This window comes from Cupressus sempervirens, chromosome 1 (assembly GCF_028749045.1).
Source record: "Cupressus sempervirens isolate cs-2001-9-10 chromosome 1, ASM2874904v1, whole genome shotgun sequence".
Lineage (NCBI taxonomy): Eukaryota > Viridiplantae > Streptophyta > Pinopsida > Cupressales > Cupressaceae > Cupressus > Cupressus sempervirens.
The window spans coordinates 613,330,123-613,575,730 of NC_143118.1; the positions used below are offsets into that span (position 1 = coordinate 613,330,123).

At 36.7% G+C, this 245,608-nt stretch overlaps 2 protein-coding genes across 3 annotated transcripts; one reads left to right on the forward strand and one right to left on the reverse strand.

Moving 5' to 3' along the window:
* Positions 1 to 68,661: 68,661 nt before the first annotated feature.
* LOC149579403 (HIT-type Zinc finger family protein) lies at positions 68,662 to 236,914 on the reverse strand. 2 transcript variants are annotated; one of them, XM_089832511.1, is made up of 9 exons: positions 236,746 to 236,914; positions 236,374 to 236,648; positions 208,621 to 208,718; positions 183,796 to 183,827; positions 132,922 to 132,963; positions 86,488 to 86,571; positions 69,402 to 69,490; positions 69,201 to 69,251; positions 68,662 to 69,084 (listed from the first exon to the last, which is right to left on the reverse strand). In XM_089832511.1, exons 3-9 carry the CDS (start codon positions 208,692 to 208,694, stop codon positions 69,034 to 69,036), a joined length of 423 nt encoding a protein of 140 aa, XP_089688637.1. In that variant the 5' UTR covers positions 208,695 to 208,718; positions 236,374 to 236,648; positions 236,746 to 236,914; the 3' UTR covers positions 68,662 to 69,033. The 2 variants fall into 2 exon arrangements, with proteins under 2 accessions (XP_089688637.1, XP_089688643.1); XM_089832517.1 differs by having other exon boundaries at positions 69,402 to 69,487; positions 236,374 to 236,874.
* On the forward strand, positions 167,445 to 171,211 carry LOC149579404 (uncharacterized). The gene is made up of 6 exons (XM_089832499.1): positions 167,445 to 168,614; positions 168,754 to 168,986; positions 169,102 to 169,254; positions 169,403 to 169,803; positions 169,941 to 170,346; positions 170,481 to 171,211. Exons 1-6 carry the CDS (start codon positions 167,953 to 167,955, stop codon positions 171,059 to 171,061), a joined length of 2,436 nt encoding a protein of 811 aa, XP_089688625.1. The 5' UTR covers positions 167,445 to 167,952; the 3' UTR covers positions 171,062 to 171,211.
* Positions 236,915 to 245,608: the final 8,694 nt, after the last annotated feature.

Genomic DNA, 245,608 nt, shown 5'->3' on the forward strand with positions numbered 1-245,608 from the left:
AAAGAAAGAACCTTTGAGAGGAGTGATAAGGGGAAAGCAGTAGCTGAACACACTCCTTCATCCTCAAGAGGTGGGCCTTCAGTAAAAAGAGTTCCAAGGTGGTTGAGGAAGGAAATGATGAGAAATAGGAAGCCACAATTTTGTGGCAATGAAGAGGATATGATTGAGTTGGTTGAGGTTCTGAACAAACTCAAGTCCCCATCAAAGGAAGCAAGAGCTTTGGCTTTCATTAATAGTACTCAGAACCAAGATTTATTTTCTCAAGTGGCTATCCCTCCTTAGGATATAGATGTAGAAGACTTAGGTCGATAGGACTATCAAATCAAAGATGTCATGTTCAAAAAGCCTACATTAGATATCACTAGATTGATGGTTACAAGTGGAATAAAAGTTTTCAAAATCTTAGAGGAAGAAGGGGCCAAACTCATAACACTTCATAGCAAAAATGAGATCCTTTGAGGATATTTAGCCGAAGTTGTTGGTCCCCCAGATCTCGATCACCCTAAGGAGACTCTAAATGTTGTACTCAAAGAAGGGGGAGGTGTGCATTTGGATCCATTTGTGAAAGCCTGTCAGCAATGGCAGGAAATTTTTGAGGAAAAAGGTGTCTTAATCATCCGAGGGAATCTAAAGTTACTATATGCTATGTAGGAAAATGTAAACAATATGGTAGCAATTTTGAAGCAGGATTTTAGCATAATGGATGAAGTGCAAGCCTAGAGTAAGGATTTACAGGTATTATAGGCTATTAAAGGGTAGAGGTATAGGATTTTGGTAGATGTATATACATCAAAAGAGTTTGATTTAATTGATGATTGGATTGAGAAGATAGCAGATAGCAATAAAGTAATGGAAACATTACATGCAAAAATCCATCAGCTCAAGGACCAAGCCCAAGAGCGAATTTTGGAGGTAGAGAGGCATTATAGTGATGCATGTCTAGATATTTTTGAGAATGATGAATAGGAGAAATTAATGCCCATAGAGGTAGTTCTAGAGAAGTTTTGGAAGATTTTTGAAGAAGCTTCCACTGATGATGAAATTTGGCAAGCATTTAGAATAGAAGAAGCCTTGCTAGAGTTGGATACAAAACTTAGGGATTTTGCTAGTACCCATATTGAAGTAGACAATTACAGAAAAAAGGTCAAACATAAATGTGATGCTTTAGATATATTGGATGCAGCTAAGATTTCTAAAATTATTGTGAAATCCAAAGGCAAACATCCATACATAGCTTTGGTATGAAGGGCAACAAAACTTAGAAGCTAGAATTTGAGTTTTGACACTCAGTAAAATTTTGAGATTTTGGACCTTTTGAGGTGGGCAGGTGCATAGGTGCACAAGTATTCTGGTGAGCTAGTGCACTTTTCCAGAGGTGCACTTATAGTTAACTTCTTTTTCCAAAAATGGAGTTTTCCATGCATTAGAAACACATTCTGATAGTAGTTTAACTCCAATAGACACCCAGTAAAGGATCAGCTTCTATTTTTGACACTTCTAGATACTTCTAATTCCACTAAAGGCTTTCTTATTTATTTTTTCTCTCATAAATTCTTTGTCCTATGACATGTAAAGGATCATGCATCCAATTAATGAATATAAAATGGATGGAGTCCTACTAAGCACCAATTAGATTCTTACTTTGTATATAATTAGTCTATTTTATTAATTTAAAAGCATATTATTGCATGAAGATATTTCTCACTCTCAACACAATTTGAGGAGATGATTTCTTATAAATAATCTATTTTAATATGTAATTAGGGTTTTCATTATTTTTCAATAAAATTAAGCTTTTGGTGCTCGCATTTGGAGTGCAGTTATTCTTGCCTAAATGTGTCACTATTTTATGAATTTATATTCATAGAACTGTGATTAAGTCAAATGTTTATTGCTTTATTTCTGGTTGTGTGATCTCTTTTAATTTCGTTGTTTGCTATAGTTTAACTAATTCCAATGATGTATCTAGCTTGAGAAGAAATCACCGAATTGTACCTACATAACTCTTTATTTCGCATGAGTGCATATTACATAGCCTTGCAATTTGATGAAGAGTAAAATATAATACAATTATTAAAGTTTTCCATCGATGATTGCATCAGTGGAATTGAGGAAGCACTGCTCCTATTTTCATTGGTTACCCATTGATTTCTTTGAAAGCTTAACTTGCAAACATGTTATTTTTGTAGCTTATGTCCATTAAGATTTTAGTTTTACATTATTTTCTTTCAAAACTCTTCGTTATTTGCTTTACTAACCCCTTGGTTAAATTAGGAATTCATATAGTTTCATTGTTAGATTGCATTTATTCAAAAAATATAAAATACCAAAAATATATCTCTTTTATTGTTAATTTTGAAACAGCAAGTAGATTGGTCATCTTATCCAAAATTGGTTCAAACCAGCAAAGGCCTCTTTGTGAACAAAAACATTTATCTTCAACTGAGCAGATTCCAGTAGATCATAAGATTGCCTGAAACCTTGGAGTTGATTCCAAGATCAACTTTTCAAGAGAGGAGTTTGAAAGGATTCTTGTCATTAAGCATCATGCAAAATGATAGCTCAATAGAAGTGGCACTAGAAGAAGGGCCAGTATTTTGATTTTTGAAATAGAAGAAAAATCTACCAAAGTTTTGAAATTCTACACTTTTTGCAAGTTTAGAATTTTTTTTGAGTTTTTTAGAAATTCAGGTGGGCAGGGCTGCAAGTTCATAGGTCCACAAGTGCGTAAATTCTGTGGTGCACAAAATTATGTGGTGCGTAAAATTTTGTGAGAAAGTGTACTTCTATAGAGATGCACTTTTTCTAGAATTGAAAAAAACTAGAGGGTTTTGATCCAAAATCCCCATTTTAGTGAGTGTTAAGATCTTCGCCCAATACACACAAGTTTCTTTAGCTTACCCACTTCCGCAAACCATGCAGTGATAAAGGAATACCTTGAATTCAACCACTTCATTTCAAACTTTCATCATCTTCTTCAACTCCACCCCCACTACAACCACCTGCTGGACCACCACATATTCCAATAGTTCCACCTCAAGAACCACTTTAGGTCCACCAAATCCTCTAATGGCCTTCTTCACAAACAGTGTAGACTCACCAATCAATTTGAGAGGTGCACTCAGTGACCTCCCTAAGAATCTTGAGAAGTTTTGTCTAAGGTTCATTTATGGGGAAACATAAACTACCAAAGATCACATCAAGGTATTCAAAGAAATTTGCAACCGAAAGTAGATTGCTAATGAGGATGTTCTTCTCCATTTATTCCCCTACTCTTTGGGAGAAGTTTCCTACAATTGGTATGTCAATTTGCCACCTGGATGTATTGGATATTGGGATACCTTCAAAAAATTGTTCTTAAAATAATTTAAAACTTTTGTCAACCCAATAGTGATACATCAACAATTTATATCAATCAAGAGGGATTCAGCTAGGATAGTTTTATGCTTCAAACATTACTTTCATATGGCGTATCACAGATTGGAAACACCATATACTATACTGTTTGAAGCGGCTATTCAGATTTATCTAAATGGACCCTCTTACTGCTATCTTTCTGAGAAGGCTTCTTGCAAAAAATATTGATACATTAGAAAAGGTCTTCGTAGAAGCAATAACTTTTACTAAGAAAGCCAATCCTAACGGGGGAGGATTGATGTTTCTAGCACATGCTATCATGGTAATGCAACATACCCTGTCAATGTACCCACCGTGCCTAGTCAATTTGTACCTATGAATCCAGTTTCATTACAACTCTACAAAACTTGGCTCTAACATATCCAAGGTATGAACCTCTGAAGGATGCCTTCTTTGAGAAAAAGACAGTAGTACTTACTGAAGTAGAAAATAGATTTATTTCCAAATTTGGTCAGATGAAAAATACTATGTCACAAATGAACAAAAAGTTGACTTGTCTAAGGTTGTCATAGGGACAAATTAATAGTTTTCAAAGGAACAACATTGGCCCCTACAACAACAATTATGGTCAAAATTATAATAGGAACTTCAGAGGGAACAATAACAATGGGAACAACAATATGGCAAAACAATAGTGGAGGGAACAACTTCAATCCTCTTGAATGCAATAATGGCTTCCAAAGGTAGAACTGACAGTGGAACACCCGTCTGAATAATGGAAGCATTCCCACTGCCAATAAAAATAACAGTGTTTAATATGCAAATATCAATCAATATGACAATGGTAAAAATGCATCAAATAATGATGGTCCATACTATGATGGAAATCAAGAAATGACTCAAAATTTGTAGGTAAATAACAATGTTCCTCTTGTACAATTTAATGTTACGTTATTAGAATCCTATGATTCTACACAAAGTACACAGATAGAGTAGTTAGTCAACAAATAATCCTCATTTCCATTTAGCCATTAACCTAACCTTTCACATGAAGAGATGTTTTCTTTTCACAATGGCAATTAGAATACCTACAACTTGAGAAGTAGAAAAGAACCCCTGATAGATAGAATTCCCCCAGCACTACAACCAACTCCTCCAAATCTAAGGGTGAGCAACAATTTGACACTAGTTAAACCACCATGTAGAGGACAACAAAATCAGAACCAAGTGAATGTACCAAAATATTGAAAAATCCTACTTGGTCTACTGAAAAATACCGTGTGGTGGAGGACTTGAAACAAAAAAAGGCCAATATGTCCATGTTTGACATGTTGTAAAACTGTCCACAACAATGAGAAGCCCTCATGAAGACTCTCAATCATACAAAGACCTCCCATAACATGAATGCTACCCCTCAAAAGATGTTATCGTAACAAGTTAAAGCTGAGGAGGCATTGTCCACTATGTTTAAACAAGGTAGAGGTGCCCCCTATGTTTTCTCAGCATCAGAATTTACATATTAGAATTTACATGAATAATATTCACAATTGCCTTATTGATTTAGGAGCTTCATGCAATGTCATGTCATTGTCCATAGTACAAAAGTTAGGAGTAAGCCCTCAACCTATCAACCGAATAGTGATATAGTTGGACAAAATAGAGGTGAAAGTCATAGGTGTATTAAAGGATGTGTAGATATAGTTAACAGTCAACCCACAAATTCAAGATGTCATTGATTTACATGTGATTGATATCCCAAAGACATATGGATTACTCCTTAGTAGAGAATGGATGAAGTGACTAAGGGGATGGTTTTCCACAGACTTTTCCCAACTTTGGTTCCTTGGAAAGGTCTAAACAATCAAATCAAAATAGATGTGGAACCAAAGTTTAAAAAATGGTCATAGAATATAATGCTCCTAATGAGGTAGCCTTCTTACAAATAGATTTAGGCTCCTACAAGGTCATGGTTTTTTATATAACTTCAACCAAAAAACTAGATGATTAAGATATGGACCCCATAATTTCAACCCTAAAAGATGAGGTTGTAATGCAATTCATAGATCATATGATGACTAATTTATAATGTCTGGGAGAAGAAGTTGACCCCAATATCCTCCTCCTTCAAAGATTTTTTCGATTACATAAAGTTAGCCATCGGAGTTTGAATGTTCATCATGTCAAGAAGCAGTTGCTAAGGTGTTAACCCAAATGATTGGAGTAAAGAAAGTCAATGACCCACAAAATGAACCTATAGAAAATCAAAGTCTTACAAACAAATTTAATGTTGTTGAAGAGATTGAAGATTAAATTGAAGATCTGAATGCTTCATATAGTGATACCTGTTCAAATGGTGGAGGTTTATCTTCTCCTCCACCTGGAATGATCAAAGTACAAAGAAGAAGATGGTACATAAAAGGCTAGGGATGGACTTCAGTGGTTGTTTTTCCTCTACCTAAAGTTGAAGAAATTAAAGACCTGATAGGGGAAATTCAAGACAAGCAAGAAAAGCACACACCTCCTCTACTAGGAATTCACAATGAAGAATCATCAAGTTTGCCTCATGAAAAATTACAATGGGTTCCTAAGAAATAATCCTTTAAAGCCCAAGTGAAAGAGAAGCTAAGGAGAAATAAACACAAGTCAGAAAACCTAAGCAAGATCTAATCTAGACACTTCACTTCAATGGTTCCAAATCCAAATTAGGAGTCAACATAGGTATTGAATTGGTCCACCCAAAAGATAAGTCTTTCTACACAACATAACGATTACAAAAAGGGTGTACTAACAATGATGTAGAATATGAAGCATTGATCTGAGGACTTCTCTATGCACTTGAGAAAGGAGTCACAACTCTCATAATTAGAGGAGATTCTTAGTTGGTTATACAACAATTGAAATCATTATACTCTTGCACTGATAAAAGGTTACTTTATTATATGAAGAGAGTATGGTATTTAATGGATGATTTAAATCTTTGAACATAAAGTCTATACCAAGAAGAAAAAACATTGTAGTGGATGCTCTCGCCATTTCGGCTAGTGCATTACAACTAGTTGAGAGAATGAAATTGAAAAGATTTTTAGTAGAACTAGCTGCCACTCCATCTATTCCTAAAAATATTACAAACTTTCAAGTCTTTCAAGAATGACCAATAGATAGTCAAATTTATCATGTGCAATGGCCACTTTAAAGGGAAAGAAATTGATGACACACCAAATGAAAAACCTAAAAGTGATGAGCTTGAAGATGAAGATGGGATCTATAATCTGAAAACTAATACTATTCCAAAAGGGATGGTTGAATTAGAACATATTTTTTATCATGATGAATTGGCACTTAATAGAAGAATGGCCCAAGAAAAGGGAATTGAGGAAATTGACTCATACAATTTTGGTACTGATGAAGATCCAAGAATGGTACACAAGAAAAGCATGCAATGCACAAGAAAGGGAAGACATGCTTAAATTTCTTAATGATTATAAGGATGTTATTTCTTGGAGCTACAAAGAACTAAAATCATATGATCCTTAGATTATCACGCATGATATCCCATTGAAACTAGGTGCCAAATCTTTCTGACAGAGACAAAGGTCTGTTAATCCTATCTTTGAACCACTGATGATGAAAGAAGTTAAGAAGTTACTAGATTCCAAGATCATTTTCCCTATCTATCATTCCACATGGGTGTCCAATTTGGTTCTAATACAGAATAAGACTAGAGAGATTTGATTGTGTGTTGATTTTCGTAACTTGAACCTGGTATCTCAAAAGGACAATTATACTTTACCTTCACTAGATGAGGTTCTACAAGTTGTAAATGGTTCAAAGATGATGTCATTCTTAGATGGATATTCTTCATATAATCAAGTGATGGTTGATGAAGAATATCAACAAAAGATAGCTTTTACAACTAAATGGGGAACTTTTTCTTATAGGAGAATGCCTTTTGGATTGATTAATGCAGGAGCTATCTTTCAGCAAGCCATTGATGAAGCTTGTAAGGGATTGATAAACAAGTGCATAGTGATCTACATGGATGATTTGATAGTCTTCTCAAAATATTGAAGTATTCACATCACTGATTTAAAGTAGGTATTCAATAGATGTCGTAAGTATGACATTTCTTTCAATCCCAAGAAACGCTCATTTGGGGTCACCAAAGGAAAACTCCTCAGACATGTTATCTATGAAGCTAGAATCTCTATTGATCCTAATAGAGTTGAAGCTATTCTAAAACTATCACCTCCTCGTAGCTAAAAAGAACTTAAATCTTTCTTTGGGAAGATAAATTTTGTGCAAAAATTCATAAGTGAATTTGCAAAAATAGTTCATCCCCTTAACAATTTACTCAAAAAGGGAGCTAAGACAGAATGGGGTCCAAAAGTTAAGAAATCATTTGAGGATATCAAAGTGTCCATTTCCACGGTGCTAGTACTAGTGAGTCTTGATTATGAATTACCCATCAAGATATATTCCTTTGCTTCAGAACATTCATGCACTAGGATCTTAACACAGAGAGAAAAGGAAGATGAAAGACCAATTTCTTTGATGAGTTTACCATTGAAGAATGTTGATTTGAATTATTATATCCTTGATAAATAGTCTTTCACATTGATCAAAGCTGTAAATAAATTTCATCATTATATTCTAAGAAGTAAAGTCTATGCAATTGTTCCTAATCTAGCAGTAAAAACATTATTGATGCAAAATAAATTTGGCAAAAGATGAGGAAAATGGATGGTGATACTTCAAGAGTTTGATCTAGAGATCCAACCTATGAAATTAGTCAGAGGTCAAGGATTGTTAAGAATGATAGTTGATAACCAGATTGGTGATGAAAAGAAATTTAAGTTTGAGAAAGAAACATATACTAAAGATCAGAAGAAAATGATAGTATCTCAAATTGACATTGGTCAAGATGTAGTAATAGATGTCTAGTACCAGGATATTGTTTACTAGCTCCTACAAAATTGGTGCCCCAGTTGGATCAATAGTTCACAACGTAGAGGACTTAAAATGAAGTGTGAGTCCTATATGTTGCAAGACAACAAGTTGTACAAAAGGAACTATGAAAGGATCTACTTAAAATACTTAGGACATGAGGAATCAAAAGAAATCATAGAACAATTTCATGAAAAGTGTGGTATATAGAATGGTTCAATAGAAGCAACTTCTTATATGATTTTAAGATTGGGATTATTTTTGCCCACAATATTCAAGGACACTTTTGAGCACATGTGTTCTTGTCATGTTTTCCAAACTAGTGCTAACAAAGAAAGACACCCGACAATGTTGGTACAACTAGTATACAAGGTACCTCCCTTCGCAAAGTGGGGGTTGGATTTCACTAGTCCAGTCAATCCATCATCATCAATCAGGCACACCTACATTCTTATAGCTACTGATTATTGTACAAGATGGATAGAAGCAAAAACTTTCAAAAATTCTACTGCTAAGGTAGTAATGAACTTCTTAGAGGAACACATTGTTACAAGAGCCAATGTTCCTACTTGACCTCAAGATTCCTATTTTAAAATTCATGAGTGGGTATGTTGAAGAGCCTAATAAAGTACAAATCATATTGATGAATCTTTTAGAAATGGATGAGAAACAAATAGCTGCATTAGAGCACATGGCTAAGCATCAAGGTGTCATGAAGAGGTGGTTCGAAAAGAGGGCCATGATAAAATCATTCAGAATTTTTGACCTTGTTCTACTTTAGGATAAGGTGAAAGAAAAAATGGGCAGCCATACCACGTTTCAACATTTGTGGACTGGTCCTTATGAGATTGTGAAAATTCTTGGAGAAAATACTTTCAAGCTCAATTCCTTATAAGGAGAATTTCTTCCCTTGCCAACAAATGGGCAATTTCTGAAACATTAATTAGATTTTATTCCTACCAGTGTGTTTATTTCTGCAAGTGTATTTTCTTTTAGTTGTGTGTTTTCTTTTAGTCGTGTGTTTTCTTTGAAAGTTGTATCAGTCCTAGGGGTTAAGGTGCACTTGAGATTTTGTCTTGATATACCTTACTAACTACTCTTTTGGTTCCAATTTTAGGGAGAGGTATTTCTTTTTCAAAACATTTGAATGATTGTGTGTCTTATACCAACTGAACAATGGATGTTTCTTGTAGGAATAGGGAGACTTTCAATCTTGAGTTCAAGATTCTAAACCAACAAGTTCTCAACACTTTTCAAACTTTAAAAATTGATTGTTTTAGGTGTTGTCAAATTAAGGTTAAAAACAACAAGGGGCGATCCGAAACCCCAATTGGTTCAAAAAGAAGGGGTCTTCTCAAGAAAGATTGCTAAGATCATTGTTTGGCATGAGAGTTTCTAAAAGTTCTAAAAGAGGAATGCAAGGGATGTTCACAAAGGATAAAATTCAAGAAATAACACTGATGTCCTGGCTAAATAGTCTAAGCATAGTTAGGATACAGAAAAGATTTTAAAAATAAATAAAAGGAAAGAATGGTGTTAAGACTGAAGGATTTTAAAAGATCTAAAATGGAAAAAAGATTCACTTTCAAAATGAAGTATCTTGTACCAAAACATCCTTTATTGAGATTCCTAATGAATGAGCGAAGAAGGGTGGAAGACTGTTTCTAAGTTTTTGGAGAACTTTGATAAATTGCATCCTAAGATATCGAGGAAAATGAATACACTAACCACACACTAAGCTTGAAGGCTTTGGATCTTGAAGTTTTGACTGTGAAGTAATTCAAAATTTTCTTGAATGTTTGGGACTTTGATTGGTATTTGATATATGTTGAAAGAATGTTTGCTGATGAAAAAATGCCCCTGTCATTTCTTCCTTTTTTCAAGGCTGTTTGTTGCAGTTTCACAATGCATGCCCCATTTTTAGTTATAAAATGGGGACCCCCTACTTTATTTTTTGGCTTTTACAAAGCCCTAGTCCAGGGTTCAAGTCATTTTTGAGGTCTAACCTACCCCTACTTCACGTTCTAGGCCTTGGTGGAGAGATCCTATTGATGAAAATCAAACAATCAGAGGAGATTAGTTAAAACTTACAAAATTTAAAGGGTGCACTAGTGCACCTAATATGGTGTACTATTGCATTGAATAAAGTGTTTTTTTAGAATGGATATCACACTTGGTGATGCGCAGATGCACAACAGCACACCTGCATAGCTGTGCAACACAAAGGTTACCCCCAAGGCTACAAAACACCACCCTCTCCCCTTCATTCCTTAGTTCATGAAATACTTGTCTTCATCTCCTCACAATTTTTGGGAAAACTCCACAGCTCATCGCCTCTGCAAAGATCTACATCTCTGCACTCCCGTACCCAACTAGGTGTGCTAAACAAAAACCTACACACAATGAAAAATAAGACTACAAGTTGGTGTGCACTAGCGCACCTAACCTAGTGAGCAAGTGTACACCAGACCTTAATTATGTGAAACCACAAAATGAAACAAGGCACCAAGGAAGAAACTCGAAATGGGTGTGCACTCATGCACCTGTTCGGGTGTGCTAGTGCACACCCAAAAATTGAAAAAGCCCAAAATCAAAAACTTTAAAAAAAAAAACTTTTTAAAACCTTTTAGAAAAATGGGTGTGCATTAGTTCACCTACTCTAGTGCACTAATGCACACCTCAAAAATTAAAAATTAAAAAAAAATTGGGGATGTGCACTAGCGCTCTTAATGAGGTGCACTAGTGTGCACCTTGCATTTAATTTTATTTTAAGAGAGAAAAGGGGATAATAAGGGGGATATTTTCATACTTTCCTTGCATATAACTTTTTAAATTAGGACTAATCTTTTTCATTCTGAACTAATGGAAACTTCCTCTTTGTGTAGATATAATGGCATCTTCTTCAAGCAAGAAAATGGCACCAACACCCATTGTGTTCAAATTCCAAGGCGTTCCATCGAAATCAAGGTTTCAAGATGACTATTCAAAGATTAGGGACACTGATTTGGGACACACTAATTTGGGAGAGTTCCTAAGGATTTGCAACAAATGTACTGAGAGGTTGGCTATAGTTTCTACATTAATCCAATCAAGGCTAGTAAGTGCAACTTCACACCCGATGTCAGTGCAATCCTCAAAGCTCATAATGACACTTGCACAACACTTTGTTCCAGAGGAAAGGGTGGTAAAGAGTGTTATAGGAGAGATTGTCCTTTACCTCTGACCGAATAACATTGAAAAGGTATTTCCTCTCCCTAGGGAAAAATAGTTTATCAGGCTAACCTATAAGGCTGCAAAAAGGTGGTATAGAGAGTACTTGAAAGAGGCTATTGAGATCATCTAGTCCTCTTATCTTTTTGAGAAGACTCCTCTAGGAAAGTTAATAGGAAAGGTGGATATGACAAGAGGATACATAAAAGAAGATATTGAATACTCCATCATTCTTTTGAGTAGAGTAATGGGTCTACCAGAGGCTAGACACCTGAATGTCTTCATGATAAACTTTATTGAGACTATCAAAATAGCAAGGATGTCACTTGAATGGGCCACCACATTGAGTGAAAATCTATGTGAACAATTGGAGGTAGTGAAGGACAAAAAGAATTTCTACATGACTTCATATTTGGTGTATCTTTTAGTTGCAAGGGCAATAAACTATCCTAGATTGTACAAAAGAGGTAGCATGCAAGAACCTAATGCTTGGCCATATATTGTCTACCCTTAGCTGGTAAGGAAGAAACTCTCAGAGTAGAGTAAGGAATATAGAATCATGAATGATGCATTCATATTTACTACCATCTAATTCATAGAGGGAGATTATGAAAAATGATTATCTAATGATGTAATGGAGCATATAATAGCACTTGGGGCTTATTACATTTAGTTTAAAGCATTTATATACCTAAGGGTAGTTGGTTCCATTGTCAATTCAAAGAAGCTCCCAAGATATCCTAGTGATAGACTTATTCTGTTGGAGATTGCATGACAAATCGAATCCACATATGACAGAGTCAGGAAACAATGTAGACCATGTTGGACATGGCCTCTGGTCATAGGACCATATCAATTCAAGCAGAAGTAGGATATTCCTTCTTTTGAATGGGAATAGGATCAATATCCCCTTGAGGAGTACAATTCTCCCAAGCCATGCTTTGACAACATCAAGAAAGTCTAGATTCTGGCAGGCAAGGAATCTCAACATGAAGAAGCCATTGAAGATTATTGGATGAATGTTACAAATGACTACGATGGCTATATTAGGGATTAGTGTAGGATGACTTTGTATTTGGCTAAGAAGGGTGTAAATATAAACATTCATGAGAAAATATTGCAGCAAGACTCAGGGAAGTTTCTCAACCCTCTATTCAACACATATAGAATTGGAGAAAGGCCCATAATGAACGCTGAGGTTGACAAGGAAGAGAATGATGACATTAATCATCAAGCAAGGCACCTAATCAAGATGATGCAAGATTGGATCAAGAAATCATTTCAACTTGATCTAATACTTGAGAATGTGATTTTTCATGCACAAGTTTGTCTAGCCAAAGGAAGAGGGAAGAATGTCACCATCCCTACCTTTGTAGCCCAATCAGCACTAAGGCCAAAAATAGTATACCAACTAGATATATGAGTTGGATACTATCGCCCTCCTGAGAAAAAAGGAAAGGGCAAAAGAAAGAGTTCTCCTCAAAGAGCCAAAATAGAGGAGGCTGAGATTTTGGTGCCTCCACAAAAACAAGAAAATGTGCAAGGGCTAGAGGATACTGAGGCACAACAGAAAGACCCACTATTTCCACTAGCTACACCAAGCTAGATAGAGGGTGAAACCCAAGAAGTCTCTCCTCCTTTGTAGGCTGAACAAGCATCCCCTTCTGCCTCTAAAAGAAATAGAAAAGGATCAAGGCACCCATGAAGAAAAGGCAAAGGGTGATTAGAAGGATGCTTCCTTTCCCATCTGTCCCAAAACCTATTTCTAAGGGAGAAGAAGAAGAAGATGAGGAGGAGGAGGAAGATATGCCCTTACAAAGAAGAACACGACAAGAAAGAGCCTTAGAAAAAGAAAGGAGGAGAAGCTCCATTGTGACACTATCATCAGCTCTAGAAGAACCTTACGAAATAACCACTTTAGAGGATGAAGTAAAACAATGGGTGGATGAGGAGGATATAGGGAGTGATGATGTATTCAAAATATTAGATTTTTTCCCATAGGAATGGAGTTGATTGGGGATAAGATTAGGGATACCCCGAGACATGAGCCCTAATAAGAGGACTAGACATAGATATCACCTGAATTACAAGGTCCTGATCTTACTCCTTCATCCCCAGTACAAGTCACAGTGGTGGATAAAGGTTCTATTAATCCTCCACCTCCAAGCTCTGAAGAAGAACAAGTTCAAAAGGAGCCTTCACAAGAGGAGGAACTAAAGCCAATGGCAACCGATGAATTCTAAAGAGGGAAGAATGGTTGAAAATCCTCAGCAAGCCTCCCAAGACACTAAGGTTCAAACTACAGGCTCCACAAAAATAAAGACCACTAAGGGGGAGCCATCATAGCAAGGGAGAACCCTAGAGAGGAGTGACAAGGGGAAAGCAGTGGCTGAACACACTCCTTCATCCTCAAGAGGTAGGCCTTCTATAGAAAGAGTTCCAAGGTGGTTGAGAAAGGAAATGATGAGATGCAGGAAGCCACAATTCCATGTTGATGAATAGGATATGATCGAGTTTGCCAAGTTTCTGAACAAACCTAAGTCCCCATCAAAGGAAGTAAGAGCTTTGGCTTTCATCAATAGTACTCAAAACCAAGATTTATTTGCTCAAGTGGCTATACCTCCTCAGGATATAGATGTAGAATACTTAGGTTCACAGAACTATTAGATCAGAGAGGTCATGCTTAGGAAGCCTACATTGGATACCACTAGATTGATGGTGAAAATGGGAATAAAGGAAGTTTTTTAAAGCTTAGAGGAAATAGGGACCAAACTCATAACACTTCATAGGAAAAATGAGATCCTTTGAGGATATTTAGCCAAATTTGTTGATCCCCTTGATCTTGATCACCCCAAGGAGACTCTAAACATTGTACTCAGAGAAGGGGGAGGTGTACATTTGGATCCATTTTCGAATGCCTATCAACAATGGCATGAATTTTTTTAGGAAAAAGGTGTCTTCATCATCTAAGGGAATCTAAAGTTACTGCATGCTACATAGGAAAATTTAAATAAGATGGTAGCACTTTTGAAGCAGGATTTCAGCATAACGGATGAAGTGCGAGCCTAGAGTAAGTATTTATAGGTATTACAGGCTATTAAAGGGTAGAGGTATAGGATTTTGGTAGATGTATATACAATGGAAGATTTAGATTTAATTGATGATTGGATTGAGAAGATAGTAGATAGTAATAAAGTAATGGAAACATTACATGTAGAAATCCGTCGGCTCAAGGACCAAGCCCGAGAGCAAATTTTGGAGGCAAAGAGGCAATATAGTGATGCATGTCTAGATATTTTTGAGGATGATGAATAGGACAAATTAATTCCCATAGAGGTATTGGTAGATAATTTCTAGAATATTTTTGATGAGGCTTCTATTGATGATGACATTTGACAAGCATTCAAAACAGAAGAAGCCTTGGTAGAGTTGGATACAAAACTCGAGGATTTTGCTGATACTTTTATTGAAGTAGACAACTATAGAAAAAAGGTCAAAGATAAGTATGATGCTTTAGATCTACTAGATGTGGTGAAGATTACTAAGATTATTGGTAAATTCAAAGGCAAACATCAAGACATAGCTTTGGTATGAAGGGTGACAAAACCCAAAAGTTGAAATTTTAGTTTTGACACTTAGTAAAATTTTGAGATTTTGGACCTTTTGAGGTGTGCAGGTACATAGGTATGTAGGTACATAATTGCACAAGTACACAGGTGAGCTGGTGCACTTTTCCAAAGGTGTATCAATAGTTAACTGCTTGTTCCAAAAATAGAGTTTTCCATGCATCAGAAATGCATTCTGACAGCAATTTAACTCTAACAGATGCCCAATGAAGGATCGGCTTCTATTTTGACACTTCCAAAGACTTCTACTTTGACTAAAGGCTTTCTTCTTTTTTTCTCTCATAAATTCTTTGTCCTATGACATGTAAAGGCTCATGCATCTAATTAATGAATATAAAATGGATGGAGTCTTGTTGAGCACCAATTAGATTCTTAGTTTGTATATAATTAGTTTGTTTTATTAATTTAAAAGCATATTTTTGCATGAAGATATCTCTCATTGTCGACACAATTTGAGGAGATGATTTCTTATAAATACTCTATTGTAATATGTAATTAGGGCTGATTTTATTTTGCAATAAAATTATGCTTTTGGTGCTCACATTTGGAGTGTAGTGATTCTTGCCTAAATGTTTCATTTTTTTGTGAATTTATGTTCATGAAATTATGATTGAGTCAAAAGTTTATTGCTTTGTTTCTGGTTGTGCGACCTCTTTTAATTCTCGTATTTGGTACAGTTTAATGAATTCTGCTGACATATCTAGCTCGAGAAGAAATCATCGAATTGCACCTACATAACTCTTTGTCTCACATGAGTGCACTTTCTGTCGCCTTGCAATTTGATCAAGAGTGAAATATTATATGATTATTAAAGTTTCCCATCAACAATTGCATCAGTGGAATTGAGGAAGCATTGCTCTTGTTTTCATTGGTTACCCACTAATTTATTTGAAAGTTTAACTCGCAAAAGTGTTATTTTTGTAGCTTATGTCCTTTAGGATTTTACTTTAATGTTATTTTCTTTTAAAAGTCTTCGTTATTTTCTTTAATAACCCCTTGGTTAAATTAGGAATTCATATAGTTGGGTGACTCAACCATTTCAACTTAGACATCCATGGAGATTACTAGATCTATGATTCAAAAGAAGACATCCCATAGTACTTCCAACTAGCAAGAAGAAGATATATATCAGCATTCAAGATGCACAAAGATCACCAAGTTAAAATGAAAGCTAAAGACCTTGCTAAGCAAGGTTGGGTCACAAGACCTTACCAAGAAAGGTCAGGTTGCATATCTTTATTGATTTTTTGGATGCAGATGCCAAGTCGGTGACACTACTGAGTACCAAGTTTAGACCGAGTGATGGTGACTCTACCAAGTTTGAAATTCTATCTAAGTTGGTAGTTCTTACCAAGTTGAGAGATGCTACCAATTTGAAGGTGTCTTCTAAGTGATAAAGACCTAATCAAGTGAAGGAAAACCTATCACCGAGTGAACATTTATGAAGCATTAATGGTGACCATAAAGACTAAATTTTGTTTAAATGAGGAAATTGAATGTATTGTTTCACTGCAAATTTTTAGAGTGTAGAGAAAAGATAAATTTCAAAGCCCCCGAGAAATTCAAGTAGTTGTTGTTGAAGATTTCTATTTCTACCATGTTTGAAGATTTACTGAGAAAATGGCATCTTCTAGTAGCAAGGTGAAGAAGGGATCTAAGATGTCAGGTCAAGGAGTTGATTGTGTAGTGCCCGACTTTAAACTGAGTCTAGCGATTGTAGAAGCACTTGAACCTAATAGAGCACAATCACAGATTCCTCCAAAGGTACTTCTTATACATGGCATTCATTCATTATACCACTATTATATTCAAGATTTGGGAACCCTAGAGATGAACAAGGCATAAAATGAGCTATGTGTGGATGGTGTTTTGAAGCCTGAGCATAAACACCTGGAGATGAAGGGTTGATGCATATCTTGCATATGCTAGGGGATTTCCAAGGGAAATGGATCAAATTCATCTTAAGTCATGTCCATGACATAAATTTGTGGTTGGATCATCCTATTCTGATCACAAAGAAGATGATACATAGAATTATTGTGTTCCTTATGTTGAACACAAAAAAGACCATAAAAAGCCTAGGTCAGGTTGAACTGGCCAAGAGAATTCTTGTCCAGTGGGATGGCAGAGGCATGAAACTAAGTGGAGTTACAAACATGGAATTGAAGTTTGGAATCCATGTGATAGCACATAAGATATATAGCTTTAGTCGTCTAAACAACGTATCATGCAAACTTTTTGACCTAGCCCTAAAGTTGGTGAAGAATAACCTATCCATCAACCTTGTCAAATTGATGTTGAACCAATTCAGCAAGAACATGGATAAAATCAGAGTCTCGAAGAACAACCCATGTAAGTTTAGTTCTTTATTGACATGTCTATTCTTTTAAATACAAAATTTTTTCCCTTCAAAATGAACTATGGTATTGAAAAAGGATACACTAGTGTTATATCTGTAATACCCCAAAATTGGCTCATTGTCATGTTAACCAATTCTGGTCTATTTGATCAACCCTAAAGTCCTATGTCACTAGGAGATCCTCATTTTGATAATCTCTACTCAACCTAAGTGTCAAATGTAGAAAATAATTAATTTGTATTAATGATTTACTTTAATTAATTCCTGAATATTTGTTGAATTGGCTAAATTAACCTTTTAATTCAATTAATTTAATTATAAGTCTTAGTACTTCCATTAAATTAAATTCACCCCTTTTGAGCTAATATACATGAGGAATTAAATATATTTCATTTAATTAAATATTCTCATTCTAATTTTTGAATTTAATTATTCAATTTAGAATACTCAATTATGAGGTCATATTTAATTTCTTTAAATCAAATATCTTCTCCAATATTCTCTCTTTGGTTCAGAAATGGAAACACTTAGTTAACTGAAATCAGAAAAGGAAACAAATTAGTTAATTCCTTATTCCACTCAAAAGAAATCAGTTAACTTCCTTTTCTTAAGGAAACTTTCTATTCCAACTGAATCCCATTTCTAATCTCAACCGTTCATCCCAATCAATCTTCATCATTGGTGGATTTTGGGAATTCTATTTAAGAGATTCCTAATTCCTCATTACAGAGGTTAAAAATTCGAATCATATTGAAGTGTTGTCAAATTAATTACTCATTCTAGCTTTCATACTTGATATTTTAGCGTCATTTAGATCAAAATGCATACATTTAGCTTAATTTCTCTTATTTCTTAGTAGAATAAATTGCATGTCATTTAGATTAACTACATAAATACATACTTTGCATAAACCCTTTATACTAGAAGGTCTGGTTGCCTACTTCTCAATCTGAGAGAACATAGGCAAATCCTTCTAGTTAGAAGGCAACAGGTTGTTTTGTTGGATCTTTCAGATATACAATCCAATGTTTATTTTGGAATGATCTTGCAGGTAAGGACTATGTTGAAGTGTATGTGAGGATCAGAGGCCCCCAATTTTTCATATACACTTATGTCTACAAGCTACATTGAGAATTTTATTTTGGGGAGGAAGAAGTATGTAGTAAAAAAAATGAAAATACAAAAAATGAAAAAGAGAAAAAGGGAACAAAAGCATCCCCTAGTGAAAACTCCTTGAGAGTGCCACTAGACCAAATCAAAAAAGAAAAAGAAACAAAGGAATTTTCTGATGGTGTAAACCTCTCTAAGTCACCTAAGGATGGATATTTCTTCCTTCCCTACAAGATTAAAAATTGGAGGTATCATCCATATTGGCAAAAGAAACAAATCCAATCAACATCAACACAATAGAGATTGCTAGAATCACATACAGTGTAGCATCATTACCAAAGTCAAATGAGGATGATCTCATTAAGGTACTCCAAGAGAATTTTGATCAATTCACATGGTCATATCAAGATATATTATTTCTAGACCTAGAATTGGTCATACATATCTAGTAGTCAATCTAAAGGAAAATCTAGTCAAATAGAAGCTGTGAAAGATGCACCCCAAGAAAGCCTTGCTAGTCAAAGTAGAACTTTTTGGAATTATGATATATTTTTCATTAGTGAAAACACTTATTTGATTTTGAATGCTTACCGAGCTCATCACTTAGTCTATAGTGTATACAAAGAATTTAGTGGTTAGCTTATAAGTTTAGCATGTAAACAGTTCTTACCAAGCATTCCAAAGGATACCGAGTGAATGAGCAGTTCAGCAATGTTTACTGAGCAAAGCAAGGTAAATGAAGAACTTAGTGTTCACTGAGCAAAGCAAGGTAAATGAAGAACTCAATGTTCACTGAGAAAAGCAAGGTAAATGAAGAACTCAGTGTTCACCAAGCATAAGAAGGTAAATGAAGGACTCGATGTTCACCGAGCATAGGAAGGTAAACAAAGAAGTTAGCTTCTACCGAGTGACACTATATCTATCGAGTCACCAATGGTTATCGAGTTCCAAGCAGTATTGTGTAGTTAGTATGAACTAAGCCTCTACTTGTACCGAGTGCATGATGATGTCAAATAATGTAGTAGATGTCGAGTATCAAAAGGTCACTGAGTTAGCTTGAGGAACTCGAGTTTTCTACTATTTGGCCGACTCAATAATGTTTTGTTCACTTATGTTTTGGCCGACCTTGTAGTTGTAAATATTGGAATGGTATATATGTAATGTATGACATCATTTTTAGTATGGTATGATATGAAAAATGGATAAATGTATCAAGAGTGACATGTAATATTTTGCGAATCAGCAGAAGAGAAGATTATCCAGCAAGGTCTACAAGAAGCAGAAAAGATTCATTAGTCACAAGAGGTGATCTATACTTCAAGGATCTAATCAGAAAATCAAGTTTGTAAGTAGATCCACTATTTCATCTTAATAGGTGAATCAGTTTTGTAAATCCTTTAACAAGGTAGACTTAATAGTCTTTGTATAAATCTCCTAACAAAGTGCATACTTTAGTGTATGTTTGTAAATCCTCTAACAAGGTGGACCTAGCAGTCCTTTGTGCTCCTAACAGGGTAGATCATCAGAAGTGATCAATGTAAGCCTTAATCGGCCAACTTCATACTACAGTAACAAAGTTTTGTGGGTATCATCCCCACCCTAGTTTTACTTTCTATTTGGAAGGTTTTTAGGTCACCAAATCTCTGTGTACATGTGCAATGAATGTTTGTTCCTTTAGTTATGTAATAGTTCAAATGAATGAATGGTGTATGATTAAAATACTAAATAGGATAAAAGTTTTATAAGTTGCTGATTCACCCCTCCCCTCTCAATAACCTACCTTATCCTAAATATTTCCTACAATTGGTATCAGAGCTTTGTGGTTCTCAGGATAAAGTTTGACAGCTTGAGAAAAGATCAAGGACAATGGAGATATTCAGACTTGACAAATCTATTGAAAATGAAAAACTAGATCTAGAAATGGCCATGGCTCAACTCAAGGAAGCAAAGGAGCATCTTTCTCAATCTCTAAAAAGAAGGAAGGAACTTGCAAGACAAATGAATGATCATCAGTATGTTAAAGAAAAGATTGAAGACCTCTTACCATCAAGCAGTTCAAATGAAGCTAATGAAGCAATCAAAGAACTACTAGCAAAGAATGGCTCTCTATAGGAAGAAGTAAGAAAGCTTGAAAGAGAACAAGAAATCCAATCCATTAGGCTATGTGAAGCTTTGGAACAAAGAAACAAGGAAAATGAAGACTTAGAGGTAAGAAATAATCAATTCCTTCAGCATGAAAATCTTGTAGGTCAACTATCTAATGCAAATGAAAAAATTATGAATCTAAGATCTAAGAATGAAAGTTTGAGAAATGATTTAATCACTGAAAGACAAATCAATGCAAGCTTACAAAGTGATCTAAGATCTAAAAGACAAATCAATGAAAGTTTGGAAAATGACTTGATCACTGAAAGGCAAGTCAATGAGAGAATGATGAAATCTCAAGCAGACATGACTCAATTAAATCAACAAAGTGAGAAAAACTTTCATAGACAAAAAGGTAAAGCCGGTCTTGGATATACGGAAGGAGGTGAATCCTCCAAACAAGGTGCCCAAAGGAATCAAAGACCCACTTGCAATCATTTTGGCAAGATAGGTCATACATCAAACAAATGTTGGAGTAATGGAAAGGAAAAATTCAATGGTAAATGCTTCAACTGCAATCAGCATGGTCAAAAAGCTAATGAATGCAAAGAAAAACCAAAATTTGAAGGCAAATGTCACAAATGCAAGAAACAAGGTCACAAGGCATCTGAATGAAAATCCAAATCACTCAATCCAGCTGAACAACTTGTCAAAGCAATCTTTGGATGGGACTACAATACTTGGTGCAGATGTCATTATTGTGGAGAATATGGACATGTTGGTAAAGACTGTTCAAGGCATCAGTTGAGGAAAAGAGACACAATAGTAAGATATTATACATGTACAGAACTTGTTCATATAGCCAAGAATTGCATGAATACTAAAAGAATTGAAGATGAAAAGAAAGCTAAAGCTGATAACATTCGGAAGTAGATGAGAGAACAATGGATTCCTAAATCAACTGAGCAAGATAGTTCAAGTGATGGTCATGTCACTCAAGAAATGGGTGACTCCACCATTTCCAATTAGATTTAAGAAGAATCAAGAACTACATCATCAAGCCATATCTCAAGTAGTTCTAGAGTGAAAAAGTGCAAATGATCAAATCAGTATTTCAGGTTCAAGGACCAAAGAAAAGTTATCATTTACCGTGTTGCATTTACCGAGCAAGGTTGGTTAAAGACCTTACCGAGCTAGGTCAAGAGTATCAGAGATTTTGTTTGATCACCGAGTTGCAAAGCTTTTACCAAATAAGAGCAATGATAAACTAGAAAGCACTATGTCATCTCATCTACCTTCGTACCGAGCATTAATGATAATATTTTCATCAAAAGGGTAGAATTCAATTTCATTTTTCACCGCAACTTAAGAATAGTTAGAGCTAAAAGATTTCCACTGAATACAGAGTAAATCCCAAGCGATTCCAAGGGCATATTTGTTAAAGATTTTCCTATGAAGAATTTGTTCAAGATTTTTCTTATATTTACCGAGCAGCAATGGCATCCACAAGCACCAGCAACCGCAAAGTGAAAAGAGGTTCAGAGATGTTAGTAAAGGGTACAGAATAGAAAGCGCCCAATTTCAAGATTGTTCTGGTCATTGCTCAATCACTCGACCCAACTGGAGCTCAATCACAAATACCCCCCAAGGTACTTCTTATCAATGATATTCATACTCATTTCAAATGTTCTATTCAAGAAATCAGAAACCTAGAAATGGAGAGTGTCCTAGGTGAAATGAGTGTAGATGGCTCTCTAAAACCTGAGTTCAAGCATCTTGAAACCAAAGGCTTGAAACATATCTCACATATTCCTAGAAACTTCCAAAACAAATGGATTAGGTATATCTTGAGTAGGATACATAATGGACAATTATGGTTAGAGCAGCCAGTGCTAATCACTAAGAAAATGATTCACAAAATCATGGGTCTCCCTATGCTCAGCAAAGCATAAACCACCAAAACCCTAAGTCGGGAGGAGTTACAAAGGAAAACCCTAGCTGAATTGGACGGTATAGGTTTAAAGGTAAACATTGTATTTGATGTCAAACTAATATTTGGCATTCATGTGATTGCATATAAATTATACAGTTCCAGTAGATTGAATAGTATACCTTGTGAAGCTGTGGATTTGGCCCTCAAGGTTGTGAAGAAAAACCTTTAACTTGATCTATCTGAAGTATTGCTAAAACAATTGAATAAAAATATGGATAGTATAAGGACTTCCAAGAATAACCCTTGTAAATTTGGTTCTTTGTTGATTTTTTTATTTTTCTATATTCAAAAATTCTTTTCATCAAAAGGAACTGTCATATGGAGAAAAGGGAACTGTCATATGGAGAAAAGACATTCCAATTTTGTATCAAATAAATGAGTTTGTGGCAGAGATGGGTGAAAATTTTTGATAGCATAATGGACAATTACTTTGAAGATTTCAAGGAGAGAATGAATAACAGGTTTCAAATTCCACCAAAATTAGTTGAAGATTACAGAGATGGTGTATGCTTCATGGTTGACTGTGATAAGGTGTACATCTAGGTAGTCAAACCCTGAGTTGCATGGGTAAAACCTCTTCCCTACGAGGTAAATATTGATGAATCTAGAGACATCATAGAAGCACTGGTAAATGAGCCAGTGGACCCAAGGCAACCAATTTTTGGAACCTATGATGAAGCAAAGGCTAGAATTGAGCTTGAAATCAAGCTACCACAGGCCATAAGCAAAGGTAAGAGGAAGATAGAAAAATTGAAAACTAAATTTGGCCCTCTTATGCTAATAGAAGGAAAAGGTGAGGATGAAGGAGATGATGAAGAAGGAGAAGGAGAAGAAGAAACTAAAGATGAACCTTCGAAGAAGAAGGGTAAGGTAATAATTACCAAATCTAAAAAGAAGCCTACTATAGTATTTACCAGAAGGACCAGAAAAGGTAAGTAGGAACCTATATTGGTCAGGCCTGCACCTACATTTGAGGAAAGGCTCAAAAAATTGGAAGAATGAGCTGGCATCACAAATTTCAAAGCATTGAAATTTGAAACTAGAACAGATGCTGAGAAGATGCAGATAGAGGAATTGGTACTAAGCAAGATGGGTAAATGGAAATACTTCCCGAACTAGCTTGCCTCCCAAATCTCAAAGGAACTATTGGAGAGATTGCAACCGAGATGGGAATCAGCAACCCAAACAGTAAAAGATATCTATGATCAATCCATGAAGAATCTTCAACCAAGTCTCACTAGAGCTAAAGTAAAAATTGCAATGAAAAACCATGAAGGTAAAATGATGATCAAATTCCACACATGTTTAATTTTGATCAAAGACATTGAGAATGTTGTAAATGATGCTACAAACATGTGGAAAAACATCTATCATCTGCATAAGCCCAATGAAGACCCAGTGGAAATCAAAGATGATGACAGGAGTGATAGTGATGATATTGATGACACTCCATCCATCACAGTTTCACCAGGTGAGCTACATGCATTAATGGGAGAAGATAAGGAGGAAGAAGCTGAGGAGGAAAATAAGGAGGAAGATGATCTAGTGAAAATTGCAATAGCAATGATTGCATCCATTCCTCACTCTCCACCTAAAATTGTCACATCATCAAGGTTGGAGTCAGATTTAGCAAGTTTGATAGCATCCACATTAGATTTATCATCTGCACTTGCCTCATCACATCTCCAAGTATCATCAATGGAAGTGTCTACCACTTCATCTACTAAGCCACAGCCCTCTCCTTCAGCTATCGAGCCAGCCTCCTCAACTCAATCATCTTCAGTCGGTATAGCAGTAAGTTCCACAATTTTGTTAGCTACATTAGCACCATTTTTTGCACTAGTTAGTCCTCCCATTATAAATATTCCAACTTGTTCTACGATTTTGTTTGCATTATCTACATCTACTTCAAATCTAGTTAGATCAGATACTGCATTACCAAGTGTATCACCATTTTTGGGAAGTACTCCACTTTTTGATTTGGTAAATACTCCTATTGGCACTCAACCCTTAAGTATCCTAGTTTTCACTGCTAGTCCTTCCATCTCCACTATTGTGTTTGTTCCCAAGGTCAAATTAGTCATCATAGAAGCCAAACAAAAGCAACCATTAAGACTTCTGATCACTGGAAAAGAAATTCTTGAAGATATCGACTTAGACACAGAAATAGTGATTCCAAAAATTGACTATGAAAATGCTATCATTGAAGAGATGAGGTATGCTAGTCAACTAATAGAGAAGAAGGCTACGCAAAATTAGCTAAGGTCTGAAAGGGATAAGGAGTACAGAATAATTGAGAATGCCAGAAATATAATTACAGAAGCTATAGGTGTTGAAGTAGATTCTACTCAACACATTTTGATTCAGTTAGAAGAGGCTGTAAATAAATTCAATGAGGACACCTTCGGTGAAGAAAAATTGATTGAAAAGGCTGAAAGAAAATTTGATAATAAGGTTCTTGAGCACACTGCTTAGCAGATTGCAATAAAACAGATAGAATTGTCCACAATTTTGGTCAATCTTGAAAATTCTTTTAATAATGTAATTTCACTTTTTGCCAAACTTTGTGATGTTAATGAGTATACCAAGGAGATCAAGGAAAAATTAAATAAAATTGATGAGGATATGAAGGTCAGTGCCCAAAAGCTGCAGCTTGACCCCAATTCAAGTTCATCCCATCATCTCAAAATCAATTTTTTGTCAAAAAAGCAAGCAGAACTATTGAGAGAGGAAGCTAGGATCAGATCTACACTGATTCACATCCAGAATATGATTCTTCCTGTCATGGACATAATGCAGAAACACATTGCCTACTCCAAAACAATGATCCATGACAACAATTTCTCAATTGCAGATCATGTGATTGAACTTTCAGCTGAAGTTCAGATAGCACTCTCCACCTGCCAAATTTTGCAAGAAAATTGGGATAAGACTTTGGCTCTTATTCTCAAGGTAAATTTTGAGTTTATCTCCCATTTTGGTATTTCTGTGTAAATATATATTGTTTAATTTGGCATTATTGTCAAAAAGGGAGAGATAGAGTACCAAAGAAGAGATAGAGACATATGTAAATAAGGAAGCCATGTGTAAAAATAGAGATATTTGTAAATACTATGTGCATATTGTATGGGGGAGATATATGTAAATCAGGATGTCAAATTTTTCACATAAGTTTTGGCTCATAAGTTTTTTTGTCACTAATGTCAAAGGGGGAGATTGGTTGAATTATGATATATTTTTGTGCAAACAATTATTTGATTCTGAATGCTTACCAAGCTCATCACTTAGTCTATAGTGTATACCAAGCATTCAATGGTTACCTTATAAGTTCAATAGGTAAACAGTTCTTACAAAGCATTCCAAAGGATACCAAGTGAATGGGCAACTCAGTAGTGTTTACTGAGCAAAGCAAGGTAAATGAAGAACTCAGTGTTCACTGAGCAAAGCAAGGTAAATGAAGAACTCAGTGTTCACCGAGAAAAGCAAGGTAAATGAAGAACTCAATTTTCACCAAGCACAAGAAGGTAAATGAAGGACTCAATGTTCACTGAGCACAAGAAGGTAAACAAAGAAGTTAGCTTCTACCGAGTGACACTATATCTACCAAGTCACCAATGGTTACCGAGTTCCAAGCAATATTGTGTGGCTAGTATGAACCAAGCCTCTACTTCTACCGAGTGCATGACGATGCTGAGTAATGTAGTAGATGTCGAGTATCAGAAGGTCACCGAGTTAGCTTGAGGAACCCGAGTTTTCTATTATCTGGCCGACTCAGTAATGTTTTGTTCACTTATTTTTTGGCCGACCTTGTAGTTGTAAATACTGGAATGGTATATATGTAATGGATGAAATCATTTGTAGTATGGTATGATGTGAAAAATGGATAAATGTATCAAGAGTGACATGTAATATTTTGTGAATCAGCATAAGAGAAAATTATCCAGAAGGTCTACAAGAAGCATAAAAGATTCATCAGTCACAAGAGGTGATCTATACTTCAAGGATCTAATCAGAAAATCAAGTTTGTAAGAAAATACACTATTTCATCCTAATAGGTGAATCAGTTTTGTAAATCCTTTAACAGGGTAGACTTAACAGTCTTTGTATAAATCTCCTAATAGAGTGCATACTTTAGTGTATGTTTGTAAATCCTCTAACAAGGTGGACCTAGCAGTCCTTTGTGCTCCTAACAAGGTAAATCATTAGAAGTGATCAATGTAAGCCTTAACCTGCCAACTTCATACTGCAGTAATGAAGTTTTGTGGGTATCATCCCCACCCCAGTTTTACTTTCTATTTGGAAGGTTTTTGGGTCACCAAATCTCTATGTACATGTGCAATGAATGTTTGTTCCTTCAGTTATGCAGTAGTTCAGATGAATTAATGGTGTATGATTAAAATACCAAATAGGATAAAAGTTTTATAAGTTACTGATTCACCCCTCCCCTCTCAGTAACCTACCTTATCTTGAATATTTCCAAAAAAACTTGAGAAAATGTTGCAATAAAAAGTCATTAGACCAATTGATTAATCAAAATGAATCTAAAACATGGTACTAGTCACAAAGCCATTTGGTGATATCATGATCTGCACTAATTTCAAAGTTCTCAACAAGACTTGTCCTAAAGATGACTTTCCATTACTGAATATAGACATGATTATGGACCTCATAGCTGGACATGAGATGTTATATCTCATGGATGGATTTTTAAGATATAATCATATTTTCATAGAATATGAATACCAGCACAAGATGACTTTACAACCATGTGGGGTACCTTATGCTACAACATGATGCCTTTCAGATTGAAGAATGTTGAAGAGACATATTAGAGAGACGTAATTTTTATCTTCCATGCTCTAATTCACAAGACTCTTGAGGATTATATAGATGATATCTTGGTCAAATCCATTGATAGTTTTGACCATCTGTGTGACTTGGAAGAGATTTTCTATTGCCTCGTAAAGTATCACCTCATGTTAAATCCAAATAAATGTGTCTTTGACATCACATCAGGTAATCTTCTAGGGTTCATAGTGTCATAGTAGGGAATAAAAATTGACCCCAAAAAGGTCAAAGCTATCATGGGCATGTTTCCTCTTAGAACATTGTGACAGCTTTTCAATCTCCAAGGAATGTTGCAATCAGTCTGAAGATTCATCTCACAAATTGTGGACAAGTGTCATCCATTCACTCATCTGTTGGAAATAGATGCATGCTTTAAATGGGAGCCTATATGTCAACACAATTTTGAGAAAACCAAACAATATCTAGCTAATGCACACATTTTTTTTCCACCATTTTCTATAAGACCCTTAATATTGTACATATCAACTACTCCAATAGTAGTGGGGGTGTCTCTTCCCTAGCTAGATAATGATGGCAACGAAAAGGCCTTATACTATATCAATTGCATCCTCATAAATTATGATATTTATTATACCCCAATGGAAAAAGCATATTTTATAGTGTCTTTTTCCACTCCAAAACTTTTCCATTACATTCTTAGTCATATTGTCAAGCTTATCTCTAAGATTCATCCTCTTAAATGCATACTCGGGCATGACACTCACATGCCACCTAGCTAAAGGGTCATGTTTCTTAGTGAGTTTGATAACATTTACATAGATAGGAAAGTGGTGAAAGGGCAAGTCATTATAGATCAATCAATTGATGCACCCTTGGTTGATGCTTATCCATTGGTCATGGAGTTTCCCAATTAGTATCTTTGTATGATAGAAGAAAAATCTCCATAGAAACTATACTTTGATGGGTCCTACACATCTCATATATCTGGAGAAGGGATAATTTTAGTAACACCTCAAGGTGATTACATCCCCAAATCTTTCAAGTTAAGGTTCTAGTGCACCAACATCTCAAAGTATGAGGCCCTCATTGTAGGACTAAAAACAATGATCTAATAAAACATCACATAGTTACAAGTTTTTGGTGACTCACAACTAATTATCAACCAAGTCCTTGATAAGTATCAAACCAAGGATGACAAGTTTATGCCCTATAAGGAGTTGTAGATCAAATGAAAGAGAACTTCTTCAAGATTCAATTCATGCAAGTTCCACTACTACAGAACAAAGTCACAAATGTCATGGCTACTATCAGTTTGCTACTAGAAATTCCTCAAGAATCTTTACAATATGAATTCTTAGTCAAGCAATTACACGTGTCTACAGATGAGAATGATGAATCAACAAGAGTATGCATTCTATTTAATCCCCAATCCACATGGTACCATGAGATTTATGCTTACCTAGAAGATGGTATCATATCTCCCCACCTCACACAAACCCAATGCCAAAACCTTATTTGTAAAGAATCTTGCTACACTATCATAGAAAATACCCTATATCACTAAGGCTATTATGATAATTTCTCTAGGTGTTTAGATGAAAAGTAGGTCACAATGACCCTAAACAAAATACACACCAAACATTGTGGCGCCCACACAAGTGGTATAGTCTTAGCTAGGAAACTCTTAAGAGTGAAGTATTACTAGCCTACAATAGTACATGATGCAAGTGATTTTTTAAAAATGTCTACCATGTCAACAATATGCCAATTTGAAATGTTCTTCAAAACAAGATCTACAACCTATTGCACTACAATGGACATTTGCATGTTAGAGATTTCACATTGTCAAAGTAATCACACCTTCATCCTTAGAAGGGCACAAGAGGATTATCATAGCTATATACTATATCACCGAGAGGGTTGAAGGAGTTATGCTTTTCAATGGCATGTGAGTTCAAGTGTCCAAGTTTATCCTCTACCAAATTGTTTGTCACTTTGGTTTCCTTACCACTATATTCATAGAACATAGAGGACACTTCAAGAAAATAAATATGGAAGATTTTTTATCCTCCCTCTACATCCACCATCACATTTCTAGCCCATACTTTCCATACGGTAATAGTCAAGTTGAGGCAACCAACAAAACCCTCCTTAAAATCCTCAAAAAGATTGCCAATGATTTCAAATTTGGTTTTCATTTACAAATCAACCTTGCCCTACAGGCCTACCACACTTTAATCCATACATCCATAGGCACAATCCAACACGCCTTGGTTGATGGTGTCAAAGAATTCCTACCTATAGAGGTTGAGCTTCCTTCCTTGTACATATCTTCGTTAGGTCAAATGTATGATGAAGACTACCAAGTTACTAGACTCACCCAACTAGATTTACTTGATGAATGAAGGAAATAGACTTATTACCACCTAATGCTATATTAGAACTTTCTCAAGAGAAGCTTCAAAAAATATATATCATCCTTGACATTTTCAGGTGGGTGACATGGTGTTGAAAGAAAGCATGAAGGTCTAAGTAGTTAGAGAAAAGAAGGGTAAATTTGACCCCAACTAGCTAGGCCTTTATGTTGTCACAACATCCTTCAGCCCAAGAGTGTATCAATTATCAAATCTATAAGTAAAAGCTCTAAATGATCCCATTAACATCATTCACCTCAAGAAGTTCTAAGCCTAAGCCACTTAGTATACCTTTTGAATCTTGGAAAATGTATAAAAACATCTTGAAATATACTAAAAAAATGATCATCTTGGTAAAAACCTAGCAATTGAGGAACCTAGTGATAATAAAAAAATCAAAATATCAAAAAAGAAAAGAAAAATAGTAAAGAGAAATAAGCATCCAATGGTAAAAACTTGGCAATTTAGGCACCTTGGATAAGTAACTTGGTGAAAAAACCTAGCAATATGCACCATGTATACTTAGGCCTGCTCATTATCTATCAAAGTCCCATCCCCCAATCCCCACATCATTGACTCATCCATATTTCTATGGTGTTCCAACATCACATGATAGGGATTCTTGTACTAGTATCCCAATTCCTAAGCTTGGAAAATAAATTAGAGCAGTGTACTAAATCATGGAAGTTTTCACATTGTACCCTAATCAACTCAAGATGTATTCTATCCAATGTACTATGTTGCTTGTCTTTCTATCACCTCATCATAATCTTGTTAATTGTATTATAATAAAATAATTCTTCTTTCTTATCATAGTGATATTTTATACAATAAATCCTTGTGTAAGTATCTTGGTTAATCAATTATATATATCCCCTTGCAGTTAGTCTTCAATTAGTCTCATTGTACATATCCTAGTTTTTGTGGCAGTTTGTGTCTGATAAGGATCTGTATTTCTCCTAGCTATGCACTTCAGAAAGTCCTCATGCAAGATCTTTTTTCCTCAGATAGCATTATCATGAAGGTTTTAGTTTTCTATTCTTATCATGTTCTAGATGCTACCAATAGGCCTTTATAGGATGCATCCTTCCCCATGTCTGACCTTAGCCCATCAATATCTAGTTCTACTGACCTCTTTGGCAAAAGGTTATTGTTCATGGATTTACTATTTCTTTCAATTTTGGATTTCAAATTTGGTTCTTGACTATCTTTACAAATCAATTTGGTTATTCTCTCTTCAAGGTCATCACAATCCCTTATGTCATGGAGGTTGCAAATGGGACAATCCAAGAGTGAGGCCATGATCATTTTTTGTTTGTTCTTTGTCTACTTGTGAGTCAGTTGGATGTGACCCTTGCATATCCAAATATGTGATCACTTGTGGTTACATAGTGCACTTGAGAAATATCACTTGTTTGTGAGTTATCCAGTGTTGTTTTTCCCTTCTTTTGTTTTGGGATTCATGTGTGATGTTGGACGAATCCTTGTATATTTATTTCAAGTCTGACAAGGCCTTGATGTTCTTGGTAACCTTGGAAGGTCCTCGACATTTCTATATCAAACTAAGTTTTCAACTACATGATGGCATTTCTAAATGAAAACAAAACAATCATTTTATTGAATCCCTAAAGATTCAAAAGAATCAGTTGATCCCAAACATCCTGTCAAACATCAGTCCACAATCATAAATCCTATAGAGACCTAAAATCCAAAAAGCATCCAAAGTTTCCAATCCCCTTATCCCAAAATATCTACCCTGCTATTTTAATTTAAAATGCTAGTCCCACCATCATCCCCAAAAAATCTTCATTTCTTAATCCATGCTTAAAGTTGTGCAAATGTCTCTCCACTCTAGCGAGGGAACAATAAATCAATGATATGTTGCATTTTTAGACTTACATTTTCATTGCATTTATCATTATGTTATAATTGCATTTATGATTTAAATTTATGTTAATTTCATAATCACTCATTGTGTTTTGTATTGTTAACATTATCATTCATTTCGTTGCATTTATTGAATTTATCATTTAAATTGGCATTAGTTTCATTATCGTTCATTTCATTCCATATCATTAACATTATCATCTATTTATTTTAATTTTACATTATCATTTAAATTACACCTTCCATTTTATTCATAATAAGTGTTTATTTCTAGCTGAATTTTATTGCATTATTATTTAAACTACATTAGTGTCATTATTCTCATATCATTTTACATAAGCGTTCATTTAAAATGCATTCATTATACCTCATTACATATGAAAAATCACTTAATGTTGCATTATCATATTATTATAATTCATTTAGTTACATCAATATTTAGTTTCCATTTAGTTGAATTCATTTTACTATTTCATCTAGGTTGCATGTTAATGCCATTCATTTCATTCAATTAGCTGCAATTAGCCTTTTTTAGGTTTATTTATCCAATTAATTCATCTAAGTTAATTCATGCATTAGACTCATTTTATCCATCAGTGTCAAACATGTACAACATATCATGAATGCATGTAACCTCTAGCATTAATCATCATTTTATCTTGCTTAACACCTCATTAGCATATAAATGTAAGCATTACATATGTGTGCATCACATATCATCTAAATAGAACTCATCATAGGCATCACATTTTTCATCATATAAAGAACATCATAAATAATATCACATCACATCAATTTGCATATACACATGACACATAACTGCATAAATTACATAAGTCATCAGTGCATCACATCCTGCAAGAACATGTTAGAACCATGATACATCTCATATAAAATATATAGAAGTCATCACATCCTCTAAAAATACAAGTCAATAAAAAGCATCATATATATCTCATGAAAACACAAAGCCACATGATCCATAAAATGCAATACATCCCACCCAATAAAGCCTCTCTCTCTATCTCTCACACACATCACATCTTACAATGAATCAACAAATATACATCCCACCCATGAAAGAATACAAGTCCATCAAAAATTCCATCATGTCTATCATATGGTACACTAGAGTCTGTGCCCTAAAAATATACAAATACATCATTCATAGAATACATAATCCACAAAACATAACATATCACTGCCCATCTGTCTCCTCTCCTGCAAGATTGTCAATTGGATCTATGAGAGGGTCCTCTCCCAAGGCAACCTACAATGGACCTAGAGATCTTGATGACATCATATGTGTATGCCAAAAGTATGACATGCTTCTATAAACAATTCTATCCAAGGGATCTCATTGATTATGAACCTTGAATAGGAATGAAAGATTCAAAGATAAGAGCAAGAATGCTAGTATCCAAGAACATTAAAGTGAATGCAAATTCAAGTTAGAATGAGAGTGCAAAACTAAGCTAAGATGCAATGCAAGTAAAGATAATCTAAAAAATCAAGATTACAATACCTCTTAGTTAAGCTATGTTATCTAAATCTAATTGCAATAAAGGAGAAGATAATCTAGGTGCAAGTAAAATAAACTAATATGCAAATAAACAAAGTTCAAGTGAGTGCTCAATTGCACTCAAGAATGTAAGTAATAAAAATGGTAGCATAACAATAGCATGAACATGAGATTGATGAGAGAGTAAAGAGAGAGCCTCCTTTTAAAAGAGAAAATGATGTTTAGAGATTAAGAGGAAAAATCTATGATGGAGAAATATTCTAATGTTGACTTTGGTGTACAAGATTCTCAACAGGAAAAATAAATGGTTGTGTGTAAGAGGAAAAATATGTTAAGAGGAAAAATATGTGTGGAGGATAATAAGAGGCAAAAGAGATTTCACTCACCTTGGAAATTTTGCATTCAATCTGTAGATAGAAAGGTTTTTTCTTTATTTTTTAAATTAGGAAATTCCTTTTTAAATGTGCACACATAGGATAAATGGGATTTATTTAATTAAACTGGAGCAAGTCTTCTAATTAAATAAAGACGTAGGATAAGGTGGACAAACCATGGAATATAATTGAATAAATGATGATTTCAAGCTTTGATCAAAGATGACAGATTATATAGATTATGCAAAATTGGTCAAGCATACAATATAGTCTAGCATAGAGACTAAAATGTTGAAAGGGGGTTTACAGTTTACTAGACAATTTATTGGGGATTACACTTGCATTTTTTTGACTAATGTGTGAGCGATCTAGGAACACATTAAGTCAAAGAATGATGATTTCAAGATTACTAAGAGATCTGACTTTGAACTTGATCAAACAAAGTATAGAGAGATAACTAGCCTCGAACATGATCGAACGAGGACTAGCAAAGATAGCAAGATTTTGATGCATAGTTTGAAGCGAAAACTAAACACTAAAATACAAATTGATTGATATGAAGTGATGAGAAATGATATGCCCAAGAGAAAATAAAATAGATCAACAATCTATCTTAGATGAAGCAAATAGCTGATAGATAGTACAATCAGTTTATAGATAGATTATTCATACCCGCGAGATCGAAATCAAAATGATGTAGAGGAGATGTGGAAATGAGATAGATTTGATAAAATAAAGATAAGATAAGGTTCATGATGATAAATAAGTAATGTGGAGATCATAAAACCAAGTTTGACCACCAAGTGTTGAGAATATGCCCCAATTTGACTAAGGTTGACCAAAAAGATAGATCATGAAAATTAGGTAAAAATATTAAGAAAGGTGATGAAATGATAATGAAGAGAAGGGATGATGATGTGGAAATCATGAAAAGATGGATACCTCGAAAGATGTAAAAAAAATTCCTTGAAAGGGATTAGCCAATTGCATAGAGAAGGAAAGAAATAGAACATCATAATTTTGATTATCAAGATAAATTTCAATTTCAATTTCAATCCTGAAAATGGATCTAGAATGTCAAAATTAGGTTAAGGTGCAATCTTTACAAAAATCCATGATAGTTGAATATGATTTGAAAGCATAACATTTGGATATATGCGGTATGATGGTATGATTAGCTCCTTATGCAATAGGATAGAAGAAAAGATAAAACATGAATGATGATGATGAGAGATTGAGAAAGTGATGAAGGCATGATTGAGATATGGAAGAAAAGAATGATTGAATAAAATTGATGATGCATCCCAAAAGTAATGAACAAGACTCTCTCCTAACTCAAAATGTAAGACTAGAATGAAGCCCTAAAATGCAAATTAACATAAAATGCAGAAAGCATTCTGTAAGGGCCAATTACATAAGTCTTTGTTATTATCGTCGAGCCTTATTAGGGGACATCACAAGATCATACAACCATCACTAGTGCAAGACTATGAAGATATGAATACGGTCTATATCAAATATGATGTGGGAAACTAACCTATGCATCAAAGAAATAGAGGTCAAGATGACAGTGTAGTTAGAGTCCCTACATTTAATATAACAAGATTATCTATGCATCGAGACACAAAATGTTGAGATGACCATAGTATGAGCTTGTAGAGGAAACACAATGTAACAAGGATATAACTATGATTCTCCCAAGTGTCCAACGGGTCAAAGAAAGAGACACCTAAGGTCGTAGAAATCTAAACCTATAGTTAGAGGTCAAAGAAAAACATGGCCCATGCCCCTAATCCTCTAGTCGACTAACATCTTGGAGAGACTAAGGAGGGAACACTTATTGGAAATCTTCAACAATCAGCACACAAATAAAATGAGTCATAACATATCTCACCCATTTCAATTTAAGCGTGATGTGAAAAGAAAAATATAATCACTACATAGTAACATAGTTGTAAAAATAATTTTATTAAGAATGTTAGGGAACTACTTAGGACAACATACATTAAGTGCAAGGAGATGATTTTATATATATACATATATACATATATACATATATATATATATATATATATATATATATATATATATATATATATATATATATATATATGTGTGTGTGTGTGTGTGTGTGTGTGTGTGTGTGTGTGTGTGTGTGTGTGTATACATATATATATATGTATATGTACATATATATATATGTATATGTACATATATATATATATATATGTATATGTACATGTATATATATGTATATGTACATGTATATGTATGTATATGTACATGTATATATATGTATATGTACATGTATATATATGTACATGTATATATATGTACATGTATATATATGTATATGTATATATATATAAATATATATATATATATGTATACATATATATACATATACATATATATATATGTATATGTATATATACATATATGAATATGTATATATACATGTATATATAATATATATATGTATATGTATGTATGAATGTGTGTATGTATATATAAATATATATACATATATGTATATATATATATATGTCATACTATGTGTATATTTATATGTATATATGTATATGTATATGTATATGGATATATATTTATATATGTATATATTTATGTATGTATACATGTATATATACATGTACACTAAATCTAGTAACTTTAACTAAGTCCTTTTCAGTTCCCTAACAAGGTGTGACATTGTCACAACCCAAGCAACATATGAGAAAGATCCACCAAATACCCTAGCACCAACACCAACACCAATCCCAACTCTTGCACTAGCACTTGACCCAGATGCATCAAACCAATAATGACACTAAGAGTTAGAGAAACCCTAGCTCCAATACTCACGTTAGTACCAGCACTCACGCCAACACCCAAACTAGCCACACCAAGGCCAACAACAACACTAGATAATGGTTGAACCCTATCACTAGCACACATGCTAGCGCCAGCACTTGCACCAACAACTGAACTAGACATTCCAATACCAACAATGGCATCAATCTTTAGCAAAACCCTAGTGTTAGCACTAGTCCAATAACTCTCGCTAGCCCCTAAACTAGCCACACTAGTGCCAACATCACTAGCAAATGACAAAACCCTGGCATCATCATTTGAACTTGCACCAACTCTAACTCTAGCAACCATTGCCTCCATTTTTCAAAATAAAATTGTATTAACCCTTGCTTGTAAGAACTACAGACACAAAGCCTATTTATTTCACTAAGGGTATAAATAAACAACTCTTAATTAAGAACCATAGTAGAGAGAAACCAGGTGGTGACTTGAACCTTGGTTGCAGGCACTATAAGCAAGAAGCACCACCATTGGATCGAAGGAATGGATCTTGAAAATTTATTAACCCTTGGTTGTAAGCAGTACATGCAAGAAGCTACACTATTTCACCAAGGGTCAAAATAAACTACACACAATAAAGAATGACCCAGTGGGGATTTGAACCTTGGTTGTAGGCACTATAGGAAAGAAACCCCACCATTTCACCAAAGGTACAAACCTTAAAAAAATTTAAATGCTTGGTTGTAAGTATTACAAGCAAGAAGGTCCACTAGTTCACCAAGGGTCAAAGTAAACGACTCTCAATTAAGAACTATAGTAGAAAGCAACCATGTGGGGACTTGAACCTTGGTTTTAGGCATTATAGGCAAGAAGCCCCACCATTTCACCAAAGGCACAAGCCTTAAAATTTTACTAACTCTTAATTGTAAGCACTACTAATAAGAAGCCCCATTATTTTACCAAGGGTCAAAACAAACGTATCTCAATTAAGAACCACAATAGAGAGAAACCCTGTGGGACTTGAACCTTGGTCGTAGGAACTGTTGGGTGATGCAACGCGCTCCCCTGCCCACAGGTGGTTAATTATGTGGTGTTCCATGTCCACTAACAGTCATGGCTTTTGGTGCAATGGCAAATGGGCCCTACAATTGGTATCAGAGCCTGGTTTTGGCCTGGTCATGGGTTCAAATCTCCCCGATCTTCTCCTTGTCACTCTCTTTCTCTCTAAACAACAACTACCCTTGTGGCTGCTTATATAGTAGCAAGTCCCAAAAAACCACTAAGTGGTATTACATAAACCATGTGCTAAAACCATGTGCTACCTAACCCACTGACCCCACATTTAATATTGGGCATTTAATTCTTTTCCCCAATATTAAATAATTACATAAAATATTACCACAATGTTACAATACAACTCATCAAGAATATTCCATGGGAATCTTTACATGTTGCGCATCCATCTAGGTACAACATTACATAATAAAAATAAAATAATAAAATAACAATATTATGCAATGTGTGCAACACCCATTATCTCAACAGGAACTACACGCAAGAAGTCCTACCATTTCACCAAAGAGTTTACTAACCCTTGTTTGTCAGCACTACAAGAAAGAAGCCCCACTATTTCACCAAGGGTCAAAGTAAACAACTCTCAATTAAGAATCATCGTAGAAAGAAGCCCTATGGGGACTTCAACCTTGGTTGTAGGCACTAAAGGCACAAGCCTATTGAGAAACATCTTTTTGTACATCATTTTTATGAGCATTATACATATCTTTGATGATAATTTTTTAAAACGAATGAGAAATCTCAAAGTACAAAATAGTTTATGATTTTCAAATTTTGTGTTAACAAATGTACCTCATGAATAGATAACGAATTCATCATTTAAAAAAATAGCTTAGTAAGTAAACTTGTTATAATTATATTCCTTGAAAATGATAGGAATTCATCGTGTAATTAACCATTTAAATTGTTTTAATATGATAATGAAATTGCATCTAGAAGTAAGTGGATGAAGAGAACAAATAAATATATTTTTGTTTCTTGCTAGATTTATGGGACGCCTTGTGATGCCAATGGTAATGAATGTCTTTTGATGCCAATGGTAATGATACAACACTTCACTAGAAAATGTAAATTTTGTTGCTTCCTAATATTTCCTATAAAATATTAAGTCTATGGGACGTTTCCAAAGTTTGGCACATAGAGAAACAATGTTTCCTAGGTGTCCCTGAGTCCCCAAAACATCTATATGGGATGAAGGTAAAAGTACAATAGATGCACAACACTAAATTTATTTGAGGCACTGGTTAACACTATAAAAACAACATTTATAGATTTTTGTGAAAGGATACAACCATTAGAATGACAAACATAATTTAAATCTCACATATATTAGAAACCTGTTATAACATATTGAAACTTGGATATTGCCTAGTACTTATATTGAAATTGTCTTGTTTCTCTAATTAAAATATCATTATTTCAATTTGCAACTATCTCATACTCATACACAAAGCCTATCTTGACTAATGGGCTTCACAACTCTCTACAAAAATAGAATCCTATTAGGAGACTTGAAGCTTCCACATACAACATTTCAATAATGATAATATACCTCTAGTACTATCTTATAAAATGTTGGCAATTATGCTTGTTCCAATTACATCTCAATTAGTGGGTACTTTTATGCTTCTATAGCTTATATCAGTGAAGTAATATAACATTGGTTCTTGTAGTATTAGTAAATTGTAATATAAAATAAAGCTCGTTTAAAGTTCAACTATATGATAAGCAACCATGACAAATTATTGTGCAACTCTTGTATGTAGAACTATCAATAAAAAAATGTTATCCATAGATGTAGAAGTTGTCATAGGATCATTTGAATTTGTAATGGTTTCACAAGTCTACATATGTTGGTTAATAATTTGTTCTCCTATTAGATTTGATAATCTTGACTCTTTCATACCCAATGTTTGGATAAACAAAAGGATATTTACTAACAAATGGGTCAGTGTATGTACTCTATCGCTACCCTCTAAATTGACTAGTTACAACTCTCTATGATTTTCAATGATATGCAATGAATATGTTTTTATGAGATTAGAAGTTTTGACTGTAGACACTTAAATCTGATTGCATCAATAAGTAATCATATTTAGTCATCTCCTAGGACATTATTGATTAAATATTTATTATTTAATTAATTAATCGTCATCTCCTAGTTAATTAATTAATTTAATTAACTATAGTCCAATTGATAAAATCAAATGATAACCCAAAATCAATTTATCAATTAAATCCCTATTACCTCTATTAAATTGGATAATTCATCAAATCTATTCAATTTAATTTCATATTCTCATTTTATTAAATAAATCATTTAATAAAATATCTAAAATTCTAAAACCCTATCCTAACCCCTAATCCAACCCATTCACCCATACTAACCTCACTTAGCCTCCTAACTAACCCATCCCATCAAAGCTAAATCACTTACCCCCTAACCCCCCTTCTAAATTAATCCTAAATTCTCTTCTAATCATGTGTACAATCATAAACATGGGTTAAGACTTGCTAACCCAAGCCAAAGTCAGCAAATATCTTCTCCCCTCACCCTCCAACATTTATGACTCTTGCACCTCTTACACCTCCCTTAATGACTCTTACAAGGCTTTTATGGAGCCCTTATCTCTTGAGCCTCCTTTGTTGACCATCCACCTTGCCTTCTCTTCATCCAATCACCCTTTGACAAGTGTCACCTCCCTTTTGGTGCTGAACAAGCACAATCCATGTGCTCCCCTTTGAGTGTATCCTACCATCTTGCCATCCTTGCATCTTGACCATCCATCCCTCTACCTCTTGGCCTATAAATTGAACCTCCTCCCTTCAACAGATGATCCACCTTTTCATGCAAAGTTATAATGCTATTTTGAGAGCTTAGAAACTACCAAAATACTATTATAATGTTGAAATACCTCCATGACTCTTTTGTTTGAAACCCTCACCCATGCACACACTCAGTAAAAACCCCCATCCATTGGAAGCTTGAGCACAAAGTGAGTATACATCCCCTCCCATCAGGGACATAGCTTCCTCATCATGAGAAGCATTTGAGGAGTTTACCATTCTTGGTCTACTTTCCTCAATTATGTCTTCTTTGGTCCTATCATAACTGTTTTCCATGTTTAGTATGGTTAAAGCTTTCATTTAATAGTTAGTTTTCAATTTGCACTACTAAACTAGGTGATACATTTTGGCATGCCCGATGGGACCCCACATTTAGGTCTATCTAATCATGTTTTTTGGGTTTTTTATGATAAACTAACCAAATCAACCTTGTTTTCTTGTGTTTTTTTGTGATAAGTTTGTTGATCTTGTTGCAAGTACATAGGTCATCCTTTGGAAATTGCACTCTCAGCGATCTATTCATTTTTCATTTTTGAACACCTCAAAAATAGCTTATTTTGCGATCTCGTGACCCTAGGAATGCAAACCCGCGATTGCGGGATCACTGTCATAAAATTGCTTGAACGCGAACCTGCAAAGGTGAGATCGCTATTTTCCTAACCACTGTTACCATGTGTCATTAAAAATAACCTCTACATTCCCGCTAACAAATCCTCCTGCATGAACGCGAGTTTTTACCAGTGGGATCGCTGTAAAAACTTGTAAGAATGCTTGTCCAAAACAGTCGCGCCCAAAAAACCAATTTTAACCTTTCACCTTCAATCTCGTCGACCCATCTATATGCGGGAATGCATTCCATAAACTTGTAGGATTGTTGTTTCACGGGATCACTCTGCAACCTTTTTAACCTACAGCCTCATTTCTTGCACTTTTTTTTTCACCAATCCTATGTCGTGTTCCCGTGACTTTTTTTCCACATTCCCGCACCTATGAGATCACTTCTTAAACCCGTGGGTTTGCTGTTCTAACTGCTTGGTTCAAATTTTTGACAGTTTTCCATGTAGATTTTTATTTTGACATGTTTTCTACAAGTTTTATCATCATATCTTTAAGCTCATAATCATATCTATAAAAAAATAAAAAATAATATTTTTTTAAAAAAAAGAGTATAAGTCAAAATTTGACTTTTAGTGGTTCTATAGGATATGGACTATTCTGAGTTAATTTATGCATATCAAAAATAACAAAAAAAGTTTTAAAAAAATTTCACCATAGTTAAGCTTTCATTTTGGAAGATTTTGGGTGACTAATCAAATTGGTTTTTTGTAGCTTTGCAGGTTGGAGCATCTTACAAACCTAATCATATTTTTTGTAGGTTTTTTCTTAGAATGAACTTGCATGTTTAAACACATCTTTCATTGAATGAATGTTGGTCAAATCACTCTCGAATGCCATAGACTAAAATCAAGCTTTTATTGGAATGCATGCTTAAAACAACAAACACAATCTTGAATGCCAAAAATCAAATCATCACTGTAATACCTCACACTTCACATTTGGGCATAAAACACTTTAACTCAATCTTGAATGCCTAAAAATCAATGAACATTGCATGGTTTTGACACACTTCAACGATGCTCAAATTTCTTATGTTGACTATCTCTCGATTTTCATTATGTTGACGACATTGTCAAGTTGGAATGAACATTGTATGCCATAATCACAAGTGTCTTCAATTATAGCTTGCAAAATCTAAATCATCAATTGGAATGAACGTGTGTCTTGTTTTACACTTTTTAGGAGGCCTACTTGCGGATTTCATCACCCCTTGGGACGACCTCAACTTTAGCATTCTGGCAGAGTATAAATATTGGGAGGTGAATCGAAAGACACCTTTCTTGGAAGCATAATCTTGTCACTCTTGGCTAAGCCCCAAAGAACTTTATACCTTTGGAAAGTGAAGGTGGAGATTTGGGTTACCGTCTCCTCCTAGCTGAGTGGCATTATTTTCTTTCATCTATGCAATTGGGCCTCATGTACCTTGCGTATATCGAGGATAACCCTAGCTAATCTTCTATATCCTAGCAAACATCTTATAGGGCTATTGGTGCATTTTATGTGGTTGCGTGTTCAACATCCTCCCCATGTTTCAAAAAAAATTAAATCATTTTGCTAAAGAGATCACTTGTCTATCCTTTGAAACAGTTGTTAGCAAGTCCATTCGTAACAACCCAACTATTGGTCAATCATTCAACCCAAATGAAGGGCATACTTAGCGTAGTCACTACCTCATCCAAGATTCATCCAAGCTTCCAAGCTTTCCTCTAGCATCATCATTCTTGAGGTCTTCCATTGAATATTCCTTTTTCTCTCCATGTCTTAACTATGCAATATCCCATCCCTACCCAATTCATCATCCAAATCCAAATCTAAGCTTACCAACTTATCCTAATCTGCATTTTTGTATTCATCCTTCATTCCAAAAACATCATGTCAAAATCCTATTATGATGAGTTTTGTCATCCCACCTTTTCTCCCACCTCATCCTATTCCAATGATGATGATGATGATCTTGTCAACTATGATGGATATATTGAAAGCCTTAGAGATATTACTCCCAACATTCTCCAAAATCCAAAAATTCCTCCAAACTACTCCATCATTCCTCCCTGCATATCCACTAGTACTCCCTACCCTACCTTTGACAAGGGAAATCCATTATTATCCTCATCCTTACCTCCTTCTTATATTATGCCCACATATTCCTCTTATACATCAGTCATATCTCCATCTTCCTCTACCTTCATCTCCCAACCTCCACCATTCTAGATCAATTCTAGTAGCTACATCCCTAGTCCAAACCCCTTTCCAAATCCTCAAAACAATCCTAGTCATACAACACATCACCTCAATCCCCTTACTCCTCCCAGACCAACACACTCTTCTCCAAGGAATTTTACAAGGAAGCCCAAAGAAACTGAAATGTCCCTTTTCTGATTTTATATGATATTTTCAACCTCTAATCAGATCTTTAAGATCAAACAACTAATATCACAAAGATCCACCAAATTTCTCCAGAAACCCCAAATCGGGTATGCCAGAAATTGTGCCAAAAGCTTCACAGCTTCACCTATTATTAATAAATCTGAAAGTGGACATTTTTACAAAAAATTTAGCAGCATAACAGCCTAAAAAATGACATTTCCAGATCCGTATAGCCTTTACACAACAGTTCTCAAATGTAGGACAAAAACTATGCTCATCGGGCTCCCGAAATTAACACAAAAATATCCGGAAACACCACAAAAACACTAATAATCTATCTCAGAAGTTTAATCACATCCCAATACATATATTTAGCTCTATTTTAACACCTTAAAGTCTGAAATACAGCAGCAACCCAAACTGATATGAAATACTCAACTGAAAACACCAAACTCATACAAAAACACACACCCAAAAACCCACAAATCTGCATTGTTCAGCACAAAGGCAAACTCTGTATGAGCATGCACATGGAATGGCTTCAAACTCCTATCCTTAGCCTTCTTGGAGACCTACAAACTCCCGTTCTTGGGTCTCCCTAGAAACCTGCAAACTCCCGTTCTTGGGTCTCCTTCTCCACAGGTTTGGCAGCCTCTGAAGAATAACAAAGAATGAGCAAAAATCAAATTTTTCCTCCACCCAAAATGCCTCCAAACCCCTTAAAAGAGGGCATAACTGTAACTCACGTCCAAGAGAGGTTAATAAAACATATTTTAATAATAATTTTCATTTATTAGTCCAACGGTTTCCAAAGATTAACCCCCTTTTTCTGAAACTTCACTTTCTTGGGCCTACCTGCCTTAGCAAAGATTATTATTTTTTAATTATTTGAAAAGGGGACATGACAAGTCCTCCCCTCCCAAACATTTCTTGTCCTCAAGCAATGGCTAAACAATAAACCAATCAATCCACCTGGATCCCAAATGTAGTCATGAACTATACTACTACCAATTAACATAGGCTTCTGCAATATCCTCTGCAATATGACCAAGAGGAATCCATAATCAAACTGACAATTATAGCTCAACCAAACTCCAAAATCACCACTAGCACAATCAAAATCCCATGAGACACAAACTCTTAGAACATCAGAACCCAAGTAAAGTGGACAAATCAAACTACCAACACAGTAAATACCATCAACACATTCCATTGGCCTATATAGAATGTACAATCCAACTCTGCAACAATGGTGAACGCTCTCGAATGAAACTATACCAAGTATGGAGAATCCACACACTGTACAACTCCTATAGTCAACACAACTCTACAAATCACCGGCCACTATCTCATAACCATAACTCCCATGCATTGCTGATGGTGAAAAGACATTACAAGATAAAGAGTAAGAAATGGAATCCAAACCAAATTTGCCTTCCATCAACTCCTCAAAACAAGGATCAAATTCTAACTGATGTACATACCCTCCAATATAATGTTGATTAAAAAAACCAACCTCAGTCAACAGCTCACCATGAACAAGTGATACAACCCACTGTGACTGATCACTAGCTAAGTCAGGAGATGTCATAGCCAAAGGAGTAGAATCAATAACAACACCCACTGAAGCATCACTCCCAAACTCTTGCTCTAAGTCACATATTATCAAGCTATCAACTGTAGAACCTATCACCATGTCATGCCCATCACAACTCTCATCTTGAGGCATCAAACTGTCCCATAACTGATGATAAGCACTAGGAACCAAAGTACATCTTTGTATCATCATCTCATCAACATGGTCATCAAAGGTAAATTGATGAGTGTACCTCACAGTGTAATGCCAATAGAATTTGCCAATCTCAGTCAGTGGCTCAAACTGTAATCTAGATGAAACTAACTGTAATTGATCATTAACCATGTTGGAACTGACTACTACCTCCGAAGATATCACCAAGGGAGTAGTATTACTAGCAGGAACCATGCCAACTGCCGACTCACCAACATCACACATGATCTTTGATACATCTCTAGTCTTCGTGCCATCAGTACTAGAGGCCACCACCATGTCAGGCATACAACAATCTGCTACAACACCAAACTCAACTAAACCTGACTCTAGTGGGAATGAACTTGATATGCCAATGTTAGTATCAAGGATGGATGCATCCCCATCTCCACTGTCTCTGAAAATCTCAGCCATGGACATCCTCGGATCACCAAACACCACAGCTTGTGACTGTATAGAATCAGGTAAAGACTGTAGTCACTCTAACTCCATGGTCACCTTAGCCAAATGAAACTATGACTCCTTGAATGCCAACTGTGTACTCTCAAGAATCTCAGAAGTCACCTCAAGCTGCTCAGTAAGCTCACTCACCTCATCTTCCTTGGCCAACAATGCATCATATGCTGTACTACCCCACTCCATAAGATAATCTCTGTTGGCTACCAACTGCATATAATTCTGTCTCAAAATCCGAATAGCCTCCCATAAAGAGTGGATCTCTGTCAAGGAAAGATAACTTCCTTCCTGTTCATCACTAGTAGGAGAACCCCATCCATAAACTGCTAACAACTAACGAGCAGCATCAAAATGTTGGCAAGTGATAGCAATGTCTCAGTCACTAACTCTCAACTGATTAGACACATGATGGCACTGGCTTGACTGTCTCCTACAAACCTCCTCTGATGCACTGTCTAAAGGAGTATAATCAAAGTCACTAGTCTCGAGAGTATTACAATCCATATCCTGTGAATCAAATCTAAAGCTCATATCAACATACGGAGTATCAAAAACATTAGCACTGCTGTCCAACTCCTCTACACCCAAGGAAACTAAGTTTTCAAAACTGCCCACTACATCCTCATGGATGTCATCAATGCCAATATGATCCTGGGACTCATCTGTACACACTGCCAAATATGAAAGATCATCAACACATTCCATCAAATATGGTCGACTGGATATATGAACAAAGCCCAACATCGGTGTATAAAAACTAATACCAACATTAGACAAGATACTGGCACAAGAAAAGAAAACACCATGTAATCTGCTAATCAAATCCATGATAGCACCCAAACAAACACTGCTACCAAAAAGTGTTAAATATCTCCAGTCAACTGAATCCCAAATGCCAATATAACAATCTCGAGTCCATATCCGTAAACTAGAATCAACTGGTAACTCAAGCAAACTCCTCACCTGAGTAATATGACCAATACCAACTAACTCCACATACCTGTCATGATGAGATAATGAAGTCACAATACTATCTTTGTTCACCTTCAGCTAGCTGGAAAAATCATGTGAAGTACTACCAGCCTCAACCTCATGTGGTGAAGCATCTAACTGTGCTTGGTACTCTTTCTCAGCAAAATCATGAATGCTCAATGTTTGCTCATCTCTACTAGGTATCTCACCATCCTGCATAATAACATCCTCATAATCATCATCTGAACCCACTACACTATAGTCACTGCCTGTTGTAACTATACCATCCTGAATACCTGTGGCATCACCCTTTGACGACCTATAAACAATTGTCTCAATTTGAGTATCAAGTTGACCATTACTATCAATCTGTGTAATATCCTTTCCCACCACCTCCTGTGGCAGAGTAGAATCTGAGACCTCTACCTGGCTATTAGCTAGTTTCTCAAACTCTTCATGCAAGTTCTTGGTAATTATGTCATCTGCCCTATGAGAAAATTTGCCAAATAGAAATCCAGTCAACTTATCCACCTTAGCTGGGTCAGACAACATGTCATTCATTATACGGTGGTGCTCAATCAACTGTTCAGACATGTCATGGCTTATTTTCATAAGTTTATCTCGAATGTCTAAATAACCATCCTTTCTACTGTTTTGACTCTGGATATCAATTGTCCAAGATCGTGTCCTCTGAGACTCTATACTATACCTGTCCATTATGGATAAAGTAGAGTGTAACCCCAATAGGATATAACTTCTTCAAACACCAAGAACTAACATGCAAATGATTAGAAGTAGCATGCAACCATAGATTTGACATGCAACTGATTAGAAGCAACATGCAACCACCAAATTCACCAAGAACTAACATGCAAATGATTAGAAGTAACATGCAACCATAAATTTTTTCATGCAACTGATTAGAAGAAACATGCAATCATCAATGATGACATGCAAGATTTGGGTAGTTGTCAAAAATGCAAGATCTGGGTAGTTGTCAAAACTGACATGCAAGATCTGGGTAGTTGTCAAAACTGACGTGCAAACTTTTACAACCACCAAATTCACCAAGAACTAACATGAAAATGATTAGAAGTAGCATGAAACCATAAATTTTGACATGCAGCTAATTAGAAGCAACATGCAACCATAAATTATGACATGCAAGGTTTGGGTAGTTCTAAAAACTGAAATGCAAGATCTGGGTAGTTGTCAAAACTGACATGCAACTTCTACTAACCCTCAGGCTGGCAAGATCATGGCTCTGATACCACTGAAATGTCCCTTTTCTGATTTTATATGATATTTCCAACCTCTAATCAGATCTTTAAGATCAAACAACTAATATCACAAAGATCCACCAAATTTCTCCAGAAACCCCAAATCGGGTATGCCAGAAATTGTGCCAAAAGCTTCACAGCTTCACCTATTATTAATAAATCTGAAAGTGGACATTTTTATAGAAATTTCAGCAGCATAAAAGCCTAAAAAATGACATTTCCAGATCTGTATAGCCTTTACACAACAGTTCTCAAATGTAGGACAAAAACTATGCTCATCGGGCTCCTGAAATTAACACAAAAATGTCTAGAAACACCACAAAAACACTAATAATCTATCTCAGAAGTTTAATCATGTCCCAATACATATATTTAGATCTATTTTAACACCTTAATGTCTAAAATATAGAAGCAACCCAAACTAATATGAAATACTCAACTGAAAACACCAAACTCATACAAAAACACACACCCGAAAACCCACAAATTTGCACTGTTCAGCACAAAGGCAAACTCTGTATGAGCATGCACATGGAATGGCTTCAAACTCCCATCCTTAGCCTTCTTAGAAACTTAAAAACTCTCGTTCTTGGGTCTCCATGAAAACCTGAAAACTTCCGTTCTTGGGTCTCCTTCTCCACAGGTTTGGCAGCCTCTGAAGAATAACAAAGAATGAGCAAAAATCAAGTTCTTCCTCTGCCCAAAATGCCTCCAAACCCCTTAAAAGAGGGCATAACTATAACTCACATCCAAGAGAGGTTAATGAAATATATTTTAAGAATAATTTTCATTTATTAGTCTAACGGTTTCCAAAGATTAACCCCCTTTTTCCGAAACTTCACTTTCTTGGGCCTGCCTGCCTTAGCAAAGATTATTATTTTTTAATTATTTGAAAAGGGGACATGACAAAAACTCCCTCTCCCACCCCCATCACTCCTCTTACATCATCCTATCACTACCATCCCTATTGCATCCACCCCACTTATCAAACCCCTTCCATCTCCTACCTCCCATCCATCGAATCCCTCCACATCCTCTCCTCCTAGCATTATCCAAATCTCATGTAATAAACCTAATGAGTCCATTCCCCATCAACCCATCCCCATTGAAGAACCTCCTACCCATCCATCTACCTCACTTAAAGAAACCATTCATACTTCTCCTATCATACCATCCACTCCCATCCTTTCCTGTCAAGATCTTGTCCAAAAGCATGTTGAAATATCCTACAACACAATAGAAGATCCTGTCATCCCTTTTATTCCCCTACACGATCCACTTTTACCATCCCCTCCATCTCTGAATCCTACCATCTTACCTACTCCATCTCAAGATCCATTCCCATCACTCCATCCAACTCAAGATCCTATCCTTCCATCCCCTCTACTTCATGCTCATACAAATCTCATAATCCATGATGATAGATCCATCGAAGAGGAACTAACTATCATATATGAAGCTTCGACTCCTTTTTCTAATAATGGACTCACATCTTGTGTTCCAAATAATGAACATCATGTTGGAGAAAGAAAGAAAAGTGTATCTCTAGATGTTGATATCCCCTCTATCCAAGCATGGTCCCAAGTCCTTCCATCTTCACCCCAAAGTTCCCATCCATTTTGTTTTACATCTATTCTGGGCCCTTATCCTACATCTTTTCAACCCTCCATTTTGGGTCCATATACCCCTTATCCAAGTCCCCCACCCTTTCCATCCATTTTGGGTCCTTACGTACCTAATATGAATCCTTTATCTCCTCCATTTATCTTGGGACCTACTCCTTCCCCGTTTCCATCTATTTTGGGCCCATATCCTTCATTCCCGCCATCCATTTTGGGCAATTATATCCATCCATATCCTATGTTCCAATCTATCCTTCCATCCCCTCAAATCCACCAGGTAGATCATCAAAGGCACTCACCCTTGAATCCCTTCTAGCCTTTAAACCCTATCACTCCATCCATTATCCCTCCATCTCCTCCATGCTCTTGTTCCCATCCCATGGCTAATAGAAGCATATTGGATGCCAAAATTAAAAAGCATAAATCCAAAAATCCACAAAAACAAGTTTTGACATGTCCCTTCTAAAATGCATGTCCCAAAAGCGAAACATATAATCCCAATCAAAGAAAAAGTCAAGAGGCCACAAAGGCCCAAGTTGCAAAAGTCAAAAATCATGTGGATACCTAAGATGCTCATAAAATAATTGCATCTCAAAGAAAAATCTCAATTGGCATCCATTCCTGCTACTCAAAAAGCTTCATCCATTCATCCTTTATCCAAATCCCCATATATTCATCCTTCATCCCCCCAACCCACTCTTAGTCCATATGTTTCTCCTCTTAAATTTCCCATCCTCCATCTTCCAACTTTATTTGTAGTCCTTATATTTGTCTTTCTCCATTTTCTCCTTCACCTCATTCAATACCATCTTTCCCACTACTTCGTCACCTTTCAAGATGTGTGCCAGTGATGATCTTTCCAAATTTCTCATCCATTTACCCATCTATCTTATGTCTTCCCATCCATTATCTGCCAAACTCCCACCCACCATTCCACTTGTTCAATCCAATCCTTTTCCATCCATCCTACCAACATCTATGAGTAAAAATGCATCAAAAAAGTCAAAAAACAAAAAAACAAAAAAACAAAAAAATTGTCCAATCGTGAAAACTTGGCAAACAAGTGTCATGTGTAATCCCTCCATCCAAATGCTCTGTACACTTGGGGGCACATTCCATCACCCATCATACCCATCTCATCCCACCATACCAACCACATCCTATCCATTTCACCCACCATCCTCCTTTGGATCTTGATAGAAATAAAGTCCACCACTAGATACATGCTTTTGGTCATCCCTTTGACATCCATTTTCCATCAAAGCTTGTATCCACCTACCCTTTATCTATCCATTCTTTCATCCATCCAATCCCTCCATTGGCCTCATTCACCCATCCTCCTTATCCTCTACCTCATTAACCTTTCACATCCTAGCTGCCATCTATCTCCCTCATCCTCTTGTTGACCACTATTCAATCCTACCGCATCCCTCATAAAAAATCCTCTTAAATAGAATATTATAAATAGGGGTACTCTATTCCTTGGAGACCGTGTCATATCCATCTTTCCGTAAATCCTTATCTTTTTGCATTCCTCTACCCAAATCCCTCTATCCACTGTTCCCTTTTTCATCTATCCTTGCATCTCCCAAAATTACCTCCATCTTTCCATCACCTAGTACATCCCTTGTCATTGGTATCTAGCCCTTAGCTATCTCTCATCCTAAGCTTCCATTCGCTATCCTCTCATCCTAATCTTTTCATCCACTCTCTTCTCGTCTTGAGCCTTCTTACTCCCACTATCTTAAGCGTTTCACAAACCATCTTCTCCTTTTGAGCTTTTCATCCTCGCTATCTCCTTATCCCACACTTTTCCTCTACCTCCCCATCTTAAGCTTTTCATCCACTATCTTCCACTATCTCTTCATCTTTATCTTTCTTGTCACTATCATATCATGTTGTGCTTTTGTCTAGTAATCCCTTGTACATATTTGGATCTATCAGCTATCTATTCATTGCGCATTAGTCCTTGTCTTGGTCCCATTGTATACCTCTCATCTCTTTGTGTCAGTTCCTGCTTGATCACAAATTGCAGTTCTCTTGGTTAGGTGCTTTAGTGAATCCTTTTCTGTGATCCCTTGTCATCAAAATGTTGTCCAAAAGAGTTCTTCTTGCCCAAGTCATCCTAGTCCTCGATATTACCAATAGATCCTTGCAGGATGCATCCTTCCTCTCATCTGATCTTGGTTCGTCAGTATCTAGTCCTATTGATCTCTTTGGCAAAAGATTAACTTTTTTATGGATTTATATTTTCTTTCGATTTATTTTCTTTTTAGGATTTTTAGCTTGGTTCTTAAAGTATCTCTTTCAAGTGATTTGGGTTGTTCCCTCCTCAAGGTCACCATGATCTTTTATATCATGGTGTGCTACGAATGGGGCAATTCGAGAGCAAGGTCTTGATCAGGTCTTTCATCTTTTCTTTTTTGCTTCTGAGTTAGTTGGATATGACCCTTGCATAGTCTAAACATGTGCTCACTTCTAGTTGCATGGTGCACTTGAGAAATATTGTTTTCTTGTGGGTTACCCAGTATCATTTTCACTCTGTTTCTAGGGCAATCCTTGCATGTTTGTTTCGCATCAGTCTTATGTAATATTGGTACAAAGGCCTTGATGTTCTTCGTAAACTTGGCATATACCCAATATTCCTATATCAAAATAAATGCTCAACTACATGACGATGCTCCCCTTTGGAACACCCCCATGCTTACTCTTCAATGGATTACTTCACACATCCCATCCTATCCAAGAATCCTATCATATCCACGCATCCCATCCAATCAATCCTGCCATCATGATCTAGCCCATCTACCAATTCCATAGTATCCAATCTTGTATCAATCATAATCATAGCTCCAACATTCAATCATAATCATAGCTCTTTCATCAATCATAATCATAGCTCTTGCATCAATTATTATCATAGCTCCTGCATCAATCATAATCATAGCTCCTCCATCCATCATAATCTTTTTCATCACCACTCCTCATCTTAGCTTCATAATCTCCCCAACCTTACCATCTTCTAAATCACTTCCGTGGGTTTATTTTCAATCACCCTCCCTCCTCTCCCTTAAACCATGTTCTTACCCATTGCTTATCCTTGTGCACAAGGTTTTCCTTTGGATCATTCTCCCATAGTGAGCGTATGAGCTTCCTTCAACCCCTCTCTTGGCCACTCTTTGTCCTCTCACTCGCCCTTGATTCTTGTATCTTGTACTTTTCAAGAAGTTGTCGGGTCTCACCTTCTCTACCTACCACCTTCTTGAGGGGGCATCATCTAGTCCATTCTCTCTTTCTACTCGAGATTGGAGCAACCGCGTTGCTTCAAAAAAAATAATTCGCGTCGTTTATATTCGAACTTCTTTGAAATAGTGTTGTTTCAACACTATGTCAAAGAGGGGCAAAATGTAGACACCTAAATCTAATTGCATCAATAAGTAATCATATTTAGTCATCTCCTAGGACATTATTGATTAAATATTTATTATTTAATTAATTAATCGTCATCCCCTAGTTAATTAATTAATTTAATTAACTATAGTCCAATTGATAAAATTAAATGATAACCCAAAATCAATTTATCAATTAAATCCCTATTGCCTCTATTAAATTGGATAATTCATCAATTCTATTCAATTTAATTCCATATTCTCATTTTATTAAATAAATCATTTAATAAAATATCTAAAATTCTAAAACCCTGTCCTAACCCCTAATCCAACCCATTCACCCATACTAACCTCACTTAGCCTCCTAACTAACCCATCCCATCAAAGCTAAATCACTTACCCCCTAAGCCCCCTTCTAAGTTAATCCTAAATCCTCTTCTAATCATGTGCACAATCATAAACATGGGTTAAGACTTGCTAACCCAAGCCAAAGTCAACAAATATCTTCTCCCCTCACCCTCCAACATTTATGAGTCTTACACCTCTTACACCTCCCTTAATGACTCTTCCAATGCTTTTATGGAGCCCTTGTCTCTTGAGCCTCCTTTGTTGACCATCCACCTTGCCTTCCCTTCATCCAATCACCCTTTGACAAGTGTCACCTCCCTTTTGGTGCTAAACGAGCACAATCCATGTGCTCCCCTTTGAGTGCATCCTAGCCCTCCCTCACCATCTTGTCATCCTTGCATCTTGACCATCCATCCCTCTACCCCTTGGCCTATAAATTGAACCTCCTCCCTTCAAAAGATGATCCACCTTTTCATGCAAAGTTATAATGCTATTTTGAGATCTTAGAAACTACCAAAATACTATTATAATGTTGAAATACCTCCATGACTCCTTTGTTTGAAACCCTCACCCATGCACACACTTGGTTAAAAAAAACCCCATCCATTGGAAGCTTGAACACAAAGTGAGCATACATCCCCTCCCATGAAGGACATAGCTTCGTCCTCATGAGAAGCATTTGAGGAGTTTACCATTCTTGGTCTACTTTCCTCAATTATGTCTTCTTTGGTCCTATCATAAGTGTTTTCCATGTTTAGTATGGTTAAAGCTTTCATTTAATAGTTAGTTTTCAATTTGCACTACTAAACTAGGTGATACATTGACATTATAAGCTCTTAACCTGAGAGCAGTAAAGGATAACCAAATTGTTTGTAGACACAAACAACTTAGGCAAGATGTATATGAACAACCTATCACACTCAATGGAATGATTGCAATAGATTATCTTGATATTTTATGACTTCTAATTCTATTCTAAATGCAAATTATTCATCAAAATGTAGAAGTAGAAAAGAAAGAACTATACATATGAAGGCAAGTGGAATTACTTTATCTATTAGACCTGACTGAATAGAATTCAACAAGTATCAAATAGATTCACATGCATCATTCTTTGATCCCAATGAATTATCCAACATGTATGAAACTATCAAGAGAAGAAATAGAATTATATATGAGACAACAAATGGAATTATTGAACTACAAATATCAAACCGAAGTGGAATCCATCTGATTATTTATAGGATCATACACATCTATCTTCATCTCTAAGTGTAAAACTACATAATGCATGGACCACAAAACATGAAAAGAAAAATATTGTAAATAGAATTATAGAACCATTCACTCTCAAGTTTGCTGACCTTTGTAATGTCAAACGAGATTACATTTATGGTATGTTTTTATTTTTTTCTAATTCTGGCAGAGCAACAGTCATAATATAAAAGAGAATAAATGTGAAAATATCCAGTCATATGAACATGTGGCATCTTCTCCATAAGTGATTCTGGGTCCATGGTGCTTCTAAAACACTCGATGACCATTTGGCTTCCTGCAATATAAGAAAACTCTGCAAAATATCATTGTTTATGCATCTTTTGTTGTTTCACACCAAATATGTATATTTCATATTCCAACATTCACTGCCAATTTAAATCTTCATCGTTGATCTCAAATTGATGGTCTCAATTAAAACATTATGAAACCTTTACAACTACCTTTATATTCTCCTTTGGGTCTGTCTGGACTACGTGTCGAACTATCACTTGCTCGCATTGGTTAAACATCCAAACATATTCGCAAAGTGTAGAAGTGACCACCATTGATCTTATAACATATGACGACTATGATTACTATCTCTTTTGATTTGCAGAGTGGGTCCATTTTCCAGCTAGACGCATCATGGCTAATAGGTGGCATTATATCATTATGTGAAGAAGTTGGCGTTGACTTGTTTTGGTTTGCGATAAAGTCCTAACTGTACCTTATGAAATGTGATGGCCCACTTGGACACGTGTCTCATGTTCACTTGCCTACATTATCTAAACCTCGTGTATCTCTAGGAAGCGGGTAAGTGCCCACTGTAGATCTTCCAAGATCTAACAATTTCCAAAAAGATATTACCTCTTCTAACAGTCAAACCTTCTAACCATTCCGATCATGACACTTGGCACATGTAAGACAATGTGTTACTTTTGCAGCTCACGGCTGAGTTAGGTCCCACTATCCACCTATCATGTTCTCATTTTCCTACATTGCTTAAACACTCTAACATCTTTGCAAAGTGTAGAAGTGCCAACCATGGATATTACAAGATCTTACGGTCAACATGAGATCTATCTTCATTTGATTCTAGTCTACACACTGTGGGTCCATCTAACATGTAACCCTTAGACTTTTCATCCAACCAATGGCATGCTTTCTTTTGTCCAACAGAATTTTCAACCCTTCAACATATGCTTTTGGATTAAATATTTGCATGTATTTTATTATCAAGAAAGTCATACCACTTTTGACGTGGTTCCTTATCACCATTTCTATAATTTTTTTCATCCATTCTGTATCAAATTGAACTAGTATTTCTTCCTTGGTTTTTTCTCATGATTTGTATATCAATCTTCACCTTTAGTCTTCAGTGTTCTTCTTCCACATTTTCTCTGTATATATCTATGAAAATATATCCTTCTCTAGATATAGATCTTTGACCATGGAATTAGAAATTTTTAGAGATGAAGAACTGTTTCTTAACATGAATCTTTGTCTTAGACATGATAAGGAACAACGAATTATGAATCATAAGAAACATCTAGACCTTCTTCTAATCAGGAAAATTCATAACAAACCCTCCCAAAAGCTAATCACCTAGCCATGGACTAGGAATTTTCTCATATGATTGCTTGCATCAGTTAGCTCAAAGGAAAGATGAGAAGAAAGGCCATCCTATGAGTAGTCTAGACTAAGATTCAAAACATTGACACTTGACTCAACTTCAAACCCTAATGCAAAAATGATATGACTAAAACATGGGTAACAGATGGCTCTGTATGGGGATTTAAGCATGATAATGCTTGAAAGGATCATAGCAATCTTTGGTTCCACACAAAGGTGACAACTTGGAAAATAAAAGAACAAGCTAAACTAAGAAAACAACAACAACAACCTAGGAATGCAAGCAACTAAACTAAAGCAAATGCATGAAAGAAACCTACCTATCTAAAAACTATGCAAGGGTTACCTACTTTCAATTTTGCATTTCATACAACTTTAGATCCTGCCTATTGTAAGAACATGGCAGGGTTTCTCTAGTTGGATATGCCAATTTGAAAGAAGTATTTCGATTCACCTTTATGATCTGAAAAGGTCCTTTCCACAAAGACTGGAACTTTGAATGCATACCCCTTGGCTCATGCCTTTTATCCCATAGAAATACTAGATCACCTTCCATAAATTTTCTTGGCCTTGCTCTTCTATCAAACAACTTATTTATCCTTCCTTGATGTTCAGTGATCTTATCCACTATCTCTTCTCTTTCTTCTTGCAACTTGGTGAGATATAAGATCCTCTTCTCTAACCCATCTTTGAAAACGTCATCTTCAATTTTAGTTTTTAATTTACAAGTAGCTAGTTCTAATGACAATGGAAAATTAGCTTCTAATCTATATAACAATTCAAAAGGTGAGATCCCATTAGCCCTTTTAGGTGTGGTCCTATCAGCCCATAGAGCATCATGAATTTTCTTATGCCACTAGTTCTAATTGTTTGAGACCAATTTCTTAAAAATACTAATCAAATTTTTATTACTAGATTCAACCTGCTCATTTCCTTGAGGGAAATAATCAAAAGAATGTCCAACTTGAATACCATGATCATAACAAAATTCAATAATTTTTGAGGAAATGTAAGATGCATTATCCGTTGCTAACTTCATAGGGACTCCAAATCTGATCAAAATTTGCTCCTTGATAATTCACATACCACTTATGAGGAAGTCTTCTTCATTATCTTTTCCTCTACCCATTTGCTGAAATAATTTGTGGCAGTATGTATGAATGTTCTTGACTAGAGGGAGTTCTTGACTAGAGGGAGGACTAATTGGACCGATAAAATCTAGACCCTATTGATGGAAAGGAGCTTCAATTACTACTAGCCTAAGAGGTAAGGCAGCAAGCTAATGTTTACTGGTAAACGTCTTGCACTTCTCACAATTAGCTACCCACTTATGCATCTTTAAACATACCAGGCCAATGATAACATTGTCTCAGAATTTTGAAAGCAATAACAATAGAAGGAAAATGCCCTCCACATGCTTCATTATGAAAAGATGTCAACAACTTTACCTACTGCTCTTTATCTACACATCTCAAAAATGTTCCATCAATGGCTCTTCTATATAAGCCATCATCATGGATCACATATTTCAAGGCCTTTTTTTTCAGATCCCTTCTTTGTTTAGCAGTGAGTCCCTCAGGGCATTCACCATATGTCAGAAAATAGACAATGTCTGAGAACCAGGGATCTTGAAGACTTACCATAAGAACTTTTGGAGTATCTTCTTCTTTGCATTGTTGATCCTCTGCTAGAGCTTTACAAAGTGCATTCCCTCTTACAAGTTTTGTTGGCTTAATCTCTATATCATATTCTTGAACTTTGACTATCCACACTCCTCTAATATTTCAACCAATATCTTGTTGTGTGCAAGATCTAGCACATATATTATTGAATGAGAATGCAATACATAAAATATGAAATTCTTGAGGGCTCTCGCCACTACATATGCATTTTTTTTATTTGTGAATATCTCAGTTCTTGATTTTTCAATAGTATACTCATGAAAGCTATAGGAGCTTGTATTTTCTCTTTATTTTCTTGCATCAATATAGCTAACATGGTATGTTTAGAAGCATAACAATAAATGATGAATTCTCTAGTGTAATCAAGGTGGACAAGTACAAGGGCTTTAGCAATGGCACTCTTAATATCTTCAAAGGCCCTATTCCCAACATCAATCCATTTGAAAGTTTTATTGTCTTTCATTACATCAACTATACATTTCACTATTTCAGAGAAGTCAGAGACAAATCTTCTCAAGAAATTTACCTGCCCAAAAAAAAAAATTTACTCCTATTTTGCTTAATGGCAAACTTAGTTGTTGAATACCTTTAACTCTGTTTGAACCAATCTTTACTCCTTGGGATATAATATGACCAAGCAACTTGCCTTCTATAACACAAAATATTGACTTCTTTGGGTCAAAGAGATATCATGATCTTTGCATCTTTTTAGCACCTTTTCTAAATCTCTGATATGATCTTTTCTCTTCTTGGAAAAGATTGTCAAATCATCAAGGTATATGACAATAATTCTGTCTTTCAAACCTTCAAAAGCCAAATTCATGCCACACTGAAAAGTTGCTCCTGCATTGATTAGACCAAAAGGTATTTTATTGTATGCAAATGTACCCCATGGTGTGGTAAATGCAGTTTTGAACTAATCTACTTCATTTACCTGAATTTGATTGTATTTTGAAAATTCATCCAACATGGACATCATTTCTAATCCTACAACAATCTACAAAAGATGATCCATATTAGGGAGAGCAAAATTATCTTTGAGTGAGGCTTGGTTCAAATTTCTAAAATCTACACAAATTCTTATCTCTCCATTATTTTTCCTCACCGGTACAACATTAGCAACCCAAGTAGAATGATGAATAGGGTATATGATCCTAGCTTGCAGCATTTTGTCAATCTCCTTGTAGATTGCTCCTTCAACTAAAGGATTATAATTTCTTTGTTTCTGTCTAAATGGTGTTGCATCTAGTTTAAGAGGGATTTCATGCTTAAACCTTCCACCCATGAAATTCTTCAGATCCTCATAACTCCAAGAAAAGACATCTTGAAATTCAATGAGCAATTTCTTGATTTCTGCACTCTCTTATGGTGTGCAACACTTGCCTATGTTTATCATCTTGGGGCTAACTTCTGACCCTATGTTGATTCCATCGTATTCACATAGGTCTTTCCCTTCTTATCCCTTTCCCTCTTTATGTATGCATCATGCCTATCAAAAAGTTTTTTCTAAAGAGATTAGTTGGGGTGGAATCTTATTACCTTTCAATTGAATCACATTAGATCATGTTTTCTTTTTATCTCCTACCACTAAATCATCAGCTTTTGCATTAGTGCTTCCTTCAAAATATAAACATTTAAAAGGATCCTCTTCTTCAATGAATTTGAGTATTTTTTTATCATCTTCAAATACCTACCATGACTCTTCATTATTAGGAACATTAGGTCTGAAAAGAACTTCTACCTTGTAAACCTAGTCTTTGAAATCAAGATGAGGTAAGAGCAATGATGCAGAGACTGGTAGAGAATCAGCTCTTGAATTGAATTCTCTTGGCACTGACCAATTTGAGAAAGCATACAAACCTTCAATTCCATCCCATGCTGATGTAGGAGCACCCACATAAAGATTGTACATGTTGCCACATTTCAAACTCTACCGAGTTGCAGAAGTTACCAAGCACTAGAAATTGCTGCAATTTATGTCGAGTTCCTTCATATGCCAAGTTACCCTATTGATGCTGAGTGTCAGTATTTTGGACATGATTTCTGCATGAGCCGACTTGAGGAATTTATTCCAATTTCATCATTCGGATAAGATCTTTTCTTGGGATTTGTTCAAACCATTGTGGGGTCATTCTTCCCTATTCTATATTGATCTAGAATATTCTATAAGTCGTTTTGGCAGGAAGTCTCTTTGGGTTGGTTTTCCTATTTTGTAATAATCTAGAATGTTTCGTAGACCATCCTAGCAAGTATAAATAGAGCTTTTAGGTTTAGGTTTAGTCAAGTTTTTGGATATGAAGTTACGCGAAGAAGAAATCTTTATATATACTATTCATTTGATGAATCAATTAGAAGATTATTGTTATCTATCTCTTTCGGGTGCTAGTTCCTTTTGTTTTTTCTTTCGTTGAGTTTATCCCTACATCATTTTTGGTATTAGAGCTCAGCCAAAGGTCTGGACAAAGGCGAATTGTGAGTTTGTGTTTGTTGTGACAAGTTGGGAAGAGAACCTATAGAGTGGCCACAAGACTAGGTTGAGTGGAGAGAGTCTAGATAGGAGAAAATGGTCACAAGAGGAGATTTATCTCATGATAAGAGGATGCTTTTAGATGCATGGGTTTCATATTGTGATTTTTAGAAAAAGAAAAGAGAGAGAGAGAGAGAGAGAGAGAGAGGAAGTTGGAATGAATCAAGAGATAGAAGAGAAAATAAGATTCCCAATGAGGGAACTTTAAAAAGGGGAAGAAAATTTAGTGAGACTAAAAGAGGAGTTGAAGAAAAATATGTAAAAAGAAAATAGTGATTTTTAGAAACAATCCATTGAGATTACAAAAGCTTGTGAAGATGGAATAGAGAACTTGGTTGCCAATGAAGAGAAGACTTGTCCATTGGAAGGACAAAATGAACAAATTGATGCTAATATAAAAAGTTTGTAGCAAATATTTGTTGATGAACCTTATGATAAAAAGGCTCTTGAAGATAGGAAAGAGGTTGAAGTGGTAATTGTTGATGAGCCTTGTGATGAAAAGGTTCATAAAGATGGAAAAGAGGTGGATGTGTTGGTTCTTGATGGAACAAAGATGGGGCTGGCTAAGGGAATAAACCAATCGAGTGGGCCTATGATGAAACTAAGAGGATAGATAAGGATCAAATAGTGATGAATTTGTCTCCAAGCATGGTGATATTGTAGCATAAAGACATCGAAAAAAAAGATGCAACGGTTCCTATAGTGAACCAAATTGATGAATTCATATATTATGAGGCCACATTTGCTTTTTCTAATCGATTTATTGTAGGTTTGCAAGAGTTCTACTTGAATTCTTATGTAGAAGAGTTTTATGAAAATATGAAAGTTGACTTGGGTTCTTGGCAAGAGTACAAACAACAAATACCAAGGAATTGGAAGACAAGAAAGAGGAAGGACAATCCAAGGGACTTGAATTCTATTGTCCTCGGGTGTATGGTGCAAGAGCACCCACATAAAGATTGTACATGTTGTCGCATTTCAAACTCTACCGAGTTGTAGAAGTTATCGAGCACCAGAAATTGTTGCAATTTATGCCAAGTTCCTTCATATGTCGTGTTACCCTGTTGATATCAAGCATCAATATTTTGGATGTGATTTCTGCACAAGCTGACTTGAGAAGTTTATCCCGATTTCGTCATTAGGATAAGATCTTTTCTTGGGATTTGTTCATATCATTGTGGGGTCATTCTTCCCTATTTTATATTGATCTAGAATATTCTATAAGCCATTTTGGAGGGAAGTCTCTTTGGGTCAGTTTTCTTATTTTGTAATAATCTAGAATGTTTTGTAGACCATCCTAGCAAGTATAAATAGAGTTTTTAGGTTTAGGTTTAGTCAAGTTTTTGGATACAAGGTTACGAGAAGAAGAAATCTTTAGGAGAGCAAGTGTATATACTGTTCATTTGATGAATCAATTAGAAGAAAATTGTTATCTATCTCTTTCTGGTGTTGGTTCCTTTTGTTTTTGCTTCTATTGAGTTTATCTCTGCATCACATACCTTACTATGGTAGTTTCTCAATCTTGAATTCTTCACTACATATTGATCTCTGACTTGTCTTACTACCAATTCTGCATCTCCTTGTGCTTTAAGCATCTTGATTGATTCCTTTTTGTTTTGTTGTCATTATACCAAGAAGGAGAGCTTCATATTCTGCAATATTATAAGTGTTTTTGAAATCCAACTTATAAGAAAAGCAAGTCATTTCTCCATTAGGTGATATCAACACCACACTTGCACCTGATCTAGCATTTGCACAACTGTCATCAAATTCTAGGGTTCACAATTGATCACCTTTATTTTCTTCTAATACTTCTAAGATCTCAGGGGTATCAGAGAACAACATATAATTTCTAAATTGCATTTCATGATACAAGATTTGAAATCTAGGATCATCTGATTCAAAATTTTGCTCTCTTTTCTGGTTCTAGCTTCACCTTTTTGTCTCCAACTTGTATGGTAGCACTAGACCAATTTAGTTTTATTTCTCCTCCCATGTCTTTGCAAAAACTTCTACTCAAGAGCATTCCATAGCTTGCAGGGATGTCTACTACTAGAATAGTAAGTTTCAATCTCTTACAAGGATAAGTAGCAAGGGCAACTTGAGCATCTTTAATTTGTGCAAGCAATGGCATTTGTTTGGCATCCATTGAGTAACATCTACCAAGAGTTTTAGTCAAGGGGAGTCTTAAAGCTTTTGCAACAGAAGCAGGCATTACATTATCAGAGGCTCCTGAATCTATAATGCAATTACTCAATCTATTCCCATTGATGAACAAAGAAATATAAAAAGGGTCTAGCTTTTGATTTGGGCAGGTAGCTAAAACAATAGATTCTTCTTCTTGAAACAATCTAGGAATTGCAAAATCTTCATTATCCAAAGAAGCTCCACTAGTGATAGCCTTATTATGATGTTCAACATTGGCATTAATATTAATATGACCTGTCTCTTTACTATTACAATGCTCAACTAATCTTTGCAATTGATCAAGATTGGACTTCAAGTAATCCAAGGGAGATATTTGAATTCTTGTTTCTTCACAATATTGTACTATGTTAAAGGAATTAGTTGACTTACCTTTTTGCTCACTTTGTGAAGATAAAGTTGCTATAACACTATCTTTATTAGATTTATTTGATGGTGCATTGTTCTTGATAGGGACTGAATTGTTGTTCCAATTTCTATTCTGCTAACTTCTAGTCATCACAGTCAACTATGGTGGTCCTCTTAAGGTAGCAAAACAATCATGTCCCACTTTTGAATTTGACTCATACTCCAAGAAATAATTTTCAAAGTCGCCACGAGGAGCATGGTCATCTTCACTATAAGTGTATTCAATTGTTTGTTCTTTGTTCTCCACCATCTGCTTGTATCTGATCATATTTGCACAAGTATCTCCATCATGATTTGCCCTTAAATGAAAAGCACACATACTTCGTCTTTTTGGAGCAGATTCAATTGCCAATCTCTGTTGAATGGGTGGTATTTGTAATGCTCTTCCTCCATTTGGATTTCTATAACCTTCATAATGAGGTTAATATGCAGGCCTATTGATTTGTTTTTTTAATGAGATGAGCTCATTGGACAACTTTTGAAGCATGGCTTCTGTAGTGTAAAGAGTACTAGTTGTATTACTTATAGGTCTAGAATGGAGATCTCTCTTCCACTTACCAGAAGCTATCATATCATCCTCCATTTCCACAACTAGTGTTTGAGCAACTTACAAGTTTGCTACATTTGCTCTTCTAATCTGGTATCCTAGATCAGGTGGCATGGAGCTAACGTAGAAAGTTTTCTTGTTATCATCAGTAGGTGCACTTGTAGTAGGTATTCTTTTGAGGAGTTTATTAAATCTTGTGTTAAAATCTCTCATGGAAATTGATGATTCCTTCTTCATTTGTGCCAATTGCAACAACAAAACCTGTGCATTTTCTGTGCTTTTGTATCTTTCCTCAAACCTCTGTTTCATGGTGTTCCAATTTGTGATGCATCCTGCAAGTAAGTCTTGAAACCAATCTATAGCATTGTCCACCAGTATGTCAACAAACATTTTGACTGCTACATCCTCGTGTTGAGGATTTACTACACCACAAGCCTTATGAAAAGCACTCAAGTTTTGTTCTACAGAAGTAGATCCATCTCCGTTGAATTTTGGGAAGTTCTTCCTTGAAGCTCTAGGTAGATCATTATTAGCTGCAAAGGCAAGAGACCAATAGCATTTCCCCATGGTTGTGCCATAGCTATTGGTATAATATTCTAATTTGTTTGAAAGGTAACAGAAAGTTGAAGTATTGTACCAATCAACAATAAAGCATCAAAAGTAGAAGGCATAGAAGTTCTGGCAGCAAGAGGAGAAGATGATTGACTTCTTTGTTTTCTATTAGGAGGAACAGCTGTAGACAGAAAAGTATCTTGAGGCTATTTAGTTACAGATCCCCTTGCACATGCCCTTCCTCTTCTACAAAGATCTTCTAAGATAGGGAAATTAGCCTTCTTGAGCTCTTCATAAATTGGGTCAATCTTTCCTTTCTCCTTGGCACTCCTGGTATATTTTGGATCTAGGATGTGTCAAATGTTTAGAAAAAAATGGTGGTTTTGAATTTATCTTACCAGTCTTCAACTTTGAAATTATTGTTCTTTTTCAACGGGTTAAGGTTGTAAAACTAATCTCCAGTTCTTACGGCAAACATATGAATACCAGAAGTACTTGCTTGCAACTCAATTAAATTGCAACTTTATATGAAGGAAATTTCTTCTACTTTCACTGGAATTTCCCTAGTAGAGTCGCAAAAAACTGTTGGTTAACAGTTTGTTCTCCTATTAGATTTGATAATCTTGACTCTTTCATACCCAATGTTTGGAGAGACAAAAGTATGTTTACCAACAAATGGGTCAGTGTATGTATTCTATCATTTCCCTCTGAATTGATTAGGTACAGCTCCCTATAATTTGCAATGATATGAAATGAATATGTTTTTATGACATCAAAAGTCTTGACATTATAAGCTCTTAACCTAAGAGCAATAAAGGATCACCAAATTGTTGGTAGGCACAAACAACTCAAGCAAGATGTATATGAATAACCTATCACACTCGATGGAATGATTGTAGTAGATTATCTTGATATTTTCTGACTTCTAATTCTCTTCTAAATGCAAATTACTCTTCTAAATCTAGAAGTACGAAAGAAAGAACTATCATATGAAGGCAAGTGAAATTGCTTTTTCTATTAGACCTGACTGAAATGGAATTCAACAAGTATCAAATAGATTCACATACATCATTCTTTAATCCCCAATGAATCATCCAACATGTATGAAACTATCAAGAGAAGAAACAAACTTATATATGAGACATCAAATGGAATTACTGAAGTGCAAATATCAAAACAAAGTGGAATCCATTTTATTATTTACAGGATCATACACAATTGTCTTTCATCTCTAAGTGCAAAACTACCTAATGCATGGACCACAAAACATGAAAAGCAAAATATTATAAATGGAATTATAGAACCATTCACTCTCAAATTTGTCGACCTTTGTAATGTCATAGGGGATTACAATTATAGTCTGATGTTGTCTTTTTCTAATTCTAGCACAGCAACAATCATAATATGAATGAGAATAAATGTGAAAATAGCTAATCATATAAACACGTGGCATCTTCTCCATAAGTGATTCTAGATCCATTGTGCTTCTAAAACACTTGATGACCATTTGGCTTCCTACAATATCAGAAAACTCTATGAAATATCATTGTTTCTACATCTTCTATTGTTTCACACCAAATACGTATATTTCATATTCCAACATTCACTGCCAATCATCATTGATCTCAAATGGATGGCCACGATTAAAACATTACGAGATCTTTACTGTCGCCTATATATTCTCCTTAGTGGGTCGTCTGGGCTACGTGTCGAACTGTTGCTTGCCCACATTGGTTAAACATCCAGACATATTCACAAAGCGTAGAAGTGAACACCATTGATCTTACAAGATCTGACAACTATGATTACTCTCTTTTTGAGTTGTAGAGTGGGTTCATTTTCCAGCTAGATGCATCATGGCTGACAGGTGGCATCATTTCATTGCATAAAGGATCTGACATTGACTTGTTTTGGTTTGTGGTTGAGTTCTAATTGTACCTTATGAAATGTGATGGCCCAGTTAGACGCATGCCTCATGCTCACTTGCCTACATTATCTAAGCCTCGTGCATCTCTAGGAAGCAAGCACCCACCGTAGATCTTCCAAGATCTAATGGTTTCCAAAAAGTTATCAGCTCTTCTAATAGTCAAACCTTCCAATAATTCTGATCATGGCACTTGGCACATGTAAGACAATGTGTTTCTTTTGTGGCCCGTGATTAAGTTGGGTCCCACTATCCATGTGTCATGTTCTCATTTTCCTGCATTGCTTAAACACTCTGACATCTTTGCAAAGCACAGAAGCGCCAACCGTGGATGTTATAAGATCTTACAGTCAACATGAAATCTATCTTCGTTTGATTCTAGTCTGCACAACGTGGGTCCATCTGACAAGTAACCCTTAGACTTTTCAACCAACCAATAGCATGCTTTCTTTCGTCCAACAGACTTTTCAACCCTGCAACGTATCCACTTGGATTAAATATTAGCATCCATTTTATTATCAAGAAAGTCAGACCACCTTTGACCTAGTTCCTTATCACCATTTTTGCAATTTTGGTCATCCATTCTGTATCAAATCAAACTAATCTTTCTTCTTGGTTTGTTCTCATGATTTGTATATCAATCTTCACCTTCAGTCTTCAGTGTTCTTCCGCATTTGCTCTGTATATATCTGTGAAAATGTATCCTTCTCTAGATATAGATCTTTGACCATGGAATTAGAAATTTTTAGAGATGAACTGCTTCTTAACATGAATCTTTGTCTTAGACATGATTAGGAACAAGGAATTATGAATCATTAGAAACATGCAGACCACATTCTGATCAGTAAAATGCATTACAAACCCTCCCAAAACCTAATCACCTAGCCAAGGACTGGGAATTTGCTAATATGATTTCCCACATCAGTTAGCTCAAAGGAAAGATGAGAAGAAAAGCCATCCTATGGGCAATCTAAACTCAAACTCAAAACATTGACACTTGACTCAACTTCAAACCCTAAAGCAAAAAAGATATGATTGAAACTTGGGCAGCAACATATAATCAAACTATGGCAATAATCAATTGGTCGATACCATCCCTACTTTCACATATGGATCCGAGCATCCTAGCAATGTTTTCCATCCACACTTATGTCCACTATATTATGTAAGTTGGACCTAATCATATTTAAAGACCGTGTATATTATTTAAGACATTTTAACTTTCTCACACCTGGATGTGTTCATTCTAACATTAGATTTTGCATATCTTTTCTCATTAAAAGTTCATTTATTTGTGTGAGAAATGTCTTGATTATGTTAAAATCTTTTACGGTAAATATTGTGTAACTGAATGACTTCACAAAGGATCATCAATCCTCTGACTAACGAGTTAGGGAAATAATATTTTACCAACATACCCTCACAAGGCTATGCTTTATTATGATGTGGAAAATGTCAAAAAAGAGTGTAATAACAAGGTAAGGTGCACCCATAAGAGCAATCATGTTAAGGAGATCACATATGACAAGATTTGTTCATGCATCTTCATTGCCCACAACTTGCAAATAGGAGACCGTAGCATGAAACTTGGCTCTATATCTTTGAATCGCATTATTGTATTGTTTTTCACAAGCACGATGGTTGAAATATTTTTAAATGTACAGAATCTAGGTGTTCTAAAATTTAATGGCAACAAAGCCACTAAATGCTACAATAGAAGAGGTTTGTGGTAATGCTAGTCAATGAATGAGCATTTTGAATCTCCAAAATCCTAGTATGAATGAGCATTTAAAGGCAGACAACAATCAACAATCAACAGAAATGCTAGTCAATGAATGAGCATTTTCAAGCTCCAAAATTCTAGTATGAATGAGCATTTAAGCAGACAACAATCAACATGGTACAACAGTTAAAAAAAAATCTGATGACCACAATTAATTTAGTGAATTTTTCAAGGTTGCATGGGGAGAGGGGTACTTGGGGTACTTAGGGTACGGGTATAGGTATGACTATTTTTCATGATGGGGGACGGGGGCACTTGGGTATGTCAAACTTTATTTTTAATTATACTTTTATATCTATAGAAAATCTGAAGTATTGAGTCATGACAATTGTTTTTCAAACAAGAACTATGATAAGTTTACAAATATAATGTATTGTTTTCAGTTTCAAATTTTCTATATATTTGTAATAATAATAATATCTGATAAATGAGTAGATGCATAACAGCGAAGGCAGACTTTAAGCATGAATAAGAAAATCAAAAATCATATGACAATGACATATTGCAAATGATAAACTTCTGATTTGAACAGTGATAAAGTTTACTGTTAATCAATATTGTATCAAAGTTTCAAACTAATTACGTAATGAATTAAGCTTAATAAACAACAAGCTGATATGCAAACTAAAAAACGAAAAAAAAGCAAAAAATTAAAAATTTTCATTAAGGTCCTTAGCTATAATGCTCTTCATTGAGTACCAGGTACTTAGGATACATGTGTATGAGTACCATTGCAAACTCGGAATTTTTATGCCAGAATTCTATACTAGTTCTTTATATCTTGAGGGTTTCTTAAACAGAATGAGAGTTCACTATAGCAGGAAAGTATACCTTTCTCCATGAGGATTATTTGCCTCCATGATAATTCAACAGAATAAACATACCCAAATATTAAGGCTTATATTAACATAATGGTGCATATAAACATCGGGGAATCCCCCCAAAAGATTTAGGTTAGATGAGAAAGATTTGAAGTAATAGCCTGACAATCTAGACAACTACAAAAACCAGAAAGAAAAAGGCACATATTTACGTTTGGAAGATACAGCATGGTGTGGGGATTTTCAAGGCTGGAGTGTATTCAGTCCCACTTCAACACAGAAGATGACAAGGACATAAACTAAATAAACAATTATATTAGTCCCTAAGATCTTTTATGCTGTGATCATTAGCATATGATAGGGTAACTGAAGTGGATAGTTGACAACTATCAACTTCCTCTAAAGACGCTGGGAACTGATTATCTACCACCATCAAACTTCGGTTACAAGTGATCGCTCCTCTGGATTGATAATAGATGAAATCTACACAGTAGTGATATGTACAAATGTTAAATCCATTAAATAAGAATTCAAAAGCAGATTTTTAATGAATTCATTATGAGTTATGATTAAGATGCCTGAACATGAAGATGGCATACCTTTTCTGTGAACTCTCTAAAAAGCGGTCCTTCCATGGCCTTATCAAGTTCCTGAAAAGAGACAAAATGTAAAAATAAAGTCTTAGTATGCCTTTGTGAGTGCATCTGGCATGAAATCCTGCCCCTGCCCCTCACATTGAGTTGAGTGTTAAATATACAAAATGATCCATGCATGTGTAAGAGAAATATAAGATAAATGACCTCCTCGGCATTTACAGAGGAATCAATTGTTAATATGATTTTTTGCAGTTCTTCGTCCTTCAAAAGGTTTCGAATTTCACTCGATGCTGCTGCAATACAGTATGACATCATTGAATATTAGTAAATTTTCACCATTTTCAAAGACTGCCTCTGTCAGAAAATATGTATTCCAATTGGAAACAAGACCATGCACATAAATGATGAAGGTATTTTAATTTAAGTACAAGCATAGAAGTCTCAGGAAGTCTTATTGTAAAAAATTCAGATTGCTAATAAAATCTGTTACTATTTCAATGCATGGAAAACATGGAACTGATTGTAAAAACCACCCAAATGCACAAGAAACTCGAGACAAAATAAACAGATGAAACAGATATTGTCAAAATAACAAAAAGCCCAATAAAGGAAGAAATGCCAGGAAAAACCTAAGTTACCGATTTGGATGCAGACTCGGAAATGGATGCAGAAAGCGGATGCGGGAAGCATGATTTTTTTTATGAGGGATGCGGATGCGTATGGATGCCTCTATATATATATAGTATTGCTAGACATTATATATATATATATAATTGTCTATTTTCTGTCCCTCACAAAACACCCAACATTGCTCACATAGGGCAATATATAAATGTCTATCTGCTGGGAGTTCATTGAGTGCAAACTGCTGTTACAAATTGTCTATCAGCTGGCCATACCAATCTGGGCAATGTTGGGAGTTTTGTGAGAACCATCAAGGTTGGAGTAGGACTTTACACATTCAAAGGCTCTATATGCATACCTGCTGGAGGGTCATACTCGTACTGCCACAGAAGGAGCTGTCTATGTTAGGGACTGCTACAGCAGTTCCATATAAGTCTGAATTTTGAAATACTCCATTAAGGGTGTCATACAAGATGATTGAGGCCCGTACCAGGCCTGTAGCTGAGTTCTGGGCAGTGACTGAGACTGTGACAGAGTTCTGGATAGTGATTTGGTCAGTGAACAGAAGTTAGCACTCAATAAACGCACCCTGCCAGCATCCAACGTGCTTCCAAATGCATCCCACATCCATCTGCGTCCGGGGCTACAGGGCATGAATCGGTATCTGAGGGAAAAACATATAAACTAAAATGTCCAACAAAAACGTTTCAAGAACTCAAAATAACTGAACAATAATAAGTTGAATAAATATTTTACTGACAATGCCTAACAACCAGATTCAATCAATGGTAGGTATTGATAGCCTACGTGACGAGAGAGAAGAATTTCAAAAAGGTAAAAGCAATGATAATAATGTTTAACAAATAACAATTCTATAACATGTTGGCAAAGAGATCTACATGCATACGAGTGAGATCGTGGAGACTGAAAACGAAAAGAGCATATGAGAAATCACAGGAAGTCTATTTACATATTAAAAAAAATGAATGAAACTCCTTGAAAGAGCTTGCATTTGTCTGAGAAAAAACATAGAATCCTAGATGCAAATGACTTCTAAAACATTCTGACCTGTAATTCCATGATGAATGCCAAATAGAAGGTGTTCTGGATGAATCTAGGATTTGGTAGAATTCAGCTTGGTACAGTATTTTTGCATTACAAATGATAATCATATTTTCATCCAACCAGGCCATGCATGTTCCCCGTAGGGATGCATAAGCTCTCATTAGCATAGGGAAGCACGCACTTTTGTTACAGAGTTGTTTTCATCCATAGTTTTGTATCTGGTCTGGCACAGTAGCAATTTTGTTCAACCAAAACTTTCTGTAACCAATGGAAATCGATCCGCATTATAAAGGTTACTAGGGAAAATGTGCCTATAATGTTGTAGTCTCAACCTATGTCACAAGGTTCGAGTTCGAATTAGAGTTCGACAACAATAAAATTCGATTAAAGTTCGGGGATCCCAAAAAAATCATAAAAATTCGACATTAAATTCGTCTTATATATATTTTATTTTTAAAAATATATCTATTAAAATTTTAAACATAAAAAAATAGTATATTAAACTTCAATATAATATAAATACATTTAAACCATATTAGTATTTTAAAGTTTTAAAAGGTAATTTAAATATTATTAATATATAATAACAATTATATTAGATTTTTAATATTAATATAAATATATTATAATTTAAATATTTAAAATATTAGACTTTAATATATTAATAAAAACACATCAAATAACAAATCTAATGATTCAAAACATAATAAAAATAGATTTAAAGAAAAGGTACTGAATATTATAATTAAGATAATATACTAAATTCTAAAATATATTATAATTAAAAAACAAATCTAGATGATTTAATGATAAGATATTAAATTTTAATTTAAAATAAATTTAAAACAAAACAAAACATAAATATTAAGTCTAAATGTTTAAATTAAATCTACCCAAACTTTTAACCTATCGACTTGAATTTATTTTCTTTAGAGGAGCCGAATCATTTACTCCAAGTTTGTTTCCGCCGATGGAGTATGAGCTTCTGTCTGCGCCATGAATTTGGATTTTTTTCCCTGGTCGGTGGTGGATATCTGTCTGCCCATTCATGCCGTCCAACATTAAACTGTTGTGAGAAATATTCGCAGCTGAAAATTTACTCGCTGGTTGACCTTAAAAGGCTCTGGAAAACAATTTTTTAATATGTTTTATTTTAAACAGACTGCACACTTCCTACGAATTTTAAAACGAATTTTAACAATTTTTTAATAGACTTTTGACATTCGTTGAATTCCGAACTTCATGATGGAAATCGGGCGAACCCTGTGACTTAGGTCTCAACCATATTAAGATCTAGGGACAGGGAGTGGTTCAAAGACAGTTGTTTCTGGTGTGTAGCGGACTTATTCTATCACATCTTCTGTTTGTAGTTTAACATAGCATAGGAGTGAATACAGTTACCTTTCATGGCTGATATTGGTGCGCAGACTCCTTTCTTTTATATTTTAACAAAGAGGGAAATGATATATGATTTATTTGAAGCTGCCACGGGTATGCGAATGATGCATAATTATTTCCGTATTGGAGGAGTAGCTGTAGATTTACCCTACGGTTGGGTAGATAAATGCTTCGATTTTTGCTATTATTTCTTTCCAAAAGTGACTGAATATGAAAGACTTATTACACGCAATCTTATCTTTTTGAGACGAGTTGAAGGAGTAGGCATTATTAGTAGAGAAGAAGCAATAGATTGGAGTTTATTAGGACCCATGCTACGAGCTTCCGGAATCCAATGGGATCTTCGTAAAGTGGATCATTATGAACGTTATGATGAATTGGATTGGGAAATCCAATGGCAAAAAGGAGATTCATTAGCTCGTTATTTGCTTCGAATCGAAGAAATGAAAGAATCTATAAAAATAATTAGACAAGCCCTAGAAATAATTCCGGAAGGTCCCTATGAGAATTTAGAGGTTCGACGTTTAAATAAGGGAAAAGATTCGAAATGGAACGATTTTGAATCTCGATTTATCAGTCAAAAACCTTCCCCTACTTTTGAGTTATCAAAACAAGAACATTACGTGAGAGTAGAAGCTCTCAAGGGGGAATTAGGAATTTTTTTTATAAGAGATGATAACATTTTTCCCTGGAGATGGAAAATCCGACCACCTGGTTTTATTAATTTGCAGGAACAAATTGCTTATAATCTCCTAGCAACCAAATAGATGGTGGGAGGTCAAGGGGATTGATGATAGCTTTTAACAATTTTACATGTCTCTTTCAAGGCAACTCAAACTGAAACAATCAGGTAAAACTTCTCTTCAAATTATAAGGAGAGGCTTCCTGATATTTAGTACTGGACACTTATGGACAAAATATACAGTTATAGACACTATAAAAGTTCCCTGGGATTTTCATTTAAATAGAAATAGCTTCCTATTTGCCTATCCTTTTCCCTTGGCATATTAAGAACCGAAAACAAAATAACTTTAAGCACAAACAAGGAAAATTCCTCGCGCCAAAAACAGAGACCAATGATCAAATGAAAGCATGATTGAAAAAGAATAACAACTAATGTAGAATATCATATCAATATGATTCCAAAGGCCAAACAAATAGATGAATAAACAATATCAATATAAATATTGACATTTACTATCAATTTGCAGACTGATCAACGAAATCACAGACCAACTTCAATAAAAAAACTACAGCATAAGAATAGCATGCAGCATCTTCAGCATTGGGACTGTTTGAGCACATTTCCATTTTTATCATATTATTATTTTTAGCGAGTGCTATATCTGACATGTCCCACTCATAGTTCCCCTTAACTTTAGAGAGTAGTATCTTCAGTTTATGGGTTTCAATAGTTTTGGCTATTTGTAGCATATTACTATTTATAGTAAATGTTAATTTGGGTAACTGGCCTTAGTCTAAGCCTGTCCTCAGCTTCAAAGAATTCAGTTTCAGTTTTTTCTAAGCTTAAGAAATATTATTCTATTAATTCACTAGTAGGATTTTGTAAAGTGACTTTATGATTTAAGTGAGATAAAGTGTTCAAAAAAACCCCATTGGACCATGCCTAAACAATGACAAATATAAGTTACTTTTAAGGGAAATATAAAAAGGGAGAAAGTTTATTATTTTAATATTGAAGTTGCCCTAAAATGGTGGCCCTAACTTTTTTCCAAACTCTATAAACTATAGAATTTTGACTCTCAGTCATCTTATGTTGAAGATTGTGAAGATAATGTTATGCTACTAGAATGAACTCAAAGAGTTCTTTTGGATGAGGATGAAAACTCTCTTCTTGTCTTGCTGCTTTCGGTGGTGAGAGACCCACCTTATCTGCTTGGTTGGTATTCATGGTTCAAGATTTATAGTGATTTTGGCTTGGTGAGTGATTTTGGGTCTGAAGAAGATGAAGTTATCTACATTTTTTTGATGTGTATTGTGGTTTTTGTGTATGGTGTATCTTTTTGAAGAGCTATTTAATATTGATACAATTTTGGAGCTTTTCGATGGTGCCAGTGTGCTTTTGCAGAATAACGAAAAAATCAAATTTATGTTCATAACTCAGTGGTTGATATTGTTCTAGGTATTGTTTCATTGTACTCATTGTCGATTGCCATCTTTTGAGAGCTCATACATTGGATATGGTGGAGAACACTGATTATTGGGCTTTTTGGCATTTGCACGTGCCCTTCTTGTCAAGTTCAAGTGAGTTTTCTGCATGCTTCTTGGTCTGATTTTATTACTAGAGAATCTGATTTCAGTTGCTTATCTTTTTTGTTATTGCTTTGGAGCTAACACATGCTTAAGTTGAAAGGATATTTCTTTTCAATGCATTAATGTTTCCTATGTTGATGTAAGGATGTTAGAGAGATGGCACAGACCCCTCTTTATCTTATTATTTGAATTTAGTCCTTGTAGTTTCTATGCAATTTACTAAGTGCCAAAAGTGCTGCCCCCACTTCATCTAGTTGCTCTTCTAATTTCTATGTTATTGTACCAACTTAGTGGTGATGCTTTAGACTTCCACCCCTTGTATGTCTTATCAGGAGCATCGCATATGTGGGTTTAAAATAATGCATGCAATATGAGGCTAACAATCAGCAAACTAATCTTCATTAGTTTATATCTTGCATCATTTATTTCAAAAAACAAGGGTGGTTACTACCAAATATCTTCTTTGGTCAATGCAATACTTGATGATTTCTTTGTTCTACTAGTCTTGCTCCATGAAAAACATGTCATCTACCTTGATTACTATTTTGAGTTGTGGTCCCAATGTTTTCCCATAATCCTCCCAGTGCATTTCCTCTTCCAATCCTCCTCTGCTTTGCTGCTTGTTCCCCTTATTTCTTCTAGAATTTTTCATCAATGTCCTAGGCCATATACCCTTTTTGTACTACCTTGCATGGTGCTTTCCATCGCCAATGTCCACCTATTCGAAACCAAAGTGTAAGTGTGTCAAAATAAGATTGGTCAAGGGCTTGTGGATGTATGGTACCACAATTCCTTCTACATGTTTTCTTCCCAACCTTTCTTCAAGCCATGATTCGAGATTAGCCTAGTTTTTTCTGGTACACATGTTTGATCTTTGATCATTTGGTCTTCTTCCAACACTTCATCACACCCTATGTCCAGTGTCCATGCATAATGAATCCCAGCATAATTATTGCTACGGTGATCATTGGCCTCATCCCATTGATGTGATAGTATTGATTTCTATTGTGGCAAAGACTGCTTTTTATTGGTTGTTTCGTCACCATGTTTGTGATCACCATTTTTAATCATGACATATTTTACAAAAGGTCTATCATCTTGACATGAATTTCTTTTTGCAACACTTGTCTTACTAAGTTCTTTTCAAACTCCAACTATAGTGGAGTATTGGTAGCTTCATTTAAGGCTCTTCTTTCATCCACCATTGCTCATTCCACATCAGTTTTAGCTTCCTCAAGTCCTTACTTCTCCATAGGGGATCTAAGTATATTGCTTCCTTTGTTTTCTACTTGGTGATCGTTAATAGCTCTTCATCTGCCTCTTCCACAACCAGCATGTTTACTCCCTTTTTCTTTTGGTAGTCAATGTCTTCATAATTCCCATGTCCACACCACTTGCATAGCAAGCTAGAGTTGTTTTAACTGCTTTGGAACTCATCAGCGAAATGACCTCATTTGTTGCACTTTTGACACTACATCATTGGTTCTCTTCACTATCATATTGTATTCTGGTTTGTGTGTCACTATTGATACTATTTTTATTATAGTAGTTATTATTTCCTTGCCTATTAAGGTATCCACTAGGTGACGCATTAGAATTGGCAAGTGGTTTCAATCATGTGAATGGTGGGTTTGTTTGTTCCCCTTGTCTGAGGAACACCTCTATGCTTCTTGTTTTTAGGTTGTATAGTGATTCCTTGATGGAATGTCTTAGTTTTTTACAAATATCTCAAAATGGTTTCTTTGGCTAGATCATTTTTTGTGTGTCTCTCTATTTTCAATGCACTTTCTTTTTTCTCTTGGGGCCTTTTTCAACCTTCAATTTCATCATTCGTAGCATATCCCATCAAAGGGCTCGTAAGGTTTCTTATTCGTTGTCATGGTTGTTTTATTGTCATCATTGCTCCTTTGTTTTGCCTTTCCTCCTGATGTTTTGTTTTCACTGTCAATGCTTATTGCCCTATCTACCTCCATCTTCTTCCTTAATGAAGAAATCAAATCTTTGATGAACCAAAGTTTCTTCAATTCATCAAGAAGATGGCTCTCCATCTTGCCCAACAACTCCTATGTTGAGGGACAGAAGCATTTTCTACAAATGTAATAACATTGCCATCGTATTCATGTGTTCCAAATGCAGATTTGAATCTCATTTAAATATGAGACATGTCTCTATGGTCTAATCATCATTTAATTAATAATAATATATTAAGAAAAACAATATTATGTATAACAATATATATAATATAATATAGATATAGATATATTATATAACATGAATAAGTAGATATAAGAAATGATGATTTACCAATAACAATAATGTATCTTAGATCGAATCAATCCGATTGAAGCTACAACCTTATCACTCCCTCTTAGCGAGGGAGGATTTATAGAACATATTATGCTCTCAAGCATATGGAGAGATGTCATCTCAATATGATATTCTTGAAATGGCATATTTAGGGATATAACATATATCCATCAAATCAGATGTAATTCAACTAATGCTATTTCATCAACACTCCCTCTTAGTGAGGAAGAATTTAAACAACACAACCATCTCACAAAATGGTGATCTGATTTTGAACAATCTTAAATCTCGATCCTTGTGATATTAGCACTAGCATCAACACCAAGATGCCTATCAACAATATATTATTATATATCCGAGAAGGATATAAGTTATCTAATCTCTGGCACACTGTGGGATAACAACAGAATATTGTCAATCAGATAACAATATGATCTTAGTGACATCAACTTAATAAAGTCTCCATTATGACAAGTATCATGACCTCTGGCACACTCTTGCACATCAACTTAATGTAGTCTATCATGATAATAGAGCATGAACACGAACAACAAATGTAGTGAAGAACTGGGCATGATCATAAAGTATCAAATAGCTTGTGTTATCAGTCTGTGGAGGAAATCAAACTTATGCATATATGAATATATATGTATGTGTGTGTGTGTGTGTGTGTATACACACACACACACACACACACATTCGTATATGTATGTGTAAACCTATTCCATATACTGATATCAATTTTCTCAAAGCCAACCGAAGCTATTAGTTTAACAATCCCCCTTAGCGAGTGAGGATATGATCAATTCTTAATCTCATATTCGAGTTTGCATAAAAAATGCTCATAAACAATTATATCCCTTTAAGAATATATATACTACCTGATTTCCAACACATTTTGGGACACAAACATAGTCGATCAAATAGTCAGTCTTGATCTCATGATTTTCGACTAAATCCAAGACTATCATGATTTACTTATTGTCATGCCTTTTGCCACAGTTCGGGACAACAAGCTTAATGTAGTCTATAATGACAATGTATCAAGAATACAACACAACAACCACAGTATCATGATTTTCGGCTCATCCTAGGACAACAATTTAATGTAGTCGATCATGATACATATTGTTAACATGATTACTGGCAAATTCCAGGACAACAACTTAATGAAGTCTATTATGATAGCAAGGTCAAGCTATTGCTAAGATCGTCACCATACAATAGAGACCTCACATATTTATCAAATGAAAGATCGTCGCCTTTCATGATATAAATCACAACAACATCATGTAGTAACTCAAATGATATCCACCATTAACCAAGTCAAAGGGTGGAACAAGGGTTTTCACCTCAAACTTTTCTCTCACAGAGGAGAGTTCATTACAAAGAATTTCACTTCAAACTTCTCCCTTGTAAAGAAGAGATCATCAACAAGGGATTGCACCTCAAAATTCTCCCTCTAAACAACAATATTGGGAAGTTAGGTCCTCTAGTCACTCCATTACAAGCTCTCTTCGCACAAGGATGTCTGTCGAACTCCCTCTAAATCTTATATCAATCTTCTGACTTTCTAGTGATAAATCTTTTTTTCCTCATGATGTACACAATGGTAGGCCCATCAAAGTCACACGTGTATTCTGAGTATCAATCTTCTAAGCTCCTATGTTGCCTTTAAAGAAGTGTTAGGCTCCCTCTAAATGAAAGAATACTCATAATCTCAATCATCAAGGATATTCGCTTCAAGAGCCTCACTTTATCCAACTTGATCATCAAATAACTAATGAATTCTAGATCACAACTTATTTGGAGCTACTATCACAAGATTGAGTTTGCACAATATTTGGTAGCATGTGTAAAGTACCAACCTTCTTTTCCTGCAAGAACATCCTTAGACATAAAGGAAAAGATCAAGGTAGGTAACTCTTATAGTATGTATAGAATTACAAATAGGAGAGAGACTACAATGTGTAGATAAAGGTAAAAGATAAAAGTAATTATAAACACATGAGGAACATTTGTAAGGTGTTGAGTTTCTAGTGGATGGTCAGGGAATGCCTGTGATCTATGTGGACCTTTTGTTATGTAATGCTTCACAAATGTTGTAGCCTACATGTTTGGTTTGAGTAGCCCAAGTGTCAGAATGCATGCTAATAGGCTCCCTTTCTAGGCTGTGGAATATCATGCTACAAGAGATGTTGTATGTCATCTATTATAGACCACTTTCCACAATCTCAAAATACATTACTAAGAATAGACATTGCACATATATAGCCATCTAAAATGCTTCATGAACATGAATCAACACTAATAATTTAATTGCTCAAAATTTATATTAAGCTTTAGATATGATTAAGCATTATGAGTTACTGGTATCAATTAGCATTTAGAAATAGAAGTGTGCAATTAGCCCTTCTAAAACTAGATTTCTAATCTTGGAGATAGGAAGTAGCTTGCAACACCAATATTTTAGACATCACAAACTCCAAGTTACCTACACAGCCTACTCATGATCCTTAGTCTTCTTACACTATGAACTGGGTATCACAACTGCCATGGAAATGTTTATAAATGCACAAATTGTCATTTGAACTATATGTAGTATCCACACACTCGTAGCTCATGATGGAGCCATCCACTACCACTCAACATACCCTCGCACAGTCAAACCTCAATTAACTTGGCCCAAACAATATGAAGATCTATAGATCTTCCCTACAACCCGTATGATTCTACACCAGTTATTATTGTAGTGAATAGATATCCTCCCAGATGTAAACATGACCTGGTTTCTATTCAAGGTGTGATTTTGTTGATCAATTAAAGCCCTTCGAGCATATTACAAGTGGATAGGTGAAGTGTTGCAGATAGGCTTCTATTACAGTTCATCTTCAAATAAAATCTGGACGACAAATTTCTGAATATTTACCTGGATGAAATGTTCAATTGGAAACTCTGTGTCACCATAACTTTAGTACCAATGACTCTTGTGCTATGGCTTCCATGTTCAATACAAATGTAGCAACATAATATAGGCTGTCCTCAATCTGTTTGTGATACGAGGATCGTGCAGAGCACTAAGACACTTGGTTTAGATTTTGGCTTCATGTTTGTTTTCACCGAATTAGGCTAGAATAAACAAACCTTGGATGAAAAGTCCATAGTTTTCAAAGAAAGACACCATTTTGTATGCTTGGGGCACTTCATGCAATTTATAAGCAAAAGTTGCTCATTAGGAAAATTTGTGTCTTTTAGTGTTTTTGGTCAGGCAAGCCTAGGATTAGGTGTTCTTAGTTGTTTTTAGGTATGTTGGAACCTTTTTCAAGTCTTAGAAATGAAATCAAATGGAAAATTCAAAAATTGCACTTTTTGTTCAAAGTTGCATAGCTGAAAAGTTGTAAAAGTTGCTCAAAATTGCAACTTAGTGGGAAAAGGGTTATAACTATTAAAATATTGGTTGTAACTGTTGAAATACACATAGGAGAGATATATATACCTCATTTGTGAGATCTCGAGGGCATTAATGTACGGATTGGAAGAAGTTGCAAAGAAGAAAATTCTGTTTTGGAGTCGTTTTTACTGTTGTTGGCATGTTGCACGAACTGTACGAACTGTTAGACTAGATCTGATGGATGTTTGAGATAGAGCTTTGAATCAGCTTTCATTTGCTTCTGGTCTCATCTTTCCAAGTGTTTTCTTGTTCAAGTTATTGCATTTTTAGTGAAACTAGGTTTTTAGGATAGCATTTTGGTGCATTCAGCAAAGATGGGCCTCTAACTGCAATTTCCTTGGTTGGACTTTCATGGCAACTTGGGAAATGGTAGTTAGTAGGGTCCTCTTGAAGATTCCAAGGTTCCAAAACTGGAGGATGTGTTTTGTGATTTTTCCAACCAAGCCGTAGGTCAAGTGCCATGAAGGATTTGACCTCTTGTAGTGTGCTGATTTATAAATGGCAAGAGTTTGAGACTTGGTGAAGGGCTGAGCGTTTAGAAATAAGTTATTTTAGTGTTGCCAATCATTCCTAAGTATTGAGTTTACTTCCATGACCCCATTTCCTACTGGTTGCTTTGTAAACCAAGCCTAACTTGATTACTTAGGTCTGAGGTCTATGTTTCTTTGTGAAGGAAAGGGAATGCTAGAGCGGGGCTAGAACTTGGTGCTGGGGTTTGAAGAAACTTTGAAAAGAATATTCAAAAACCTATTTTGTTTTGGGTCTTATTTGAAACTTTGTGAAGTTAGATCCAAAAAGCCATTTCAGGAGGGCTAAAAGGGTTCATAGGGCTACTAGGCCAAATTGAGGTTTGAAGCTTTGTGCAAGTGTATGATTCAAACCAATGGTGTAGTCTATGGTAAATAGGTGCCCTAAGATCATTTAACATCTTAGAACCCTTGGGACAAACTTCTAGGGTTTTTTCCTAGAATTGACCTAGTTGTGGGAGATTGGTGCAAATCCCATAAAGTGGGCAAGATTGTTTCTTTGTCCTTGGATTCTTGGTGAAGTTGGAGAGTGTGTTTCATTGATCCATTGGAGGATTGAAGTGTGTTGAAACATTGTAAGAAGGTTGAAGAGTTGATAGCTAGTTGGTTGATTGCAAGAGTGGGAAGCCCATTTGAAGCTTCTTAGTTGTCTTCTCTGCATCAGAGGACCAGTGAACATCATGACCATGACAGTTACTGTAGGTATTTTGCAGTTGGGACACAATAAATACAGTGTATTTCACCTAATATATGCTGAAGGCGAATATTGAGACATTTACAAGGGACATTTATATTGATTGTATGGCATATGTGTGACCCCACACATATATTAATACTGTGATCGACAGTATTAATCTTTCCAAACTATAGAGCCACCATCAGATAATTCACGAATGAAATCAGGTCCCACAACAAAATCTCACTCATACCTTGGCCCATAAAAAATTCACCTTCATTAATCTTTGCCCGCCATGTCTCCAATTAATATATTCCCCAATAACTATTGAGGGGAGCTGATAAATTTTTCTTATTATATTTCTAGTACATTTTCCCAAGAATATGGTTTTAAACATTGAACTTTTGTAAAATATTTCCTTGCATACATATTTTCTTTTTATTCACGGCACCAATAGTATTCACACGGTTCTTTCTTGCATGCAAATGCTCAATTATAAGTTTTAGATCCACAATATGTCCGCCATATTTACAGACCCAACCATATAGAGGTCTTTGAAGACCCCGTGTGGCAGGTGTTAGAAACTTCCATAGGTTTCTGCTATTAATATTTAGGATTTGACTAATGTCTCTTGATTATTAGTGGTCCAATGAGCAAACCAAACTTCAAAAATAATGTGCCTCATAAGAGCGTGCTTAATTCTCCTCCATTGTGGGAAAATAAAGGGCCCGATGGTAGATTCCATTCAAAGTATCTCTATGTTACTTCCGTTTCAGGTAAGAGCCACTCCATAAATATATTCTTACTATAATCAACTGTAGCATTTCAGCCCCAAAAAAATTTAAAAACTGTCTTCAACCATTATTATGTGCTGGTCTCACACAATATTTTATCAAATTATCTGCCTTAAATTAAAATTAAAATGGACCCATTTAAAATTTGTTGTGCTAAACTTTAATAACAGCTACGCCCACTGTATCACATGATTTCAACCACTGGTTTTCTCAACTTCTTCACATGTTTTATCTCCTATGTGTAACTGCTGTTCATTTACTGAATCTTTTGCAACTCTGTAGGTTAATGAGTTACCATTTGATGCGACATTTGTAACTCCAACCATTGGATGGTGTCTATTTGATGCCTTCCCTGCAATTATTCGATGATTTTCTTGATGTGATTCTTTCCTGTAACTTTCATACCATGAATCCCATCTAAAATCTTTGCTAACAAGAATACACGATGTAAAAATATATGTAATTCCAATAGCTCAAATATCAAGAGCTGTAGTGGCACCAATAATCAAGATCCTTCGTAGCTCCAAGGTCAATTTTGTAAGGAAATATGGTTTCCGCATTCCAAATGCAACATACTGTCGAAAACCCAATCACGCTAGGAACAATATATAGGAGGGCAGGTTGTGCTACCAGTTCATCATAATGGTCTTGAAAACAAGACCTACTGAAAAACCAAGGAACATACTCCTAAAATGTCCCTCTCTTTTCATTCTTGGGAATCTGAAATATCAACGATAAGAAATGCTAAAGATAAATCCTCAAATATTTGCCTGTGACAAGATCAACTGCTTCATATCGAGCATGCAAATGAATATCTAAGGTTCATTCATGCTCCTTTTCAGTCTTTGCTACAACCACAGTGTCAAATTCTTTTCTTTATGATGTGGTTTTATAATTTTTTCTGCACTTGTGTATCTTTCTAAGACTTACTAATCTATTTTAACACTTGCAGCCCCACTCTGATACCATGTTGAGGGACAGGAACATCTTCTGCAAATGTAATAACATTGAAATCATATTGATGTATTCCAAATGCAGATTTGAATCTCATATAAATATAAGAGACATATCTCATGAAGAGACATGTCTCAATGGTTTAATCATCATTTAATTAATAATAATATATTAACAAAAATAATAATATGTGTAACAATATATATATATAACATGAATAAGTATATATAAGAAATGATGATATACCAATAGCAATAATGTATCTCAGATCAAATCAATTTGACCGAAGCTACAACCTTAATATCCTAGTGCCTAAGATTCTAAGCTTGTAAACTTTCATTTTTCCCCTGTTTGGTGTTAGAAATCTTAGCCACAATTTCATTGTTATTCCCAAGGAGTCTAAATTCCTTCTAGATTGTCTTTGATTTTTCCCAGATTGTGTGCGCTCCTCAACCAAGTATGCAAACCAATCAATGGCTATTAGCCACAATGTTGGGGGAAACTAAGTCAAAACATCTGTCAGACCTTATCCATGAAATTCAAATTTTGGTGAATTTTTATCCTTACCAAACTTCATCCAGATTTTATGATATTTAATATTATATTTTTTTTATTAAGTATTGTTTTATTTTTAAAAATATTGAGTTACTTAGCTAAATTAGTTAGCAACGTTAAACTATTTTGACAATTTTGTGGATCTATTAGTTATGTTTAAAAATAAATAAATTTAAATAAGGCTAGTTGAGTATCAATTTGCTTTCAAAATTTTACCCTTCCCACTTCTTGCAACAAGCTAGTATATAGAACAAGTAGGACATATAGAAACCAATGGTTCCAGACACTTGAGAAAGTTCTTCGTGAAGCCTATTTGCAATTATTTCCACCCAACCAATATATTTATCTTCACCTAAAATGGTTTGGATGAAGAAGCACGTCCAATTCTCCCATAAAAATGCATGTTGGTTCCCTTTCACCCTATTCAGCAGAACGATGATATCTTTTATTTCCGGGATCATGTGTTCTCTGGTTAGGGGACATGATAAGCGAGAACCTCCTTTTTCAGGCTTTAAAAGCTAGATCTTTGCAATAGTGATATTGAATTTTTTAGTGTTGGTAGTGAATTGGGAATAGGATAGGTTTATGGTCCAGTCTTCATATATTTCTTTCAGCAGAATCCTTTAGGCACCCATGACTGCAACATGATTTACATAGACCAAAATGTCCCCATTGTTGAATTTAATGCATTTTTCAGTGGCATCGTATTTATCTCTGAACTCAAGGACAAGTTTTGGACACCATGCGACTTCAGGGAAACCACCAACTTGTATTAAACCACTCCTAACCGACCTATCTGTCATTGACCCGGATTGAGCATTTTCAAATCTTGCTACCACTTTCTCAATACTTTCATCTACCAGAGCAGTATCTCCTAATTCCGAGAGGAAATTCATCAAAGGTGCAGGTTTCTTTTCCTTAAGGGCAGGATGAAGCCAGGAGGATATCTGTGCAAGATTTAAATTGGTAATATGCAAAAGGAATGGCGAGGTAAAACTAGAAAAGCTTCTAATTGCAAAAAAGAGAAAACCAAAACAGGAAATTCAAGAAAAAGCTTTCAGACTCATTCATGCTTTAGCTTCCAAGAAAAACTCTGAGAAAGATTGCTTCTTCACCACCTTCTTTTTTACTCCAATAAGATTTACAGGCAATTTATCGCAAGTCGGTGATCATGACAACTAGAGAGAAAAAGGGGTTGTTTAAAATTGGACCTGAGTGGCATTTACGTTGAATGATAGGGGAAAGTATTAATTTGACAGCATGTCATAACCTTTAATGAGTAACTTAGTCCTTTGCGCTCAGCAATCTGCCTTACCACCATCTTTTCTAATCATCATTAAATGTATGTCCTTACAACTTTTACAGGAGGCAATTCAACCTCTCACATCTCGACGTACTTATCAGCAGTATAATACATCTTGGAAATTGTGAACCTTGAACCATGAAGTCTAGGTTCGAAGGTTCAATTTCCCTCTGCCATGAAATATAGGATGTAGCATTCTAATGACTGACTCTTTCTGTACACGTGCTAAATGAATTATGAACTCTAAACCATCGAACTTAAAGTTAGAGGTTAAAGTTCGGTGCGGAGCATTTCCATCTGTTACTCATTAATAAAACAAATCATGTGACCTGCCTTTTAGACTAGTATGAGATGCGGGACGAACTTTGAACTTTGAACTTCACAGTTCAATGGTTCAAGTTCAAGAGGTAGGCGGGGTAACTACAAGGCGCAACATGGAAAGTAATAACAAAGGGAGGAGTAAGACAACGCTGCTTGACCTTTGAACTTTGAACTCCGAACTGGTGATGTTCAAGTTCAAACTAAAAAGACGACAAGGGAACTTAAAATTTTGAAAACTAAGGCAAAGTTTGACAGTACCGAAACATGGGTAACAGTCTAGTAGGAAAACTTCAAGCATAGTGGGACTAGAGAAATACTTAAGTTGCAAAAAGATATAGTACTTTGTTTTACTCTAAGGAACAAAGCTAGAAAATACAAGGAGTTTGATGCTTGAAACTCATCTATCTCTACATTAAAAAATGCAATGAGATGATCCTAGTGAGAATGAAAATCCAGGCTGCAAAGATATACAGCTCACAAAATTCTGTAATATTTTCAGAGCATACAAGATGCATGCAAAACTATAACCAGCTAAACCCACACTAATGATAACTGCTCAAAGTAAAAACAATGAATGTCTTTTCTCTAAATAGCAAAAAATACAAACACTGAACAATAATCTCAATCAATTCAAGATCCAGGTATGATACAATAGGAATGGCCTAACAAGAAAGCGCTTACACAAGCAACAATCATGAATAATGAAAATCTGCCATTTTGGAAATTATGTCAACCTTGAGTATAATTAAGTTCTCAACTTCCTAATTCATTTTTCAAACAAACGAGGATAGAAAATATATTACACAAGACAATATATTGACACTAGTAGAACCAAGTAAAGGAAATCTCATTTTCTAGAAATCGTAATAGTTTCAATGTCACAGACCTAACTTGTGTAATAGAAACAGGTTATTTTCGCCAATCAATGATATTCTTCTAAGTTGATGTTGTCAAATGCACTAGCTCATTCATAAAAAGAAAAAAGAAAGAAATAACATAAATTTTGTAGAACAATGTGCATCATTTAAAAAAGAATATTACCAACAGCTGCTAGCTCTGATTCATCAAGCCTCCATCCTTCCTCATCATTCTCTTCAAAGGATCGTGGAGGTTGAATGGGTTGTCCTACAACATCAATAGAGCACCATTTAGATGAAGAATGCATTGTAAGAAAATGTGCATACAGAATTACATCATGGTAGAAAAAGAAGTTACTGTCATCAATAATAATTGTAATTTGTAATGATTGTTTTTACAAAGGTATGAGACATATTAACATCAATGTTTTATTTCAAGTCTTCGACAAATGGAGACAGAAAACCTCTATGTAAAGCCAGCCTTAGTTTGGTTGCTCATGAAGCATTTATCTCCTTCCTCCAACCCAAATGAGAATCTACTTTCCAAGGTCAGACTTTCCGATCCAGGAAAGTTCACCAACAATGGTACCCACAATGATACCAAGACCATTCTCATGGCTTGCAGTAATTGTGAAAATGTTTGTTCTACAGTACCACAAAACACCTACAAATTGCTGACAGATACAAAAAGATCATTCTGTAGTCCTTAGGTGCTGCACATACTCCAACGGGTCTCCTTTCTTCAACCCCAATAAGAATCTACTTGCCTTGTTCAAAGGTCAGACCTTTTGATCCAAGAATGGTAACCCAAGTAATTCCAGACCGTTCTCATTGTTTGCAGTAACTATGGGAATATTTGTTTGGTCTGCAATACACATAAGCACCTGCGACATGCTTGCAGGGACACAAAGCCATTCTAGTCCCTAACAAGTGTTGAACATCATCCAACAATGGCACGATGCACTTTATATGAAATTAAACACTTATGGTAATCAAAACTCGATCAAACATTCTGTTCTTTCTACCACAGCTTTAGTATGTACAATACACAATCAAGCCTGTTATTAACATAATGTTATTAGGGTCATACGCTTATAACATTATATATTCTTGTAATATAAGTGTATAAAACCTCATACTATAAAACATATACAATTTAAAAATTTAAAAATCTGATAACTATTAGATCATGAATGGTTGCTTCAAATAGCTGTGACTAATACCCTTCAAGATACTTTTCACCCTTGCTTCTATATTTCAAGAGGTTCTCTCTCTCTTTTGAGAGTGAATATTCATAGTGAATCACATGTGCAAGAGTATTATCATCCATGTGGAAGTATGTAAAGGAGTGTCCCCAAGTTCAGTCTATCTTTTAATAGACTATTTTCTACGTGTTCTTGTAATATAAGTGTATAAAACCTCATACTATAAAACATATACAATTTAAAAATTTAAAAATCTGATAACTATTAGATCATGAATGGTTGCTTCAAATAGCTGTGACTAATACCCTTCAAGATACTTTTCACCCTTGCTTGCTACTGGAAGATGGCAGTGTGGAATGAGATAGTGGGAAATGGTAAAGGTTATGGAGGTATAATGGTTCTAGTAAAAGAAAGGGAAGGTCGTACCATTCAGTTGGAAAAGACTGATTCTAATAAACAATTCATATGGCTCAAAATTGTGGAAAATAACACTTTTATCAGGATTGCAGCCTATTACTTTGCTCCACGAGTATCTAAAACTTATAAAAAGTGTGGCTTAGATCACAATGACCCCTATGCTGCGTTAAAGAAAGATGTTGCTATTTTTTCGCAGCATGGGGATGTTCTTCTTGTTGGAGATTTCAATGCTAGGACAGCAAATCGGCAAGCAAGTATTTTCAGCTCCAAAGTAAATGATAACCCTATTTGGCTCACAGAAGAAAGAAATCATCAATGGAAAAGAATATCCGAAGATGCTAAAGGCTGCAATCATTTTGGGGAAGAATTGATCACTCTATGTGGCACATTTGATCTCATAATTTGTAATGGTTTGGCTAGATGGGCTAAGTCAAGCACTTTCACTTGCAAGACATACAACGGAGCAAGTGTGGTAGATTATGTAATTTGTTCGCAGAATTTGTATGAAAATATTGAAGAATTTGCAATTGGAGAACACATTTGGGATCTCAAATCAGATCATAGACCGCTCTACGTAAATTTGTATTGGGCAAAGGATAGGCGGATTGGAGCAAAAACCCAAGGCCCTCAATACCCCCCTTCTCAGGGCAAAATTTTGTTAACTTCAGAAAACAGTAACACTTTCAGAACTACTCTTGAAGAACTTTGTATGGGACACCCTATGTATAAACATGGTGTTAACAATTATGATTTATCAAATTTGATTCATGAGGTTCTTTCAAAATGCAAGAGAGCAAAAAATAGAAAATCTGAAACTAATTGTTTTTCAGCCAATGCTTGGTTTGATAAGGAATGCAAGAGGGCTAGAAGAAACCTAAGGGAGTCAAATAAAACTAACCTTGACATTAAGGCCTACAAACAGATCCTAAAGAAGAAAAAAACTGATTTTATGTTCACAAGGAGAGAGGAGTTAATTTTCTTGGGCAGAAATAACCCCAAACGTTTTTGGAAAGAACTCCAACCAAGGAGAAAACAAACTGAAAATAATAATATTACTGCCACCCAATGGTTTGAATATGCTAAGAAACTTTATGAACAAGAGGGTGGAGTGGGACAGCCACCTTTGGTCAATGATGATACAAATCTTTTCACTGTGCAAGAGATAGAGGCAGGGATTAAGAAGTTAGGTGGAGGTAAAGCAAAAGACCTTGTTGCGCTCCAAGCAGCATATCTGAAGTGGGGTATGAAAACTCTTGCACCGCACATCACTGAAATTTTCAACAAAATTTGCCAAGAGGGTTTCCGGAAGATTGGACAATCAGCCTTGCAATACCACTTTTTAAGAGTTTTGATGTTAACAATCCCTCCAACTATAGGACTATAATGATCAATCCCCTCTTTGCTAAACTTTTTGGCAGCATGATAGAAACTAGGATCAGCAAATGGGCAGAAGAAAACAATAAACGTGCTAAAGGGCAAGCTGGTTTTAGGCCAAAGCACTCAACAGTGGATCACTGTGTCACTTTGAGACACATTATTGAAAAAGAATGGGAGAAAAAGGAAGAGGTATTTTGTTGCTTTGTCGACTTTAAAAAGGCTTTTGACACCGTCCCGAGAGACAAGCTTTGGTTTAGGATGGAAGAATTGGGGATTCCTATGCATCTCAGAGCTGCTGTTCATAGGATGTACGAAGAGGTGAAAGTTAAAATCAGAACTTCAGATGGCATTTCAGAATGTTTTAGGAGCAATATCGGGGTCAAACAGGGCTGCCCTTTATCTCCTACTTTGTTTGGTTTATATATTGACAAACTGGAAGAGTGGTTAAACATGCAAAAGGGTGAAGGCATTCATCTAGGTGAATTTGTTATAAAGCTGCTCCTATATGCGGACAATCTCATTTTAATTGCCAAATCTGCCTATGGTTTGCAAGATCATCTATCTTCTCTTGAGCGCTTTTGCGGAATGGTGGGGATGCAGGTCAATATCAGCAAGACTAAGGTTATGATTTTCTCTAATAATAAAAAACAACACCAACATGAATTTTATTACAATGGAAGTGTTCTTGAAGAAGTTGCGGAGTATAAATACCTTGGCATCAATTTCAACAAAAAACTAAGCTGGTCTAGCTGCAGGTATAAAAGGATATTAGGTGGGTGGAAGGCTTTTTATGCTCTTCAGAATAGGTGCCGTGAAGCAGAGTTGTGGGATTGGAAAACTATTCAAACCTTGTTCAATCTTCTTGTGCTGTCAGTTGTTCTTTACGGGTGTGAATTATGGGCCAGCAACACTACTATAGCACAATGGAAACAAACCGAAGGAATCCAAAAGCGCTTGATCACAAGCAAGTTTAAAATCAAAAGCACTGTTCCATATAATATCATGCTAAGTGAAATGGGAGCTGCTCCTATTGAGGCACTTGCTATGGTTCGCCTTCTAAGTTATCTAAAAAGAATTGAAAAAATGGAAGAGGATAGATGGCCTAAAGTGGTCTTTAGTGACACACTATGTCAGCGAAAAAGGACATGGATGCAACAAAACATCAAATGGATGAGTAAATGGAATATTCAATTCAATATGTGCCCCACAAATAATAAAGAAATAAAGGTCTTTGTCATGGAGAAATTCTACAAGAGAAATTGGAGAAGCGAGATTGGAAGGAAGAAATTATATTATATAAATGAGTTCAACCCCGCTTGTGATCAACTCCAAAAAGCATACATAGGAGCCAACATTTCTTGGAGAGCTAAAATTCTTATTGCTCAGCTGAGAACCAACTCTCACCAACTCCATTGTGAGACCGGACGTTGGAAGAGGCCAAAGGAGGCTTGGGAAGAAAGAATTTGCAGATTCTACAATTCTGAGAAAGTGGAAACTGAATAGCACTTTATTTTAGAATGTGAAGCCTACAAGAGTAGTAGAGATAAATTTGCGGACACTATATGTGACAGTGCTTGGCATAACCTATTCAACGAAGAGTACATTGAGCAATTGGGTGGACTCATCATCATCCTACACAAGCAACGAACATTGTTACTTAAGTCTGCTTGAGTTGTCTTGCTGTCCCATAGGCTATTTTTAGCCTCATGGACGTTAAAATTTTATCTATCTATCTATCTATTTCAAGAGGTTCTCTCTCTCTTTTGCGAGTGAATATTCATAGTGAATCACATGTCCAAGAGTATTATCATCCATGTGGAAGTATGTAAAGGAGTGTCCCCAAGTTCAGTCTATCTTTTAATAGACTATTTTGTACGTGTATGAATAAAATGATGTTTCATGGGGTTAGGGTACTACCCATGTATATCTTGTGTAATGAGTAAAATTGATGCTTGCATGATTCTCATTTTATTTATTTATATTTTGTTTATAATGATTAGTATCATGAGATCCTAACTTCTAACAAAGCCAAACTGTGGCATTCAATTCTTGTTGCAACTCATTAAGCTATTCTGAGTGACACTCTACAGACCTCAGACATTGCGACTGCTGCAACAACCAAGGTGGCACTCTTGAGGCTCAAACTCTGCCAGGTCAGATGCTGGCAGATTAGGCAGCTATTCAGAATCGTTTACACTCCACAACTATCCAAACCTAAGTCAAACATATAAAATTATTTCACTTTCATTGTATACAATTCAGCTTCCTAACAACCCTTGGCCTCCATGAAATCCATCCTCACAATCTATATGTGTACATAGCTGTAAAATAAAATAGATAAGAAAGAGAGATAGGCAACAACGAGGCTGATAGTAGTCGTACATCTTCATCAAGAGTGTGTCATGTATAATGAACAGCTGAATAAAATTACATTTACTATTCAAACTCCATATCTCTATGTATTTGCATTTATCTCCAACAAAGTTTCTGCACATACCTACATCTAGAAAGATGTCCAAAAAGATTCATCTAGGTCCCCAAGTCGACTGTATTTAAGAAATTCAACTTCATCTTTCATGTCCTATCAAATTTGATTGAATCACCTAAGCTTCAACATTAAACTCCATCAGCCAACTTCATCCTCTTAATATTTCGCAGGATTGTAACTTGTGGGTTTAGATTAATAATATTAGTTACATATTATGACTGATGTCGAAATTGTCTTCCAATTGTGGAGTACCAAAGGTTCCATGTATGGCAAATGTTGATATAATATGTGTTCGTATGTCACTAGGTTGGCGGACTTTCTCTTCTATTTAATCAATATGTTCTAGTCTGATTGTCTTTGTTGATGTGTAATTATGTTATTGTGCCTTAAAGTTTGGAAGACCATTTGACCATATTCCATGGTGCTTATAGATCTTTCTGACTCATCAGTTCAGTCTTCAAAAGCCTCCTTCATATTTCATCATGTCAACATTATTATGTTGGACATGTAAATCAGATATGATTGATATGCAGGTAGTCTTTGTAGCTTTATTTATTTGCCATGATGTATAGTTAGTGTATCATTAATTGCGACCCTTCTACTCCATCGATAACATTAAGATTGATGTTCAATAGGCATTTGTTCAATCTCGTTGATATGTCATTAAAGTGGTTGCTGACAGTATAAATAAATTTCAATCTTTAATTAGAGTTTATTACAATCATATTCTGACTTCTGAATTTGGGCATATAATAGAGACCAACGAAAATTCTTGTGCAACCAATTTGAAAAAGTCATTTAATAGATGGTTCCATTGACCTCATCAAGCAGAGCTTTTTGCAATCAAATCAAACTAGGTTTCAAGAAAACCTTAGTATTCCTATGTTTGAGGGTAAGATTAAAGCTTATGTTGTAGATAACTAGTTAGATCAATTTAAATCTTAAGTTTCCACAAATAAACTTCTTTGATGAAGAGAAAATTAAGATTACTCTCCAAACAATTTCTTCAACTATCAATAAGTGGTGTCAATCTCATGCAATTTGAGTAGAGGAAATACAAAAGGGAAACCTAAGCCACCTAGTAGCAATTCTTAGAAGTTTCAGAGACTTTGGGACATCAATATTTCAGAGACTCTTCTAGCAGCTATCATGAGACCCTACGAGATGGTTTTGGGTTGTCTCAAGATCCATTCTAATTTTTCGGACTTCATCAGGACTGCTATTGGGCCCCCAATCGCCTACTTTATTCAATATCTACATTGATGAGTTGGAGAGGTATCTTCAGGATCATACTCTTTTGGAGGACGGTTGCCTTCTTCACCAGGTTCTCATCTCTATTCTTCTTTTTGCAAATGATGTTGCTTTCTTGGCCTCCTCTCTGGAGGGATTGCAAAGAATTGGGCGGTCCTGCATCCTTTTGCAAGTTGTGACATTTAACAGTTAATTTGGAGAAGATTAAGGTGATGGTCTTTAATGCACTTAAGACTTCTCACCTCCATTTCTTTTTTGGAGGTCTGAAGGTGGAGATCTCTTCCTCGTACACATACTTGAGAGTCAAGTTCTCTAGCCCTTTACCATGAGATCCACTCTGAAGCCATGGATAAATAAGGGATACAATTCATTGGCCCTCCTTGTTCAATACTTTCTTCGGCACCACTTTGGGGACACATTGTCCAAAATGACACCTATGGATACACTTATTGTAGCTACTACTCTCTATGGCTCGGTGGTGTGGGATCCTTCATTACTAGATTGTGATTGGGCCTCTGCCAAGCTGGTTCAAATTCTCCTCCTTCAACACATCATTTGGTTAAAGCAATCCATCCCACACAACATTATTTTTACAAAGTTTGGGGCTCATCCCTTCAGACTTGAGGTCATCTTTGATTTGGTATGGTAACTTCATCGCCTTCAAGGTGTTGCTAATTCGGGTGAACAACATCATAGATAATGTTAGTGAAATAGGATCGATTAATTTATTCTGTAACTTATAGCACTTGTGGATCTTTTATGTGTTTTCCAAGTTACTATACAAACAAATATATATATATATGAAATAAAGAGGCATGTCTCTTGAAGAGACACGTCCCTTTAACATATTTACTTACATTAGTTATACTTATAACACAAGTAATATATCCTCAATATATTATAATGGTTTTATAACAAGATATATTTATATATCTCATATATAATATAATTTATCTGACAAAATTATAATATTAACACTCCCTCTTAATGAAGATGGATAAAACACATAGATATTACACCATAAGTAATATTTCAGGAATAATTTATATAGGAAATCTTTGATCAGAAGATTTCTAGAATATGATATCATATAACTATTGACCTATCAGAATATCAACACATGATATTCACCAATTACTATTTGATATCATATTAAGTAACATGAGCATTGGCCTATCAGAACATCAATCAAATGATATTCACCAAGTACTCTGAGTAATGGCCTATCAAAACATCAACTAAATGATATTCACCAAGTACTCAATGCGGTAATGGCCTATCAGAACATCAACTAAATGATATTCACCAAGTACCTTAAATATATCTATACAAACAACTTGTAGATAGTTAAATTAATAACATCTAACGCCTAGTTGTTGATTTATAAGATAAAGCCTTTCATGATTTATTTCAACATTTACAGAAAATGTATATCATGATACAAGTTATTGTAAGGTCGTCACCTTTCAATAACTTCTCCTAATACAAGTGATAATCATTTAGAAGTCGTCATTTCTTCGTGATGTACACAAGGGAAAAGCTCATACACGTATGACATCAAAGGTTCACACGAAGTCTCCATGAATACTTTTGATCTTCTTGTCAAGGTTACTAATAAAGTGTCAAAGCTCCCTCTTAGTTTGATATCAACTTTTCTGACCTCTTAGCACAAGGTTCTCTCCAATGAACTGCCAGACTCCCTCTGAATCCATTATCATCCTTCTATCCTCTTGGTAGCAAGTCATGTCATGCTTCCCTAGTTCAATAGGTATTCTAATAGCTTAAGGCCTTCCATTCTACATACATGAGACATTATCCCATGAATCATAGTCCTTTAGCTGTTATTGTTTCTGACTAGTGGAGAATCCATCACCCAGGTTTACTCCCTTTGAACCAAGATCATCAAAAGTTTGATAAAGCATTTTTATTTTCTACTCCCTCTCTTTCTCCAAGGTTACCTCTAATGAATTGTCAGACTCCCTCTCATAATCATAATCATCAAGGATTTTTTTTTCAAGAGCCTCACATTATTCAACATAATCGTTAGATGATTAATGAATCACAACTTCTTTGGAGATACTATCATAAGATTGAGTTTGTACGAGATGGTAGCATGCCTAACGTTCCAATCTTATTTCCTACAAGAACATCCTCAGAGACAAAGGAAAGGATAAAGGCAAATGACTCTTTATATCACATATAGAAGTACAAATAGGAGAGAGACTACAAAGAGTAGATAAGTGTAATACTGAAAGATGAGAAATACTTATTTGCACATGAAGGTCCAAATCCATAGAATCATAAATTGCCTTCTTAGTTTATTTTAGAATGAAACATCTCCCCTCTAAATTTGGTTCAGGTGGGAATGGAACATATGTTATTATCCCTGCCACAATGTAAAATTCCCACTCTTTCATTGTTTGAACAATTCTGTATCGCATCATATATGATAAGACTTCATCTCTGACATGGCGTAGTAGATGGCCAGAACATACCATGAGTTTATAATCCTCTATGATCACTCATCTTTGACTATTTTGGTCTCAGCCTTGCATTTCCTATGTCAGTAAAGAAGATTTGAAATTCATTTGAATATAATTCTGATTATTCTTTTTCACACAATGTCAAGCATTTCTCCCACCTTCCAAATCTGAATCATTTAAGGAAATCTGCCTTCCTCTGACAAAAATAAAATAAAAACTTTTGCTGATGGGGAAGTAGTTCACTGCTACAGGCAGAGATAGTATTGCTTTTCTTGTGTGTGATAATGACTTAAATTGGCCTCTTTTATATATGCACTGTGCTAAATAATTTATTTTGCTACTATACTCTGTATTAAAATCAATTATATCAAGCCATTGAAGGATTTAAACGATGCATCCAGCCACTGCAATACTAAATTTCTTCCCAGTTCCTGAGGCAGCCAGCTGCTAAAGGACTTGTTCCGTAGCAGCAGTGTCGTAAGACCATACATACCCTCAAAACTTTCAGGCATCACCTGCTTAAATTATTATTCCCAATATTCAGCAGCTGTAAGATCTCCAACCTACCAATTTCACTTGGAATGGTGCCTGAAAGAAAATTACGTGACAGGTCTAAGAAGATCATAGACATAATGTTCCCAAATTCTGCAGGTATAGTTCCTGTAAATTTATCATAGCAAAGATGGAGAGAATAGAGCTGTTGAAGTTGCCCTAGTTCTTTCAGAATAGTGCCCTCCAAATTAGCATAGCTCGGATCTAAAATCTGTAGATTGGTCAAGTCCCCAATTTTTATAGGAAGGCCGCCATCGAAAGTAATGTAGCCGATGGTCAGCTTCTCCACCAGCAGCAGCATGCCATTTTCCTGTGGAATCTTTCCAGTTAGATAATTACCTGCTAGACTCAGAGATCTAAGTCCTTTCAGCTCCCCATATGACTTTGGGATTCTGCCATTAAAAAAGCATCCCCTAAAATCCAAAAGCTCCAGCAACTTCAGCCTCCCAATATCCTCCGGAAGTGGTCTTGTGAGACCATTGCTATGAGCACTAATGCTGATCAATCCGGAGGCCTGATCCAAACCAGAGGGGAATTCTCGCTTACATCTAGAATGACCAACTTCGTGAGATTGTTACCGGAGGCAGGCAAAACTATAGTGAATGAATTGTGGCAAATGTTGAGAACCACAATCAGATCGAAGTCACTGTCTTCAGGGCACTCTCAATATCACACGTCAATGTCATGAGTCATGAGATAATTGGGATTGAATCGCGAGTCTCCCATCCTGAGAAGGATTAGGAGCAGATTTGAGATGCCTTGCCTTTTATACCCAGTCGGTTGGTGGTGGGTCCCTCGCCATGTGTGACCTATAATTACCCCTTAATAATTGGTGTCTGGCATACATGACATCCTTGATTTTCATGTTAATACAAGATCATACTCATGTATACAGGCATCCAAAATAAATTGGGCCCATATTAAAAACAAATTGTTCTTTGACTTTTAAATAAGAGAAAGGGTCAAAACAGAATAACCAAGCTGCCAAACTCCCATGTATTTTATTCATCCAACCTTTAGTAAATTTATCCTCCCAAGATAAACTATTTGTTCACCTGCAACGTGAAGTTTATTCTGAAGATAAAAGGTACCTCCATTCTCCCACAATCTCTACTTGTGTGCCGGAATGTTAAAGTCAAGCTACCATCTCCAAATCGGTCCTCACGATCTTCAAATCAGTATTTAAGTGTGATCTCCAAATTGGTAGACCACAATCTAACTCCACAGTGCCTCCGCTGGTGTTGACGCATGACTGCCAAGTTGGGCGAGCCTTCATTCACATGCAGCAACTTTGATCAAATCCTAGTTGGCCAATACACCTGCAGCAATGATATCCTCCACGTGGATCCCTCTTGGCGAGCATCTCAGATGGTGCCTCCTTTCTTATTAAGGTCGTCGTTTCTTCTACATACATATTCAATTTAAACTATTGGGTTTGCTTTGGAACTGAGCATGAACATTCATCATAAATTTTAAAACATTGTTGTCTCACATTTTAGTCGCACTGCCTTGGTACACATGGATGCTAAATGCAGGAGCATAGACAGTGCACATTTGATAGAATGCATCAAAGAAATGTCGCAACGGTTACAGGATATGCACAAGGTTGAGAAGATTTTGGACTTTCAAAATTGCCTCTATGTCTAGGTTTGATTGTGAGGTAAGCTGGAGTTAATTTTCTTTTGCAATATAATGAGCTCTGAATAATTAATGAGCACTTTGGCTTGTAGCCTGTACTAAACTGGACGGGTTATATACAAATACAAGTCATTTGTTTTGTTAAGAAATTTCTTTAAAACAGTCAATTCACGTTGCATTGAACAGCAAAGTGGTGAAGCAATAACACCGACTCTCAACACAATTTTGTATTTGTATACAATTTATGTCTCATTTAGTATCATCAATTTACTTGGATGATATTCTTCTTTTCTTTTAGGCCAAACCATTAACATTCCCAGAAGTTCGAATCTGCTCTGATACCATGTTAGTGAAATAGGATCAATTAATCAATTCTGTAACTTGTAATAGGACTAGTGGATCTTTTATGTGTTTTCCAAGTTACTATAGAAACAAATATATATATATGAAATAAAGAGGCATGTCTCTTGAAGAGACATGTCCCTTTAAAATATTAACTTACATTAGTTATAGTTATAACACAAGTAATATATCCTCAATATATTATAAGTTAATTATTCCATATATATTATTTATATATCTTATAGATATAATATAATTTATCTCACAGAACTATAACATTAACAGATACCCTTAGCTTGCCTACTACTCTTTAGAGTTTGTCACTGCTTCTATGGCATTCTCTGTTGAGCTCGTGAATGGTTCGCGGAGACTTTTGCCCTTCTTGGTTCCATTAGGATTGAGATCGATCGGTTCCCTCTTGATGCCTCCATCTTCTTCCTCTTTGGCAGGAGTTGTATATGTACTTCAGAGATGACATATACATTCATTCACATTATTTGGGTCAACCCCATGAAGTCTTCACCCTAAGATGGCCTTTTATGTAAGGAACATTTTGGAACTAAAGGACAGACTCATTCGACACCCTTTCTACATATCCCACCATTAGTCACATCCCTTTTGAATCCCTCTTGGTTCTTTTAGTTTGGATCCACATTGACTCCTGTGCCAAATCAATCATCGTAATGAAATAGTACAAAGGATTTGTCGGCTTTGCAACATTGGGCAGGTTTGTTGTCGGGATAATTAGTAGTTAGTTGTTGTTAAAGCATTCGTAATTGGCTAATCGTTGTTGACAATTATCGACACCCTCATATATAGCATTGTACTTATCTTTGAGATAGGGTTATGTGGTTATGTTGGTATAGTAACATTGTTATGGTTGTTCTGGAGATACATTTGTGAGTTCTCTATACATTGTGCATATGTGTACTGTTACATTTTACTTAATTTTATTATGTTTTGAACACTACCTTACAAGGGAAACATTGGGCATCGTTGCCTGAACGAACTTAGGAGATTGAACTACCAAAGGAGGTAGTAAACATATGACAAGGTGAAAACCCTATAATGGGTCAGCCATCTAGAGAACAAGTCACCGATGACGAAGAATTTTAAGGAGAAAGAGCATTAATGGAGGACTGTGCAAATATACTCAAGGCATCCATTGGGACTTATGTCCAAAGGGATGGGGAATGTGAAGAAGTTTACAAGACTGTGGTCTAGGTTACACTCTAGGTAAGTCTAGTAGTGGAGCGTCTTATGTGTCACTTGCCAAGGCTTTTAGCACAACACTTTGTTGCCCTCCACAACCTACCAAAAGAGATGAACTTGGAGGATCGTCATCAACCGTTATTATAGTGATACGAGGAGAAGACCCAAAGGGAAGAGGAAGCGCATAATGAGAGTTGTCAACAACAATGCATCCTCAATCCAAACTAAGGAGGTAATTGATGCCACTAACTTTGAACAAAGACACAAAGGGCATTTCAAAGCGACAAGAGCACGAGTAAGAAGCTCTCCAAAAAGCACTAAGGGTGGAAGAGCAAGTCGAGTGGAAATGCTAGTGATGAAGAGCTGTAGAAGGATTAACTAAAATGGACTGCAAGAACATAGAGGTTACCTGAAGGGAGCCAAGGGAGTGGCGAAGGGTATGAAGTCGGCCATAGTGGCAAAGGGTGACTAATGAGGGAATGGCTGAAGGTGACAAAGTACCAGAGTTGATCGAAAATACTCAACATCGTCTGGGACATCTGACCCTCACATTACAAGAAAGTAGGGACTATTGAGGAGTGGAACCAAAGACTATACTAAAGGGAGTCAAGGTGCTCAAAGGCCAAAAGGACACAAAGTACGAAGCATGCCAATCTGCCAAAGGTAGACTTATAGCATTACATCCCAATTTTCGACTCAATTTAAAAATGTCCATATAGCCATTGAGTTTTCACCCAAAGTCAGTTGACAGGTAAAATTTAGTTATGTGAAATGGTAAGATGGTTAATTGTTATGATTTTCATATGAAGACAACATGTTAGTTAATCGTTATCATGTTATTATATTATTATCTTGAAATCTTGGAAAGTTGATTATTCATCTTGGGAAGTGATATGGTGGTTAGCCATTATAAAGGTTATGAATAATAACTTGTTATGGTGATTTTAATTTTGTTGAGGATTATAATATAATCCCGGAAAATTTCCTTTCCTTGCAAGAGCACGTCGAAGGGGAAAAGCATTGCCAAAAAGGAACTAGGCACGGGTGCACCACCTATCACTGGGAAAATAGGTATGAGTCTTGAACCATCATGACTAAGGGTAAAAGGCTAGGCAAGCAAGAGTGTATGTTGGACGACGATGAACTAGCTGGTTAAATTATATATCACTTAATACTTAAGGAAATCACTAAGCATAAATTGAAATATAATTTAAATTGTTACCTTTGATCATTGTGGAGTCTCCTGGGTATATTGACACCATGTTATTATGACGTCCATACTTGCGTATACATGTATATGTATATGTGCATATATCAATATGATGATACAATATAAATATATAATTAAAATATATGCACATGTGTGTATGTACATTTAGAGATGGTAGAATACTATGACACCAATATATATTTCATATCATGTGGAAAGGGGGGACCCTTATATTTTATCTTAATATTTGATTTGATTCCAAAACATGAGTGGTGCCACCTTTTTCAGCATTTTTTTTTTTAATTTTGAACTTAAAGTATTCTTGTAACTGCAAGTCGAGCTCCTTTCTTGTAACCATAGTAGGGAGACTATATTTCCATCCCTACAGTAGGGAGAGCTCTCTCTCCCTCGCGCATTCTTTCTCTCCATTCACATGATTCTCTTAAACTCTTCTTGTTCTCGGCTTACTTCAAACTCGTATCACAGTAATGCAGTACTAAGTCGCTCGTGTGGAGCTATATATTGCTTAGTGTTTGTTACCGCACTAGCACCTGGTCTTATATTTTCTTCTATATCCAGGTCGCATATTTTTCCTCATGTTTTGCATTATGAGTAATGCATTTTCGATTCAAGAAAGCTTCTTTTTCTTTTCAAATGTAGTGTTAGCATTGAGCACGAATAGTATCTGAGAGGCTGCAACTTGCACCCTAATTCGTACTTGTATTTTGATCTATTATTTTCATAAGCATCCACTGCTATAAGTTTGGCAAAAGGAATGCCCAACGGATGGAATCATATAATGCTTTATGTTGTGTAAAATCTGCCTTGAAATATCCTTTGTTTTTCTTTGTTGCTTGATATGTACCAGTTGTGAATGTTTTCAAAATGGTTTCACAAACATCTCTAATTTAAAAGAATCTCATGATTATCAGCAATCTCCTAGGATGCACCCAAGGCCAATAGAGCCAAGTATAAATGGGTGAAGAGGAGAGGAATCCTGCAAAAGAAAAGAAAAGAAAACTATTTTTCAGTGACTTCATTATATGAACATTTAAAGGAAGAAATTGCTTATGTCCAAGTCAGCTCATGGCAGTCCAATGTTTGGATATTGATGCTTAGCCGAGCAGTGGGATTGATACTCTAGTACCAAGATGCTCAGTGGCTGGACAAGGTGTTCCATGTCAATTTCCAGGTAGGGAGGGCCTTTCTCGGATGAGATTGTGTGGGGATAATTAAGGGTATGTGGTTGGGAGGTTAAGCCCTTGACAATGCTCCTCCTCTCCACCAACTGCCAAGGCTTGCACAAGACAGAGATACAATCTGCATTCAATATCTTCTAGTAACGAGTATTTTACTTTTATAATATTTGAAATTACAAGTTGAAGATATGTTAGATTGAATCAGCTATTTCCTTCAATGAAATCAGCTTTTCCTCAATGTAATTGATAGATAGTTATATTAGACGATCTTCCGAATTGAACTTGAAATATATATGTATGCTTGAGATAGACCTACTCGATGGATGTTATAATTGTCCTTCTTTTATGTGATTAATGAAAAGAATGTATCTTTTAACTATATGTTATTGCCATAAATAGCAATAGGAAAGAAAAGGGATAATACAATGGTATTTGATGCCCTAAATGGTATTAATCATTATGATATAGTGGTATTTGATACCCTAAATGGTATTTGACATTAGGATACATTAGTTTAACTATTTGTGCCCTAAGTGGTATATGTGGACTTACCTGGGTTTTGCAGATGCTACCCTAGGTGGATTCCGATTTCGGAATTTAGGGTATGTAGAATTTAAATTCATTATTTAAAATTAATTGATGATGCCTTCAATTGTTAGCTAAGATATTCATTTAAACTGTTTGTAACCGTTAATCTATTTCACATGAACATAACTATCATATTGTTTTCTCATGAATGTGAAATAGAAACTGTATTTCTACGAAATGCTAGTTGTTAGCTAAGTCAAGGGAAAGGGGATGTTACATATAGAAGATACAAGAGTGGTTGAGAGTGATAGGAGGACATCAAGGCGTTGTAGCAAAAATATATGTCCAAGTCTAGTGCACCGAACTTGTGATCAATTCCAATAGGATCGACTACACAAACTAGGTCTCAGGGATCCACCATAATGTCAAAAAATTAGAAGTTATCAAAGTTTACAAGGGATGGAACAGCGGATCTCATGCAACACTACAGGACATGTTAAACAATCTAATCGGCTAATGGCTAGATCAATAGGATTATTGAATGTTACAAATTCCTGCCACACTACATGAGGTGGAAATGGACTAGTTCTCTAAAATAGACAATACCAAGACGGGCACATGGTCTAACTTGAAGAAGGTATTCTAGGCACGGTTCCAACTACTTAGGGATGGTAACCAAATTGAGATCTACAACATGAAGTAGACAAAGCATGAAAGTGTGAGAACATACAAATGGTGGCTCAAGGAGCGGCTCAGGAAAATAGAGAATCAAGCAGCAAATAGACTAAAGAAATGTTGGTTTGTGAAGCGATTAAAATCCTCCTTGAGAGAGTAGACGAGAGTTGTCCCGCTAACATCATATGAGGATGCTTACAATCAGGCCAAAGATATAGAAAGATGGAAAAGAACCTATCAGACGATGACTCTTCAAAAGGGAGTAGTGACAAGGAAGAAAGTAAGAGAATGTAAGCATTACAAAAGGACATGCACCAAATGATGAAAGAATTCAAGGCCATCAAGGGCAGTAGTAGCAAGTGTGAAGGGTAATTGTGGTGTGCAGATTGCAAGGAAGGTCACACAAAAGGCACGTATCCTAAAAAGGTATTTTGTGATATTTGTCAAGTATTGGGATACTCCAAGCAGTGCCCATACAACATGAAGACTAGAACTACACAACTGCTCTTTGTGCAAGAGAATCCATCAAGGGTTGCTACAACAATGGCCACCCTATTATACAACTACATCGTTCGGTAACTACTGAAATAACTGAAGAAGTGGTAAAAGCAATAATAAGCAGCGACGTTGAATACAGTATGACACCAAAAGGTCGGCCAATAATTCAATCTCAAGCATGTGACCAATGGGGATACTTTGCTTGAGATTGCTCAAAGGGAGAGAATCTAGAGCATTTGTGCAAATGGTGGTCTCAACAATGACGAGGAAACGACCTACCCAAAGTCGTGAGTAAACCTATTGAATATCGATAGGTTGAGCAAAGAAGGGGTGGCGGCAATCACAAGCACAAGCGAAAAAAGTGATGTAGCCAAACCCCTGTATAGAAAAGGAGAGGTTACGGGAAGCTAAGGTCGACATTGAAGGGAAAATGATGGAGAAGCAAATAAAATTGACACTAGAAGTACCTAACTGTGTAAGCAGTTCAAGCAAAATCTCCTTATACAAGTACTATAGAAAGAAGTGCCAATAAAGATTAAAGACCTTCTAGAGGCTATGCAAAAACTACGGGAGGCTATCATGAGCTCCAAAATAGTGCCTATCCATAGGAAAGCAACCCACACGGAGCTTCCATTCATCTATTCAATGAGCCCAATGTTACTAGCAGTAGATAATAGGCGGCACTACGTAGTAGTGGAAATGGGTATCTTAGGCACAATCCTCACTGAAGATATTTGTATATATATATATATTAAACACTTTGTATATATAGGAGATGTATACTTAATTCATTTAATGTATACATATATATTAGATATTTGATATATGTGTGTGTAATTATCTTAATCTTAATCATGACTATTAGCAAATGTTATTGATAACTAATGAGAGAAAAATAGACATGTCTCTATGGAAACACGCCTCTTAAAATCATATAATATGTGCTTTGAGAAGGTAACTTGATACACAGAGAAAAATTATAAGTGCTATTACAAGTTACAGCAAAGACAATGATCCTACTTAAACATGGTATCAAAGCAAGTCTCTTTGTTGTTAGCCTATGAATTTTCATAGAACAAAAGAATGTTTGTGTGAGAAAAGCCATTGACATTTGAAACATAGTGCATTGTTAAATTGTTAATAGATCTCCCAAATGACCTCAAATTATTGTAAAGACTGTCTTGGAGAAATCTATTTTAGAATGGAAGTCGATGAACCGAAATTGAGTGAAGAAGATCTAATGTCTATGGGAACAAGAATGTCAATCTACCAATGCAATCTTGGAGGTGGGAGCAAGAGCATGTAATATTACTAACGCAGTGTTTGTCTACAGGATGAGTTGGCACACTACATTGGACTGATTGCAAGAATTGTATTGGCCATCGATTGAAGCTTGGATCACTACAATACAATATCTATGCAATGCGATGTCCAATAAGATGTCTAGAGGTGCTGAGTTGAATGGCTTCGATCTTTGTTTGATCCATTTTTAGGAAACTTGACAATTTTTGTGCATTCAGATGTTGATTCGGATGTTGATCTACAAAGTCACTATGAGAGTTGTTGGCACAATGTTTTGTGCACCTGCTTGTGATATGAGTGCAGGCTAGATGAATCATTTCAATGATTGTTGCGTGCAAATGCTGCAAGTTAGATATAAGTTGATTTGGGTGGGATGTCTACAAGGAATGCGATGTCTCTACTACTATGTATTGGAACCAAGTCGTGATGTACAAGTGCAAGTTGTTCAATGGCTTTACATGTGCTCGGGGAGCTAAGTCGGAAGTAATGTATCGATGTGTCTCTCAACTATTCTCAGTAGTCCATGATTAAAAAATGCCACATCACTAAGAACTAAGATAATTATGAAAAAAAAATACTCAAGTCCTTTGTAAACAAGTAAATTGCACCAGTCGACTCACATTACACAACTTAAACTATCATGAGTATTGTATAGAGATCTCCTTGTGATGAAGATTGCAGCATTGGATTGCTTTATAGCGGTCTTCTTGTGATGAAGATTGCAGCGTTTGATTGATTCATCTTATTCTGCATACATTCTATGTGATATCCACTACCGTATAAATTGGTTGATTATAGAGGATTGAGTAGTGCGATATATACACACATCTTTTCTAAGGTTGAGTCTCAAACTAGTGAAAGCGGTTCCTCAAACAAATGGATTAAAATTGAAACAAGGGTGCATGACCAATGACTGTTCACATTATGGATCTATGCATTGAGTTGGGGGTTTTTTAGTATTGTAGCATTTCTCCTTGTGAATTTCTATTGGTTCAAGTTCATTGAGTAGTGCACATGGATGAAATTCAAAGAGATGGAGTTAGTTTTCTAAAAAATTGATATATGTTGTACACTCTGAGAGAAAGATGAAAGAAAGTTTGAGCTGCCTCAATCTTATACTAGTGATGGAAATTAACGTGTTGAGTATGCTATTTTGATCTTTAAAATGGGTGTGTTCGAAGATGTGGATGTTGGAAAGAGGATGTCATTTTCTTTATAATGTGATAAGAATAATATGCTTTAAAGGAAGAACATACCACCAGTGGTTGTGAAACACACTAGATAAAGTTTCAGAAGCATATGAAAATCTGAATATGCATTTGGCTACATAAAGCGATGGGTCAAGATTCTCAACATTTCAAGATTCAAATGTATAGTAATTTGACTCACACTTAATGAACAGAGATTCACAAGAACTCTTTCTCATGAGAATAAATGGAATAGTTAACACATTATAGGAGTGTCCTTTAGATTGGACCACTCATTTTCTTTGGATATTTCAAGACGGATCTAGCAGTGTGGAATTCATATCATTACACATGCAAACTATCTTTTGCATACTATTGAGATGAGATGCTAGAAGAAACATCAAATTAGACTCTCACATACATGTACAACTAACTTGCATCAGGATGGATTTTCTTGAGCATTTTTTCTAGAATAGTGAGATAAGTATTTCCTAACCATTATATCTTGAGTGTTACTGTATTTGCAAATTATGGCCAATTTCTTAACTATATCCATGCATGTAATATAAGAGTTATTTTCTTTATCATGTACTTCTTCTTTGATCCCCACGGATGATTCTTTGCAAAGAAGAAAAATAACAAAAAGAAGATTACCATATTTGATGTGATGCAAAATTATTCGATGATATAAGAGTGGGAATTTAACATTGTGAGGGGGAATAATAATCAATGTTCCATTCCTAAATCGAACTATCTATAGAGGGGAGATATCAAAGAAGAACACATTATCAAAGTTCAGATTTGAACCATCCTTAGTGAGATAATTCAAAAGAGGAGATGTCTCTCATATAGGCACCTTTTGGATATGGACCTTCATTAAAGAAATTCATATCAAGAATTCACAGATAAGTAATCATTATCTTTGAGTATTAGATTTATCCGATTGTATTTCTATACATACTATAAGAGTTATTTGGCTTGATTTTTTTGCCTGTCTCTAAGGATAATATTGCAGGACTAAATCTTATGACAATAGTTTTTGATCTACGACTCATTAGTCAACTGATGTTCAAGCTAGAAAAAGTAAGGTTGTTTGAGCATGATATTTTTTATGATCACAAATGATTATCCTTCTATAACAAGAGGGACTTTGACACTTCGTTAGAGACAACCTTGAAAAGAGAGGGAGCAAATAGAGGATACAGTTCAGCCAACTTTTGATGATCTTGGTCGTATTGATTCAAAGGGAGTAGACCATGTTGAGATGGATTCTCTAGTGATCAGAAACTGTAGCAGTTAAAGGACTACAATTCATGGGATAAAATTTCATGTATGTAGGTTGGAAGACCTTATGCTATTAAGATACCTATTGAATTAGGGAAGCATGACGTGACGTTCTGCCAAGAGGTTAGAAAGATGATAACAGATTCAGAGGGAGTCTAACACTTCATTGGAGACAACCTTGTCCTAAGAAGTCAAAAAAGTAGGTATCAAACTAAGATGGAGTTTTGACACTTTATTAGTAACCTTGACAAGGAGGTCAAAAGGTTAGTGTTTCTTTGTGAAGAAGAATCTCCAAGTGTAATCCCTTGTAATACATTCTTGTCTATGAGAGATAAGTTTGAGGTAAAAACCTTATTATCTGATATATTTCATGATGGATGGCATGATGACATCACATGACAGTAACTGTGGTGATTTCATTGAACTTTTGATGTCATATGTTTCTGGCCCTACCCTCTATGTACATCATGAGGAAGTGTCGACTTCCAAATGATTATCAATTGTATTAGCATAAGTTACTAGAAGGTGGCAACCTTACAATAACTTAAACCATGATATACATTTTATGTATGTTGAAATCGATTATGAAAGGTTGTATCTTGTAAATCAACAACCAAGTGTTAGATGTCATTAAAATGACAGTCTATAAGTTGTTTGTATAGATATATGATAGGTATTTGATGAATATCTTGCCTTGATAATCTAATAGGCCACCATTGCATTGAGTACTTGGTGGATATCAATTATTGATGTTCTGATAGGCCATTACTCAGAGTCATTGGTGAATATCATGTGTTGATATTCTAATAGGCCAATACTCATGTTACCTAAATATGATATCAAAATAGTATTTGGTGAATATCATGCGTTGAAATTCTGATAGGCCAATACTCATATAATATCATATAATGGAAATCTCCTTATCAAAGATTTCCTTGATATGTCATTCCTAAAAATTGCTAATGGTGTAATATTTGCCTATATGTTTATCCTCTCTAAACTAAGAGGGAGTGTTAGTGTAGTTTGAGTCAAATAAATTGCACTGAAGATATATGTATATATATATATATATATATATATATATATATATACATATATATATACAATTACATATATATATATATACATATACATATATGTATATGTATATGTATATGTATGTATATATATATATATATATATATATATACAATTACATATATATATATATACATATACATATATGTATATGTATATGTATATGTATATATATATACATATATATCTATATACATATACATATACATATATGTATATGTATATATATATATATGTATATGTATATATATATATATGTATATGTATATACATATACATATATATCTATATACATATACATATATATATATATATATATATATATATATATATATATATATATATATATATATATATATATATATATATATATATATATATATATAAGTGTTAGTGTAGTTTTAGTCAAATAAATTGCACTGAAGATATTCGTGTGTGTGTGTATATATATAACACTTTGTATATATATGAGATATATACTTAATTCATTTAATGTATACATATATATTAGATATTTGATATGTGTGTGTGTGTGTGTGTGTGTTATTATCTTACTCTTAACAATGACTAATAGAAAATGTTATTGATAACTAATGAGAGTTAAAGAGACATGTCTCTTAAAATCATATAATATACGCTTTGAGAAAGTAACTTGAAACACACAAAAAAATTATAAGTGCCATTACAAGTTACAACAAAGACAAAGTGATCCTACTTTAACAATCTAAACAAGGTGAGAGTAATCATCAAGATGGGACCCCTGAAGGATGTAACAAGGGTCAAGTTTTTCCTCGGATACAAGATATTACTAAAAGTTCATCAAGAATTCCGCCCAAATGTTTTACCCTCTTGACAAGCTGACATGGAAGGGAGAGTATGCATGGGAGACGAGACAACGAGAGGCCTCCAAGGAACTCAAGGCAAGGTTGGTAGCTACACCTATCTTGGCATGCCCAAATTGGGACAAGAGCTCCATGTACAAATGGATGCATCCAATTTTGCTATCAATGCCACACTAGCAGAGCTGCAAGAGCATGGTTTGGAGCACCCCATCTATTCGTGAGTTGATTGCTATCAGAAGCATAAAGAAACTACAACACAACAAAGAGAGAAGCCCTTGGGATGGTCTACACCGTACAAAAGTATCAACTCTATTTGCTTGCAACTCTATTCACATTCTATGCCAACCACTAGCATCAATTGCCCATTGCACACATGAAAATAAGTTACCAGGATCAGTACTCCAAGTGATACAATAGTATGAAAATGCACAATGAAGAGGACAAAATATCACTAAATAAAGGCTCTCTGAAAATTTAATGAATATCAACCCCTAAAATGTACAATGAGAAGGAATATAACAGACTCTACTCCATGCAAGATCCTCAAAATGTGGAACTGCATTTCAAAATGTAAATTCCGATATGAGCAAAAATCCCTCCAAAAAGGACTCCTAGAACCTCACAAAGAGTGTCCTATAGACACCACACTCCTCCTCCAACAATAAGTCATGATAACAACTCAAACTCAAGCTTCAACTTGTCCTAAAAAGACTCAAGTGAGGCATTAAGTTGACTAAGACTCCAAAAGAAACTCCTTGCCATGCGACGGAAACAAAATGCCACCACTCCTCCAAAGGTCCTCTTAAAAATAAGAATTTGTCTGCATATAAAGCAATTCCACTTGGCAAAAATAACACTACCACATCTCCCTATCACAATGACCACTTGGCAAGAAAGAGAATTTCAAATTCTAAGTTTTAAAAAATCTAACATTCCTCCCACTCTATCCATACTATAGATTTTTAAATTAAAACCTACTTATTTGATTTATAGGCATCAACAAACTAATAATTATTACAATATTTTAACGCTAAAAATAGAATTATCATTAACTAATACAATAATATATTACTATACAAAATGTAATGTATTATGATATTAACTAATGATATACGCTGAAAAAAAAATTAGTGGGATATATGGACTTGAAAACACTTGATATTGACTGTGTTAGGGCAAACAAAAAGCCCTAACAAAAATCTTCTGCCAATTTTTCCTTGCTGAGTTATGCAGCTTAGGGTCTCGAAAACCATTAGGCCACCATGGAGATTTGGAAATCTTTGTTATCTTGGGTCAACTTCTGTGAGCATGATTTCTACCGGCCACCATGATGATTCTTTGTACTCTCTGACCTTTGGTTGCAATTTTTCTTCAAAATCTCCACATTTTTTGCAGGTAATGGTTGCTTTTGTAGCTCGAACCCTTTATTTGGATGGGTTTCACTCATTCTTCAGTTCTTCTGCAGGTTCTATCATGACAATTTATTTAGTTGCTCTGTATAAACTCCAAAATCTGAACAGATTAGGACTGTTGTTGCGAAGGCTGATGGCTTTCACTCATTGTATAAATCTGCATCTTTCATCTGTGGTTATTTCAATGTAACCCTCCTTTGCATTTCTTTAAAGTATGAATATGTTTTTCTGTATTGCTCTCTTAATGTTTGATGTATTCAGCCCTTTTGAATCCATTGCATGTACCTGACATTTCAAAACAACTCTACAGTGTTTCTTCCTTCGAAACTTTATTGCTCATGCAGTTGTATCTGTTGAAAATTGAAAAAATCTGCTCCATTTTTAGAAAAATGAAATGTACATGATTCTTCAATCTGAATGTCATTTGTGCTAGAATAAATACATGACACTGTGTTTTGCTATAAATCTGATGTTGTTCAAACTGAAACAAAAGGTTTCATTTAACAATTTATGTCCCTTTAATGTTCCATATCATCTGAAATCTTCCTCCTTGAGTATTTCTCTTCCCCCCTCAAACTTGCAAGGTAGCTGTCATTATTTACATTTATTCTGTTGTTTTGAAACAATGACAGCCATGACATCTAAATACACTTACATTTTCATTCATGAATGCTCAGTCAAGGAATAATAAGTTGTTGTCCTTTTGCATGCTTTGAGCACTTCCATGAATTCATTTCCATTAATAGAACTATCAGCATGTTATTATTATGATGAACCATTTTTCTGTAACCTTCTTCTAGCATGAAATGCAAACATTAGACCTTACCCTCTCCAAAATCTTCACTTCTCAAGTATGTCACTTTATTCTCCTTCTTGCAAGAAGACAACATGTGTTCTAAAACTGCTCCGTATGGTTGCATAACTAAAACTTGACAGAGTTTGTACTTGTTAGAACTCATCCTTCCTTTACTTGAAACTACAGCTACTTCTTTAAATCGTGATTGCATTCTGGTGTTTAAAATTTATAGTCCTTGATATGCAAATGTGTACTTTCTCTCTTAATGTTTAATGTATTCAGCCCTTTCGAATCCATTGCATGTACCTGACATTTGAAAAATACCACTCTATAGTCTTTCTTCCTTTGAAAATTTATTGTTCATGCTGTTCTATCTGTTGAGAATTTGAAAAATCTGCTAGATTTTTAGAAAGGTAAAATGTACATGATTCTTCAATCTGGATGTCATTTGTGCTGCAATAAATATATGACACTGTGTTTTGCTACACATCTGATGTTGTTCAAACTGAAACAAAAGGTTACATGTAACAATTTATGCCCCTTTAATATTCCATATCATCTACAATTCTGTAAATGCTACTTATTCCTTGATATCCGATAAATCATTTCTGATTTGATGTCTGCTCCAATATCCACTATGGGACTCTGAAAATGACTTCTATTACTACTAAAGTTAGTTCCGGAAATTCTTTTACTTGAATAAGTAGAAAGGCTTCCTGAACTTTATTTAGACTCGCTGTTGAAGAAAGTACTGTGAACAGTATAACCAAAGCACATTCATATGTGTGCTTTTTATTCAGGCTGAATCAAGTACAGGTAACCTTATGAGATGAGGTCACCTGCACTTGCTTCAACTTAAACTAGAAAAGACTTGACCACAGTTTGGTGCAGCTGAAATGTGATATGAATCTTCCATTCTATAATTTGAAACAAAAGGTTTCATGTAAAGGTACACATCCCTTTCTTTCTGACTTCTTTTTCACCTGTTAATCTTATCTCTCAGAAGTATGCTGGGCTCAAACTCTTGTGGGAGCGGATTTACATCCACATAGATGTGAGAGACAAGATTCATCTGCACATGAAGCGAACATATTAGCAAAATGAATGATTCGGATTTGGTACATTGTTACATCCCAATTTTTGCCCTAATTTCTTTTTAAAAAGATAGCCGTTGTGTTCATGTGAAATGAATATAGTTTATAGTCGTTGTGATCATGTGAATTGAATATAATTTATAGCCGTTGTGTTCATGTGAAATGAATATAGTTTATAGCCGTTGTGTTCATGTGAAATGAATATATTTTATAGCCATTGTGTTCATGTGAAATGAATATAGTTTATAGCCGTTGTGTTCATGTGAAAATGAATATAGGTTATAGCCAAAACGAATATAATTTTTCTTTAACCATTGTTCAATCAGTTATTATGTATGATGAAATTCCTAACGATATTATTTAATTATGAAATTGACGTTTTGGCAAGAATGATTGTTTTTCAAGGTTGCAGGATAAAGACTCGAAAAGGAGGGGAAGCATTACAAAATGAGGTCATACGAAAATGGAATGCTCATATGATATAGTTATCAAGAATATCAGGGTTGATCAAAAGTCGCCATGGCAGGATTGTTAAAGCTTGACAACAAATAACAAAGTGGGAATTTACATGAGTTAAAAATAATATAAGATTTTTAAAAAAAACTAAATAAGAAAATTTTTACCTTTATTTAATAGTAATATCATTTAATAATATATCATTATTTTGATTAAAATCATAACTAAATATTTATAAAGTGGCACTATTATATTAGATCTATAATACAATAATGTCACCTTATTTATACTTAATTATAATTTAACCAAAATAATAATACAACATTAAAATTTATATTAGCAAAACCTTTATCCACCTCTTGTTCCAACTTTTCGTATTCCAATCGATGGAATTTCAAAACGCAATGCATTCTTGTAACGGTGGAAGATGTAAAGCCATGCATATGAATTTATATGTTGTCTTGTCGTTTTCGGGAGACAAGAAGGGACATCCGCCTATTCATGTTCTTGCCTTGGTCTCAGTTTTTGTTTTCTCTGTAACCCGAGCTAGTGCATGAAGAAGTCTCTCTCTCTGTTGTGAGTAGCCAGCCCTGGGTCTTACACCCAAGTATCCTTCGACCTCTCTTATCAGTCTCCAGCGTATTGCTTTAAGATCTGATTCCATTACCAAGCATTCAACAGTATTTACGTGAAGCATCCTTGCATACAGTTTGAGCTACGAACTTTAGTGTGGGCTGTAGACTTCCTCAATCCGAACGCACAGTATACTACAGACAAGTAAGAGTGAACTGAAAACGTTTACATTTTCTTGCATACGATTCATTTTTCCATCTCATTTCCTGTCCTCTTTTCTGAGCCGAGTTGAATCACTGTGAATAAGATAAATATACAGATTGAGTCATATTTCATCACTTGTGCTTATCACGTTAGTTGTTCAGCAATAACAGTGAGCAGTGTCTTAGACTGAGTTGATAAAGAACTTAATAAAACCTCTGATCTCTTTTATTGTCTGACTCTGCCTCAATGATATTTCTTTCTTGTGTGAAAATTATACAAATATCAATCCATGACATAAAACTGTGAAGTTATGTTTTAAACTATTATGTATAAATCCATAAAAACTAGTCATAAAGATCAAGTCTGAATACTACGGAATATTTGAGTAGGTAGAACCAAAATCTTATAATTAAGATGTAATGGATTTAGGCACCGAGGAATCACCGATCTAACGATCTGCTGATGATGAAAAGTGTAGATGAATCTGTCACAAGATAAATAAGAAAGGTTATCAGTACTTGTTATTAAATATATAATTTGATTTAGCTCATATAAAACCCACTTTGAAGAATTAATTGTCAAGCTAAGCGGTGGAGATCGAGTTATAGAAACCCACCTTTGAAATCCCTGGCCAGGGCGATAAAAGGGCGAACATGCCACAACAAAATGATCATGTTGTTGTCCTGATACTTCAACTATTCAATCGAATAGTTGTTGGGACCTCAACCCACCTGAGTACTCCGATGATTGGATCGATGAACATCCCAAGCCCGACCTCAGGGTAGGGAGGGCCGTTCTATTTATTTAGAACTTGTGGGGATAAGTAAAAAGGTCCGTGGTTGGGAGGTTAAGCCTATGTTAATGCTTCTCCTCTTTCCAAAGTCAGAGCTTGGTCAATTAATTGGAAAAGTCTTTCAAGTAAATCAGTACGTATCTTTGTTTCATTTTTTCTTTATTTCTATAACTGATAGATTCTTCCCTGTAATTAGATGTTTTATAAATTGATTCTTAAAGTAGAATAGATACAGTTTCCTGTCAATAATTTAGAATAAATTTGATAATCAGTAATGAAATTAGATGTAGAATTTTAGGTTAACTTCAGTATTAGTTTAGATATTTCTTATCAGTTGAATTGTAATTGTAGAATAATCTGATGTAACATATGGAGGTAGAATACTCTGATGTTACATACATGATGTTCTTGACTTCTTGCTGACTCTTTTCCTTTGAATGCACATGTGAATCATACTGGCATAGTTCAAATGTATGAGTATGAGATTAAGTTTAGCTAGCCATTGCTTATATCCATTGGATTGCCCATCTCTTTTAAACAAATACAAGATGCGAGCCACTTGAAAACTTGGAGGACCTAGGACCAGGACCAATACACCAGACAGCTAAAACAACTAGTCATGACAAGCAATGACTGGTTACCCTTGACCCTGTATTCATGCATTTTTTCTTTCCTATTGTGATTTTCATTTGTGTAGAAAAGAAAAGGGCTACTCTCATGGTCTTGTGTGGGAGACATTTATATTCAGCAGATTAGTTTTATTTTTTATCAATTGTAAAAACAAATATAAATATCTTAATGTTTAATACAAAAGAAGATTTGTTTTCCTTTTGATGCATCATGAAATCTTTGCCTGAAATTTCTAAATAGAAACAATAAGGGTCAAGAAAAGCGTTCCTTAGCTTTGAGTACATGATACCCCAACTAAATTGTAAGATGTGTGCAAAAATTTAGCAACAGGTCTCAGTCATATACAAGTCATGTGGTGTTGAACATGAGGATTCGGAGGAAAGGCTTTTGTCAGCACTATGGACCTACTGAACCACGTATAAGGTCACAACTGGCCAAACATGCTTCCAGATAATACATGACTAAGAAGACATCATACTGCTGAGTTAATGGTACCTACTCTATGTATAGCCATCAAGAATCGTGTTGGTAAAATGGAAATCTTGTGGAAATATTTGTATGCATTGAACAAGCTGGATGAGCAAAGAATGATGGCACAGTGGGTAACAGAGGCAGCCCAGGAGCATTGGAAATTGTGCCCTGACAAACACATTAAGAGTATATATTTCAGCCCAAGACAGTGTTAAGGTATAATGCCCACAATGAAATAAGGTCGAGCAAGTTCAAAGTTCAATGGCTCAATCCTTATAAAATTTGGGAAATTGGGGGAAATAGAGTGATAAAGTTATCAACCTTGGTTGGTCAGCTAGTCTGAGAACTGGTGAGTTGGTCGAAACTGAAGCTATATCATGAAAGAAGGCAATGGGACGACCTTGTTCAAATGGGTAGGTCAAACTAGACCAAATGAATTAAGCAACTAATAATTATCTCTGAAAAAAAATCATTGTACAAGCAATGGTCCTATGGCCTAGAAAGACTGTATGCAGATTTCTATACAACAATAAAAGACCGTACAAAAGAGACATTGTACGAAAAAATAGCAGACCACACGACCAGATGTAATAACCCTGACTAGAACTGAGCCAATATTAAACCAAAAATTTCAAGTTCATAGCATAGGCATTCTGTCAAACATTTGTATGAGTATAGCATTCCGAAATATTCGCTTATCTTTGAAATTCATTTTACCATCCCGTCTTCAGGCAACAAGAAAATCTCTGTTCTAAACTTGAAATTGAACATTTTTCTCTAACAGAACAGAACAAGAAACAATACCAACAAGTGCTACAAGTCTACAAATACCTCCTCGCTCAGCAAACTTCTGTTTCTGAATTCTTATGGTTTATATGTTTAGATTTTCTTTCATAACACATCACAGTATATAATGCACACTTGTAGTATCTAGGGGAATTTTAACAAACAGTTGGCATGTAACCCAGATTATAAATGCTGATACTACTGTAACAATACTTTACTGATTACTAGCAGAGATCCAAGGAATATTCAGGCCCAGATGGCAAGGTAAAAGCTGATCAAATGCTAATTAGGGAGGAGAGTGGAGCTGGTGAATGTTGACCATATGAATTAAAGAAATCATAGGAAACTCACAAGATAAATCTGATATATATTAAACTCCTCGTTGCATTACATCTAATTATGTGCATATACCCAACAACGTGCCACTACTCACAACCAATTATGGGACGTACAACAAGTGTAAAACTGCAGTAATACCAAAATAAATCAACACGATAAATGAACCTGAGCTGTATGAGTGAGGGACCTGCTGCTTGCAGATTTCCTTCCTAATTTTCTTGTCTCGTCCACACTTCTATTAATGGAAGACCTGTCCTTCCTGTAGAGTTGCATGACTTCTGAATACTATTGCCAGAGGCTCAACTGCGCTTGTAACCATATACCATCCAATCTTCAACTTGGGTACACTGTCTGTACATGACAATAAACGAACATTTCTAAAGATTGATAAGTAGGAGATAATTTCCCAATTTCTATCACAATTTATAAAGATGTTATCCCATGACTACTATTCTCAACCCTGCGAACTCATGCTAGAGGAGGATGCCCGTTTACTGCTGCTGATCATTATGCTCCCATATGGACTGGCATAGCAGTTGTATAGGCACGTGAAAACCCGTACTGATACAGTACTGGTCGGGGCTCCTTAACGTCTTAGGAATGTCCAACTGAAGCCAGCTAACTCTTGGTATTCCAACGTAGAATGAGAGTAGCAGGTGGTTACCTTTCTCTGTATAAATATCGCTCCCAAATGCCAGAAATGCTAGAAGTCTTTACTTTGAAAACTAAAACTGACTGAAGCCTGATTTCACTAACCTGTTTCTGATCATAACTTTCACTGAGATGTTGGGGCTACGTCCAACTTCTCACACATCTTGAGGGGTTTCGTCCTCAAGAGGAACCAGTCACATTTAAGCAACCTTTTGTTTGCATTATAATATATTTTCATTGTAAGAATCCCAATGCAAATGCTTTCCTTTATAACTTCGAAATGAGGAGAGGTATGAACAACTTAGCAATGTGGGATAAAAGACTATTTCATCTTTTAGTCACTTAAGTTACTTTTGTCATAAAGTGACTTTAAATCATGAAGTAACTTTATTTGCACTTTATAATATTGGAGTGACTTTATTATTATAAGTTACTTTATAATAACATTAAAATATTTAAATAAATCACTTAAGTCGCTTGAACTTTAATATCTCTTGAAATACTTGTTTGATTGCCATGCCATCTGAGATAGGAATCTCTCCTCATAATTCTCCATGTGACCAAATGCACTTTCTAAAAATAGAAAGGTTCATCTCTATTACTCCTAACTTACTATACATGGTATGGCAAATGAAGTCCAAATGATATCGAACGAAGGCCAAATCCATAATCCCTAAATGTTGGAGATGAATCGATCCTTAGAAGACCCTCTAACCATTCTCATTAGCCTACGAAGATCCACTATTAGGCTAATCCCTAAAATTTTGATGCTGGCAACAAATGGGGACATTACAGTCCTCCCTTCCTGAGATTGCCTGCCCTCAGGCAATCCAACAATCATAGTGAACTCCAACCTCCACCTAGATCCCAAATGGAGTAGTATGCGACACCCTTGTTAACATTGAACCAGCTGCATACCACTAACATTTTTAGAACCAACAACATAACCTGCAATATAGCACCCAAAACTTGTGCTAATGATGTAGGAGTTAGAATATCACTAGAAGAATTCCCCACAAGAAATATCTTCATCTTGGTCCCCACCCATATAATATAAACTAGACTAGAATCTTGATCAACAATCACTTGAAGAGATGTAGCTACAGGAGAATCATATGCACTCATGCCAACTGTATCAACTACAGGTGTAGTCACGTCAAAATCTGTGGACACAAGAACATTACCAATTGCCGCAACACTAAACTAAATCTTTACAGATGGTGAAAACTGAGCCCAACTCCACTCAGGTAAGTGATCAACATCAACCTCAAACAACGGATTGTCATAAGACAATGTTCCATCCATGTCAAACGTAGGACTATCGATAAAGTGAACATCAACACTTTGTTGATCAATAGTATAACATGACTCTATCACTACATCGCTCACCTTATCAACAATAAAAAGTGTACTAGCATCAAAGCACACAATTACAATTGCTTACATACTACTAAACTCCTCGTTGGATGGCTCAACCGACATAGAAGTGGCTACTGATATGACAGTATCTCACATGCTCCTACTCCCGTTATCGTTGCATTGCCATCAAATACATGATATGCGGAACTCATGCCAACAACTGCATCATCTAACTTAACCTGACATAAATCCTCATCACATTGCACCTCAATTGTGCCCAACACATGCACTGTCTCATAAGAAATGTTGCACAAATATAAAGCCGAAATTGTATCATCACATTATGCTCTTAGAAAAAGTGATATCATTTTCTGCTCAAATCTCGGCTTTGAAATCAGATGGGTCATCCATTTGTGATTTTGATTTATCTCATTCACTAGCACATCAAACTGTTTCACAATACCCTATATCTCAGAATCTCCCTCCATTAGCGGAGAAGTATGCCCTTTGCAGGTGTAATGAATACCAAACCTTCTATCACCATCTATAATGCTAGACACCAAGTCCTCTACCTGTGGGTCAAAAGAAAAGTGATGAGCACTCCTCACAATGTAATGCCAATAAAAACTCCCAATCTCTGTCAACGGCTCATCATCATCAAACTAGAAATCAGAAGATGGCTCCAATCTCTGACTCTGAACTGTTGGTCTGGCAGGATCCTGGGCAACCCTCTTAGCAAGCCCAACCACAAAATCCCTATTGGGAAGCATTGTAGACAAGGTCTCTACAATCTTCTTCACCATTCATCGAATAGCACAAGAGCCCTGAATGAGAGCACCCTCAGATATACTGTATGAAACCTCTCGCAAATCCAATCTCTCAAGCAAATACTCCATGAATGACTGAGTACAGTAGAAATTATATGTAGAAGCATCAATCTGCTCCCCTACAATCCACAGCTGATCTCTCTGAAAATGTGACAATGCCAACTGTCCAATGCTACCAGCTGTATGAAAAGAAGAAATAGATTCACTTCCAATAGAAGGAAGCAAATCACCATGAGATCTCGTCTGCACTGATGCTCTCACCTCCTTTGTACATACTACATTCATATCTTGGACGAATGTGCTCACCACATCATCACGTCCCTCATCCTCAACTGTAGAAGCAAACTCACCACCAACCGCAATATGTAACCGAATAGGGTCTAGGGATGGTGTTGACTATACTCGTTCTAACTTCATGGTAACCTCATCCAACTGTGACTATGGCTACTGAAGAGCCAACTGAGTATATTGAAGAGAGTCCACCATCCAACTATGACTATGGCTCCCAGGTGAGCTCAACCACCTCCTCCTCTTTCCCTAACAACGTCTCATAGCAAGTGCTACCCTACTCCAAAAGGTAATCTCTATCATCAACTAACTAAGAGTAACTATGCTTCAAGATCCTAACAGCCTCTTGAAGTGCATGAACCTCTGTTAGGGAAAGACTACTATCACTGTGCTCATCTAACACAGGAGCACCCAAACCAGCTGTAGCTAGAATATGACAAATAGCATCATAATGATCAAAAGATGAAGAAATGTCACTATCACTCACCTTTGGCTGATAAGTCACATGATGCATCTATAACCCTTGACTCCTATGCAAGCTTTGTATCACACTAACTGCAGTGTGATAGGAAGCTGAATTAGGACTATCCACCACAAGATCACTCATAATGTGCTATTTTCCTCGCACAACTCTGTATCCGAGATACAACTACTATGTACCTCAAACAACCCCTCTGAAGAAATAGAAGCCCTCGCAATATCAATCTCCCCACATGTCTCATCTTCCACCTCAATAGTAAGATCCTGTAAACATCGATCTTAGGACTCATCCACAACCTCCTCAGAGTCATCACAGAATATCTGGCAAGGGGTATCATACCTGATTGAACTCATAGCATCATCCAACAAATCACCAAAGGTGTCCATATTGTTTGCATCTCCAACACCTAATAGAGCCTCAATTGTTGTCACCTAACTCTGCACACATGACTCTATGCCAGGCTATGAAACAATAACATTGGAGCATGAACCCACATCTACTGACTCAATTCTAACACCCAAATCACCGACGTCATAGCTGGGTGACTCCATACATGCATCGGTTCCACCTGAAGAAGCAACTACCTCCTACACTGGAGCAACACTATGTCAACTCCCATACAAATCTCCGATAATAATTATCTCCTCAAGGGAGCCTGAAGTATCAGTAGTAACAACTACATCAACTTTCTCTGCACTAACTGCAACAACTCTAGGGGCCTCAACGTGCTAAAGCTTAGTGCCGCTATCCACCAAGGGTACTGACACATCTACTCGTCTCTGTAAAATGGGTCCACCATCAATACTGCAGATAGGACTAGCAGGTGTCGCACTAAATGCAAGTACATCTGCATCATGGACACCTTTCAAAGAAAACTGAAGCTTCCTTCCCTGCAACCTCGATGTCGGCCTTCTCAAAGCAGAAACTATATACTTCGTTGTCCTCTCAACTATCTTTGGATCTGACAAGCTCTCCGTCATCCTCTGTTGATGAAGCTTAAGTTTTTCCATACTCTCCTGCAAAGCATTCATTTTCGTGCTAAATTTGTCATTACTCCACTAGCTTCTAGAACTACCAATCCTCCTATGTTTGTCCCTAGGGAATTATAAAAATAAAAATAAAAAACTAAAGTGCTGGTCGCTCCAAATGGAATAGCCAAACTGAAAATAAAATAACTTTCCTACAAGATGGCAAGAAACTAGGTTCTGAACAAAGTGCTTCACTTTATTTCTAACAAAGAAATACTCTTCCACCACCAAAAGAATACAACTTATAACCATTTAGAATAAACCTTTGTAAAAATATTTCTGATGAAATCTCCGATTAGAGTCTCTGATTAACAATTTTCAAAAAACCACACAGGCTGGCAGAATACACAGCTCTGATACCACTGTAATAACCCTGACTAGAACTGAGCCAATATTAAACCACAAATTTCAAGTTCATAGCATAGGCATTCTGTCAAACACTTGTATGAGTATAGCATTCTGAAATATTCGCTTATCTTTGAAATTCATTTTACCAACACTTTGCATCCCGTCTTCAAGCAACAAGAAAATCTCTATTCTAAACCTGAAATTGAACATTTTTCTCTTACAGAACAGCAGAAGAAACAATCACAACAAGTGCTACAAATCTACAAAATACCTCCTCACTCAGCAAACTTCTGTTTCTGAAATCTTATGGTTTATATGTTTAGATGATCTTTCATAACACATCACAGTATATAATGCACAACTGTAGTATCTAGGTGAATTTTGACAAACAGTTGGCGTGTAACCCAGATTATAAATGCTGATACTACTGTAACAATACTTTACTGATTACTAGCAGAGATCCAAGGAATATTCAGGCCCAGATGGCAAGGTAAAAGCTGATCAAATGCTAATTAGGGAGGAGAGTGGAGCTGGTGAATGTTGACCATATGAATTAAAGAAATCACAGGAAACTCACAAGATAAATCTGATATATATTAAACTCCTTGCATTACATCTAATTATGTGCATATACCCAACAACATGCCACTACTCACAACCAATTATGGAGCATACAACAAGTGTAAAACTGCAGTAATACCAAAATAAATCAACACGATAAATGAACCTGAGCTGTATGAGTGAGGGACCTGCTGCTTGCGGATTTCCTTCCTGATTTTCTTGTCTCGTCCACACTTCTATTAACGGCAGACCTATCCTTCCTGTAGAGCTCCGTGACTTCTGAATACTATTGCTAGAGGCTTGACTGCACTTGTAACCATATACCATCCAATCTTCAGCTCGGGTACACTGTCTACAGACAACAGTAAACGAACATTTCTAAAGATGTTATCCTGTGCCTCCTATTCTCAACCCTACGAAATCATGCTGGAGGAGAATGTCCACTTACTGCTGCTGATCGTTATGCTCCCATATGGACTGGCATAGCAGTTGTATAAGCACATGCAGACCCATACTGATACAGTACTGGTTGGGGCTCCTTAACGTCTTAGGAATTTCCAACTGAAGTCAGCTAACTCTTGGTATTCCAATGTAAATGAAAGTAGCAGGTGGTTACCTTTCTCTGTATAAATATCACTCCCAAATGCCAGAAATGCTAGAAGTCTTTACTTTGAAAACTGGAACTGACCGAAGTCTGATTTCACTAACCTGTTTCTGATCATAACTTTCACTTGTTAGGGCTACATCCAACTTCTCACACATTTCAAGGAGTTTCGTTCTCAAGAGGAACCAGTCACGTTTCAGCAACCTTTTGTTTGCATAATAATATATTTTCATTGTAACAATTGTTTACCGTACTGGTAAAGAAATCAACGCATACAGACAATGGAACAGATAGCAGAATTATATTCGCATATGCCAGACATTCATTATGCTTGATAAGATTAATAATAGAAGATGATAATCCTTTACAATGATCCCAGACGGGACATAAATACTATCCACCAAACCTTCCCGAAGGAGTCCGTCGGCCACAAACATTATATCCACTACAAACTATTTACCCGTCAGCTACAAAATACAATACACTGACGACAATCATTCCGTCGTCTACAGAAACACCACCGGAACCATCTAGTCGGCTGACACCATCCCCCCCAAAAAAGAAAAGTCTCCGAACGACAACTACAAAATATCTGAAACAAATTAACAAACAAAATACATTAACGGACTAATTACAACCAGATAAACCTGCTTCTGACACATCACTGTCACTTCGTCCCGTGCCTGTAGCCTCTACTAACACAACACTCTGCCTCCTCAATGAAGCTGACCTTGATAGCCAACTGTGCTGCTTTCTCTGTTTTCAATTCCTCAATACCCTGAGCCAAGTGTCGCTGCACTGCCTCCAACTGGATGATTAGCTCCTCCTGAGCTCTCTACACATCCACCAAGAGAGCCTGCCAACCAACACCTACTCCGAGTGCCTCTGGTACACAAACAGTCCATGCCTATAGCAACTTCAACTCTTCTCAACTAGTCAGACTCCCACGACTGATATTCGCCACGACTAGGTGTCCAGGGAGCAACACCCCTAGCGGGGTCGAAGGGCAGCGCCCTCGCCGCCAAGACCAAATCAGCACTTTGCAACCCACACATAAATGCATGGAACACACCATTTCTGTCATTTTCTGCCAATTCTACACTCTTTCTGGCAACCCCTAATGCATCCCCTTTCCTTTGGCATCATCTGTAACTCATTCTGAAAAAATTTGATTCTGTCATCGCTTTTTTTTTTTTTTTTTTTTAGTTTTCTCCGCCCGTTACCCCGCAAAAGAGGCCAACAAAATTATGCCGTAACCAAGCACACCTTTCCCACGGACCTCCAACCTCCGACAAGCAGATAACCACAGGAGGAATCTTGAATCCGACCTCCGCAAATGAGAAACTCAAGCAATTCCTCTGGTAGTGAAAACAATCAAACAATCTATTCCTTTGAATTTCCTCCCTGCAACCCGCATTGAACTAAGAGTGCAGCACTGAGTTAAAGGAGGGAATCGAACACGAGCTTCCGAGCTTGAAAACGGCATGAATAACCCGTGGAAAGAGGACCTCCGGACAGGTGCCCACGGAGCACCTCCCACAGAAGAGGTTCGCGGAACACCTCCCGCAGCCAAGTGCCCGCGGGGCATCTCCCGTGGAGGCTTTCTTTTTTTTTTTTTGTTTATATTTTTTTCAAAAAAAAAAAATTCATTTTTTTTATTTTTAAACAAAAATAAAGTAAAATAGAAAAATAGCACCTCAATTTTGCCTCTAGGCGTCACCATTTTGCAACGACGACGGAGTCAGTTGACCATTCTGTGACAGCGATGGAGTCTTCCTGGTACTATATATTTGCAATTTAAATCCGTTGACTACCGGAAGCACCTCTTGCTCGTCCAATGTCTCCAATTTTATCACCCAATTGTCGCCAACCTCCCGGGTCTGATATGGTCCAACCCATCTTGCCTTAAACCTTTCCTGTTTGATTTCATCCCGACCGTCGTACTTGAGTACCAACTGCCCTGGCTGAAACCTACTGAGTTTGTCATGTCACGCCTTATGTCTATTCTGTGTTACCTCCGTCACCCACTGTGCTTGCGGACGTCGTGCATCTGGCTTATTTCCTTGCTGTCGGTACCCTTCAAGTAATTTTATGGTGCGATGCGTTCTTTTCCTCCTGTGCGGTCCATTCACCATGTACTGAATGGTGGGAACTTTCTTTTTTCTGGGTCTGTATTATATGTCCTTCCCTTCTTTAGCCGTAACCTCTTTTGCGTCATCTGCTTCTCTGTATTCCTCCGGACACTCATTTTTCTCCTTTTTCTCACCTTTGTCGACCCTTAGCATAGTACAACTCGGAAAGAGTTCGTAGTCTTCTATTTGCCAATGGTAAAGGTCATTCACCGAGTCTAAGTCGTCGTCATTCGATCCTCTGTCTAGTCTCAATATTCCTTCTTCGTCCGATTCCATTCTCCTCCTTCCTTCGTCATCATCTCTTTCGTCATCACTGTCGCCTTCACCTTCTTAAGTCTGACGATGCTGCCTCCTCACCTACCATTTGTGTGTGCAGGTCAATTATGAATCTTTTGCCTCCATGCTCCATTGATAGGGTATTTCGTTTCCAATCATGTTTTACTTTTGCTTGCACCCACCAATCCCGTCCCAAAATAGCATCATATCCTTTTCTTTTCAATGGAATGACTATGAAATCCAATAAAAATGGTTGCGTACCAATGGTTACTGGTTGCGCCCTCAAGGTTCCTAACGGTTTGATCCCGCGCTGGTCCGCCGTGAGCAACTGGAATGTAGGTGGCCACAGCGTCGGCTTTCCCAACTTCTTCCAAGTATCCTCCGGCAACACATTCACATCGGACCCTCCATCGACAATTGTGTCTGTCAGAACGTTTCCCAAAATCCCCATCTCGACGACCACCGGATGCCGTCCGGATGTGAGTGCCAGCAGCATTGGGTCTGTTGTCATCACTTCCCTACTGTCCCTTCTTGTGTCCTCCGTTGCTTTCGAAAACGGTGTATGATTCAGAATGGCCGTCCGTAACTGGGGCATTGTGAGAAGGAGGTTACTTATCTTAACTGATATCTTCATTTGTAAGATCTGTCGTACAATGTTTTGTTCTGCGAAGTTTCTTACCAAGGTGTCAATGATGTCCTTCAACTGAGATGTCCCTGTCGACGATGCCTTTGCAATTTCCGCTTGCGCTTCCCCCAATTTTCTCTTTTCCTCCACTTGCCTCCGTGTAATTTTCAGAACCTCCTCTACATCCGTGCCGACAGTGATTGAGTTTACTACAGACTTTGGACACTTGGAATCTTCATGATCACTGGGTCCACACCATCTGCATAATAATTTCGGTGTGTTTGCCGGTGTACAATCCCGCACAATATGACCCCACAAATTACATGCTCAGCATTGAACGATCGGTCATCCGTTTGCATCATACTGTGTTTGACTTCGGCTCCCATTATTATTGTTATTATTCGCATTGTTGTTATTTTGCCCTCTGTTATTATTCCTGTACCCTCTGGATGTGGCACCTGCACTATTCGTATTTCCGCTACTGCCCGACGGGGAAGCCTCCTATGTAAGAAGCACCTACGAAGATCCTCTTGTCTTCATGTTAAAGGGGCACTCTTTTGTCGAATGGCCCATGATCTAACAAATGTCACAAAATTGGTTCTTTGGACACGATCCTTTAGTATGACCATTGGTCTTACACTCCGTGCACCATAGCTCACTGCCTTTTGGCTCCTTTTGCATGTTTTTAAACTCCTTCATCATGCGGATCATGTCCTTCTGTAAAGCGCGGACCTTCTTGCTACTGCCTTCATCGTCGCTGCTATCTTCTCCAACAGGCTCGTTGTCATCAGAATCAGATGAGCTAGTGTTCTTCTTCTTCTTTGTTTTCTGCTCACTTTCAAGGTCCAATGCTTTGTCATAAGCTTCCGTGTATGACGACGGTGGCACAGTTTCATTTTCCTGCGCAACCTCGAGCGTAGGCCTTCCACGAACCATCTTTTCTGAAGTCTGTCTGCCGGCTTACTTTTCATTTTGTTTATCAAGTCTTTTAATTTCCTGGCATAAACGCGGACAGTTTCGTTCTTCCCTTGCTTAGTATCGAAGATCTTTGCTACAATTTCATTATCATCCCACAGCAATTTAAATTCTGCCAGAAACTCCTTTTTAATGTTATCCCAACTGTTTAGCTTTTGTGGATCTGTATCAGTGAACCAATCAATTGCTACGCCTCGTAGGGTGGCCGGAAATTGCCTCATCCAGTGGTCTTCATCAATTATCCCATTTGCCTTCCAAATCGTTTCACATGTTTTGCAATGTCGAATGGGATCATTCGTACCATCGCCATTGAACTTCGGCAGTTTCTCTTTTGATCCCGCCATCACAATTGGTTTCTGTAAACAGGCGTCGCTCTGTCCTGCAACACTGGCGCTGTTTACTCCAACACCAAAGGTTTGCACTCCCGCACCGGTGGTCTGCACTCCCACACCAGAGGTTTGAACTCCCACACCGGAGGTCTGCACTCCCACACCGACAGTCTGAACTCCTACACCGGAGGTCTGCACTCCCACACCGGTGGTCTGAACTCCCACACCGGAGGTCTGAACTCCCACACCGGAGGTCTCAACATTTGCGAACCTTGGTGAAGAAGAGGATCTTCTGAAGTTGTCTCCCGCGAAAGTGTATCCCGGACGAAAAGGTCACTCCACGCTCATGCTCCCTCAACACTCCGAGCCATGTGAGTTGATGCTCTTCCCTCTGAATTCTCTTCCCTCGGCGAACACAATTTCGACAATGCGTCCTGTGCTTCTTCCACCAACTCCACCCGCTGTCGAGTCTCCTCCAGCAATTCCTCCGCGCTTCGGTTTCCGTCGGCAATCTTCTGGAATCTCCTTCGGCGCTCTGCCTGCTGTGCCAGAATTAAATTAGCTTGAGCTACGCGAATCTCATCTTTATCCTTCACCGTGTTCTTATTTTTATTCAACAGATTCGGCATTTAATTTCCATCCGCCTGCCTGCGTACCAGGTCCATCGGACAACGGCGCCAAATGTTTACCGTACTGGTAAAGAAATCAACGCATACAGACAATGGAACAGAATAGCAGAATTATATTCGCATATGCTAAACATACATTATGCTTGATAAGATTAATGATAGAAGATGATATTTCTTTACAATGATCCCAGACAGGATATAAATACTATCCGCCGAACCTTCCCGAAGGAGTTCGTCGGCCACAAACATTATATCCGCTACAAACTATTTACCCGTCGGCTACAAAATACAAAACACCGACGACAATCATTCCATCGGCTACAGAAACACCGCCGGAACCATCCAGTCGGCTAACAACAATCCCAATGCAAATGCTTTCCTTTATAACTTTGAAATGAGGAGAGGTACGAACAACTTAGCAATGTGGGATAAAAGACTATTTCGTCTTTTAGTCACTTAAGTTACTTTTGTCATAAAGTAACTTTATATTTGCACTTTATAATATTAGAGTGACTTTATTATTATAAGTTACTTTATCACTTTATAATAACATTAAAATATTTAAATAAATCACTTAAGTCACTTGAACTTTAATATCTCTTGAAATACTTGTTTGGTTGCCATGCTGTCTAAAATAAGAATCTCTCCTCATAATTCCCCATGTGACCAAATGCACTTTCTAAAAATAGAAAGGGTCCATCTCTATTACTCCTGACTTACTATACATAGTAAGTATGGCAAATGAAGTCCAAATGATATTGAATGAAGGCCAAATCCATAAATCCCTCAATGTTGGAGATGAATCAATCCTCAAAAGACCCTCGAACCATCCTCATTAGCCTATGAGGATCCAATATCAGGTTAATCCCTGAAATTCTGATGCTGACAACAAATGGGGACGTTACACAATAGACGCTTGCAATAATCTTGACAAGTGAAAATATCAAAGCAAATGGAAAACAATCGTCATCTTTAATTAAATTATGGGGCATGATGGAGCCCTAATTTTTGCAAATTAGTGATGAAGTATTGTCATTGATGTCATTCACCTACTAGATGTGTGAAGGAAAGGTTACAATGAATTATATGAACTTAAAGACTTAAAGTATATACACTAGCAAAATATACAGCATGAAATATAGAGTTAGCAGCATATAACTTTAGTGAAGTCTGCCAAGGGGATGTGACACTAACTGAGTGGAAGCATGTGGCACATGCAAGCAAATAGCACATAAAGAAATCATTTATTGCACCTAGGGAGTGGAAATGTTTGTTTTACGTCATGAAGAGCCGACTGACAATAGCTAGCTGAGCTTCGAATGGTGCAGTACCATTGCATGCTTTGATTAATGGCATTGTGTACAATTTGGCGTGCATGCTATCAGAGCAGATTCACAAGTTTTTGACATTACAACGCAAAACCTTCTACATGCCTTCTCATGCTATCAGCTTTTCTTGGGTGTTGTGCAGATGCAGGCACCTCCCAACTAGTATGGCCAGTTGCAGTCACTGAGTCATGAGCAACCTTCCTAGTCGCTCATATTTTAATAGATGCACATATAGTTTCTGATGATGCTCAACCCACCAAGAAGCATAGGCACTAGGTAGTTTCATCAAAGACTAAAACTAAGTTGAGGAAAGCACCACCAATAGAGGAGTTTGATGATACCTCTTCCAAGGTCATTGGAGGAAACAATGCTTTCCACATGGAGAGATGAGTGGAGGGAGTGGTCATACTGAGGGAGATCCATTGGACAAAAAGGAGCTAAGGGTATTGCAGGAGTAGCACTATTGGGTACCCCACAATTGGGTTTTGTTGTGCCATCAAGTACCCCTACACAACCAGGTGGTGTCCTGCCTTTGGGTAGTGTAATACCATCGGGTGGACTTGTATTAGTAGGTATAAGAGTTATCTTCAGTCCTACCTTACTCAATGGTAGTAGTTAGTTAGTTTCACCCACATGTACTAGGGTCTGGATAGTTGCGAATGCCACCCACCCTGACAACTCCTAATACGAATAGAGCAATTGAACTCATGGAGCTAGCAATTGAGGTTGTGGAGTAGACAATAGTTGAGGTCATTGAGCAGCCAATAGTTGAGGCTATGGAGTAGCCAACAAACATGCACGAGATGCCAATAGATGAGGTAGTATGAATAGAGCAATTAAACCAATGGAGCTAATAGTTAAGCTCGTGGACCTAGTACATATGTGCGTTATCTTTGGTATAGCCCAACACCATGTAGGTAGTCAATTGGTTCCACCTACTACTTCAAGTTTGACAATGGAAGCCACACCTATGCTAGGTTTGGACAGTTGCAAATGCCACCCGCCCTGACACCTCCTAGTACAAATAGAGAAATTGAGCTCATGGAGCTGGCAATTGAGGTTATGGAGCAGACAATAGTTGAGGTCGTTGAGAAGCCAACAGTTGAGGCTATGGAATAGCCAACAAACACTCAAGAGATGCCAATAGATGAGGTAGTTTAGAGACCTCGGAGGCGGCCATGAATTCTTGGTTGAACTGCTATCAAGGTAATCCCATGGCACCTAATGGACCTACACTACTTTCACCACAATTGCCAACATAGTTGCTACAACATGACATTGATATTATTGATTTGGATGAAGGGAGTGCCCTTCTGAGGGAGTTACACTTGGGCATGATTGTATTGGGAGAAGAGTCTAAGGGAAAGGCTCGTGTGCACATTCAACACGCAGTAACTGAGACACGATGAGTTGGACACTATCGAGTAGTTTTAAGAGAATATGGAGGTAGGTGCACATAGGATGGTGGCATCGGTACATGAACTAGCCAATGGGAGGGCAAATCAAGTAGTGCAGCACCTGCTTGCATTGGCTACAAGGTGTTGTGGTAAAGAACTTGTGTGATGTTTTGACTGTTGAGGATGACTTGTAGTGAGCAGCAATGGAGACTTGCCTTCTTACAACACTATAGGTGACTAATAAGAAACACAAGGAAGTTAAGAGGTAGTGTTTATAGTGAGGACCATTTGGGAAAGATGGTTGCTATACAAGTGGGATCCACAATGCCAAGTTGAGCAGTTCCAACAGTTGAGGGAGTTGTTGGAAACATTAGCAACACTTGTGCCTTTCTAATCAAGGACGCTGACTAGGCCCTAAATCCTTGATTTATTTTGTGTGTAGTCGTATTCCCCATTTTGTTGTATGTCGTTCGAAGACAACCTTCTTTTTTTTTTTTGGGGGGGGGGGGGGGGTTGTTGATGTCAGGATCATTAGCAGTTGTTAGTTGTTGTCAAGGGGTCAATGGTTGGCATTCGCAACTTGTCAACACCCTTATATATAGCATTGTACTTATCTTCAAGAAAGGATTATGTGGTTATGCTGGTATAGTAACATTGTTGCGGTTGTTCTAGATGTACATTGTAATTATGTGATCAATGTATGTATATGTGTGTGTGTGTGTGGGTAAGTTCTTCATACATTCTACATATGTGGACTGTTACATTTTAATTGCATTCTACTATGTTCTGAACACAACCCTATGGGAAAAACAAGCTTAAGTCGGAGAAGCACTTCATCTTCCATCGCCCTATATGCTATGAGATCAAAGAGAGGTTCTACTATCTCTTCAAGAAGGCACAACTGCTTTCCACCTTCAAATATACAAACCAACAACACCTTCTCCTTTATCTTCAAGAAACCATTAGGCTCCAAGACCATTCACTCCAACAACAACATCGTGTGATGCCTCAACCCTATCAGCTCATTACTTCCTTCTTCAAACGGCTTCACTTAGCATGTGGCACCAAGTGCCATCTTGGCCTTAACCCTTGTCCCGAATTTGTGAAGCCCTGGGCAGGTTTTCATAAACAATGGTCTTCCTCTTTTGAGATCACTCCCAAGTGACCTAGGGTTTTGATAGTTCTATCGCCTATACTTTAGTTTTGAAATTATTTATAGTAATTCAAAATCAATAGTGGTGTTTGGCAGGGTTTCTTTTAGACCCCTCTCTTTGTTTTTGTTTCAGTTGTTGCTTTCTTTCTTCAGTTGCCATTAGGTGTCCTTCTTGTGGGCGAACCGCTTTTGTTGTTCTCGACAGTCCCTTTGACCACTTTGGCGGTATCTTGGTGGACATTAATAAATTTATCTTATCTTATCACCTTTGTATAACATCGAATATCAATAATTGTTTCAACATTGTGTGTAAGAAAACTGTTTTTAGCGTAGACCTTCACTAGTAAGTTGTTATTTATCTAGGTTGCATGGGTATGCGTACCCACATACCCAAGAACTAGGTACATGTACCCGAGTTCCAAGTCCTCGGTGGAAAGCATCATAGCTGAAGGCCTTGATTAAGATTTCAAATTTTTGTTTCAGTTTTTTGTTTGTGTATCAGCTCGTTATTTATCAAGCTTAATTCAACACATAATCAACTTGAGACTTTGATACAATACTGATTTAACAGTAAACTATACCACTGTTCAACTTAGAAGTTTATCATTTGCATATGTCATTGTTCTACAATTAATGATCTTCTTGTTCAGGTTTTAAGTGTGTCTTCTCTGTTATGTATCTAAATATTTAACATCGGTTTCTAAATATTTAGCATCGGTTATTATTGCAAACATATTGCAAATCTGAAACTGAAAACAATTCATTACATCTGCAAACTTTATCACTCTTTTTGTTTTGAAAAACCATGGGCATGACTCAAACTTTCAGATTTTCTATAAATATTAAATTATATTAAACAAATTGACATACCCCCGTCCCCTATTTTGAAAAATGCCCATACCCGTACCCTAAGCACCCAAGAACCCCCCATCCCCATTCAACCTTGCTATTTATTTATCTTGAATAAATTGCATTATTGAAATTTGAAACAAGCAAAATATTGTAAACAATCACAAATAAGTGATTAATTAAAATAAAAGGGGGCAAATGATAACTTGATTCCTACTTACTACTGAAATTGTTCAAGCCAACTTCTGTGATTTTGCTTGTATAGTGTGAGTTGAATAAAACTGGTAGGTATTGTAGACTTTAAATTGTAGTAGTTTATTGAATCAATATTCAAATTCACCTTAAAATACTGATTTCATCTATAATGGAAACTGACAAAATGAATGGTAAAACACTTTAAAAAATATATTTGTAAAAGTAAATTAAAGAAAAAGGAAGTTGGAACTAAAGCACTCACCATTTACTTGCATGGAAGGCACCTCCCTTGAGCATGGCACTTCTGCCATCACATACTAGTATTGGATTAGATACATAAAATGAAACTATACATCTAATTCAAAAAGACTAGACTAGGGAAATTATTTGTGGCCTTACAAATCAGAAAATTCAGAAATGACTCTTAATGACCAAGAATCTTGTAGATTTTGACATCTCAAAAGCACTTAAAAAGAAGCATTTCTTTGGAATAGAAATCTGTAAAATAATTCGCTCTTTGAGACAGCACTCCAAAAGTTCTCCATGAAAACAAATTTAAACTTAACAATGACAATAGTTTTTATTAGAAACCTTTAGTTTTAAAAAAACAAATTCATAACGCAATTATAACAACCATTCTTTCTAGAATTGTCAACAATACCAATTGTGAAATGTATCAATAGAAGACTCAGTTAATCGGGCAGGGATTTTCATATGAATTTAATCTTTAGAACATCTACCGTAAAGATATTCAAAACTCAAATACTGAGAAAACACGGAAATGCATCTTCATCGAGCAGGCACAGCATGTGACATCGTGTCCCTAACATCCAAAGTCAATGGTCCTCCAAGTCAAGAGAATCGATTCGTAATGTGCTTATTTACTTGCAAACTTGATTATGGATGTGGGTGGGTAAATAGTAAGTCACATGTCTTAAATGTACAAGAAAAAAGAAAGAAATTATCATAATGATGTCCATGAGAAAATAGAATAGGTCAATGGCACTTAGAAAGTGCAATAAATTACAAAACAGAAGTAATAAAATAGAAAGACTGGTGATAAAAATAGAGTAGAATGTGATGCATTATTAATATATATATCATAATGATGTCCATGAGAAAACAGAATAGGTCAATGGGACTTAGAAAGTGCAATAAATTACAAAAGAGAAGTAATAAAATAGAAAGAATGGTGATAAAAATAGAGTAGAATGTGATGCATTATTAACCTATAAATATAAATATATATATATATATATGACAATCCAACAATACACAAGTAAACATGCCATAGGCACACTTGTTTATATATAATAACTTTGACAGTATTAATAAAGGTTTATTACAAGTCCTGCCTCCTTGATATGCTTTGCTCTCAAACCATGGCAGAGATGGATGTGATACCATGAAATTTTTACTCTCCCATGATGCTTTGTCTAATAGCCAATACTTCCATTCATTATATCTTTTCTGATATGTCCAGAATGAAAGTTCCGTGTACAAATTTCGAGAGCTCCTTCATGTTAAAGCAACACTTTCCCTTCTCTGAAACAGATAACACAAGTTGAATTCGATAATTTGTACCCATTGTTTTTCAAATGATACATGAAAATTATGGTGGGCACATCTTTGTAATGTCCCCTGTTTTGGGACATTAGAAAAGTTATAGAGATATTCGTATAATATTAAAATTGACTTGGAGAGCGTGGACTCAAATTATAAAAGGTCAATTTAATATTATAAAGGGGCTAAAAAGGACAAAGAGAGATAAGACGAAAGGCTAGGAAGGGAGTAGCAGAGTCACAATTGTGAAGATAAAAGGAGATGAGACTCATTCATTCGGCATGCATGATTTATTGTCCAGATTTCAGTTTCTCTCTTGCGAGATTATTCAGAAAGCTTCAACTTTTAGATAGTGTGAGGATGTAACCTCTCGTGCGAGCAGACAATGGATGCAAACCCATTGTCTGTGGAGACGTCACCTCAGGTGTCTCGTATGCGCTTACAGGTTCTTCTCTAAGTGTTCCAATCTGACTGTAAATTCTATGTATAAGATTGGATTTTGAATGTTGGTTATTGTATTGCTATTGTATAATGCAGTAACATATTTTTGAGAGATTTTATGAGAGTTTACAGGTTTTATACTGTTGATTTGTAATGCATTTTCATATGCTTGAAATCCTAAATATTATTCTGAAAAGAACAAGTTTATATTTATTGGAGAATTTACTAGTTTCTATTGTTGTTCGTAATACATGTGTAAGCCGACTGGATGGTCCCAGCGGTGTTTCTGTAGCCGAAGGAATGATTGTCATCAGTGTTTTGTATTTTGTAGCCAACAGACATAATGTTTGTGGCCGATGGACTCCTCCGAGAAGGTTCAACGAATAGTATTTTCCCGTCTGGGATCATTGTAAAATATAAATCATCTTCTATCTTCTATTACTCATCTGATGAAGCATAATGTAATGTCTGGCATATGCGAATATAATTCTGCTATTTTGTTCCATTGTCTGTATGCGTTGATTTCTTTACCAGTATGGTAAACATTTGGCGTCATTGCCTTATGAACCTAGAAGGTGGGAGGAATGAAGATTAATGCCAAATCAGCTTAACAAGGACTGGAATAAGGTCAAGGGAAAAGATGGAATCCGTACAGCGCAAGAGAATTTAATTCTGGCACAGCAAACCGAACGCCGATGGAGATTTCAGAAGAGTGCCGACGGAAACCGGAGCGCCGAAGAATTGTTGGAGGAGACTCGGCAGTGGGTGGAATTGGTGGAAGAAGCACAGGAAGAGTTCTTGAATTTGTGTTCGCCGAGGGAAGAAAATTCAGACGGAAGAGCATCAATTCGCACGGCTCGCAGTGCCGAGGGAGCACGAGCATGGAGTGACCTCTTCGTCCGAGATAGACTTCTGCGGGAAACAACTTCAGAAGATCCTTCGTCTTCACCAAGGTTCGCAGTTGTCGACACCTCCAGTGTGGAGTGCAAACCACCAATGTGGGAGTGCAAACCGCCGGTGTGGGAGATCAGTCCGCCGGTGTGGGAGTACAGATTGTCGATGTGGGAGTGCAAACCGTCGGCGTGGGATTGAACAACGTCAGTATTGCAGGACCGAACAACGCCTGTTTACAGAAACCAATTGTCATGGCGAGACCGAAAGAGAAACTGCCGAAGTTCAATGGCGATGGTACGGCCGATTCCATTCGACATTGCAAAACATGTGAAAAGAGCTGGAAGGCAAATGGGATAACTGATGAAGACGACTGGATGAGGCAATTTCCAGCCACCCTACAAAGTGAAGCAATTGATCGGTTCACTGATACAGATCCACAAAAGCTAAATAGTTGGGATAACATTAAAAAGGAGTTTCTGGCAGAATTTAAACTATTGCAGGATGATAATGAAATTGTAGCAGAGATCTTCAATACTAAGTAGGGGAAGAATGAAACCGTCCGCGTTTACGCCAGGAAATTAAAAGATTTGATAAATAAAATGGAAAATAAGCCAGCAGACGGACTTTAGAAAAGATGGTTCGTGGAAGGCTTACGCTCGAAGTTGTGGAGGAAAATGAAAATTGTGCCACCATCATCATACGCGGAAGCTTATAGCAGAGCATTGGACCTCGAAAGTGAGCAGAAGACAAAGAAGAAGACTAGCTCATCTGATTCTGATGACAACGAGCCTACCGAAGAAGATAGTAGCGACGACGAAGGCAGCAGCAAGAAGGTAAGACCGACGATCATACTAAAGGATCTTGTCCGAAGAACCAATTTTGTGACATTTGTCAGATCATAGGCCATTCCACAAAAGAGTGCCCCTTTAACATAAAGACAAGAGGATCTCCGCAGGTGTTTCTTACATAGGAGGCTTCCCTGTCAGGCAATAGCAGAAATACGAATAGTGCAGGTGCCACATCCGGAGGATACAGGAATAATAGCAGAAGGCAAAATAACAATAATACAAATAATAACAATAATAATGGGAGCCCAAATCGAACTCAGTATAATGCAAACAGATGGCCCATCGTTCAATGCCGAGCATGTAATTTGTGGGGTCATTTTGCACACGATTGTACAATGGCAAACACACCAAAATTATTATGCAGATGGTGCGGACCCGGCGATCATGAAGATTCCAAGTGTCCAAAGTCTGGAGTAAACTTGATCACTGTCGGCACGAATGTAGAGGAGGTTCTGGCAATTACCCGAAGGCAAGCAAACGAAAAGAGAAAATTGGGAGAAGCGCAGGCAAAAATTGCAAAGGCATCGTCGGCGGGGACATCTCAGATTCTCAGTTGAAGGACATCACCGGCACCTTGGCAAGGAACTTCGCAGAACACAACATTGTACGACAAATCTTACAAACGGAGATACCGGTCAAGATAAGTGACCTCCTTCTCACAATGCCCCAGTTACGGACGGCCATTCTGAATCATTCATCGTTTTCGAAAGCAACAGAGGGCATAGGAAGGGGCAGTAGGGAATTGATGACAACAGACCCAATGCTGCTAGCACTCACATCCGGATGGCATCTGACAGTCGTCGAGATGGGGATTTTGGAAAATGTTTTGACAGACACAATTGTCGACGGAGGGTCCGGCGTGAATGTCTTACCGAAGGATACCTGGAAGAAGTTGGGAAAGCTGACATTGTGGCCACCTGCATTTCAATTGCTCACGGCAAACCAACATGGAATCAAACCGTTGGGAATCTTGAAAGCGCAACCGGTAACCATTGGTATGCAACCATTTTTATTGGATTTCGCAGTCATTCCATTGAAAAGAAAAGGATATGATGCTATTCTAGGACGGGATTGGTTGGTGCAAGCAAAAGTAAAACATGATTGGAAATGAAATACCCTATCAATGGAGCGCGGAGGCAAAAGATTCATATTTGACCTGCACACACAAATGATAGGTGAGGAGGCAGCATCGTCAGACTCAGAAGGTGAAGGCGACAGTGACGACGAAAGAAATGACGATGAAGGAAAGAGGAGAATGGAACCAAATGACGAAAGAGTATTGACACTAGAAGGAGGATCAAATGATGACAACTTAGACTCGGTGAATGGCCTTTACCACTGGCAAATAGAAGACTATGAATTGTTTCCGAGTTGTAATATGCTAAGGGTCGACGAAGGTGAAAAAAAAGGAAAATGAGGGTCTGAAGGAATACAGAGCAGAGGAAGAAGGAAAGGCGGTTACGCCTGAAGCTGAGGGGAAGAACATACAATCCAAACCCAAAAAAAAGAAAGATCCCACCATTCGGTACACGGTGAACAGACTGCATAGGAGGAAAAGAACGCATCGCACCATAAAATTACTTGAAGGGTACCGACAGCAAGGAAATAAGCTAGATGCGCGACGACCGCAGGCACAGTGGGCAACGGAGGTAACACAGAACAGACATAAGGCGTGGCATGACAAACTCAGTAGGTTTCAGCCGGGGCAGTTGGTACTCAAGTACGACGGTCGGGATGAAATCAAATAGGAAAGGTTTAAGGCAAGATGGGTTGGACCATATTAGACCCGAGAGGTCGGCGACAATCGGGTGATAAAATTGGAGACATTGGACGAGCAAGAGGTGCCTCCGGTAGTCAACAGATCTAAATTGCAAATATATGGTGCCAGGAAGACTCCGTCGCTGTCGCAGAATGGCCAGCTGACTCCCTCGTCTTTGCAGAATGGCGACGCCTAGAGGCAAAATTGAGGTGCTATTTATTTATTTTATTTTTGAAATTTTTTTTTTAAAAAAAGAAGAGAAAAAGAAATTGCTTTTGCAAAAAAAAAAAAAAATTTAAAAAAAAATTGCAAAAAAATAAAAAAATAAAAAAATAAAATAAAAATAAAAAATAAAAAAAGCCTCCGCAGGAGGTGCCCCACGGGCACCTGGCCGCGGGAGGTGTTCTGCGGACCTCCTCCGCGGGAGGTGCCCCACGGGCACCTGTCCGTGGGAGGTGTTCCGTGGACCTCTTCCGCAGAAGGTGTTTCGCAGGCACCTGTCCGCGGAAGTCTTCCCAAGGAGCATTTCACAATCATTTCCCGCGGGTTTCCCTATTTTCAGTCTTCTTGCAGAGCTTTTCACAATCTTTTCCCGCGGAGTTCCCTTTTTCAATCTTCCCGCGGAGCTTTTCACTATCTTTTCCCACGGAGTTCCCTCTTCCAATCTTCCAGCGAATGTTTGGCCGCGGAGTAATTTTCCTTTCTTCCGCTGCCCAGTAACCCTAAGCCATATGCAAACGGCTGTAAAACTCGCAATAGCAAGCCTAGGAAGCCTTCGATTTCTCGGCAGGTTCGCAGTTCGATTCGCGGGAATTATTCCCTGCGGGTACTAAGCTGCACCAGAAGCCCAAGCGGAGGCGGAATAACCCCGCTCGCAAAGCGATGACATTCCGATAAGCGCAAGCTGTGAGTTGAGGTGGAATCGAGCTTGTGAGCTGATTGGCACTGAGATTCAGCACGACAAGATTCACAAAAAACTGTGCTTCGACTGGAATCTCACCCGAGAGAGGTTTTTAATAGTGGTTTGAATAAATTTATCTCAAAACAAAATACGAAGTTCTTCAGCGGCTAAACTAATCAATGCATTGGAGGTGAAAAGAGACGAACACGAAGAGAAATCGGATATGTTAATTGAAGGAAAATGGTGCAGATGCAAACGCTTGCAGACTTGAATTTCTAGTATTTTGCCATTTTTGGGTACTATTTGTTTGTTTGTGTGTCGGGAGATCTAAAGCCCAGGTTTTCGGAAGTTTGATAGTGTTGGCAGGGGTGCAAGACTGTTGGAGTTCTTTTCTCATTTGCGAAGGAGAGATTATTCGAGTTTGTGTAGAAGATGGGTGTGTAGGATTTTAAAAAAGAAAAAGAAAAAAACGACGACAGATTCAAATTGTTCAGAATGAGTTACAAATGATGCCAAAGGGAAGGGGACGCATCCGTGGTTGCCAGAAAGAGTGTAGAATCGGCAGAAAATGACAAAGATGGTGTGCTCCGTGCATTTCTGTGTGGGTAGCCCTCTGGACTCCCGGTCGTTGCGGATATCAGTCGTGGGAGTCTAACCAATTGAGAAGAGTTGAAGTTGCTACAGGCATGGACTTTCTGTGTACCAAAGGCACTGGGAGTAGGTGTTGGCCGGGAGGCTATCTTGGTGGATGCATAGAGAGCTCGGGAGGAGCTAATCATCCAGTTGGAGGTAGTGCAGCGACACTTGGCTCAGGGTACCGAGGAATTGAAAATAGAGAAAGTAACACAGGTGGCTATCAAGGTCAGCTTCATTGAGGAGGCAGTGTTGTGTTAGCAGAGGCTACAAGCACGAGACGAAGTGACAGTGATGTGTCAAAAGCAAGTTTATCTGGTTGTAATTAGTCCGTTAATGTATTTTATTTGTTAATTTGTTTCAGATATTTTGTAATTGTCGTCCGGAGACGACTTTTCTTTTTGGGGGGGATGGTGTCAGCCGACTGGATGGTCCCGGCAGTGTTTCTATAGCCGACGGAATGATTGTCGTCGGTGTTTTGTATTTTGTAGCCAACGGGTAAATAGTTTGTAGCGGACATAATGTTTGTGGCCGACGGACTCCTCCGGGAAGGTTCGGTGGATAGTATTTATATCCCGTCTAGGATCATTATAAAATATAAATCATCTTCTATCTTCTATTACTCATCTAATGAAGCATAATGTAATTTCTGGCATATGCGAATATAATTCTGCTATTTTGTTCCATTGTCTGTATGCATTGATTTCTTTACCAGTACAGTAAACAACATATGCCTATGATTTAAATTCTGAATATCAATTTTGAGGAAACAATCGGGTAAATATCTTGAGAATATTTCCTAGGTTTTATATCACTGATTTTATAATGCAACTTCACATTTTTATGTTCCAAGTGCTATTTGGAGAAAGAGAAACCAAGTAAATATCCGGTTTGGGATATTTCAATCTTGGTCTTAGTAACTTCAATGCATAAACTACAAGAACTATCTTCTTTCTGATCCAAAACAATAAAGTAAACATAGGTTATAACTTAATGACTTGACCCCTTTGCTGTAGCAAAGTTTGGTTGCATTGTTCCACACATACAAATGCCCAACACCCTTCACATTCTCTCTCTATCCAATATTGATAAGCTTGTTGCTTAATCAATTGCAAGTCATATTCCATAGTCTCCTTAAGAATGTGGAATATCATTTCAGACTCTTTGAAACAATTTATACATGTACATTGACTCTTGATAGAAAAACAGAGGCAAACAGTCAGCAGTCCATAACCATAAATAAAAGTGAAATGAATCATCCTCATAAACATGTGATAAGTCGTATTATACCACAATTCTACAAGTTCCAATCTGTTAGCTTTTTAATTTCTCTTCAAAGACAACACTAATTGATGAAGGGTACTTCCCTTTATACCACAAACACATAACAAAAATAGAGAAACACCAGCAATTTGCAAAAAAATAAAAATGGGCTTCTTATTATCTCAAAAAGTATGGAATTACAGATTTCAGAAATACAATATGCAAAGCCACATGAGCATTTTAACTACAATATTTTGTAAGACAAAGCCACCAACAACCATCTAGAAGAGTCGTAGACAACCATATGAGCCTTCCTTATATAGGTGATTTTCCACCACCTAAGAAGGTTCTAAACATTTAGCCCTAACCCTTGAGGCTGACCAATCCTAAAATTATAATATTATACACATTTTATTACATAGACTTGGCTCAAGACAATTAAAAGTTATATTGTTAGGTAGCCCAACTTCTGGAAGCCATAACTTCTTAGTTGTAGACCCAATTGGCTATTATAACCACTTTTCAGAAATGATGGCTCCTATAATTCAATGCATGGGTGTGCAAGCTACAATTAACCAAGGTTGACCTCTTTTTAGAGCCTCTAAAGCCTTCAGAATTGAGCTCAAAGTTTTTATACCAAAAATTAATATGGAAAATCCTCAATAACTTCACTAATACATACGATATGACAATGAAACTCAACTGGTACGCTCATATATCTAAGATGAACCTCTACCTGTGAAATTAGAACATTCTAAGCTCGTATGACCAACTTACTAAAAATAGTGATCTCCCACAAAAGTAACTCTGCACTGAAACACCCTTATTGAAAAGGCAACAGCAGAAATATTTTTTGGTGATGCAAGATTGCCCTTACACCCAAGATGCTCCTGCATCAAACACCTGGAGTAATTTGAGAAGTGACCTTGTTGTGTCTCAGGTGTTCAAAAGAAAGCCAAGAGGGTTAACCTCCTCCCTTGTTAGCCATGATGAATCTTCTATAGGCCACCCTTTCCATTTGACCAGATATTCTTCATATGTCTTGTTCCTTGTGCTTCTGCCAACACGACTATCCAGTATATTCCTCAATCTCCTTTGTAGTTGAAGTTGTTGCTAGAATACTCCACTGCACTTCTCTAGCCTCATCTTCAACACCTCCTTTATGATACTCTGTTAAATCTAAAAAGTTATAGGCAACTCTACTTCATAGGCATTTCCTGAATCATGCTTCTTCAGTATCTTCCATGGTCAAAAACTTCTTCACTTTCAACTTATTATATGTTCCCGCTAGAAATCGCTCCTTCCTTAAATGAACCATGAATTCATCCTCAACCTGAAATCCCGTATGCCTCATTTTCTCATCTACCTTAGCCTTGTAGTGTGTATTCATCTTAGCAATGTCCTTCCGCACCTCCTCATGGATGTTTTCCAAGTGTTCTGCAAAATGCTCAGCTTCAACACTACGTATTTCCCTTTGTCCAACTTCCTTAATTCAGAAGCATTTCTAGGACTACTCCTATATACAATCTGGAATGGTGATTTACAAGTGCTTCTAATGACAGAATTATTATATGCAAATTCTACCTATGGTAAAATCAAATCTCATCTTGATGGCTTATCTCCAACCAAAAATTTCAGCAAATTCCCCAAACTCCGATTCACCACCTCTGTATGTCCATCAATCTATGGATGATGTGATGAATTAAACTTCAAATCTATCTTCAATTTCTTCCACAATGTGTGCCAGAAATACCCAACAAACTTAGTGTCTTGATCTGAAACTATGCTCTTTGGTAGACCATGTAGTCTCACTACTTTTTTGAAAAATAACTCAACCACATGAATAGCATCATTAGTTTTCTTGCAATGAATGAAATGTGTCATCTTTGAAAGCTAGACCACGGCTTCTTTGGTACATGGAATGGATAATAGAACCATGTATTCTACTTTGCTCCTTTGTCCATCTAACATACTCTGCAATTTTGTGCAAACTCCTCGACATCTTGCTCCAACTGTGGCTAGTAATAATTCTCACTAATTAGAGCAATGGTTTTATACTGAGCAAAATGTCCAACTAACCCTCCCTATGCTTCTCTTTCATGAGATTATCCCTCACAGAACTCCTTGGAATACACAATTGACTTCCTCTTAATACCATTTCATCCTAGATGATGAAATTCAACCACTTTGTTCTGTCAAGTGTAACAAGATTTGTACAAGCTTTCCAAGCTTTGCCAAAATCAGGATCCTCTGAATACAAACTCTTGAGTTCCTTGAACCCAACCACCTCAATCTGCATCTCTGACAAAAAACGTTATCTCCTGCTAAGAGCATCTACAACCTTGTTAGACTTCTAACTCCTATGTTTCAAAACAAATGTGTAACTCTGCAAATACTCAACCCATTTCAAATCCCTCTGATTCAACTCTCCTTAACTATTCAAATATTGCAAAGCTTGATGATGAGTATACAAAAAAAACTCCTTGGGAAGAAGATAGTATCTCTACTTCTTCAATGCCTGAACTATAGCATAAAATTCTTGATCATAAACAGAATATTTCCTATTGGCATCATTTACCTTCTCGCTGAAATAAGCAATGGGTCTACGTTCTTGGCTCAAAACAACTCCTATTGTAGTACCACTAGCATCACAGTCTACTTGAAATGCCTTATTAAACTCTATCAGTACTAACATAGGTTGTTATGTAACTTTTTGTTTCAACAAATTAAAACTCTTATCTGCTCCTATAGTCCACTTAAACTCTTTCATATCCCCTCTAATTATTTCAGTCAAGGGTCCACAGACACTGCTAAAACTCCTGAAAAACTTTCTATAAAAGTTAGGCAAAACATGAAAAGATCTTACCTCAATAGCAATCCTTGGAGTAAGTCATTCAAGGATAGCCTTCACTTTGTCTAGGTCCATTTGTAGACCTTCTGCTAAAACTAAAAATCTCAAATACATTAACTCCTTTACAAAATTGCACTTCTTCAAATCAATCAGCAATTTCTCTTCCCTTAACTTCTTAAACACCCTACGAATATGCATTATATGCTCCTCCAATGTCTTGCTGAAGATGAAAATATCATCTAGGTAGCCAATGACAAACTTACCCAAAAATTCTTTCAATACCTCATTCATGAGCCCCATGAAAGTGTTTGGTGCATTGGTTAGCCCAAAAGGCATGACTAACCACTCATACAATCTTTCTTTTGTCTTGAAAGTAGTTTTCCATTCATCTCCTCTGATATGAATCAGACGATAGCCACTCCTCGGATCTATCTCTATGAAATACACAGCTCTGCTCAAACAATTCATAGTATCATCCATCCTCGGCAAGGGAAATCTGTACTTCATTGTGATCTTATTGACAACCCTAGAATTCATACACATCCTCCATTCTCGATTCTTCTTTGGTATTAATATTGTTGGTACGGCACATGGACTCAAACTCTCTTAAATCAACCCCTTCTACAACAACTCCTATACTTGTGTTCAACTCTCTACTTTTTACTAGTGTCGATCTGTGTGTTGCCTTATTTGGCAAACTAGCTCCTAGAATCAAGTCCACTTGATGACTGATATTCCTTGCTGGTGGTTATTTATCAAGCACATTATTGGATACAATATTGAGAAATTTATCCAACAAATCTACAACTTCTATAGGTACATCTACTTCTTCTTTACCATCTCTTGGAATTATAGCAAAACACATATGCTCATTTCTCCTATCTAGGAACTTTCTTCCATCAACAAAACTTATCCTGGCATTACTACATACCTTTTCTTCTCTTATCTTCTTGTTTTTTGTTGTTTTCTTTTCTTGGACACCAATTGATCCTCCTACTTTTGTCAGTTTTTTTGTTGTAAACTCTCAGTCCCATACACCTTTTGTTGTCTTTTGTTGGACATTAATATTATTATCTCATCTTATCTTATCTTATATTATCTGTCTTTCAATCACTTTAGCTTATGTTTCACTACATTCTTTGTTAGGGAATAGGTAATCGCATGACTATCATGTACAACACATGCGTCAAACAGCCACGACCTCCTAGCAACATATGACATACACATATGGGCATGATGTCACATAGTACCTCATCATGGTAGCTCCCAATCTTGAATTTTACTAGGCATTGTACACTGACCAACACCTTGTGGTTACCATGGACCCAAGCAATCTGATGTGGACATGGGTGTTTTAGCCTCTTGAGCTTTAATTTTGTGACCATCTCCTCTAACACAAAATTGTCAATGCTTCCACTATCAATAATCACATTGCAACACTTATCCTCACACTTGCACCTGGTGTGAAACAAGTTCTTTCTTTGCTCAAGTTCATTCTCACCACTCAACAGGACTCTTTTGTTAACTAGGACTTCTCCTATTTTAGCATCTTCAAAATGCGATTATTTGGCATCTTCATCCACATGTGCAACTCTTCCCTAGCCTTTAGTTTTCCTATCCATCCTTCCTTGCCATTGAGAACATTCATAAGCCGTATGACCTTCTCTACAGTAAAAACATGTTCCATGTAAGCCTCCTCTTCGTGATCCTTCTCCTCTTCCTCTTTCTTCCTATTCTCTAATATTCCAATCATGAAAATGATCGACATTGGTTCCCCTATGATTATGACTACTACTGGCCTCATCCTTCTTTTTTGGATCTTCATTTCGGCCTCCATAAGACCATCCACTGGATCTTCCACCACAACCTCTTCCACTTTGCCTGCTCTTAAACTTCTTGTTCAGCTTTTCCTCTACTCTTAGGGAAAACTAGTATGGCTCTTCAATACTGTTCGTTCAGACCAGACTCAACTCCTGAATGCTAGGCCTCAACCCCTTAAGGTAACATGCAACTTTCTCCTTGTCAATTTCTGCATGGCTTATTCTAATGAGGACTCGATAGAACTCATCCGTATACTCTTGAACAAGTCTTCTTGCGGGCTTCAAGCCTTGCATTTTCTTCAACAAATCAAGCTCATAATCAACAGGAATGAGTTATTGCTTCAATTTATCCACCATTCGATCTCATCTTGTGATTTTCCCCTTTCCTCTTCTATTTCGCTCCAATTGAATCTCCTACCCCCAAATCTTTGCATGACCCTTCAGTCTAGCCTTCACAATCTTGACCCTATCAAGATCCTCGAAATCTTCATAATCAAAATATTCTTCTAATTCATTGATCCAATCAATCAATTCCTTTGGGTTAAGATTTCCCGAAAGTGTAGGGACCTCAATCTTAGATCTTTTCCCAATCTTGCAAATGGCCTTGAAAAGCCTTTCTTCCTCTTGGTTCAAAACTTTGCTTTTCTCCTTCCTAATCAACATTTCCTTATTCGAGTTTTTCCTCACTTTCATCTCTTACTACAAGTGTCATCCCTCTGCAAATCTCTTCTTGTAATGCTCACACTTGTCTCTGAAATGCTCTAACCTCGAGTGGCACAACTCCAACTCTTTTGCCATGTTCCCTTCGTAGAGGCAATTTCACACTTACCACTAAAACCCTAGACCAAAATCCTAGAGCACAATCCTAGTGCAAGCTACCTTGCAGCCGATGTTCTTTCTACACTATCACGAACTTCTGCTCTAACACCAATTAATGAAGAGTATTCCCTTTAATACCACAAACATAGCAAAAATAGACAAACAACAACAATTTGCAAGAACCAAAAAATGAGCCTCTTATTATCTCCAAAACTATGGAATTACAGATTTCAAAAATACAATATGCAAAGCCACATGGGCATTTTCCTTAAAATATTTTGTAAGATAGCCACCAACAACCACCCAAAATTGCCTTTGACAACCCTATGGGCATTATATAGGCAATTTTCCACCCCCTAGGAAGGTTCTAGACATTTAGCCCTGGCCCTAAGGATGACCAATCGAATAATTATATTATTTTTCACATTTGATTGCATAGAATCAGCTTAAGACAATTACAAATTATATTTTTAGGTAGCCCAACTTTCAAAGGCCATCACTTCTTAACTATAGACCCGATTGGCTATTATAACCACTTTTTGGAAACGGCAGCTCCTATTCTACAATGCTTGATTGAGAAAACATTAGCTAACAAAGGTTTGACCACCTTTCGAAGCCTCTAAAGCCTTCAAAATTGAGATCAAAGTTTTTATACCAAAAATCCTCAATAACTTCACCAATACATATGATATGGAAATGAAACTCAACTGGTAGGTTGATATATCTAAAATGAACCTCTGCCTTTGAAATTAGAACATTCTAAGCTCATATGACCAACTTACAAAAAATAGTAATCTTCCACAAATAGCAACTCTGCACTGAAACATCCTTATTGCAAAGACAACAACAGAAATATTTTTGGGGTGATGTAAGATTGCCCTTATACCCATGATGCTCCTACATCACTAAGACTAAATATAACAACACACAAGAATGAACTCTCTTCAAATTCGTAGGGGAAGTAGATCTACAACTACTCTTAAACCTAAAGCTATGAGCAAGAGTTAACAATTATGAACAATAAACGAGATTCTCAAGAAGGTTTGATCATGTTGTTCAACTTTCTTCAATTTAGCAAGGAAGTTCCTTAAGATCACAAGTACTCTTAAGGCTAAAGCTATGAACAATAATTAACAATTATGAATACTAAATAAAGTTCTTGAGAAATTTTTTCTCATGCATACTGTCATTTCCCTAATTTGTCCTATAATTTTGCCCTAAAATAACAATTGTTCAAGATTAAGGTTAGAATCTACCATACATAGGTTTCCTTCAGTCACATGATCCATAACTTGAAATCCTACAAAATAGTAAGGGTTTTCATTCATAATTGTAATTTCATCGTAGATTTCTTTAAAAGCAAATATGAACAAATCAATAGAATGCTAATTTTAACACCAAGGTAACCCAACCGTAGAAGTGTAGGGTGACATGATGAGGTGCCCCAAAAACCTCCTATCCTAGGCCCAAGAGAGGATACAATGTTCCCCCTTGGCCTTATGTAGCCCTCATCATACATATGAGGTGTCTTGGTTCCTAAAACCACATATTAGAAATCCAAGGGGTTTGCCAATTCTCCAATAGGATTACTCAATCAATTCTTGCCAGCAAACGAGAATAACCTCAATTCCCCTGCACTTTAGGCTTCGCTACACCTAGGTGCATAAATGTTCACCTCAAACCTTGATCACTTGGTTCAAAGCTTTTTTATAGTGACTTTAAACTTTGTGAGTTCTTAGGTTGGCAAAATCCTTAAACTCGATAAAAATAAAGTTATATGAAAGCTTGAGGTATTTTCTTGTGAAATAAATACTATTTAAATGAATGAAATGGTGCTTATGAATTATGGATATGACAGAATATTAAACTTTAGAGCCTTAAACATCAATACACTCTCACGAAATAAAATGCAAACCAATCCCTTGTCTAACCTTAGGTGAACAGACTCAAAACTTTCTCCAAATCCTTATATACAACCCTGAGAGACCGTACCATACCATCCACGTCTTTATAGATTGAAGCTTCAATTGACAATACAAACCCTAGTCTAATTAAATTTGATTTCTTCCAAAAACCAATTAGACAAAATTCACATTGATAACATTTCATATGCAAATTCTGATAATCAAAGACTCATAGTGAAAACTTCTTCACAATTAGTAGCAATCGATTTAAAATCAAATATCACAGGAGATAAATCTGAACAAAATATTTTAAACTTCAATTTTCAAGATGAATAAGGAAAATAGGGCTCTTGCATTAAATTTGGAATGATTGTGTTTCAGTTACAATATTCAGTATATCAAAACTATTTAAAAATATATTCCATCTTCTTCCTTAAATCTGCTCTTTTACTGCTTACTTCTCTACTACTAATGATGCAGGAGCATCTTGTGTTGCCTTGCTCTTTTTGGTTCATTCTACCGAGTTTCAGTGTTGACCGTGTTCTAGTGTTGACAGAGTGTTCCTTCGTCTGCTGAGTGAACCTAATATTTGTCGATGCTCGATTCCTTCTTGACCGAGTTTTTCTGTGATGGGTTCTTAGTTTGAGCTGACTTATGTATTTAATTTGGATTGCGAATTTAATAATAGGATCTTGTCTTGGGATGTGTGCAAACCGTTTTCAAGGTTGACCTTTCTATTATGCAATGATCTAGAATCTTCTATAAAACATTTTGGCAAGTATAAATAGGGGTATTTGGTTTAACTTAAAAAGGACTTAGAGAGTTCAGAGGAGATGTTTGTAGAAGAGCGCATTTGAAGCTAGATCGTGGATCTTGAAATTGTATCGTATTTGGCCATAACGTAGAAGGCCTTATAGCTAGGCATGTATGTTGCTAATTGGATAAACCAATAGATCATTGTTGTTCTTTCTCTCCTTAGTGTTGTTCTCTATGTTGTTTGCTTCCGTTGTGTTACTCAACGAGGTGGTTCGATAGTTAGGCGAGCCTCTAGGCCTAGCTATTCAATTCCTTACTTGCGTCAAGTTGTATCAAAGCTTAAGGTTCGTCCTTGAGGAGAGTGGATTGTGTAGAACCCTAAGTTGGATTTGGTTGTAGGGTAGCAGATCTGTGAATTCGACCTATAATTTACAAAGGGTTATGATCTTGCAGGAACCTGTTTATAAAGATGGTTCGAGGCAGAGGAAATGTTGACACTACTATTATGGACATGTTGGGACAAATTCTAGCCAAATTAGATGCTATGGAGACAACCCAAAGGAGAGGAGCGCATCTTGATGATGTGAGTGACGATGAAGCAATGGTACCAAACCCTAATCCAAAACCTGAGGACAATCAGGATGAGGAAAGATTGTTGAGTATTATCTAGGGCACATTCAAAGCCTATTGTGGAAGTTGTTCCTTATGATGGAAAATTGGACACCAATGTCGTGTTGGATTGGATCTCTGATGTGGAGAAGTTCTTTGAGTTTGAAAGCACTCTTGATAATAGGAAGGTGAAGATTGCAATCACTAAGTTGAAAGGTCATGCCTCACTATGGTGGGAGCATTTGCAAACTGATAGACAAAGAAGAGGAAAAGGGAAGATACGAACCTGGCTGAAAATGGTAAAAAAGGTAAAGAAGAAGTTCCTTCGTGCTGATTACCAAATTCGCTTGTTGAGAAAGATGCAAAATTTGAGGCAAAAGGACATGACTGTAAAGGAGTATACTGAGGAATTCTATAGATTAGATATCAGATATGGACATGTGGATGATGAAGTTGAGAAAGTTGTAAGGTATCTCAATGGATTGATATTTGGGATTCAAGATGAGATAAGCTTTGTGAAATTGGAGAGTCTGGAGGAAGCATATCAATAAGCCTTGAAAGCTGAGGAGATCTTGAGAAAGAAGCATGAACAAAAACAAAGAGGTAAAGGTGGTAGATTTTAGAGAGGTAGAGGTAGAATTCATGGAGAAGGTGACAGATCTGACAATTTTGTGCAAGATAAGGGCAAATCTAAGTGGAAAAATGATGACAAAGGCAAGACCAAGTAGAAAGGTGGCAATTCTTACCAAGGAGGTACTAGTTCTTACCAAGGAAGATGTAATTCTTATTCTAGAGGTGGTTTTCGTGGTAATTATTTCAAATGTGGTAAAGAAGGGCATAGATCCTTTGAATGTAGATACTCTAGTGGGAATGAACAAAGTAATAGAAATGTTGCGATTCAAGGAGACCTTGAGGGTTCACCAAGTGGACTTGAGGTTGGAGAAAATCTAATAGTGAGAAGAACTTTGTGTAATAAGGGAATTGATGAGGAACTTGTCTTGAGGAGAAGTCTTTTCAAGACCAGATGCAAGATGGGTGGTAAATGCTATAAAGTGATCATTGGCAGTGGAAGTTCAACAAATTTGGCATCCAAGGAGCTGGTTACAAAGTTGTAGCTGCAGAGATTGAGACACCCTAAACCCTATCATGTTTCATGGATCAAGGATGAACATAAGTTGTTGGTAAGTGAACAATGTGTTGTGATGTTCAAGATTGGAAATTACTTTAATGAAGTTCTATGTGATATTATGCCTATGGATTGTTGTCATATTCTGTTCGGTAGACCTTCACGATATGGTAGATATGCTATGCATGATGTAAGATTGAATCAATATACTCTTTCGGTGAATGGAAGAAAGCAAGTATTGTTGCCTTTGATTGAAAGTCCAAATAAGGTTAGTTGTACTATTGTTCGAGTTTGTGTGGTCAATGGGAAGCAATTTGAAAAGGAAATGAAGAAGAATCAAATCTATTTTGCCATAATTCCTAGAAGATTGAGTTGTGCTAGTAGCAATAGAGTGATAGAAAATAGTGATGACCGAGTGGTAGCTAGTAATGACCAAGTATAAGAGTATAGTAGTAACCGAGTGACAGCAGAAACTAGCAATATTAGCCGAGTACCAAGAGAACTTGAAAACTTGTCAAATGAGTATAAAGAAATTGTTGCAGAGAATATACCTGATGGTTTACCGCCAATAAGAAGTATAAGTCATTGTATGGACTTGATTCCTGGAGCTAGTTTTCCAAATCAAGCACCATATAGATTGACACCAACAAAAAATGAAGAATTTAATAGACAAGTGCAGGAGTTTTTGCAGAAAGGTTTGATTAGAAAAAGTTTGAGTCCATGTGTTGTACCTGATGTATTAGCACCTAAGGAGAATGGAGAATGTGTATTGATTCCAGAGCTATCAACAAGATCACGGTAAAAAATAGGTTTCCTATGCCGAGGATGGATGACATAATGGATTGTTTGAGTGGAGCATAGTATTTTACCAAAATTGATTTGACGAGTAGTTATCATTAGATCAAAATCAAAGAAGGTGATAAATGGAAGACTGCTTTCAAGACAAAAGATGGTTTGTGTAAATGGTTGGTTATGCCTTTTGGTTTGACCAACGCACCTAATACTTTCATGAGGTTGATGAATAAAGTTCTCAAGAAAATTTTGGGTAAATTTGTGATTGTTTATTTCGATGATATTCTGATATTCAGTAAGACTAAGGAAGAACATCTTAAGCATGTTAGACAAGTATTGCAAAAAATTGAACGAGAAGTTGTTGATTAATTTGAAAAAGTGTTCCTTTATGCAAAAGGAGATTGTGTAATTGGGATTTGTGATTTCAGCTGATGGTTTGAGAATGGATCCTGAGAAGGTTAAAGCAATATTGGAATGGCATACACCTGAGAATGTGGGTGAGGTAAGATCATTTCATGGTTTGGCCAGTTTTTATAGAAAGTTTATAAAGAATTTCAATGCTTTTCATAATGCTATGATAGAGACAATCAAAGGAGACAAGAAGAATTTCAAGTGGACACATGTAGCTGATAAGAGTTTTGAGACTTTGAAACAAAAGGTTGTTGAGTTACTTGTATTGGCTTTGTCTGATTTCAATAAGGTATTTCAAGTTGAATGTGATGCAAGTGGCAGTGAAATACGCACTGTGTTGAGTCAAGAAGGTAAACCTGTTGCTTTTTTAAGTGAGAAGTTGAATGATGCTAAAGGAAAGTATTATGTGTATGATCAAGAGTTTTATGCTATTGTTCAAGCCTTGAAGAAGTGGAGACATTATTTGATTCCTAAGGAGTTTGTAATGAATACTAATCATAAAGCTTTACAGTACGTGGGAAGCCAATATAAGTTGAATTAGAGACATATGAAGTGGGTTGAATACTTGCAGAGTTTCACATTTGTGATCAAGCATAAGAGTGGAGTTACTAACAGAGTTGCAGATGCATTGAATAGAAGACATTCTTTTTTGACTGAGATAAAGGTTTAAGTTCTTGATTTTGATGAAATCAAGGAGTTGTATGATACTGAGCCTGATTTGTCTAAGGCGTGGAGAGAATGCAGAGCACCAAATTCATTAAGTCAAATGAGTAAGTTTGATGAGTATTTCATTCAAAAAGGTGTGTTGTTCAAAGGAATTCAGTTGTGCATACCAAGAAGTTCTATGAGAGTCAATTTGATTAAGGAAAAGCATTGTGGTGATTTGGCTGGATATTTTGGAATTGATTAAACATTGAGCTTGCTTAAGGATGAGTATTATTGGCCACAGATGTATAAGGATGTTCAAAAGTTTGTAAGGAGTTGAGGAATTTGTCAAGTTGCAAAAGGAGTAAGTCAGAATACTGGATTGTATACACCTATTTCTGTTCCCGAGAAACCTTGGAGTGACATCAGTATGGATTTTGTTTTTAGATTACCTAAGACAACAAGAGGGTAGGATTCCATATTTGTTGTTGTGGATGGATTTTCTAAGATGGCACATTTCATACCATGTAAGAAGACATCAAATGTTGTACATGTTTGCTGAGATTTTCTTCAAAGAGATTGTTAAATTGCATGGATTACCAAAAAGTATTATTTCTGATAGAGACAATAAGTTTATTATTTTTGGAGGACTTTGTGGAAGAAGATGGATATTGAGTTGAAGTTTAGTTTTACATTCCATCCACTGACAGATGGACAAAGGTTGTGAATAGAAGCTTGGGTAATTTGTTGAGATGTTTAGTTCGAGATAAGTCGAGTAATCGGGATATACTATTGGCACTAGCTAAGTTTGCATATATTAATTCTGTGAATAGGAGTACAGGAAAAACACCACTTGAGTTTGTTATTAGAATGTAGCCTAGAGGTATATCAGATTTGAGGGATGTTGTTGGTGAAGAGAAGTGAAGTGCTGAAGGGGAAGAATTTGCTGGTTTTATAAAGTCTTTGCATAAGGAAGTAAAATTAAAGTTGGAACAAAGTAATCAAAAGTATAAGGAGAATGCTGATAAGTCAAGGAGACATCATGTTTTTTAAGTTGGTGATGAGGTGATGATTCATTTGAAGAGAGGCAGATTTCCTGTTGGAACATATAGTAAGCTAAAAATGAAGAAGTCTAGACCTTGTAAGATCTTGCGGAAGTTTGGCAGTGGTAATGCTTATGGAGTGGAGTAATTTGATGACATGGATATATCTGCTATATTCAATGTTGTTGATTTGTATAAGTATCATGAGTCAAATGATGAAGTCGTCGTACCAAATGATTATCCTAAGAAGCAGATTGAAGAGGTTGAACACATATTGGATTAGAGAGTTGGTAAAAGCACAAGAGGAAAAGATTACTATGAAAATTTGGTGAAGTGGAAGAATAGACCAGTTGAAGATGTTACATGGATTTCTCAATCTAAGTTGGATTCAGCTCAGGTTGTGACATCTCAATGATTCAGGAGAATCATTTCTTTCAACCCTGATTGTCTGATGCAGGAGCATCCTGGGTTGCCTTGCTCTTTTTAGTTCATTCTACTGAGTTCCAATGTTAACCGAGTTCTAGTATTAACTGAATTCTAGTGTTGACTGAGTTCCAGCGTTGACCGAGTGTTCCTTCGTGTGTCGAGTGAATCTGATATTTGTCGATGCTTGGTTCCTTCTTCGATTGAGTTTTTCTATGATTGGTTCTTAGTTTGAGCCAACTTATGTATTTAATTTAGATTGTGAATTTAATGACATGATCTTGTCTTGGGATGTGTGTAGACCATTTTCAAGGTCAACCTTTCTATTATGTAATGATCTAGAATCTTTTGTAAGTCGTTTTGGCAAGTATAAATAGGAGTATTTGGTTTAAGTTAAAAAGGACTTAGAGAGTTCAGAGCAGATGTTTTTGGAAGAGCGAATTTGAAGCTGGATCATGGATCTTGAAATTGTATTGTATCTGGCCGTAACCTAGAAGGCCTTACATTTGGGCATGTATGCTGATAATTGGATGAACCAATAAAGAATTATTGTTCTTTCTCTCCTTGGTGTTGTTTGCTTCTATTGTGTTACTCAGCGAGGTGGTTGGATTGTTAGATGAGCCTCTAGCCCTAGCTATTCAATTCCCTCCTTGCATCAGCCAACTCTTTTAGGTTTTATAAACAAATCATCCTTTATATTTGATAATATCAAATAACATGATCTTTCAAAATTGTAAGTCAAGTCATTTCTTAACTAATGTAAACAAAACTTGCAACTCGTATTTTTATACACACTTCAATTTGTCATATCTAATTGCATCTTATTGGGTTGCTATATTGACTTTTATATACACAATGGATGTCGTCATACATCTTCAATAGTATTTTAGTTTATACTCAATACTCTCTAATTGTCGTTATAGTCTTTATGCTTCATAGTAGTGTGTGATTCGATCAATTTAATCATTGTTTTTGACATAATGTGTAATTCACATCCTTGACGAGTGACAGGGCATCTTTGTCTTATGTTATGTTTTGACCGCTGCCGTTAGTTCTTCAAATACTTATTTGTGCGCCAAGATTGACCCACAATACTGGTTCAACTTCAGATGGCATTGTTTATGACTTCCATTAATTTATTTGCTTGTTTATTATTTTATCGGATCTCAATCTCTGTTGCTTCTCCATATATTTCATTGCCCGTGTGTTTAAATTTGTTGTCTATACTTGCATATGCTCATTCCATGTTTATCGTCCACTCTAGTGACTAGGTGTTCAATACATTTGTTGTTTGCATATATTCAAACTTTTCATTACTACGTAACTCCCAACCTTTGATGTTATCCTAAATAGATATTTTGATAATTGCCTCCAATGTTTATGATAACTGCAGTCCAAGATGTATTTCTTTTCTTTTGATCCGATGAACACTCAATCGAACCAGATGGTATTTGCCGATGATTTGTTTTTAACAATCACCAATTGCTTTGCCCAATTTTATTTGTCTCCAATAAACATCTCTGTGCAGGTTAGATTGAGCGTTTTATTATATGCATTGAAATTGTAGATTTGAAGTTTAAATCTAACTTCATGGTGTCTGAATTGACTGGCTTTGTTGTTCCATAAACTTGAATAACGTACAGACTCTGGCTGGAGAATATGCATTGTTGACTATCGTTGCTTCTCTATATCAATCTTCATTCTGTTTAGCTTTATGATATAGCCAAGTTGATGTTATCATTGAAGTTTTCCCATATGCTGTTTTCTTCAGGTCAATGATTCTTAACTGCTAAGTATATCATTGTGTGACTTCTATATGCATCATATACCTCCTATTGATTATGGTATAGTTTGGTAACTTTCACACTAAGCATTGTTTACTGTTCAACTTCTTCCAAGCTGTAAGCTTTCATTATCATTTGCTTAGTGTATCTTCTAAACTGACAGTGATACTGATTATGATTGTTGCTGTTTAATAGGAGTTACTCACATTCTATGATATCAATGACAATCTTTCATCAAATCTCAAACATTATCTATCAAATGGAGGCCCTAATATTTTACAAAAAAATGGGGCTCCATCAAGGTGCACTACCTAGTTTGGGGTTCTATCATTGTTCTCTTCTATCTTGGTTTGATGAGGTGCCCTAAAAACCTCTTATCCTAGGCCCAAGAGTGGATACACTGTTCCCCCCTTGGCCTCATGTGGCCCCTATCATACAACAATGAGATGGGCTGCCCAGTGTAGAGTACTATCACTATTCTCCTGTATCTTGATTCGATATGTTAGTAAATGATGATTGATTGAATATGGAATTCAGAGATTGAGGAGCAACAATTGAGTGCTGATTTGATGTATTGGTGAGTCATGATATACAAATGATCCTAAAATACTTGGAATGATTTCTCTTCTATACATTGGTGAAGCGGTCACCACCTTTCATAAGAATTGAGCCACTAGTTGCCATTACAACCTTTGAGAAATAATATATTATTTCAAAACTTTGTCTCCCTTGAATGCCCTCAAACAAAATCCTCTCCTATTTATAACTTTAAATGTGAGGAACAGACACTTCTTTTCACCATATCTGCCCCTTGCAATGTTCACACCCTTTCACAATTACAACCCTTCAAAAGGGTCACGACTCACAACCTTCCATCGTTGTTGACCCTTTGGAAGTTACTTACTTATTAGAACTATCATATAACTCAAAACAAAACTTACTATGACTACCTTCTTTGTGATGATCCTTTCTTCCATGCATTTCATAAATGACTCTGGGAGAGGCACAACCTTTCATTCTTAGCACCTTTCAAGAGAGTCACAACCCTTCATCCTATATGCCCTTTTGAATAATCATTACCTTCCATAGCTACCATCTTTTGAAATAGTTGCAATCCTTTAACTTTTGAAGGAGTCACTTCCTTATTATTCCTTCTCCGTTAATTCTTTCTTGATTCATACCCTCATACTACTTCCCTTTATACTTCTCCTTTAAGTCTGCATAGACTTTTCTTCTCAATTTGCATCAGCATATTCTTTTATATCTGCATATATTCCTCCTCTATACCTGCATATACTCTCCATTAAATTCTGCTATAAATTCTTCTTACAATTATGCCCTCAACTTTGTTTTGATAATCCTCCTTTTTATCTTCTCCTTTGCAGATCTGCAAATGTATGTTTGACATAAACTTTCACTCCCCTTAAGTGAACTCTACAACTTCTTAATATATCGTTCCAAGAGTGGTGTCTCTTCCACTTTTCGGTTGCTCCTTAACTAAAATTGCTGGTTTTTATTCTAATTCAGGTTTATTCCTCAATTCTTTTCCAATTCCAATAATCTTTCCAAGAGTGGTGTCTCTTCCACTTTTTGATTGTTGCTTTTATTTCTACTTCAGGTTTATTTCTCAATTCTTCTCCAATTCCAATTGATTTTCTTAATCATTAAATATTATTAAATCCAATTTCAGAAAGGGGACATTACAACATGTTGCTCAATTCAAGAAACGAGAAATCTCAACATTAAATTCAGGTGTAAAACCTCTATGGATTCAAACAAGTTTTAAAATATTAATTGTGGAAGTGTTTTCAATAAATAGCAAATAAATAGAGACATTTTGACTAGTGTGATAATTCCGTTACAATTCCAAACATGAGTGAATTTCAATGGATTTTCTTAACTTATATACCACAACAAAAATCCTAAACATTGATATTTAGTTATTTTCATTAGTCCTACAGAATGCAAGAAGGAAAAGAGGCAAATGCAAACAAATAATGACAACCAAGACATGAATGCAAACGAAATAGCCTCCTCTACACCTTGAACTCCAGAGACACAACAGATGACATTCCTTGATCTACTTATCTAACATAGTAAGCTAAACTAGTGCTTTGTGAAAGTATACAAACTCGGTACTCGCTGAGTGCTCGCAGAATTTTTCCCGAACAAAGTATTCACAATGAAAATTCATTGTCATTGTCGACTAAATACTCAGCAAATCAAAATGTCAAAAAACTATCAAGTGCTTGTTGAAAAGCAGTGAGTTTGTGCCAATGACTTGCCAACTCACAGCAGGTGGGAAAAACACAATTTGCACTCAAAAAAACAAAACCTGTGTCTATTTTTTTAACTTATGAAAATGGCATGCACCATGAAACTCTGTGGTCTCAAAAGCATTCATTTTGGCTTAGTCATGGGGATTCCACCTCTTGACCCCACTCTAAACTGCAACAAGACATGCGCCAAGAGTGCCACCCCTTAACCCTACTAGAAGCACTACCCTCAAACCCCCACCAGACTCATTTGATATATTTATGTAGCTATATTTTGCATAAAACTTATATTAAAAAAATTAATGTACTTTTTAAAATGTCAGATCTGCATATGCAAACAACATTCTTGATGCTTAAACCCATAGATCAACTTGTTGCCACTATATTGGCGACAAGTTGTTTTGTCGTGATAACTTCAAACTGGCGACAAACTATGGCAAGGTATCACTGAGAAATCTCGCAGGAAAATTGGTGAGTTATCGCCAAAATCTCGACAAGATAACTTGAAAAATCCGCTGAAATTCTAGCCTGCGCCAGTAAAAGGTATGTGATGGCCCATCAAGTGGCCATATTTCTTTTTTTCAATGGCAGAGCTTTTGGAGGGACAAAAAGCTTTAGAAGGAGAAAGACCATCGTTTGCAGCCATCTCAATCGATTTTTGTCGATATGGACTGGATTCAAAGAGATTTTTCGGGCGAATTTGGATTCATAAGTAAGTGTTTAAGATTCTTTCTATTTTGTTTTAAAACCATTTTGTCATGTATTATATGCATCCAAATTTACACAAATCTTTCATCCCATTTCCAATCTACTCTAGCTCCTTTTAGAAGGTAATGAATAAGATCTAACACCAATTTTTAGCAAATTTTGCAAATTTTTCATAGTGTTCTCAAAAATTTCGTAACCTAGCACTTTTTTTTGTTTTTATCTTTCAAGTTTCAGCTATTTTTAAAGGAAGAAGCAAATTATTAGATTTCTAGACTACAAAAGGGGAAGCTTCCATGTAGTTCTCTAGGGATGCCTTCAGTAAAAGGAATCGGATCGAGCAGATTATGGAGTGCTTTGAGAGAAAGAGTCTCCTCCAAGCTAGCTTCTTAAAAAGGGAGGAGGCTATCTTTTGGGCAGGGAGGAAAACAATTTTAAAAGTGGTAATAGCAGCTCTTCCAATATATCTATTATCTTGCCTTCCTTCATCCAATGAAGCTATCAAAATAAATGAAACAGCCAATTAAAAATTTATGTGGGCAAGGAAGTTTAGATAAGAACTAGAAAGCCTTGATAGCATGAGAAAATATTTGTCAACCATGGCAGGTAGGAGGTGTTGGGATAAGGTAACAGATTCTCTAAAACAAAGCCTTCGGGGAAAATTAATCTAGAAATTATACAAAACATCAAAGCCAAGAGGGCATAAATATTGCAACAAGAGTACTTGGAGGACACGATAAGAGTCAAGCATGCTAACGACAACAAATACTTTCAAAGGTTCAAGAGTAAGGAACTTTATGAGAGATTGCAAGCATTTGATTTGAGATTTTTTGCCATGCAATATCCATGCTGGAAGATCAGCCATTTTCTAGGAGGATTCATGGAATGGTTAACAAAGTTTGACTAAGATACTAAACAAAAATGTTGCACATAATGCTTTTAAGTTTTACCCAATGTTGGGGAGTTTGTAAGAGATTATGCAGGGAAGCCAAGTTCGAGCCCTAAGCTTGGGTCCAAGTCTAGATCTGAGCCCGGGTCTGCCCAAGCAGGGTCCCTATTGGGGACAAGGGCGGACCCAGGCGGACCCACGATCCTTAATAAGGACCTTGCCCAAACCCATGAATGTGAGGCCAAAGAAGTGACAATAAAAACACTTAAACAATGAGTCCTTTTTTCGTTCTTTTTTTTTTTTTTTGCAACCCTAAGCGAAGCCTAATAAGAAACTTTTCAATCATGAACATAGACTAATGAGTGAGTATTTAATGTTTATTTTTCACATTTGGCATTGATCAATGCTCAAGCAACATATATATATACTATGAAATGACTTAGTTTTACAATTATGCACGTTTGTCTTTTTTTTGTATATGTGTGTGTGTGTGTGTGTGAGTGTGTGTATATGTATGTCTGTATATATGTATGTATCTATATATATAGATATGTATGTGTGTGTGTGTGTGTGTGTATATATATATATATATATATACACTCACGAACCCACCAATGAACCCCAATGAGAAAAAAAAATTGCCTGACCACATGAACACAAATCCATCCCCAAACCCGAATTGGCAACTTAGAGATTATGTGAGAGAAGTTTGGGAACATGGTACCTTGAAATGGGAATGACATTCAATTGAAAACATTGTTATGCCAAGAAAAGGGATGGAAAAGTTATGTTTCTAGGGGAAGGTTAGGATGCAATTTTGTGGGGAGTTCAAAACAAGAAGTTAGAAAACAAAGGATAGATATTCATATAATTCTTCAAAAAAAAGAGGGGAGCTAGTTGAAGCAAACTTACCAATCCAACTTTGCTGGCAAAATTTATGTGTACCCACAGCTAGAACCTTCACATGGGCAGAAATACAAAAAGGAATATTAACAGCAAAAGAGTTATAGAAAATGGGCTTCAAAGTACAGTCTTGATGTCCATTGAGTAAAAATAATGAAGAAATAGTTAGAGCATCAATTTCTATCTTGTATTGTTGCTCAGAAGTGCTAGCAGTGAAAGTCTGCCAGGTTGGATTTGTCAGCCGACTGGATGGTCCTGACGGTGTTTCTATAGCCGACGGAATGACTGTCGTCAGTGTTTTGTACTTTGTAGCCGACGGGTAAATAGTTTGTAACAAACATAATGTTTGTGGCCGATGGACTCCTTCGGGAAGGTTCAGGGGATAGTATTTATATCCCGTCTGGGATCGTTGTAAATCATCTTCTATCATTGAATCTTATGAAGCATAATGTATGTCTGACATATGCGAATATAATTCTACTGTTTATGTTCTGTTGTCTGGATGCGTTGATTTCTTTACCAGTACGGTAAACATTTGGCGTCGTTGCCTTATGAATCTAAAAGGCGGGAGGAATGAAGATTAATGTCAAATCAGCTTAACAAAGATCAGAATAAGGTCAAGAAAAAAGATGGAACCCGTACTGCACAAGAGAATTTAATTCTGGCACAGCAAGCCGAAAGCCGACGAAGATTTCAGAAGATTGCCGACAGAAACCGGAGCGCCGAAGAATTGTTGAAGGAGACTCGGCAGCGGGTGGAATTGGTGGAAGAAGCACGGGAGGAGTTCTTGAATTTGTGTTCGCCGAGGGAGAAAAATTCAAACGGAAGAGCATCAACTCGCACGGCTCGCAGTGCCGAGGGAGTATGAGCGTGGAGTGAACTCTTCGTCCGGGATAGACTTCCGCGGGAAACAACTTCAGAAGATCCATCTTCTTCACTAAGGTTCGCAGCTGTCGACACCTCCGATGTGGGAGTGCCGACCGTCGGTGTGTTAGTTCAGACTGCCGGTATGGGAGTGCAGACCATTGGTGTGGGAGTGCAGACCTCCAGTGTTGTGATGGCGGGACCCAAAGAAAAGCTGCCGAAGTTTGAAGGCGATGGTACCGTCGACCCCATCCAACATTGTAAGACGTGAGACGATCTGGCGGGCAAATGGAATCACAGATGCCAACGAATGGGTCAAGCAATTTTCGGCAAACCTACGGGGTGTGGCGATTGATTGATTTTCGGATACGGATCCACAAAAGCTAAATACCTAGGATAACATTAAAAAGGAGTTCCTAGCGGAATTTAAACTCTTGCGGGATGATAATGAAATCATAGCAGAGATTTTCAATACCAAACAGGGAAAGCACGAAACTGTCCGCGTCTACGACAGGAGATTAAAAGACTTAATAAACAAAATGAAAAGCAAGCCGACAGACGGATTGTAGAAAAGATGGTTTGTGGATGGCCTACGATCGAAATTGCGGAGGAAAATGAAAATTGTGTCACCGTCGTCATATGTGGACACGTATAACAGAGCACTGGACCTTGAAAGTGAGCAGAAAACAAAAAAGAAGAAAACTAGCTCCTCTGATTCTGATGACGACGAGTCTGCTGGAGATGATAACAGCGACGACGAAGGTAGCAGCAAGAAGGTTCGCGCCCTACAGAAGGATATGGTTCGCATGATGAAAGAGTTTAAAAACATGCAGAAGGAGCCAAAAGGCAGTGAACTGTGGTGCACGGAGTGCAAGATCGACGATCATACTAAAGGATCGTGTCCAAAGAACCAATTTTGTGACATTTGTCAGATCATAGGCCATTCGACAAAAGACTGCCCCTTTAAGATGAAGACAAGAGGATCTCCGCAGGTGCTTCTCACACAGGAGGCTTCCCTGTCGGGTAGTAGCGGAAACATGAATACCACTGGTGCTACATCCGGAGGATATAGGAATAATAGCAGAGGGCAAAATAACAACAATACAAATAATAACAATAATAATGGGAGCCGAAGTCGAACTCAGTATGTTGCAAACGGACGGCCGATCGTTCAATGCCGAGCATGTAATTTGTGGGGTCATTTTGCCCGGGATTGGACAACGGCAAACACACCAAAATTATTATGCAGATGGTGCGGACCCGGCGATCATGAAGATTCCAAGTGTCCAAAGTTTGGAGTAAACTTGATCACTGTTGGCACGGATGTAGAGGAGGTTCTGGCAATTACACGGAGGCAAGCGGAGGAAAAGAGAAAATTGGGGGAAACGCAAGCAGAAATTGCAAAGGCATCCGAAATGTCCATTTTTCTGATTTTATATGATATTTCAAGCCTCTAATCAGATCTTTAAGATCAAACAACCAATCTTTCAAAGATCCACCAATTTCTCAATAAACCCCAAATCGAGTATGCCAAAAATAGTGTCAAAAACTTCACAGCTTCACATATTATTAATAAATCTGAAAGTGGACATTTTTTATAGAAATTTCAGCAGCATAACAACCTCCAAAATGAGATTTCTAGATCTGTATAACATTTACACAACAGCTCCCAAATGGAAAATAAAAACAATGCTCATCGGGCTCCCGAAAACAACACAGAACAGCCTAGAAACACCACAAAAACACTAATAATCTATCACATAAGTATAATCACGACCAAATACATATATTCAGCTTTATTTTAACATTTAAATGTCTGATATACAGCAACAACCCAAACTGATATGAAATACTCAACCAAAAACACCAAACTCTTACAAAAAACACACCCGAAAACTCACAAATCTGCACTATTCAGCACAAAGGCAACTCTGCATGAGCATGCACATGGAATGGCTTCAAACTCCCATCCTTAGCCTTCCTGGAAACCTGCAAATTCCCGTTCTTGGGTCTCCTTCTCCACAGGTTTGGCAGCCTCTGAAGAACAACAAAGCAATGCGCAAAAATCAAGTTCTGGAATGAGCCCAAAATGCCTCCAAACTCCTTAAAAGAGGGCATAACCCTTAACTCACGTCCAAGAGGGGTTAATAAAACATATTTTAATAATAATTTTCATTTATTAGTCCATTCGCTTTCAAAGATTATCCCCTTTTGCTGAAACTTCGCCTTTTTGGGCCTGCCTGCCTTAGCAAAGATTATTATTTTTTAATTATTTGAAAAGGGGACATGACAGCATCGGCGACGGGGACATCTCAGTTGAAGGTCATCACCAGCACCTTGGAGGAACTTCGCAAAACAAAACATTGTACGACATATCTTACAAACGGAGATACCGGTCAAGATAAGTGACCTCCTTCTCACAATGCCCTAGTTACGAATGGCCATTCTGAATCATACACTGTTTTCGAAAGCAACGGAGGACACAGGAAGGGAGAATAGGGAAGTGATGACAACAGACCCAATGCTCCTGGCACTCACCTTCGGACAGCATCCAGTGATCGTCGAGATGGGGATTTTGGGAAATGTTCTGACAGACACAATTGTCGACGGAGGGTCCGGCATGAATGTGTTGCCGGAGGATACTTGGAAAAAGTTGGGAAAGCCGACGTTGTGGCCACCTACATTCCAGTTGCTCATGGCGGACCAGCACAGGATCAAACCGTTGGGAACTTTGAGAGCGCAACCGGTAACCATTGGTACGCAACCATTTTTATTGGATTTCGTAGTCATTCCATTGAAAAGAAAAGGATATGATGCTATTCTGGGACGGAATTGGTTGGTGCAAGAAAAAGTAAAACATGATTGGAAACGAAATACCCTATCAATGGAGCGCGGAGGCAAAAGATTCATAATTGACCTGCACACACAAACGGTAGGTGAGGAGGCAGCATCGTCAGACTCAGAAGGTGAAGGCAATAGTGATGATGAAAGAAATGACGACAAAAGAAAGAGGAGAATAGAACTGGACGAAGAAGGAATATTGAAACTACACGGAGGATCGAATGACGATGACCTAGACTCGGTGAATGGCCTTTACCATTGGCAAATAGAAGACTACGAACTCTTTCCGAGTTGTAATATGCTAAGGGTCAACGAAGGTGAGAAAAAGGAGGAAAATGAGTGTCCGGATGACTACAGAGAAGCAGATAATGCAAAGGAGGTTGCGGCTAAAGAAGGGAAGGACATACAATACAAACCCAGAAAAAAGAAAAATTCCATCGTTCGGTACACGGTGAACGGACCGCACAGGAGGAAAAGAACGCATCGCACCATAAAATTACTTGAGGGTACCAACAGCAAGGAAATAAGTTAGATGCGCGACAACCGCAAGCACAGTGGGTGACGGAGGTAACACAAAACAGACATAAGGCGTGGCATGCCAAACTCAGTAGGTTTCAGCCGAGGCAGTTGGTACTCAAGTACGACGGACGGGATGAAATCAAACAGGAAAAGTTTAAGGCAAGATGGGTTGGACCATATCAGACCCGGGAGGTCGACGACAATCGGGTGATAAAATTGGAGACATTAGACAAGAAAGAGGTGCCTCCGGTAGTCAACGGATTTAAATTGCAAATATATGGTGCCAGGAAGACTTCGTCGCTGTCACAGAATGGCCAGCTGACTCCGTCGTCGTTGCAAAATGGTGACGCCTGGACCCCCTGGACCCCCAGTCGTTGCAGATATCAGTCGTGGGAGTTTGACCAGTTGATAAAGACTTGGAGCTGCTGCAGGCATAGAGTGTCTGTGTACCAGAGGCACTGCGAGTAGGTGTTGGCCGAGAGGCTGTCTTGGTGGATGCATAGAGAACTCGAGAGGAGTGGGTCATCCAGAAGGCAATACAGCGACACTTAGCTCAGTTGACCCAGTGTTGGAAGCAGAGAAAGCTGCACAGGTGGCTATCAAGGTCAGCTTGAGGAGACAATATTGTGTTAGCAGAGGCTACAGATGTAACTAGATGAATCTGGAAGTGATGTGACAAAAGCAGATTTTTGTTGTAGTCACTCTGTTAATGTATTTTGTTTGTTAATTTGTTTCAGATATTTTGTAATTGTCGTCCGGAGACGACTTTTCTTTTTGGGGGGATGGTGTTAGACGACTCGATGGTCCCGACGGTGTTTCTGTAGCCGACGGAATGACTGTCGTCAGTGTTTTGTACTTTGTAGCCGACGGGTAAATAGTTTGTAGCGGACATAATGTTTGTGGCCAATGGACTCCTTCGGGAAGGTTCGGCGGATAGTATTTATATCCCATCTGGGATCATTATAAATCATCTTCTATCATTGAATCTTATGAAGCATAATGTATGTCTGACATATGCGAATATAATTCTACTGTTTATGTTCTGTTGTCTGGATGCGTTGATTTTTTTACCAGTACGGTAAACAGGGTTGGATGGTACCTATTGTGAGGTTTTCACACCATTGCCCCAAAACTTTGGGGACCCCCTTTTTTCAAGCAAGCCTTGACAATTTTAGTGGAAGTTTTTTGGAATTTTTTCAGTTGCTTTAGCGAATTTTACGGAATTGTCCAACTATTTTCAATTTGAAAATTTTACACCTTGGATGCCTTCAGGCCAGGAGGGGATTTGATTTGTTTTTTCTTTTTTTCACCCGGTGCTAACTTGATTTTCCGAAGCATGTAATTTTATCTTTAGGCCAAACAAATTTCAAAAACAACATTTTTTCGATAATTAAAACGATATGTGGCAAGATAGATTTGCAAATTTTTAACTTATATGGATTTTTTAAAATTTGAAATAATTGTATAAGCTTGAGCATTTTCAAAATGAAATTTTTTAGATTTAGTCATTTTGGAAAATCATGAATTTTTTTCGGTGAAATGAAATTTTGTTAGTGAAATTGGATTTAGAGCTTGAATTTTGAGTGCCAAGAAAATGATTTATTTTGTTGAAAATTTGAAATTGTATTTGCAAAATTGAAGTGGAATTAAATTGCCAAATTGCATTTATTGAACTAAAATTTTGCCTAGAGGATTTTAGAAATTATAAAAGAAATTGCTAATTTGAAATTGAAAATTGATTTTGGTTTGCTAAATTCGATTTTAATGATATTTTAATTTCTAAAATGTTATTAAATGAAAATTTTGACATCTCCTAAGCTTACCTTGTTTCTATTTTGCAATTTTTTATCAAAACTAGCAATTAAATGGGTCAATTTCACTATGGGCTAAGTAATTTTAATGTTGCATTTAAATATGCGCGATTAATTAAGGGGCTAATTTAATTTTGTTTTTTCCTCCAAGTAGGTTGGCCCACTTGGAGAGGCAAAAAGTGTGGTATAAGAGGGGCTTCCTCTCCTCTTATTTTCTCATTCCTTTTTCCTCCTCCTCCTTGGATGTGTGATTTTCCTCTAGAGGCAAATTTCAGCTTGAGCTATTTTTTGGGGCTAATTTTTTACTTTTCTTGGCAAAAATATTTTATCCTTGCTTGGGCGAATTTCTGCCCTAGGGCAATTTTGAAGCAGCTCTGATTTTTCCAGCTTGGGCTTTTTTTTTGTTAGGTCTGACTTCTCCATCTTTGGCTATGATTTTTTCTTCCAGATTTGGGCTTTTTTTTTTATGAAGAGGCTATATGATTTAAGGTCTGATTTTTGGCAAATGTGGGCAATTTCAAGGAAGTCAAAATTCTGATTTTTGCTAGGTGCAAGGGTTGAAACATAGTTCCAAAAATCGCCATGAAATCGCCGAAATCGTGATAAGATTCATGGCTCCCGATTTTTTTGGAATCGGAAATCGCTGGTGGCGATTTTTTCGCATGAATCACCTGAATCGCCAAAATCGGCGATTCATGGAAAAAATCGCCAGAATCGCCATCGGGTATCGCCAGAAATCGGCCGCGGCAGCAAGGATAGAAAGTTCAATTTTTTAAAAAAAACACATGTTTTATTTGCTTTCTAAGTTGACTTTCCTCTTTGTTATAACCCTAAAGAGCCTTCTATTTGCTTAGTATGAGTAGAAGAGAGGAAGAGTGAGAGAGAAGAAGAGAAAAGAGAATCCATAGGTTTCCAACCGGCAAGAAGGAAGAGCACCAAAGAGATCAGAAGTCCATTTGGGGAGGCCATAAATTGCATTGGGAGCATTAAGGAGTCAATATCAACACTCCTCAACTCATTTGCAAGAGGTAAGTGTTGATTTTTTTTTTGCATGTTAGTGTAGTATGCATTTTTTGTTAAATTTTTTTAGTGTTCATTTGCAAATCTTGAATGTTTTTTATTTTTAGTTTTACTAAATTGCAAACTAGGGTTTGTTGTTTTGTAGTTTTTGTTTATTAGTTGCAAACTTTGATTTTTTACATGAATTTTTTTATTGCAGCAGCCCTTTGCTTTCATTTTCCAATTTCCACAATGGGTAAAAAAGATGAATGCTGGAAATATAATGAAGAGTTTCCTGGGAGAACCAAATATCAAACAAAATGTATATTTTGCAAAGAAAAAATAAATTCGGGAGGTATCTATAGATTGAAATACCACATTGCTGACATACCTGGCCATGATGTCACAGTTTGCACTCAACAAACCGTTGAGGCAAAACGCTCTTGTTTAGTGGCATTAGAAAAAATTGAACAAGACAAGTTGACTAAGAAAATGCAACTTGAAGGGTTAAGAGGTATTGGCTCCCGTGCTCCCACATCCGCAACCGCATCTACATCTGCATCAGCTTCCGCATCCGTAGGTTGTGTTGGGGAGGGTTCTTCTAGGCCTCCTTTTCATCCTAGTGCTAGTGCTCATGTGAGTGTTAGTGGTAGTCGGTCTCATACTGAGACAGAGTCCAACACCAACCTATTGCGGCCTAGAGTGTGGAAAAGCAGAATGGATAGTTACTTTGTGCCCCGCACTACTCCTGGCTCCCAACCCACGCTTGAGGGCATGGGTTTGAACAAGGAGATTCATGATGCTGCCAGAAAAGAGATTTGCAAATTCTGGTACTTTTGCAACATTCCATTTATTGCAGCCAGGTAATTGATTCTTTTTTCTTTGTTATCTTCAAAGTTAAAGTTAAAAGTAAAAGTAAAACTTTAATTATATCTACTTGTTTTATGATTTTAGTTTTTGACATCTAAATTTCTAATCAATATCATTATCTATTTGTGACAGGACTCCTTATTGGCAGAACATGATAGATGCAGTTGCCATTTGTGGTCCGGGGTTTAAAGCCCCAACTGAGGCTGAGTTGAGTGGATACCTCCTGGAGGAAATGGTTGAGGATATGAGGCATGAGCTTGAGGACAACCGAAAGGAGTGGATCGAAAAGGGTTGCACCATCATGACTGATGGTTGGACAGATAGGAGGGGAAGAACACTCCTCAATTTTCTTGTATCCTGTGGAGGTGATTGATCATTCTACTTTCCTACATACATAATTTTGAATCGTGATTGACTATTTCAAATTTTGATTTGTTGATTGCTAATAGTAATTATAATTCGTTGTTTTGTTACTTGTAGGATATACCATGTTCCTCAAATCCATTGATGCTTCTGCTCATGTAAAAAACGCCACATACTTATGTGAGGTTATTGAGGAAGTTATAGCAGAGGTGGGGGAACAACATGTGGTGCAAGTGGTGACGGATAATGCAGCAAGTTATGTTGCTGCAAGTAAACTTTTAACTTTTTAAGTTTTGAAAATAAATTTATTTGAATTTTGAACTTTTTCTAATTCTAACTTAGAATTTCTAAGTTTCCTAAGTTCTAAGTTCTAACATGTTTGAAATTTGAATTTCTAATTATTTTAAAATTGTTGTAGGCAAACTTTTGATGGAGAGGCACCCCACCATATTTTGGTCCCCTTGTGCAGCACACTGCCTTGACCTCATGTTGGAGGAAATTGGCAAACTTGAGTGGGTCAAGTCATGTGTGGAAAGGGCAAAAAACATATGTAAGTTTATTTATAATCATTCATTTGTCCTTAGCACAATGAGGAAGTACACAGGAGACAAAGAGTTAGCTCGTCCAGGGATCACGAGGTTTGCCTCGAATTTCATCACCTTGCAGTCCTTGTTGACATCAAGGGATGATTTGAGGAGCATGTTTGTTGGGCGGGAGTGGATTTCATCTTCCTATGCTACGACCACTGCAGGGATAGATGTGGTGGATTGCATATTTGATGATGATGGTTTTTGGAAACCTGCTAGAGAAATACTTAAGGTAATTTTATTGCAATTTAACATTTAATATTTTACAGTTTACTATGCTAATTGTTTAATGATTTAGTTTTACCTTATATTATTGAATTATTCTATGTTTAAGTTTTGACTCAAATTTTTGTTTTACTTTATATGTAGGCCACTGAGCCTCTTGTATCTCTCCTACGAACTGCTGATGGGGAGAAGCCCTCTATGGGCTACATATATGAGGGCATGGATAGGGCCAAAGAGGCCATTAAAGCTCAGTATGCAGGAGTGCAGGAGAAGTATGCCCCTATTTGGGACATCATTGATAGGAGATGGCAGAATCAGCTCCACAGACCCATCCATGCAGCAGCTTACTTTTTGAATTCGGCATTTCGTTTCCGTCCTGACTTCAAGGCGGATGAGGAGGTTCTCACCGGATTATATACAGTGATCCAGAGGTTGAGTACTGATGAGGATAGCAGTGCTGCAATTATTGAGCTTGATAAGTTCAATAATAAAGAAGGGCCACTTTTCTCTAGCAGGGTAGCCATAGATGCTCGGGAAACAATACAGCCAGGTAAAAATTAAATAATATATTCAATGTTCATGAATCTAGATTCTAAACTTAAAGTTGATTATGTAATTTTAGAGTTAACTTGTAATTTGTAATTTGTAAATGAGACTAATTATTTTTATTTTCCCTTATTTCAGATAGATGGTGGCAAATGTTTGGGGCCACAACCCCAAAACTTCAAAAAATTGCCATTCGTATTCTGAGTCAGCCAAGCAGCGCTTCTGGATGTGAGCGCAGTTGGTCCATGTTCGAGCACATCCACTCAAAGAGGAGAAACAGGTTGACAGTGCAGAGGTTGAATGATCTTGTCTTCGTTCATTACAACCTCCGTCTTAGGATCAGACAGATTTTGGGCACTGACTCCTCTCCGATCATTCTGGAGGAGATTGATCCAGAATCAGAGTGGCTCACAGAGGTTGTAGATCCAGTCTTCACTGAGGAAGACCGTGCGTGGATTGACCAGGTGGATATAGAGGCTGAGGCAGCTAGAGCACGTTCTTCAGGCATTGGTAGACGCACACGTGCACGCACAGACACAGGCCCTAGCGACATTCGTGAGCCCATCTTATATGCGGGAGATATGGCTCGACAGTCCTCTAGGACCTACATTAGACGCCTTGCTACTAGGCAGACTGGATACTCAGAGGCTGAGGCTGAGGCTGTAGCCGAGCTTGAGGATGATGTTGAGGATGATGATGACTATGAGCCTGAGGCTTGAACTGGAGCCTTGTTTTTATATTTTGTTTACAGATATTGATACTGAATCATTGATAGACATATGTTTCAAAGTTTCAAACTTTCATGGATCTTCATCTTAGATTCTTACATAAATTTATGATTTGATGTCTTATGGATCATCTTACATACATTCTATTATTTAAATCATTATGATCATTTGATTTCTATTTACTTCAGCTAGCCTACAATTTACATTTTAGAATCTTAGATAACATAGTTACGTATGTGATGGATTTTATGTTTCATGTTTATGTATGTTAAGTTTTAACTTCTATTTGATGATGTTATAGTGTGCTTAAGTTATATTCAATAAAGGGTGCATGAAATAAGTTTTAAATTGTTAAAATCTTTAAATTTAACAGGTTTTTTCAAATTTGCCGATTCATCGCCGATTCATTGCCGATTCATTGCCGATTCACGATTCGATTCGACCTTGCCGATTCCGATCCGATTCCGATTCACGTTTCTTTGGGTTGAAATTTCTAAGATTTGATCCGAACTAGAAGAGGGCCGGGTTATTCGTAAAGGCAAATTTAAGGTAAAATTCTATTCATTTTTAGAGGTGAAGATTGGTTTGAAGGCAGATTCTATTCCTTGTTCTTGTTTGGTTCGTTTCCTTTATTTTCTTCTTGCACTCATCATCCACCACTTCATCATTCCATTGATAGGCTGAAGTTTGGAGATATAAGTGTAGATTTCATAATAGGACACTTGAAGAGGTAGAAATAAGCTAGACAACCCTAGGATTGAAGTTGGGGGATATAAGTGTAGTCCATCCTAAGATAACGAAGAGGCAGAAATAAGTGGTAGTCCCACCCTAGGTTGAAGGTTGGAGATTGATAAGTGTAGAGATAGGACTTGAAGAGGCAAAAATAAGCTAGATTCCATCGATAGAAAGAAGGTTAGAGATTGATAAGTGTAGTTCATATCATTTAGAACTAAGGGGCAGAAATAAGTGTTTAGGATGGTAGATGTTAGTGCAAGCAAGAACCCAAAGGGAACGAATACCAAAAAAGACAAAGAAGGCATGATAAGACCACCTTCTTCTCAAAAGTGAGGCAAATAAGTGACACCACTATCCGTACAATGAATATGATACAATTAAAGGATAAATTGAAAGAAGGACAATCCCCCATGGAAAAGAAGATCTACAAGAGCGGAATTGTACACGGGGCGGCTTTCCCTCCTATCTTGCCTTGTTCGGAATTGGTAATTAAGTGTACATCCCAGTTTGATATTGTTACTAAGTCCATCATTTTTTATGAAGGGAAGAGAATGTTGACGAACATCAGCGGACAAGTGGTCAAGGAAGCATTTAATATTCCCCAGTATAAAAGTATGACAGTGGTAAGGATGGATCAGGCGGCTAAGTTATTTCAAGATAATCAAGAGGCTTACTTCATTCATCTAAAGCAAAATTGGTTACACAAAGACAAGAAGAGAGTTACCATGGCATCAAAGCTCACCAAGTCTAATTTCAAATCAGAGTACAGCGATCTCATTGTGCTTCTCAGTTGAATCATGGACATAGCTCAAGGTATGCAATTAGAGAACTGGATGTATTATTTTATTGATGAAATTAAAAATAGAAAGAGAAAATTTGATTGGGCTAGAATCATAAATGAAAATTTAGAGTTGCAACTTAGAACAGTGCAAAATCAAAAGCAATTCTAATTGGGATCCTATCTTTTCTATCTGATTGCGAGACTATATGAAAATCCTGGACTTAAGGCCTTAGGAGTGATTGGCAACGGGCCGAGGCAATATTTGGTGCATGAGTGTTGTCCACAGCTTCATTTGCACAACACCAAAGATTATTATAAGATGTTTTATGACGCCTTTTCCATGAAGACGGTAAGGATATTACAAGGGACACTTGCTAAAAGGCTCTCAATGTGATGCAGGAGCACCCACTCCACCATCATCAAGAAACTTAAAATTAGGCCTAGGACAAAATTTGGTTGATAAATATGCATTATTGCAAAAATTATCAAAAGTGCTCAAAAAGTTGCTATGCAACATTGAGCAACTTTTCAAAAAGTTGTTTAAAACTTGTAAAACCTTCCTCCAAATGGCCAGTTGGTTTAAACCAACCATGTAACCGTTGGAGCACCCTATAAATAGCCCTTATAGGCGGGTGATAGGGGTATGTACTTGTTTTTGGCAAAGAATCAATAAAATAATCTGTTTTTCCTGCAAATTCATGAGTTTTTGGGTGTTGTGCGGACTTGTATGGACCTGTATGGACGTATGAGCATGTGTCAGTGACTCCAGAAGTTAGAGGTTTAAATTAGCTTTCATTTGCATTTGGTTTCATGTGTTGATCTGCTCTAGTTTGCAAGTTATTCAAGTTTTGCTGAAAGGTACCTAGAAACCAGCATTTAACCAAGGGTTTCACCTGGGGCTTTGTTGTTTTGGCACTTTCCACCATGAAAATTTGATGCCCCTTGGTGGAATGCAAGCCTTTCAAGTGTACTTTATGATTTTGCAAGTTTTACAGATGGCCAAGCAAGGAATGAGTTTTGCCACCATACCCTAGGTGTATGGCTCCATACATGCACCATTCAAAATTTCATAACAGTCACCATAACTTTTGCTCCAGAGTGATCCAAGGTTTGTAACTTTGGATTTGGACATGTTTTATATGCCCCTACATGTTCCAACAGCCATTCTTCCATTTGGCACGTGTGAAATGGTACTTGCAGTGCAAATGCAGCCTAATTAGGCCTATCAGCACTTTCCTAATGCTGTTTCAGTCCATTTAAACTTGGTCTTCAAGTGGGTATTTTTCATTTTATGTTCAGTTCTCAGTTTGAAGCGCTACTGGCCTCTTTAATGGAAAAATGTTGTAACTATGTATCAGTGCTGTTTGGAACCAAACCAACCACTGTAACTGCTGTAGGCAGGCTTGAATAGGTCTAAGGGATGTTGGTATTCCATTCCATGGCCATTGTTCTCTCTTATTTGGTGTTTGAGCATATGTTCCTTTATTAGGCTTTTCAAGAATCCGTATGTTTTGGTGTTTTCGAACTTAGGCAAATCTGGTGATTAGGTTCCCTGCCTTGTTTGGGTTGTGATAACCTGCTATAAGTTCATTATTGATGCTTGTGATAAGTGTCCCAACACTAAACCCTCTCTTTGGGATATTTGAAGGATTCCAACCAACCTTGTCAACTTGCCTAGTTGCCTAGAAATTTGCTATTCGAGGCTTCCATTGTGCACTGCTGCATCACAACAGAAGTGGAAGTAAAAGTTGAGTATGGGAGTTGGTTCATCCAATTTCCACAATTCACATATATCAAAGTAGCAGGAAGTACAGTTGTCCCAAGAGACTTCCAAGGTACCCACCTGACAAGGTAGTTTTGATGGAGTTGGCTAGGCAACTTGAGCATTATGACAAGATGATGAAACTAAAAGGTGAGACAAGGATTACCTTCTCATTTGGAATAGGCAATGATACTTGCCCCAATCTTGTCGCCTTTGCAGCTGCGGAGAAAGAGTTAGAATGGTATCATCTAGGATGGTATAGAGCAAGACAGGGATTCAATCCTAATGGTCTCATCAAGGCATCTCATGAAAACACATTTTAACATATTCCTACTATAGAAGATTTTTGGGCCAATGCACAGGATGACTTTCATGTGAGAAAGCTAGCTTTCTCAAGATTGTCAATGGGCATGATGAGGGCAATCAGATAGAGAGGCCTTGATATTCCTGATCAACTGGAAGATGATGAAAATGTGCTAAGGGAAGATTATGATACAGTGGATGGAATGGAGTTGAGTCCAGTGGATTGGGATGATCATCACGATCCTTCCTTTGAGGCAGTTACAAGGACAGTTGATTTACACACTGAGTCATGGTACAATGAGAAGTTAAGGTAATTATAAAGTCGGAAGATATGCCTTATTTATGAGAAGATGAAACCAGAGGAAGGTCCAGAACAATTGGACAAAGAGGTGGGAGCAATAGCCAACAACAAAGAGTAGTTAAGAGCAAGAAGAGAAATCTGGAGCTTGAGAAAAGTAAAGAACATCAAGAACCTCTAGCAAAGAGACAGAATGTAGCACTATCAAGCGAGAGCATAATTGAGGCTAGAGCCCAAGAGGATAATACAAGTGGACAAGGGGCCACGGTAGAGGTGAGCTTTGACTCAGAATCAAGCGATTACAGCAACAATACCGAGTACTCTCCTCTCTCAGAGAACATCAATGAGACAAAGTTTGGATCAAGATTGGATGAGTTGGGGAAGGTTGCCATCAAGAAGAAGCATTTGGGCACCCTTGCCTCCCTCAATGCCTTTATCGAATATGGGAAAGAATATGAGAAGGATCATGAGAAGACACTGCAAGCAGTGAGCAACATGATGAATTCAGCTGCGCTCAAGATGAAGCACACACTTTGCCCTCCCATGAAGGAAGTCAATGATAGGCTAGCCAAGTTCATTTCTTTGGCTAAGAAGATGAAAGAAAAGGGTAGAAGTATGTTAGAAGATCATTTGATGTAAGCCCAGGTGGCAAATTCTCCTTCTTCTTGGGTAGGATAGGTCTCTGATTCTGATTGGCTACCATTTTGGTGTCTTCTCATTGGTTGCTACTTTTCCTTTTTTTTCATTGGTCCATTGATGAGGTGGCGCCTTCTCATTGACCGATGGGGTGGCAACCCTAATTAGGGTTTCTAGGATTTAATGTGGATCATTGATTTTGCCTCTTAATCTCTACCATTGGCTATAATTTTGGCCCCTATATAAGGCCATTCGCTCTCATTTGTAAAAGGTTGAAGAAAATTGTTGCTAAGATAATACCAAAATTGTTTCTCTTTATCATGGTTGTGACTTGCATGGTGATTAAAAACACTTAGTGTTATTGTATGGCTTCTACTTCCAATAGTTAAAGTTAGATTCTTTGAAGTTGTTAAAGTAGATATCATTTCAAGAAAGTTGTTAAGTAAGAGTAAGAGTAGATGGATAGTTGCATGGTGATATTAGTTGATGTTTGATAGGGATCTATAGCTAGACCACTAGCATCCTAGCAGCTTGTTAGGAAGCCTTGCATGGTAATCTAGTCATTTTCCCTTGAATCATTGCATCTATAAATGTAGAGCCGCTGGTAAGCTTTCATCAGATTCGATCCCTGTCCTTTTGTTAATCTTTCCATTCATAGGAGTAGAAGTAGAGCAGAAAGTAGTTTAGTAATTGGAGTTCATTCTTAGAAACTTAGAAAAGGAGAAACACCATTTGCAGACACACCCCCATCATCACCACCATCAACATCATTTGGCACTCATATATTTTACAAAGCTAGATTCATCACCATCACAACGAGAGTCCGACAATCCTTGAATGAACAACATAAGGCCGCCTATGTGATTAACCAACAAATCACATTAATATAACTGAGTTAGTATCCACAAGTATAAGGAACATTGGAGTTTTTCTCATGTCCTCGTGAATATTAACTTTTCAAGAGAGGAATTGAGTGTTTGATATCTCATATCAAGCATTAAATTGCTATATATTATGTAGTGGTACAAAAACTGACATCAACATTACCTTACCAAATGACATCAAGGAGTGCTTTAACTTGTGCCCTACTTTTAGATAGCCATGTATAAAAAACCTTGGACCCTAAATGTGGGAAGAATGAAATAGAAGAATATTTCAAGAAAAGGAGATGCAAGAGAATTCTTTAGATGAAGTGAAGATTCTTGTGGTGGATACAACGAATGCCGAAACCAAGGAAAAAAATCTGAGAGATTACTCCACAAAGTGGGATGCAAGTGTGAGAAAGAACTGGCTTCCGAAGACCATGAGTTTGGGAAGTACATGATGCAAGTATTGTCATTGACGTCAAAAGGTTTTATGAGCATGAACAAAACTATTAAATATTAGCATCATCAATGTCAAAGGAAATGGAATATAGCAATTGAACTGTTTCCAATCCAATGCTACCCGTCTGTGTAAGCTACAAATCATAACAATCATAACAGCCAACTATGTCATCAAGAAGCCATGTAATAAGCAGTCAAAAGAAGTCAGTAATAAGAAGAACGAATATTATTGGGAGACTTGTATGCATCTACAGAAATTGGTGAATAACACCAAATGAAAGGGGTGACTATTATTGAAACATTTAAGATGGACAGAGTATCCATGCAGTAGCAAAAAGACCAAAACAAAGACGGTCAAAGTATCAGGGAGCATCTACACACAAGGACAAACATGAACAATTAACTAGCAATGATCTTGTCAGCATTTAAATGGAATACAATTAACATGTCAAGGCCCGATAAACTAAGCATTAGCGCCAATGATAAAGGGAGATCTATCCCATGCGATAACCTGCAAATGCAGACAACATTAAAAGGAGCATTCTCAAATATGAACAGCGACAGCAAAAACAAAAACAAAGTGATTCATATAGAAATAAAACAGCAGTAGCATCGAAGACATTGCCGAATTTATATCATTAGTGTGAGTTCTTACTCAACAGCATATACTCGGCAGTAAGTCAATGTTGGAATTCTATGCAGCAATAGTAATTCAAAAAGGACAGCAAATGTAAGATAGCAACAAAGCCTACGAAATATATTGAAATGGAGTTTGAACGGCAGTCAAATGTTAATATTTTATGGTCTGCAATGCTACAACGAACCTAAGGAAATAACAGTCAAATAATCTGTGATAATATGTAAACTGCCCAGTCAGCGATTTGTCACGGTGGAGTTTGAAATTAATTCAGATGCAATAAAAGACAAAAAGAAACACAACAGCAGTAAAAGACAAGAAGAGACAGGTCAGCAATAATAAGTGCCACATTGCATGTTAATAAGACAAAACCTGATAAAATTGATAAATTAAGGAAGCCCGATGAAACATAAGCAGCCGCAGATTCATAAGACGGAGATTGAGAAACATTAGATAATCAACGCCAAAATATAATGACCGAAAATATATATTTAAAAGGATATGGTGATAATATATAAGAGCCCGATAATCCTAATTTGATAATAGTAGAAGTCCATACAATTAAGCTTAATAGGCTCAATTAAAAACAAGTTTTTAGAGAGCTGCGATTGATAATATAATAAGTTTCATTGAAAAGATAGGACTGTTCATTATATGAAGGCCTATATATTTCGTTGATTGAAGAAAGAATAAGTGTGAAATTTAAGAGCAAAATATTAGGAAGAGAGTGCTTAGAAAATGAGAAGGGCATGGGAAGTATGGAGTGTAGTGAAGCATTGTAGAGAATGAGAATGAAATATTGATGATGAATATTTGGGTGTGAGGAGTGAGTGTGGAATAGATAAAAGAATAAGTGGAAGATGAAATGAGAAGTGTATAATACAGTTTGTATATGAAAAGAAAAATATAAACAAAAGAAGAATAATGTGAACAACAGATATAAAGAAACAATGAGTTGAGTATATGTATGTGGAGAGTTTGAGATATTATATAAGGATTGGTGGAGGAAAGTGTGCATTTTATAAAAAGGATATTCAGACTTAAAATAGAGCTTTAAAAAGAAGAGTTATTAAAGTATCCATCGTCAGTTGAGCAAGCAACGTTAATAAGGTGGAAAAGAAGTTTGTGTGCAATGGGTTGGTGCCCACGAAGACGGCAATGGGGGTTCATGCTTCCAGTAGGTCGATGTCGCTTCCAATGAGTCAGTGCTCATAAACATAGAGGTTGGAGCCTACCAAACATTGTCAAAGAACAAGTTTATATATAAAGCAATTATTTGTTGTAGTTTTCTCCCACTTTAGGTTTCCACGTAAACATTGTGTTATTGTGTTCATGTGCATAATTGTTTATTTCAATATTTGAAGTTCTTGTTTGGAAAAAAGTTTTAAATTGGCAAAGTTGCTATTATTAGGGTTAAATCTTTCCATTTTTGTTTCTCTCTCTTCCATAGATTTATTTCTATTTCTAATGGTCACTCTTCATCTATGTTTCCATATTCTCTCTCCGTTCAATATGGAAACTTTCTCTTTCTTTCTTTAGAAAGTTTCTATTTCTCTTTGTTCATTATAGAAACATTCTTACCTATACTCGTATATATAGATCATTTATGATCTTTGTTTAATAACACATTCACTATTTTACCATAATATGGTATCAGACTTCTTTTTTTCGAACAATAATTTCATTATTGAAATTTTCTAATTTATTTTTCAAAATAGGTTTTGAATATCTATAATTTCTTCGTGAAATTTTTAGACTCGTGGATTTTCAAATCTTTTCCTGAGTGTGTTCATTTTTTTTTGTTTTTGCAAGAATTTACTATTTTTTTGTGAGCCTATTTTTCAGCAATTTCGTGGCCTTCTTTTTGGGCATTTTCAACCTTTTTTTTTCTACACATCTTCTACAAAAGGCAGCGTCTAGGGAGTTCTAGACCCTTTGTCTCTAATTTTTGTCCTGCGATTTCATTTTTCACCACTTTTTTGCAGTCACATCTGTCATTTTTTGGGATTTTCAAAAACGGCTAGGGTCTCCTGCAAAACTCTTAGATTATTTGTCATTTTGAAAAAAATTTTGGAGATTCTTGGTGGGCTTTTACAAATCTCAACTAGGTCAGACTCCTTTTTTGGGGGATGCATCATTTTCTGTGCCTCAATTTTCGAGCTAGTGGATTTAGGATCTAATTTCAAATTCTCTTGGGTTTTTTGAGCTTTCTTCTAGATGTCATTACATTTTTTATTGATCTTCTATCAATCTTCCTTGAAGTTCGTGCCTTTTCAAATATTCACATTTTTTTGCATTAAAAACGTGTCATGGCATCTCTCGCCTATCTTCTCTTGGAAGGCAAACAGTGATTCAATAGAAAGAAATACGACACCTGGAAGCAGAGAATGATGATCTTTGAAAATTGTTGCCTTGAGGCGCTTGTTCTAGGCACCGAGGCTTGTCCTACCACATACCAATATTGCAAAACATGCAGAGTTCATTGATCAGCCCAAGTCTGCCTCTTATGCCTTTTGAGGATTCTCCTGCAAATTTTTCGTTTTGAAGTTAGATTGACCATTAAGGGAGGGTATTAGAGTTAAATCTCTCTATTTTTGTTTCTCTCTCTTCCATAGATTAACTTCTATTTCTAATGGCCACTCTTCTTCTATGTTTCCATATTCTCTCTGTTCAACATGGAAATTTTCTCTTACTTTCTTCAGAATATTTCTATTTCTCTCTTTGTTTGTTATAGAAACATTCTTATGTACACTTCTATGTATAGATCATTTATGATCTTTGTTTAATAACACATTCATCATTTTACCATAATAGTTATTATACTGATTCAACCCCTCCCCCTCTCTTAGTATAATCATGTGCTCTTCAATACAAATACACTAAAATGGAGAAGAGACGTCGTATGGCAGAAACCTCAAGTAGGCAGGTAAAGATGAAGTTTGATGAAGCTTCTCGACATAACTTGGGAGACTCTAGAGCCGGCAGTATTATAAGAAAAAAGAAAACCATTATAGGCAAAGTGACAAAAACCTTTACCAAAAGAAACCAACAATGAGGCGGAGTTTAAAGGAATTAATTGGGGATTGAGAAGTGGAAATAGGAGAATCGTTTCTGGTTATCAATTCTTAAAGAAGGGCAAAGTTTTGAACTGGAACCTACAGGCTTTGTTTGAGGTTGCATTGAATCTTATAGAGCATTCAAATATGTCACCTTGAATCATATATACAAGTAAGCCAATAGAGATGTTGACATCCTATTGAATGCCCGCTAATTAAGTGACAAGCACTTGAGCACAGCTGACCTATTATTTGGGTTCCCGTAGGTTAGTAATATGGATAGGGGATCTCTTAGGGGCTTGTGGAGCTACACAAGGGCTTTGTGAGCCATTTTGAGCAATTTGGGACAATCTACTAATTTTACGAGGGAGTCCCAATTTTTAGGGATTACTTGAAAGTTGACCAAAATGAATTAGGGACCCTAGGGTCATTTTTGGTGACTTAAAGTTGCAGTTCCTATTTTTAAGCGGGATCCATATTTTTTAGAGAATGTTAGTTGGCCTGCAACATTCTGATCTCATCCATAAACAAGTGGCTTCAGAGAGATTTCAGTTCTAAGTTCGGATGAGTATTTAACGAATAAACTAGGAAATATTAAAATATTTCTTAGGTTGGGTCAAATAAAATAATATTTAAGTGAATTTATAGTCACTTTATTATTATAATAAAATATAAATAGGCCTTGGTACTTTTTCCTAGGCAATGGAGTGATAAGTTATTTTTAAAAAGTGGCTTCTTTTTCCATGTGAAGAATACCCTCAAAAGGATCGATTTTATGTTGAGACTATTATTTTTGATAAAGTTTATTAAAATAGGTTGTGAGAAACCCTATTTACAGTTTGTTGCCCTAGTATTTTGTCTAGTCAAAATTTCAAAATGTTCATTATTTTTATCAACAATGCATTGGAAAATGTCAAGTTTCCAGCTTTCAAATAATCAATCATTTGTTCAATTTGTGGTGGTTTTATAATTTCAAAGGCTTCAATTCATTCCCAGCTCCATCCAACATTTCAAATTTTCAGAATCGGAGTTTTGGGCCAAAAATATTATTTAAAAGTTAAAAATTTGAAAATTTTGAAATCTTAACTTTCTAAAAGTTAAGAGTTAGAATCTTAACTTTTAAAAAGGATTATGGTTCAGGCTGCAACTTTTTCCTATCTAAAAGAGGTTAGTGAAAAGATTAAACTTTTAACTAAAAGGTTAAGGTCTTAACTAAAAAGGTCAAGAAGGTTAAGGATGCAGCATTTTCTCCAATTTATTAACTTTTAAAAAGTTATGGATTTTTATAATCAGAACCTGAACCCGGAACCCCAACCTTGAATAACTACCTATTGAATACTTTCAAGAAAATGCAAGAAACAAGTACAAGAGCATACTCTTTTCCAATAATGGCTTTCAAACACAGAAAGTGGATGTCAAACCATGTTTTACAACAATGTTAAAATCTTCAGTGCTGCACACATTATCCATGCATGCAAAGAAATTGAAATGGTATATGGATGCATGTTAAAGCATAGATTCCTCAAAGCACCAAGAAGAATAATGAGATGGTGGTCGGTTAAGTAAAAGAAGGCACGGCATGTTCGGCAGAATGCATCTATGAGATGCATCTTAGTGGTTTGATGGCTGGCAAACTATTAGATATGATGCCTTAAAGACAGTGTCATCTCAAGGAACAAAGTGAAATGATTGCTAGCAATTTAGTTAACAAAGTTGTTAATGGTGATTAAGGGACTTTGAAGCAAATATGAGTTGCACAGATATGATCACCATCCTCAACCCTCATACCACGTTATATGTAGAATAGTCGTTGAAGAAGAAATCAATTATAACAGGAAGTGTGTCCTTAACATTTGATAGTTTTTAAAGTAGTTAGAAGATACGATATATTATTTGAAAGACTCCTTGAAGTACGAAAGGTGGTGAAAAGTTGGTAAACGGTTTCCATAACTGTTTATACACTAAGAAATGTAGAGTCATCACAACTTTATCTTCTTGGCCCTGCGATTGCAAAGAATGAAATCAAAGATATGATGTTCCTCATTGTTTGACATGAAGCCTCAGACATGCACTATCATATGTAAAGCTGTGAGCCTCATGTTTTAAGGGAAAGGGCTCTGTTATAAAAAAGACTTTAAAAACTCTTCAACAAATACATACACCAGGTATAAAGCTATTTTCCACATTCTTTGCCGCTATTGCATGCAAGGAATTTGTGATGGTGTTGTAGTTTTAATGGACGTTGAAATAAATAAATAAAATCGTGGCTTCTCCACAAAGTCGATGTATTGAAAGACTGAAGAAATCAACAAGGCTCACAGTTGTTTTCTAAATACCTCTGACAAAAATGATCTCTTGGGATGAAATGATAACAACATTTAAAGAAAAAGGACATCTTGAATCAGTTTGGAAACTTTCAAGTAAACGTAATTAGCGGGTGCAATTTCAAATTTGTTTCTATGCCTCCTATTTTTGTCACAATGGGAGTAGTCAAGCTAGGTGTGGAATGCCATCAAGACACACAACGCATGAGAACCCCTTGATAAAATTCTTTGAAGGCTTCCTAGAATATGCTATGTGAAGATATGGAAGCATATGTGATGGATGATAGGATATGTTCCAGGTTTGAGCCTCGTATTGAGGTCCATGTCACAGGCCATAACCATTGACAGTGCATGCAAATCAATGTCTCTACTAAACAGGATTGTGTCAGAGTAGTCTGAGTCAGGAGGTAAATTGACTGAAAGAAGTTTTTTTTAGCTATTGGGTGTAAGGCCTGGTATGGGGTAACGTGGCTGCAAATAGTGGAGTCCAATCCTTAGACAAGTAACCTCCATGATGCCTTACTAAGGGTTCCATTTGAAACTCATTCAGAACTGCACTTAGTTGTCAAACGGAAAACTGTTTCAAAAAGTAAATAAGTTGCACTATTAAGCCTTTTTGTAAAAATAATAATCATCTGCAGTCAAGCTATCAAAGTAAAAGGTCACATAAGTGGAATTATATTGAGTGATTTCTAGCTGCATTAGTAATCCTCTAAAACAACATAACAAGTTTTACTGGTTCTTTTTCTAGATAAGAATACAAAACTTAGGGACCAACTACAGAAAATAAATGTTTTTGAAGATTAATCTGACATACAATTCTGGGGGTCCATTCATGGATATTCAGGTTAGGACATGACATGCGCACCTTTATGCTGCTTAAAACACATCACGGAACAACTGCAACCACCAGAATAAAGGTTTATCATAACACAATCATTAGAGCATTAAAGTAAATCATGAAGCAGTAAAGACGAAGTGCAAGAAGCTACACATGATTATATTAAAGTTGCAAGAAGCTATAATGATATACCATTTTTCAATTGGACACACAAGATGGTGAAATGTAAAACACACATCCATGTTTAGTGTGTTCAGTCAAGATGCAACACCATATATGTTGGAATATTCATTTTACAAACATGCCAAGGAAGATGACAGCCCCTACCCATGCCTCCTACAAGCCTGCAAGCCTATTTGCTCAATACCTTTAAATTACCACTATGAAAATATTCTCTATCCTGGGGGCTACTCAAACAGTGAACATTGAACATTCAATATCTACCAACCTTGAATCACAGGATCTTATACACAAGATGGTGAAATGTAAAATACACGCTCATGTTTAGTGTGTCCAATCAGGAGTCAAAACCGTGCATGTTGGAATGTTCATTTTACTTAGACAGTTAACAAAGTAATGAAACAGAAGACTATGAACATGCCAAGGAATGACAGCCCATTCTCATGCCTCCTACAAGCCTAGAAGCCTATTTGGTAAATACCTTAAAATCGCCTCTATGAAGATAATTTCTATCCTGGGATTAGTGAAACAGTGAACATTGAACATTCACTATCTACCTGCCTTGAATCACAGAATCTTATCCATAAGCAGGGCACTTACCATTCATCATTTTGTCCAATAGAGACAGCAGATCCCTTCTTAAATATCATATTGTCAGCCTTTTGACTTGAAGAAATTTGCCACTAGAAACGAAACCAGTCAAGGGTTGCTATATTATTCAACTTGCAGAATTGTGTCACGGTAATACAAAAAGAACTTGCATTATTAAAAGAATGATAACTATCTTGATATTTATATTCATCAATGAGAAAATGTTAGAGAAAGATATTAAAAACCACAAGTCACCCTCTAATTATAGATTCCTATCAATATTAGAAGCTTTGATAGTCTACAATCTGCCTTGTAGAAAACTGTGCATAACAGTTAGTTACGTCCATCATAGCTTACCACGCATATAAGAAAAAACACACACTGCATACATTATCATTTCATCCTTTGGCTAAGTTGCAACTTAAAAAGCTCCATCTGGATTTCACACTAGTTGTAATGTCCCCAAATTATCAGTATCCACAGTCTCTTATCTAAAGCAAGTAGGGTATAGAGATACCTTTCAATCCGAACGAAGCCATACAGCACAATTAGGATTTATTTATAATCATAATTCATAGATTCCTTTAATTAAAAAAGCCATACAAATCAAATCAAAAAATAGCAAAAATTAATTTTTAAGGTGACCTAATCATAGAACTGCTAAGTGTAGATGACTTGATGAGGTGCCCCAAGAAACCTCCTACCCTGAGCCCAAGAGAAGATATATTGTCTACCTTGGCCTCATGTGGCCTGTGCCATACATTTGGGGTGGTGTACCTAGTGTGGGCTGATATCAACGTTCTGCATCTCACCATTCCTAAAATTGGCTTCAAATGACTGAACACCCTTTTAACATGGTAAGAATGTGAGGATCATTCACTATAGAATACCCTGAGAATCTATACTTCCTAAGCCCAAAGACAGTCTACTTGTCCCCCTTTAGCCCCATAGGGTCTCCCTGGTCACAGCCATGAGGTGTCATGCTTGGAAAGGTAACCTCGTCACCATTCTCCCAAAAGTAATTACCTCACTGTCCTTACCATGGTTGATTTCATAAATCAGGAACATAAAATATTTTATGTATATATATTTCTTTTATTATTTATATTAAGTCCTTATACCATTAATGTATCTATCAGTACTTTATCAAATAATTCCAAAATGCATATAAGTTATTGATATATAGGTGCATGTAAGACTGTAGGGAAGTCTACATATAATATCAATTCAATTAATCAATGTTCTTTATGATTAGATCTGCTTGGCCTTTCTGTATATAATAGCAATATAAATTATGGTAATTGATATTATACATAGACATCCCTACAGTCATACAGGCACCTGTATATCAATAACTAATATGCATTTTGTAATTATTTGATATAGTAGTGATAGATACATAATGGTATCCGTATAAGGACTTAATATAAGATAAGATAAATGTATAAATGTCCAACAAGAGACCACAAAAAGGGTCTAAGGGACTGAAAGCGTACAATTGATGAGGCTAACAACAACAAGATCACCAAACGGTGTCCGAAAAGAGCAGAGCAAAAGAAATCAAGAAAGCAAAAGAGAAGCAAGAGCAAGAACAAGAACACCACTATGGCAAGGACTAGGGATCCTTCCTCGGTGTAAAGAAGTCCAGAACAAAAGGGTAAAGGCTAGGGCAACCAAGAATCCTAGTGCGTCTCTGAGTACTCCTAGGGGGGTGACACTGCCGAGTAAGACCGCCGCAAGGTCTCACGGATCCAGAATGATCGATGCTAGAAATGTCGACCGTATGCTTCACACCCCAAGCGAGAGGCAAAGGCACGAAGGAGGCAGTGATAAGCTGATCCAAAGCCTAGCTCTTAGGAAAAAGAAGCTGCAAAGTATGGTCACAGCGCTGCATGCTCTCCCGAAGGTAAAGCGCAAGACATCTCTAGTCCGTATAACTGAAGAAGGTGGAGAGGAACCAGCAATCTCTGAAGAAGTAGTAATATCTCCCTCCAATTTCATAATAGGTGGGGCACCGAAAAATGAAGTGGGTCTTCGTCTCTAGCTCTGCCAAGGGAAATAGCCAACAAATCTGGTCCTCCCTATCAATGCAGTGATCGGTCTGGCTCTAAAGTCTATGAGAACCCACCCGAGAGGAACCTAGGGAGATCCGCAAAGTGTGACTCTAGCGTCGTGACAAATAACCTAGGCATGTAATAACCCCATTATGAATATCCAGAAACTACTTAATGTAGAAGGCCATTAGTGGATGTAACCTCTCAAAGGGGATTACTCCAAGTCATGGCAATGTATTGTCTATAGATGTCCAGTCTAACATGCCAATTCAGCTCCTGTCGTGAAGGAAGGAGGTGAGCGAGAGCATCCAACAACAACTGGAAGAGAGGGAGGTTGTCAATCCCAATTGCAATCAAACCTAGCAAAGTAGTGGCCTGAACGTACCAGCAACGGGCCCTGGTGGCAGAGTCAAAGTTGACTATGGCAACTAAAGAGCAATAGGCCAGATAAAAGTGGTAGTGCCAACCTGTCGTGAAGTCTGCAAAGCCACAGAGATGGTGTAGAAACCAAACCAAATCAAAGATAGCCCCCAACCTAAATGGGTGGGCCCCAAACTCGGCAAGAATAATGTTACGGAGTGGACTGATGGCATTTGATCATCTGCCAAAGAAGCATTTAAACCCGCTTGATCGAGGCCCAATCCGAATTGAGGAGGGAGGGACCCCATACCACAGAGCCATAGAGAACAGTCGGCCTAAGGAGCCCATAAGGGACACCTTAGACCTAGTGTCTTGAAAATGATGTCTAAAGCATTGTCTCTCCAACATGTCAAGGGAACCCATCCCTTTGCTGATCCTAAGCTGAATGATTGATCTCATGCTAAAGCAAGGTCCAAAGAACTTAACCTCAAGGTAAGTATAAGAGGAAGCAGTCTCGACCTCGACCTCTTGATCCTGAAAGTAAAAATGCAAATGTGAAGTCTTCAAGCAGTTGAAGACCATGACTGGAGTCTTGCTCAAGTTCACAACAAGCTGACGTAAGTCACAAAAGGATGCAAGTCCATCTAGAGGCCTCTGGAGACCCTTCGAAGAGAAGGCCATAAGAATCACATCCTCAACGAAGAGAAGGGTGGAGATCATAACCTAATGCAAGTAGCATCAATCACTGAGGAGCGAAGAGTCCCTAAGAAAAGCCTCAAGCTCATCGATATAGATGCAGAATATGGTGGGCGAGAAAGGGCAACCCTTCTTCACACCAATGGTACTCCCAATAGGATCGGAGAAAACCACTGGAGACCTGAATCTGCCCTCAACAGTTTGATAGAGCCTCATTATAGGTATCAATAACATCTCAAAGATCCCAATTTATCTAAGTCTTTAGAAGAGGGCTACTCGCAGAACAGAATCTAAGGCCTTACAGAAGTCCACAAAACAGTAGTAGACTTTCACCAAGCAGTGCTAAGCCTCCTCAATAATCACACGCAGGGTCAAAATATGGTCCATAGTTTGATAGTATGCGTGAAACCCAGCCTGTATATATAAAAGAAATATATATACATAAAATATTTTATGTTCTTGATTTATGAAATCAACCGTGGTTATATATTATTGAATAATAGTAAATACTCATACCCAAACTGATAGTCTGAAGATATTGGGTCTTCTTCCTTCTAGCATTTTTTTTGTTACTACCTATGTCTGGATTATTCAATCTTTCTTTATCTCTGCCTACAATCCTCCCACTACTACCCATGATCATGTAGGAATGAATTTGAATGCCTTCATATATCTAGCACAATGCCAAAGAGACATGTCTTAACATCAACTTCTTTCCCTTCTGTTAAACACACCACTACATGTTAATTACCAATCGCTACATAATTGGTTTGTATATACAAAACAAAGCATCCTATCATTGATTAGTTGATAGAAATCATTCTAACTAACTAACTAGTGTTTGCATCCATGATATATTTAATACTCAACTAATGCCAAAAATCTCTCAAGTCGATAGTCTTTTGACATAATCAACACATTTCCATTGTTGTCAACGGCTTTGTCTTTGATTAGACAGTGATTATTGTGCTATTTATATAAAATATCAATATGATTGGGTAGCGAGCCACTCAACGATATGATATTAGTCGATGATGATTATTACAATTTATAACTTGATCATCATTGACTCCACCTCCCTAAAAAGAGTCTACAGTAGCATAATATATGTATGTGTATGTTGGTGTATGTGTGTGTGTATATATATATATTACCACTGTACAATACAACAATGTGTTGTTTGTCAAATAAATCATATGGTCGTTCCATATATCGATTACTCCTCGTATTCTTTGACTGGTCGATGAGAATGATATGAAAATCCAGTCCATGAGATACTTCATGAATTTTCTTAGTCTTTGACCAATAAGATAGCATCTTCCATTGCCCCTAACAATACAAGCCCCAATATGTCTTCAAATTACAATTGTTGTCTATATGGCTATGATCAGCAATACTTAATATAATAATTGATTAATTGTATCAATGGTGCAATTGAAAGGGATAGCCTTTATGGAGGATGCATATAATAGTATGAATGTAATATCTCATTCCACTCTTTGGTAAATATCAAATGCCACACTTGAACCATCTACTCCTCCAATTTTGTCTCTTCTAAAGACTTCACAAAATTGAGTTACCCAATCAGCCTAATGTGAAAAAGGTTGAGGATTTCACAATTAGGGTTTCAAATGGGGGACATGAAACAAGTATTCAAATTTTCCTAGTTGGTCAAGAATTATATTGAGAATTGCCAAAAAGTCTTGCGGTGTAGACATGGGTGTTTACAAGAGGATCCTTCTAGTTTTCCTAGGGCAGAATCATTGCCCACATTAATGAAACAATATTAACATACAAACAATTAAAATGCACTTGAATTGGTAATAATTTCAACATGTAAGAAAAGCAATAGAATGTGCATCGGTATGAGTGAAATGCTTGCTCAATTGCAAACACTAATGAGATAAGGAAATAAACCGCATTTGTATATGCTTAGTGATATGATTCTAGTCACATTTATAAAGACCAAAGAAAGTCAATCTTCTCCAGTAGCTTCAAGAAAATTACACTCTCAAGAAGTAGTTCAAAATAGAATTCAGGTTTAGATAACAGGCAAGAGCCTAAAACACAACAGTAACTTGTGAACCTCTCATGTGGGAGGTCTTGGGCGTCGCTTAACACATAGAAATAATTAATAACAATAATTAATCTACGCTTCAGCCGTTTACCGATCAAAAAAAAATAGAATTCAAGTTTTTTAATAGACATTATTGATGAAATTTATGATTGAAACCAAGAAAAAGGTCAAACCATAAGATGTTTATTAAAGGTCACTAATACCAAAGTGTGGAGCTTTTGTGACAATGTACGATACTCTCCCTCCTCTACCTCTCCCCTTCCTTGTATAACACAAACATTAATTAGAGCAAAGACGCACCAATGGAATTCCCCTTCCGCAAGCTAAGTAATTGAATAAAATACTACATTATTGGGTTCGTACCCACTGGCCTTGTACCAGGCTCGGTTATACACCTAGTACGAGTACATCTATGGGTACATGTTGGGTGTCCACAAGGTCCCTTCCTCAAGCTAGGTAATTGAGTAAAATAGTACATTATTGGATTGTACCCACAGGCCTTATATCGGGTTTGGATATGCACCAATACAAGTACATCTATGGGTACATGTTGGATGTGCAAAAGGTGCGCACCCAACAAGCCCATGCCTACCTGTAGCACTGGACATGCACCATGTGCAGCCCAATGCAAACCCAGTGAACTCGGGGACACAACCAAGCCTACTTGAGGAAAAGTGGGTCCAAACAAATAAAATAACATTTTCTATTTCTTTTTGCTTCCTAAACCTGCAGCCCGATATGTGGTCTTCAAACACACATTCATTTCATTTTTACCTCTCATTTTGCTCTCATAATATTTTCTCTCCTTCTTGGCATTTTGAAGGAAGGTGATTGTATTTAAAGGAGATTGATTGTGGAGTGCCAAAAAGCTTCAGCATAGGAGACTTATATGTTTAAGGTATGCATCTAAACCCTATTCTTTAGTCTTTTGATGAAGTTTTTCATGTTTTTTATGGGTTATTTTGAGTTTGTCAACAAATTTTTCAAGTATGTTTTTTTCCCCACTTTTTAATAGATTGCAATAATGGCTAGTAGTCAAAGTCTAATGGGTGGGGAGGGAAGTCAAAAAATTCAAAATTGATAAAGGATCTCCTTTACAAACATACAACAAGAATTTCACAAATTCCTAGACGTGGGGGATTTCTTTGGAAGTGTAATTTTTGCAATGTACAATATAATAGCTCTATTACCAAGTAAAACTTACGGTTTATGGACACTAGTAGTAAAAGAATTAATATGTGCAAGGGCCCAAATAAGAAGGGGTTTCCTGTATACAAACAGCAGCATTTATAAAACAACAAGAAGATGTTGACAACTTGATTGCAAAAGGAAAACAAGGTGCTTATAGTTCCGGAAAGAAAAAATGTCATTACCTTCTCAATAAATTACAGCCTCTAGATATCCCTTCTTGCCTACACCCTTAAACAATTACCTACAAGAGCGACCCATTTCAAAGGGCATTTACAATGGCGGTATGTAATGAGCCCTGCTGGCTCAACCTCTATTCTACTACAACTAGCTAATATATTTTCTTTGAACAATTTGTATTTTTTGTGTTTTCAGATGTTATGCTTTTTTGTGGTTTTTTTATTTAAGAACAATGCATAAAAAATAAACCAACTCTTGCAAAATCCAAGCATAACTATCAAAATTTATTCAATAGATGATCACATTGCCTACATTTGCACTTATTGGACTTAGGAAATGAAATTTTGTAACTATCAAAGGAACCTATTATATTATATAGATGCAATACATGAAAAATCATCAATTCCATTCCAGATCATCATACAATGCTTAAATACTCTTGGATGCCTTTCTATGTGACAATAGAGGACCCAAATCGGCATATGTTTGGTCTAGGGGACTAGACGCCTGGTCTAATGGATGTGGATTGTAGAAGTGAAACGATTGCCTTCTAAAACTCCACAAGGTTGGTCTGTATGCTGCAATCCTTTATTCCTAGCATCCAATGACATGATATGATATGATAGATTTTAATGACGTCCACGAGACTAAAGTAGTCTATGGGACCCATGCAATCACCCTCCCGAGTCAGGAGCGAAACTAGTCAGTTGCAAAGTTTTGGTTAACTTGTCTCTCCTTCTCTGAAGTTTGATAATCAAATCCGCTGTTCTCTTCACTTGATCTTCCTCGAATAAATAGTTGAAGTCCTTGTTCTGCAGTATTTTTGTATAACCAGATCTGATGTCATTGTAAGCCAGACACTCCTTGACGAAGTGCTGCTCTGTCTCAACAATTCCCATATTATAGAATAAACATGTTCTGTCTGGCCATTCTTCCTTTGGAACTTGCCATCTACCAATTTCACATCGTAGCTGATGTGAACTAGTTCTAAGTTGTGCCATCAACATTTTTGCTTTCCAGTTAATAGGTGCTCTTATATAGGCCTTTTCATCATGACTAGAAGTGGGATTAAATTCTTTAATGTAATAAGATTTTTTCCGTCCTATGTGTCTTGTCCACAAAATATTGCAGAATTTTTCATTGACAAACTTCTGTATTTCTTTAATTGACAAGTTCTGCAATTAAACCTCTAAAAACAATTCAAACTCTTCTAAAAAAAATGCATTTAGGCGCAAACATGACTCCAAGATGAAGCCATTGTCTGCAAAAATCAATGGATATTTCACCATCTCTAATTGCTGAAACTTAAGAAGAATTGCATTCTTCTAAGATAAGTTTGTTGAAACCCTTGCACTCCAAAATACCTCTCATTCTCAATGCCAAAATCATTAGTGCATGAATGGTTTGACTTTCAACATTATGCTTCTATATTTCTCAATGCAAATCAACCATGATGCTTCTCATTGAAGTTTCACATAGCTTAAAAAGGCTTGCTTTTGTTGCACGTTGACTTCATTAAATAATAATTAATGACTCCCTTTAGGTTAGGCACCCACTTTCAAAACATAATAAATGCTCATTAAAGAGGACATGGTGCCAATAAGCTGTAATAATTTAATAATCATCAGTTCAGGCTATTTAATCTCCTCCAAGAAGTCAACTCAAAATCTAGATATCTGTTGCAAGAGCCAAGTACCCAAGTGCCTTACCAATAGTTGTAATTGAGTAAAATAAACTTACTGTAAATAAATGCTACACCGGCGTGGAGGTGCAGGGGTGCAGGGTGATGTCGGGAGGAGTTTTGGGTGCAGGAAAGAAAGGGCCTCAATTGGGGACGATAGGGGGGCAATGAAGGTGTGGTGGTAGGGGTGCAGAGGGGGGGTGAGGTTGCATAGTATACATATATGACTAAAAATGTTAATTGTGAAATGATACTTCAATATAACATACCAAATATAGTTGAAAATAGAAAATTAAAATGCGATTCACGAACCATAAGTTCAAACTTGAAACTTGAAACTTCATAACCATTACACATGACCATAGAACTTGGTAAAATTATAAATACTAAAACTTCTAAACATAATAGCAAAAACTTTATTTTTTTTACTTTTCCAGCTAGATGTCAGCCGCACCCTGCCCGCAGTCAATGCAGGGGGGTTTAGGGCAGGTGCGCGCCCTCAGGTTACACTGCTATAAATAGTAAGTCCCTCAAAATGAGCCATATATTTAAACCAAAAGGCAAGAACTTGACCCCAAATAAACACTAAAGAGAAGTGATGTTCCCATTGCTTGGGTAACAACTATCCAAGGACCCTCGAACCAAGAACATTAGCCCACGAGGGTCGAAATGATGAGCTAATGACTCAACCACTGATGCTAACTAGAAAGGGGACATTACAAGGCAAGAGATATTACTAATGAAAAAATTGCAAGTTGCCTCTATGCCAAAGGTCTTCCATTTAGTTTGGAGAGATCACCATATTGGCAGGAGATGGTGTCAAAATAAATAATGCACCTTCTAGTTACACAAGTTTTAGGAATGAAAAGGTGTGTACCACCTTACTGCAAAAAGAGAAAAAATGTAGAGGCCCAATTAAAACCAATTAGAGATTCTTGGAGTGAAGCAAGTTTATAAAATTGTTTTTGATGGATGGAAGATAGCAAAAACCGCCCATTGATCAATATTATATCAGTGTCCCCCAAGGGGGAGATGTTTTTCAGGGCAGTTGACTATGAAGGGCAAGTCAAAGATGCAGAGTTCATTTCCAAGATTCCCATTGACTCCATAGAGATGATGGTTAATGAAAATAATGTCCAAGTAATTGTAGACAACATAAAAGCTTGCAAGGTTATTGGTGCTTTGGTAGAGGCAAGAGATGAACACATCTTTTGGACAACATGCACCGTACACTCTCAATTTGGTATTGTATGCAATTGGCACCCAAAAAGAGTGGGCGAAAAAAACACATTAGGAAGCCGAGGTGATTAGGTGTTTGTGACAAGCCACCATATGTCACAAGCAATTTAAATAGACTTTTCAAATTTGGATATTGTTTAAGGTAAATCTGATATATTTAATTTAAAATTTTCATTATGTCATGTTTACATTATTAAATAAATTATTATTTTTCTGTGATATCCCTACTAAAAAAATATTTATTTAATAAAAATTTCATATTATATAATATCAAACAATATATTATATAATAATAACAAAATTATTAATAAATGAAGATGGATTAAATGGTAATTTAAGTATTATTTAAAATAATAAGATATTTTTATTTTTATAAAAATCAAATACATAATATTAACATTGATAAATAATCATAACATTAATGAAAAGACACATATTTTTCTATTACAAAGTATATAAGGAACATTATACACTGATAAGAGATATCATGGAAAATTTTGAAAAATACATAAGGAAAAGGAAAATATTTGATCTGTAAAAATCTGAATTGGCAAACTCTATATTAAATAATTTAATGTCCTAGTAGGGGACATTACACTGTGTTATTTACATAATTTAAATGCGTTATTAACTTACTATTAAAATATTCTTAGGTTACTGAGAGTTGGATTGTATCTCACACAATTGTTTTGAGACGACTTGCAAAGGTGAAAGAGGCATTAAGTCAAATGGTTATTGGCAACCAATGAAGTATATGGAAGCAATCAAATTTAGAGAGGGCCCAAAAGGGCAAGGCATTGAGCTTGGATGATGATTGATAGGTTCATATGAATTATGTATTGGAATTCACCGAATCTATCATGTCTATGCTTTAGTTTGCTCATACAAGATGCACCCTACCTAAGGGGTGTCTATGATAGTATGGACACATTGTTAGAGAAAAATAAAAATGGTAAGTGACAATGCATTCCTTTGTCCTTGTTTATTAGGTAATATCTAAATCGACATAGCTTTCATCAAGATAACTTACACCATTTGATATCCTAGATGATACAAAGGAGAGAGAATGATCCTGAAGACACCTTTTACAAAAGGATGGAAGCATTGTTCTTCATCGGTGGAACATGATAACCAGGCCATCGCACCTCTTTGCATATGTCATATCTATGAGGTACTGTAGCACTTATGTACTTTCTATCCCTAGGACGTACCACCACATAGAAACTTTGTAGTTGTTATAGGGTAGAAAAGGGCATTTAGTAGACTCTTTGAAGATCCAAAAGTGGAGTCAATTATTAGGTAAAATTTTGAATTGTTTGTCAGATGTCTCTAAGAAAAAATCAGACCCTTGTGTTGTTAAAGGCTAATCCAAAATGGATGCTACTTCATGGTGGTACGTCCATGGTTAAGATTGTATGAACCTCCAACCTATTGCAATCAAGATCCTCTCACAAGATAAGTATTTTTTTCTTTTTTGGGGCTATATCTATAGTACAATTTAGCACTTAAAATTTTTGAATTTATCTTGCATTTTTTAATTTTTATTTGTTGCTCCTCTCTAGGTTGCAATCTCTTCTATTGGTGAAGAGTAAACATTTGGATGCAAAAAGAGTTGAAGACTTGGTATTTATTTATTCCAATTTGCGTCTTGTGTCACATAAGGATCCTGACTACAATTGGGGACAATAGAGCTTTGGGATGTAGCACCTGTGTCTACTAACTCAGATGCAACCATTCAAGATTGCTAGAGCCCCTATGGTTGATGTAGATGATGATGGCGGTGGTGATGACATACCACATGGTACATCTAGTGCAAGTGGAACTTCTTTGGAATCTGTTGATTTTTAATCTGGTTTTAAGGGTTATAGGAATTTTAAGTTGTAATCATTGCTTGTATATTCAGATTCTATGTGATATATTGCTGTTGTATCTTGCTTTGCACTTATTGATTTATGTACATTACAAGATAATTTGGATCGATCGTTATATATATAATAGTGTGGAGACATGTCTCTAATCACTATCCGTATATGCAGATTCTATGTGATATATTGTTGTTGTATCTTGCTTTGCACTTATTGATTTTTGTACCTTACAAGATAATTGGATCGATCGTTATATATTTACTAGTGTGGAGACATGTCTCTCGTCTGATCACTAACTAATTAATATATTAATTGATGTCAACAACATGATTAATTATTGTTATATCAAACTCAATCAAGTATACATGTCATTTAACAAGATACATATACAATATTATATTTATAAATATATGATTGATTGATAACCATAATCATAGCAGTATAGAGAAGAAGGATAATGATCAAATGCTCAAGGCCGATATGATACTTATGCATTTGATTTCATCGATCGGAATAATCCGACCAAAGCTACAACTCATTAGCATTCCCTCTTGGCTAGGGAGGATAATTTATATCCAAATAAACAATACAATATGCTAATGTATTATGAGAGAAGAATGTCACCTAACTATGATATTTGAAGTTATAGTATATACACAAATATCAAATGACATCCACCATAACAAATGTTACCTCACAATATAATCAGGAATATGGCATGTTCATGAATATCAACCATATGATATTCATACTCATACCTTTTTCGGTGTGTGCACTGGCATCAAGTCTCATGATACCTACCATAAAAGATATATGCTCATGGTTTATCCACGGATATTACGTCACATAATACCCACCATGAAATATCTCAGTAATATGATTTATTGTGGCTATCCATAAATATAATTCTCAAGATATTCACTCCTCGGTTAACATTACATGAGAGATATCAACTATCATGACATGACCACAGATATCAAGTCTCGTGATATCCATTATTACGATAATAGATAGTCGTCTATTATTAGTTAATGGTAATCTATGGTAAATATCTAGTTAGTTTTAGTTTGCTTTCGCTTTTTTAGCTTTCTCCGTTAGAATAGAATGTTTCTTTTCTTTACAATCATTTCCTTAGGAAACATCGTTTTATTCTTTTTGTATATAATGACCTTGTGGTCTCTGTTAATAACAAGCAAGTATTTACCGATTACTTTTGTAATATGGTATCAGAGCTAATACTTCAAATCTTTTCGAAAATTCTACAATTTCTTTTTGAAATTATTTGTTTCAAAATTTTTGGAATTATTTCTGCGATTTCTCAAAACCCCAACTAGGGTTTTCTGTTTTGCGAAGAATTCTTTTTTTTTAGGGTTGTTCAGAAGAAATGGTTGAAAATCTTGACTGCGAATCGTGAGTTCCTTGATTGATTTCTAAAAGACAAAATCTGCAACTTGGGCAGTTCCTGATTCGTGTAGGATTTGTTACTAAGGGATTTGGCCATTGCAACTACAAAAATCACGTCTCCTATCTACAACTTACACGTATTTTTCCCAAATAACGTTTTCAGCGATCCACACGATTTCTTCCATTTTTCCTGCAATCACAATCGCGACCTTCACCCAATACTTGTCACCTCTACAATCTACCTACTCTTAGTCATTTTTTTCAATCCGTTCTATCCAAATCTACCACATTCCTCTGTTGTTTTTGACCTCCATAGCCACCGACTGTGTTTTCTTTCGAAACCCTAAATTTTGACCTTGGAAAAAAATTTGATCACAGATTCTTGGTGGGATTTTCAAGAGCTCAACTAGGTTGTCATCCATTTTTTTGGGTGCCTCGTTTTTCACGCCTCAATTTTCGAACTAGCAGTTCTAGAAACGACACCATATTCCTTTTGGGTATTTCAAGCTCTCTTCTGGGTCACTCTGATTTTTCTAGGTCTTCTGTGTTTTGCCTCGAAGAACGTGTCCACCAATTTTCATAGTTTTCATTGAAAAACGTGTCATGGCATCTCTAACAAACATTTTGCTTGAGCACAACTCCAAAGTCAATGGTCGAAATTATGGCACTTGGAAGCAACGGATCATCGCAATTTTTTAATATCGGAACACTGATCATTTTTTTTGGGTGTTACGAAGCGTCCGACTTCTCCGAGTCCTGATCAGGATACATGGAATTTGAATAATCAAGAGGCAGTGATGCTTCTCAAATTATTCATGTTTGATGATCATCTTTCTCAGATACCATCCGGCAAGGCAGCTGCCAAAATCTAGATGCATCTCAAAGGTCTTCATGAGACTTCCGACAAAAGTAGAGCCTTCTTTTTGAAAAACAATTTGTTTTCTATTGTCATGGATGAGCACACCTTACTCCAGACACACCTAAATCAGATTCAAGAAATCTGTGATCAGTTACTTGTCATCGATCTCAAGATAGAGGAAGGGGATATTGTGGTTATCACTCTTTGGAGTTTACCAAAGTCCTATGAGCATTTTATCGAAAGTCTCAACAACACGTCTACTGGTGTTGATTTGAAGTTTACTGATCTTTTCACACTGCTACTTGAACAAGATTGGTGGAAACAACAGTTCGGTAGCAGCTCCACCTACACAGAGCAAGCCTTTCCTGCTAAATCCTTTCAAACGAATAAAGGCAAGTTTTAGCAGCCATCTCAGCAGAAGTCTTCTGCTCCAGCACTAGATGGTTCCTGAAAGAAGCACATTCAACGCAACTACTGCCACAAGTTTGGAGACATGAAGGTTGAGTATCGGAAACACTTAGCTACACAGTATAAGCAATCAGGTTTGGAGCCCAAAGCGAATAGTGCAGAGCACACTGAGCAGGCGGAATCTGCCTTTTACGCCTTCATGGCTAAAAGACCTGCAAATCATGTCAAGTCGTCTGCTTGGTACATTGATTCAGGTGCCTCTCGTCATTTCACTCACCGCAGAGACTGCTTTACTGACTACCACCCTTATTCGGACTGTTACTTTTTGTGGCGGAGAAGAGTACACGATTGTCGGTAAAGGAAACATTCAAATTCAGTCTGCTGGAAGGAATCTGCTCTTCCTTGATGTGTACTACGTTCTAGGGATAGAACTAAATCTACTCTCAATCAGTCAATTGCTGCGACATTCTCCACACTTGGATGTCACCTTCAGTTCACATCAGTGCACCATCACTGATCAGGCGACTAAGTCTACTATTGCAATGGGTCCTGAAGATCATGGTCTTTTCAGACTTACTGATTCTAGTGATTCTTGAGACTTAGAGATGACTGCTCGGCGGTCTTCTGTCAGTAAACTTTGGCATCAGCAATATGGCCACTTAAATGTGCATTATCTCTCATAGCTTTCTCAGGATGAGCTTGTTCTTGGATTGCCAAAGATTCAAACTCAACAGCTTGGAGTTTGTGATGTATGTCAAGCTGGGAAGCAACATCGCACACCTTTCACCAGTGGCAATTCATGACAAGCTAATCAAGTATTTCAGCTTGTTCATGCTGATATCTACAACCCTATGGCACTCATATTTTTGGATCCAGGTATTTTCTATTGTTTGTTGATGATTTTAGTAGAAAAATGTGAGTGTATTTCCTTAAAAATAAATCAGATGCATTTCCTATCTTTCAAAAGTTTAAACCTTTAGTAGAAAAAGAGTCTGGGAAATCTATTATTACTCTTAGATCAGACAATGAGAAGGAATTGTGCTCTAATGTTTTCTCCAGCTTCTTGGATGCACATTGCATCAAACGCCAGTTAACAACACCCCACACGTCACAACAAAACAATGTAGTTGAGTGTCAAAACAGGACAATCACCAAGATGGCTCAATCCATGCTCAAACACAGACATGTCCCGAAGAAGTCTTGGGTAGAAGCAGTTAACACTGCAGTTGATCTGTTGAACCGGTCACCCATAGTGGCGGTCAAAGGTAAAACTCTGGAAGAGGCCTGGTCAGGTCCCAAGCCTAGAATCAGTCACCTTAAAGTTTTTGGCTCCCTTGCTTTTGTTTGGATCCCTAATGCGTTACGCACCAAGTTGGATTCCACGAGTCAAAAACTCATGCCTACTGGATACAGCAGTCTTCACAAAGCCTACTACCTAATCGATGTTGAGACATCTTGTCTCATCTACAGTCATGATGTAGTCTTTGATGAGCAGCGAGGACCTTTCATGTCTGTTTCTCCTGTTCCTAATCCAGCAGACCAGCCTATGAAGGCTCATGATTTGGGAGTTCGGCTTCCATTAGGTCCACCTGATGGGAGGGCTATAGTAGCTCCTGCAGCTCCAGTTATACCAGTGATACCTGTACAAACACTTTCGGCTTCTCCTACAGGATCACCTTGCTTTGTAGATGCTTCACCTGAGTTTGATCCAGATTCTTCTAATGAGGAACCTAATCATCAAGCATCTCCTGATACTATTGTTGGTCAATCTCCTATTCGGCCTAAGTGGTGGGCTAAGGCACTTATTGATCTTCATGATGATGAGCTCATAGATGGGAGAACTACTTGGAAAAAGAGCAAAACTACAATCTGTTAACTTTGCTCTCATGGCCAACATTCATAGTGTGTTTGAACCTCAAAAAAAATTTCGAGGCTAAAGGAATTCCAGAATGGGAACAGGCTATGAAATCTGAACACCAGAGCCTGCCGAAGAACAACACCTAGGCCCTTTTTGATTTTCCACCAAGGAAGAAACCCATTGGTTGCAAATGGGTTTATAAAATCAAATACAAATCGGATGGTACTTTGGCTAAGTTCAAAGCTAGTTTAGTGGCGAAGGGCTTTTCTCAATGTCAGGGCATTGATTATGAGGACACCTTTGCTCCTACTGCAAAGATGAGCACCATCAGATTAGTCCTAGTCATGGCAGCATAGTTTAGCTAGAAGGTCCATTAGATGGACGTCAAGAGTGCTTTCCTGAATGGTGATCTCCATGAAGAGGTCTACATGACGCAACCTCCTGGTTTCAAGGTTGTTGGTAAGGACCATTAGGTTCTCAGATTGGTAAAAGCTCTCTATGGCTTGAAGCAGGCCCCTCGATCATGGTACATAAAAATTGATAAGTACCTTATTGATCAAGGCTTGAAGAGGAGTTTTTCAAACTCAAATCTGTACATCAAAACTACTGATGGTGACATCATCCTTCTAGTTATTTATGTGGATGATTTGATCATCACTGGCAGTTCGGCATCTTTGATTCAGGGAATCAAACAAAATTTATGCCAATCTTTTGATGTGACTGACCTTGGGCTTGTGCATTATTGCCTAGTGTTGAAGTTTGACAACAGTCTTCTGGTATATTCATATCTCATTCCAAATATGCCAGGGCTTGCAAGCCTGCATCTACACCTATGGAGAAAGGTCCCAAGTTATCAGCAAAGTTTGATTCTCTTTCCGTTGATGATACTACATACAGGCAACTAGTAGGCAACTTCATCTACCTCTCTATTACTAGGCCTGAAATCAGCTTTGCAGTCAGCTATATTTCACGCTTTATGACAGCTCCTAAGGCTGATCAATGGATTGCAGCAAAGCATGTGCTTCATTATGTAAAGGGCACTTCAAATTATGGACTTTTGTATTCTCAAAGTTTTTATCCTAAACTCAATGGGTTCACTAATTCAAAATGGGCAGGCTCTATTGATGAGAAAAAGTCAACTTCTAGATATGTGTTCAATTTGGGATCTGGTGCAGTCACATGGACTAGTAAGAAGTAACAGGCAGTTTCTCTCTCCTCTACAAAGGCTGAATACAAAGGGACTATTAAGGTAAGATGTGAAGTTGTTTGGCTTCGTCAGATGCTTGGGGATATGCAGATGTCACCAGCAGGACTGACTACTATGTTTGTTGATACTAAACGCGTTATCATGTTAGCACGAAATCCAATCTTCCATGAACAAACCAAGCATGTGGATGTTCATTGTCATTACATACGACAGCTAGTTGAAGACAGAACTATAGATTTGCAGTATGTTCCTACCACAGATCAAACTGCAGACATTCTCACCAAGCCTCTTGGTCCTGATAAATTTGTCAAATTTAGAGGACAGTTTGGTGTTCTAGATAGATTACCCCATTAAGGGAGGGTATTACGATAATAGATAGTCGTCTATTATTAGTTAATGGTAATCTATTGTAAATATCTAGTTAGCATTAGTTTGCTTTTGCTTTTTTAACTTTCTCTGTTAGAATAGAATGTTTCTATTCTTTACGATCGTTACCTAAGGAAACATCATTTTTTTTTTTGGTATATAATGAACTTTCGGTTTTTGTTAATAACAAGCAAGTATTTACCAATTACTTCCATAATATCCATCATAATAGATTTTCACAGATATCACCTCGTGTGACATCTACCACTTATGGTTTTCCATAAATATTACTTCACGCAATATCCACCACTATGGATTTTCATAGATATCACTTACGTGATATCCATCATTATTGTGGGGTCATCATCACACAATGATGGTAGTGCGTACAAGTGTTCATCATTCAGAGATCATCACCTTTTAATGATGTTCGTATTATGATAACAAATAGTTTATATCATCTTTGTTTAGTATCTAATGGTTATCTATTGTAATCTTCGTAAATATTAGAATGTTTCTAATATTTAGTTTTTTGTTTCTAAAATATAATGTTTCAATTCTTTACAATTGTTTCTTAAAGAAACATTGTTTAGTCTCTTGATCACTATTAATAACAAGCAAATAATTTCTTGGTTGAAATTATCTGTCTTTTATATTCGAAATTATTTACATGTATATTTGCTTCCAACTCCCTCTATACTCCGACTAGGGTTTCCATTTTGAGAGATCTAAAACCATCGACTTTTGATTCTTGGTAGATTTTTTGAGATTTCAACTAGATTGTCATCTATTTGTTCTGGGTGTCTCGATTTTTGAGCCACCTGATCCAAAAACCAACAGCATATTCTTTCTAGGTTTTTCGAGCTTTCTTTTGGGTCACCCTTCAAATTTTTTGGATCTCTACTTTTTGAGGGTTGCATGTACTTGCATGTTTGTTGCATGTAATGCTTTACCATGCAAAGTCTCATGTTTTGCCTTCTCCCTTAAAAATTCTGGTGGGTCTTCATAACTTTTTTCTATAAAAAAAGATTCTTATGGGTTTTCAAAAAAAATTTCCTTAAAATAAACTTTTATCGGTTTCTATAAATTTCCCTTAAAAAATTTTGATTCTATAATGTGCCAAGTTGTGTGGAATTCCTTTGTTGGTTTGTAATTTTTCCTCAAAAAAATTTGTTGGGTTTTCCCGCGAAGCTTTGTATCGTCAGGTTTTGATTGTTTTTTCACCTCAAAAATCATGTTAGGTTTTAACTGATTTTTCACCTCAAAAATCATGTTGGGTTTTGATTGACTTTTCACCGAAAAATCGTGTTCGGTTTTTTCGATTTTCTCCCAAAAACATGGCTTTTTGCAGTTTGTTTTGGAGCATTATTCTCCTCTACGAAGTTTTGGAGCATTATCCAAAGTACCATTAGCAATCTTCTTAGTAGACATCCTCTACTCCAAATTCAGAAGACTCCTGGAAGAAGAACATTCAATGCAACTATTGCCACAAGTTTGGTCACATGAAGGTTGAATGTCGAAAGCACTTAGCTGCCCTATCTAAGCAATCTGGTTCACAGCCCACAGTGAATAGTGCGAAGCACCTTGAGCAAACAAAATCTGCCTTTTACACTTTTTGACAGCTTTGTGCTCTAGATTAACCATTAAGTGAGGGTATTACAATAATAGATAGTTTCTAATATCTCTATTTAGTATCTAATGGTTATCTATTATACTCTTCTGTAAATATTAGAATGTTTCTAATATTTAGTTTTTTGTTTCTAGAATAGAATGTTTATATTCTTTACGATTGTTTCTTAAGGAAACATTATTCAATCTCTTGTATAAATTCATTTCTTGATCATTGTTAATAATAGGAAAATATTTTCCAATTGCTTCGTAATAGTTCGCAGGAGCTCATTAATCATTGAACCAATGAAGACATCGACTCATACACATGACATCCACCATGAAACATATCAAAGGGAGGACCCATCATGGCTCATCCCATAGGGTGAAAACAAGGACTTCCACCTCAACCTTTTCTCCCAAAGGGAAGAGTCTATAAAGATACAATTAATAGATCACTGATGCTGAAAATCTTTTTCGGCGAAGGTTTCATTCTCCAATATATCGAGCTTATCCTAGAAGTACACAAACTTCTCTTTAGCATGAGGCTTGGCGAGAATGTCAATCGTCTATTCATTAATGATAATGTGCCTCGAATGTTATAGAAACCATCTCGATATGGTGTACTCCCTCTTAGTCAATATCGTCAAATGTTAACTGATGTAGATCCTTAAGTTGCTTCCTTTGTCACAAAGGCATGCCCTATTCACACAATCTCAATCATCCAAAATATCTTGCTCCAAGAGTATCTTATCATCTGACATGATTCACATGAAACTTAAAGTGCTAGATCCAAGATTACTAGGGAGTTACTTTCATAAGATCAAGTCCTACACAAATGCCTCCACAATATACCTAATACACCATTCTTCTTTTCCTGCAAGATCATCCTTAGGAACCAAAGAAAAAAAATGGCAAATAGCTCTTGTAGTACATATAAGAATACAAATATAAGACCGGTCCTTACTTCAGGCTATGAGTATAGTTTCTAATGAAGAAGATCAGCACTGCACAACCATTCTCACACGACATTGAACAAATGCCCTGCTTCAAATCCTTTACAACAATCAGAATTAATAGCTCCAGTAAGAACAAGGATTCCATGGTGACAACATTATTATAATTTGAAGGATCCTTGGCACGTTAGGAATGAAACAAAGTCAAGGGACAATACTCTCAATCTCTGAAGGAGGACACATCCCCTGCTGCCCTAATCTAGAATGTGTTGGATACAGTAGTCTGTCAACCCACTCCAAAACGATTAGTGTTTAAGTTGTGATGATAATTAATGGCTGTCTCATTAACTATCAATATCAAGCCTTTTCATATCACCTATGACAACTTTGATTTTTGGTGATCAAAGCTGATTATCGATGACTCTTTATCTTCCCACGTCAAGTAGTCCATGAATTAATTATAATGAACTCAACTATATACGATCTCCATGAAACATCTGCTACAAAAGTCCAAGCATATTAAGTGTGTTTCAATAGTAGGCTTATATTTGATATATCCATCTTATATTCTCCTGTAAACTATATGTGAAGTTTCACACAGAACATGACAAACACCTTATTCCATTTAAATAAAGGGAGTCACTCATTCATTTGGTGGTTAAATGTTTGCTTATATGCGTTAACCATTAATCACAACAAATCGATGCCATGACCATTTTTTGCTATCAAGAAGATTAAAATATGTTTCTCATATGTTATTTGTACTATAATCTTAATTCAATCCCAACACTAAGTTGCACATATATCTTCTTCTCCAATGTGATTTGAGCAGCTTATTTGATGTATATAATCACCTCAAGAAAAGACCACGAAATTGCATCACTCGTCAGAGTCTAGGAGTTGACAACTCATTTTAGAAATGGGGCTGTTTTGGCTTCTGCCTATGATGCTCTCTGCTTGAACAAGGGAGGCGATTGGCATCTGCTTCTGGACAACCAATATATTCCGATTAATGGGTGAAGCTCATCCATATCATACATTTAATTGAAACTTTATGGAATTATTATAATCACATAAGTTCTTCCAGCAGAGGAAAGAACAACAGGAAATACAGGACTGCCTTTTATCTTTCGGCATGGTTCTTTGGCACGATAGAAACAGACACCCCCCTCACAAATAAAAGCACGGATGTAGAAACATCCATACAGCAGCAAGAACCAACAGGGTTTGAAACAACAAAAGCCAAAGCCAAGAAAAATCCCTTTCTAATGCAAATAGTATTAGTTATTTGAGAAGGGTTCAAGGTTGCTTGCTACTTGTGCAAAGCATAATTTCAGTAAAAATGGATATTATATGTTATCTTACATATATTTGCACTTGATATTTTTGAAATGCAATTGCATATCATAAAATTTATGCTTAATGTTGGACATATGGGTGCAGACAATTAAGCACTATTGGATAATATGATAACAATTAGATATATAATTGCTCAGAAATTCCTCTTGCTCTATTTGGAGGTTGCAACATTCTTTCTGAATTCTTTTGGAATGGATGACGTTTGTCAAGCAACCGCTTCTGGCAACACCTGTAAAAAAAAAAATTTAAATCACCCTTGTCCAAAACAGAAGCTCAGAAAATAGGCCACAGAATTGTAAGCAGACTTAATTTTGCTTGATGACCCATTTATGTTGTAGGAAAACTCAGCTCAAATGACAGAAGGAATATTGTATACTGTAAAAAAACTAGATGTATCTTAGTTGCAAGTTAAGATGGATTACACAGTTGTATTTAAGTGATCGAATAGAGTCTTCAATCGAAAAGTACTGTTATGCTTTCCCCTTTTAATGTGATATGAGTATGGCTTGTATTGAGTATATATTACATTACCCAATCCCCAAGTATCAATGTCCTGCCTCCCAAACTGGTGTTCGTGTCTCATTTCACAGAACTAAAAATCTATATAAATGACATGAAGTCTTTATGATGGAATTGAATGGATGTTGGTGAAGGAAGCTCCAGTGCTAGATAATGGTTATAAGATGAACCTATGTGTTTTGAAATTCTCAATAACCAGTTGCAATACTTGCATGTTCGCAGACCAACATAATGAAATTCCTGAATATTTACTTCTGCTATTTCTATAGACAATATTCATTCACTGGTTGATGTTCTTTCATCGTCCATGATTCTATTATCGAGTATTAACAACTTACTTAGCAAGAGCCAAAGAAGAGGCAAAACTCTTTGTTTAGAAAAAAAACCGTCAAGTGTTGCTTATAATGATGCAGTATTCTTCCTTATTGGGCCCAGTCCTCATCTGCGGCTCCTTTTTCAATTTCATATCACTGGAGGTTTCTTATACAAAACGCATCCCTTCTGCATGATCTCAACCTGCAGTCTCCAGCGAAGGAGGAGGTAGCCCTTCAACTGCAGGACCATAGATTCATCACGACTGATGTGAGTCCATTGTAAACTCCTATCCATGATTACAGCCAGGTAGGAAACCTGCTCTAATGTTGATTTTTCATCAGATTTAAGGGTTATAAGAATTTTAAATTGTAATCACTGTTCGTATATGCAGATTCTATGTGAGATATTGCTGCTGTATCTTGCTTTGCACTTATTGATTTCTGTACCCTACAAGATAATTTCATCAATCATTATATATATAATAGTGTGGAGACATGTCTCCCATATAGAAATACTCGTGACCAATCACTAACTAATTAATATATTAATTGATGTCAACAGTGTGATTAATAATTGTTATATCAAACTCAATCAAGTATATATGTATATTTAATAATATACATATACAATATTATAGAATTATACATATATATATGTAATTGATAACCATAATCATAGCAGTATACAAAAGAAGGATGGTGATCAAATGCTCAAGGCTGATAAGCCACTTATGCATTTGATTTCATTGATAGGAAAAATCTGACCGAAGCCACAATTCATTAACAGGTTCAAATAATGATGTTGAACTTGATCTTGCAGACAATATAAATCCAATAGACAATGATTTCCTAAATATTCCCTTTCATGATTGATGAACATTTAATCATAATTCATGAACTACATTTTATAATTCAGTAATTGTAATGCCTTTCTTTAGTATTGTGAAATAGACATATATGATATCACTGATATGGCTTATTCAAATACATTTTAACTATCAATTGCCATTTAATATTTATCTTTGACGTTTGGCATTGATCAATGATCAAGTTCCATACTGTGAAATGGTTTAGTTTAAAAATTCTATATATTTCTCTTTTTTTTTTGTATATATAATGCATATATAGATAAACACACACACACACATGTACCTATACGTACCCAAACCCCTAATAAAAATTCATATACCCACATGACAGGTTCTTGTACCTGCACTTGTCCCTGAACTTGAACCAGTAAAGTAAAATAAGATAATCATTGGATGTGATCAAGTGTCTTTTATCTGATCAACAGCCCTACTAGTTTTTCACATTAATTGGAATTCCTCTATTCTGTAGAAGACACCATTCTAATTAAAAAACTAATATCAATAAGTTTACAGGAATGGCATCTCAATAAACAATGTTGACAAACAAAGAGAGGGTGATGGAAGGTACACGTGCAAAAAAAATGGGGCCAAGAATCAAGGAAGCAGCAAAGGTGGTCCAAGGGGATTGAAACTCAAAGTGGAGAGGAGGAAATTTTATATAAGAAAGAGTTTGAAGAGGAAAGAGAATGACAAAAGTATAGGTATGGACCATACCATAAAAGCAGATAAAAGACCTTAAATAAGGAAAAAGCTTGGCCTAGAGTACTGTGTTGTTTGGTGAGAGAAGGATTATGAGTCTCTCCTACAAAAAAAATCCAAAAGCCAATAAACTGAGATTTCAACTTCTTTCCTGAATTTAATTATTAAAATAGAATATTCACTAGAGGAGATAGAATTCTGATAAAGTCGTTTAATAAAGTGAACATAATTATAATTGGAGATCAAATAAAATCCTCTCAATCACCCATTAACAAATCAAATACCAATGTGGACATGTGAAGATGGACGACTTACTACGGAAGGAGACATGTTGGACACTTGTACTTGGACTCTGCATGGACACATACTTGACATTGGCGAGGCCCCATCAAATTTCTCCTTTCTTACTTAACCTGCATAATAACAACTTTCAAGCTTTGGTCAAATTTATAGAGCCAGGTCACAAGTAAACAATTTCCATTACAATAAACAAGTTGACAGACAATTGTGAAGCAGTTATCTTATACCTCATTCCTATGCAAAGTTATAGAGCTGATCACATTTATCACCATAATTTACTCAGAGAGCTAAACACAATAACTATACTCCTTGATTATATAATCACATATTCTTAACAAAATCTTCAAAGATAAACAGGTGAAATCCCAGAAATCATAATGAAACCATGCAGTCAAACCTCACAAAAATGTGAAATTTAGCTTGTTCTTATTTTTAATGAGATACATATGGAGTTCCCAACATACACATGCTATAACCAAACTATATTGAGGGATAACAAGCAATTGTTTACAAAAGAGATGTTTAGAACTCTGTGTATATAGAGTGCCATGTTTTAATTGGTGCTTAATGCGTGTCTATGAAAAAACAGAAAAAGTTGTTTTGTTTAACCTTCTACCTTAGAATTTATATCTGACGATATATATTATAACAACTGACTCAGTGAAATTATCTATTTTCACAAAAGCAAACTTCTGTCCTCAGTTTTGAATTTTCTCTGTAAAAGTAAAGTCGGTCACAGGATAAGTAAAAGAAACTTTTCTGAGCACTATATGTTGATTATAGAGCAAAAACGACATACACAGCACAAACCAAGACTAGAGAACACAAAAACTCAGAAGTTACCTGTGAAAACCCTCCAACTTGAGGGGAAAAACCCAGCCACAAATATTATTTTATTATTGATAAACAAGAGTCTGATTTACACTACACAAGATGAAGCAATAATGATTTCTCTTTCAAATATGAAAACAATTAACAACGATTACAAAAAATACTCAAAACAAGAATAAGTGTTTTTTGTTCTTCACAATTCTTAGTCTGCTAATAATAATAAATGCTACAGACAATCACTGCCACAAGGAAAATCATAAATGGTAACCTCAAAACCATAAAATAAGACAAACTGAGAATACCATGCAAGAATAAAGCCCACCACCACACAAAAGACAGACTATTCATTGTTACTTTGTCATGTCAAAATGAAACAACTATTGTTGCACAAGAGGGTTACTCTTCAATATCTTGAATGGTCTGTCCATTCAATCCCTCCACCATATGGGTATATGAAACGATTTGTCCATTCAATGCCTTAAGCCAACGGAACATATGAAAGAATAATCATTGGCAATAAAAGAAAGACGACCAGCTGAATATTACAAACGTCTCCAAATAATATTAACAATAGGAATAACAAACACATCATGTTGAAAGGACAACCAACAACTTGCAATTAGAGACAACTGTCTCAAACATGAAGAAAGATATCTCCCGAAGCTACATCATCAACACTCCCTCTCATCTAGGGAGGTATCTTTTTAGATATCCATGTCATGGCTCTCTCAATATGACAACCACAATAGTTACACCCATTTGTGGAAAAGATTTTATCATGGAATCTCTCAATGCAACAACATCATGGAATCACTCGTGTCATGTCCACCATAGCTACTCCCATGTGGAAAGAAGCATATAAACAAGTACCCATCACGGAATCACTCAATGTGATATCATAGAATCTCTCAATATGATGTCAAGCATGCCTACACCCATGAGTGGAAAGAGCACATTTCTCAAGGGCGTTCGCCTCATATTTCTCCATCTTAGAGATATATGCATTGTAGTGCATAAAAAAAATCACCAATGCTGAGACTCCATCTCAGCAAGAGCAACATTCTCCACAACCCGAAGCTTGCCTCAAGAAAGTGCAAATTTCACTTGAGAGAGAGGCTTGGTGAGAATGTTAGTTGTCTATTCATCAGTGCAAATATACTTGAGTTGAATAGCTTTCCTCAGCACCATATCTCTGATGTAATGATATTTGATCTCCACATGTTTTGTTCTATCATGAAACACTGGATTGACATAAAGCTTCATATAACTTTGATTGTCACAGTGATGTACGGTTAGCTCCATTGTTTGAGCAAACGATACTGCAGGAAGTTTTTTAAGCCACACTGCTTATTGTGTAGCCACACATGCTGCAATATATTCAGCTTCTACAGTACTTTGTGCCACAGAGGTTTGCTTCCTGCTACACCAGGAAATCATGGCAGACCCCAAACTGAAACAACATACAAGAGTGCTTTTCATATCAGTTACACTCCCAGCCCAATCAAAATCACAATAACCTTGTAATTTTAGATCTTCATATAAGTACATCTCAGGCCATATCCAATTGTGTCATGCAAACATCTCAATATACGCTTGGTTGCAACCATATGGATTTGTCTTGGCTCACATATGAAATGACTAAGAGCACTCACTGCATTACAAGTACTTGGTCTAGTATTCACTAGATGCATCAACGATCCAATCAGTTGCCTGTACATGGTGGAATTTACCAAATTAGAGCTAGCTGCAACATCTCTCAATTTCTTCAAATTTGTCTCCATGGGTGTAGATATGGACTTGCAATCCAACATCCCAAACCTCTTCAGAATATATATTCAGGATTTCCCTTGACTAAGAATAATGTCATTGGGTCTTTGTAATGCATGAGACCAAGATCCTTCATCTAAAACTCAAAGGTTAAATCTTTCTTGCATTTAACAATTAGAATATCTTAAAACAGATCATCAACATAAAGAACCAAAATTAAGATTTTATCATTAACTAACTGAAATAAAGATTGAATCAGCACCATTCTTGGAAAATCCCAAGCTCATCAAGCATTGATGAATCCTTTCATGCCATGCACGAGGTGTTTGCTTAAGGTCATACAACGCCTTCTTCAAACTGCATACACGAGACTCCTTCCCATGGATCACAAAACAATCTGGTTGTTCAATAAACACCTCTTCTTCAATTACACCATTACAAAATGCAGTCTTTACATTCATTTGATGTAGCTTCCACCCTTTGGCTGATGCAATGGAGATAATAGTCTTGATACATGTAAAACAAGCTACAAGAGAAAGTATCTACTCATAAGAGAAAGTGTCTACTCATAATCTATCCCCTTCTTTTGAGAGAAACCTCTTGTCACAAATCTTGTTTTGTAGTTCTTTATTTTTAAGATTGTAGCTGCAATAGAGATGTTTATCTCTGATTTTTTGATATAGAAATTTGAATGTTATGACTGTTATGGTCATCTTCAGCTGAAAGAGTCATTTGTACGATATTTAAAGATAATAATATGTGAAAAGACATGTGTCCTACATCATGCGAAGAGGCATGTACATGGAAATATGAAATGTTGACGGTCTTGGATTAGAAATTTGAGGAGACCTTTGTGTGTAAACTGAAGAGTCACAATCCAATCTATTTATGTGATTGCACAGTTCATTGTAAGCAATTAAGTGAAAGCCTTGTACACTTATATTTTATTATCAATAAAAGAGATATTTTGCTACTGTAGCTAGGTTTTCCCTTCAAGTGGAAGGTTTTCCCAAGATAAATTTTTTGTGTATTTTGTGCATTTTATTTAATTTTCTTATGCTGTGATATCTCTATTTCTGGGCTCTAAACATTAACATGGCATCAGAGCCAGGTTGGAAAAAACTGCAATCAGAATCTAGCGTGATCAAGAAGCTTCAGAATATGACTTTGTGTAGAAATTTGGATTTCTGTGTAGCAGATATTTATTGTGCAAAGTTGTATTAAAGAAACGAAAATAAAGCTCCTAATTGTTGTGATCAAGAAAGGCGATTGTATATGCATTTTTTTCCTAACAGATGGCAGACTGGAGCCTTGCAAGCCAAATTGGAGGGCAACAATAGAAGTTCTATATCCAACTAAGATGTAGAAATTGCAACTCTGTGTGTGAAATCTATGTTGTTCATGTTTTGTTTTTTGACCAGGGTCCTCTGATCAATTTTTGGCTTTTATTCCTTCCTCTCTCTACATTCTTGAGAATGAAAAGGATTTCTGAGTCACTTGTATCAGGGTTTTGGGCATGTGTTCACCATTGGTTCTTTATTGCTTTGTACACGTTGGTTATTGCTTTTATGCATTCCAAGACATGAAGGAAGATGATTGTGAGTGATCTGATTTCCCCATCTTGCCGTAGTCAGATACCAGTGGCCCTGGCTCTACAATTTGGTCATTCTTCATTATCCATTCTCATTTAAAGATTTTTGCAGCATGAGCATATTAATGTCTCTTCTTGCCATGTCTATGCCTTTGGTGCTATTAAAGAAATGGAAACACAATAGGAAGATAAGTTTTTTTAACATTATTTGAATATACAATGTATAAAAGATTAATGTATATGTGTTTTATTTTAATATGTTTATTTTGTCTTGCTTTGTCTTGTGCAGTGTAACGACAAGGCATTTAAAGTTTAATCAGAAAGAGAACATGACATGCTGCTGCCGATGGTTATCCAAAGAACATTTCTTTTTGTGACTCTTGTCATTATTATTTCTCGCCTGATTCACTCTTGGTTTTTGTGCATGTCGTGGAACTCACGCCAGATTATGTATTAGTCGAGATTTTATAAGCATGTATCATGTCAGGCAGTGTCATGGATAGTCTCGGAATTTGATATGCAAGAATACAATTTACCTATATCGGTTTGAAAACTTTCTTGTCTTTGTTAATAGTTGGATTAATGTTGCTTATAGGGAGGTGGTTGTGTCTCTGGCCAATTTTATAACCAATCAAATAAATAGAATAAAATCATTTTGCCACATAGATGTTTGGTGTCAGATGTTTATGCTATTCTTGTGGCGGTTAAGGTTGTAGCTGGTGCTTGACTTCAGCATATTTTGTTTATTAAAAATTGATTGACAGTGTGCTCTGTCTGAAGCATTCTAAAGGGGAATTTTGCAAACAGGGACAGTGATGATCTTAAGGATGATGTCAGTGCTATGATTTTCTCTAGTGTTCTTGAAAGATGGGAACCATGAAGATAGGCAAAATGCTGAAAAGAAGACATCTGGCATAGAGAGAATGATTGCTAGAGTGCTCAAAAGTATTATGGTATGTCTGAGCTATTTATGGTAAAGGCTTTTGACAGCATGTCGGACCTTTCAACCTACTAATCCATCCTATGGCAAGTTCTTTATCAGTTTTTGTCATTAACCCAAACCCTATTGCATGGGGAGGGTGCACTCATGAAATCCTATAAATTTGCATCAATTGAGGCTCCCTTTGGAAAAATATGCTCACCAATAGTCTTTCGTTCCCTTGTGACTTCTGATTTCAATGTTCCATCAGGATTGTGCCAGATTATTATAGGGGTGGCTCATTCACTGATCCAGATGATTGTTACAGTAAAAATATGATGTTGTATTTTAGTGGTTCTGTTCTTTCAACTGGAAGTGTGTTGCCTTCTCTTGATAGCCACACGAATGGAGATTCAAGTTACTGCATATTTGCACTGCAAGTCCGAGGCATTCATACATTCAAGGAACTTTACAAACAATACCTTTGTCTTGCAGTAGTTCTTATAGGTGCTTGATGTTCTCAGCACAGGAACAGCTTCTAGGCTGATAGGGTATTTGCTCTGCTCTTGAGACACTGCAACTGTTGTAATACAATATGAAGGACAGGCAGGGCTCAGCTAAGTACTTTCAATAATTTACTCTAATCTTGATCCTGCATGCTTTTATAGTTCTTGTAAGCAGGGCTCAAGATGAGCAAGCAACACCAAGCAATTGATATTCTAAGTAAAGAGTGCTTATATGTCTATTATGTATGACCTAACCTGTGATAGTTTATCCTCTATGTGATTTGTTCTGTAGGAACTCATTAGCAGAGACTGAAATCAATATTCTCAGGAGTAGAGACTACTGATTATTAGCGTGGAGCAACAAGAAGCAATGAGATGAATATACATATTGAAAGGGAGACTATTCAGCTTCAGATGGAGGTTATGTGATAGGAGATGTCCAACCCTTTGCAAGTTTATGCAATAGTCAGCTATTTTATTGAGGCCATTAAAGTTGTCCCTACTAAGAGGGTGTTTCTATTAAGAGATAATCTCAGTTATTGAAGCATTCTTCTCTGGGAGAAGTTTGAGGTAAAAACCCTCGTTCCAGCATCTGCAACTAAGTATGGTGGATCACCCTTTGCGAGTAGGCATGGTGGAAATGCACTCTTCTCTAGGAGAAGTTTGAGGTAAAAGCCCTCGTTCCACCCTCTATGAGTAGGTATGGTGGACCACCCTCTACAAATAGGCATGGTTGAAATGTATTCTTCTTTGGGAGAAGTTTTGAGGTTAAATCCTTCGTTCCACCCTCTAAGTAGGTATGGTGAAAGTCACATGTGTGACCTTAATTTTATATAAAATATCTATGGTGAATTATGTTATGACTAAGATAACATGATGTGAATTATCATTAACATCTTTGGTTGCAGCTATGTGTGCCTGCCTTTCTAAAGATCTCTCTTGCTAAGAGGGAGTGTTAAAGATTGTAGTTGCAATAGAGATCTTTATCTCTGATTTTTTGAAATAGAAATTTGAGTGTTATCACTGTTATGGTCATCTTCAGCTGAAAGAGTCATTTGTGAAAATATTTAAAGATAATATTATTGTATAAGACGTGTCATACGTCATGCAAAGAGGCATGCACATGGAAATATGAAATGTTGAGGGTCTTGGATTAGAAATTTGAAGAGACCTTCTTGTGTAAACTTAAGCGTCACAATTCAATCTATTTATGTGATTGCTCAGTTCATTGTAAGCAATTAAGTGAAAGCCTTGTACACGAATATTTTATTATCAATAAAAGAGATATTTTGCTGGTGTGGCTTGGTTTTTCCCTTCAAGTGCAAGGGTTTTCCCTGGATAAACCTTTTGTGCATTTTGTGCATTTTATTTAATTTTCTTATGTTGTGATATCTCTATTTTTGGGCTCTAAACATTAACACTTAAGACTTCCACCAACTGCATGTTTGATCTTGAAAAGCCACTTGGAAGACCCAAGTGATTTTTTTTAGGCCTTGGTACAACATCCAAAACAACATTATTGATGATAGACTGATATTCTTCTAACATAGCATCTCTCTAAACTTTCTGATTGGATGTTTCCTCAAAGCTAGAAGGCTCAGACTTGATGTGACTCATTAATGCCAGCATATTCTGAAAATTGTTGTGGTCTCTTGCTTTCTCTAAAAGTGCCACAAGTAGCTGCATATTTTCCTACCACTTGCATAGTTTGTCTAGCCCATAGAGGTGCATTTCTACCTATAGAAACGTTACTTTGCCCATCAGTTGGTTCTATAGGATCAACTAAATCAAAAGTCTCTTCTAGTTCAGTGGATTCCCTCTGAATCTCATGAGAATGATCAGGATAAATGTTCATACCCTAAGGTGCCACTTGTTCTTTGTTGTCTATCTATAAGGAAGACCCTTTTAATCTTTTGATGGAAACTTCCTCTTCAAAAGATACATCCTTGTTGATCTCAATTTGTTTCTTAACTTGGAATGTAAATGTAACGACCCTGTCTGGTTATATCTATATCAAGCATCAATTTCTTTCATATTTCAATGGTTTGACATTTTGTCAAACACTTGGTAGGCTAACTCAATACAACTGTAATGACAAATCTCTCGTGAAGTTTGAGTTAATTAAATTTGTATTTAGAACATATATATTGAATACTAAAATCATTATTGGTATCACAACTTTGTAAGCACAATTTTCAAGTGAATGTGTATGCTGACACTAACACAATCACATAGACTAATAACCATCTTAATTCAATGCAAATCTGATTGCTTACATGACAGTCAACAATTGAAAATTGAAATTGCATACACTAAATGTGTTTACAATGGAACTTGGATGATGGATGCAGGAATACAAAGGCCAAAAGATGCAACAATCTGCCCAGCAGTCTTGAACACTCGAACATTCCATACAGCAGTCATTGACAGTAACTTTTGGCAGCCATGTTAGGAAGGGTTAGTACTTGTGCTGCCTCCAATACTAATCACAGCCTTCTCTAATAGCTTCCTGGGTTCTTAGGGTCTGATTGCAAGCCCATTAAAATTCAATTGAGGCCCTGTACTGTCCAACACAGCCCTCTAACAAAATTGCAAGCTTTCCCTGTCAAACGCAGGTCTGAAAAATGGCAAAGTCAATGCCCTTCAGCCGCCAAATATGCCAACCTTGGCAATGCCAATATGTACGGATCAGATCTTTCAAATAGAAGAACGAAGCACCAACAAGAAAAGACTCCAAATATCAATTCTCTAACAAGTGCATTTCTCAGCAGAAATAGCATCTCCTAGCCATAGTCAACCACAATAAAGGAGATGCTAACAAACTCATAGAAAATAAATCTCTTCTCAGCCACAGTGTGAAACAGTAGAGAAGTTAGGCAAACTTAGCTATAACTCAGCAGCTAAATGGCAAAGCGATTGCAAATGCAATTCTCGGATCTCAAAACCCTTATACTTCAACAAGGGCACAAACTCAAAAGCTCCTCACAAGTAACAAAAGTAAATAATCAATCGAATGTTGTACTCATCAAATTGGCTCATATTTATAATCTCCAAATGGCACAAAGTTTCCCAGATGAACTTCACTTAGGAAGCTTCCCACATACAACATTAAAATATAATAAAATGTCATTATAAACTAATTGATTAATTGCTTTTGGCTCCGAAAATGACCTTTTCTACCATAACTTAAAATTCTGACACTTCTTGTTCCCATGATTTAAAACTTTTCATCGCGGTTCCAACGAGCTATGATACTAAGACAACCAACAAAAATAGCAACCTCAACGTATTTAGATAATAATAATAATTCACCCGTCTTGCGAAAACAGTTGAAGAAGCATCAAAATCAAAATCTGACAACACCAAAGCGATCCTGATGATGAAAGATGACGAATGAACCTACCGGGTGATTTACAATAAATAGATGCTCCCTCCAAGATTCTTGGAGCTCAAACTAGAAGCTTGAAATAAAAAAGTGAGCGTGTCCTCTAACTCAACTGAACTCATCGAACCAATAGATTGACTTACCATAAATAGTATGTCCCTCAAATGGGGCCAAAACACACCATAGGCTGCTAGAAAGCCTATAACCACACCACTGAGACCCTCAAATCCCACTATTAGCTCACGAGGGTCGCGATGGTGAACTGACCTAGCGAACTACAGGAACCTACTAAAAATGCGGACATTACAATAAATCCTGTAGACCTTAGAAGACTCACTGAAACCCACAAATATACCTTTCTTGTCTGATGGTTCTAGTTAGATATTTTATCATTAAAACATGAATATAAACATGACTACCAAAAATTCTTAAGTGTCTAACATTGGGTTTGACACCTGTGAAGGCCTCTTTAGGAGTCATATTCCCTAAAATTTTATAAGGACTTCGACTCTAAATATAGACTATAGTTCTAGAAGCGTTTGCTCAAAGAACAGTTGGTAAATTTTCATCATGAATCATGGCTTTGACAGCCTCAACTTTGGATCTGTTTTTTCTTTAAGTGCTCCATTTGTTTAGTGTTGTAAGGGACACAGAACTCCCTCTTAATCGTTGCCTCAATTCAAAAAAATTGAAAGACTGCTAAAGTGTAGTCTCCACCATTATCATATCTCAAAATCATGATCCTTTTTCCAAACATTTTTCAGCCTGAGCTTTGAATTCTTTGAATATATGAAGTACTTCAGATTCCATAGATTTTAAGATATAAATCTGAGACTTTCAAGAATAGTCCTCAATAAAAATTACATAATACCAAAATCTACTCAAATAAGCCACCGACATTGGTCCACATAAATTAGATAAGATAAGATAAATGCATTAATGTCCAAGAGACAAACAAAAGGGTCTAAGGGACTGAAAGATTACAGACAACAGCCAAAAAGGAGAGCACCAAACGATGTCCAGGGAAAGAAAAAAAGAAAGCAAAAGAGGAAGAACCACAAAAGCAAGGACTAAGGGTCCTTCCTAGGCATGAAGTCCACACCGAAGGGTTGGACTCAAGAAACTTCGAGCCCTAGGTCGTCTCTAAGTAATGTTGGAGAAGTGACATCGAGTGAACCCGCTGCAGGGCCTTACAAATCTGGAATGGCAGAAGATAAAGGTATTGGATAGCCACTTCACAGCCCAAGCAGGAGACATGGGTGAAAAAAAAGGCAATAATAAGCTCGTCTGAGTCCTAGCTCTAGGGAAATAGAAGTTTTAAGGTGTGTTTGTGAAGCTGAGTAGCCTCCTTGAGGTAGAGTGCAAGGCATTGTTGATCCATGTATCTTAAAAAGGTTGAGAGGGACTTGCAACCTTTGAATAGACAATAGAATCTCCCTTTGATCTCGTAGTAGGTGGGGCATCGAAAAATGAAGTGGGTCTTTGTCTCTGCCTCCACCAAGTCACATAGCCAACAGATTTGATCCTTTCTATCAATACAGTGGTCAGTTTCAATCTAAGCCAGTATGAGCCAACTTTGAAGGACCCCAGAGAGATATGCAAGTGATATAGGAGCATCCTAGGTATAAGAGCAATCTTGCATCATCCAAAAATATTTTCTTTTTGTTTCTTGAATAAGAGTTGTGTCTCAGTGCAGAGTTGTTGTTTCTGGAGGCTTGCTACTTAGTAAGTTAGTCATGCGAGCTTGGAATGTCCTAATTTCAGAGGTGGATGTTCATCTTTGATATATCAGCCTGCCAGTTGAGGCTCAACATCATTCAATGAGTATTCATGGAGTTATTGCGGATTTTTGGTGTACAATTTTGGTATAAAAACTTCAGGCTCATCATTGAAGACCTTAGAGGCCCCGAATGGGCTCTAAAATGGGGTCAACTAAAGCTTGAACAAATCGAGTCATGTAAACCGGAAGCTGAGGATTCTGAAAAGGGGTTATAATAGTCAATCAGAGAAACGTTCTGAAAGTTATAGCCTTCCGAAATTAGTCCGGCCAAAATTTCCAAAATAAGTTTCAAAGGTGTATTAGGCTGACTATATATGTAATTTTAGAGTTAGTTGGTCTCAAAGGTTAGGGTTTGATGTATAGAAACTTCCCAGGCGGTGTAAAAATGTCTATTTAAGAAATGCTCGTACATTTTCTAGGACAACTATTGGTAATAGTTCGCAGCTCTATGTTGCAAATTATTGTAAGGAACGCGTCTGTGTGGGTTTGCATATTGTATTTCAAAATTTTGTAATTCTGCATTTGCGGGGATATTCAGAAGCCCATATTTTATTTTCACAAATTGTTGTTATTTCTTTGTTTCTATTATGTGTTTGTGGTATTAAGAGGAGCACCCTTCATCAATTGGTATCAAAGAGTACCTTCATCACGTAGGTATCAGAGCAAGAGTTCCCGAGTGTGTAAACAGATTGTCAACTGTGAGGCAGTTGCACTAGGACCGTTGTTTAGGGTGAGCATGTAGACTAATCGTCGATTGTGAGGCAGTTGCACTAGCATTTCAGCATAAGCACGAAAAATGCCTCCACGAAGAGGGCGTGGTGGAAGAGCTATAGATGTTTTACCTGAGGGTTTAGAGCCCTCCAGAAACAGATGCAAACATTGGAAAAATAAATGCACAAAGGAATAAATCTTGTCATAAGAGATGAAAGTGACGATGAAGGCGAATAAGAAGAAAATGTTGAAGTAGAGGCAGTTCTAAACCCAAAAGAAGAATGACTTTTCAAGGCCATCTCCAAAATTGGAAAAAGACCTAAGTTTGAGGTTCCCACATTTTTGATAAATCTTAATCCAGAGGAGTTGATCGATTGGATCAATGAATTGGAGGAATACTTTGAGTATGAAGATATTAAGAATCCTGATAGGGTCAAGTTCGCAAAGGCGAAACTAAAGGGACATGCGAAGATCTGGTGGCAGGAGATTCGATTGGAGCAAAATAAAAGAGGAAAGTTCAAAATCATCAAATGGGATCGGATGATAGCTAAATTAAAGCAATAATTCATTCCAATGCATTATGATCTTGACCTACTAAAAAAAATGCAAGGGTTGAAGCAAGCGGTAAGATCTATTCAGAGTATACCGAGGAATTCCATTGAGTTCTCATCAGAACTGGCCATGTGTAAGTTGATAAAGAGAAAGTTGCTCGTTATCTTAATGGGTTGAGGCCAAGCATTCGGGAGGAACTAAGTCTAGTTCGAATGAATGCCCTAAGAGTTGAGAAAAAGTTGAACAAGAAGTTCGATAACAAGAATAGTGGAAGAGGTCATGGTGGAAAATCTGGCAGACGGTCTTATAGAGGCCAAAATGATGATCACAAGAACAAGAACAAGGATGAGGCCAACAGTAGCAATCAGAACCAAAGGGGAAACAATTTCAAACATTTCCATGATCAAAACAATAGAGAGAGAGGAAGAGGGCAAGGATTTGGAAGAGGAGGTTTTCATGGAAAATGTTTTCATGGTGAAGAAGAGGAGCATAGAGCATTTGAATGTTCCCAATGCCAAAGAAGGATAGATAGAAGAACTGAAGGTCAAGCCAAAGTTGCGCATGTTGACAAAGATACCAAATCATCTCATTTTGAAAATGCTGAAAGAGGAAAAGTCCTAATTAATCGAAGAGTCTTGCTGAATGCTTGCTGAATGGTGAGAATGAACCTAATCAAAGGAGGAGTTTGTTTCGCACAAGTTGCAAATGTAAAGATAAGGGTTGAGATGTGATCATTGATGGTGGAAGCACTGACAATCTGATGTCAAAAAAGATGGTCACGAAATTAAATCTCAAGAGGCAAAAACACCTGCGTCCATACCGTATTCCCTGGGTGCAAGATGACCACAAGGTCATGGTCACTGAGCAATACCTAGTGAAGTTCAAGATTAGAAGCTACCAGGATGAGGTGTTGTGTGATATCATACCTATGAACATATGTCATATGTTGCTGGGTAGGTCATGGCAGTTTGACAAACATGTTGTACATGATGTGTGAGCAAATACCTACACTTTGACAAAGGATGGAGTGAAATAAAAGTTGAAGTTGTTAAAGGAGAAAGAAGAAAAGGTATATAGTGTCATCAAAATGTGTTTTGTTGATGGAAATGAATTTCTCAAAGGTATGAAGTGTGAGCGTATGTGTTTTGTTGTAATCCCAAAAGATGGTAAAGAAAGTAGAAGAGGTACCTATAGAAGTTACAGATTTGTCAGGAGAGTTTCCTGATATTGTGTCAGATAATGTACCTGATGGATTACCCTAGTGAGGAATATCAGTCGCCAAATGACCTTGATCCCAGGAGCCAATTTGCCAAACAAGGCAATGCATAGAATGACACCAATAGAAAGTGAGGAGTTGAATAGACAAGTGTATGAGTTATTGCAAAAGGAGTTGATTCCAGAGAGCCCGAGTCCATGTGTTGTACCAGCAGTATTAGCACCAAAAAAGAATGGAAAATGGAGGATGTGCACAGATTCGCAGGCCATCAACACGATCACAATCAAGTACATATTTCCATTGCCAAGGATGGATGATTTAATGGACTGTTTGAGTGGAGTTGTGTATTTCACAAAGATAGATCTGAAGAGTGGGTACCATTAGATTCACATCGTAGAAGGAGATGAGTCGAAGACTGCCTTCAAAACAAGGGAAGAATTGTACAAGCGATTAGTCATGCCGTTTGGGCTAATCAATGCACCAAGCACTTTCATAAGGTTCATAAATGAGGTACTGAAGGAGTTTTTGGGTAAGTTTGTCATTGTTTACCTAGATGATATATTGATCTTTAACAAGACATTGGAGGGGCATTTGATGCACATCCGTAAGGTTTTTGATAAGTTGAGAGAAGAAACGTTGCTAATAAATTTGAAGAAGTGCAGTTTTGTGAAGAAAGAATTGGTGTACTTGGGATTTGTAGTATCAATAGGTCTGAAAATGAACCCTGAGAAAGTGAAGGCTATCCTTGAATGGCCTACTCCAAGGAGTACGACTAAGGTAAGATCTTTCCATAGACTAGCTAATTTTTACAGAAAGTTTATCAAAGGTTTTAGTAGTATTTGTGGGCCTTTGACTGAAACAATGAGAGGGGATAGGAAAGAATTTAAGTGGACTGTAGGAGCAGATAAGAGTTTTAATCTGTTGAATCAAAAAGTTACAGAGCAGCATGTTTTAGCACTTCCAGAATAGGGTGTTTCAAGTAGACTGTGATGCTAGTGGTACTGCAATAGGAGTTGTTTTGAGCCAAGAAGGTAGACCTGTTGCTTATTTTAGTGAAAAGTTGAATGATGCCAAAAGAAAATATTTTGTTTATGATTAGGAATTTTATGTTATAGTTCAGGCGTTGAAGAAGTGAAGACATTATCTTCTTCTTAAAAAATTTGTTTTGTATATTGATCATCAAACTTTGCAATATTTGAATAGTCAAGGAAAATTGAACCAAAGACATTTGAAGTCGGTTGAGTTTTTGCAGGGTTATACATTTGTTTTGAAACATAGGAGTGGAAAGTCTAACGAAATTTACAGATGCTCTTAGTAGAAGACATCTTTTGCTGACAGAAAAATTGAGGTGGTTGGGTTCAAGAAACTCAAGAATTTATATCCAGAGGATCCTGATTTTGCCGAAGCTTGGAAGGCTTGTGCATAACCTGTTACACTTGATAGGACGAAATGGTTGGATTTTATAATCCAAGATGGTATGTTGCTCAAAGGATGTCAATTGTGCATTACCAGAAGTTCTATGAGAGAATCTCATCAAGGAGAAGCATAATGAAGGGTTGGCTGGACACCTTGGTAGAGATAAGACAATTGCTTTGGTTGCTAAGAATTATTACTCGCCACAGTTGCAACGAGATGTGAAGAAGTTTGTGCAAAGTTGCAAAGTATGTTAGATGGCAAAAGGAGTGAAGTAGAATACTGAGTTATATCAACCATTACCTGTACAAGAGAAGTTGTAGGAGGATGTTAGCATGGATTTTGTTTTTGGTTTACCAAGGCCACAGCAAGGGCAAGATTCAATATTTGTAATGGTTGACAGATTTTCAAAAAAGACACATTTCATTTCCTGCAAGAAGACTAGTGATGTTGTTCATGTGGCGGAGTTATTTTTCAAATAAGTGGTGAGACCACACGATCTTCCAAAGAGTATAGTTTTAGATTGAGATACCAAGTTTGTTGGGTATTTTTGGCGTACATTGTGGAAAAAATTGAAGACAGGTTTGAAATTCAGTTCATCACATCATCCACAAACTGATGGACAAACCAAAGTTGTGAATCAAAGTTTGGGGAATTTGTTGTGATGCTTGGTTGGAGGTAAACCAAAGGGTTAAAATTTGATTTTACCACATGTAGAATTTACATACAATAATTCTGTCAACAGAATTATAACAGAATTATTGGTAAATCGCCATGCTAGATTGTATATGGGAGCAATCCCATAAATGCCTCTAAATTGAGACAATGGATAAAGGAGAAATAAGTAGTGCTGAAGCAGAAAAATTTGTTGAACATTTGAAGAATATCCACGAGGAGGTGAGGAAGGACATTATTAAGATGAATACACAATATAAAGCTAAGCAGATATGAAAAGGAAGTATAAGGAATTTCAGATCAGAGATGAAGTCATGGTTCATTTGAGAAAGAAGCGTTTTACAGTGGGTACATATAATAAGCTGAAAATAAAGAAGTTTGGATCGTACAAGATAGTGAAGAGGCATGATTCTGGAAATGCCTATGAAGTGGAGTTGCCTGTTGAATTGCGTATTATTATATTTCACCAGTATTTAACATTTTAGATTTGATAGAGTATTATGAAGGAGGTGATGGATATGAAGTTGCAGAAGCACAGTGGAGTATTCCAGCAACTAATTCGGCTACAAAGTAGATTGAGAAGATACTGGATAGCCATGTTGGCAAAAGTACAAAGAACAGAACTTATGAAGAACACGTGATCAAATGGAAAGGGAGGTTGGTAGAAGATTCATCATGGCTAGCAAAGGAGGAGGTTAATTGCCTTGGTTTTCCTCTGAACACTAGACACGTGACGGGGTCACTTCTCAAATTACCTCGAGTGTTTGACGCAGGAGCATCCTAGATGTAAGAGCAATCTTGTATCACCCAAAAATATTTCCTTTTTGATTCTTGAATAAGGGTTGTTTCAATATAGAGTTGTTGTTTCTGAAGGCTTGTTACTTAGTAAGTCAATCATTCAAGCTCGAAATGTCCTAATTTCAAAGGTGGATGTTCATCTTGGATATATCAGCTTGCCAGCTGAGGTGCAGTGTCATATCATGAGTATTCGTGGAGTTATTGCGAATTTTTGGTGTGCAATTTTGGTATAGAAACTTCAGGCTCATTGCTGAAGACCTTAGAGGCCCCGAATGGGCTTCGAAATGAGGTCAATTGGAGTTTGAACAAGTTGAGCCTTGTAGATCAAAAGCTAAGGATTCTGAAAAATGGTTACAATAGCCAATCAGCACAACGGTTTGAAAGTTGTGGCCTTCCAAAGTTGGGCCAACCAAAATTTCCAATATAAGTGTCAATGGTGTATCGAGATGACTCTATATGTAATTTTAGAGTTAGTCAGTCTCAAGGTTTAGGGTTTGATGTCTAGAAACTTCCCAAGCAGTGTAAAAATGTCCATTTAAGGAATGCTCATACATTGTCTAGGACAACTCTAGATGATAGTTTGCAACTATGTGTTGCAAATTATTGTAAGGAAGGCGCCCATGTGGGTTTGCTTATTATGTCAGAATTATATAATTTTGCATTTGTGGTGATAATAAGAAGCCCATATTTTGTTCTCGCAAATTGTTGAGGCTGAAGGGTGCTCCCCTTAATACCACAAACACATAACGGAAACAAAGAAATAACAACAAATTACAAGAACAAAATATGGGCCTCTTATTATCGCCGCAAATGTGGAATTATAGAATTTTGAAATACAATATGCAAACCCACATGGGTGCCTTCCTTACAATTATTTGCAACGTAGAGTTGCGAACTATCACCCAAAGTTGTTGTAGACAATGTACGGGCATTCCTTAAATAGGCATTTTTACATCGTCTGGGATGTTTTTAGACATCAAACCCTAACCCTTGAGACCAACTAACTCTAAAATTACATAGAGTCGGCCCAATACACCTTTGACACTTATTTTGGGCATTTTGGTCGGCCCAACTTCGGAAGGCCATAACTTTCGAACCGTTGCTCAAAATGGCTATTATAACCACTTTCTGGAATCCTCAACTTCTAATCTATAGAGCTCTACTCACACAAGGTCTGGTTGACCTCATTTTGGAGCCCATCCGAGGCCTCTAAGGTTTTCAACGATGACGCTAAAGTTTTATTCCAAAATTGCACACCAAAAATCCACAATTACTCCACAGATACTCATGATATGGCACTGAGCCTCAACTGGCAGTCTGATATATCCAAGATGAACATCCACCTCTAAAATTAGGACATTCTGAGCTCGTATGACTAACTTACTAAATAGCAAGCCTCCAAAAACAACTCCTCTACACTAAGACAACTCTTATTCAAGAAACAAAAAGGAAATATTTTTGGGTTATACAAGATTGCTCTTGCACCTAGGATGCTCCTGCATTAGCAAGGCGTGGCTCTAGTGCCAAGATGAGTAGTCAGGACATCCGATAATCTCATCATGTATATATAAGAAGTGCTCAGCATAAAAGGTCATCTGAGGACGTAACCCCTAGGGAGGGTTGTTCCAAGTTGTGATAATGTACTGCCTGTACATATCAAGTCTCACATGCCCGTTCAACTCTTGCTATGAGGGAAGCAGGTGAGCGAGAGCATCTAGTGAGAACTAGAAAGGAGGGAGGCAGTCAATCTCGATCCCAACAGATCCCAGAAAAGTAGTGGCCTGGGCTTACCAGCAACGAGCCCTAGTGGTAAGGTCGAATCTAGCAATGTCAACTATGGAGAAGTAAGCCTGATAGGGGTATCTATGACAACTATCTGTGGAGTCTGTGAAACCACAAAGACGGTGAAGAAACCAAGTGAGATCAAAGATGGCCCTAAGCCTAAATAGGAGAGCTTTAGACTCGGCAAGGATAATACTATACGATGTGGACTAATAACATCTAATGATACGCCAAAGGAAAAGGGTTTGGACCCTCTCAATCAAGGCTCAGTCAGAGTCCAAGAGAGAGGGCCCCCACACCACTGAACCATAAAGTACTATCAGCTTGACTAAGGAGTCCAGGAGGGACAACTTAGACGTATTGTCCTAAAAGAATGTTTGAAGCACTGTCTCTCAAGCATGGTGAGGGAACCTGTCCCTTTGTTGGCCTTGGGCTAAATGGCAAATCTCAAGATGAAGCGGGGTCCAAAAAACCTAACACCGAGATAGTGTTTGAGGATGCAATCTCAAACTCCTGACCCTGAAGTAGAAATGGAGATGTGAGGTCCTCAAACAATTGAAGACCAAGACCCAAGTCTTACCCAGGGTCACCGCAAGCTGTCGTATGTCACAAAAGGAAGCTACTCCATCAAGAAGCCTCTAAAGACCATCAGGAGAAGAAGGCAAAAGAGCTACATCATTAGCGAAGAGGAGAATGGAGATCAAGACCTAGTGTAAGTAGCATCCATCATTGAGGAGAGAGAGATCACTTAGAAAAGCCTCAAGCTCATCAATGTAAACGTTGAACAAGGTTGGTAGAGAGGGCAACCTTGCTTCACCACAATGGTGCTCTAGATTGGATCGGAGAAACCACTGGGAGTCCTAAATCTACCCACCACAATCTCATATGATCCCATAATAGCAATCAACAAAATCTCAGAGATCCCAAAATCTCCAAGTCTCTAAAAAAGGAGCCACTTGAGGAATGGAGTCAAAGGCCTTGCGAAAGTCCACAACACACAAATAGACTTTCGTCAAGCAGTGTCGAGCCTCCTCAATAATAGCCTGCAGCATCAAAATATGGTCCATACTCTGGGGTAGTCGGTATGAAAACTGGCCTAGCCCCTTGCCCTACAAAGCCTCATGTCGAGCTCATTGGATAGGATAGTATTCAGTACCGTAGCATAAAGTTTGGCGAAGGGGCCCCCAATTACAATGGTCTTATAGTTGTTGAGGTCGGAAGCCAAACCGGCCTTGTGAATAGGATAGGTCACACAACGCAATCAAGGATCCAGAAAGCCAATACAAACCAGCATGTTAAAGAGTGTAGGGAGGAAGGAGCCCAAGACCAAGCTATCAAGCCTGAAGAGCTCTACCTGGAGCCCTTCCTCGTTTGCCACTCTGTTGTATCTCATAGATCTGATAGCCTCATAAATCCTAGATGGGGTGAAGAAATGGCAGTGAGGGAGAGGGGTGAGGTGAAGAGGAGGTTGGCCAAGAATGTCATAAAGAGTGGAGGTGTGGAGGGTGAGGGAACGGAAGTCAAGTGGGGGTAGAGGGGGGTGGTGGGGAACGGGGTACGCCAAAAGAGCTTGGGGTTGCAGATGAGCATGTCATAAAGGGATATGTACTTTGACACAATGAACAACCACTTCTTGTAGCGAAGAAAGTAGTGGTAAGAGTGTAGCAGCCTAGTGTAAACAGGGGAATGAGTTACTAAGGTCGAATGCAAAGAGTTGTGGAAGCCTTTACAACCCTCATCGAACCATTGGTTCATAGGGCAAGTGTTCTGACACTTGGGACTGTGCGAGTGGGGCATGTAGTGGGGGATGGAGTGGAAAGTCAACTCCCGAATCGAAGCAGCCAGTAAGTCAAACATGGAGGAAACTTGGCAAGAGTTAGTGAAGCAATCGAACAGGAGGAGTCATCTAAGATGGAAGGTGAACAGGTCGCAGTCGCTCTCGGCAAAGCGGAAAAGGATGAGGGTGCAAGGACCAGCAGATGAGGAATATGGAAGGTAGGGCGAGGAGTGGGGAGAAAAGCGAACTGCGAGGCTGAGGAGGGCGTGATCGACCAAGGGGAGGCAGGAGATAGTGAAACTACGGATGGAGGGAATGAAGAAGGCACAAGTCAGAGCATAGTCCACCATGCTAGCCCCGCCACAATGAGGCTAGCAAGTGAAAAGCTCAGAACTCAGGAAGAAAGAGAGGTCATTCAAAATCACCAAATCAAAAGACTCACAAAGCTGGAGGAGGTGGGAATGTAACTAGAGAGAGTCCCATGGCAGTCCTTGAAAAGGCGTTAAAGAACCATGATGGTAGGGTCCATCTTTGAAGTGCAAATCAAGTTTGAGCCCCAATCATGAAAACAGTCTAAAGATCTCGAGTATGTGCATTAAAATCCCTTTAGATGATGATGTCACCCATGGCTACAAATTTGGAAATGCACTCATGCAAGTCCATTAAAGGGTCTCCATTCTCGACATTGTGCATGGCATATGGTTAGGAGGCCGGAGGGAAGTAACAATCTGCCATGTAGATATCTCTATGATGACAACTAGTATAATCGATACAGATCCACAAGAATCTAGTTGAGGTGTTTGAATGGACCACTGAGATAGAACTGAAGATACCATCTCTAATCCAACAGGCAATACCCCCAAACCATGCACAACACCCAAAGCGGACCTCATCCTTCCAAACCAATAGCCACCGATACCCAACATAACCCGTTAGAGAACTAGCAGGGCTCTCATGGGTCTTCGTAACAAACAAAATATCCACAAACCTGACCGCATCTTGAAAGAGACCAGCCATTTTTGTTCTAGCAGTTGACAAGCAAAGAGCTAGAGTTGGACCCATGCTAGCCCAACTGCTGGCGAGACAGTAATTTGACTTTGGCGGAGTTCCCAACCACTGGAAGGGGGATTTCAAATAACCGTCCACTTTCCATTGCGCATAGCCTCTGCCACAAGATTCCTAGAGTGTTACAGTCCTGCCACCTATGATTTTGTAAGATCCTTGTCAAGATAAATCTTAGTGGGAAGAGGGAATAACTTCCTCTCCGTCCTAAGAACCCGCAACCTATTAGACAACGGGAGGAACTAGAGATAGAGCGTTATCCATGCCAAGCTAGCATCTATCCAATGAAATGTCAGTGATGCCAAGCTAGTCATTGAGAAAGGAGTACCCGGCCAAAGTAAGGTCAGCAATGGAAGGTGGAAGGACCCAAATCTGCAAGTTGAGCTCACGTATGTGCCTAACGCATTCATCAACAAGTTTCCCTTGTACAAACTTGTCCACACCCACATGTCGTGCAGCGTCAATGTTGTTGCAAAGTGAGGCTAGCATTTAGATTTTTTGTTCAGTCTCAAACTGCAGAGAGGAACGTATGGCTGCCATTTCAGTTTGCTTTTCCTTCATGGTGTCAATCTCATCAAGTTGCCTAATGACGAAGTCAAGATGAGATTTGAATTCTACTACCTCAGTGGTGAAGCTAGCAGAGAAGCTGGTCAAGAGTGTAGTGTTTGAAATGGATTGTTGGTTCAGTTCTAGAATTGTCTGAGAAAGAGACTGCAAAGAATATCTGAGAAGTTGGTTCTTTGATTCCTACTTGAGCATGCTATCACAAAGAATCTGATAAGTTCTAGACAAGGGTTAAGATTGTGGGGTCTCAATTGGTTGAGATTGTGGGGTCTCAGTCGAGGCTGACATGGCGGAAAAAGGTAAGAAGCAGTAGCAGGAGAAATGTTGAACCAATAGTTATAGACCAGCGAAGCAATATCTAGCTCAAGAACAAAAGTGCATGCCCGTAAGTAGAGCTATAGTACAAACAAACACAATGCTAGCAAGCACACAGGAGGAACACTAGCACAAAGGCCTATGGAGTCACCAACAACAAGTGTCAAGCACGTGTTGTGAAGGATGCATGCAATCCTAAGTGAAAGTTGCACTAAGCACCAGCAAAAGCATTGGTGGGGGTTCATCATCGGACGAAAGAGCAAAAGATTTCGAAGCAACCTTGCTTCGAGAAGAGGACTCCAAGTCTCGTGCCTTCCTCATCGCTATCCGTAGAGAAGATGGATCTAATGACTTCACCCATCCACGGAGTGGCTCAGTCAATCCCTCCATAAATAACATCACTCGTTTGCACTCCAAAATATCATTAACTATTATTGAATACCTCTGGAACTCACTGATGTAACTCGCCAATCCACCAAACTGCTTCAACTAAGCCAACTCATGGAAGTAACCTCCGGATCCTTCTTATCAAACCTCTCGATCAGACAATCCATGAACTCTTGATAAGAAGTGATCTGATCATGTTGCAAAGAAACTAACCCATGGTACCACCAATCATGGGCAACTCCATCTAAATGCAACACTCCAAATCTAAAAGCGTCCATCTCAAACATAGGACACAAAGCCAAGTATGTGTCAAGCTTGTGAATCCAAGCTCGAGCTGTAACTCTCCCGGTACCATCAAAATGTTCCAACGTCATCTTATTGGTAACTTGTTGTAACTCAATCTGTCGAGGTCGTTGTCTCTCAAGTGCCGACCTCGCTCTGGAATGCTCCCATTTTTTAGTCAAAAACCTATCAAAATTCAGATGATCTTTAATAGCCTATGGTAAATCATCCCACTCCGCAAAGTGTGCCACCATGTCATCAACAAAAGGAGCAGCCTCAAACTCAATACCGACCGCATCCACCTCAAGTCTCAAAAATGTGGACCTATATGGCCTATCACATATGTCAACTCTGTCAGCTAATCCGCCACGATCCTCAACTCGAACCCAATCTGCATCTTTGTACCTATCACCATCTCGGGTTCTATCCTCGACTTGAGATCTATGAGAACCAACAAAAACATCTCGAGCTCTCTCCCTACTCCATCCTCGAAGAAGTGCTATCTATTGCAGAGTGTAGATAACTACTACAGTATTCTTGTCATATGTTGTTGTATGGCTGTCAAGTTCCTAAATGTTTGCATAGCCTCTCTGTCAACATTCACGTCTCTAACTCCTAACCCGCCTTAACCAGCTCAACTACCACCAGAAGCATACTATATCTTAGGTTCACCTTCCCTAGGTGGAGTGGTACGTCCTCTTCAAGTATAGTGCATACCCGGTACAAATCTCCTATCATCAGCCATGGATCAAATACAAACTGCAATTCTAACAAAGCACTAATCAAACTGAGCCCAATTCCTACAAGCTGGCAAGAAACCACTCTGATACCACTGTAAAAACCCCTTCTAGCCTTATATTTATTTGCTGATTGAAAATGAGAAACATTTTGGATTTTGTGTTTCTCTTTATGGTTTTTTTGTATTTTTCTGGATATATGTTTTTTTTTTTTAAAGTAAAGATAAAACCTCAAATAAAATAACTTTAATGACTGAATCATCACAACTGCAATTCAAATTTAAATTAATTGCATTCTCTAATTACATGAAATTCTAAGAACAATAAGCAACAAACTAGAACCTGATTTGCATAGTCAACACTATCGATTAATTAGCAATGTTCTCCATCTCTGGGTGTTCGATTTGATCTCTGAATTGGTAGATACGGTTCCAAAATAAATATTTTGATCACCCTTTGGCACCACATGATTGCTAAATAAGCAACACTATCCCTGGGATGTCAAATGCCAATGATAAGGACTGAATGTTGTTCAGTAAGGGTAGATCGCAGATCCAAGTGACAGATTGCAGGTCCAAAATAAAGTATGCTAGGCTTGCCAATTCACATGCAGCTGATGTAATGAGCTCTCACATATAGGAATAACTTGCAAACACAATGAGATGCCGCCCCAATCCCTATTGATAAGATTTGCCTCAAGATCTGTTTGTTGTGCAAAGACAATCAAATCATTGCCCTCCAAATTAAAACGCAAACAAGTGATATCTTAAATTAACACCCACCACAAACTCCAGCTATCGGTCAGGAAAATCTCAATGACTTCTCTTCCCAAACCACAAAATATTGCCAGCAAAGAATTCTCCTTAGACATAGTGAGAATAATTGGCAAATTACTTTACAACAGCAGCAATTTGCAAGCTATACTTCAAGGCAATTCTCATAATTCTCAGAAACTTCTCACAACAAATCCAATACAAACTCCAAAAAATAATCTTCCTTCAAATCACACCATAGAATAAATCTCTCCTTAGATATAGTGAGCATAGTAAGGAGAATTAGTACAGTACTTAGAACTTGTTCCACAATACCTCAACTATGTAATCAATGCATAACTCGTAACCAGACCCTTATACTTCAGCAAGGGCACACCATTCAAAAAACTCCGAAAAAGCCATAAAGGCATCAAAAACAAATAAATATTCAAGCGTGTTTTTCCAAATGAAATGAGCTCCTATTTATAATCCATTGTTGGCCAAAGTTTCCTAAAAAACTCCACTTCAGAAATTGTGGAAGTTTCCCAAAAGAACTCAACACTTGAAACTTTCCAAAAACCCTTTTCAGAAATATCTCTTAATGTCATTCTTATAATAACATAAATATTATTATAATAATGCTAACTTAATTATTAATGAATAAATAAGAACTCATGCAATTATAAACCTTGTTTACTCCAGGTAACGACCAACTGCCAAAGCCACCCACTGTACTGCCAAAAATAGCAACTGCCAAAGATAGACTTACTAAAAATAATAAGTCCACAATTGGGACCCTCAAAACACCCTATTAGCTCATGAGGGTTGCTATGATGAGCTAACTCCATCAACTGCACAGACTTGCCAAAAATGGGGACATTACACTTTATTAATGATAAACAAGAATCTGATTTACAAGACACAAGCTGAAGCAATGATGATTCTCCTCTAAATCTGAGGACACTTAACAATGACTATAGAGAATACTCCAAAAAAAAAATATAGAACCAATGATTTTTGTTCTTCACACTTATGACTATGCTAATAATAATGAATGTTGCAGTCAACCTGTATATGATCACCACCACAAGGAACATCATAAACAGCATCTCCGGAACCATAACATAAAACAAACTACAAGTACCATGCAAGAATAAACCCAACCACCACACAAAATTCAGACTCTTCATTGTCAGCGTCTCATGTCAACTGAAACAACTGTCATTGCACAAGAAGGTGGCTCTTCAATATCTTGAATGGCTTGTCCATTCAATTTCTCCATCGTATGGGTATATGAACCGATTTGTCCATTCAATGCCTTAAGCCAATGAAACATATGAAAGAATACTCATTGGCAGTAATAGAAAGATAACTAGCTGAATATTACAAACGTCTCCAAATAATATCAACAGCAGCAAAGAAAGAATAACAAAAACATACATTGAAAGGAGAATCCGCAACCTGCAATTAGAGACAACTATCTCAGATAAGGAAGAAAGATATTATTAGAATATTTTAATGTTTCTTTACTGGACATCTTAGTTACTCTTTAATTTATTAGGTGGTTTCTATTTTTGTTTTTAGCTCTTGATTGTTTTTTAAAAAAACATCATCTTTGTAAATCTATATAAAGCTTTCATAATATTTGTTTAATACAACTATAATAACATTGATTTATCATAACATGGTACCAAAGCAGGTGAATGGAATTTCATAAAATTTGGCAAGCTTTTTAAGAAAAATTCAAGCCTCTTTTCATCTAGAATTTTTTCCAGTGGCAAGTATTTTATAAAGATGTATGGTTCATCTTCGAAGATTTTTGCTGGAAATCCCAAGCCTGGTTAAGGGCTTTGATCCTGTGATTTTTTGGTTGCAACAAAAGTCTTTGATTTTTTAGGGTTGCATGTACTTGCAAGTTTGTTGCATGTGCTTGCATGCACTTGCATGTGTTGTGTTGCCATGCAAAGTCTGACGTTTTGCCACATGAAGATTTTTCTACTGAGTTTTCATAATTTTTTCCCTAAAATAGCTATTTGATAGGTTTTCCATAATTTTTTCCCTTAAAAACATTTCTTAAGGATTTTTACAGTTTTTTTCCCTCAAAAAAAAATTATGATTATGTAATTCGCAAAGCTGTATGGGATTCTTTTGCGGGTATATTATTTTTTCCGCAAAAATTATTTGTTGGGTTTTACCGTTTTCCTAAAACAGCGAAGCTTTGTATTCTCTGATCCATGTCTTGAATTCTATTGTCTAGTTTTGATTGATTTTTCACCTCAAAAATCATATTTGGCTTTTCCAATTTTTCTCCTAAGAAAAAATCATGGTTTTTTGTAGTCTGTTTGGACATCATGCTCATCTGCAAAGTTTGGAGGGTTTGTCGATTTTTCCTCAAAATTGTGCTAGTTGTTCTTAGTGTTTGTCTATGTCTCCAAGGAAGAGCAACTTCGTTATCCAACATCAAGTTAGATGTTTTGTGATGATTTATGGTCAGATGTTTTGCTGATTCTAGTAGGGTTAGTGGCAAACTCTTCTCATTGGTAGAGTCAATGGTAAGCTTTTGCCTTCTGTTGCAAAGCATTCTGAAGAAGGGGACACCCTAATCTGTTCGTTTTTGGGCAGATTTTGACTTCTTGGTCATTTACATTTCGCAGATCCAGAGAGGGTCTCAGCAGCAGCAAAATGTTTTGAAACTTTTGTAACCAAAAGACATCAGTTAGACAAAGACCATTAAGGGAGGGTATTAGAATATTATGATATTTCTTTAATGGGCATCTTAGTTAGTCTTAGTTTATTACGTCGTTTCTATTTCTGTCTTTAGTTCACAATTGTTTCTTTTAGAAACATCATCTTTCTACATCTATATGAGGAGCTTCCATCTCCTTTGTTTAATACAACTACAATAACATTGATTTACCATAACATATAAGTCTCGAAGCTACATCATCGATACTTTAGGCAAAGAGAATGAATTATTTAGACTCTGTCCTTTATATGGTAGGGAGTAAGAAAAAGCCTTAGAGAGGGACGGGTTCAGCATATAGCAGAAAAAAACCCGCAAACTTACACATATCTGTGTGTGTGTAAAGTATATGATTTTTTGACCAAAAATAAGGTTTTGAATGGGGAAAAATATGGATTCAAAAAAAATGTAGAAAAGGCACAAAAAACACATGTTTCTGAAATTAGAGGCATTGCATAGCATATAAGCATACAGAGCAAATAAAACAGAAAATTTATTCCGTGAACTGTCTAAGATAAAGAGTTTACCGTGATTCATTGTATAGAATAGACTCATATCGATTATTAATAAAAAAGGGAAGGGCACACCCAGTGACTCGGGCTAATGGGAGTTGATAGACAGAGTTGAGATTGGATAGCCCTAAGATAATTTACTCCCATGGAGTATTTAAAGGAAAGAGATTAGAACTTGGAAACCAAGAAAGTTTAACTTTCAAGATAAGTATGTATACAAAAAATATATAATGAAACTAACACCATCATATCCGTGACCTTGAATAACCAAACAAAATATGTTTTTATGAAATGTTAGAAGTACAAATATAGAAATGCCAAAGTCAACTGCTAAACGTTGTCTTGAAATTGAAAATAATTAGCCCTACCAATCTATATTGTTTCATACTTGCAATTTTACCGATTTTATCTTGTAGGCATTTCGTCAAATAGTTTGCATATAGTCTTATTTTGACACAATATCAGAATAGCTATGACAGAAAATATTTCTTCAGTTCTTAGCCACTCCTTCTAACTTCATTTCAAAGGAGGAAATTTATAAAATGTTTACAGCAGATTTTTAATCAAATGCAATGTTTTGTGATACAATATGATTTGATCAGAGTTTACAGAGGTAGTAATATTGCAAAATCATATATTTTCCCAAACTAAAGTGCCGATTTGGACTGCATAAATATCCTACAAACCAATCAGCGTGCTCTTCTTTCTTACCTTTTTGATGTACAGCTCGGTACAACACTCCTTAAGCCTTTTTTACTGACAACTTGACACCCTTACTGGTTGGTACAGCTGATTATGAGAACGTTTCACCAGAGTTTATAGCCTCCTTTTTGGCTGGATTGAATCGAGTTAAGGCAAACGCTTCAAACCCTTTTCAGGCTAGTCAAAAAAATTATACGGCCTTCTTTCGTGGCTCGAATAAATATGCTTGGCTGGGATAATTCAATACTGAAATGAAATTTTAACTCTAGTTCAATTCTTCCACCCTGCAAATTGCACAATAATTTATGATCCTTAATGCACTCGCACACGTAACACTACTAATTTATATTGGACTGAAATTTTTATAAATCTGTATCCTACACTAGGAAATCTTCGAAATCACTGATAGATAAAGATAAATCGGTTTTTCTCCAAACTTTGGCTAGTTGGTAGCTCACAGGCTTCGTGCCTCGCTAGCCTGAACCCTCCATGAAAATATATATATAGTTTCTAAACTCAAGTTTAGTTCATGAGGACATAGGAAAAACATGGATAAAAAATGTAAGGGGAACACTACTTAAAGCACATTCTTCACAAATTGTTTGGGCTAGAAAATCATGCTTCTTAGTCTGAGATTAATGTTTTCACCTAGCAAAAAGTGCAATTAGTAATTGTCTAATTTTAACAATTAAGTTAAATATAATTTATATTTTACTTTAATAAATTTATTATATGTTATTAATATAATTATATATTTATTTTATTAAATTTTAATAATAATAAAATTGATATCTAAATATAATTAATATAAGGTTTTGTTTCTAATTTTAATATTTTATTGTAATTCTATATAACATAATATAGTAATCATTAGCAACCACTTTAGATAATGCATGTAGCAATTTAGATAATTTAAGCATTGCAATAAATAGGAATGACATAGTCCATCCAAACTATGGAAAATAAAGCAAAAAATATGGGAGGAAATCTTTAGTCGAACTCAAAACAATTATAAGTAAGGTCGGTAATCAAAAGAAGATTAATCACTTATTTCATGTAGGGAAGAGGAAGTTCCTTCCCATAGAGAAATAAAACTTACAACATGGGATGTTAGGGGACTAAACACCCCTAACAAAAAACATTTGCTCAAGCATAATTTATCTTTATTTGAATCAAATATAATTCTAATACAAGAAACTAAACTAAAGAAAGAAGAGGGGGAGAAACTAAGATGGAAATTGAGAATTTGGAAAACATAAATAATAGAATTAGCAGGGGCTTCTAGAGGAATTGGAATTATTTGGGATCGAAGGAAGATTGATTTTACTACACAAGTTACTAAAAATAGTTGGATGAGGGAAAATTAGAAGTTTTAAAAGTGAAGTTCAGCTCATAATTATAAATGTTTATGAACCAATACCAACAGAAGACAAGAAAGTTGTATAGAATGAAATAAGTAACTTCGTGGAGGCAAATCCATCGAGAAACTTCTTTTTAGGGGGAGACTTTAATGCTCTCATAAACTCAAAAGAAGAAAAATGGTGGTCCACAAACATTAATGTGAGTGATGACAAATTTTAGAGAGTGGTTTTCAAAGAACAATCTAATAGGTATTCCTACCACTGACGAGACATTTATTTGGAATAATAGAATATCACAATTATGCCACTTAGTTGAAAGACTACACAGATTCATTTATAAATGAGATCTAAGCACTTTCTATTTCTCTTTTAATGTATTCATACTTCCTAATCCAAGATCTTGTCACTTTTCGGTTAGGTTAGAAATAGGTGAATTAAATAAACTATCTAGGAATCCTTTTAAATGTGAGAAAATGTGGTTCTTTGATGATAATTTTCTTAAAATATAAAGCAATGGTGGCTTGATGGTAAAGTTGAAGAGTCAAAAATGTTTTGTTTTATTGTAAAATTGAAATTGATAAGATAAGAAAATAAGAAAATGGAATAAAGAGCATTTTAACAACATATTTTCAGAATAATTAGAAAATGAAGAGGAACTAAAAAAACTTAATGAAGAAATTATAAAACTAGGAATTGATAATGATAAATATATTAGGAAAAAAGAACTTCTCACAAAACAGGAAAACATCCTAGGTAAAGAAGAAATATATTGGAAATAGAAATCACGCCAAATATAGTTAACAGAAGGGGAGAGAAACACAAAAAGAAAAATTGCAACAACACTCTTAACAGAAGGAATATAAATAAAATTACGAAAATCAAGGACAATGATGGAAATGAAATAGAAAACCCAAGCCGAATAGCAGAAGTTTTTGTTAATTATTCTAATAATATTTTAAATAACTTTGAATCGTCTAATCTAATATCTCAAAACAAGATGAAAAGTACACGTTCCATAATTTTAATAGTAGAAGATAACAAATATCTAAATAAGAAATTCACCTTAGAAGAAATTAAAGAAGCCCTTTTTAATTTCAATCCAAATAAATCTTTGGATCTGGATGGTTTTCAAGTCTTTTTCTTTCAAAAATGTTGGGATATTTTGGGCTATTATCTATGGGAGGCTATTGAGGTAACCAAAAATTTGAGATCTCTCTTAGTTGGGATTAATAATACCTTTTAGCATTAATCCTAAAGAAATTAGAACATGAGGAACCAGTGGACTTTAGGCCCATACCATTATGTAACACCATCTATAAAATACTCTCTAAAGCATTAGCAAATAGGACGAAACTAGTATTACCTAAACTGATTTATGAAGAACAATTTGGCTTGGTTTTGAGTAGGTCAATCTTTGATGGTATAATCATTATCCAAGAACTGATACATTCGGCTCAAATCAACGAGGAATTGTGTATGCTTATGAAGTTAGACATTCATAAGGCTTACGATAAAGTAGATTGGAGACTTTTTATGTAAAACTATGGAAGCCTTTGGCTTCTCTCACCAGTGGATCAATTTAATATATAATTGTATCTCAACTCCCAAAATATCCCTCCTCATTAATGGCTCACATGAAGGTTTCTTTAGCATTTCTAGAGGTATTAGGCAAGGAGATCTAATTTCTCCTTTCCTCTTTATCATAATGATCAAAGTTTTTGGCAGAGCCATAAAAAAGGCTCAATCAGATAGAAAAATTAGAGGAATCTCAATAATAGAGGAAGTGCCTAAAATAACATATTAATAATTTGTATAGGACACCATCCTTCCAAGAGAAAGTACAATGGAAGAGGCAGGTAACTTTAAACAAATAATTAAAACTTATATGGAAGCATCTAAACTAAAAGTGAATTATGATAAATCGAAGATTTTCTTTATCAATACTCTTTTGAAAATAGAGAGAAATGTTTGTAATACAATGGGATACACAAAATGAGCTTTCCTTGTAAATATCTTGGCATTCAATTGGGAAAAAATTCCAAAGAAAGTAAAACATGTAATCTTATATCTGAAAAAATAGAAGAAAAAAATGGAAAGATGGCAAGGGAAATGGCTTACTAAAGCTAGAAGAACAATCGTGATTAAAATAATTTTATATGTCATTCCAACATACCAAATGTCATGTCTTCCACTTACCAAGGGAGCAAAAAGAAGCTTAGACAACAAGTTAAGGAAATTCTTCTAGCAAGGCACTAAAGAGAAGAAGAAACAAACTTCGATAAAATGGGAAAGTATATGCAGACCTAAAGAATGTGGAGGTTTAGACATAAAGAACTGGAGCTAGAAAAATGAAGCTTTAGGAGAAAAACTAATTTGGTGGATATATGAAGAACACAATAGCGAATGTGCAAAACATTTATTTCACAAATATTTAAATAGTTAAGGTCCTTTTCTCTTTTTTTTCAAACTAGAAACATATCGAAAGGATCAACAATGTGGAATTTCATGTTGCAGTGCCATCCCCTTATATCTAATTATCTTACTTGGGACACTGGCCTATGTGAGGATGCTCTATTTTGGGAAGATTTATGGGATGGACTTCCTCCACCCGATAGCCTTAACCTACCTGCTAATTTTAGAAAATCTATAGGGATATCATGTTAGTGACTATCAACAAATTATTAATGATGACCAACATGGAGGTCAGAAGTAGAGATCAGTTGAAGAAACAGATTTGCCAACTTGGGAGAAACAAATTTATGAACAATTTCTTGAAAATAGTCAAGTTAATCATAAAGCTATGAGGGATAAATTAATATGGGGTGCCTTAAATAGAGGTAAATATAGTGTCAAAAGAGGATATGAAATGATAATTAACTCACATTAATGGGAAAATATAGATATTACCCTCAAACTCTGTTGGGACGAAATGTGTCTTCCCAAGGCATGAATTGTAAGGAAACTTGGCAACAAAGAATATAACTGTTTCCACATAACCCATAATAAATTTGAAATTAACATGGAATTAAAATCCACATGCAAGAGAATAGACAACATACCCATAAAATGTGACACAAGATATACCCTGGGAAACCCTCATTGAGGGAAAAACCCAACCTCCAAAAGCATCCATCACCATGTATTATTCAGCAAAAATACCATTGTCATACAACCATGGAAGCCTTCATGGCCATAGCCACAATGGAGCAAACTATGTGAACAAGCATGAATCCACACATCCCATGCCATGCTTTCAACCTTCACAAATGCTCCCTTGGCTAACATGTCAAGCCTTGTCCCGCTTGACTCTTGCCTTTTGTCTTCTCCTTATCACTCTTACTCTCTCTCTCTTCACTCTACAACAACTACCCTTGTGGTTGCTTATATAGTAGCAAGTCCCACAAAACCACTAAGTGGTATTACATAAACCATGTGCTAAAACCATGTGCTACCTAACCCACTGACCCCACATTTAATATTGGGCATTTAATTCTTTTCCCCAATATTAAATAATTACAAGAAATATTTTCACACTGTTACAATACAAATCATCAAAAATATTTCATGGAAATCTTTACATGTTGCACGTCCATCTAGGTACAACATTACATAATAAAAAATAAAATAATAAAATAACAATATTATGCAATGTGTGCAACACCCATTATCTCAACAATCTCCCACTTGTTGTATACATTGCATAGGGTCAATCCGTAGCCACATAAATGAACAAGGGAACAATCCCTCCCAACACATCCACCATCATGGATCAAAATACACCAAGTGCTCCATCCTGGTACCCGCAACAAAATCAAAGTATTCAGCATCTCAAACATGAATGATCTCACCTCCTATTATGCCACTACCACTGGACATACATAGAAGCCATCCAAAGAGAAAACCACCCAACCTGTCGCATTAGAAGATCATAAAATCCTATACCAACTGAAATTCCAAGCACAAATAACCTGATCCAAAGGTAATCACATGTATTCATAGTTGTCAAAATATCCATAGCTGAAATAGCACCCACATCAAGTGCCAAACCCATCCAACTATCCATACCTCGAAGGTATAACAAGTGAATCCTCATATCACCGACATATCCAATCTATAACCTGCAATCACAAGCCTCAAGAGCAATACCTGCCACATATATACCAAGAAGCTCCCACTGCAAAAGATAATGTCAAATCTATAACCAATCCACTCAACACATCTCAAAGAAGTGAATCCATGTAGTGTCAAGGACGTCCACAATACATAAACTGATATCCTGCAAGAAAAAAAATCATAACAAGTCTCCAATAGTCTCCCAAATTCTCCACAACCAATAGAGGAAAGAGATAAAGGAATAACCATGTCATCTCTCACATGACATACATGAGCACAAACTAGTGATCACAATCTCCAACCAATCTCAAATCCAATGTAGGAAAAACTAAACATCCAGGAAGATAACCAAGATCAGAGAAACCATGCAAATCATAACCTGTATCATGTCCTTCTACACACACTTCTAGATGTAAACTGTGCAAATATGATCTCCTCCATAAAACCCCAACAAGAAGCCTCAACAACACCCAAACCATACCATATAACTCATCATGGATGTAAGCCTCTCACAAGAAGATCAAACTCAATAAAACCATTCCTAAACCAAGGAATATGCCCAATATAAAACCATCTCTCAAACTCAACCAGCATAACAACATATGCACATGGAGATAACCAATGCTAAACCATCTCTCAAATGAACCCTCCAGAACTAACTCATGTACCATAGCTCAAGATCCATATCCATGAAAGACAAGCATAAATATAATGCAACTGAGAGAAACAATGGGCTATACCTCTCAAGTAGCAAACCGTCGAGTAGACCAAGAGTGGGGAATGAGAATGCTCATCAAGATACCCAAGTCTCCAACCAAGACTCATCTAAGAACAATCTCCTCTCAAGTCCATATCAGGTGACTACCCCTCGGACTTCCTGTTGAAACCATCAACCGTCCCAACAAATACTTCTCTAATCCAAGAGAAATCAGCGTCACCACCATCTCTAAGTATCCATGAGCACTTGTAACCAATCAATCCATGCCAACTCCAAATGCAACATAGCAATATCATGAAGTATCCAGCTTATGATCAGTGTACTCAATACCAAGAAACTAAACCAAGATCAATGTCAAAGTTCCAACCATGGCCTCAGGAACATAAATATGACAACATGATCTTACCATCTCAACTAAAGAGATAACATGCTCCATATGAACACACCATAACATGTCACAACTCTAAACGCGTATCAAGAGTATACCATGACATAATAATGAAACCATCCTCATACCAAGGATAACATGCCAAATAAAAGCATAAACCACACCTTTTCCAAGAACCCTGTGAGTCCTCAAGATGCAACCATCTCCATACACCATGAAGAAAAACCATCTCCACATACCAAGAAGAACCATCTCCACATACCATGAAGATAACCAAGAACTCCATGAGTCCTCAAGATCTAACCATCTTCATACACCATGAAGATAACAAGTGCACCATGCAAATGTCAAAGATGCTTCTGCAGCAACAGGATCTAAGACAAACCTCCAACATCTACAAACACTCAATAAATATATCAATGCCAACAACTCCCACTCAACCATGGTACCAAGTCACCTATGGCATCATAAAATCCATCTCCTACATGAAGATCCAAACTAAACCAGGAACTAATCCTGCACTGTCACCCCATTGCTGTCACAAGCTCCCACTAAACCGTGTATCCAAGCTATCCATGACATCATGATGAAAACCCATCCTCTAACCATGAGAATCAACCAAGGCATCAAACTATCAAAGAACTCAAAGTGCACATCATGAGCTCCTCAAAAGAAACTAAATAACCATGATCCTCAAGCAAGAAGATATACCACCATAATTGAATCAGAAATCCAAGCTAATGAACATCAAGGATGTACCTGTATATCCAATCATGTCATGCCAAAATCCATGACACCATGATCACATCCATGAACCGAGCATCTGGCTCTCAAAGTGTCCAACCTGTCAGCATAGTCAACCACAATCCTCCACCATGATTGTACCTGGTAACAACATCTCATCCCTTCTACATGAAGATAAAATCATGTGACTTAGGGCATAGACAACCCAAATCCAAGCCACCAATCTGAATATGCATCAATAATGAAAGATCAATGGGCAAAGACAACCCATAACCAAGCAACCTGTAAGTATAGACTGCTTACAACACTACACAACTTGTAGATCCAACAAGTCATCATACATATCCAAACCAAACACTGATAACCATATCATCATGAGACCAATCTGAAATATGAACTGAGTATACAATGACATCAAAACTTAAATCTCCAATGCCATAAACTCACAAGTTACCATAGTCAAAATATATATATAAGCTATTCAGATAAATATATCACCAAATAAATCATGCCAAACCTGCACCAAATCTGAACCATTGTGTAGAGCTCTCCAAGAGCTTTCCGTTGACTACTCGAAGTCCAAAATCCGACTCCGTATGCCCAAGTTATGCCCTAATCCGTGCTCAAAATAAAGAACATCTAACTTTAGGACTCTTAAAACCTGACAAAATCTCAAAATGGTAGAACCAAAACTACACCATGTTATAGTACTCTGAATTAGCTTTCCAACGCCTATAAGAACTCTAAAATCCGATATTCTGAGAGAAAGTTATGGCCATTTTAGTAAGACAGTCTTTTTACCATTTTCAATATGATTTTTCATTTTTAATTTTTTTCAGTGACGAAAATTCCGACGGGATTAAATTTGACGGCCATCATGGGCTGAAACCAAAAAACTCTTTCATTTCCTCTTAACATGGCCAAACTAGGGCATATTATATATCAAAATTTATGGAAATGTTAACCCGGATCCAATGGTGAGGTCTGTTTTTACCCAGGAGGTCATTTCTGCAAGCTACCCCCCAAAACCCTCATTTAAATGAAACATCCAAAAAACTCTTTTCTCCAACAATTTCACATGCCCAAATCTTTTAACATCTCATCATAACAGCAAATCCAAAACCCTCAGATCTACAATAAATCATTCATATATCTTGCCCTTTCTTTTATCCTCTCATGCATTCCCATGGATTCAATCTAGGGTTACAATAATAAAACCATAGCTCTGATACCAATTGTGGGGCCCATTTGTCGTTGCACCAAAAGCCATGACTGTTAGTGAACATGGAACACCACATAATTAACCACCTGTGGGTAGGGGAGCGCGTCGCATCACCCAACAATCTCCCCCTCGACGCGCATACCAGGTGCTTATGCGGGTCGGGAAGGCACCGGAGAGATTTGAACCCATGACCAAGCCAAAACCAGGCTCTGATACCACTTGTAAGGAAACTTGGCAATAAAGAATATAACTGTTTCCACATAACCCATAATAAATTTGAAATTAACATGGAATTAAAATCCACATGCAAGAGAATAGACAACATACCCATAAAATGTGACACAAGATATACCCTAGGAAACCCTCATTGAGGGAAAAACCCAGCCTCCAAAAGCATCCATCACCATGTATTATTCAGCCATACAACCATGGAAGCCTTCATGGCCATAGCCACAATCGAGCAAACTATGTGAACAAGTATGAATCCACACATCCCATGCCATGCTTTCAACCTTCACAAATGCTCCCTTGGCTAACCTGTCAAGCCTTGTCCCGCTTGACTTTTGCATTTTGTCTTCTCCTTGTCACTCTTACTCTCTCTATCTTCACTCTACAACAACTACCCTTGTGGTTGCTTATATAGTAGCAAGTCCCACAAAACCACTAAGTGGTATTACATAAACCATGTGCTAAAACCA

Coding starts and splice junctions, on each gene's coding strand:
- LOC149579404 (XM_089832499.1), top strand. CDS start 167,953: ATGAATTTTTTTATTGCAGCAGCCCTTTGCTTTCATTTTCCAATTTCC. Junction 168,615..168,753: donor ATTCCATTTATTGCAGCCAG/GTAATTGATTCT, acceptor TATTTGTGACAG/GACTCCTTATTGGCAGAACA. Junction 170,347..170,480: donor TCGGGAAACAATACAGCCAG/GTAAAAATTAAA, acceptor CCCTTATTTCAG/ATAGATGGTGGCAAATGTTT.
- LOC149579403 (XM_089832511.1), bottom strand. CDS start 208,694: ATGGGGCCTCGCCAATGTCAAGTATGTGTCCATGCAGAGTCCAAGTAC. Junction 86,572..132,921: donor GCCTTCCATGCAAGTAAATG/GTGAGTGCTTTA, acceptor TTGATGTTGTAG/GACAACCCATTCAACCTCCA. Junction 69,252..69,401: donor CCTCTGTAAATGCCGAGGAG/GTCATTTATCTT, acceptor GTCTCTTTTCAG/GAACTTGATAAGGCCATGGA.